The sequence below is a fragment of the Melospiza melodia genome, chromosome 1, assembly GCF_035770615.1.
Source record: "Melospiza melodia melodia isolate bMelMel2 chromosome 1, bMelMel2.pri, whole genome shotgun sequence".
Taxonomy (NCBI): domain Eukaryota; kingdom Metazoa; phylum Chordata; class Aves; order Passeriformes; family Passerellidae; genus Melospiza; species Melospiza melodia.
In genome coordinates, this window is record NC_086194.1 from 81382621 (window position 1) to 81670978 (window position 288358).

Below are 288358 nucleotides of genomic sequence, written 5' to 3' on the forward strand. Positions count from 1 at the left end.
ATGGAGTCAGATCCTCGTCTCTTCCCTCATCCTCGGACCTCTGTGAACACCGTCACAAGTGTGCCTCGGTAGAGGCCTGATGTGCACAGGAAACACGGCCAGGAGCCTCCCTTACAGAGCAGCTCTGGAGATCCTTTGGTGTATCTTCTGCACTTTGAGTTTCTTCTACACCTGCCCCAGTTCCTTTGGGGGGATCCCCCTAAGCCCTATGCTCCCTGGTAGCAGCAGGCAGGCAAGGAGACTCCACACAGCTTCTGAGGGTGCTGATTAGATGAGGGTTTATTGGGATCCCACCCCCAGGAGCAGCATGGTTCCTGAGGGAGAAGGGGGGAAGGGGAAGGGAGGGGGACAGAGGGAGAGCTTAGGGAGAGAAGGGAGCAAGAGAAAAGCTTCTGTTTTCCGTTCTCCCTTGCACAGTTTATCAGGGAGATTCAAAGTGGGCGCGGAATAAGACTTGGGCCAAGGGGATTACAGATCCATGATACTGCAGGGGAGGATCACAGGCTTGGAATAAACTGTACATTTTCGAGGGGTGAGACAGAGCATACCATTTAACTAAAATGTAACACAACATACACCAACATCTGTGTGATCCACAGCTGAGTGTTTTAAAGATGAGGACTCAATGGGCTGGTCTGCGCTACTCCTGGAGAGAGGTTTGGGACCTGCCCTGTGTATGCCTGATTGCTGGCTTGCTTGCACATAGCCTGTGTGAGGAAACTTGGCAACACACCAGACAACTAAAGACCACAGCTTTCTCTACACGGATGCCATGAATGCATCTGCAGAGACAAAACAATCTGGCTGTCAGGTCTGCAGTTGCTTTTGAGCTGGGGCCTTCAAGGTTTATGCCAGTGGTTCAGGCAGGTGAACTTCTGTGTGAGCTGGAGAATGTTTTCCCACCATACTTTTGGATAAACATATATGGTGCCTGTAGAGCAGGGAGTTTAGCTCCAGGAGCCGCGCTGAGGCACTCCTCAGAGGGCAGCCACTGCTGCTGGAGGGCCAGAGGAAGGGCAGAGGACTCAGACAACGCTCCATGTCAGGGCAAAGATCTGTCTACATCTCATATAAGTCCTACGGTCAAATACAAGACACATTTAAACAAACAAACTCAATTTATCACTTTCCAGTTACATTATCACCTGGAGGTCAGAGCAAACTCTTTGCCATCCATTCTGTTGTGATTTTAAGCTAAAGACAGGCTGGCTGCATGTGCTGCAATCATTTCTCTTTAACTGGTGTTCACTGCAAGGGACCAAGCTGTTACTGCTCCTCCCCTGGCATAAGATAGTGATGTCTCCTGTGGAATCCTCTGACTCCTCCCCCTCAGGGAAATCCCCAGGGCCCTGCCGTGGAGGACTATGGTAGCGTTTTCCCCACCTAAGCCGGCAGAGAGGACTTAACCCAATATGCTCTGCAGCACTACTGCCAATCTACATTAGATTGCCTCCCCCACTGGCCAGCTGACATTGCTGTGAGAAACAGCTACTCACTTTGAAAATTTGAAAGGTTTAGTAAACCTTGACAAAAGTACAACAAAAGGACTGCATAAGGAAAAATTTGCAGCACTAGGAACTGCCCTCCTGGATACCACCTCACCAGTTCCTCTTCAAGATGGATTTTCAGTCTTTTATACCCTTGGGGGTTGCCTCAGCCAGCCCTGGCCCCTCCCAAATTCTGTCAGTCAGTTCTTCTGTGCCATTTATCGGTGGAGACTGCTTTCTTGTAACTTGATTGGAGATCAGGTATTGCCATGCCAGACCACTAAGCACCAAGCTTTTCCATTCCCAACTGCCCCACGTAAGGGACGCGTGTGCAGCCTTCTCTCTACCTGTCCTAGACAACCCAGGCTGTCTGATGGCAGTGATACAGAGTGGAGGGAAAAGGGAACCATGGGGAGAACAGAGGAATCTAAACTACAATAGCATAACTATACATCATTAAAGTTTTTCTTAACATTCACACAATAGTCTTCTCTTAATTGTGAGAGGAAATCATCTCATTGTCTACCTGTAACACTTCCCACCTGAATTGTTCATCCGTCATTCCCCCTAGAGGTTGCTGCCCACCCCTGTGCCCCCAGGTCATTGCTCACTGACCCCACACTTAGGTCGTGCAGAGCACATGGTCTGGTCTTTTGTCTCTGGTCCCTTGGGTGTGGTGGATGCAGTAAAACCCTCGCTGGAATATATCATGCAAAGCCCCTTCCTGCCTTTCCTCTGCTGAGCTATTTGTGGCGTGTGCATGGGCTGGAAATGGCTGTTCCTGTGGCCTTTCTCTGAGCAGCTTCTGGAGGAGATGCCTCAAAGAAGGTTGCAGCATTTCTACCACCCTGCCAAGCTGCACGAGTCTCCCTCTGGTGAAATCTTAGACCTTGGCTCTCAGGGCACAAGGGAGTTCACATGGCTGCTATGGTGATTTATGGAAGGGTCCTGGAGCTGCCTCTGCCCTAAAAGCTCAGCTACAGGTCAGAGCTAAAAGCTGTCACTGCCTTCTGTGGCTGTCCTGGGTCTCAGTGAATGCTTCTGCTCTGATTTGCACTGATGTGTGCCTTGCTCAGGGCTTTCTCAGTCACCTCTGATATGCAAGGGGAAGTTTAGATGAACCCACTAAGTTGTGACCTTAAAAAGCAGGGAGCCAGAAACCCAGTCAGCCTGTACATGAGGGATACTGGGGCACCCTCCAATTTGTGCTTCCTGGCGATAGTGGCTCTCTTCAGCAGGCTTTGAAGTGAGGATTTTTGGCTAGGCACAAACTTGCTCCAATTTCAGAAGCGCCTTTGCAAGGGGTCATTCAAGAGCTGAACCCATTCTGAGCAAAAGCAACCTGAAGAAATTTTTCTTATCATAGTATCCTAAAGGGAAAAATGTGTCCTCGCGTTATAGATAATGCACTTGTCCAAAAATAAAGTCCTCAGGCTTGTCCTGCACTCAGGGCCCTCATGCTTTTCTGGCCCTGGGGGACAGAATATTGCCGTCAAAAGTTGACTTTTTTAAAAAAATGTCTACTTCCATGAAGATTTTAGCCATTGTACCTATGTTTTTCTGGTCAAAGGTTTTAGACCTGCAGCAAGTTTTTCTCTGCTTTCAATATTTACTGTCTCTTCTGATATTCATTGACAGATGACTACAACAACACCAACACCAACACATCCTTTCAGCCTCAGGCTGAAGGATGCCCTTAGCTAGGAAATGGCCTGAAGTGATAAGTGCCATAAGTTTTTTGAAATCGCTGGAGCAGCATAACATGCATTGTTAAATTGACTGGCTTATTAGCATTGTTTAAAACTGATGTCTCACCTATATTTGCAGAAGTCCACGAATGGAAAATTACGAGGAAAAATGAGTGCCTTCAAAAATCAGCTGTAAATAATTAGGAAAAAACAATAAAAGAGGTCATTTGGTGCTGGCTCTTTTCTCTGAAGGGCTGTTAGAGGTACTTGCTTCACCTACTGTCAATATGCAGAGATTATTTTCATCCTAATACCTCTGTAAATTATCTGACAGCAAAACTGAGCTTTGGCCTGCTTAATGTGCATCAAGTGAACTGATGCAGGAAATGCACACTGTGTGGTCTGCCACACATCCAGATAAGAACTGAAGAAAAATGAGGGGGTGGATGGATTGCTTGCCCAGAGACCAGAAGGCTCCAGAAGAATGACATATCATCTCTCAGTATTGGAAATAGGAGAAAACTTGGCGGGTCTTCCCATTTACAATTATTTTCCTCTGGGACAAACTGTCCCATGGGGATGAACTGGCAAAACACAGGCATTGTTCCTCTAAGAGGTGCATGGCATTAACCCCAGATAACTGGTGCAGTGTAATGCTCTGTGGAGATGTTTCTTCCGTCAGCTGTGTGAGGGGTAGGACATGGAAAGGGTGAGACTGTGCCTCTACAGCCTGCTCATGCAGCTTGTATTTTATTGTCTCTCTACCCCTGACATGCACTGAGCTGAGAGGACAGCCTGCTGTGTAATGGCAGGATGACCAGTCACTGCTGAATAATCCCAACTGCTAATTCCTTTCTTTTACCAAAATTGTTCCATTCTTAGCCCTTTTAGAAAGCTGCTGGGAAAGTGCATCCAGCTAAGGTACTTGCAGTCTTTTGCTGTCTCCTTTGCATTTCATGTCCTCAAGGGCTGAGTGGCCTCCCTGGTGTGCAGGTTGTGCTGCTCCACCCCTGCCAAACCTCTCTCCCTGCAGCCTCCCCATTCTGCTGCTTCTGCTTTCATGAAGAGCTGTTTGCTTGTACTTGTGCATGATTAAAAGTCTCATACTTGGAAATGGCAGGCTGAGGCTGTACCTGAAACTGGGAATTAAATCTGCTTACAGGCAGCTCAAGAGGAGGAATGTTTCCATCTCTGCCTTTTGCCTGTGATTCACCATACACTAGGAAAAAATGGAAAATAAAGGGGTCAAGACAGCCGGGAGAGTGGAGGACAGAACAGATGCTAACAGAAGCCTTTTCTGCACAGTGTGCTGGAGAAGCAGAGCTAACCTTCAGAACATCTATTATCCAAAATGAAGCCAGTAATTGCCACTCAGATGAAAATTGTAATTTCTTTCACTACAATTGCAGAGAAAATGGTGTTGGGCTGGGAGGGATTGTACTGCTATTTCAAGCCAAATGTGGCTAGAGGAGGGGCAAGAAATAAGGTGAGCATGAAGAAACTGAAAGCAGCCTCTGGAGCAGGGAAGTCAAAGGGCTGAAGAAAGAAGAACTTGGCTGCTTAAGCCATTTCCTTTGCACTGGGATCTCCATTAATGTGTCCTTTGGAAAGCTGACGGCAGTCAGTGCTTGGAGGGGAAGTCCCAGGCAGTCCCATAGGCGAGTGTGTGCTGCAATTTAATGGGGATGGGAAAAGTGAAAAAGTTTCTCTATATGGTAGGGAAATTGATATGTGCAGGGACAGATTGCCCTCAACCTGACTAGAAATTTCCCAGGGAGCCTGACTGCCTCTTGCTGGTCCCCATCTGGAGGCCATGTCACAGGCATTTTCCATAAGAACAGCACACACTGCCTTTTCCCAATGCTTCCGTTCCTCCACCAAAGAGCGAAGGTTACAAGAAAATGGATCTTAAAAATGTTCCTGAGGTGTCCTAATTTTTCCAGTATGTGGTTTCTTAATAGTAACAGAGCAATTTTCTGCTCAATATTTCTACAAAAGCTGTGTGTGGCACTGATTCTCTGCTGTGAAGGATTGCAGCCTCTGGAGGTCTCAGTTCCAGAAAAGCTCCAAGCAACCGAAACAAGGGTTTAATGAGATGAAACGTGTGTGGCAACGTTAGCCATGACAGCATTATCAGCTTTGCTGCTGCTGCTAAATCCCAAGTGCATTTCCTATCCCAGCAAGCTTCAGTAAAATCCTCAAGGGCATTTCTTTTCTCCTAGCACCTGGGTAATGCCATGCCATGACTCATCTGCTTTTGTACTCTCAAAGCATGTTCAGTTCTCTGCAATGTGACTGAGCACCTGATGTTTGGATCTGCTCTATCAATTGCCTGTTGGGTCATTTGTCCTCTGGATGAAAATTTTGTGACACTTGCACGTGTGGTGGAGTGTGTTTTAAAGAGAACTGTGCACCCATATAGCTAGTTTGGGTGAACTACCCCAACCTCTGCTTTGTTTTCCAGCTGGATTTTCAGTCAAACTTCCAGTACACTGTTAACAAAATGCAAGTGAAGAGAAGGGACTCGGCTACAGGAGCCCTCACGCTCATCTCCTTCTGTGAACTTCACTGTAAAACTTAAAATGTCACATTTCCTCCATGCACAATTAAAGAGTCTCAGTTGAAAAGGCCAGAACAGCTTGACTCTGCTGCCCACACACTGATAGCCTGACAGCAGAGAAAGCCAATGGCAGTAAACAACAGTCCTTGCAACTTGGACAGGAAATGCTGGGGACCCTCTCTACCTGGAATAACATACAAACAGCAGCAGTGACAGCCTCTCCATGTGCCTTGTGAGTAATCAGTACCCCTCACCCCTGTGCTTGATGGCTTTCTTTATAAATATGCAGCTCACCTTGCCAGCCTTATATTGTTTTCCTCTTTAACACTGCTTCATCTACTTCTCCCCTGAGATTACAGTCTTATTTTGAAGTACTGGGTGCAACGTGCCTTTGCATTTCTAATATATGGGTGCCAGTGAATTGCCAGATGCCTTTACACCTTCTTTCTTCCATCCTCTGTGACCATGTGTGCATGTGAAGAGCTCTCAACTGTCCATCTTTTCAGTGCTAATGCTTGCACTCTGCAATTGTGTTGCCAAGACAGGAACTTTCTTTGCAGAAGGAGATTTTACTTCCCATGGTGCTGTCAGCCATAATTACTGCGGATTCAGACGAAATTTCCAAACCCATATGATCTGGCTTATTGATGTTGTAAGCCTGAACTGAGTGTCACAGACCACAAAATGTTTTATGAGCAAGGGAAAGAGCACAGCTCTTATCACATACCTGCCATTATTGAGGCAGAATCTATTTGATTCAGCACCAGAGTGGCTTCCTTGCTGCTGTAGACTGCATTAAGGGACCAGTGAGTTTCAACTGCTGATTTCTCCTCTAAGCAGTGCTCCTTAATTTTTCTTACTAGAAAGAAGCTTTTCACAAAATCCATGGGTGGCTCACGCCTAGAATTTTATTCAATCCATTCAAAAAATAGACAGAACTATAAGGTGGCACATATTGTCAGAGAGTACAAATGTCACATCTTTCTTTATACACCTTAATTTAAATCCATAGATTAAGACAGTAAAATAATTGCCCTGGGTGAGAAAATAATTAGGGGTCTTCCATGAAAGGACAAGTCTTTAGGTAAGCATTTACACAGATGCATCTGGTTAAGCATAACTTTTTCTATTCTCTATAAAAATATAAATAGCATTTCAAAATGTCTTTAGATATGTATGTTGAGATCATCTAACATGGCATTGATGTACTGACAGAATACAGGGCCTGGGCATGTCAAACCACATTTATTCACTCTCACCCAGACAAAACAAAAACATTCTGTATTAGCCTCAACATAATAATCTAATGAAAGAAACAATATCAAAGCGAAGACACACAAGTATGATGTTCCTTCTCCCACAGGAATTCCTTAACTTTATTTTGTTTGTAGTTTTTGCTAGCACAGCAATGACTAAGACAGAAGTGGCACTTTAGCACAGGTTAGTTGTAACTCAGGATCAAGTATAACTTGCGTTTCCCAGGACGTTACATTGCTGGGAAGTGCCAGGATCAAATTAAGGGCTCTCCCTGACACATATGTTTTACCTGTGCAGTATTACTTTGATACAGACCGTAGCATATGACAGGATGACAAGTGCAAATTACAAGGGCAGAATCTTGGCTTCCCAGACAGCAGAACCACGTGGAAAATGTAAGACTGAACAGTATTTTAAAGGCAAAAACCCATAAAAATTAAACAAATTAATGAAATTGAAAAAATAGCAAATTGATCTAAACTTTAAATAGTGGGATGTAGAGTGCTCCTGGTACAGCTTTAATAAGTGCACCTTAGGTTTCCCAGGGATGCAATCTGATAAGCTAAACACCTAATAATTGTTGCAAGAACTTACTGTACCCACACAGATTAAAAGGTTCAAATGTACTGAATATATTAGTCACAGGTCTAATCAAATAATTTCCTTTTTCCCAATCCTAAATTTTTACCAGAGCAGCTCCCCCATTAGCTGCATGTTTATATAGCAGAGCACTCCATGTTTTACTTGACTAGCACAGATGCCAACAAGGGCTGATATTTTCCACTTAAAGTGATCTACAAGAGAAACAAAACCCAAGGGAAGGGTCAGGTTTCAGATGAAGGCTGGACATTTTGAACTCTGGACAAAGTGACAGGTATCTTTGATTCTCCTGGTGCTGGCGCTTTTGTGACTGGGTTTGCATGGGCTTTTATATCAGCTATTCTCTCTTTAAATCTTTGCTGGAGGTACTTCTCTTCTTTGGAGTAGCTTTTAGCGAAAGCAGACATGAGCAGGCACGCTGCCACAGTGGATCCTCCAACACAGAACAAGATTGCTCCTGCCAGCTTGCATATATCGAGGGACCCATTGAACTGAACAGCACGGGCATCCACAACAACAAAATCATCCTTCCCAAGCGCTTCTATTTTCGGTGGCACAAGAAAACCCACTACAAGAACAGCTACACCTATCAGCATAAAAGCCGTCCCAGAGATGAGTCCGACCTGGAAAACAAATAAAGAAACAAACAAAACCCCAATTAATTTCCAGATTTTCCATTTCCCTTTCCAGTTTTCAGTTGGGAAGTGCTCCTAGGAGGCATTTATCTTTCACTGTGTCTTGCAGATACAGTTCTCTCTCTTAGAAGAAAGTGGGCATTTTTCTTTTAGGATCTATGAGGCCCAAGTAGAATATATGGAAAAATGTTCTTTTTACAACTCATATTTATATAATTGAGAACTGACATTTCTGGAAACAATGGAATATGCATTACTATCTTTAAACAGCATTTCATGTTGAAAGGCCCCATCAGAGAGAGGATCAGAGTTCAACCCCAGTGCTGTGTAACTGATTATTTCTTTAGCTTTAGCTGGTGGTTAGCACCAACTGCTGGCAATCTGTCATATCCACCACTTGCTTTTACTTAATGTCATTCCTTTGCAGGGATTAGAAGGAAGTTGCTACTGCCATATGAGCAGATCACAGTGTTTATAGCACATTTCAAGTGTAAGTACAAAATTTGGTTCACCCAGAATGTTCCTGGGGTAGGGATCATTGCGGGGTAGGGACTGCATGGCCTCACAGGCCCCACCCAACCTCTGCTCTTCTCCAGTTCTCTCAAATTCCCTGATCTTAATGGAGATCTTTTGGTTTTCTTGATCCCTACATCACACTCTGCTCTTAACCTACCAGTCCCATTCCCAACTATCTGGAAGGACTTCTATAGGTACAAAGCAGAGGTAAACTACACTTTAAAGATGTACATGGGTTTCCCAGACAAGACTTTGGTGTTTCAGTGACACTGGCACAGAGAAACTACATGATCCAAGGACCCCAGGGAGCTGACATATTTGGTAAGAATGTTCTGCTTTCAGACATAGTTATTTGGCCACCTCAGGCAAAACTGAGCAACAAAAAAGGCCATTCTGGATGAATATTTAGTACGAGTAATTACACAGGCAAAGTCTTGACATGGGAATGTCTCTCTCCAGGAAAAAGCAACACGCAGTACCTTCCAGAATACAGAGCTCCACCTGCTCGGCGATCTCTGGATCTGAAAATCATCCTCATACTCCCAAATTGAAGCTGTGCAGTCCTCATAGAACTGGTGCAGGTAGGACCGAACTCCGTAGCGTTGGTACCCTCCCTCGGTGCTGCCCTGCGCCTGCCTGGAGCCGCAGATGTCAGCATAGGAGCTCATCCTTCCTACCTGCAACGAGAGGTTCCACGCAAAGCAGATCATTATCGGTGTAGTGGGAAGACCAATGATCGCTGCAAACTCTCCAGATGTGATGGAAAAAAAAAACCAGCCCAGGAGAGAGAGAGCTTTCCTTCATTTTTTTTCCCCAACCGAGAAATGAGCCGGGCACAGCTGCATGCAGTGACTCAGCCTGACCGAACCCAGGGAACTCAGTGACTCGGCACAGCACAGCCCAGAGGTGCTGCAGGGAACACTCACTCCCGTACACAGGGTGCTCGCGCCCCATCTTTCACACTAATGTGCTACTGTGTTCCCATGGAGACTGAAAAAAGCAGGATGTGCCAGGTAACACAATGCAGCATCCCTCAAGGGCTCATGTTGCCTCTCCAGAGGCTGTCTCTGTCAGTCTCTAGAGTTTGCCACCCTATGAACTTTCCAAACTGCTGCATAAGAGAGGCTTGTTTAAAAACATTTTAAAATGTTTTTTTCTGAGCTTTTGAAGTGCAGGACTAAGCATTGATACACCATTCACAGCCATGGGAAACAGAGGCAAAGTAAGTCCTAGATAGATTCAAAGAGTATATTAATTGTATTTAAATAGGAATAATTAAAAAAAAAGTAAAAATGGAATGCCTTAAAAGCATCAATCTGCTCACTGAGACCAAAATGGAAATACTAAGCTTACAGCCAAGTGCTTCTCTCTTGAAGAAGTCAATGCCCAAGCTCCTGCTGACTTCAATAAAATCAGAGATTTGCCTGCTATGAAAACTATCAACAAAGTTTCCTACTCTTTCTATTTCATGTAAGTTCTCCTAACACACAAAATCCATATTTAACTATGCAAGTCCAAGGCCTGAACTTGCTTGTGCGAGCGTAGTGCTACTGAATTCACTGAAATAATACTAGCCCCTAAAAATAACTTGAGCAATAGCTCAATGTCACTTAGGCTCATTGGCTTCTCTTTAAAGAAGTTCAAAAAGCCTTAACCCAAAGGGAACTGTTAATCAGCACTTGTACCTGAAAGTCATGGCTCAATTTATATCAGCTTCAAGCAGTATGTCAGATTTCTGCAGCAATTTCACTTAGAGGGAGGGAGGGAGGTTGGATGTGCTCATGGCAGCTGGGACCACCCAGTTTTGCAGCCCTACAGACCTTTGCCTTTGGGAATGGGTGATCCTGCTAAGGATGAAATACCTGAGAATGCAAACATTCAAATTAAGGGGAATCCAGCAAATATTGATGGGTATATAGCAACAGTCTGACTGAATCTTTTGGCTGGCTCTACTAGAAATCAGTGCTGGCATAAACACTGAACTTCCAGCCTCTGGGAATCTGTTTGTGTTCTTGGCTCAGGAATAGAGGGGGATTTGCTTTTTCTTCTTTACAGGAACCATTATCTTTGGGTTTTATTTATTTTGTGTATCTAATATGCATTTAGTTTGGCATTTCATGACCTCAACATCTTAGAGCTGCAAATATCTCTCACACAACCCAGCGATGAGGTTTCAAGGCTCTCACAGAAGCCATGACCCAGTGGAGGAGGCAGCCCTGGGACACCTGCCAAGGGCCAGAGGGAACACTGCTGGTGACAGAGCTCTGCAGAGCAACAGGGGCAGCACCAAGCACACCTACTGTCAGGAGCCCCTCTCCTAAACTAACCACCTCTGTACTCCCTGCAAGTTTTAGGAAATTAAAGAAGTGCTCTCCAAGTCTGTGGATGGGCTTGCTCTCTGCTGATAGTACAGCACCAGTGTCCATCAGAGTGTGCTCAAGGTGCTGGCCTTCCAAGGAATGGTGGAAAAACAGGCATGGTGGAGAGAGACCTTGAGACAGCAGGAAACTACAGGGCAGCACCAGCTGCTCACCAGGTGAACTGGGAGAGCCTGGCCCTGGGGCCATCCTGTGTCCTGTTGTACACAGCTAACACTGATGTTTCAAACTACAGTCAATATAATGGAAGACGTTTGGTCATGGTTTAAGCCCCCACTTCCTCATATCCACCCTCTACCCTTCCACCATGGTAGAATAGCAAAGCTTGTAGGCTGAGATAAGAACAGTTTAATGATTGAAACAAACTAAATATATAAATTAATATAACATGTATATAAATAAAATATTATACTATTAATAATGAATTTTAAAAAAAGAGACATAAAACCCAAGTAAAAGAAGTGATGCACAATACAGTTGCTCACCATCTCAACCAATGCCAAACCTTGTCCCCAAACTGCCATCATCCCCTTCCTGGTAACTCCCACAGTTTCTCTACTGGGCATGATGGTCTATGGTGTGGAATACCCCTTTGGCTAGCTCACATCAGCTGTCCTGGCTGTTCTTCCTCCCACCTTTTTGTGCAGCTCCTCACTGGCAGAGCATGAGACACTGAGAATGTCCTTCATTTAGGGCAAGCATGAAGCAACAACCAAAACATCAGCGTGTTATCAGCACTGTTCTCATACTGAATCCCAAACACTGCACTGTAATGGCTACTGAGAAAAAAGAGAACTCTATCCCAGTCGAAACCAGGCCACAACAAACCAACCAGTTTGTTGTGCTTTTTTATCATGCTATGAAGTTTTGAACATTATCATTTTCTGAGGTACAAAAAAAATTACAAAATTGTGATATGTATAAGTATATAATCTGGACTATTGTGGGGAAAAGCTGCAAGTTATTTTACTTTTGGAGACTCTTTTTGTTTCCCTCAGGAAAACTGTTTACTCCCTACCCAAAGAAAGGGAACAAGAAGTCCTCTTTACTCACTCCCACCATTTCTTCAACAGCTGGCTGCCATGTTTAACAGCACAAGCACTGAGAAGTTCTCATAAAACCAGAGTTCTGCCCACCTCATAAACATACCTCAAGGGGAAAGGAGAGGAGGAAAAAATTGTGCAGTTGACCACAGTTGCGCCAGCTCTCTCATCCAGGGTCACACAGCCTATACCTAAATGTTAGGAACACTTTAAATCCAACCCACTCAACCCATCTTTTGGTCAAGCAAAGATTCCATCTCACACATCAGAAACAGAATGAATAAGTCAACTAAAGTTCTGCAGAAACTCATTCTCTTGGGTCCTTACTTAGATCTTTATTCTCACATCAACCCTACCTTCTTAATGAATTATGCTTAACTTCTGGCTAACTTAAATCATCAAGGTAAGCAAATTTAGCTCCATGTAATGAGCAGAATGGTAGGTATTTTCCCCAGGTGTAAGTGCCTCCATAAGGTCAACTCAGGCAAGAACCAGAATTAACACGACTGGATAATGTGGCCTGTAAAACTTGCTTGTATTACTCCAGCTGCCACCAGCAGCATTCAGAAAGGAGGTGAAGCACTTTGCTGTGTCTGAACCAGCAACTTTAGTTATTGTGATAAATTTAAGAGAACTGAATGTGACATGACAGAGACCTGTATAAATATGATCTTGCATTCATTGCACTGTCTATAGGTTTAGTCAAGGGAGAAAAAGGAGGATGCAGTTTTTCTAACAGCTTGATGAAGAACTGCCTGTAAGGACCACACAGCTCACATGACACCTAGATTCTTTTTCTTTAGCAATGTAAAAGGCTAATAGGTGGTTATGGTCAGGCATATGAGCAAAATTATAAATAAGAGCTGGGAGATGAAACAGAAAACAAAAGAATGATCTTATGCTTGAAAGAGTTGTGATACCATCAAGTAGTATGACCTTTTAAAATGGAAGGGAAAAAAAAAAAGAAAAAGGACTGTAGGAATCATTAATTCTTTTCAAGCACTGCATAATTTTAATTCTACTGAGCATTTTCTTCATGGTCAGACTCTTTCACTTATAAATAATCTATCTTTTGAAAAATATCTTGCCCCTTAAGAGAGAAGGCAGCTCCCCAGCCCTTTATGAATCTGGGCTAAGATGGTCTCTTTTCTCAGCTGCAATGTAGATGTGATGTTCTTGCTACCTACAGATAGGGCACAGGAACTGAACAGTCAGAGAGAAAACAGTTCTCCATAAGTGTGAAGGAAACGTGTGTCACAGCACCAATTTACATTGGATGAATAAATACTGCAGTAGCTATCATCTCTTGAGTGCTGATGTGTATTTGCATGTCTTGCCTTCAGGGCTGAGAAACTAAACACTGAAATGTTGAGAAACTTTTGCTAAAAAAGAGAGGTGCTGTTACGCAAATCTGAGTTATCCACAGTCTGAAAACATACATCCAGGCTGAAAGAAGCAGCTTAATCATCAAGTTTTTCAGTGCCTAAACCCAAGGTGCTCAGGAAAATGTGGGATGTAGGATCACAGCTTCAGAGAACACCACTGCGTAGTAGCAATCCATCCCCTAGCAACTTTTGTTTCCATGGCAAAAGCTGTCCTGTTTACTTTGAGCTTTACTATCCTCTGCTGATCTGGGGAGATGTGATTGGATTGGTGAACAGACATATTGAAACATGAGCAAGCTCCACGAAAAAATACCCCCAAAATTTTCCAAATACTTTGCTTTATTGTACCAGGGTCGAACACGTTAAAAAAAATTTAAAACGTAAGGAATTGTCATTTAAGAAGCAGCACAAACGGAAATGTAGATGTGTCATTGCTCAGTGACACCACACTGCCACCGAATGATGATGGTTGGCACAGGTGAAGTCGCCCTCTCCATTCTCCAGATTTACACACTTTGACCCTTCTGTTTGAAGAGCCGTGTTTCCAGTCCTTACCTACAGAGAGCGTTCCTTGTCAAGGGGGAACACGGGCATGTACAGCCTGCCTTTGACAGTCTCCGGGCTGTCCTTTCTGATCCTCCCGAGCTCCGGCGCCTCCCGGGCCATGCCCGTCCCTGGCTCGGGGCCGCGGCGCTGCCAGGGGCACCTGAGCCGCTTCCCTGGGGACAGCTGGCATGCCCAGCAGCCTCGGGCGGCGCGTTCTGCTCCCCGGCCCTGCACGGCGGGTGCGAGCAGCATCTTCTCCCGTGTTCCGGGGGGGCGGCCCCGTCCGCTCGGCCGCCGCCAGGGGCTGGAGCGGGATGCTCTCCATCTCCCGTTTCCCGGCCGGAGCGGGATGCTCTCTCTTCCATCTCCCGTTTCCCGGCCGGAGCGGGATGCTCTCTCTCCACCTCCCGTTTCCCGGCCGGAGCGGGATGCTCTCCATCTCCCGTTTCCCGGCCGCAGCGGGATGCTCTCTCTCCATCTCCCGTTTCCCGGCCGAGCGGAAGAACTCCGCAGCGCCCGGACGCGGACGAGATCTCGGCACCCGCGACCCTCCCGGCCCGGCGGTGCTCCGGTGGCAGCGGAAATCCCGGTCCGGCCAAGCCCTCCCCGACCCCGGCACCAGCCGCGTTCCCCCGAGCCGGGAGGCGAAGCCCGGGACGGCCAGTGCCTTCCGCGGGACGCTCCGCGCCGTCCCCCCCGCCGGCGGCCACGGACGCCCCCGCCGAAGTGTCGAGCCCAAGTTTCCCGAGGGGCCGGAGCGGCGGCCCCGCGGTTACCTGTCCCTCCCGGCGCTGCCCTCGGCCGGCGAGCCCCCGCGCTGGCGGCGCTAGCTGCGGCTGTCCCGGCCCGGCCCCATCTCCGCTCTGCGCCACGCCGGCCCCAGACACCACGTATTATGTACGGCCCGGAGCGCCGCTCGCTCGCTCGCTCCCGCGCCGTGCCTGCGCACTGAGCCGCCGCCGCCGCCGGGCGCGGAGCGGCGCCGGGCCAGGCTCGCCAGGCCGCCCCCGCCTCGCCACGCCGCCCCCGCACAAGGGCGGCCGCCCGCCCGCGGGGAGCCGGAGCTGCCCAGCTGCCGGCCCTGCCCAGCTGCCGGCCCTGCCCGGCTCCCGGCGCTCGGGGTCCCGCCGGGCAGGCCCGCGGGTGCACGCCAAGGTCACGGCGGTGCCTCCGTGGGTGTCGGCGCTGAGGCCTCTGGTCGCGCCCCCCACACCTCCTGGCCCTTGCAGTCCGCACGGCAAAGCCGGTGCTGTGCTGGCTGTCCGGCCGAGTGGATAGACGTGGCAGAAAGTGTCCTGCCAAGGACAAGGCGCTGAGATCTGGGGGTTGGGGTCTTGGAATCTCTGCTGGTCAGAGTAACTTTGAGATGCATTAGAAAGTCTCTTTCCCCAGCTCAGTAGTTGAAGAAGGAGTCAGAACTCTTCTATTCTTGTTTTCAAGGTTGTTCATTGTTTCTTATCTATAAAATTCTTTTTCTGACTCACTGAGGTTTGTCTGGCAGGTTGGGTTGGGGCTCACTGCCCATCTCAGGGGTGGTCTTATCTTTTTGTACTAAAAGCTACATGTACACTATTTACAATAACTTCCTAATACCTATCACTTTTGTTAGACAGTGAATTTCTACTTTAAACCAATCTAAAAATGCTAATATCACCCAGAATATGGAGGCTAGGAAGAAGATGGAAAAAGGACAAGGCGTGCCCAAATGCTTCCATCTTGGGACTTCGAGCCCCCATTCTAAAAACTTCAAAAATCTATTTTTCACCCCATGACAAACTAACTATTATTCTACTTAAACTTTCTTGACTTGTAATTCTTCATACAAGGTTGATAATTGTTTTTTCCAAGGGCTAAATCAAAGGCACAGGCGTCTTGGGCTTTGTGTCAAGGTCTCTAAGCCCCCCAGGCAGGGGCTCGAGCCCTCCAAGGCAGCCAGAGGAATTTCCTGGGTTCTGACATTGGGGAATGAATTGCTCAGCGTGAGACCCTGGGGGACTCCTCAGGGAGACGCAGTGAGGCTGAGGGCCAAGCGTTGGTGTCTGCCCTGATAGCAACAGGTTGGTTGTTCAGTGGGAAAAGATTGCAAGAAAGCAAGTTTGGGGGCTAAGGAAGCTACTGAGGAAAGAGCATGACAAGACATCAAGAGCTGGAGATGCTAAAGTGAATCCAACAAAAGTGCAGTATGTAATTTCTCTGAAAAAATAATGAGAGTGCAAAGGTCAAGAGTTCTAAACACTCATATCCGTATGGTGCACTAAAATGTGCACAGAAATAGAGTGTTGTTGCATGCAGAAGAGGCGCATTAAAGCAACATGGGGTAGTATTAGCCAAAAGAAAAACAAGATATTTCCAAGGTGCCTTAATCACTATAGTATATAAAGAAGAAAGTGAGAGTAATGGTTTCATTAATAGCCCTCTTTGGAAGCTTCTTTGGAAAAAGCCCTGCATTTCATGACGACAGTGAGTTTGGGTAGTTGCAAACTAGGAATCATAAAAATAGCTGTTAAAAAGAGAGCAAATAAGGGGTTAGATCTGGAGGAAGAAATGTTGGTTTCAGCGCATTTCATCTTGTCCTTCCAAAACTGTTACGCCTCTCTTGTTTCAGGCGATGAGTAATGCAGAAGTGTTCCCCTGACCTAGCAGAACTACTTCACAGCAGTGTGCTGTTCAGTGAGTATAATAAGCATACCCCAGCCCACAGCAGCTAGCACGTAATAAACTGACAACTATTTGTGAAAAAGAACAGGAAGATACAGTGAGGTGATAAATGAGAAGCCAGATGGGTTATCAGTCTTAAAAGAGATTCTGTGATTAATTTTCCTGTTAAACTAACACCAGATTTACATGTAGTATCGCAGTTACAACTGAATGGTGCTTTATCTCAGATCAGGAAGATGTCTTCTGTAGAAAAAGCAATTAATCTACATGATGAGTCCTCCCTCTGTTTACAAAGCTTCTTTTGCTTACTTACCTATTAACAAAAGCAACAAATAAAAAGAACATTAAATACCTGTGTTGGCCCAGTTTTAACACAGAAGTTACATGCTCAGCTAACCAAGATAAATTAATGTTTTGGCAATGATAATGTTTGGTAATTTTGATCTGTGAACTCCAAATTCGTAACCCTAAAGGGGTTACCAAGGGATCAGCATTGGTGGTATCATAGGTTGATTTTAGTGCACTTTTAGCACATTAGGAAAACTTTAAACTCAGCCTGAAATCAGACGTGTTCTTGAAGTGCAGCTGAGCTTGGTTATGAGAAACACGGAACAGAAGGGTGTAAATGCCCTGTTTAGCCTTGAAATAGGTAACATCAATGCAAAGATGTTTTAAAATAGCAGAACCTGTAGGTCATGGTGGGATTCAGGGTTTGAGGTGCTGGTATATGAAGGAATATCCAAATGTAGGTCTTTCCTCAGTTACCAGCTTTCAAAAAACTTAGACTATGTTTATCCTGAGGGCTTCAGCTGGTAGGGGCATGGAGAGGAAGTGCAATATTCTACCTCAAGCTGTATATATGGTTTATTTCCCCCTGTGGAAAGGAAACCCAAGTCTAGTGCTTTTTTTATCTTCCGTCTGCTGTTCTAAAGGTTTATAATGGACAGTAGTGAGCATGCCAAGGAAAAAAATCCTGTCAAGAACTTCTGTAGGTGGTGATGTTGGTTGCTATAGAGTTTATAGGCTTCTCTTTTACTGAGAGTTGAAGTGATTTTATCAGCTGGTTTGATGCTCACGGTTTAGGTAGCTTCTGAGAGCCTGTGCTGAATTGGAGAAATTACAGCTCCTGTAAAATACATTTCTCCTGTAGCAAAATGCAGCAATTGGTATGAGACTCAAGTTCACTGAATTGCAGATGTCTGTTCCTATTTGCTTAATGGTGATGGCAAGATTCCAGAGGCTGTTCTTCTGCTTCGTGTGTTGTGGCCTGAATAGTTCTGCTGTAATGACATTATTGACACAGTTGCCTGTCCTTACTTTCCTAATGACTGGCTCACCTTCATCTGGAGAGCAAGGCCCATAAAGCTTCCACTTCTGGAAAACCTGCAGTTGAAACAGATCCACAAAGAGCAGGACTAATGTCTAATAGCTGCCTGCCCTTCTTCTGGCTTGGAGTCTCCTCTAGGAGCTGTCCTGCCATTAAGGGGGTGATCTTGAGAGGCCAGAAATACTGGGGAGGAATGGGGCAAAAAGGTGAGTTCAAGTCTGTAGTGCTGTTCTAGAGCAGGGAGGATGTATTATAAAGAGTATTTTATTTTTCAAAGCTTGTGATGCAGAGCATGGTTTATGAATCAAAGAGGTGGCTTTTTCAGACTCCAGACATGCTGCCAGCTGCTGCATTCCTGTTTTACATGAGGTGGTTTGCTATTGTCCAGAAATCAGTACCTGGCTACTTGTTTGTCAGACAATCCTTTCTCAGTGCTTTGTTCAAAGTGTTCTAGCTAGCAAAAATGATTAATGTCTTAATTTGTCACATTCTGCCATCACCATCTTTGGATATAGATTTGTTCTTGGCCCCTGAGCCAGAAATACAGAAGATGCTTTCTTGACAATCAAAAGCATAAATCTAGGTGTCTTTTTTTTTTTTTTTTTTTTTTTTTCTATCTTACACTGAAAATATATGGGCTGGGAATTGTTTGTTCTCTTTTTCATTCCTGTTGGCGTTGGTGAATTTTAATATCATAATCCCCAGAAATATTTAGGAGCTTTGTAATCCAAAATGCACATACACAAATGATAGAAGATGTGACAAGGACATCACATGAGTCAGTGCACATTTGCCTGTGAAGGGATGCTGAGAGAAGACGAATAGGCAGTAGGAATTAGAAGTATTTCAGTGACCCATCTTCACTCAGAGTCTGCTTCCATTTATCATGTTTGTGTTTCCAGTGTTCAGTAAGAAACTTTCATGCTCTTAGGCCTAGATTTTCCAAATAAGCTTTGCAATTGCAGTGTCTCAACATGGTTTCGAGGCAAAAAAGGCCTTAATTTTGACCCAAATGAAACAGCAAAATATCAAACCCACCATTTTCTGAAAGTGTCAAGTGTTGGACAGCAAATCTGTGCAGCAGAGAGGATTTTCTTTGCAGCAGCTGCTACTACTACCACTAGAAAGCCGTGTTGTTTTAAGATGCACCTCTTATGAAGATCAGTGCCTGGGAGCTTGCGTTAATTTTTCAAATTTGGTTTCTTAAGGGAAGAGGAATTCAAAGTCGTGGGCAGGGGAGGGGAAACTGCTCAGTCATTTTATGAAATTCAGTTTCTTCCTGAGGGGGTGTGGTGTAACGTTCAAGTGCAGAGCACGCCTGCCAAGGGAAGACTTTGCAGAGTGCTCTGCTCCCAGTGGCACAGCCAGCCAGGGGCTGAGCTTCTCATCAGGTTGAGCTGTGGCTGCTGCCTGTGTGGGTTACTGTGTTTGAATGGGTTAGGACACATCAGATGATTTTCTCTCTCTTCTGTATTCCTGTGGACCTGTGAGGAAAAATGTTTGAACCAAAAAGTCTTTTGGTAACTCTCACCTGCCTGTGCATTCTGCTCCCAGAGGTGAGGTTGCTGAAGTTGCTTCATATGCATCAAGTTCTTCTGTGTTTTGGTGCCCACATGGAAATGGGAGAAACTGAAAACTTGACCTCTGCTGTGAATGCTGAGAGTCATGAGGATGACATTAAAAACTGCTCTCAAAGTGCCCTGGAGTCTTAATATTTTATCTGTCTGATTTCTGTTCCAGAAGCCATTATATTTTTTCCTATCATCTTTTAATAAACTGGTTGGCTTTTAAAAAGGAGCCATTGAAGTTTATAATGCAACTACTCTGGGATTGGTCTGTTTTGCACCATTATGTGTAATACAAGTCTTAATAACAGGGCAGAATGAAGATAGCACACAAATACTGTGTAATCAACATCAACACCGTTTTAAAAGACATATTTTGATTGTAAGAGCAAAGATGAGAAGGACAGCACTGAGCTGGTGCTGTTGCCCATGTACACTGGCAGTGTCTGAGAGTGGCTGCTGTCAGGCAGGAACCACGTTGTCTGGAGGATGCTGTGAAGACCTCTGTGCAAAGGCATCTTCTGGTTCAAGGAGTTCTTTGTTTTTGTTCACTGAAACAGTGCAGCCACAGTGTTTTTGTAATGTAATTAGCCATTATACCAAGCATCAATTGCCAGGCTGTCACTGTCTCTTAGTCCGTATCTCTTCTTCAGAAAACGCTGCTAGATTTAAGCAATAAAAGTCTCTCCAAACAATTACTTCCCAGAGAGCAGTGAGAAGGATAAGTGCCATCTCAGCTTTTGCAACCAACCATGTATTTATGGAGGGGAGCATACACTGATTGTTCCTATGATTTATAGATGTTATGAGAAAATAAGCATCTCAGATCTATCCAAGGTGTTTGAATAGAGACACAAGGAAAATGTTGTCTTCTTTGTAGCCAGTCCAACAGAAATTTTATTCCACCTTCAATCCCAATGCACTTTTCGAGGGCATGGGATTGGTGGGGTTGCCTGCAGGTACCATCAAGAGACCATTCAAGAGAACACTATTATTTCTGAACTAAAAACCAGCCAAAGTTCTGTGGTGACACTGTCCACCTTAACTCACTGATGATGTTCAAAAGCAAACAGACAACAGTCATAGGCAGACAAGTTCCACTCTCATGCACACCTAAGAATGAGAAGTGTAATCTCTTTGATGTATAAGCCAGCAAGGTTCCAGTGTCAATATCGTGCTTTTGACATCATCCTCAGACTTCTGTGTGGGACAATGTTTTTATTGCTGCATTTGTGAACGTGTACCAAGGACAGATTGGTGGATGCAAATCTTCTTCTTGTGCCTACAGAGTTTTAAAACCCTTTTGATTTCTATGACCATGTTTCACTGTGAGAGTGGTGCTCTGCAGCTGGTAGAGGTAATTCAGCAGAGCTCATTTTCTGTCCAGGATCTTTGACCTCATAACAGTTGTGTGCAGACTTCATGAGGAAATAGCATACAACACCTAACAAAATATGTTTCACTGTTTCTTCTTCTGTTTGCTTGCTTGATGTTAGATGATACTAGGTTCTCTGAAGAATGAATTTTTAACTGGGAATTAAGCCACTTTTTCATTCTATTCCCTTTTTTAATAGCTCAGGACATCTGATCGTTCTGGGTGTTTGGTGCTGAAAATATGGAAGATTAAGGGACAAATCTTCAAAACTGCACTGGGATCTAGTTATTCAGGCAGTAGTATCTCATTTAAAAGAACTAAGCCCTTTTAAATCAATGAGATGTAGTTATCTAAATAATATATTTGAATGCCTTTTATTTAATCCGAGGAAATGAATGTGGTTTTTATTGGGTTTGTTTGTTTGTTTGGGGTATTGTTTGTTTATTTTTGTTAGTTTTTTTTTACCAATCCATACTTTAAAGTGAATTATCCCCCGTGATTTTTTTACTTGATGGTAAGATGATCATGGTGTAACTGACATGGTTTGGTGGGTACTGACAAAGGCTGGAAGTTTCACTGGCTCACCAACTATGCCTTCTTATTAGGGGTTTTGAGTGCATTTTGTATGCTCTGCAGCTAGAAGTGGAAAAATTAGGATCTTCCATTCAAGATCAATATACCCAGCATACAAAGAAAGTTCTCTAATTCTTTTTGCCTTGGTTATTTATTTCAAGGCTGAAAGATACCATTATACTGGGCTAATCAGCATCTCTCATACCAAGGGCAATAATTCTGGTCTCCAACTCAGGAATTATTTTTACCTATTCTATAAATGAGTATGTAATTTTATTTTGGCAGATTGTAAATTTACTGAAAAAAAATGTTTCAGGAAGATTGGAGAAAGAAAATGTGTTTTTGCTTGGGTCAGTGGAGAAAGGAAAACATGGAAGGAGAGTAGAAAGATTTTGAAAAAAGCATTTTGTTAAAGCACTTTTCAAAATCAAATATTTCAAATAAAAATTGAAATATCTAAGTATTTCTAGTTTGAACCTTAATCCTTTGATTCTTCCATTAAAAAGAGTTTGGTTTGGTTTTGTTTAATAAATGGACCAAGACAGAGAGAGAAAAGATAGTACAAAGAAATTTATTAGTCTCAAATGAAACAAAACATCTAATTTTGTTTCAGTCCAAAATAAATGTTTGTGTTTTGTAATGGAACCCAAACCCCCTTTTTTCTCCAGCTATAGTGGGGTTAATGACTTTCCTGGTTACTCATTCCAGTGATTAAATGGTTTTGCTGTTGTTAGGGTGTATCTTGATCATAACCTGTTTAATTACATTGAATAGACTATGGTGTTTATAGGGGAGAATTTCAGCTGATTTATAGCATTTTCATTGCTGTAATCAACACTTTGGCTGTTGTAGTAGAGGCAATTTCTGGTAGTTAATAACTGTAATTTTAGAGAAAATTATGTATTGTGATAAAGGTGCTCAAAATTAATGCAGTGCTAATGCAGGCTAGAAATGAGGAACATGGTTCTAACTGTAACTAATTGTTTTAGCAATTTGCCTAGGAGTTTGCTAGATTCTTCGCTGTCCAATTTCATAAGATTGGCAGTCTTTTTGGAAGGTGCCTGAGTCCACAAGAAATAACAGGCTTCATTCAGAAGCTGTCTGAAATGGTATTATTATTGTATTTTCTGAATCATGCAATAGACAAGAAGACACTTTTATGCTTTTAAGTGTTATCTTAAGAGACAGTAACAACTCTTATTACCTCTTGGGCAACAGTATAGTTCCATTGGAGTCAATGGCAAAGTTCCCCACAACGTCAGTAGAGTTCACATTTCACCACTGACTCAACCTAAAGTGCTTCCTTAGCTTAGGTGGCTGTGTGGAATGAAACCTTTCTTTCAACCTTAATTGTGTAGGTGAGGATGATAAAAGTGTTTTGCCAAGAAATTGGACTTCCTTCCTGAGTGTTGTAGTAATGGCATCTAAATGCAATTGCAGTTCAGTTATGAGGAAGAATAGCATTGCAGCACTCCTCAGTCGCAGACTCCTTCAAGTCTAAGGCCAGGGACACTTTCAAATGCCTCCAGTACCTGTTGTACTGAGGGAGCTTACTGTAATGCATTTAGAATTGCACAGAGATTAAGTGAAGTGAGGAGGCATTCCAGACTTCCCTTGGCAGAGATGTTAGATAGTTTCTTCAGACCCTTCCCTTAACCACAGCAGGGTTTTGGTGGTTGGGGAGGTATTTTTGATTCATTTTTGGGGTTTTGTTGTTTTTTTTTGTTCACTTGTTTGTTTAAATAATCTTAGGCTATAATAAAGTAGCATTTCAAAATAAGACTAGTTTGTTTCTTCATAAATCAGAAAAGAGGAATTGTCTCAACAGAAAACCCAATTAAAACATACTACTACCATGGCTCATGAATGCACCATGAATACTCTTGTGCCCTTTGACTTCTAGTTAGTAGGTATTTAATCTATTACCCTCTTTAAACCCAGCTTCAGGGGTGCTCCATAAGGATGATTGCTCACATGTGTTGTGTGGCCTATAAAGGGAAGAGAAACTCAACTTCTTTTTTGTCTAAGTCAAAGGGAGGGCTGTAGATTGCAGACTAGTGAGTGTGAGATTGTTGGTAGCAGCTCGTTCTTTTCTTTGTTGTGTATTAACTTCTCAAGCCTTGGCTTAAATTGCATGTTGCCAAACAAAAGTAAAGTTACTTACAAGAGCAACCTTAGTCCCTGAGGATGCTGGAAGGAAGGAAGCTCATCTGCTGGTTGTGTTAGTTGGCTATAAAGTACTGCTGCACCCTGTTTGTTCACTTGACAATGGTCCCCCCTCAAGAGAATTTTATTTCATTGTAAGTTGACCATTATGTTCATATGCTCAACTCCAAAAAAAAGAAAAAAATTCTCAAAAATGCCAGAGGAGAGAACAGGACCTTGCCAGCATCTTTAATGTTTACTGCTGCCTCCATCTGCTGCTGCTATCATTTCCTCTCTTGAGATCCTGTTTGTTTTGACTCTTATTCCCCTTGTATGTTAATTATATTCATGCTGTGCTCTTATTGATGAGGAAAAATTGATATATGAAGGTCAGCAAAGAACTTGCTCTTTTTTACTTGTATCTGCTTTAGTAAGCGGGGGCATTTTTCTGTTATAATTTTTGCATGTTTCTCTGTGATCCTGACCTTGGTAACTATGAGGTAAATTAGGAAACACCTTTATGAGTTCCATTAATGCTAAGCCAAGTTGGAGTTTGCTATCAGTTTTTGTTTAATTGGACCAGATATTTGTATACTTCTGGTGTCCTCTGTCCCCAGAACATGTTACCTCTTAGATTGTATATGCTTACTTAACAAGCCTTAAAGGTGTTTTGAAAGAGATACTGGGTGCTGTGCTCTGAAGCGGTGTGGGGCAAAAAGAATCTGAGGTGCTTGACATTGATGCCTGACTGTTTTGGCTGCTTTGTTTACTAGAGGCACATCTTTGAGGAAAGGGGTTCTCATACCACTGTTCTTGCATCTGAGAACTGTGGAATTAACTGAGGGAATTAATGTACTTCTCAAGAAGGAAGATTTTTTCCTAACTATGTGTTCATACATCAGAGTAGATATTTCATTCACTAAATAGCCATAGGTAGGGTACTCACTGACTTGGGATTACAAATTGGGAAAAGATGCAGCTATGAGATCTTATTTTTTAACATTTTGGGTACCTTAGCACATGTCCTTCAAAAATACATTCCATCCTTTTGTAGTAAAATCATTTGGCATACAAATATACTCAGCATCTGGTACATTTTGAGTGAGATGGAGCTGGAAATTAATAGAGACAGTGATAGAAACAGGACTAAGTGGTTGGATACCCATGGATTTGGAGACCTGAACTGATCTACCCTTTGTTAAAGTACCTGATTGCATACTGTACTGATTTATCATTACATGTTAGTAATTGTACAGCTTTATAGAAATGTATGTATGTTATTCTGCAGATATGAGAAACAATGTCCAAAGCTGAAGTTTTAAAATGTTTTGAAATCCATGGAAATAACTCAAGATTTTTATATTCTCAGTCCAGGCAGTGACTGAATGTCGTGGGTTGACAGCCTTTATCCCAGTATCGTGTGTTGTGTCTGGCAGCTGTGCCTTTTCTCTCTTCCCCCCCCCCGGCCGTCTTGCTGCGGCGGGGCGGGGAAGAGAGGGGGGGAGTGTTTGACCAGGCCTTTTGGGCTTTTGGCTTTTTGCTGCTTGGCTTGGCTAGCCGCTTTGCTTGCTTGCTTTCTGCTTTTTGCGCTGTTTTTTTCTTTTCTTTTGTTCCCTCTTTCTTACCCTCCCCTGAAGATACTGGACCAGCTCCGGACCTGACCTGAGACGTCCAGGACACCTGGAGCTTGCGAGAGAAGCTCAGCGCCCTCACCACACAGTGTGTTTCTTTCCTTTTCTTGTGTTGGGGAGTGTTCTTTTGTTACTTGTAAATAAATAGGTTTTGTTTTCCACTTTGCTCCTCCGAGAAATTCCTTCCCGAACCCGGTGTTGGGGGAGGGGTGGTTGGAGGTTTGTTTTGTTTGGGGGGCTCCCTTTTGGAGATTTCCCCTAATTTGTCCTAAACCAGGACACTGAAGGAGTGAAAAATGGCTGGTAGGTTTATCAAGGTCATCTGAGGTGACAGATATTATAAGTGGCATGATTTATGTTCAGCGTTACGCAGGCTTAATCAATTCTGTTCCTAAGAAATGATTCTAGTCTGCTTAACACTGAATGTTTATGGTCAGTTTTGGTAATCCAAACTTCCATTCAAACCTATTGCTGCATTCTAGTGAGACACAGCAGTCTTCAAAGTATTTGGAATGTACTTGTTTCACTTCTATGTTCAAAAACAGTTCTGCAAGACACGTTTCAGGGTCTGATGATCACATTTTTATATTCATAACAGCATTCCTTTTCCTGGGTTTGTAGACGCCTTGCAAAAAAGGAAACTGCCTACATTCTGTAACTCATTACACAAAAATTGCTCTCAAATGTTAGTGAAGGTATTTTCAGCTTGGTGCTTTTAAGGAGAAGTGTGTAAGGATACCCAGCAAGTTAAGCATACAATGATGTCCTAATACTAGAATCTTTGTAGCTAACTCTTAAAAACATTTTTTTTTCATGTCTGTTTTACCAGGGAGGAGTCCAGAAGTACTCACTTGTATCACATGCCTCTTTTGAGTAAATTGATGGGTATGCTTGAAGTTAGTAGAACTGTGATGAATCTCATCTTCTGGGACTTGTCGTAAAGCCAGAAATTCTCTGAAATTTGAATTGCATAGCAATACCCTTCATCTTGCAGAGAGGCTTATGATTCAAGGTGATTGGACTTTGAGTATTGCTTTGGAAAAACATGGGCAGCCAGGGATTGTCTTGGACTACTATGTGATTGTTACATCTCACAGAACTAAAATACAGCCAAAAGTTGTAAAAGACCTGTGGTTAAACAAAATTTTCAGAACATGACGTCGATGTTGAGTGGTGTGTGTAGCATTAAGTATCCTGTTTGGAATGCCTACCCAGGAAGCCTTTGCTAGGGAAAGCTTGAAATGATTGAGAGAATATGCTTTTAGTAAGAGACTTCCCTAAAAATGGGTAGAGTGTGACAATACAGACAGCTACCTGTTTGGTCACTTTGTTCTTGTTCCAGCTGTACCCCAAGCAGTCTTAACCACATCAGAAAGTTTGTGGAAGTCATCTCATCTCATACCAAACAAAATACTGCTTCCCTCGCTATTGGAACACTCTAGGGACCTCATAAGGAAGGGCTGGGGATGGGCAGTGCTGTTTGACTGATGTGGCTCATCATAAGCAATGTCATCTCTGTGAAGGAAGAAGCCTTGATCAGATTTTCTTCTTGCTGTGTCCTCTGGTGCAAGGCACTGTATTTGGGAATTGCCTTTCCTATCTGCTGACTCATCCATGTCAAAAATAAAAGGACGTTAGGCTTTTATTAGACCAAAGAGACCATTATAATTTTTATAGAACTTGTCATCTCTTAGTAACAGAAGCAATTGTCTCTGCAGTTCCTAGCGGTTCTGTAAGGTAGTATAATGTCCCTTCCAACCCTGTTCATTCACAGGTGCATGTTTATCAGTAAATAAAATGGTCCAGGTCCTTCACTGTGTGGTCTTGAGGGCAACTTGGCCTGGCCTTTGTCTATAGGGCCACATGCATGTCTATCCCCATTTTCCCCCACTATTCATGCTGCATGTGAGAAGCATGGCTGTGTCCTTATATTTTCTGGGTGATTCAAAATGTGGTCAGTGTGAAAAGCAGTGTCATGAGAAGGTGTTCATATCCTTGCTGGATCACTGTTATAGAACTAGCTGTGGGGAGATGGCAATGAAGTTCCAGGTTCATGATCCAGAGCCCTTTGTTCAGTGACATCCCCCTTCTGCTGTTTTCCATATTCACATCCACATCTTCTGTCTGAATCAGAAGGAACTTGATTTTCTCTGAGCCCTGAGCCTAGAGGAACTTATCCACCAGCTGTAGCTGGAGAAGATAGCCCTTGTGGTCAGAGTGTATTGGAAGGAGTCTTGAAGGGCTCCAACACTGTTTTGTTTGATGAAATGTTGGCCAAATGAAGCAGGAGGATGGTTTGTCTCTTTGCATATTTTATTTCTTTACCAGTTAAACAGAGGGGGTGACCTTTGCCTCCTTAAGATGCTTGCAAATGAATTGTGGTCTTACTTAATAGACCTGAACACAACTTACTATGTTATGTACTCCTCAATTTTCTCACTTTTTAGAAACCCACACTTTTGAATTTTCTTCTGTCTCTTGTGCTTGTTAAATTCATTGCTAATTGAGAAATAAATTGCCTAATTACACCAAGATTCTGCCTGAGTCCTGAAAGTATTGAAGTTGTAAATTATCTGGTCCAGGCCACTGTGAAGTTATAATTGCATTTTAAGACCTCAGTAGTTTACCACAGAGATGTCTTTTGTTAGGCATTAACACCTTCCTCAGGTGGTGAGGTCACAACAGGGCATTTCTCATTGCTTTCCTCTGTCTTTGCTGGCTGCTCTTAGATTCTGTGCACTTGATTTTTCATATGGGCTAATGCATGTACAGACATACCCATTTACTAATCTTAAATAATATGCAAGAAATGTAGTTTTCTTTTGAGAATACCTATACTGGGTTATGTCAACTTTTTTCTCTCCTAGATGTGAGAGAAGACTATATAAGAAGAACATTCACCCTGTGGCTTGGTGCCCATCTTATGTTTTGTGTTGTTCAGTCGTGACTACAGATCTCACCTGGACTAATGTGGAAGTTCCCATTTTCAATGGTTCAGGAGATATGTGGGAAAATCTGGGAGCTAAGTATTGTGGTGTTTGTACATCAGGAAGAGTGTGTAGCCATTGATCACTTAGGACCTCGTTTCCAAGACATGAAGCTGATGCCAGTCAGCCTTGATAAGAACATGGTGGCTTGTCAAAAACTGGGAAACTGAGATGGATAACCAGGGTTGTGTCTGGCTTGAGTGCACTTGTATGACTGCAGTCACACCTTGGGATTGTAATGGAGCATCTACCATTGAATAACTCTGTTATAAGCAGTGTTTTTTCAAGTATGGCTGCTTTTCAAAAGGCCAAATCAAGTTCCTTCAAACTCAAATATTTTCATATTTGAGTGGGAAAAGAGTGAGTCAAAGCAAGTCTTGTACCATTAGCAGCTACCTCATAAAGATTATAAGAGGATGGGTGTCATCTCAGAGAACAGGCAAAGCATGTGTTTGAGGCCTGATTTTTAAACAGTTGAATAAAACTGAAGAGAAAATGAAAATAGAGGACCTGGAAAAGAGCTAGCACAGACAAAGCCATAACTAATTCATATGATGCTCTTTCACTGAGAAGATGCCATTCCAAAGCATCTGCACAGTACAGTTATGTACAAGATAATATTCCTCTTGGCAATATTGGGGCACTGCTGAATTCTTATGATTATCCTGGAAATATCCAGAGTGAGTGTGCTGGAAATTCAGAAGTAGTAAAACTAAAGCTTAAATATGTCCTTCAAGGGAAGTGTGGAGGAATTGTTCTCTGTTTAAAGCAGTGACTGAAGTTGGGACATAAGATTTCAAGATTGTTACAGAAATGGAGAAAATCAGCTGCCTGCTAAGACTGCAGAGAACAGGACATAACTGCAGAGCAAGAGTTTGTCTTGAGTAATAGGGACTATTTTTTTACCTGAATTCAGCTATACAGTTAAATATAGTTGTTCTTAAAATTATTATTCCAAAGAAAATCTTTACATAGACCCCCTTTGTCAGGTTTTATTCTATAATTAGTCCTGTCCTACATTTATTTTTCATGACTAACTCACACAGGAGCTATTGGGAGGAAGGCATGCTTGAAAATCCCCTGAATTACATGCTGAGCTGCTGATCTGTGAAAGCTCATACATGATAATGGGATTTAAATGCTTAAGATACCCCTGAGAAATCTGAGTATGAGGCCTTCTAAGGTTTTAGAACAATTACTGAAGAGCCCTGAATTTGAGCATAAATTGCTCCTTTGTTTTCTGAAAATGGAATTCATAAAATACTGAATATCTCAACAGGGTATTCTAGCCCCTTGAGATCCACCTCTGTCTCCTGAGACACTGTCCTTCCTGAGGCACAGGTGCCCAAATGTCTCATTCGAGGTTCTTAGTCCCATGTGCTAGAATAAATTGATGTATGTACTATGAAAAGTACAAAATTTAAGATTTGTTGATTGTTTTACCTCATGGGTGCCTTCTGAAAATATTTTCTTATTCCTTCTCACAGCAGATTTTAGCAGAACAGTCAAGGACTCTCCAGTTCCTGCTCAGACTGGACTAGTTTTGAAAATACTGGTTTGCCATAAGATTATTATCCTGTTCTTTTGGTTAGTCAGCTTTTAGAAATGTGTCCTGCAGTAGAAATTTTTTCTGCTCATAGCAAAGATTTTCTTGAGTTGATATTCAAGCATGTTAGTATTTACAGCTTGTGGCTTTTCTTTATTCTCATTATTCTCAATAAAGGTTATTAGGAACAACATTATTCTCAATAAAGGTTATTAGGAACATCACCAATGCCCTTTTAATACCACAGACCTACTGCATTTCAGTACTTGCATACAACTTGCTCAGCCCTTCCATGTAAAGCTTCCCAACCCTCCCAGCTGCTCTGCATCAGAAGATTAATTATTTCCACCACAGAGTGAATGGCTTTGTGATACAGGAATGAGACCTACAAATCTGTAGGCTTTTGATTTTGAGCTCAGAAACCTGTAGTGTAAGAAATTAAGTTGCACACAGCTTTACTGTGCTGGTTTTAGGGCTCACTGCACCTGGAGAAGGATGGATGTTGCTCTACCAGCACTCCATGACCCCTTGCACACTGAGCCCCTGTGGAACAGGGAGTTGTACTTCTCTCTGTTCCTTTTCTGTAAGACACTTGAAACAATGTAAGTGGAATATGGAAACAGGCCTTGAACAAATCCGTTGACAGAAGGCTATATTGATATGAAGGTATCAGTGGTAGCAGTCCCTCAGAAGGCATTCTTCCTTTCCGGCTTTTTGTGCTTCAAGTAACTGGCTTCCCCCTTCTCAGGTGATAGAAGAAAAAGGTGAATTTTAGTGACTGCGAGTAGCTACAGATCTGTGGCCTTTTGAAAACTTAAGCACTGGAATCTGGCAGTGCCTGACCTTGATCACTGTGAAGAGAATTTTGAGACGAGTTTTAAAAGTGAAAGGAGAATGCAGTTTTCCTCAGCAAAGGAAATGTAAGGCTTTTGTGGGCATTCAGGTGTTTACAGCTAGGATGCCTTTGGGATAAAAGATGCCAAAAATGGTGTGATGGATGTTGCAGTGAAGGTAGCCACAGCTTAGTCTTGAACTGCTTAAGGCTGGGTTTAAGATTTCTCATATAGCAATACTCTCTGTAGCATAAACCATGCTGTCTCCATCCCAGTAGTTTGCAGCACACCTCAAGTGCACGGTAAGGAGTGTGCACATCCTCCATCAAAGTCATCTGGCTGGTAGCCTCTATGTTCTTGGTGATTAATCAGTCTTGTGTGCAACGGAGCCAGCCTCAATCCCTGACACTTTCTATTGAAGAGGCTTTTAATGGAAAAGGTGTTAACAGGAAAGGGCAGAAACAGGAAAGGTGTTTACTTGCAATTTTGTGTTTTGAAAGTCAAAGGGACACATGCTTCTGCTGTATTCACAGGAAAAACAATTTAGAAAGTAACCAAAATCAATTATCCACATGATAGCTGTTCCTTAAGTTCAAGGTTAAGTGGACCACTTCCTAGATGTAAAAACAAATGCATGCAGCCTAACCCTGATGAAAGGGGTAGGTTGCAGGACTGCACAGTATATCAAGAACTTGTAATTGACTTGGTTTACATAAAATAACACTTAAAATCCAAGTCCAGATGGTTAAAAGTGCTACTGAGTTTGTGTTTGCTTTTATATAGATATACACATGATATATAAATATATATAAATGATTTTAGGAGTTATACTGAATTCCCAACTGCTTTTGAGAAAGAATACCCAGGAGCAATTTTTTTTAAGTACTGCATCTTATTCCAAGGATGTTGGTTTTATAGAAACCAGTGCCACTTCTATATTTTTTAAGATATTTAATTCACTAGGATAATTTTCATTTTCATTGCTAGCTTTGAAAAATACAATCATAAGGCCTTCTCTTTCAAGCCCAGTAGTGAAACTCTGTTGCCCTTTAATTGCTGCTTTCTCTTCTTGGAACTTGTAGAGTATAAAATTAATTTTTGTCGTGATATTCTGGTTCTGTTACATAGTGAAAATCTCTCTCATCTGACTGCTAGGCTTTATTCTGTAAAATCATAAGAGGCTAGATTCTTGGAAAAGCATGAAATTGATATTTAATTATATCTTTTAAATTGTACTTGGATATTACCCCCCCCCCCCACTCCAAAACTGCTAAAGAGATTTCATATTCTTAGAGTCTTTATGCACTTCAAGGAAAATGCTGCAGTAACATTAAGCTGTGTAAAAAGGTTTAGCTTCATTACCTAGACAGTAATTAGGGAAGTTCTAGTTACTACTTTTTTGCAGCTCCCTTGACACTACAGATTCTACAACTGTTTATAAGATGGTGGTGCCCATCTCACTGAGCATTTGGAGGAAACCAGTGTGGTTTATGTGAAGCTTGTAAGTTGAGGCAGTGGTGTGGTTAGGACTCCTGTGCTCTGCTTGCTTTCCTCTCACAGCTGTAGCAGCAGTGAATGAAATAGAAGTTATATTTAGTTCTCCTTGGTGAGTCAGAGGCTGTTAAGAATGGCTTGAAGGAAAATAGCTGAGAATATTGAATTGCTGACCAAGCACAAACTGGTTATAGTCCTGTGACTTTACAGTGCTATAAAGAATGACTGACTGTCACAGGACTGACAATACAAGTGAAACTGCTGCTCTGCTACTGAAGCCCTCTCTATCATTTCACTTTCAGGATAAACTCTGTATATTGACTTGGAAGAGAGCACACCGCCTTTCTGTGATGCTGTGTTGGAGCTTTTTACATCCTAGTCAGAAGTTATATGTCCTGGAAAACATGCAATAAGATAGTCAGTTTTTCTTTTTTGAAGTGTGACTAGATACTGTGGATTGGATAAATGCCAGCACCTCACATTTTGTGATGGAAAATTGCCTAATTTCCACTGAGCAATGACTTGATGCTTCTCACAAGGAGGGGCTGACGGGGAATGTGAAACTCAAGGGGAGCCTTTTCTGTAGTGACCATGAGATAATGGAGTTTGAGATCCTTAGGGCAGCAAAGAGGGCACATAGCAAGCTCACTATGCTGGAATTCAGGAGAGGAGACTGGCCTCCTGAGGGATCTGTTTGGTGGAGTACCATGGGATAAAGCCCTGGAGGGAAGAGAGGACCAAGAGGACCACTTTGGATGCTTTTACATCTCCCAACAGGTGAAGGATCAGGCCTCAAGGAGTGAGGTCTCAGCCCAGGATACTTTGTCTTTTGGCAATCCTCCAGGTACAGCAAACCTGAGGGTTTGCTGGCTCTGAGAAGTGTCCTATTCAGAGGAGGTTGCTGGATGCAGCCCACTGCAGTCCAGGAGAGCTCAAAGGGAAATGTTGGACTACTGTTTATAGGGTCACAAGAGAGTGGGCTTTGATCATGTAAATGTCTCATCCTGGCCACAGTTTGGGTGAGCACTTTGAAGGTATGAGAACAGGAACATTATGCCATTCAGACAAGAGGAGTATTTTCTGAGGCTGGTCATAGGAAAACAGCAGCTTGTTCTGGGAGCAGACAGTGTTTCTATAAGCTTGGAAAGAGCTGAGTCTGGGTGCTGTTTCCAAGGCCAAGGCCTAACAAGCATTTGTCAGATCACACTACAGCCTGGAGAGGAGCAAGGGGGAGTGTACCAGTGCAGTTGGTGACAGCCAACATGGTTTCACTAAGGACAAGTTATGACTGACAAGTTTGGTGGCCTTCATTGATGAGGTGACAGCATTAGTGTATAATGTAAGAAAAACTGACATCAGCTACCTGGGCTTGTACCAAGCATTTGACACTGAACCTCATGTCATTGTCTGCAAACTGGAGGAGCATGGATTTGATGGTGTCATAGTTTGACGCTGGCCAAATGTCAGGCATCCACGACAGCCACTCACCTTCCCCTGCTGCAGCTGGGCAGAGGAGAGGAAACAAAAAATTAATGAAGGGTTCATGAGTTGAAATACGGGCTGGGAGAAAACACTCCAAGGGGAAAACAGATTCAACTTAGAGGTACAAAGTGAGTTTATTACTAAGAAAATCAGAGGAGGATAATGAGAAGTAAAATAAGCCCTTATAAAACACCTTTTTTTCCCCCCAGCCTCTCTCTCTTTCCCACCAACAGCTCAGGGAGACAGGGCATGGGGGTTTTGGTCTGTTTGTTATCTGAGGTTTTCTTCCACTGCTCAGGGAGAGGAATCCTTCTCCTGTGAGACTGTGGGGTCCCTCCCATGGGACACAGCTCTCTGTGTATGCTCCAGTGCAGAAACGAAGGGAGACGACCCATCCTCTGATCAGCATCGAACTCCGTGCACATCCACCATGCAATCCGTGCAATCCACCATGCACATTTTATAACAGTGTTAATTAACTTCATACATATTGCAAAACCCGAGCTCATCATTGGTCACAGATCAAACATCAACCCCTCCTTTTGTTTTCAATACCTGTGGTTTGTTATTGAGACCAAGACTTGTTTTTTCCCATCTTGTTATGAACGGTTCTCAAGGCCTCCATGTTTGTCACTTTTGCTTTCCCATAACTTATCCAAGGACAAGATATTTACTTGTTATTAAAAAACAACCTGAGAACTTCTGCTGTTTACATAAGCGTGCCTGAGAATTTTGTTGTTTACAGGAACAGGCTTTGAGAATGGCTCTATAAGCCATTTCTGAGCAAAATTCTCCAACACTCCAGCATGTTTGCACTCTCAGAAGCAGAGCCCTGCCCAAAATGCTGTGGAGTGGATCACTCTTCCAGAGGTGTAGTCCTCCAAGGACAGGCTGCTCCAGCCTGGAAGCAGGAGCCCCCTCTCTTTCCATTGGGTCTCCCACTGGATCACAGCCTCTTCCAGGAATCCACCTGCTCCAGCATGAGCACCTCTCCCATGGGCTGCAGGTGAATCTCTGCATCCCCTGTGGATCCCCATGGGCTGCAGGGGCACAGCTGCTTCGCCATGGCCATCAGTCACCACGGCCTGCAGAGCAATCTCAGCTCTGGTGCCTGGAGCACCTCCTGCCCTCGTTTTTCACTCACCTTGGTGTCTCCATGTTGTTTCCCTCACATGTTCTCACCTTCTCCTCTTCTCTAGTTGGAATTAAAACTGCACTCCCTTTGTTTTGATTTTCTCCTTGATTATCACAGAGGTGTTTACCATCACCTCCAATTAGCTAAGGCTTGCCAGAGGTATGTCCATCTTCAGAGCCATGGGAATTGGCTCTGCCGGACGTGGTGGAAGCTTCTAGCAGCTTCTCACAGAAGCCACGTTCGTGGCCCCCCACCACCAAAAACCAGGCTGTGCAAAAGCTACACAGATAGATGCACCACGCAATGTATAAGGAATTGGCTGGGTGGCTGTGCTCAAATGGTTGTGGTAAATGGCTCCAGGCTGGTGCCAAGTGGCATTCCTTAGGGGTTTGTGTGGTGACCAATGCTGTGTAACATCTTTGTTGGCAGTATGGACAGTAGGAATGAATTCACTTGGCAGCAAGTTTGTTGATGACATGCTGGAGGGAAGGGATACCATCCAGAGGGATCTTGACAGGCCTGAAAGGTGGGCCCATGCAAACCTCATGAAGTTCCAACAAGATCAAGTGCAAGGTCTTCCACTTGTGTTGGGGCAATCTCATGCACAAATAGAGGTTGGGCAAAGAATGGATTGAGAGCAGCCCTGAGGAACAGGACTTGGGCATGTTGGGAGATACAAAGCTCAACATGAGACAGCAATGTGCACTCACAGCCCAGAAAACTAGCTGGGACCCCCAAAACTCCCCTTTTATGGATTCTACCTGGAGTGCTGCATTCAGCTTTCAGTTTCCTAACATAAGCATGTGGTCCTGTGGAGGGCCATGTAAATGATCAGAGGGCTGAAGCATCTTTCCTATGAAGACCCTGGTATATGGGGTTACTCAGCTAGGTTACTCAGAGGAGACTTTATTGCAGCCTTCCAGTACCTAAGAGTGACCTACAAGAGAGCTGGAGAGGAACTTTTTACAAGGATGTGAAGTGATAGGATATGGAAGGGAGAAATGGCTTCAAACTGAAAGAGGATGCATTTAGATTAGATTTTGGGAGGAAATCTTTTGCTGTGGACCAGATTCCCCTTAGAAGTTATGGGTGCCCCATCCCTAGAATTGCTCAAAGCCAGGCTGGATGGGGCATTGAGCAACCTGATCTAGTGAAAGGTATCGCTGCCTATGGCAGGGAGGTTGGAACTAGGTGAACGTTAAGGTCCTTTGGTCCTTTCCAACCAAAACCATTCTACTATATGAGTAAATGAGTAATTACATAGATGTAGATAGATTAGATAGCTCCACCCAACCCTATGTGAAAGATTATTAGGAAAATGTTGTTTCAGGTATGTGTGCAAGTTTTACACTGCTGTGATATACCAGTTTAAATTCATACCTTGGATTATACAAACCATGTTTATCTTGCACGTTTTGGGCAGCTGAAAATAAAGCCTCCTAATTATCAGTGATACTGTCAGCTATGGTAATCATCTTGTTCTGGTGAGCAGTCTTGAATGCAGTAGTGTTAAAACACAGCCATTAGCAAGTCTCTGTGATAAAAGCTTTTGTACAAAGCTTGATGCATCCACAGGCTAATAACCTATAAATTGGTAGGGATTTAGAAAGGAGAAGTATTTTTACAGGTGACCAAGCATTCCAGGTAATAGTAGAAAGCATTCAGATGAAAATAAATAACATGAAGGCAAAGGCTTTTCAATGGCAGCAGAGGTTAAGTTAGGGATGTGAATGTCTGTGTTTTGGGGAAAAGCTATCTTAAACTAATTGAAGGAGAGGAGAAACTGTGTAGTTGAGCATCCTGTAGCAGCCAGGCATGGACTTCATTGAGCATTTCTCTAAAGTGCATGTAGATCTGGACTTGATTCCCATGCACATCAAGGCAGGCTATTTCTCTGCTGCATGCCAAATGTTTCTCTGTTCCTGTGTGGAACCTCCTAACAGCATGCATATCTGTGTTTTATTGCATTCAATGTTTTCTAGTCCAATTATAGTTTCATTGCTTCCCAAATAAGTCTGGCTCTGCTACTCATTCTGATTCACCACTGTAAACTTAATTATTTGATGTTCTCAGTAAACAGACACTCTGGGAGACAATTGGTGATTGTTTCAAAAGAAATCACTGCAGGATTTCAAGCTATCAGCATTATTTCTATGGAATATGATTGTGTCATCCTTCATCCCAATTTCATACCTGAAGTTACTTAAAAAATTACAAGTAATCCCCCTACACCCATAATTCATATTTGTAACTGCTGCAAGTTTGAAATTTCCAGCATGCATCTTCAAAATTTTCTAGTGTGAAACAGTTTGTGTGTATTCTTCATCACGAGGCAGACTGTTTGTTGTACATATTTATCACAGTAGCATCTTTGACAGCAATGTGACTCACGTGTTATTTGATGGCTACAAAACAGGTAACTATTGTGTCTAATTTATAGTCTTAGAATCTTTGAGCATGCCATTAAAGGCCATTCATATGCTTATAAATATAAAAAGGCAAGACAGGCAGTTTGCCATGTTTACAAATTGCTCTGGCTACCACAACGTGCCAAGGATCTGCAAAAGAGTTAAAGAAGCGCTGTTGTGCTTTTTACTGCTGTGGAACATCTTATGTTTGTGATAAATGTTGGCAGGTTTCCATGGTTAGGGAGCTGTTCACGGCCACTGTCTAGCCCGGAGCTAATTCTATGGATGTTTCCATGGGCACTGATGGAAGAAAATTCATATTGAATGAAAGAGAATCATGGAAAAAAGGCAGGAGGCAGAAAAGGAGTGACAGTTATAATTGTGTTAGAGGTCAGGAAGGTCTTGTAACTGTGCAAGAGCTGTGAAACTGTGTTGGCATCATATAGTACAGAAATATTCAATGTATGTATGCTGTGGCTATGTAATGTATCAGGAAATTATGCTTCCAGCCCAAGAGCAAGACTATGGCTGTTGTCCTAATCACCTAGGAGCTGTGACTCTTAAGGTCACAGTGCTAGAATTAAAAAAAAACAACCCTTTTGTTCTTTGTAGACAGTGCAGAGTGAGTGTGTGTCCCTGATTCTCTCCTTTAGGAATATGCTGCCCATAGCCCATATAGATTATCACATTTAAGCAAGGCACGGAGCATGTTATCTTGGAAGCATTGCAACACCCAGGCAGCTTCATTGATGTGAGCAGCTGTCTTGGCTGAGATATGGACAGCACATTTCTAAATAAGAAAGATTAAATAAGAAAGAATAAATAAGATTTAAAAAACCCCAAAACCACTCTCTCCCCCTGCAGCCCTCCCCACCCCCCCAAACCAAACCAACCCAACAAGACTCAACACCACACACACACACACACACACATATCCATATTCTTGCACATTCCTTTGATCCTAATGCTGCTGTGTGTTTTTCATTTCCCAATATAATTTAAATCACAGAGTTCTCCCAGTATTTGGGGTACAAGGCATCGGATCCTTATGGCATTGGACCTTGGCAATTCCCTTGGGCACCAGAGATTCTCTTGGGATTGAGTGTTATTGAGAGGATTAAAGCCACTGAATAGGGTTTCTGATGTGCTCTTTTTCAAGGGAAAAATTCACATCAGCAAGTTTTAGTTCCAAACTGTCTCTTTCATAGCCAGCATCTCTTGTGCCTTCAGCTTTTCCAGTGCTCTCTTCCTTGTTTCCTGACTCAAAATCAGTTTGCAGTTTTTTGAGGTGTCAGGTATGAGAGCTACTTTTAATTCTTCCTTCTTGAGCACCTGAGTTGAGTTGCTGTGAAGAACATGAGATATCCAATGAAGAATGCTGGAAGCACCTGCCAGCATGGGTGATGTACGTGAGGAAAAGCTGGGATGAGATCCAGACACTGTATGTTGGGAAGAGTTTGAAAATTATATTCTGTGGGGGAGAAGTGGCAGATGGCCGTCCTTCACCCTCATGCATTTTCACTCTTCAACCACCTTCCTTTTGTTCACAATGAAGAAACCTGAGTGGTGTCCTGACTCCTGTTTTCCTTCTGAACACCTTATAAACCCCATTGTGTGAACCAAGTGGGCCTTGTTTGTTGGGAGTTTTGGGCACTTGACTCTGTCTCCTGCCTTTTCACCTGTGGTGGCTGACCTACTGCCAAAGGCCTGATGAAAGACTTAGCAGGGGGGAATTAATTAAATTATTTGTAATGCTCTGAAAAGTAACGTCGAGGGACTAAAAGTTGAAGTTTTCCAATATCTTTCTGCATATGCCAAAATTATTTCCTCAGCTTTTCAATGCATCTTCCCTACAAGAGGAATCGTGTCTGCTTTAATAAATATTGCTTTAATTTGAAAGTTTAAGGTTTTAATATGAAATCACAACAACTTTTTGCACCCTTCAGTGTAGCATCTTTTTGTTTATTTCTTTTTTGTCTTGATAAGAAGTATTTTTGACATGCTGCCCATCTTATTGAAGTTTCCAGTAGTAGGAGCGAGTCAGTATGGATAAGTGCAATGTTTTCCTGATGAAATCAAGTCATGGCTTTTTCTCTAATTTATGTTGAGAAAAAGAAAGGGGAGAAAAGATTGTTCTTCTAGTTGTAAACTTTATTGTGGCATCTTAATGGGCCAAAGGAAATCAAAATAACATTTGTGTTTACTTTTCTTGTCTGAGTTTTCTCAAGAAATAAAATGATTTAAAACTCTTCTGTTCAACAAGTATCATTCTGTCTGCACATTGGGACAATGAATGCATTTTCTGCTACATTTGAGTCTAAGGGAAACTGGGGAAAGTGAATAATTTTGCCTTGAGAGGTGTGAAGTGCCACTGTAGCAAGTGTCAGAGCTGTAAAATGGGGTAGTTATTCTCAAGGTTGTTTTCAGGAGAACTACAGACTTCTCATGTTAAGTGTTTTTCTTTGGTTTGTTGATTTTACTTCACTTCATCTTTCTTTATTACCTCTTGTTTTTCCTGTCTTATATGCTCATTGTCCCCTGTATAAAACTGAGTTTTGAGATCAAACTGCCGTTCTCAAGTCACAAAAGTATGTGGAAGGAGAAAAGAGCCCAGATGTGTGTCTGAGTGCATGTGCAAGAAGTGAGAAAGTGACATTCTTACAATTTCTTTTCAGACCAAGACACTTGTATCTGCAGACCAGTAAGAGCTGGGGCACAAAATATTTCCCTCTACGTTGGAAAACCAGTCAATGAAGTCCAGTGCTCTGTGTAGGCAAATGCACCAGTTACTGGATGATCTGTGATGTGGGGAGCAATTCCAACCTCTTGGGCCCTAGGCCATGGAACATTGGGAACCCTCTGGGAAGTTTCTGTTCTGCCCCATCACTTTTAGCATTTCACCCCACATTAAGGTTGGAGATTAGTCCTGGCAATTTGCAATTTACAGTGGGAAGAAATAACTGCAAACATGTAATATGCTCCAAATTTTATATGTTTTCAAAAGACGTAGGCCGCTGGGGTGGGGGCCGCTCTATCCTTGTTCCAGCTCCCACAAAGGAACACCCCCTCCGCTCAGGTGAGGCTCTGCAGCTCACAATGGATGGAAGAATTTGCTAGGAAGACTTTGGGGTGGGAAAAGTTTTGTTAAAAGCAAAATGCTTCATATTCAACTTATAGAAACTTCTTTGAGTAAGTAATAAAGGCCTCTGACAACCCGGAAACAGAAGAACCTTCTTAAAGGATATGTTTTTAAGCTAACTTATCTGCCAATTGGCTTGACCATTGAGGAGGAACTACCATGCCCCTGGTGTCCCTTTCCCCTTAGGCAGGTCAGTACCATTTCCTCAATGTGTTGTGGCTACTTCCTCGTCAGGGGGGAAATAATGGGATCCTGTGTTGGAGCCTGGATGTTGGGCAATGTCCTACAAAGCAACTGTCCTGAGACTGTAATGACTTCCTAATTCATAGTTTCCATATTCAGGCAAGATTCATGATTTACCTATTCACGATTTCCCTGTGGTAAAAACTGCACTCCCAAAACTTCACACAGACCATGGTTGCTTTGGTTTTTCCCCCCCTCATTTATTCACTTATTTAAGTGGGGCTTAAACTTTAACAAGACTTTGGACTCACTGACCCAAACCAGTTTCCAGACCTTTGTTGCTAGAAATGTCAAATCTCTCGTTTTTCTTGATTTGTTGTGTGCTGAAATATGAGTTAATATTTCCATTGTTTTTGACTGATAAAATAAGTCTTGGAATTGCAATCATGGTAGGGATTAACTAGATACCTTTTTTCTAAATTATTATTTTTTCTATTTGGATTTGTAAGGGCCATAATTGTTTTAATGAGTCATTCATGTGGTCTGCCTCTGGGTCTGAGATTTCATTGTGTTCAACATCAGAGGGAATGGTAACTACAAAAGATGCTGTATGTGCCTCTGGAAGAGGTGCTAAACACTTGGAAAATGTGTAGAGATGTTCTCTTAGTATTGGAAATACAAGTAAATATGTTTTCTTTTTTTTTCCCCTTGATTCTAAGAGTAGAGCCATATGTTATCCATTTTCTGCCTCCTACAAATTAATTAGAGCATGACTGTTTCCTGACTAATGGGGCAAACACTCTCATTTAGGTTGTTATGTGGAAAGGTTTTTGTCACTGTACAGATTTTTACATGGCAGCAATAGCATAGAAGGAGCTGCATTAAGATCAGCAAGTAACACACAGTGCTAAACAGACCTAATTGAGCATTAGAAATTTTGTAAACACAAACTCATTTACCTGGTGGTGCATTTCTGTTGTTACTGGAATGTGGTGTTGGGGTTTGGGTTTTGGTTTTTTTTTTTTTTTTGCTTATTTTGTTGCTGGTTTATTTTGTTTGTTTGTTTTGAATGAGGAATCTTCATATATTTGTCTTTTTTACTTTCTGTCCAGGATCTACTAAATATAGATTGCTCTGAGGGGCAGCCCTTATATACAGGCCATCTTAAAACTTGTGGATTCAGAATGCAGGTTAAAAGGACTGCAGAATATTCCTTTCCTTTACTACCTGCCTTTTTATGATGTCCCAAGCTTCTTGGGAAGGGAGGCTTTTGTCTTACTTTCATAAATGGAGATCAGCTGCAGTGGCCCTGGAGCTGGCAGTACAGGGATGTTCTCAATTGTGGTGGACTAATATTGTTTGGTTTGCAAAGGCCACACTGCAGAAACTGCTTCATACTACCCTTATGGAAGGTAGATGTACACATGGTACATTTTCAGAGGACATGTGATGTATTTGTTGGTTTTTTTTTCTTTTTTTCCACAACACTTCCCAGTAGTTCGGCCTGGGACAATAGCTTTGGGAAAATGACTTTGTTTTCCTTTTACAGTATCATTTTTTTTTTAAATGTCTCTGTGAAATATTTTGTTTGTGCTTTTATGGTTGTATCTGTGGGACAGTGCGCTGTTGCTCTCTGTGTTGTGAGCCAGCCTAGGTGCTAACAGCTTCTAATTCCAAAGCACACTATCCCCTGGAAATGGCCTCAAGTGGTACCGCATCGTACACCTCTGAATTATGGCAGGTCCAAGAGAGTTGGTTAATACTTGAGCATCATTTCCTCCAAGGTCAAGACTGCTTGATTCCTTACTCATAGGCATGCACAAATGGGGTAGAAGACCAGTGTGGCTTGGTAACGAGATCATGACAAAGGAAGTTTACAAAATGTGGAAAAAGAGGCAAACCACTTAGGAGAAATACAGGGATGTTGTCAAGGTGTGCAGGGATGTGACAAGGGCAACAAGAGGAGCTCCCTTAAGTACATTCGTAGCAAAATGAAGAGTAAAATGAGAACCTCCTGCTGAATGAGGTGAGTGTCCTGGCAACACAGGAGATTGGGAAGACAGAGTTACTGAATGCCTTCTTTGTTTCAATCTTTTCTGCTGAGGCTGGCCCTTGTGAATCCCAGACCCTGGAGGGAAGGGAGAAAGTCTGGAGTAAGGAAGACCTTCCCTTGTTTGAGGAGAATCAGGTTAGAGGTCATTTAGGCTGACCTGACAACCACGAATCTATGGGCCCAAATGGGACGCACCCACAAATCCACAGGCCCCAAAGGGATACACCCATGAGTGCTGAGCAGATGTTACTGCTAAACCATTCTTTATCATCTTTGAAAGGTCATGGAGAACTGAAGAGGTATCTGAAGACTGGAGAAAAGCCAGTGTCACTCCAGTCTTCAAAAGCAAGAGGAGGACTCAGGAAACTACAGGTCAGTCAGCCTCACCTTCATCATGGTCAGGAAAGGTGATGGAGCAACTAATTATGGATGTCATCTCTAGGCATGTAGAGGAAAAGATTATCAAGGTCAGTCAGCATGGATTCACCAGGAAAAGTCATGCTTGATTTCTCTAAAAGCCTTCTAGGATGAAATGACTGGCTGGGTAGATGGGGAAGAGCAGTGCGTGTTGTCTACTCTGACGCCACCAAGGCTTTCCACACTGTCTCCTGTAACATCCTCATAGGTAAGCTCAGGAAGTGTGGGGTGGGTTAGTGGACAGTGAGGTGGAGTGAGAACTGGCTGAATGGCAGAGCTCAGAGCGTTGTGAGCAGAGGATGTAAAAGTGGGAGTAGTGTCTGACACACCAGAATGCTGCGCTCTCATTCAGTGGGACCTGGACAGGCTGGAGAGTTGGTGAAGAGAAACCAAATGAAGTTCAACAAAGGCAAGTGCAGGGTCCTGCATCTGAGGGAGGAACAACCCCAGATGCCATGACAGGCTGGGGACTGACCTGCTGGAAAACAGCTCTGTGGAGACAGACCTGGGGGTCTCAGTGAACAACAAGCTGTCCATGAGCCAGCAGTGCCCTGGTGGCCAAGAGGTCCAATGGGATCCTGGGGCACATTAGGAAGAGCATTGCCAGCAGGATGAGGGAGGTGATCCTGACCCTCTATCTAGCTCTAGAGAGGGCACATCTGAGTTCTGTGTCCAGTTCTGGGCTTCCCAGTTCAGGGAAGAGAAGAAACTACAAAAGCAGGTCCAGCAAAGGGCTGTAAAGATGGATGGGGGACTGGAGCATCTCTCTTATGAGGAGAAGCTGAAGGAACCGGGCCAGTTTGTCTGGAGAAGAGATGACCAAAAGTGTGGTATTCGCATATTCTTTGAACAGAGAGAGACACAGACTTTCCCCAGCATTTTCCTGGGGAAAGTCTGTGAAAAAGCTCAGACAAAGAAGAAAAACAATTCTTATCTTCACTTGCTGCATCTGTTTGGCACATGTGGAATGTGTTATGGAGATTGATTACCAAAATGGATTTCTTAACTGGACACTGGTGATGGTGTTTTGGACTGATTGACCAATTAGATCAAAGCTGTGTCGTGACTGTCTGTAAGGGTCATGGGTTTTTCTTTAGTATAGAAGAAAATACATATACATACTAGTATTAGTGTAGCATGTAGTATGATATAGTATAGATTATTAAAGCATTTGTTCAGCCTTCTGCAGTCATGGAGTCAAGACTCTTTATTCTCAGATTGGGGGCGCCCTGCCACAATACAAAAGGGGATCTTATCAGTGCTTATAAATATCCTAAGGGTGGGTTCCAAGAAGAGGGATCAGGTTCTTTTCAGTGATGCCCAGTGTCAGGGCAAGGGGCATAAAATGAAACCCACTTTCCTGTGAGAGTGACAGAATCTGGAACAGGCTGCCCTGAGAGGTGGTAGTCTCCTTTGGAGATACTAAAACTCACCTGGATGTGAAACTGCCTTAGCAGGGGGATTGGACTAGATGCTCTCCAGAGGTCCCTTCCAACCTCAACCATTCTGTGTTTCCATGATTGCACTTGGTTAGCCAACATGGTCTTTCAGCAGGCTCTGTTTTTACAGTGTGTCTGGCAATGCCCCAGCTTGCCTCATCAAATTTAGGATGATAGCTTTTGACATTTGTCTTTCAAAAACACAGTGATCTCTTCAGCTGCTGTTCTTTTTTTCCCCATGTGCTTGGCTTATGTTTCTCCCTGTTTGTGACTTTTACAGATGTCTCTTTTATATCTCCTATTTAGCAGTTTTCCCAGCTACCCTCTTAACATATTAAAAGGGAATAAAGCCATCTATATAACAGAGAGGAAAGTTACACTTAATGCCCCCGACAGGTGTACTTGCTTTTTCCTCCCCCCTACCTCACCTGGCACCCTCAGTCACCACTGTGTGACCCTGCTTCCTAGGACAAACCCTGGCTGTGTTCCCTGACAGCTTTGATTAGTTAAAGAATAATCCGTGGAGAAGTGTGCAAAGTGCTCCTGTGAGAGAATCCTTTGGTGCTGTGTTTCTAGTGGTGCTGCCACAGAGCTTTCTTGTGGAGAGGAAAATGCGTCACAGAGGCTTTTGGCAGACTGGTAACCTTTTCACCTGATGGCAGTGAAGAGTACTGGGCTTTGATGTGCCATTTGACTCAGATCTGTCAAATAAAAGTGCAGTCAGAGAGAGTTTCTGTATCCCCTTCCAGTACATCTAGTGGAAAGCAGCTACCACAGAGGTCTCATCCTTTTCTGCACTCTCTGGGAGATTAGGATTGTCAAATTGAACAGAAGAATCATAAAATAGTAGAGAATACAGTTAATTGGGAAGATTTATAGGCTTGTTAGCTGGAATGTTTCTTAATTTAAAATGTCATGTATTCCCTGAAGGGAGACATTACTTCTAGTTGAAGCCTTAATTGGAATGGGCTAATTTTCAGTGCTGGGACTACTACTACTACTGAAAAACCCTTTAATCTTGAACAGAGAGAGAGCTATTTAAATTTCACAAGCTGTAAAAGTGTCAGGAACACCAGTTTTAGCTTTCTCTCCTGAGGCCACAGAGGAGACTAAAAGGTGAACAGCAGCACTGGGCAGTTGTGAGAAGATGTTTTCTTCAAATGGTTTTGCCTAGAGCTGACTTGGAAATGTCACAACTTTTTTCCCCCCTTTCACTTACACAGTGATGCTCATGGTCTCATACTGGAATTGCTTCAAATAAGTATGTCTTGGTAGGTTGCAGTTCTAATGCTTACAGGCTGGGCAAAACTGAGATATCTTTCTGAAAATTGAATTGTCTACTTGCATGAAGAATAATCAGTAGTATTATTTTTTAAAAATGTTTTCAGATATCACGTAGGGTCAATGTCAATGCAACCAGGTCATGCCAAGGGAAGTACTCTATATGACTTTAATGCCCTGCATTTGTTGTGATGGTATAATGTACTTTTGTCTCGTACTGCTTCCAATAAATTTTCAGATTCTTATGTTATCTAACTTATTTTAGGCACTTGTTCCTATCTGCTCTACTAGAAAAGAGCAATATTTTTCATGTGTAAATAAATGTATGATCCTGAAGTGGAGAGTCTAAAGTGGAAGCATAGGTGCCACAGAGGAAAAAAAGAGGAATAATTGTCGCCCATTATGCAGAGATTTTCAGCTGCAGAGATTTTGCAAAAAGCATCTAAAGTGTCATGGTTTAGTTTTAGGTAGTCCTGCAAAGATCAGGGAGTTTGACTCTGATCTCTATGGGTCCCTTCAAACTCAAGAGATTCTGTGATTGTGAGCTCAGGTGGAGTGTATGCTTCCCTATGCCTCTCAACATTTTGGTGGGGTTGGTGTTTTTGGAGGAGTCTTTTGGAGATTTTATATTGCTTAGTTCTGGATGCACCTTATGAGCTGTCACTGAATTGTCTCAGTGATTTGCTCTCCCATGAGAATGAGTTGTCATGGGATATTATTTCTCTTTCCTTTTGCCAGGAATAAATTATTGTTACTTGGTTAATTAATGTTAATTCTTACTCTCTCACTAGCATGGGAGGACACTAGTTTCTCTGTTTACTTCTTTGTTATTAAGCAATGAAACACAACTTTGGAGGTCTGAGTGCATGAGAATGTAAAGTGGCTGAAGATGTTCAGTCAAGTAACATAATCTTAAAAAATAATTTTCTTGACTTTCCTATGGCTTGGAAGTGCCAGACAGAGTTAAATGTGCTCCAGTCCTGCTAGCAGCTGCTGCCTGCCCAAAATGAGGGGCCCAGGGAAGCTGTGACAAGCAGGGATCACTGGGGATGCAAAGGAGGATCTGGGATGGGAGCAAGGCAGAAAATGATGTTGTGAGATTTCCATGGCAACAAGGTGTCTGACAATGGGTCATCTGAGACTCCAGTGCAGAAATAACTCCTCGAGCCTTCTGTAAATAAATAAGTGCCTGGAGCTTGATCCTTCACTGGTATAAGTTCAGACTTGTGTGGTTGCTTTTGATAGATGACTCATGCTGTGAACATATAGCTTGTGGAAAGAGAAAAAATAACTTGCAGTTCCCTGGTGCTTTTTTAATGCTTTTAGAAAGTCTGTCTCTTTTTAATGGAGATTATTTTTTAAAAATATAAACATAGGTTCCTGAAAATATGATAATTTTTATAATAACAGTTTGGTTTATGAGGTCTGCTAAGTCTGCTATGAAAATCTTCCATAACTTACATAAGTTTGCATACCTTTATGCAAATCTTCCATAACTTACATAACTTACATACCTTTGCTCATAAGAGCAAAGGTAGAAGCTTATAAAATCCAATGGTTTTGATTCAAACATTCTGTCCTCCGGAGAGCATTCCCAAAGTCAAATTCTATTTTGCATCATGTGTGATGCTTTAAAAAAATCCTGGACTCAGCTGCTTAGAATTAGAATGTATGTGTTTGAGCTAACTCCTGTGTTTTGAAATAAAGCTAGAAAAATGACTATGAAGTGGTGCTGACAGCCAAACCAAGCATAAAGCTATAAGTATCTGATAAAAAATAAAATGTCAGAGGTAAGACAAAAAGGAAAAAATTCTATCTAGTTCTCTTTTCTGTGCTAAGACTCAATGTAGATTTTAACTAACTTGTGACACCATCTTTTCATGGCAAATGTTTCTGAAGGTTCCCAGTGTCATAAATAGTATCCATTAGCATCATCCCTTTGGTTTCCTTAGCAACTGAGACAATCAATTCGATGATAGTTTTATCTGCACAGAAAAGCACCAGCTACCAGAGTTATGGACAGAAGTACAAAAAGCAGGTAGGCTGGAATCTATTTGTCTACAGACAAGCTTTATTTCTTTCTCTGCTTCTTTCTGTTTTATGTATTGCAAGTCTTTAATCACAAATTAAGCACAAATCTCTTCAAACTGTGCTGTGCTTGTGCGTCAGTGATGGTTGATGCTGACTCTAAGGGATTCTCAAATCCATTCAGCTCAGCTGCAAGAGGCTTGATATTTTACCTTCACAGCCTGAAAACCTTCTTCATTTTCATATTATGGATTGGGTGTGAATATATCACTTTTTTTTTCAAGTATTAATTAGAAAATTGCAACATTAAGGCCATGCTGGGACTTGTTTCAGTGGGTAGAGGAAAGGGGCCTGGTTGCTGCTGTTGTTCTCTTCATTCCTTTCCAGTACAAAAGGGGTCACATGCAGTTTGTGTTTTCTGTCATTCAGATCCACTCTGAAAAAGAAATTCAGATAGTAAAAGACATAAATTGTTCTGCAGACTCCACTTGTAAAGGATGATATGGCTGGGAGAGGTATTCCTTTAAAAATATATATTATAAATATTTTTATTTTCTGGAGTAGCTTCTTTAATGTCCTGCTGAAGCTTCAGTCCAACTCTGTATGATTCTGTCTGCAAAAAGGGTTTCTTCTGTTAATTTGCACTGCATTGTCAGTACCAAATATCAGTAGGGAGGCAAATAGTGCTATGATTGTGAGTTATTGGAAAAACTCTATACTATTTAAAGACAAGGTAACTTTTTTTCTCCTTCTTTGATTTTTCTTCATTTCTTCAGAGTCTGACAGCTGGATGTATTCTGAAGAAATACAGCACCTTAGATGAAAACATTACTGTGTCAACTGCTGCTCCTGAAACACAGACAAAAGTGCTGTCTTGTTACTTTTGTTCATTTAGATACTTAATTATTAAAAATGAAGTTAATATCATGCCTCTTGAAGTAGGTGCAGAAGGTCCCTTTGGTTCCTGTGGGGACTTCCCAAGCTAACCATGGAACATAAAAATTTATTAAACAATAAATTCACTGCATGCCTACTTAGTTCTGATGACTGCTGCTCCTAAACTCCAACAGTTTCTGTATCAGTTCTACCAATGCCTAAGCCCACTGTCATGAGTAAGGTTCCATGCAGGTTTCTGAGTTTAGTGTTGGAAAAAATCAGGTGGACGAGTCAGGCTTGCTCACTGTCATGAGTACTGGGAATAGTGCTCACCCCCTGAAGTAATGGGACACAGTAGGATGACTCACTGGCTTTTTTGGGATTCTGCTTCCCCCCAGACACTTTGTGATTCAGTTCCTATAGTTGCCATGAAAGAGCTGTGACAAGTTCAGACTGATGGCCACAGAGAACTGTATTCCAACTTAACTGAGGCCATGAACTTTTCTAGAATGTAAGAATATCTTCATAGTTTCACTAATGTAGGGCTTGGAAGCTGCTCAGCAGTCTTCCAGCACCATTCCCTTTGTTCCAGTGGAACTTCAGTGTGGCACTTGCCTGTTAGGATTCCAGTGAGGATGTAAGCTCATTTGATCTGAGGTGGAGGATGAAAAAGTCATGGCCTCCTGGGCATTTTGGAGTTGTTGCTCAATATCTCATGTGAGTGCTGACATTTGTCATCAGTTTTGGTTTGGCCATGGTGCGTAAGGTAGAAGTATTCAGTGTGCATGAAGATTTTTCTTTTCCCTCCCTGCGTGTAACAGACGAATTTGCATCTAGCTGTCATGACCACGTGTCCCTTTTGGGACTGTATAAGCATTTTTCCCACACACACCTTCTTTCTTTCTTCCTCTCCCACTTTTTTTTTTAAATCACCTTGATATTGTTGTCAGAACTCAGCACGACAGATCTGAGTTCACTCCTTCCTACTGGTCAGCACTGGGATGAGCAGCAGTTGCTCAGGGAATTGCATGTTATGGATTTGATGTTTGTATGTTCAATGAACATGTTAAGGGCAATTGCAAGCAGGTTAATAGTGTGGATTCTTGGCTGACAAATACAGGTATCCCCCTACTAATTACCATTCCCAGAATTAGATTTTTGGCTTTTGCAAAATCCCAGGATGCATTTGCAGATCTGATACTTAAAACTGTTATTCTTCACTCGATTCACAGTGTTTGGTGGGGGGTGTGGAGAGAATGCAATTTCAACAGTAAACTAAGTGGGGTATGAACACAGATATATAGGAACATTTGAAAATTTGTTCATGGACAAACTGCCAGGAACTTGAAAGACCCCAAATAATATTTGGCTGAGCCACTTTGTGAGCAGTCTCTCAAAATTCAGGGAAACTGCCAAAACCTAATAATTATTTTGAAATGAGATGTCTTTATCTCCATGAGCTTTAATGAAAGCATGGTAGCCACCACTGACACTTTGGGTTTCTGCACTGTCCCTCTTCCATGGTGACAGGGAAGTGCGGTTTATAAACAGTTGATGGAACAAGGTAATATTGATGAAAGCAGTCAAAATCTGTTTTCACTGGACATACAGATACCATAATGATGGTACTGTTCAATGGTTGGCCTAAAAAATTGTTAGGTATGACTTAAAACAGGTCTTGACCTTGAGTGCAATCCATATGCTCAGTTAATACTTTTTAATTGCTAATGCAAGTAGAGGGTGAAAGTGTGAGCAGTGTACCAGTAAGCAAGTCATTCTCTATTGACCAAGTGACATGGGAATGTGTGTGTATATCTTTGTGAAAATAAAGGCTACAGAAAGAACTTACAACCAAATCAATTGAACTAATTTTTTTTTCTTCATTCTTTTCAAGAAGTGGTTCATGAATCAACTATTGCAATACTCAGGACTTCTGATAATTAGGACAACCACATAACATGGGAGTTCTGCTGTGTTTAGATAGCTACTGACCTGGAAAAGAATTCAAAGGATCCAAGCAGAAATGAAGTTTAAAGGACCCTCAGGGCAGGAGAAAGAGGAGATTTTCCAGAAATGCTTGTGAAAACAGCCAGGACAATTTCAAATGTGATGGTCCCAAGTCAAAAGCACTTTTGGAAAACAGGAGGAAAAATTTCTGCTGGAGAATTGTTTGAACCCTGTCTTTCATAATTAATGCTTGAAAATATCTTCTCTGTAGAAGCTTTGTACAATATTTTATTGCCCTACATTATAAATATTTATTATATAAGCAACTACATACCACATAAAATCGGGACATATGCAATAAACCATTTTTCCAGTGGTTTTCCCTCCAGGAAATAAAATGAAATAATATTACAACACATAAATATTACTAAGGATATGTTAGGCGTGCAAGGGCTTCAAGAATTGAAAGTATACTTTCAAAGTGAAATCTTTACCTAGCAAATTAATCTGCAAGCACAGTTACATTTGCTGTAACTAAAATGCTGTGTGAAAGCATCCTATTTAGAAATACTGCATCAAGAGATTTCATTGGCATTTCAGAAACAAGAGGAATGTTGTTATTAGGTTTCATGTCTTGTTCCACTCCACCGGCCTTTGTAAGCTACTTTGTATGGCACTACTTGTGTCAAACACCTCAATATAGATTTGGTATTAAGGCAACATCAGCCTAAGTGCTTTCAGCAGTCATCCTTATCATGAGAGGATCTGTTAACTATCCCGTGAAATGGGCTTGTTGGAAGCCAACAGCCTGGAATAGGGAATGAATTACTTGCCTGCCATCAGCCCTCCTTTGACAGTGAACTCAGATTGAGTTCTAGTCTGGCAAAATGTGATAGAAATATACAGCTTGCTCATGTAAAAGTGTTCACAGCCACTCTTCTATGCAAACAGCTCTGGTGGGGAACAGCAGAGCAATGATCCTGCAAACAGCTCTTTTCTTGTAAGGCATCTCCCATGTTCATCTAGAAAACACTTTTACTAAAACAAGTTTAAAAAGTGCAGTGCATTTAAAAATAACAAGAAACAACCCCCCTTTTTTTTCCCTACGAGGAAGCCATTACCTGGCAAAAATGGGAGTCATTGCATTCCTGCTGTTAAGAGCCTGAAACATATTCTGCTGCCAGGTGAATGAGCTGTGCCCAGGTATCAGCAGACATATCTTCTTGTTCCTGTGCTCTCCAGGGGTGGCTGTCTTGCAGTAAGACAGTAATTTGCTGGGATGTGTCTGCTTATAGCTTTCATGGCTTCCATTCTATTCATCCTGAGTCTGAGTAAAGGTTTCCATACACCACCCTGATGTGCTTGGGGACGGACCAACTTTTCTTCTCCGCTGTCTCCCTCCTCCCTGTGGAACATAGTATCTGACACTTTTACAAGCACAGAGAAAACAGAGCCAGGACAGTCCCTTGTTTCAACTTGTCTTGCGGTCAAAATGGGTTTTAAAATACCCTGACAATTGATCTCACTGAAATGGCTAGTGAAGGTTCTGCTAACTCTATCCTTGCATCTCTGTGGTTAATTCATTTCTGATTTGGAGATAGGTTAGTAGAAGTGGCAGTGGCGGATTGCCCTCCTATCACTGCAACAGAAAGTTAAAATTGGATGATGCCCCATATACTGCAAGGTAGGTAGCCTTCTGCTAAAGAGAAAACAGGATACTTTAAATTAGTGTTTTGTCCCTTGAAATCTGCATGCCATATTAACAGGGTGATTTCATTGCCATCTATACACCACCAGCCTGGTCTGGAGTTGATTACTCATTTGAATGGCTATTTGACTGGCAGGAACTGAGCAGGGAGACTTTCCTTATATAATATTGGAAAAAAAGATGAAATTGGTGAAGCATTCAGGCTGCTAATCCAATACTTAGTCATTGCAAGAATCATCTGTTTTGGTTCCAGAGACCCTGGTTTCCTATGATACTGCTGAATTTAGCATTCAGCTTAATTCCATTTTCATTCACCTTCAGCCCCCAGTGAAATATCATTGCCCACCTACAGGTTAATTTGACAGCATGAAACAGCAAAATGATCCCTTTTCAGAGTAAGTATTTTAATTTTAGATTGCTAATAACCATAGCACAGTCATGATGTGGTGTTGTGGAAGTGCCTGTGGTCTCAGCAAGACACAGAAGCCATCAGTGTTTTATGAGTTTATCAGAGTGCTAACCTTTCCATAGGAATTTCCTGCTCCCTTCTTAGAATGGGATTTCAAAGAAGACAGGTACTAATATTCTACTAATATTCAGAAACAGCCTGAGAATGAAATGTTCTTTCTTGGGCCGTACCAGGGTTCATTCATGCTTGTGAACATCAGGGGCTTGGTTTGCAGACTAACTTGAATGAAATGAGGCTTTTCCCAACAGAGGTTCCTAACAGTCCTTTCTGAAATAAATGGAGTGGCTGATGGCTCTCACAGCTGCAGATGGTGAGATACAGTGTGTTTTAGCTAATGCAGTGATGGGGTTTGCCTTTTTTTTCTACCACAGATTATCATCACACTGAAGTATTTTGTCAAGAAATACTTAACAAGTTTCACAAACACTGTTAAATCTCCCCACCTTTCTGAAGAAGCTTGTATTTGTTGTGGCTGTAGAGAGTGGCAGTTGAACTGGCTGATGTGCATGGATGTTTTTGGCTAACAGAAGAAACTTTTTTTTATTGACCATTCTTCTTTAGCTTTCTCCACCACAGAACCTAAGATGTGTCTACATGGAAACTTTCTCTTGAAGGCAATATATACTTTTAGAAAAAAAACCTGGTAGCTACCTCTCAGCAATTGCCTTTTTTAGTGTTGAATTAATTATCTAACCTCAAGTCAATATCAGAGTATTTTTCAAGAGTATTAAACCTTGCGTTGCAAGCAGTTGCATAAGTGCACCCTTGGAAAAACAACATCTGTTGCCCTTTGTTTTGTTGCCTGTACATCTGTAGCACCCAAGAGGCAAAGGTGTCTCCCGAGGGCCATCTGACAATGCACTGTCACGGGCATGCACAAACATGACACCCTCGCTGTGCATTTCCTCGTGGCATTAGACACAACACTAGAGCCTGAAGAATGAAGACACCTCTGATAAAATAAAGTCTCTTTTTTTTTGGTCAGAGATGTGGGAGATGATGTGTACACTTCTGTTAACTTTTATTCTTGATACAGAGCTTTATATTATTTATGTAAAACCTAGAAAACTCAGTTCCTAAAGGCTCTGATTCCACTGCACCACAAATTTGAGTTATAGTTGGCTTCCATATAGTTCCTGCATGTATTACCTCTGATTGTTCATTTGACATCAGGTTTGTAGCCAGGAAATCAAAACAAGATAAAATACAACCTGGTAGGTCATATAGGAAGTGCCTCAGTGTATGGGAGGGCCAAACCATATCCTGTTGGACAATACTGTATTTCATTGTGAATCTCTTTCCCCACCTCGAATTTGAGGTTAAGAGGACTGGTCTCTTTTGTGAAGTACTAATTAATATCTTCTAATGAAAGAAATAGGATAACACATAGGCTGCTATAAACTTAGGAGTGAAATTGTGCCCCACATTAGAAGTGTTTCTGTTGCCTTACTTGCCTAAGTATATCAGTTGGTTCTGCTGAGGCATAAGCATCTTTCAAGGAATAGATATGATAGATCATTAATTGCAAAATTGAATGTCACTGTTCCAAACTTTTTTTCCATTAGCCAAGCACCTAGTAAACAACCAAAATGTGTTCTTGAACAAATGAGTTCTTGGAAATTTTCATGTTGCAGTCAATGGATTTGTACTTTATTTCAGAAAGGAACAGCAAATTGCATCTCCTGAGGCTGGAAAAAAAAAAAAAAAAAGGCAGAAAAAACCCTCTTTAAATGTTTGTTTGGGGTTGGGCTTCAGTCTTTTTTCATGGTGTAAAAAATGCCCCTAAATATTCTTTAGGAAAATTTTTACTTTGTGTCAGAATAAACAGAATCTTGATCTCCTATATATTTGTGGTGGTTTTATATTTATTTATTTGTGGGTTTCCTGTCTGTACTTGGAGGCTTTTTGTTTTGTTTGTTTTATTTTTTAAAGCATACAAGAATTGGAGTAAATGATATTTCAATGCACAGAAATCAGAATTTTAAGTACTGGGTTGTCATAAACAAATAATATGGAAGAGGAGTCCTCATGTTTCCATCAGAAATCTTGACTGACCTAAGCCCTTATTTCTTTAGAGATGTTGGAAATAAAGTTATAATTAAGCACTCATAATGTTATGCCTGTGAATTGTATCTGATGAAATCATTTACAGGTGAACAGTCTTTTAGTAAAAATAGCTACAGAGAATTGTAATTAGAGTAGCTGAGAGGTAAGAGTTTTTTTCTACTAGAGCTGTTAGGGACAAAAAGAAATCAGATTAAACATACTTATAATAAGACTTTCATCAGTGCTTTTATAGAGCTACAGCAAGCAATGCAAGCGTGACACAAAATCACAGCCATTTCAGGTTGCTTATGCAGGAGCTCTGAGCAAATGCAAACCTGGAATGCCCATGGATGTTTAAGAAACCAACACAAATGGACCTGAAAGTGTTGCTTCTATAACATTTAAATACATTAGACTTAAATTAATTGTCTTGCAAATGAAAACATTCAAGTATGTTTTGTAATTGCTCAGATAGGGCCTGGGGTATGGAGACCCTATTCAAAAGAGTATTATTCAAAGGAAGACCAGAACCCGGGAGAAGAGGGTGACCCTGCTTATGGGAAGGGAGGCAAAGTGGAAATCTACCATGGATATGTATCAGGGCTTATTAGAGGTTAATTCATGTTAAAGTAGGTAGACGGCTTGTTTTTCTTTTGTAGGTTAAAGAAGAACAAATACTGACTTAGGTCTTATTGCAATGTTAGGGGTTTGGGTAGCATTGCTGATCTGTTTTTGTGTATCAAGTATTATTGTCTTCACCAATTTCCAAGGAAAGATTTGATCTACAAGTGATGTTTGGAGGGTATGTAAATTCTGATGTCCTTAATGACACTTGTTTAGCTCTGTTCAGTCTCTGCATTCCACCAGCCTCTGTTTCAATGTAGTATTTTAATATATAGTGGGTAACCCCCCTACCTCTGCCTCATCTAACCACAGTCTGAACTGAACTTTAATCACTCAATGCCTGATAAAACTTGACAGTATGTTGGAAAGTTTTTCTTTCAGTTTTCATGTTATTGCTTAGTAAAGTGTTCAATTCTCTTTGCTGATAAGCAATGGTAATAGTAGAAGACTTAAAGTTAAGAAACTACTCCAATTATTTTTGGAGCATTCTGGGTCTATTATATATAGAGGATATAAGATTGTTAGATTCATTATAGCATAATATCTTTTCCCATCAGAAGCTCTGGAAAATAGGATAGCTCTGGCAGCGCACATCTTGCACTGAGAAACTGTGAGGATATAGAAAAGAATTGTTCAGAAAATGGTACCTAATTTTAAAAAATGTAATATTTTTCCCCTAGGCACTTGTAATGGTATCTCCAGGAACCAGATTTTTTTCCTTAACCATTTTATTTCCCTGTTCTTTCTCTACTTTGATGTTTTTTGCGAGTGTTGTTTTAGACAAAGTTCTCAGTCATAAACAAGTCACTTTTTTAATGTAGTTTTGCTATTTAGGTTTCCAAAAGTGATTCATTTTTTGTCAAGACTACAAGTATTCTCCCCATCTCAGAGGGCTTGCATGCTAGATGTTTCACTTTGTGGGGTTTGTGGGGTTTTTTTTGGTGGTTTTTTTTTTTTTTTTTTTTTTTTGGTTTTTTTTGGTTTTTTTTTTTTTTTGTTATTTTTTTGTTTCCTTTTTTTGATTTTTGTTTTTTTGTGGTTTTGGTTTTGGTTTTGGTCTTTTGCTTGGTTTTTAGTGTTTTTTTGGAGTTTTTTGAGAGGCTGGAGAAGGGGGAGGAATTTCATTAAGCTCTCTCATATAAATCAGGGAAAGAGAGACAATCTTGTAATGTTGCCCAATAAAATGGGATCGGGATGTTCTAACTCATTTTGGACCATTTATTAGCAGTAATTTGATGAGGATTAGTTGCCATAAACAGACTTTAGGATTTTCTTATTTATCTTTTCTTTGGGTGGTATCTTTTCAAATATTATAGCCAGAACTGACTTCTATTAAATGTACCCAGTTGTCCCAAACATTTGGCCCCATCCTAATCTATGACCAACATTACACTAACAAAAGCATAATTAATTTTGGTTTCTATCTCTTTGGGATAAGGGATAAAATATTCTCATGGCCATTTAGCAAATGGCAGCACAAAGATAATAACATAAATGTAGTAGCAGCAGCATAAATATAGTGATAAGTGTGGTGTGTGGGAGACCTTGAATGGGTAGAGGATACCACTGAAGAGGTATATCTTGGCTTATATCACATGTCTACATGTTTAGTTCACAATGACCAGACTCTTGGTTTACTTTCTGGGTTTTGGATGTCTTATTAGATAGCATTCATTAATCCTTTCTATTCAGGTGTGAAATGTTTGTGGTTTTCTTTTTTGGTGTGTATTGTTTCTGGGGTTTTTTTTGTTGTTGTTTTTGGTTTGGTTTGTTGTTGGTCTTTTTTTCTTTTTGGTGTGTGGTTGTTTTGCCTTTTTTTTTTTTCCTTAGGAGAATTTTTTCCTTGGCACCTAATTCTTCAAAGATTCTGCCTATTCCAGCTAAGAGGGTAAAAATGTTATGGGCTGGGGTGCTACTCTTAAAAAGCATTTTTAGGCTTCTGGCATGGAAACAGTTAATTATTCAAAACCAGAATTTCACTGATGAAATTCAGATAGAATATTTTATTTACTAGCCCAGATTTCCAGAGCTCTAACTTTTTGGAGTTAAAGTAAGAAACTGGGGAATAATGAGATGCCAGGGTTTGAGATCATTGCGAAGCAATGACAGTGCAAGATCATCCTTGGTACCTTATTTTTATTGTGCTGGGAACAATCTGTTCAGTTATCAGCATCAGGGTGGCTGTGATCTGTCATAAAATTGGTACTGCTGATAGGGCACCTCTGTGCTTCAGAGTTAGAGACATGCACAGCTTAGTGCTGAGCATCCACTGGTCTGCTTTTGTGAGCTAAGCTGGAAATTCTGCGCCTTGCTCTTCTGCGTCCTATAGAAAAACTTGCTCCCAGAGTACCCCCAAAGACAGGGCTTTGTGGTGCAGCAAAATTAATCCAGCATCTAAATGCAATTTAAAAAAAAAAAAAAAACCAAAAAAAAAACAAAAACCCAAAACATGGTTTCTTGTGTTTTTTTTTTTTTTTTGTTTTTTTAATACCAAACAGGCTGCAGTAAGCCTGCTAAACCAGAGAAAACTTAGATTTGTATGCATGAGCAGTATCTGCCATTTAGCTTCCAGCCTGTAGAAAGGAGATAATGAGAATCTGTGGCCAAGGGGGAGGATGAGAGAGCAAGGCCCCTTTTCATGGCTTAATGCTACTAGACTGTCAGGTAAAAAAAAAAATTGCAGCTTATCTTCTTATCTTGGTACTTTCTCCATCCTCTGTCTCTTAGCAGCTCTGACACATCGTGCTCCGAGAAGGTCACAAACTGAGGAGCTGGCCTTGGAGCAGGGCTTTGTTTTTGGGGGTTTTTTATTATTATTTTTATTATTTTGACAATGCCAATTTTATCCTCATACAATTCTTGCATGATTTAGGGGTGTGTGTGTATCAGAACAGTATGATAAAGTACAGGCCGTGGGACTACATGATAGTTGTCTTCCTGGTAGCAAACTTTGTCAGGGAGAGTTCCAATACACATGTGGATATGTTGTGATTTAGGAATGATATTGCCTAATTTAGTATTCCCACTGAAACCATTCCAAATTACACACCAGCTGCTCATGCCCCACTTCCTTTCCCTCCTCTCTCTGGCACAAAAGATAAAAATCACGAGTTGCTGTAAGAACAATTTACTGGAAGCAGCAATGAGATAAAAAACCAAACAGGAACAGCGACAATATTAGTGACCAAAGTGTACAAAATGCAAATGCTCACCACAATGCCACGCAGAGCCTGACAATTCCTGATTCTTTCCATGTACCCTCACCTGTGTTCCCAGAAAATTATGTGAGATGGTGTTGATAACCACTGGTTCTTACCACCCTCCTGGCTACTGCAAAAACTAATTGTCCTGGCTGGAACCAGGACAGGATATTATTTTTCTGCAAATAGGTACATAACCTTCCTGATCTACTAGGTTGTCTGAAATTGCCATATCTAGTGTCACCAGGGTTACACTAGCAAAGGTTGGCTGGCAGACTTCTGTTTCCAGAATCACAGAATATTCTGAGTTGGAAGGGACCCGTAAGGATCACCAACTCCAATTCTTACATGAATGCCCCATATGGAGGTCAAATCTGTGATCCTGGTGTTATTAGCACTATGCTCTGACCAGCTGAGCTGATCTCAGGGTCAGCTTTCTCCTTTCCAGCCCAAACCATTATGTGATTCTATCATTCTGTAACACAACTTGGAGTCAGAAAAATCTGGGCTTCTCTTTGCTCTTAACAAGAGCCTTAATGTCTTAAAAATAATCTGATTTCCACTGTTCCCTGGTGGTGATAGCTTAGAAAGCTTTCTCAGAAACGCTCTGTAGTGGGGTTGCTGAGCAGCGATTCCCACAGCTCAGCAATGACCACCCCCTCACTTTAGGGAGATGGAAAAACTGGCTTAGTTTCTCTTATGGTTCAACCAGTAAAAACCTCCTGGTGTGTGCAGTATGGGGGTAAAGTCCCCCCAAGAAATGTGAATACAGAGCTATGGAACTTATGCTCAGAGTCAGGGGAGGGAACTCTGTTTGCTACAATGCCAAGATCTGTAAGTGTTCTGTATCCCTGAGAGTATCCCAGGAACAATGCTATTGACTTTATGGTCCTGATCTGGGAGCTGGCCTTTCTTTTTGGAACAACTGTTTGTTTCCCTCACCTTCATGAGAGCTATAGGTGTGCAGAGAAAGTTACACTAGAACTATGCAAACCAGAGAAAGAAAAGGGGCAGATTTCTAAAGAGGGGGGGTAAAAAGCTCAACCCCCCCTTGCCAACTTCTCCTCAGATTTTCCTTAAATTGTTTGTTTTTCTGATTGTGTTCAGTCAGAATGGAAAAAAGGCTCCAGCTGCAGGAAGAACTGGGGATTTCTAGGCATTTTATACCAGCTGAGCTCATGATGCTGTTTTAATAGCCTGTTGGAGATGACTCAGCCAGCTCAGACTGTGTAAAATCATCAATTATTTATTTCTAATTTTCGTGCATTGCTGGTCTGTGGAGATCATTAATGTCTGGATAAAAAATTACTGGAGAGAAGTGGTGCCTTGCTCTCTTGCAACATCACTAAAATTTTCAAGTAAAGGCTGTAAACAAGGATGCTCCTCTAGAGCAATTGCAATCTGAGCATTTAAGGGACTATTCCTAATTTAGTATTCTGTGTTCTTTCTCCCTGCTTACTTAGCCAAAGAGCAGAGCTTGCTGTCGCAGTTGAAAAGACCTAAATTCATCCACACGTAAATTTTTGTGCTGCGTATTACGGTGGCTTGGTTTCCTTAATAATTCTTCCCTGCTGCTGCACAAAATCATGTTACTCAGCTATGACTCACTGAGTAGCTGTTCACGTGTCATTCTGCTATTAGAACTTAATTGGGATAAAATGGGGCATTCTCTCCTCTATCCTCTGGTCCAGGCACTGTTGTGATTTGCAGTTTTTAAGAGATGATTTTTTTTTCCTATTTTGGTAGAGATTTTGCAGTTGCAGCTGTGATGTGTTTGTTTAGGGGTTTGTAAAAGTGTTACCCTTTTATTTAGCTAACTGATGCAGTTGCAGAAGTCAGTACTGTGTTTTCTGGGTGCAGTGAGTCCTTCTACAGCACCCCCAAAAGCCACAATGTAGGTGTTAGTAGCTGCAGAGTTGTCTTTCGCTGAGAAAATTCATTGAAGCCTAGATGCTCTAAAATGAAATCCATATAAGCAGGAAGTATATGTAACACCTGTCCTTGTGTTCTTATCTGCAGCTCTTTTTTTTTTGTGCACTTTGCTTTTAACAGAGCATCTCATGTGTAAATGCAGGTAGAATTTTGATTTTACTTTAATTAAATGGGAAGCAATCTACTTAGTGATACCCAGTCTGTGCCAGATCTTGGCATTACAGCTAGGTCTTCAGAAACATCATCTGCAGTCCTTTACAGAACTGTTTTATCATTAGTTCTTGCACTCCTACCAAAGATTTTAGTTTGTCTATAACATTCCTATTGTAGTAGGCAAAAATGCAACAGTACCCAAAAATTATGCTCATGGTTTCAGGATGGTACAGAATCTAAAGCTATGCTTCAGTAATATCACCATGTGGAACAAAAGGAAAATTAAAAATTAATTTAAAAAATCCTAAATTGGAGATCTGGCTTGGTTTTGACTATATTCAAGATGAGTAGTAGATAACTCAGCCATCAGGATGTATTTTATTAATTTGGACACTGAATTCAGGGCCAAATTCAGTTCCCATTATGTAGCATTAAAATGATACTTTGCACATGCTGCTTGTGGATGTTTGTAAAAAAGAAACTGTCTAGAGGATTTTTTAGTACCCTGAGACTGAGAGATGTCTAAATAGGGGTATGTGACTGATGGATTTGAAATATGAAGGTATCTGAGCTGTAAACTGGTAATGCTGATGCCTGGAGTGATTTCTCATGTACTCTTAGTGTGCTCCTAAAAGGAGTAGGCTCTGTGTTCTCCAGCAACTTTATGACTTCAGTCAGGCTTTGCCAGGATGCATCTTGGTATTGTCCAGGGTTGGTGAATGTTATAAGGGATTTCAACCTTACCTTTGAATTTTGACATTGGGAGTTTGTCTCTCAAAACTTTCTCTTGGATAAACTGTGAGGCTTTTTCACAGAGAATAAATCTCACTGTTCACCTTCCCCTTTTCCCTCCCTCCTTAATTTGCACTACTGAACCTAAAAGCAATTCATATATGGCAGAAGCTGAAATACAGTAATAAAAACCTGATTATCCTAAAATGAATGGAGGGACTTGTGAAGGTGAGAATAACAATGTCAGAGAGGAGGTATTTACTTTCTGTGTATCTGCTTTTTTCCCAAGCCTCCACAGTGAAAAAAGCTCATCAAAATGTGCATAATCAAGTGCTTCCAATGAATCATCAAATGCCATGAAACGTAATAGTAAAAAATTATTCTTGGGCCACTTTCTGAAAGTGCTATGCCTATTGATTTCCATGGGTAGGCATGAGGCAGGACAGAAACATGATGTAGAACTGCAGAAAATGGAATCCCACCTTGTGTGACTTCTGCTTCCCCTCACTTACATCTTTCAAGGCATTACTGTCTAACAGGAAGAAGGTGGTGTTGTCATAACTCGTTCTTTCACTCTGCATCACTGACCCTCCAGGAAGGTAGAGAAAGATCCCAGGACTGGGATCCTCTTAAACTGATTTGTAGGGAGAAGTTGAGTATTAATACTTTTACACTGATGCAAGATTGATGATGCTTTATGCCATGGCCCAGATGCATGGGTTGTTGCTAATAATTCACAAAAGGTTCACTTATTAGCAGAGCAAAATATTTCTTCAGTGACTTACAGAAAGCTCCATGTCATTGCTTGCCATAATGCTCCCACTGTCATATTTAAAATCAAAGTAATTTCAGCAGAATGTACCATGTATGTGATTTCAAGGTCTCTCCATTTAGGTTGCATTTTGCTTGATTATAAATAAGACTTGCCATATTACACAATTCATTATTTGCTTTTCTCTTATTAGAAAAACAAAACCTCAACCCTAAATGTAACCTAGCCAGAAGGTCAAGGATTAGGAACATCAAGGAAGAATATAGACGGGACAAACTATGAAGATGGTTTGTTAGTCCAGCATGTGCAAAATTGATTTTCCTGTGGCTTTGCTGCTGGAATTCCTTATCTTGTTCTCTTTGTCCTTTTGTGCTTAAACTGGTCCTCAGAGACCTGTGTACTTGTACAGTGAGTGGCACACGTGCCATGATCTCCAATGTTGTCAAGCTTTTTGCAGTGCTGTGTGTTTAAAGAATAGAGTTTTCCATAAGTGCTGCAGTGTGGCAAAGAAACAGGGCTGTGAAGGGAGAGTGGAAACCATGAGAATGGAAAGCAGCAGAGTGACATTTTTCATTTTCATCATCTTTGACAGCTGCTTCATAGTGAGAGCAAATAGGAGTACCAATGGCAGTATTGTTAGCTAATCCAAGTGTGGCAGCTACTCTGGGGGAAATTCTGGATCACAGTTGCTCTTCTGCGAGTTTTCGCCCCTCAGACAATCAATAAACAAGTGATACAGAGGGAGGTACCTCATACCTCTCTAAATCTGACACCCTTACAAATGTAAAGCAACACCTGTGTGTTCAAAGAAACCATACACATCCTCCAAATCTTTGTGAAATCCAGGCTGTGTATATAAATGCCCAAGTAAAATGGCTTTGCTTGCAGTGTCCAAACCTCCCTGTAGCTGTGCTCTCTCTGATCACCAGTGCCTGACCCTGCTGCCCGAGGCAGATGCTGGCAGATGCCTGCTGGAGAGCAGCTGCATTCTATCTTCTCTGTGTTGCCTCTTGCTTCAGCTGCTGCAGCATTTCAAAAGGCCAGGCTTAATGAGCTGTAAGAGGGGGTGGATATTCAGACAAATCTTGGTAATATGCTTTGATTAATTCAAGAGCTGAAGGTAGCTGAAAAACCTTTTTTTTTTTTTTTTTTTTTTTTTTTTTAAAATCCAGGGTATTACTTAATTGCCTTACATAGCCTTTAATAGCACAGTGTATGTAAACACCTCTCAATAGTGCACAAAGAAAAAATTATTAACAAGAATTATGTCTTTTCACTTGAAATGTGTATTAGGCTTTCATGTAAAATCTGGCTGTTCTTCCCTCAGAGTGGATATAAAAACAAACAAGCAAAATACCCAGCATAAACCAGTTGATTTTCCATTATAATCAGTTTGGGAATTGGGTGCTTTCCTGAGGTTTATAAGCTCAAAGGGAATTCAATTGTGTCAAGTATTTTTTTCCATGTAATGTTAAAAAGTACGTTAACCACCCTCACCAGTTCCAGTAGGAAATTAACTGTTACCTTTCATTTTTTCTTTCCTGTTCCATTCTCCATTATAATTTCTTGCTTATTTTTTTGAAGTGGTGAGGTACATTTTCCCTTCTCTCAGTAGGCCAAATGCAGAGAGAAATGGGAAAAAATGAGCCCAAATTTCTCTGTGACATTATACTCTTTTATTTTTCTCTGGGATGACTTCTTTTCAAACTTGGTCAGACACAAAAGTGCTCTTACTCCTCTTGTACTCTGTGAATGGACTCAAGTATTTCTGGATCTATGTGTCCAAGTGTTGTTTGTGGGACCAATGTTTTTAGTGATTTTTTTATTTAGGGATGGCTGGGTGTCTGTTTGTTTCTCTTGGGTGGTGGGCAGTACCCTTCTATTTCCAGTAGTAATAGCAAAGCAGAAGATGCCTCCTGCAATCTGAATGTCACCAGAGTGGCTTTAATTTTTTTTTGTCTTGCTCAGTCTTTCCCCCTTCATTTCTGTTGGGTTTTTCGGCTTAACCTATTTGTCTTTTTGGTGTTGCTTCAGTCAGTAGCTTTGTATAATCTGAGTGAGGGTTCAATTTTTGTTCTTTAAAATACTTAATATTATGTAGACAAAAAAAAAAGAAAAAAGCTGCAATGAACTATTTTAAGGTACTTATAAGCTGTGGAGCCATGTGATCTCAGCTTGCCCATGCTGGCCAATTGACAAGCTGCTGATTTTTGTCTCTGAGCAGTCATTGCCTTCCAAGCAATTATTGCCAATATAAATGCTGACCCTTGCTGCTCTCATTCTGCATGGCCATGTACAATTCCTCCTTTGCTTTGAGAGCTCTGCTAGAGAGAGGCAGGGATATGTGACCATAGAAATTGTGTTAAAACTCAGATTATGTTATTTTTGAAAAAGCTTGATGCTTTAGTGGAATTAAATGTAGCCAATTATGAGACAGAGTGATCTGAATATTTTTTGGATTTTTTTCAGAGGTTAACTCATGCCATGAATAATATGAACATTTCTGCACTTTCCCCCTGCTACTGAATGCAGTTTTACGTATTCTTATTAGGATTAAATAGTTATATAACTTAACTGAAATCTTCTAATTCTTGACTTCATTGATATATTTTGATTTATCACCATTTTTATAGATAAATTGCACAACTTTCCACCTTGAAAAAGTCAGTGATACATGATTGTTATATTTCAGCAAGCTTATTCTTCATGCTTGCTTGAATCCTGTAATGCCATTTTTTGGAACTGTATCATGTCTGTTTTCTATCAACATTTAGAAAGCCATCATTTTTCTCCTTTATGTGTTTGTGGAACATGTGGGTTTTTTTGTGTTGAACTCTAAACTCTGAAGAGAATTTGTGTAGAAAATGTGTTTCTAGCCAATTGCAAGGCTAGGCACGAGATGTTGCATTCACCTTTAGTCAGTAGCTTAATGTGTGTCCTGGCAATGTCTCAATCTGTCTATACCCAAATAACACAAAAATCTTTAATGTGTATTTATATTCAGTCCTGTGGGAGGAGAGCTTTAAAGCAGGTATTTTGGTTAATGAAAAATTCTGTGTTATCTGGGTTCTGTGGAAGGATGATTTGACTTTTAAACTTGAAGGAAAAATTAGTACACCAGAAAAAGTGGGTCCAAAATCTACTCCTCTGGGACTGAATCCCAGCAAATAATGCTGAATTAATGTATTTGAGTCTGCAAACTGACTCAAGCAGTCCACTCTCCAGCTGGTGGCAATACTATATGGAAAAATGTAAGCCTACCTTCAAACTGCTGTAAAAACCTGAAGGTACCATGGGAGTTTAGTTGAGCTACATTGGCTGTTTTCAGATCTCATAATATCTCAAGGGTAGAATTATTGAATAGAATATCCATCACTGAGACTGTGTCAACATGCAGCTACAACAACAGGAGGTGGTGAGAGGGAGGGATGCATCCCTCAGTTCTGATGTTCTCCTTGGATTTGCAGTTACCTTTACTATAGGGATGCCCTTAACTTCATAATAAAGTAGCACGCCAGAATTAAAAGCAATGTAGATTTTTTTTTTTTTTTTTTGACTGTAACAGTCCAAAGCTACTGTCTTTGGATGGATGGAATGTTTTCAGGTACAGTGAGAGACTGTATACTCTGGTTTGCATAGTTAAAAGAAAACAGCAAATTTCACGGTGGGTGCCTGTCAAGTTTCTCATCCATATTTATTTAAATATCAGAAATTAAAACTTCCTCTAACAAGTATTTCAGAGCATTAATTAACTCAGGTCGTGGTTTTCAAGTAAATATTTACAGATAAATCATGGTTTGGTTTTATGTTATGCCGCTGAAGGGTAACGTGGCTATCTGGATTCTGTACTAGTGCCATCTGGTGACTAAAATTTACCATGGAGTCTTCCCTCCTGCAGCTGGAGGGGTACAGGATGGGTTTGGCCAAGGATTCAATCTGATAATCAGGAAAAACTTCTCAAGAATGTGCCTTGGATCTTTGCATGAGGTTTATTGTCCACTTCTGGTAAAAGCAGTGCTGAGAGACTTAGAGAGACTGTGACTTAATTTTAATGCTTGAATGATTATCTGAACTACTGAACTACTGCAGCTCATGATTTGTCAGAACTGAATAAGCTGGCTTCAAGGTAATTTGGGCTGAGGCAGCAATACAGTTTTAGGATCAGTGGTCATCACCTTGAATTTCAGCCTTTTGCTGTCAGGCACAAGGTTTAAAGAATGGATTCCTTGCTACACATTTGCAGTATGTTTTTGCCATAGGAGACAACTCTCCAAGCCCTTTCAGACTCTTTCCTTCACTCATCAGTTATTAATGTACTGTCCTTTTAGTCAATAGCACATAGATATGTTTTTCTGACTAGCTCTTTGCTAAAATCATTTTAGGGTTTCGAAGAAAAAATAGATTTTGAAGAAGAGTTCTTTCCAGAACATGGTCCAGGAATGGTTTGAAATACTTTTAAAAAGGAGGCAAACAAAATCTCCAGTTTCCCATCCTCTATACTAAAATGTTGTCTTATATATTTTTCCCCCTTAAGTACTTGTTGTAGAAAATAGTGTTCTGTCCTCACGTTGCAGTGATTGCTTGGCTCATGGCACTTCAGCATGCCCAGTAATTGAACCTGTGATTCCTTAGTGTTGTTCTTCCTGTCTTTTCCTGCATTTTCCTGCATAAAGGCCAGGGGAGAAGAGAAAAAGGAACCTGGTGAAGTAACAGTCTAGCAGGAAATGAAGAACATTATACAGTGAGAGGGAAAACAGTAACTTCTTCCTTCGTTTCGGGAGATGGAGTTTCATGCCACACCCTTTGTCACAATGCTCAACAAACAGCTCTGGTGGTCAGTTCTCGCACTCTTGAAACCAGAATTGCCCCTTCAAAGGTGCTAAGAGAAGTAATCTTAGGGCTAATTTTACCTGGTTTGGGTCTGAAGTTGAAACTGGGTGCAAAAACCCAAACCAGCTTGTCCTCACAGGACAACTGAAACCCTGCAGGCTTTGCTGGACAAATAAGAGACTGGGGTTTATCCCAACTGCTTTGTTAATACTCTCTTATTGTCTTCAAGGAAAATAACTGATTTTGACAGCTCCAGGAAAATAAAATATATATGTGGAAGATATATACATATATATATATATACACACAGATATGAGTGTATGTGATAAAATGCTGATGAGAAGTATCTGCTCTATTACTGTGAAACTTAACAATATATAGCAAGAAGTGACATCTCTCACCATTAAAATTTTGAGAATAGCAATTTCTTCCTGAAAAAGTACTAGTGACTTTATAGGTGTGTGTTGTGCAAGTCCATGCATGACTATGTGTGTGTATGGACACAGACAAACTCCTAGAGAAGGTGTAGAGTTTCTCAGAAGAAATCCTGGCCGCAGTTGTCAAGTGTGGATGCTCAGTGCTTTTTGTAAACTGCTTCTTCAAGTCACTCAAGCTGAAGAGTCTTGGTCTGCAAGCACTCACAATCCCTGTGCATCTGTGGAAATTCATGGCCACGTATCCGTAGGGTCTGTACCAGAAGAGAAATTTTGAAAACCATACATAGAATGGTTTGAGTATGAGTAGTTATGTGTTTCTTCAGCAATATAGAACCAAAATGGAGCCTGGAAAAGGTGTTGACTGAAGAGAATTCTCCCTTGTGTGCTCAGTTCAAAATTAGAAATATTCATTTCCAAATCTAGGTTGACTGTAGCCTGGGATAATGCTATGACTGCATTAGGTTTCCTGACTTTTGAAATCATTTTATGCTAAAATTCAAAAGAGGTTTCTATTAGTTTTGTATAGTGTTTTTTAAAAATTTTAACAAATGAGTGAGAATGCCACTTATCCAAGAGTAACAGACAGTTTCTTAGTTACAAAAGTTCTCTTCAGAAGTATGTCATCTTCCATAAACAGGGCTTACTGGATTTAATCAAAAAACATGACTTAAAAAATGTATTCAAGTGGACTGGTTAAGGCATCACAGTAGAACTTTCTATTGCACACTCTGTATCTCAGCTTTGTCTGATCTTAATTTGTCTGTCCTTCTGGCTTTTTTGGATTGAAGAGAGATAGAGTGATCAGGGGTTGAATTTTGGGAGTTATTAACTCTTGTGTTAGCCATACCCAGCATTTGTTTTTCAAATGTACCTCAGTTCATCTTCACAGAGGCAAAGAAGATGTAAAAGTGGGAGAAAGGCTGTTGTTCCTACAGAGGCAGCCACCCCTGAAGCACCAATAATCATACCCACTATCTCCCAGTGGTGGCAAAAGCCACCAGAGCCAGCAAAAGCTGACTCCAGCTCTCCATGCCAGTCTTGATGGGCAAAACCAGTTCCAGGGCTTGTTCTTCAGACAATGGCCCAGGGAGAAGAGTAAGCTGCTTCCAGGGTAGAGGAATTATTGTGGAGGCAAGCCTGTGCAGATGCACAGTCCTTAAGATAAAGTCAGCTACAGCTAAATAAGGTTAACAAAGGGAAGAAAAATACATGTATAGCCTTACTGGTATGCCTGAGACCTCCCTCATACTCCCACACCCTCAGCATTTAAACCACGGAGACTCCAAATTCACAAGATTATTTAAATGCAAGTCATTAGGCAGAGGCTGGGCTGTCTGAGTTTGGGCTTTTGTGCAAATGCATCTGTTCCCTTCAAAAAATATAGGAATTTCTTGGCTGGTGGCCAGAGTTGAAGGCAAAGGATAGCACCAAGTACCTGTGACATTTTGGATTCAGCTGTGAGATTCACCTGCCAGCCTTTGGGCAGGGATCAGTGGAAATGCTACTGAAGTCCAGAGCTGCTCCCTTTCTTAGCCTGTGCACCTGGACTATGGTGCTCTTGAGGGTAAGTTTATACCTGTTTATACAAATAACAAATCTCCAAGATGGTGTGTGAAAATGGTCATGAGCCATTCCTCGTGTCTTTTGAAGAGGAGTGGGCAAAATCTTCAACTTGCTTTTATCCAGTGGAGAACCCTACTAGTGGAGAACAAACAAGCAAACAATTTTTTTAAAAGGCAGCCTCCTCAGCACGGTTAACTTATTTTAAAATGTCTTTGTCAGGCTGACAAATACTTGTGACTACCATAAGTATGAGTGCAAAGGAGTGACTCATTAGACCCCAACATCTTGTGGGTCAGACTAGATGAGTTGTATTTTCAAAGCATTTTCTTAGAGCTGCCTTTTTTTTTATACAGGCCTAAGACTTGAAAACTCAGACATTGAATCAGATGATAGTTTGGGTTGGAAGGGACCTTAAAGATCATCTAGAAAGTTTTATGTATTTGTTTATTTCTAGTTTAGTGCTTGATGACATCTTCATTCAGACAGGCTTGAACTTTACTTGGGTGTTGTATGTGTGAATGGAGCTGCTGAAAATGACAGTCAGGAGCAAGAGAGCGCGCTGCAACTATGAACTTTTCTTAGCTAGCACATCTAACAAGGGGGAAATTCTTTACTCAGAGTTTGCCCAGCAGTTTGTAAGTTATTTTCCATGGCCATTTTATGAAATAGGGACTTAAGAGGTTGATAGCCTTGTGTGAATATTTCACTTGAATGGGCTATATACCTCATGCTTCCAAAGGTTCTTTGGGAGGAGAGGAAGGTGCTTGGCTATGCAATCATACAGTTGTAGACTCAAGATCCATATTTTAACCCAGCAAACTGGGAGGTAGGATGTAATTTCAAACCATATATGGATAGGATGCTGCCTACTGGAATAACCATTCTCTGACACTCATCTTACATATAAAAACCAATTTTCCTCTTGCACAAATGAAGACCGTGCCTTTTACACAGAGCTTCCTTTTGCTGTGGACCAGCTATTGGATCAAGATGACCCCCGTGGCACGGAGAAATGATGAGGAGGACTCCATCTTATCAGAAGGTTAATGAATTACTTTATTATAGTATATTATTCTATACTATATTACACTACATCTAAACGGAATCTGCCAAGCACTCAACTGCACTCCCCTGCACAGAATCTCGTGATTGTCTGCTGACAGTCCTAACACACACACATGGATTCAATTGGTCAGTGAATCAAAACACTCACACCTGTCACCAGAATCCAATTACCAATTCTCTTCGGGTAAACAATCTTCCACAATGCATTCCACTTGTGAACAAACACAGATGCAGCAAATGAGATAAGAATTGTTTTTCCTTTCCCTGTAGTTCAGAAAATATGAATCCCAGAAATTTCTTGGGAAGTTGTGTCTTGCTTTTCTCTGTGAAGAGAAATGTGACGACAATTACCTTGTTCCCATCTGCAACTGCCTAAAAATAAATAAAGTGCAGAACTCTTTACATCAAAAATAAGTTGCTTGTGAAAGGAAATGGACTGAGGATATACAGAAAGCTGTACTTGATTACTGGTAAAGGCTAATTATGTATAAGGTACTTTCTTTTATTTTTTCCTTTCCCCCCTCCAACCCCTTCCCACTGCAGGATTTACAGTCGTTCTAATATTATGTGTCTTCTTACTGACCATGTGTGGGATCTCAGCGCCTCAGGACTGAGGTGCAGAGAGGCCGAGACCACCCTTGGGGGGCTCGGGAGTCCTGGAATGTTGCCAGAAGTGTCTGGTGGCTGGACTTTGATCCTACACAGGAGACGACACCTGTATGAGGATGGGAGGATTTCACTGGGTGAATGGTGAAGGGATAAGTTAATTAGAGTGTAAGACACAGGGTTTAGGATTTCTGTACAGGGGGGTCTAAAGAAGTAAGATGGAGGAATTGGGGCGTGTCCTGTTCTTCTTCTTCTTCTTCTTCTTCTTCTTGGCCTCCATCTTCTGTGGTGATGTTGGCACTTTGGGATTGGTTATTACTAAAAGTGCACTGGTTAATAAGGGTAAAAGGTATTGGGGAAAAATAATAAATATTGTATACGTAACTTCGAGTATAAAGATAGGTGACCGCCCCAGGGGCTTGCAGTGTGCTCATGGCTGACATGCTGGGCAGACCTCTGTCGGGCCAAGAGAAAATCTTTTAGATAAACAATTAATAAACACTGAGACCAAGAAAAGATCAGAAGTCTCTTCTCGTCCTTTGAAGCGCGGGCTGTCCAAGGCCACCTAAACAGCCGAGAAATAGACAACCATGGATGAATGCAGAGGATGCCCTTTCCCTTGTGCATCTCTCAGTCACTACATTCTGCTTTTAATAGGCTGTGTTTGCTGTGGCAACATGGGATGCAGCCTGTGTCTGTCAGATGAATTTCCTTCACGGTTCCCTGAGGAGCCATCAGGTCAGAGTGAGCATCTGTAACGCTGCCATCCCTGCCGCGCTGACTCACCCCCACTGCTTGTCAATGGAGAGCTTCAACGACAGTCAAAGGGGCATGGGGAGCTCTTGCTATTTTTAAATATTTGCAGTATAAGTGAAATGTAGGAATAAATCAATATTTATACAAAGAAAGAATGAGAGCAAGAGTTTCAACCCCCCCAGTATTGTATGTATGACCCATCCTGGATTTATTCTTCCTTTTATCTGTGCATAGCCAAATAACAACAAGGGGAGAAGCTCTAATAGACAAGAATGAAAGACACTTTCTGCCTGACTCTGGGCAGATGTAGAGAAAAGTTTTCTGTGGTTGAAATACTGAAGTTTAATCCTGTTGTCTTTATCTTGAGGGCCAAGGGGTTTGAATTTCCCAATGCTTCTTGGTGATTCTCCTCTGTGTTACTAGGTGTAGGGCTGCCTCTCATACATGATATATGATATTTTGACCCAAAACTCCTTTAAATCCAGAACACAGGAGACTTTTGTTTTTGGCTGAAGCCTTCAGTGGGTTTCAGCAAAATGTGTAGCTGGATAGAATCCTCCAGCCTTTCTGAATGGATAACTAGATCTGTAAGTCTATAGACAAATTCTGCCTTCTCATAAAAGAACAAGTTTCAGCTTAAATTCAGAAATATGTTGTTTGAAAGGGCTTGTTTTTAATCTGTTAAAAAAGTATAGTTTTATGATGATTAACTCAGATCTACTTCAGAGCAATTTCAAAAGAGGCAGAGTGTGGGCAGGTACCAATTACCTGTCACAATTAGTGTGCATCTTATTGTACATATTTAAGAAATTAATGACAGTAGGTGGTTAGAGCTGTCTCATTGCTACTAATTAATATGATTAATCTTCAGTAGGCCATTGGCAAAACAAGATTACCAATTAAATGTGATGTCAATAATTATTAATTATAGGAGAACAGATATACTTCAAGTCCAGTAACAATAGTGGGAAGCTATGCTTTCTTTCAGAGACATTTCAGTGCATCTACTACTTGAAATGCAGTGTATACTTTATCTTAAATATTTATTTAATGGAAATCATGCCTAAGAAGTGCATTCAGTTGTCCTTGAATACTAGAAATTGAAATTTTGTGTCTGCTCAATAACTTTCTCATCACACTTCTTGTATTTGCATCCGATTAATGTTGTTACCAATAGGATAGAATAGCTCATATGGAGAGTTTGTGTGCCTAAGTGTGTAGTTGATATACACTAAAGATAATGTTTCTCAGTGTATCTTCAGTAATGATCTCATCTTCTTAGTACTTATCTCCTTTTTCCCTAGAGTAACAGCTATTCAGGGTGGAAGGAACAGACAGTTCTTCATGTGGACTTCTGGAAAAGTATTGTCGCAATATGACATGAAATGAACGATATTCACATGCTGAGATGTTCAAGGCAAAAAAGAGTGTGTGTATTTTTTGACTTTGATATTTATAGAATTCCAAAGGTGACCATGGATTGGAGGATGAAATTGCTACCTCTCCAACCACACTGGTCAAACTAACAGTCTATCAATTTTCTTCCAGAGAGGAATGCAAAACAATTATTATTTAAGTGAAAAGTGCATTAGAAACTTCATTACAAAAATGTAAACATCAGAAGGCTTAGAAGAACTTCAGAAGAATAGGGCAACAGAGTATACCTACAGATTGTATAAATTGACCATATATGATGAAATTACTACAGAAATATTTAAAAAAAAGAGTAAGAACAAGGATGCTAGAAAAAAAAAATCTGCCTGATCTGCCTGATGTTTACTGTTGGTTCCAGTTTGCACTTGCTTAACCAAACCTGGTGGTTTGAGTCTGCTTGACACGGTGGGACTCAGCATGGTGTCAGGCACTCCTACAGAGGAGGTGTCACAGGGTAAAGTCTCCAGTGTTTGTTGGAGCACTGCCCTGCAGCTGCAGCATGAAGCCCAAAGGAGCTCCAAAGGAAGGACACAGCCATACAGGGTTTGGGACAGAGAGCTGCCCAGGGCCTCCTGCTGAAGCCAGGGCAGAGGGATGCTGTCCCTGCCTGCACAAGGTGTGCACTGATAGAGGACCTGTGTCACCACTCTGAGGTCAGTCTGGAGGAGGTCAGCCAATGTGCACCATCAGGGAAGAAGTAAAAAGCAAATGAGGGGATCTTCAGAGACCCTGCAGAGAGGAGAGCCTGAACTCCCAACTGCACAGAGGAGAGGCAGCCAGAAACCACTTGATTTGATGGAGGAGATGGGAAGCTAAATCCTTTTTTTTGCAGCAGGAGAGTGGCTGGTTCTCCAGCTACAGGTCTGCAAGTAGTAGACACTGCAGGGTAGTTCCCATGTCCTGCTGGCTAATGGGAGGTAGAAAGTCACATCTCAGTAAGTACTGAAGTCACCTGAGACTGAGCCAGGCAGAGAGGCAAGCACTGCCAGTAGATTGAGGGAAGTGGTTACCCCTCTCTATCAGCATTTGTTAGGCAAAACCTGGAGTCCTATATTCCTGCTGCACCTCAGATATAAGGAAGATACTGAGGAACTGGAGCAAGTTTAGCAGGTGGTCCTCAAGGTGCTGGAGCACTTGTCGTGTGTGGCCTGATAAAGAGAGGACTTCACGAGGACTCATAGCAGCCTGTCAGTACATCTGAAGAGCTTTTCAAGAGGATGGACACAGGATCTTCTGTAGTGAGTCACAGAAGGACAATAAAGAAGGATGTAAACTGACTGGAGACCTCCTGATGTCTCTTCTGATCTTAATTTCCACAATTCATTTTCTATCATCATAATGAACTTCCCCTCACTGCAATGACCCATCCTTGATGTAGTGTGAGTTTTTAACTGAGCCTTGTGCTGATGTACAGTGAACAGTGGTGGCTTTGACAGTGTAAAGGTAACTGCTGGTTTAGGACAAAGGAGGAGGAATGTTAAGGCAGGAACAGAAGGGTGAAATATGATTTTGTAGGGAAAGAACTTTCAAAGTGTTCAGGATTCTGGAGTCAGGAGTGGAGTAGTTGAAAGCCATCCAACAAGGGAAGTGTTCACAGAATTCTCTGGGTTGGAAGGGGTTCACAAGGATCATCAAATACGACTCTGAAGTGAATGGCCTGTAGAGGGACTGAGCCCACAAGCTTGGCTTTGTTAGCACTATGCTTTAACCAACAAAGCTAATCCAAATGTTTCCTTTTGAGGAGTAAATACTGCCAAGAAATCCTTTGGTCAATGTGAGGGTCGTAATAATGTCAGTTTTAATATGTGAGACTGCATTATTAGTATTCTGCTGGATGCAAGTGATTAAACATGAGAGAAATAGCTCCAAATAATATTTCCTGATGGAGGAGGAGAAGCTGCCCGTAGAGCTGTATTCTGGATGGCCTTCCAGATTTTATAGGGGTGTTGTTTCACATAATGGGGAGATTTTGGGATTTTGTCAAGTTACTTTGTAATTTTTTTTTCATGCAAGAACCTTCCATTTAGCTTGGTAGCAGACTAACCACCTTTCCACTTGGGTTTCTTGCTGCATGTGGTCTTGAATGCTGCTGCTCAAATGCTGCTGCCTCTTGTGTAGAAGAGATTTCTGCTATGAGGGCAGACAAGGGGCTTTTTAGCATTTTATTAATTTTCAATCAGGGCAAAAGCTGGACTTTTCCCAAGGGGGTCAATGTATCATTCCTTTTCTGTTTTAAATTAAGCAAATTGTTATTGAAAGAGGATCAGCATCTCAAAAAATTTTCTTCATTGCTCTGACCTCAACTACCACCTTCCATTTGACAGATTTTAAATGATCAAGTGTTGCACCACTTTGACTTCTGCTGTGTTGTCTTCAATCTCATGGCTGCAAACATTCCCAAACCCTTGTAACACAGCCGATGCAAGTGGTTTCAAGAGAGAGAAGCAATGAAAACAAGACATGATTAATTTAGGGTACAAATTAGAGAAAAAGACAGATTATCTCTTCTTCCTGTGGCTGCCCTTGTCTGTCTGAGCTTTTGAATGTAGTTCAAATAAAGGTATCAAAGGTGGAAAAGTATAGCATAGCAACTGTAGCTTTTGGGATCACTGTGGAACTTCTTTCGTAATGCACGTAGTGGGGTAGTATCAGGAAGCAAGGCTGGATGCACAGAAATTCAAGCAGAAAGTCAAACTCAGCTGAAATTATATCTTAGTGAAGACAGAAGCCAGTGGACAGCAGGAGATGAACAGACTGAGACTGTCCCAAAATATTGTGCTGTTGCTGCTCTCTGGATCAGCTAGAAACCAAGCAATGTTTGCTGAAGTCTTTTGGCTTTTTTCCTTATTTCCTCTCTTCTGTTCCACATGCCTTCCTCCTCCTTTAACTAATCTGGTATTTTGAATTTCATATCCAAACAACACTTGGGTATGATTTTGAATGATTTAAGACATCGCTTTTGGGGTGATTAACAAATGTTCTTTTTTCATTAGAACTTTATTTTCTTGTCAGCTCAACCTCAAATACTTAGACTGAGCTTTAGACTGGCACTGAACTAGAAAGATGATAGCAAAAAAAATTTGGGTAAGGCCTTGGGCATGGTGAGTTGTTTTTTCTTTTGGGCTTCTTTGTTTTGGTGGTTTTCTTTGGCTGGTTTGGTTTAGGTTAGTTGTTCTTCTTATTTTTTTTTTTAACCCTCAGACTAGAGATTTATGCTTGGAAATTTGATTTTGTCTTTAAATTATATATATGAAATTTTCTTTTTGTTTAAATAGTCTCAAATAGTTTCTTCAGAGGTTATATATCTCTGAACAATACTATCACATAGTAGGTTCAGAGATTATATATCTCTGAACATACTATCACCTAGATTAATAGGATTAATCTATTCTATATAATTCTAGTGTACATTTTTCTGCAACTCTTGTCTTATGAGTCTGCAGTGATAACTCTTCATGGTGTTCTTCAATTCACCCTTCCTCCACTTTGTCCTTACAGCTCAATGCATTTTCCAATCATACTTCATAGTCACTTGGGTAGACAACAATGTATTTGGGAAAGGGCATTTTTGTGTCAAGACTGTCAAATGCGTTATGAGATGTGCAGTAACTGGGATGGGCAGCATAACTATTTCAATTTTTAACACAGTCTAATAATAGAAAATACCCAGGAGTATAAAGTCAGGGACAGTGGTACCAGTGAAATGCATAAGAGGTCTTGGTTCTCTCTTGGAATTTTTTCCAACTTTCTGGACAATAGTGTTTGGAATTTATGGCCCTTTTAAAAAAACTTTCATTAGGGAATTTAGCTCCAAATGCAGTTACACAGACCCAGCAATTATCTGGGCTTACATTAATTCACTACCAGTGAGAGAAGAGGAGTTGGTAGCTTCCAGAATCTTTAAATATCAGACCTACTCAAGAAAGTGGAATTGTGACTGTGGCAACTGAGTCAGAAGAGGAACAGCTCCCCTGGGTTTGAAGGGAGCCAAAGCCTACAGATGTTACCAGTCAACGTGTATTAAGCACACCTGCAAGAGTGGCAATCGGGTTTTACTGTCCCTTTCCCTGGCCAGGGAAAGATGAGAAAAGCTTGTACTGAAGCCAAAGGAGAGGGAGGCCTGGCTAGTGACATGGGAACTTGTATTACTACAGATATGGAGACACCACTGTGTTATCACTCTGTAGAGCTGGCTGAAACAAACAGGATTTCTCTTCTGGGGAGGGGGATGATTTCAGGAAATGATTTCTAGTCTGGGAAGGTGAATGTGTGATAAGCATGTCTAGCTAAGTTCAAGGCCATACCTGGAGAAGTGAGAGAGATGCTTAGTGATGGGACAGGCTAGGGGAGCATCTTCATTTCTGCTTGAGGAGAAAGAATGAGATCAGCTTCTCCTAGCAGCTGGCAAGCTTGAGATATTGAAAAATGATGGGAAGTCTGGTATAGACACAGGTGCTCCTGAAAAATGATAAAACTGTTTGCATATTGATGCCACTCACAACTCAATCCCAATTCACTGCAGATGGTTCTGATTTGAAACTTGTTTTTATACTTTCCCTCTTCTCTGTAGTTTAACAGATACTCAGGATGAACTTGTAGGATAGTTACTTTAAGAAGAACTGTTCCTTCTCTGTTTCCAGCTCAGAGTAGGAGGTCTGCCAGTCTGTTGTGCAATTACAGCTTCTAAAAGAGTTTATCATGTTGTAGGAAAACTGTACCAGAACAACCTGGGCACCACCAACCTTGGTACAACCTTGGAACAACCTTGGTACCACCAGGCTTAGCTTCTCTGGTCAGCTCTGCTCTGTGCTGCGTTTGGCACTCTGCTCCATTTGGCACTCTGCTCCACAGTCACACCTTGGCTTTGTCTCCCTGCATCTTTCCTGCCTTTTGATCTTCACTGTATCTGCTTGAGCTACAAAGACTGTAGGCACAGCAGTGCTAAAGGCTACTTAGTCCTTCTTGTTGCCTGGAGCACCAGAATTTTCCCTCACAGTTTTAAAAAATCATATGTGTGTGTGTACAACCCACACATGTAATGTCTGGCGCTGGCAGGACCTTGACCTCCTGTCAGGACGTGTGCACACACAATCTCTGGGTCAATTGTGAGCCTCTCCTAGAGAGATCCTTCTAAGAGGACTTAATCATATTTAATTAAACTTTTTCTAGCACTAAACAGTATTTTCCCTTATTCATTAATTAAATACTTGCTGCCATGTACCTTTCATCACCAGGTTTCTTAATTTCCTAGTATTTGCTCATATAAGTCAGTTTGTGCTCTGTTCTGTTGTGTGAATTATCTTCAAATTATTGTAAAGCCTTTCCTGTGTCTGCATTTTTTCTGCTTTCTCAGAAGGTTATTCTGTTTATAGGCTGAGTTCTTAGAAGTTGCCAATGCTCAGTCTGACTTGAGATTTCAGTATTTTGATTCTTAATAAAGTTAAGCCAACGCTACATGTCTAGCTAACTTGTCCAGTGATGCATTATGGTTTCCATTCTATAATGTAGTCCAGAAGCCTTTAATCTATTTAGCTATTTATACTGATAGCCAGTAAAAGATATCCCTGGTTTGCCTTTTTCTCAATCTTTGCCTCCCAACACAGTCTCGTTACTCTCACTGAATTGCAGTGCTGAGACTCTGAATGCTTTTGATCCTTGCATCCTATTATTTTGTGCTTGGGTGAATCTATTTCTGTGTAATATAGAAGTATCTATTATGTAGAAGTGGAAAAACAAATCTCGGACATCTCGTAAACCACACGTTTGTTATATAAATGAAGTGATTTAGAGGTCGTCTCCCAGGTCATCTAGGGAAGGTTCTTTTCTCTAGGTTTGTACCACATCTATCCAAGTCATGCCTGATGCTTCTGCCCATGTAGGGTGGGGGAGCCTCACTGGCACAGAGTGACACAAGCCTTTGGCAGGTGGGTCTCACAAGGTTTCTTGGCTTGCTTGGTGTTTGCTGCCCTGTCCAAATTAGGATGGTGGTAAGGTAGCCCAGCTCAGGGTGAGCTATCTGAGACTGTAACAACCTCTTTGCAGGGAGACCATGAGAATTTTTTCTTCTTGCCATGCACTCCTGACCCTTTCAGTATCACAGTGTTTCCTACTCTAAAATGAAAGACTCTTTTCTGGATGATTAAGATAAAATATTAGGCTGGCATAAAATTGGGATCATTATGTTAACACTAGCAGTAAAAAAATCAGTTTTTAAACAGCTTTAGAGTACCTAGTGAGTTTGATTGCAGGGAAGTTGGTGATGTTATTGGCTAAAACTTGGAAACTTCAAGTGCCTTACCTTTGGCCTACACATCTAGTGCTTGCCTGAAATTCCTGAGTACCTGATAGGACATAAGAAACCGAATGCACTACAGTCTCTTTTCAACAGCACTGTACTCCAAGTGTTGGAATAAATTTGAAGATTAATCTAAAAAGCATTAGTATTTTGCATGATATCAGCTAGTTAGTGTTGTTGTCAAATCCTTCTGTATCTTTTGGTTGTTCTTTTGGCATTGCATTCTGTTCAGAAGCTCTTTTAACTTCTCCCAACTCAAAATGTTCTGTGAAGGGCAAAACCTCTCATATCCTGGGCTCAACACTCCCCTCAGCAATTATTCACTGAGTAACTCTTGCAGTGGGGCTGGGGTTAAAAAAGCACTTAAACATTATTCATTTTCTTGACTGCTTTCCAAAACAAAAGCGCTCATCATGAGCATCTGAGCTGAGAAGATAATCTTTGGTTTGCTGTCAGCTGTCAGCGCGCCATCAGCGCCCCGGCTGTGAGGGGTGTAGCTGGATGCACGGGTATGTGCTGCTGGCTGGGGAAGGTGCAGCCTGGCAGCTGCCTCCTTTCACTCCCCAAGCTCACAAATATTCACTGGTGCTAACTTGAATGATGGCAGACATGGCAGACGTGGCAGAGAGCTTGGCCTCCTGCTTGCTGCTGGGAATTCATCAAGGCAAATCTGAGCTCAGTGGTGACTGATTTGCCCAAGTGATCCTGCTGAGTTGGAGGGGAGAGGCAGGGGTGTTATCTCCATGCTGACAACACTGAAGCGAGGACCAAGTGTGTATAACTGGTTATTGGATTCATATGGGTGCTGAACACAATGCTTGACAAGATTAAAGTGCTCTGTTCCTGGAAGGCTGCTGCTCTCAGTGCAGATGTCAGAATCAGCCAATTTAACCTTTTCTTAGGGAGTAAGACCTGCAAATGTGGACAAGTCAACTAGGAATGCACTTCACAGGTGATTCCATATTTGTCGTTGTGAATCATTGGTATTTGTGGCTTCCTAAAATGATAGAAGACTGCTGGAGTCACTGTATCATTGCCAGCCATTTTTAAGAATTATACTGTAGACATACATATATTAAAATTCAATGTCCGTATTATCTTCATCTGGTGCGGTTACTTTCCCCCCTCCTCTTTCCTTTAATTTTGTTCCCTAGGAAGAAGTATGAAGTTCCCAGAAAAGTAGAATGAGATCAGGGATAGGGCAAATCAAACTCACTCTTTTAATCAGGAGATGTCAGTCGCTTCTGTATAATGTCCTCTCTTTTTAAAGCTAAGATTATTAAGTGCTAAAGTTTTCCAGACTCTTCTAACTTGGTGCATACTCTTTCTAGACTGAAAATAAATAACAGACAAAGAACACAGTCTTCATGCACATGATTGACCTCTATTTGGTGTTAATTAAAACTGGTGACTGAGCTATTGAAATACTATAGCTTATAGAATTCACAATAATCTGTTTACACTAATAACTTTGACTTCTATACTCACAAGAGGGCAGAAACAATTAAACCTCTGCATAAATAGTAACAATTTCTATGTGAGCACGTATACAAATTGTATAATAGAAGTTGTGTTAATTCTGTGTGCTTTAAAAAATCTTAACCTTAGAAACTTTGTACAGTAGAATGGATGAGTTGTGACTGAATGCCTTTCTACCTTTATTGTGGCATCCACAGATACCTATTCCTCATATTAATAGCATTTCTTGCACAATATTCCTGATATATATTCAAAAGTACTAGAGGAAAAATGACTGTTAACCATGCCAACATTAAGTCATTACTAAAACAAAACAAAACAAAACAAAACAAAAAAAAAAAAAACAAAAACAAAAAAAAAAAAAAAGAAATGGGAGGGAGGGAGAAAATCATCCCAAATGTCTGGTTAAAGGTAGATGGAAACATTATCTGCTTTCAGAATAGAAATTAGAGAGCCAATAACCTTTCCAAATGAAATTATGTTCCTTGTTCTGGTATATTGCACCCAACTTGACTCACAAAGGAATTTGAAAACAATCTTCTGCCTGGCAAGCATTGGCAAGATGGCTGGGGAGGCATGACAGAAAATGGTGGCTGCTGTTGCTATTTTGAAAGGAGGAGCTTAGTATTAACCAAAATCCATGGCAGCTCTGGGCCAGGAATGGCTTAGTGGCAGTACATAGTTTGCTGAAGGTCTCTTTGTTCCTGACAGGTACTGCACATGCTGAAAAAATAGTCAGAATTCAATTTCAAGGGAGCCTTTAGCTCTGACTTCTCAGTTCTTTTATTTGTCTTTTTCCCTGCTAAAAGCACAGAGAAGGAGAGGTGGCAAGAAGCCTGCAGGCATTCAGGGAGAAGCTCCTTTGGCTCACCTTCCTGCAGAGGACATTGTGTTTAGAAGTATTGCAGTCTGTGACTTTCATTGAGGGCTTTGTCCTTGAGCAATCCAAATGCAGCTTTCTGTTGTTTGAAGTAGTACAGAAAACTGTTCAAAGTACACTTTTTTACCCAAAAAATGTTTTTCTACCAGGGCATATAGCCTTTTATTAGTGTCTGTTTGTAAGTGACATAAGGCATTTGTTTTTACTGGAGGCATCCAGAACATGATTTTTTTTAAAGCATCTACTCCTGTAACAGTAATTCCCCTGTGTGCTTTATAACTCTTGTTTAGGAGATGGAAAGAATGTAAAGTTACCATGGCAGAGAAACCCAGCCTTTCCTTTGTTCATAAAGAATGTGCTTGTTCTTCAGGTATTGCTGCTTGGGATGGATCTGCATGTTTGTGGCTGCCTACCCCATCTTTGTCCCAAAAAGTTGCTTCCCTTGGGTAGTGAGGGTGGAGCTAAAGTTTAATCACTTTTGTTTCTCAGATTTTGAAAACTATGTGTTATTGCTCTGGGGACTGAGCTTCTCCAGAGACCAAGCCTGAAAAAAACCAGCAACTTGAATTGCTGCATAAATCAGAGAGAACTAGCTTTGTTCTCATGCCTCAGTGTACTTCTTGATGACCTGTTTTTTTTTTTTTTTTTTTTAATTTCACTTTTTCTCATATTTCTTCTATTCTGCAATTCTCTGTTATGTTCTTTTTTGTGGCCTCATGCCTTTCTTACTCAGACCATTTATCTTACCCTTCAATATTAGAAAGAGGCTGCATATTGTTTGGATATATTTAAGCATATATGAAATGACAGATGTCAGCAGAGACAGACTCTGTCATATGGGAGGACTTAGCAGAGCATCACACTTGCCCCCCAACTTTTATTCCTTTCCCTTACCTTCCCTTTCAGTGTCACTGCTACTGCTGGTGGTACTTGTCCACACATTTGGGATTAACTAAAACCTTTCATTTTACTTTAAGGCTTTGCCACAAGCCACTTCCATTATAGCAGTGTTAAATTTCTTTAATCTGGCATATTCTTTAAGCACACCATGTGTGCTGATGGAGCTAGGGAATAACTCAGGCTTCATTCTTTCTCTTTATTGTACCAGATATGACATGCTTGTTTGACTTGCCTTGCCATGCTCAGGTCTAATTGGATGCCATTTTAGAGTCCTCCTCCAGCTTCAGTACAGGCTCTGTGGCTTCTGTTACTAAAATTCCAGTTGTGTGGTCATGTGTTAAAGTTGGAGTTTCAGAGTGATCCATCTGCCAGGTCTGCCATGATGGGAGCTTCTCCTGAGCCTGCTCATCCCTTTTCCTCACTGCCTTTTGCATTTGTGAGATAGGCTTCTAAGCTCTATAACATTTTGTGTCTGTTTTGCTCTTATCTGCTTTGTGTCTCCTCCAAAATGATTCGTTTTCTCATAATGTGCAGTACTCCTCAAATTCCTGTAATTCTGCTGCATAGTTTTTTACCTCTTGCCTGGCTTGAAAAGCTATTAAGATAAACAAGACAAGGCAGGCTTTATGCACCAACTACTATCAGAAATTAATTTATCTTGTTTTGTTTTTCTTCCTGCTTAAGGACACAGCACTGCTCTCAATCTGTTTCTGTTGTCCTGCATGCTTTCAGAGACCTTCGACTCTCATGAAGCCTTTTACTGCTCAATTACTCTAATCAAGCTGTTTCCCTGGCTATGCCTAGACTCTGCAGCAGGAATATGCCTCAGAGTCTGCCTCTCAAAGGGAGCCTGGTGACATGGCATGCTTGGCCTGGAACAGGAGCTTTTCCCAGCTTTGAAAATAAGGGAGTGGAGGGAGGAAGATATCACCCACTCCTAAAGGTGAGGGTAGCTGAGGTTGTTGTTAGTAGATCCCTTGAGGGGCAGATTAGAATGAAATAACACTGAATTACCAGTGTTTGTGTGTGTGTGTATATATATATACAAGAAAGAAAGAGAAAGGAAGGAAAAGAGTAGCTAGCAGAGAGGAAAGACACCACCACCTCCTGTTGGACTGAGTGATGAGCCAATGGTTGTCATTTTGAAGTCTGTTGGTCGAACCAATGGTTGCAGTCTTGCTCTGTCTCGGGTGAGGGAGGCCCATGAAACACAGAAATCTACAGGTTAATATAGGTTCACATTCAGGTGGGAATGCCCAGGTGCCTCCCCTGGGAGGGGTGTGTGTGTTTAACACTCTTGCAGCACTGTTGTTCATGCACAGTCCTCTGGCAGAAGGCCCCAGCAATAAGTCTGGGTGCACTTTGGAGCTTTTTGATGGTTTAGGACATCATCAGTTGTCTATCTACGTCTAGGATGTGCAATTTACCCTCATCCTTCCTGCAGCAGCCCTTGTGCTCCCTGGATCCTTTGCTGACCTATTTTGACTCCCTGAAAGGGCAGGAAAAATGCCTCTTTTTCCTCTCCCTCACAGCTCAGTTGTAATTAAACCAGCTGCTCGGTGGAAAGAGAGGGGATGATGAGTAATGCCCTGTCACCATATCTTGCATCCTCTGCAGAGAGTTTCATTTCCAAAGTGCAGAACAGTGAGAAAGCATATGCACATAATGGCATAAATTCTTTTTTTTAGGTTATGAGACCAGTTTTCCAGGAGTTATGGTATTTAAAGTAGTTCAGCCTAAATTTCGAAATTTTTCTCACTTGTGTGTTCGCAGTGATAAAATTGTGTGGTCATGTACCTTGTATTCTGAAGCCTGCTGTCTCCTTCAGTGCAAAGAACAGGCTGGGTGAAAGAGAACCATGGTCTGCTGAACTACTTTTCCTACTGTAGCAGCTGTATCCTGACAGGAAAGCTGCCACTTAAAACACACCCTGTCCCTCCCAAATCTGAGTTTGTTTGTACCTGAGTTTGCTGGAAAATTGGGCTAACCTTTTTCACATTGTTTACCAACTAGAATGGCTAAAGGCCTGTTTATGCTGGCTGCTCATTGTGTAATTTTATATCTTTCATGGAAAAAAGAGAGCTGCTGCTTAAAGGTAACAATTAATTTTCTTCCAATGAATCACAAACAGCTCTTTTGGGGAAATCTCAACTCTAAGCCAACAAGAAATTCTGGGTATGTTTTTGCAGACTAAAGGTAGATTCAGTGCAGTGTGTGAACAGAAAATATTACCAATTCTCCTTACTTGCTTATAATTTGTTAGTGTATAATTGTCTTAATAAATAATAATGTGTTAGAAATGATCAAAAGCAAACTTGACATTTGAATGATAAAGGCCTTTTACAGATATTTTGCATTTCCTATTTTTCATAAGATCATTTTTATATGAAAGTGATATGTGTAAGTATTTCAAAATTCTTGAATAAGGTCCATTCAATATCTCTGCTGTTTTTTGTTCTTAGGCAGTTTTCCAAAAGCAATGAACACATTTGGTGTTGTGTATTCAGGCTTGATCCCTCTGCTATTCTCTTCTTATTTTCATGGTTTGCCTTTTAGGTGTCTGCCTTCAGGAATCATGGCCCAATGCCAAATGTCTGTTTTGGTTCCTTCCCCACTGCTCTTGTGACCCTTTTGCTGGCAGTGACAGAATCAGCCACAGAGATTACTTCACATCTGCCCTGGAGGCCTGGTCATTTCCATTTTCTGTGAATGCTTCCTGCATGGGAGCTGCTCCAAGCCATGTGTTACATTGATGCTCAGAGTGACTCTACCAGAGCACACCTTTGAAATTTAGGTATAAAAGTTACCTGAATCTAGAAGACAGGTAAGAGACAAGTTCTCTGTCTCTCTTCCTAACTCTGACTTGCTGCTGTTATTCTTCACTCTCCACCAGACAAATTCTGGCCCTGTTCCTCCTATATCCAAAGCAACAGGAGGAGGAACAGGTCAGGCCTTCATCTCCCATGATCACTTCTTTGCTTTTCTGTCCCCAGCCTCCCAGCAAAGTGCTGTTGCTGTGCCTGGACCAGCAGCAATGCCACAATCTGATGTTTTAGTTGAGTCAGGGATGCTGTGTAGAAGATTGTCTGTGGCTGCTTCCAAACCATGGGGGACCACTGGGAGTTTATTACTTCCTTTTGCTAAGCAGAAGTTCCTGGTGCCAGAGACTCCATCGTTTCCTCACTGGCCTCCTGCAATGCATCCATGGATCTTGCATACTGCTACTGGAATTGGGCAGCAGGTGCTGAATTAAAGGATTCATCTGCCAAGAAGAAAAAAAATGAAAAAATGTTAGTTTTTTTTTTTTTTTTTCCCCCTATTCCTTTGTGTTTGGTGAGGAGAGAAGATGCAGCAGGTGCTAAAACCACAACTGCTGCCTTGGGGGCTCTCGTCCTGCTTCTGTTCCTGCCTCTCTGCTCTCACCTTGTTCCTGCTGCTTGTACAGCAGGGCCTTGTGCTTTGCTAGGAAACAGTCTAACACATATTTGGGGGTGGAGAGCTGACAGTATTTTGGAGCTGACTAAAAGGCGAGAAGGGTGGTAGCCTTCCCTTGTTTCTGTTCTTTTTTGGGTTTTTTTTGGGTTATTTTGTATTTCTTTTCCCCCATATGTTTCCTCTTTTTGCTTTTATTTTCACCAGACTGTCTCACACTGTCCTTAGCCAAATTCATGTTCTCTTAAGATTTATTCATCCAGACATAGTAATGCAACTGAGAAAGGATTCTTTATAATATATTCTGCTTTCTCTCTGAATTAATATCCAAATGCTAATATCAATGCTGATGTTAGATTAAAAAATTAAATTTTCTGTTTTTCACTTCCTCTTCAATGCATGCTTCTGCCAATGTTCCCCAATATTCCAAATGCTGTTTCTCTTTTCCTTTTTCCTCTCTGATTAAGCTAATGGTTAAATTTCTGAATTCCTTCCTATCCAAGCATCTCCACTCAGTAAGAAGATTGTCCAATTATTTTGGCTGGTGATAGTTATAATTATATTCTGTGGTCACAAGCAAGTGTAATTAGGTTTCTAGTTTCATGGTATAAGTTCATCACCACAGCCATGAGGGAAGACTTCCTAGGTGTAGGATGCTAAGAAATTGATTAGAGTACTATTTTATTAAACATTTAAATGTGACACATCCTGTCCTGTTGTTATAGCTGTGCACACATTTATGTTACATTGTCAGATGCTATAAAATTTGTGGTGGCATAGTCTCCAGCACCATTTTGGAACCCTTTTATTGCTACCAATCATTTTGGAATGAGATTTTAGGCTTTGCATTAATTGATGTCTTTCTAACATCATCTTTCACAGGAATTTATCTCTGATTAGTAGCCCATAGAGAAGAAACAAAGTATATGTGTGGGTCTGGAGCAGAAAGATGGAAAATGACAGGAACTTACATATCCGTTGTACTGTACAAGCACAACTTTTCCCTTGTGCAAAGACAGTCTGGACTTGACACAGCACTGTAGGCCTCAAAAATATAATGTGGAATTAAATCAAACCTTCAAATAATTCAGTAGTTCTAGGATTGTTCTAGATTTGCACATCAAAAATCCCAGTGATAATCACATGAAGGATTCAGCTTTTCGTGTCTAAGGACAGCACTCAAAAGCAGTTGGTCGAGTTCTTTTTAAAATTAAAATTAAAATGTAATAGCTTTGTAAGAACACGATTTTTTTTAAACTGTCTTTGTTCTAAGCATACCATTGCACAACACAGCCTTTGATTTTCTTCCACTAATTTGAGACTACAATATCCTTTGAAAAATCAGGAGAACTTTCTAGTCTTCATCCAATGAAAAGACAGAGGAAATATTTCTGAGCCCTCCAGCTTACATGCAAAGCAGTCTGAAAAGGGGTAATATATACAAAATATTTCATTTATTTTAGATTTGTTCTTGTTTTAGTGATGGAAGTTTATAGATTTAGCAAAGTGCAAAATTAGCCCTGAGAAAAATAAGACCTCTGTTTCTCTGGTGGGATGAAATTTCATGCTTTTTTTGGCATTGGTTTTACCAAGGTAATAGTTCTCAGTGTAGCTGTGTGATGGTAAAATGAGGAACATAAAGTCCTGCTTCCAGATCTGCTCCGGGCTGGTGAGTCTGGGGATTTCCTCCTGTTGCAGTGATATTGTTTCTTATCTATTCCTGGTATAATTCTTCAGAGCTTTAGCGTGCCAGTGGTAGTGAAATTAATGGCTAATGACAAATTGTATGCATGAAGGATTTGTAAAGCCCTAGAGCATGATTAGACAGATTGTTAATTTTAAGAATACAAAGTGATCTCTTGATATAAACCTACCTTCCACTGAGAGGATCAGTGAAAGTAAAGTACCTTTTGGCTTAATTGTAACCAGTTATACCCAGAGGAAATTAAAAAAGAAAAAAAAAAAAAGTAAAAAGAAAAGTCATTATGAGAGTCCCTGTGGATCTGTGCCTGAGTGCTGGGGTCTGCTTCAGCATTGCTCTGTGCTTTCTGAACATCATAGTTGCCAAGGTGTGGGGAAAACTCCTTTCCCTTGCTCCAAGCTACCTTGATCAGCTTTGCTTTAGTGGATTGCAGGGAGCAAGTGACCTGTGCATGAAGGTAGGTTATGTGGTTAGCAAGGATTCAGGGAAGGAGGTGCTTAGTTTGGCTTAGCAGGTCTGCTCTTCAGCCGTGTGCACTCTTCAGCCACGTGCACATTTCCCTTTATCCACTTATCTAGTTGTCCTGGTTTAGGGCAAATTTGGGAGAAAACCTGCAAAGGGGGCCCCTCCAGAAAGCAAACCCACATGCCCTCTCTCCTCAATGAGTTCGAGAAGGATTCCTCAGAGACAAGTGGAACAACCCTGTTTATTTAACAGGCACAGCCCCCCCCAGCACACAAAAGGAGCAATACCAGATGACACCACATTTTCACTGCTCTGAAAAAGATGACAAATTCAGAAAGTCTCTCTTGGGGGTGGTTGCTGTGTTATCAGTCCCTCTGGTGCTGGGGTAGCTGCTGCAGAGTCAAAGTGCTAACTCTCGGTGTTCCCAGGTCCCAGTCTGGAGCAGGTTCAAGTGGTTCCAAAAAAGGGAAAGGAGAAACAGTCCAGGGAAAATTTGGACAGCTTAGATAAACTAACATGCAGGAGCAAAAGCAAGAGCAAAGCAGGAGCAAAGCAGAAGCAAGAGCAAAGCAAAAAGAAAAACCGCACTGTGTACTGCCTCATCTCTGTGTCCCACCAACCGTGGGGGAGCAGGATGATAACAAAACCAAAAACAAAACAAAAGCAAAACTTTCACTCTTCAGAGCCAGTCCTGAAGACACAGAACATAATATCCAGCATAAACGGAACACACAAATGGGGATACAAGCATCATAATGTCACTCCAGGACCCTAGTGGATAAAGGGAAATGTTGATTCCCAACTTCCCTCCTGATGCTTGCAATTGTGCAAGTTCCGTGGTGCTGCTGGTGGCTGGAGATCTGTTCCCGGGGGCACTGGATGTGGGAAGGTCACCTTGAGGGAACTCCTCCCGTGTGCAGGGAGGGAACAGAGCAAAACCGAGTTATAAGCAGCCACAAAGAAATCACTTCATCAGAAAAGGACATTTTGATTCAAGAGTTTTCAATGGTCTGCCATTGAAAAACCTTCCAATAGTACTGAGCTCATCCACACGTGCTGAGGATGACTTTTATCCTCAAGGGTCAGAAGTTTTCATAAAACCTAAAAAGTACCTGGGCCATATCAGTCCAAGGAATAGGAATCTATGACAAGTTCTCAGAAAAAATGTCTTTTGTTGTAGCCTTAATATTTTTAAACAGTTTCTAGGAAGATTTTTTCATTTTAGATTTTTGTTGAGAGTGGAAAGAGAAAGGTCTTTTAGGCTATTCATCTGCAGACCTGTGACTAGGAGATATCAAAAAAAGCTGATTTATTCAAACATGGTGGTGATGTGGGATGAATAAACAAAAGAATCATACAACTGCAGGAAGACACATTTGGTTTTGTGGTAAATATTCAGTATTTTCTCCTGATTAAATATGTTATTCCTCCTGATGTAATTTTATGTAAAAACAATAAGCTGGAGTTAGCCCCATGTTAAATAAACTAAACTACAGAGTCAAAGAGAAACAAATCAAATATAAAAGATATAAAATTACTTTAGCCACCTCTCAGTAAACTTATCATCAAAGAATAAAACTCCTTAAGAAGTCACTTTTGATTGATTAAGACACTTGTAATTTCATGAGCTACTGTAACAAAATTTAAGAGCACAATAGATTGTAAGGAACAGATTGTTGTTCAGTTTGTTGGCAGTTCTGAAAAAGAGAAAAAACATTCCAGAAATGAATATTTCAAGTGCATTGCAATTTGTTTCAGGTCCATCACCACTTCTTTTGATCTGACATTAATTTTTTGATTCTGATTTTTCTTTTGAGTACTTCTAAAAACAAAAAATGAGGTGCCTGATGTGAAGAACTTTATTTTTTTGACTGCTTTTCTTTTTTTATATGGATGATTGAACAGAATACTTGAACTGTTTACTTTTGTCTATTCAAGTGTATAAATGTATTCTCTGTTCATTTGCTTCTGTGCAGGAAAAAGGTGAAGTCCAAGTGAATGCGATATAGTGGTGCTTCATAGCAAGTGTTCATGGAGGATTTATTTATTCTGTGATGGCTGTATAAAAAAAAAAGACAACAAACAAGAAAAAAAGTATTCTTAGGGTTTTTTTTGACCTGTATGAGGGCTGTTAAACAATGTCATGTGAGGATATATTGAAAGGATCAAAGTAAGAAAGATAGAAAAAGATGACTGCTGAAAGAACTCAAGGGTTTTAACAATGCCAGAGGGAAATCCTCTCATTAGGACAGTGGTTGTCATGGTCATATTTTCTGAAAAATCTCTTTGCCCAGGATTTTTCTCCTGGGAAGCTGAGAAGCCTCAGAGAAAAAGGAAAACAATATTATCTCATGTGCTTCTCCTGTGTTTTGCTGCTTTGGAATGTGTTTGGAGATTGTTTATCCAACAGGTAGTTGTTTCATTGGTTTCATGTGAATTGTTTTGACTTAATGGCCAATCACAGTCAAGCTGTGTCAGGACTCTGGAAGGAATCACAAGTTTTCATCATTATCTTTCTAGCCTTCTGTAAGTATCCTTTCTGTATTCTTTAGTATAGTTTAGTATGGTATTCTTTAATATAATATAGTATCATAAAACAATAAATTAGCCTTCTAAGAACGTGGAGTCAGTTTCCTTCATTCCTTCCTTCATCTGGGAAGCCCGCAAATACAAGACAGTGGTCACTAGTGTTAGGTTTGCAAGTCAGTGTTTGGCAGCCAGGGAATTTGGGGTTTGCTCCTGAAATAATTTGAGACAGCAGCCTTTTACCAGTAAATGGGATTACAACAGTCATATTTGTGTATATGTAACAATTCAGCTTATTTATACTGCTTTGGTTTTAGTTCTGCTTAAAAAAACCTTGAACAAACCATTAATTTTCTTGGCTTACACCCCCTTTACTTATGGATGCTTACGGTCTGTGGTATTTTCTGAGACCTCAGACAAAGGAAGGAAAGAATGAATCTGACTCCATGTTCTTAGAAGGCTAATTTATTATTTTATGATCTATATTATATTAAAGAATACTATAATAAACTATACTAAAGAATACAGAATGGATACAGACAAAAGGCTAAAAGATACTACTGAAAAATTTGTCACTCTCCTGAGAGTCTGACACAGCTTGGCCATAATTGGCCATTAAGTAAAAACAATTCACACGAAACCAATCAAACCATCACCTGTTAGTAAACAGTGTCCAAACCACATTCCAAAGCAGCAAAACAAAGGAAAAGCAAATCAGATAATTATTGTTTTCATTTTTCTCTGAGGCTTCTCAGCTTCCCAGGAGAAAGCCCTGGGCAAAGAGATTTTTCAGAAAATATGACAGTGACAGATGTCCCGATTCTCAGCTAGACTGCCCAGGTTGATCGTTCCTGAGCTGTGAGTGCCATGGATGTACCTGTAGCAAATGTACTTCAGAGCTAGAAGGGGGTGCAAAATAAAGTCAGTAACATTCACTGAAGTATCCATAATCTATTGGAAAAATATTTTCTGTAGTTTGTAAGACAGAAAATGCATTCCTGCATGGGTTGTGAGAAGGACATGTTGATAACTTCTTTGTGTGATTTGCCTGTTTTGCTCATGCCTGTAGCACTTGTGTCTTATTAAGCCATGGTGAGTCGTCCTGTTCCACATGGCCATTAATTACATCTTCAGAGTGCTGTGCTCTGTTACAAGAGCCATGTTAAATATGAACAGCTGTATGACTCCTTCACAGAGCCTACCTTAGAAGCAAAAATAGTCAGGTTAGCATAAGTTATGTAAAAAGAAAAAAAAATATATATGGAATATAGTGGAAACTTTGGTAAGTCTAAGTGGTCTTAATTTCACTTGACATATCCATTTGGATAAAATGAAATCTCAGCTGTAGCTTTGACTCTATCTCTTCACATCGCTCTGGAAGACAGAGGAGGAGAAGAAAGTAATCTCCCAAAATGTCTGCTCAATAAAGAAAAGGAGGAGGAATTGGTGGATTTGTAATTGTCCTATCCCTAAAGGGTGCTCATATTGCACAAGTAAGCCTGCATGTGCACATTTATACATATTCACACACAGTCACACTTGGCATATATATATATAAATGTACTTCAATTTATTCCATTAAAAAATAAACCATTTTTACAACATAATTTCAAACAGGTGAATTATACTTCACTGTGTTCAGAATGTCAAGTAGAAAATCATGGAAGTCTGCTGATATGTCAATGTTACCAGTAGTACATAATTTCTCCAAGGGCTTTGTGATTTCAGATGCTGGCATTGGGAAGAGGGGGATCTTTCACTGGGATTCTAGGGACAATCTTGTGCAACACTTTTAGAAAAGGAGGAAAAAAAGGATCATCCCACTGTGTTTCCTGCACTATCCTTTATTTAAAGGTACCTGCAGATAGTTAATCATTTGTATCTATTGTTTTAAAACAATATGTAATAAATGTACTGAAAGCTGTTTTTTCTTAACTATATTCTGTGACATTTAATTTAGAAAAAAATTCAGTATAATTATTACAGATGTTTAAAGTATATCCCTTGCAAAATTGAGAACAGATACAAGAAAATGAAGTTAAGTGCTGCTATTGCATTTTCCATTTGGTTGAAACTTAGCTGTGTGCATTACTCCCATGGGAGCACAGTAAATGGAGTGGAATTTTCATTTCATTTGTTATGAAAGACAATCAGTTCCTCAGATACTTCTCAGTCTACAATGTCTTTTGTTTTACCAGTTGGAGCTACTTCATTTCTAGAAACAGTGTATTGCTTTTGTACTGTGCAATGCAAAAATCATACTTGAGGTCAAACACACCACTGCTGAAATGATGTTTCTCTTAAAATCCATTGTAGTAATGAATCCTCTTTCTCCCACAGGGTTTTAAACAAAAGCTTTAAAACAATTGTGCCCTGAAAGTTGAGGATTTCCCTACCTGGCTTTTGCCATGACAGCCTCAATTCCAAAGACAACTCTGTATTAGCAGGATGAGCATTTGTCCTTTTTTGTCAGGTTTTAACTTCAAATTGTGAAGTTAAATAAGAATGTTGTTGCATTGGGAAGAAATGCTGGCAGTTCCAGAATTTATTACCTTAGTTCCTCTAAGTGGTACATAGCCTCTATAAAATGAATTCACACTCCAGCTACCTTTGTGTGCTCTAATAGCTCAGATGAAGAGGCATTGTATGGATGCTGTACCATTGCAGGAACAAAGCACTTTCCAGAGACAATATTATTCTGTACTAATGGAAAAGTTCTCAAAATTCAATGGGAAACCCTTCTGAAAGGTTATTTTGTAACCACTCTTTTGACTGAGCAGAGGATTTTATCTCTTCCATGGAAGGGCTCCAAAGACTTTTTTAAAAGGAATGAATTCTGCGTAAAATTCTTAACCCTTGGTTAATGCTTTTATCCCAGTGGAACTTCATTGTCTTCAGTGGAGTTATTTGTATTTATGTTGTGATAGGGATAACACCCTCAGAAACCTTTCATTTCTGTGCAAGGTGATTAGTTATTTACCTCTTTGTAAAACCTGCAGGGCTTTTCCCTAAGGTGTGGAGAAAAGGAGAAGGAGAGGGCATTAGTAGCTCTCTCTCACACTTGCACTATTAAGATATGATGCTCTCAAGAATATAAAAGAAACATGTTCTGCATGTCTTCTCTGCCTCAGAAAAGAATAACTTCCTCTGCCTGGCTGACTGTGACCTGCCTGGGTCAACAATAGCAAGAAAGGACTGATGGGTCTGGATAGACAGACAGACAGACTGCCATGATGGCATTTTAACTGCCTTGAAATATAGACATTTTATTTCGATTTTGTGTAGAGACTGTCTGGATGCAAAATGAAAATAATTTGGCTGATACCTCTTTGGTGTTCTGGCATGTCAGTGGTGTTAGTTTTTAATGGGAGAAAGAGATAGATTGTGATCACAGGAAATGGGTGCAGCCTGATAGAGTCCCTCACTGTCCATCTGACAGACAGTGCAAGAGAGCTTGCTGCCTTGCAATGTGCTTTTTTGGCTCAGGTTTGTTTCTGATCAGTCACTGACCTCTCCCATCATTTTCCTAGTGAAGAGTAATTTAACAAGCTGAAATCAGTGGGAGCAAAAGGAGGAAATGGGCTGGAAAGCAACTCAGTGGCTCCTGGGTAGGACTCCTGAATTTGCAAACTGTGATTTTAAAGCAACTCTCCCTTTCTCAATTTGCTCTGTTTCCTATGCCTTAACTTCACTGAAGGCACCACAAGCTGGGCAAAGTAACAAATCTTACAGCATGGAGTGCTGTGATTCTGGGTTGTGATAAAGAGAAGGTGATGATGATGTGCACTACCTTAGTATCCTGGAAGCTTCCTGCTGTCTCCTTTTCCCTCCAGCTCTCCCGCTATTCCCTCATATGAGAAAGGATCCTTCATGGGCACTTCTCTGTGCTCTGCTGACCATCAGTAGCTAAGGTGAGCTGTGGGGATGGGGGAGGGAAAGGGATGAGCTTAAAGGGACATCTGTTCTGGGACAGTTGCATCCAAAAGTGAAGAAGATAAAGGGAGGACAAATGGCACAACTGTTGTGTCTTGGGTGTGGCAGTTATTGTTGAGGATTCAAAATATGCTTCCATGAATTAACATGCTTCTCACTGGAAAACAGCACTCGTGATGGAGGCAACTGAGTAGGGAAACATCATCACTTATTATGGATGCCTTGGGCAAGATGCCCTTTAAAGAGGGACTTCTGAGGCCTGAACCCAGGCTCCTGTTACTGTAAACATCTTCCAGTGCTTTACTACAAGGACTAATGATAACTTGAGGCAAATAAAAATCTTTGTGAAATAATTTAAAAATGTTTTGTTCTAATGTGGGAGCTGAGGAAAAAACTAGGAAAAATAGTAAGGTGTTAAGAAACTGTGGCGTCATAGGAAAGATAAAGAGAATGGGGTTTGTTACTTAATAGCTCCCTAGCTATTTCTAGCCATTTATATAGCTTATATAACAAGATGCAATACTCAGTCTTTCTTACTGCTTATGAGAGGGAGAAATTAACCTGTATTTATACAGTGGAAACTAATAAGTTTCCATTTAGTTCTGATAGCGGGAAAGAAAACTTTCTACCTGCTAACCTGATGAAACAGTTGGGCTACATGGGGAGTGTTTGGTGAATATCCAAAAAAATTAAGGATCAGGTCAGACAAATATTTTCTGTGTGCTGGATGCTCCCTCAGAGCAGGTGGGGGCTTGGGTCATGCTTGAAAGCTTTTCCATTTCACTGAGTGTTTCTTTGCTATCTTCTTTGCTAGCTTGAAGTGGTTAAATTATACTCACTTGACAGCTGTGGCTTTTACCTTCCATAACAATTTGGCTGAAGGCAGAAAGAGCTGTGTAGAAAGTCTTATAGACAAGACACATGAAATGAATTCAAACCACAAAATCTGAATAATCAAGCAGAGTCTTAAGATCAGACTTCTCCATCTGAACTGTTGTTTTGTTTGGGATACACTTCTGCCAGATAAAACATAATTAGTGACATTTTCCTCACAAAGTTAAGTAAAAAAACAGGGTCTGTGTAACATTTTTTTTCCCTTTCCAACAAAATTTAGATTAAATTTGGATTAGTCTCAGTTTCTAGTCTTTCTCTGTATCCAGCTAATTGGGCTATCTGACTTGTTTGCCAGATGGTGAAAAAGAGGCAGATTGTGGGCTTAAACTCATCCATTAAAAAAAAAAAAAAAAAAAAAGAAAAGAAAAGAAAAGAAAAGAAAACAAACAAACAAACAAACAAAAAACCGTAGAAAGAGAAAGGACATTATCTGGTCTCTCAAGAATACAAAATAATATTAAAAAAAGCCACTTACCTATTAGTTTTGAAAGGTGAGCGCCTCACACCTTCCTGGCAGATAAAGTTTGATAATGAGTTGTATCTAAGGTGCCTTTGGCAAGGCTGCCTTGGCAAGATTATTCCCAGGTATCAGATGGTCTGCACACTCAGTATTGTGCAGATCCCTGGGGAATGAAATAGGACACCTGGGAGTGCTGTCAGTGTGTGGCACTGTGTGTGCCCATGGTGGCAGAAGAAGGGGTGGGAGAGGGGTTACAGGCAGGAATGGGGTAAAAAAGGACATAATGATAATTCTGTGCAGAGGCTTCAGGTAACTCAGTGCAGTTTGAATAAAAACTGAAGGAGGAAAATTGCCAGTTCTCTGGAAGCAAAACAACGTTTTGAAGAGGCTGATGGGATGTAGTCTGACATGAGTAAATTGCAAGCTGAGATAAATATGCCTGGAACGATCAAAAAGAGTGCTGTACATCATGCACAAGGTATGATTAGTCATCCATTACAATTCATGACAGTCCTGCTGGTGTAAGTACTGCAACTGCAAGAAGGGCATGCTGCTTTTGCAGTCAGTCTTGTTATGGGGAGCAAAATATAAGTGAACGCTTAGTTAGTAATTTTAGCCTCTGTCTATGTTAAAAAATACAAGGATTTCCTACAGTGTTGGCAAAAAGGCAATACTTACTCAGGAAAACACAAGTGCCTTTTGTTCACAATGTTGAAAACAGCAAGAGAACATAGTTCATACCTTGATTCAAAATGCCTGTGCCCTGACAGGGCCAGATTAAACAGATGAATTTTTAGAGCAGCACATAAAGCTTGTACTGTTTACATAAAATATGACAATTTATTATAGAGAGCATCATTCAGGCATAAGTATCTGGAAAATTATTTGGATTAAAGTGATGACTTCCACAGCTTTGTAATCAAAAGCAAATGGACTCACAAAAACAAACTGCAGAAAAGTCTTTTACTGTTTCATTATATGCCCAAAAGATCACGGCCCACTCTTCACCACAGTGTGGGTTATGGTGGAAGGAGAATCTTGGGGATTGTTGCTGCAAAAGTGAGTGCTGGAAAGAAATTAATGGAGTAGGAAAAACAACAACTGTCATCTTAAGGGAAGCTGAGCCATTTTCAGCCTGAAATACATTACTGCCCAGACATGATACCAACTAGACTGAGTGAATTGTGGCCAATTGTACTGTTTTAAATGATCAGTCCCTCAGATTCATTTCAGTACAAAAAGATCCAAATCCTACAGCACAGCATAGGTGGGAGCAGGTCTTGTTGCAAGCCTCTGGCAGGGGAGCCAGAAGGTAATTTAATTTCATTGCTCTGTAAAAGTGTCTCTGGTTTACTCCCTCTTTAAATACCCAAATCTGTGCTTTGAACAGGAACTTCAGTTGCTGTATACAGTAAGATTAAATAATGTTTTTTGCTGTGAATACCAGCAGCTCTTCCAATGGCCAGCAGGACAAATCCAAGGTGAGGATAAAAGATGGCAGACTAGGAATCATGAGACTTCACGAAAATTGAGCCAGATTGATGGTGGGCTGCAGATTGCTGAGTTGTTACTGAAAGTTGTTAAAAAAGTTCAAGTCTTTGGCAAATAAATCACTGTCTGGAAAATCCTCTTCTTGTGTATTGCTGCTTGTAGAGAAGGAAAGGAATCTGAAATAATCTAGATCCAGTGCCTGACACAGGTTGTAAATCTGTTCCTGCCAGATGAAGGAAAAGTTTTTCAGGTTCCCTCTGGTACAGTAACCAGATGCTTTGGTCTCTAGACAGAACAACTCAATTTTTGTGCTAACAGCTTGGGGACGTTTATTTTTCTATTTCATGCAGTAGTTAGATCAGAAGAAAAATGAAGATTATGATTTGTGTGTGAAGAATATTGTAAATAATTTTTCTCTTAATTTATGGAAAAGCAGATTATCTTAATTTTTTTCCAATGTGATGCATACAAATCTCAGGCTATATATTGCTTTTGGTGCAGTCTCTTATCTTTTGCTTGACCCTTTGTGTTTGGAAAGCATTGCCTGGAACAAACATTAAGAATTTAAGCTTCTTTTGTACTAGAAGAGTAATATCTTGGCAGCAGTGGTTAAAAAAAACACCATATTTCCAAAGGCTTTAGGGATTCTCAGGGTTTTGGGATCACTCCGGTGTGTGTACAGTTAACCATCAGTGAAGCAGCAATCACTTCATTTTATGCAGGTGCAGGTGAGATGCATGTCCTTGCCTCTCAGGAGCTGATACAGGGAGCTATTGACTCTGGCAGAGCTACTTTTACATTATCTAAGTGGCTGAGTGCCTTACCATGTTTATCCCATGCTTTAAATGTCTAATGTTTCACAAGTTTCCTTCAGTCTGGTTCATGGACCTGAAAGTGGAATAGCAGGGTAAGTGAGATCCAAATATAGTCTCTTTTTGACCTTTCCAGTACATTTATATGAAGCACTGGAAAAAGCAATGAGGACTGACACAGTTCTCGTGCTTTGTCATATGGCTGTCCTTAGTCATGTTAGCAGTCAGCCACTGTAGGTGCTACTGTAGCCTGTCTTAACACTCTAATCCTGAAATAAGATTTGCCATATGTTGCCTTTCCTTTAAATAGCAATCATTCATAAATGTAAGGCATATTTTTCTCAGTTCACACAATCCAGTGCTGGCTGAGATGATATTCATATCTATGGCCCTTCTGAGAAATGTTGTCTTTATTTTAAGCAAAATTTTGCAACGTGAACACATTGCCATTCACTTCCTAAGGCAGGATGCTGACTTCTTTCTTCAGAGCCCTGCGCTCTATTTATTGCAACTTTATGTTTAGGAGAGTTGAGCTCTGAGGAATCTCATGTGGCAAATCTGTGAGAACAAATTTTCTACTTTGCAAGGGTCCTGCTTCCTCCTCTGTAAAATGGTGTTGCAAATGAGACGCTGACTTTGTGGTCAAGCCCTGTGGTGGTCTCTAGTGGAAGGGATGAATTCTCTGGTAAGCATGGATTTCTCAGGGCATCCATGCAATGGTTTTAACTGTAGCTTTCTGGTGGTGTTGGTGGTTGTTTTGTTACGAGGGCTACGGGATTCAGGTTATAAATAAAAAAAAGTCAAGTTTGCTCTGTTATAGTTGTAGCCAGGTAGCAGGGTTTCAACCAAAGTGCATGCCTGCACTTCACTCTTTCAACAGCCTGGGGAGTCCTGGATCTCCTTGGTTAGTCACTTGTGCAGAGGAGGTAATGCATGGGTCTGGGATACTAAAATGATTTGAAACTTACTCATTGACTCAACTATGAGATGTCTTCACAGCTAAGTATTTGACTTTACTTGGAGTACTATTTGACCAAATATTTGGGGCTTTCCAAGTGGACATTTCAGACTTTCCCAAAGATTTTCCCTAGGTAGCTTTTCCTGCGTTTTGACCAGTTTCTTTGCTTAAATACAATTATTAACATGCTGAGTGAAGAATCTGGGTGTCCCAGTGACACCCAGGTGGTTCCTGCTTCAAGACAGACCAAGGTAAGATGCATTTGTAAGATGCTTGTGAATCAGTAGAAGCTGTTCCTACAGATGCAGAAATGGCCATGAAGTGCAGTATTCTTCAGGTAGGTGAGATGGGTAGGGGATGTTTTCTATGAAATTTGAGACAATAGCAAGGGATCATTCCTGTACTGAAGGGGCTGTCTAGGCCATGGAGCAGCTGGATAGAAGGAGTCTGCAGAGCCACAGTCTGGAGAGTCTCACCTGACCCAGGTGGAGATGTCACTTGCAACAGACTCCAATCACTGGAACTCCCATTGTTGTCCAAAGCAACTGACCAGCACCTTTGACAAATTCAAATCCCCAGGTGTGGGGTATCCTATACCAGTAGTAAACTGTTTTTCCCCCTAATGAAACAGTCTATGGGAATATGAGTAACAGTTTATTTTTTTTTTTAGTGTCCTTAAATTTCTTAAATTTGCATCAGATTCACAGTTGACAAATTTGGGGTTATTTTTTCATCCTCTGTTCTTCAAGAGAATTTTCACCTGTTTTTCATCAGCTTCAAAGTAGCACTGAATTGTTTAAAGCTTCAGGTAGTGAGTAATTTAAAGAGCAACATTGTAGAAATATCTCAGAGAAGAGAGAAGAGAAGATATAAAAAGAAGATAGTCTCTGATTGTTTATAGAAGTGCTTGTTTAAGTATTCAGATATACAGGTGGCTTCATAAAAAGCATGAAGAATATGAATCCACTTCATAAGCATGATTATTGTGCTCACTGTTGCAGAGATAAACATGAGTGCCTAGAGATAGAAGCGGATTTCTCATATCTACAATGAATTTTGTATCTAGACTTTAAGGTATGTGTTTCATGGTTTTTGTGAATTTTGGTCCTTATTTAATTTATTGCAATATTAGTTTTTAAACTTTCTAAATACATCTCTGTCCACTTTTAAGATCTTCTATATCTTCCTTATATTCTCAGGGTTTAGCAAACTCTGCATCATTTTAACTAAAGCCCTACCATTCAAGCCAATTTAGGGTATATTCTTATTTTTGTTAAAACATCATTTCCATTTGTCCCATTGTAAAATTATAGATCCTGAACATTAATTATTTATAATGACTCCAAACATGACAGAATTAGTCATTACAATGGTGAATGGCAAAGTTTTTGGAGCAGCAACGTGTAAAATTAGTCACCTGGATTTTAGATGGAGAAACCCTGGAGAATGTACAAACCCATGTTGCTACTCTTCCCCTGGGATTTGCTGTTCTTGCAGCAAAAAAGGGGACCTTTATGTTTTTGGCTTTTGCTAACCTTGGATGAATTCACAAGGACAGGAGGAGAGATTCAGAAAAGGTTTAGGTTTTGCTTTAATTTTCAAAGCTATAAGCTGTGAAAATGGGGTACAGCTCAAATGGGGTGCAGCGTCTTTGGCTAGAGTAGTCAAGGACTTTGTGTAGGGGTAGGAGGTAAGGGCAGGACTGGGCTGGTAACTGTAAATCTTGTTTCTGTGTCTTTTCTTACTGTTCTTATAGTCACTTGTTGAGACACTTTCAGTAATGTTCTGATAATAACACTTGCCTCCAAATTGTACACTTATCCTATTCTGTTTACCAAAGTCCTTCTAACAAAAGCATTTGAAATAAATTGCAAAGAGATTAAGGTATTTTTAGAATGTTTTTCTATGTGAATTGTTTGTAGACAGGCTCCCAGCATTCCTGCACAGCAATCATCAAGAAAATGTGCACTAGAATTTTTTCATCTTTTTTAGCATTTTTAACCATATCAAATCTCTGCTATGATTTAAAACTAACCACTACTTGCATAATTCTATAAGGTAGGTTTTGCTCCATAATGGGAATATCTAACTTTTGAAAGAGTACAAATTGCTAATCTAAACCAAGACATCTCCACAGTGGTGTAAATGTAAGAAATAGACATGTTTCATTCCTGAATTTATTGGTAGGCATGTTGTTATAAAAAGCCCATGCAGTTTTCAACCAAATCAATTTTTTAAATAGTAAAGTATTCATATTAATAAAATATTTTTATAAGTGCTACGGCTGATTCAGTGTTGATAACTACCTGAGACAAGAAGTCTTTTCTCATCAGGTAAAGATGGTATCTTACCAAAGGAAGCAGAAACATATCAACATCTTTTCTTGGAATTCTTTCATCATGAGGCTGGATCATCAAAAACCTACTGCAAGTGCTACCTTTGGAAAGGGATTCCTTCCTTTCAGCCAGTCCTGCTGAACAATTTACTGGTAGTGTAAGCTGCATCATTTAATGCTCACACTAGTCAGGCATTGACTCAGGGTGAGCCAAAATGATCAAATCTATGGGTCTGATGTCTCACATGGGATGTATTAGTTACAACTTTTCAAATATAGGAATTTTTATTAAGTACTATCTCTTTTTAGTAATTCCTTAGAGATTCTTATTCTATAGTATAACCTTATCAACACACAGTGAAATTGTCTAACTCTGTATAAAACGCAAGGACAAAGAAAAAGAAATATCATAGTTCCTACATGTAGTTTTGCCTCTTCTAAAATATTTTTGTTCCTGTAGTGGAATCTCAAATCTCTCCTTTTTTTAGTTATCTGAAAAGAGCTTATAAATATGAGGGAAAAGGATTTCAGAATAGGAAAGCAATAGTATTGCTCAGACCAAATGATCTCCTTTAGATAGAAGTTAATGCTGGATGCTTTGGAAAGAGTTTCTAAACTGGACCAGTATATGATAACAATTCATTGGTATATTCTACCAGTCTCACTTTAGTTCCAGATCCAGATTTATTTCTATTTGTTACATGCTCTGATATCTCTGCTTTGACAAGTGGTGTCTGATATCTTGATAAGGAATGCATCCCCAACCCAATAATACTGTTTGGAATAGTCCATTAGGACTTCAGGTTTTTAAATACTTTTCTTTCAGTTGAAGTGGATTATTTTTTGGGTTGGTTATTAACGAGTATTTTGAATTAAGGATCTAAGATATAAGCATTCTTAAATATAAGGGTGTCTGTTGGTGGATTCACTGCTTACTCTGTGGTACTGTCATGCATTTAAGGTATTTTTTGAGCCTTCAGTTTGACTATATGATTATCTTGCAGTGCATTGATTTATTGCTTGCAGCCCTGGGCAAACCATTCCCCCAGACTTGGTCTTCATTCTACTATGCCAGTTCTATTTACTTATTCATTTTAAAATCATTAGTGTTTGCAAAATGCTTGGAAGGATGGAGTGCTCTGAGCTGACAGTGAGAGGCAAGCAAGGGCTCTGTTGGTGGTGTGCAAATGCTCTGCTACACGTGACAGGAGTGCCTAGGTGTGTGGTATAACTTAGTGTGTGGTATAACTTGGTGTGTGGTATAACTTGGTGGTGCCAGAATTGCCCTGAGTCTCATGCTGATTTGCCTTTGCATGTTTCAGCACAGCTCAGCCAAAGCATCCTGGGAAGGGAGGAGTCCCCACCTTTCTTACTCCCTCAGTCAGAAAGACTGAAAAATGCTGCTTCTACTGGATGTATCTGTGTCCAAAATGTGAGATTTCCACTGCTGGCAGTGCAATTCCCACAGAAAGGCTATCCTGTGGGAGTTTCTTTTTCTAGTTCCTTGATGTGACAGTTACATTTACTTCATTACTTTTTATAAAGGATTTTGGTAAATAACAATTATAAACTCATTAGTCTCATTATTCTAAATGGAGCAGATAAGTGCATTTTCCTTCTGACAAGGATGCATGTAGTAAATGACTGATAAATGGAGTTTAGGAAAGGTTTTGGTTGAGATATTTCATAGTAATTAGTCTACTCAAGAAAATAATTCACTCGGTCATATTGATGGGAAATTGGAACCTTCCATTCTATTAATCTATTATGTAATACACTTAGGCATGCTGATTGTGATATTTTGCTTTGAGTGTTTTCTCTAAGCATCTATGATTAAATTGTGCAGTAATGGGCTTAATGACAGCCATTGAAAGAGATGACCTTTTGCAGGCCAGTAAACAGAATGTTTTAACAATCTGAGTCTCTCGGCTCTTGCAAAATTAGCAGAAACTAGCTCATGCAACCTACATGAGTAAAGGGATGTGTAAAAAATAGGGGGCATAAAGTCTCTTGTGAAATATGAATCTCTCTTTTCTTGAACTGTGCTGGATTTTAATGGCTTTGGATAGGCCCAAAGGACAATCTTCTCATATTTAGATAATTCTTCATCCTTTTAAAACATACCACAGCATCACGTCTGGGAAGTGTAAAGTCATGTCTAATCAAAGAATAGACACACAGTAAACAGGAGTGATAAAGAATTTTGCAAAATATCCAGCCAGTGGGGAGCCAACTGTTGACAAGGATGGAAAATATTTTTGAGGGGAAAGTAGTAGAGAGACAATTTGAACAAACAGGCATAGGGAGTGGTCGGCAGTAGATTTAACCTCATTTCCTTCCATTTTCTGTTGTGTATGGAATACACATTCCTTTACCACATACTGTGAGCATGTCCCTGTAGGTCCAGTATGTAGATATATTGACCTTGCTTTTAAGGCTGATGATTTGGTTGATTTAAAATGGAAGTATTTATATAGGCTTTGCATGAATGGAAAATTTAGGCTTCAGTAATAAAAAATTTCTTGATTTTACATGCAGGCTTTCCATTTATTTTAATGGGATTACTGAAAATGGTTTATATGGGAATGAAGTCCATGAAGCAGAAAACAAGATGCATATTTACACTGAGGCAAGAAGTTTTCTATCTTAGCTTTCTTTCATGAGTACCTGTGGAGGTAAAAGTCTTTTCCATGGTTCGGTGGAGCATTTGGGCTTCAGTATGGTATGAAAGGTGGAATCTGGAAGTGGCCTGGAAATCTAGACTTGGTGCTTTACTGACAGTCTAACAGAAAGCCAGCCAGTCTGACTCCATCCCCTCACACTGGAGAATGGTGTGGATGATCCAGTCAGCCTCTTGCTTCCTTGGGTGGGGCTGTTCATTAGTGTAGGACAGGGGCTGCAGTGGGCAGCTGGGAGCTCAGACTGTAGAGAGACTGAACAGTTAAACATGTGAGAAGACTTTGAAAGTGGGGAAAATGAATATAAATAATTGATTGTAACCAAAATAAAACCCTCCTGGTTTTATTCCTAATAGATTGTCTCAGGATCTCTAGCTGGTCAGAGTGACCCCAAGATGCATTAGAAAGTCTCTTTTCCCAGCCCAGTGCTTGAAGAAGGAGTCAGAGCTCTTCATTTCTCAGTCTCAAGGTTGTTTATTGTATCTTATCTATAAAATTCTTTCTCCTGACCTGCTGAGGTCCGCTCAGCAAGACAGTCAGAGGCACTCTGCCCGTCCCTGGGGTGGTGTTACGTCTTTATGTCACTAAAAACTACGTGTACAATATTTACAATTACTTTCCAATACCTATCAGCTATGTTAGACCGTGAGCTTCTACTCTAAACCAATCTAAAAGTGCCAACATCAAAGCAGAAGATGGAGACCAAGAAGAAGAAGGAGAAAGACTGGACACGCCCAAATTCCTCCATCTTGGTCCCTGCACCTTCATTCTAAAAACCCCAAAAAATCTATTTTTCACCCCATGATAAATTCATTATCATTCTACTTAAACTTTCGTGGCTTGTAATTCTTCATATAAGGTTGGTAATTGTTTTTTCCAAGGGCTAAATCAAACGCACAGGAGTCTTGGACTCTGTGCCAAGGTCTCTGAGCCCCCTGGGCAGGGCTCGAGCCATCCAGGGCAGTCAGAGGAATTTCCTGGGTTCCCACAAGATTGCTGTGTCCCAAAGAAGGGGGAAAAGGGAGGCTCACCTGTTCCATGGGAGACAACCCAGAGCAGGATGTTGGGTGCTGGACACTGGGGAGTGCTGACCTCTGAGAGTGCCATGGAAAGTGTTCCAAATTCACTCCTTGGGGACAGAGAGCAGGGAGAGAGAGCTGCGCCTATCTCTGGCAGCAGATGTTTAAGTGTAAAACCTTATCTTGAATGACAGAGTGAAGTTCATGCCAAGCTTGGAATTTCTGGAGCAAGAAGGCAGCAAAAACTCAAGCTGCAGACACAACCTGGACCTGATTTATGAGCACGTACTACTAAAGGCACAGCCAGAACAAAGGCTCACAAACGTGCTAAATTTTCCTAAACAGCTCAGTGCATTCATCTTGCATGTATGTGTTTTGAGTGGCAGTGTTATGTGAAATCACTTTATCCTAAGATAAATAAACACCTTTTCCCCTAAAATTTGAATATTGCTGACCTTTACTGCAAGTGCATGTGCTTGTTTAAAAGGATTGGTTTTGCTCTTCCCATTCCAGAGACAGCAACAGTGGCTATGTAACTACATGTTTGTACATAGTTTCTTGACATGGAACAGATATTTTTGAGCTTTTAACGAAGTGATGGAAAGGTCTCCAAAGCCTTAATGGATTGTGAAAACCTATATAACTCTAACTATAACTCATAGACTGTGGACTTTGTCCTCGAGTAAGTTATTGAATAATATTAAATATTCCTAGGGGAAAAAAAAAATCAGTCTTCTATAACATGTGAGCAGACTGTATGTCTTTCAGTGTGAGAAACTTGTAATTTTTGGGTGCTGGAAAAATAATTCTAAATGACAAAAAAGGAAGTATTTTTCATTAAAAATTGGAGATTTTTTTTCCTTTCTAATTACATTAATAAAATTAGATATTTGAATTTTTAGTAAATTTTTTGTACAGTTCTGTTTGTACAGATCTACAGATCATTCTAGGGAAATAAAATCTGGGTTTTTCAAATGCATCAGCTGGAGAAAATGTTTGCCTGTAAGTGAGCTGAATTCAGTAATGAATAATCAATGTGCTTGGCAGGATCCTTAGAATCATCGTATCTTTGATTTGAGATAATTATGTCTGGCAGTGAAATTCAGAGTTCCAGCAAGTCTTAAAATTGCATCTCCCGCACCCCCGTTGTTGCTCCTCTGCTCTGGGAAGATAAACTGGGGAGGCGGGTCTTGCTCTCCAGACCCTCAAAGCCCTCAGTCTCCGGAATTTTTTCTGGGAATGCCGCTGGATGGCAGCCTTTTTCCGTGCAACTCTGCAGAGAGGCAGGCGGGGAAAGGATCATTAAAAGGAAAGAAACGATGAAAGGAAAAAAAAAATAAAGTGAGCTGGAAGGAAGACGAAGCAAAGTTGAAGGTTGCTACTTTGAAGACCAGCATGTATCTCTGCTTCAGTGTAACTTATGCAAATCTGCAGTATTTGCCTCTCTTCTTTTAATTCCCTGGCAGATAGGATACATAAATTGAAATGAGGAATTCAAAGGAAGGATCTGACTTTTTTTTTCTTTTTCCTCTTTTGGTACTTTTCTGCTTACAGGAATCTATTCTAAAATGGGAAGGTGGCTCCTGTTTCTGAGAAGATGAGCAGTATTTGTGAGTTTTCTCCATTCTCTTTCTTTACTCTTAGAGCCAATACCTTTTTTGACTATTTAGGCTTGTGCTTCAGAAAGCAAGTGGACTTGGTTGTGTTGTGGTTTGCTCAGGCACCTCTATGCACGACCTCCAAACAAGCAACTGAGTTAATTTCCATCAGAGCTTGGGCTTACCTTGTGGATGATGTGATACCTTCTCTCCCACTCTTGGCACATATGGAGGGCATGATGGTCCTCTCCCTTCTTTCTCTGTGCTTTGGGAACAAATATTTTCACTATGTCCTGCTTCCAGCATCCCCTTGGATATTTCACAAGCTGTTACCAAAGATGACCCAAACTCCTGACTTTGGGTCCACGGCAGCAGTTCCTTTGTGGCTGATTCCTGGTTTGCCTTCCAGAGCTGACCCAGCTTCTGCCCAGCTGTGTTTAGCTTTTCTGTAAGCTCCCCATCAGGTTACGAGTTGGAAGGCAGCATACAAACTAGGACAGAGCTCAAGCTAGTAAGCTTAACAACGGATCAGGAAAATAGCTTGTCATAAACTCTGTGGTATTATATTCCACTGAAGATTTATGCAGAGAGATATATGTAACCTACTGTCGTGTCTGTTTTATATATATATATATATATATATATATATATATATATATATGTATGTATGTATGTATAAATACACACATCTATCTATCTATCTATCTATCTATCTATCTATCTATCTATCTATCTATCTATCTATCTATCTATCTATCTATCCATCCATCCATCCATCCATCCATCCATCCATCTGCCTGTATGTCTGTATAACTTAAAAACAATGGATCACATATCCATTGCCAACTAGGCAATGGGAAAATAAGTAGCCTCATGAGGAGTTAGCAAAGTTTCATGCTTTAGAGGTTATATATATATACATATATATATACGTATATTTTTTTTTCTCTATCTTCTTGTAGTTAAGAAGATGGCATTTGTACTAGACCAGAGGGGAAAAAAGGCAGCAGTCAGATCAGTTCTGCTGGCCATGACACGAAGTGGAAGTGGGTGTCCCTAATTATGGGTAAGTATTTCAGTATATATGATCTTTTCTAGCTTAAGCCCAAGCTAACTTGCTCACAGATGCTTGGAGCAGAATTCACTTGCTTCTCTTTCAAGAGCAAGAGCTCATGGTCAGTATTACAGAAAGGGCTCTTACACTGTTTCAAGGTTTGTTGTTTTGCTTTTGCTGTAGCTCCTCCCATCCCTCACCATGGCCTATGCTTAGAAAAAAATTGATGCTAGATAATGTGGTTTCATTTGGGAAAGGTTAGTGGTTTAGAGGAATGCCACTGTTTACTTCTTCAAGGAGTATTAAAAGGTCAGAGAGGGGAAATAAATTGTCCTTCCATACAAAAATTTTAATTTGATTTTGTCAATTTTACTGTGTTCCTTTAAGTGAGCTTTGCATAGCCAGTCTCTGGTACTGGAAGTGTACACTACTGACTGGGGTCTGCCAAGTGCTCACCCCTTCACCATCTCAGAAAGGCTCTGTTTCTTCATCATGGATACCTACCCTGATTTTAAACAAAGCTCTGCACATATTACTGGTTTCCAGTTTATGCTACTTTGTCTCTTGTGGGGCTACCACTGTTAGCATTACTGCTGAGCATTTAAGACTGTCAGCTTAGATTCTTGAGCGCCTTTTGTTTTCTCCTCATCCTCTAGCAAGTATTTGGTCTCATTTATTTTCTGCTCTCCCTGACCTTCCCTCCATAGATATTCACATTGAGCTGGCCACATGTTATTCTGCTCTGACCTTATCTGGGCAGCTCTAGAATCACAAATAGCAGAGAGAGATCATGCTGCAAATGCCCTTGACAGAGTGTCTCTTGATCCTTAGCATGAAAAGAAAAATGGGTAACAGAAGAATATGGGTACCAGCTCTAAAAGGAAGAGCACTGCAATGCATTTCAGGTCTTTTAAATGTAAAGAACAGCCTGGGCATTTTAAAAATGTTTATTTTTATTTTTTAATTTTTAATAGAAATATCCCATGAGAATAGGGAAGCCTTTGAATGACGTATCTGCTGTGCTGCCCAACAACAATACTGAGAGCTGGATGACACTATTGGTGACCTTCAGCTCCTAAAGCATTGCTGGCCAAACAAATACTGCTTACAAGGCTGTTCCTGTGCCACAATATGCCCTGACTATTTCATGGCTTGACTTGCTTTCTGAAACACCAACCAGCTGATTTCTGAGGGAAGCAATGAGAAGCTGTCAAGTCTGGGGCTTTAAGACAGATTAATGGGTCCTTGGCTCTTATACCCTTAGAGCAGGGTGGGCTGCTGGAGGAAAAATTAATGGTGTTTTGGCTGGGCCATTTATAGAAGGGTGGTTTGTGGTGAGAATAAAGTAACAAATTAGTAAGAAAAGTAAAGCTGTAGAGTTAAAAATCTCTGTTTGTCGGTATAGTGCAAACCTGGTCTGTGAGGTGAAAATAAAAAGTACTGATACATACATGTGTTAAAGGTGGTGGTTGATGTTTAGGGATCAAAATTATAAACCAGTATACTGGACATTTCAAGAGAAAAATAAATTATGCTCTGTAGAGTAATAGAACATTATTTCTATCCTCCATGATGCCTTATAAAACAGGTAAATTTGCTCTCAGTTGTTTAAAGATGGCTCCCCCCTCCTCATCTCCCATCTGTTATGTTAGGGAAGTGCATGTTGCTGCCTTGCTTGCAAGGCTGCTCAGGAAAACTCTGAGTGTAAAAGCAAGTGACTTCAAAAGACTGTAGGCTTTAATTATAGCAGCACAGCTTCAGGTCTCAGAGAGCTGTCCCTGGGAGGATGCATGCAGTCAATACTGTCTAGACACTGTACACTAAGTACAAGTGTGATATGGTTAATATTTCTGAAGCAGACTCCTCTGCTGTTGGTGATCTGCTTTCCATACCATGGTTAAGCCAGAGTTAGTGGCATGTACTGAGTGTTCCCTGCTGGACGGGATTATAGTTGTCCAGTTTGGTGTCATATTCATAGCCTGATGATGCACAACATCAGGTTTGGAGCAGGGCAAAACCCTGTCTGTGCCCCCTGCGCGCAGGAGACTCTGAGCAGTGTAGTGTCTTGCAAGTTTAGGTTTATGGCACTGGATATTGTATCATTTGCACCCTGGTTTATCAGCCAGGAAATCATGCATGGGATAGTGTCTCCTGTTATGAGGCAGTGTGGGGTAGTTCCCTTGTTTTTTCCAGATTGGCTATCAGTCAAGGTGTGTGTGTGTGTGCTGGTTTTTAGGCAGAACCTTGTAAAGCACTTGTATTTGCTTTATTTTTGTTTTCTATGTGTTTTGTTTTTCTCAGTTGTGTTCAAGATAGAAGCAGAAGAGACAAGTATTCTTAAATGGTAGAAAAATGTAAACAGGAAAGAAATCCATATGTTTAAAAAAATCCAATACAACCATAATTTTACTTCCTATTTGTCTTTCTTGTTTTTATGTATAAGTATTTAATTATCTGCATCTAAGCATATCCACCTTCTAAAGGTTTTCTGGAGTTGAAATCCTATTTACTGATCTTTAACATCTCTTCACTCCTGTTTTAATAGACAGGTATGCTAGCAAACATCCTAACATGCAAACCTTGCAACTAGGATTTACAAAGTCATTAGCAGAATAGAGATGAGAAATATAAAGTCTGAGCAGGGAAGGCAGTGTTACAGAATTTACAACTTGCTTCCCCTCATACTCGCTGCTATATTTTAAATTACAAACAAAACAAAACAAAACAAAAGCAAAACAAAATTAAAAAACCCCAAACCAAAAGTCCTGATGATTCTGATGAGGCCTGACTCATGACTTTGACTAAGCAAAGTAAACTACACTGGAGCAAGGAGGAGGGTTTCTCATTGCATCCCTGTTCCTGGGGCCCAGGTATCCTTGTCTGCCAAGGACACTGCTCTCCCCTTGCTGCCACCCTGGGCCAAATTGCAGAGCCTGGCAGCTCCCAGAACCCTTCACAGTGTGCAGCACAAGTGATGTTACAAAAACAATGCCTTGTGTTCCTGCTCTTCGTGCTAGATGATGCTCTTTGCACCAAACACATTTTTCTTCATTTCACAACCTTTGGAAGCATAAACTCAGTCAAAAAAGTACTGAAGTGACAGCTGACCTCTGTGGTTTTATGCAAAGGCAGAGGTGTCTTGTGTGGCCCCTTTACAGTCCAGCTGCAGTCTGTGCCAGAGAGTAAATCAATAAAGGCACAGATGTAGTAGAAGAGCAGGCACAAATTCTGTCACTCATTTTCAATTTCTGTTTGCAGAAAATTCCTGTAATAGTCAATTTTCCCAACCCCATTGGCCTCCCTCCTTCACTCCCATTCTGAAAAACTGAAGAGAGGGGTTTGGAGCTTGCTGAGAAAAATTTGTTAGAGGGGAAAATGTCTGTGGCCAGAGTCTGGGAAGCAAGCACAAGTGGGGGCTTGCTGCTCTCTGTGCAGAGGTGCAGCCACTGTGCAGCTCTTCAGAAGCTGTCCTGGAGGTAGCACTACAAGATGAAATATCTGTCAGCCTCACTTGGGCTCCTAAGCCTGCAATAGCTGTCGGCGACTAGTGAGAGACAAATTACATGTTTTTCCAGTGCTGTCCTTTGTAACAATTATGCCTTAACAGTGGGAGGAAAGGGGATAGTTGGAAGTAGGTTTAATCCCAAAGGGATGGTTCATTTCCTCTAACTACCACACTCACCAGTAGCTCTGTTCTCCTTCCCTCAGCCTCCCTCCCTCCTCCTTTTTCCTTCCCCTCTCCCCATTTCCTTGGCAAAGTTACCTTTGCAGTCATGGCCTGCTCATGGCAAGGATTAATGGTTTATTGGAATTTGCAAGCCTTACAGTAGTGGGGCACATATTCCTATGAATTTTATTGCAATGCACCACAGTATATAATTTCATTAAGCTGCACATGTCGTGGTTATTTGCCATTATTCCCAAGCCCTTTATGTGCAGTTTTATCAGTCTCAAATGGCAACGAAATAAAAAATGAAATAAAATAGAATAATGCCTAAATACATGCAGAGAGGTCAAGGGACCCTATATGCTGACTACAACAACAAATTTATCATCTCATTTATGGGTGGGCAGGGGAAGGGAGCAATTTCTTCACTGTATTTTAATTAACTGTGTTTCACTGCACGGTAGTAAAGATAATAACCATAACATTAGTGCAACTACTACACTATCACATGCTTGTCACAGCCTAATATTCTCCAACAATATAGCTTCACAGTGGAAACATGCACAACAAAAGAGCAGCTTGTTTTGTTAATTTACTGGGGCGCTGTGTTTTTGGAAGGCCTGTATATATCTCTGCAAGCCTGATTAAAATAGAAAGAAGTGTACATAGTGGAGAATAATATTTTTACTGGTGTGGGATTCATTTAACAAAAGTGTTCCTTCAGGAAAACAGAACCAAGATGCTAATGTTATTGCCAGCATATTCAGTGACATTTCATAATGTACATCTGTCAGCCAGAGATATAAATGAATGAGGTGAACCATGCAATTTACCCTCAGGAAGTTCCATTAGAGCCCCCAAAGTATAATATTTATGAGGTCAGAATCAATTAATCAGATAGCTGTATTTGCTTTTCAGCTCAGCATGCTCTTCTGCACCAAGCTGTTGCATTGAGAAAGTCTTTCCTATTTGATAAGAGGAGTCAGTTTGTATGTGCTGCGTGTAGTCTGTTCTGTAAATCAATTGCTTTCCTCACACAGCTTATACTCTTTACAAATACAAACTGTAAATTAAGAGACTGAAAAATAAGTCTCTCTCAAAATACACACCAGAACAGAAGAGTTGTGTTTCCTGCTCCTTCCTTGCTGTAGCCTCTTGCAAATCTGTTGAAAATGAGGAAAAAGACCGGAAGTAAATGGTGTACTTAGCCAAACATGCTTCCAGTAAGCAGAGTGTCTTGTGGGGAATGCAAACAATAGTTAATTTTTAAAACCCTAAAACTGCTGTTTTGATCTAAGGAACTCACTCAACTTTATGAAGAAAGTTGAGTGAGTTCCATCTCAGTACATTTTGAGATGTGTTACCAAAATGGTTTTGCTTTGCAACCATTGCATTCTTAGTTAGATTGACCATTGGTTTGTCCCTGTGAAAATGTGTGTCCTATCATTTTCGTTATAAATTGCAATCATGCCCTGGGGTACTTTCAGGTGTGTTGGGAACTTTTCCTGGCACTCTGACACCAGTGGAAGAGCAGGCTCATGGCTGCCAGAGCTCCTGAGAGGTGCAGGGGCAGCCTGGTCACCACTCCAGGTGCGAACTCCTGATTCCTAAATGGACCCTTTCTTGTAAAGAGATTTTTAAAAACTTAACTGTAATTTTGATCTTATTGTGACTTTCTTTTGCCTTCTTTTCTCCTCTCTTTTTTTTTTTTTGTAGGCAACAGATGCCAAATATAAATTTTGATAGCAAAATCTGTGTCAATATGTTTGCACTGTCATAAATGATGCCAAGATATGATCCAGCATTTCTTTGTTTCCTTGAAAATAAGTTTATTTAAGATGGTTCAAAAATTGCCTGTTATCTAATAAAACTACTTTTCTCTGAACATTCCCCAATGTTCACTTTCACTTTCAAGGATGAAAGTGAAAGCAGGAAGGGCGCATCTGAAATCACTTGTAGAATTATTACAAGCAAAGAATTAACTGGGAATAAGTCCTAGAACAATGCTTTGCCTTCACAGTTTATGATTCATATCCATAACAACTAACATTTTGTACTTAAAGCTTCCCATTTTGTGGGGGGTTGAATAGCTCATACTTCAGATTTGGCCTTTTGCTCTTGAAGAATATGGATGGTAAGACAAAAGGGGGTGTTTTTTGACCAAAACTACTGCCAGAAAGTGCTGATACGTCCCAAAACCAATACCTCCCAGACTGGGTGATCTGAGCAACAGAGGAAGGAGGGATGAGGTCCCTGTGTATCACACAACCCTGTGTATGTACTCACTTCAGAAATAAGGAACAATACCCAACACCCATCAGAAAGCCAGGAGACTGGCTTGGAAGAGGAGCTGATCCTAAACACCGTGAGTAAGTGCACTCAATTCACCTCTGGCCAAAGAGGGAGAGTGGGAGGGAAGAAGTTGAACAGTTTCAGTAGCTGAGTGTGACAGAGAGCTATCAGCCACAGAAGAGATCAGTGAGCTGATTTATCAGGAGCATATAAAAATGAGTTTGAATACCTGTTTTATTGACATTGATACCAGTGACTTTAATGCTACTGCTTCCATTCCCAAGTGAGCATCCCAACCATCACTTAGGGAGTTTCCCATTTCTTTCTGGGCTCTTGAGCATCAGAATGAAAAAATGAGAAAACTCTGAAGCCCAAATCTGCCTGCCTGTGTGTCAGCAGAGAGCAGAGCTAGCTGTTGAGGCATTCTCCACTGTGATAGATGTGACTCTGTCTTTATGAAGCAGCCAGCTTATCAGAAAATGCAGTATTTTTAAAAGCGTGGTGTATGCAGAGTCTGATTTGTGTATATTTATTCTCACTACCTAGTTGTATCAAGGCACTGTGAACATCATTGTGTTTTTGTTTGCTTGTTTTTATTGTCTCTGGGCTAGTGAGCATTATTGGTGGGATATCACTGACCAGCTGGAATTCATGATATTTTTCTGCTGTGTGATTTTGCTACTGAAGCCTTGTAAACAGAGGGCAAACACTTCCGGAATGAGAGTGAATACCCTTGTTTGCATATGAATGAGTATTTGTATGGACCCTTATTCTCAGCATTTATGCAAATGCAAACTCATACATGTGAAGGGGTGTGGAAAAGGGAACAAAAACCAGAATCAAAATGAGAGGCTGGATTCATGGAAATGTTTGTTTTCCATTATTTGTCCTGTTCCCTTCATCTTTTCTATTGCACAGGGTTTCAAAATGGCCCACATCATGTGCAAGTGTGTTTTTGGTATAAGGCTTTCTGATTTAACCAGATAGCAGAAGGAAAGAATAGCTCATCTGAATGGAGGAAATGTCAGGCAATTGTTTCGAGTCAATACTCATAGTTTTCCTAATCTCCTACCATTGCAGGGAAACTAGGGGGACCAAAATCAGTGACGACTTCAGAAAAAAGATGAGGAGGTAATAGCCTCTTTGTCATGGCAGGCTATTGCATATTCTCTATGTTAATGGATAAGGTAGTTTAGATTTTGCCCTCTTTTCCTGGAAGTGCATAGTAAATAATTTTTTATCTGTGCAGGGGAGCTCTTCTGCAACCAACCAGGTCATCTTGCTGTCCATTCATACAGCCCCTGTCATACACTATCCTGCTGAGAACTGCCTGGGACACTGCAGGCTGGCTAAGGTTCAGACTGCAGGTAGTGTCAAGGGGAAATGTGCTTGATAAACTGTTTTTACTGGTAACTGTTCTCCCAAAGTAGAGCAAGAGCAACAGAATTATCAATTAGCAAAGGAATGAGAGAAGCTACAACTGACTGTGTCTGGTGTTTACACAGTGCTTTGTGGCAAGACCTGAAGTGAGCAAGGTAAGGTTCTGCCTCTTAACTTAGTAGAGTTTCTTCATCTCCCACAGGACCCCCTCTAGGAAGCCCCTTTTAGGCTAGTTTATATGTGCCTCCCTTGGGTTTTGCACATTTATTATGGAAGCATTTAGCTTTTCTTATCCAGGCCTTCCTTTCAGGGTTCTGCTTTTAAAATTTTATCTGGTTTAAATTTTCATGTTAACATGGGCTGTCATTATTTACTGAGATTTTGTGGGATTCCATCCAGTAAATGAATATATGCTTCCTCTGTTTAGATTTATTCCCCTTTACCATGTCAGAATCCCCTGTTTACACTTGGTATGTCCTGTGACTGGAGATCAGATGTCCATTACTCATGTGTGCCATAACCCCTTTTAACACTTAGAATTGCTGGTTAGCTGCCTGTGTTAAAGCAAAAGCGAGGATGCAGTCACCTTCCCAAATGTCCTCCAGAATCCCTCCTGCATACTGTGAGCGGCTCCTCATGGTTCCTGCACGCCCTCTCAAGCTGTATCTTACACTAATATTTGACTTGCGAATGACAAAGAGGAGAGGCAGAAATGAAACCTCTGTAGAGGGGGAGGAAGAAGGGAAAATCTGATCATGGCACACTCTTTAAACAAGACCCCAGAAAAGTTAAATGACTGTGTTTTGGTTGGCTAAAAAGATTTATGATCTTTTTGTGAAGGGAAATCTAGAGAAGACCTTGGAAGTTAGGTTAGAATAGTATTGCTGGTGCTATTTCACTCTGAATAAAGATGATGGTGCTAGAAAGTTTGTGAAGATAAGAAAAAGAAAAATAAAGCAACAAAGTTATTGCAAATGAACTTTTTTTTGGCCATCTGGGATGGGGAATGGTATCACAGAAAAGGAGTATCTGAAGATTAAAATTCAAATAGTGTATGACAGCCAGCTGAAAAGAGGAGTCAGGGAATTGTAAAGAACAATGAAGCAAAACAAGGAAATTTAGTTACTGCATGCAGAGAAGTAGACTGAACAAAGAAAAAAGATACTACTCAAAGGTTCTTTTAAACGAGGGTAACAAAAACCTCCTTTCTACATCTAAGGCAGTGTACAGTGAGCACAAGAGAGATGAACAGGGAAAATACTTCAATGAATAAGTAAAGAAAGATAAACTCTATTAACAAAAAGGTCTACCAATACCATTGTGGAGAAGATAATTCTTCTGCTCAAAAATCAAGCATAATTATAGTTTGAGGGAGTATGCCACCTCTTGATGTTACTGAGGATGGTTTGGGGGTTCTAAAAAACAAAACAAAATAAAAACATGGGAAAGAATACATGGTCTGTATAAATTGATGAACATGAGGGATACTGTATTCATATTTCTAGAGTCCCATACCTTCTCTCAGTGATATTTCTTGGAGGCAGTTCTTCACAGCAAAGACTTCAACTTCTGCTTGCTACTACTTCTTAATAAGGACTCCTTCCAGACTCTCCCTGACCCACCAGCCCACCCCCTTTTATCCCAGTTATCTTCATTAGCCACAGCTGCCACCCAATTAAGGACATCACAGCTGCAGCCCATCAAGAACAACTGGGACCTACCAGGGCAAGGCCTATATACAGATATTCAAGTACTATATTTCCCCTTTTCCTTTTACTTACAGATATTCAAGTACTATACAGATATTCAAGTACTATAGAGGGAAAGCCCATAGGTTTATTCTTCTCTATGTGGTTTGGTGGAGAAATCAAAAGGCAGGAGAATGCCTTTCCATTTCAGTGACCCTGGTAAAGACACATGAAGCTGCAGAGAGAGGAAATGAAAGAATTAATCAAAGAAAACTAACCTAAACGTTATTAACACTGTGCTAAGAACTAGAGGGACATAGTTGGAGAATAGTGCTGCACTGACATAGCTCTAAGACCAGGGCTTCTGTAGTGCAGGCAATATGGACCTGGCACAGAGTACACTTTCTCTGCATGTACAATCTACAAAAGACTGTATGGATAAATGTACCTGTATTTATCTAAGATAATGCTGAGAGGAAATTACAAGAGAAGCTCTATGGAAGTTGTGCAGGAAGTTTGTGTCTATTTTAAGCTTTACAAAACTTATGGAAATCGGTCAAAAATCTAGTGTAAAGAGATTAGCTTATTATATCATAAAACTGAAGTAAATTTCTTCCTTATATTGATTTATTTGAATTGGGATGTAGATAGAGCAAGGTGTATTCTATACAGAGAGGTGAGTTGATTCGCCTGTAGTTTGAATTTATTTCATGCTTTTTACTAATTTGCTAAAAAAATTGCCTTATTCCAAACCATCTTAATTCTCTGAGGTTCTTCCACAGCTGAAAAAGCTTGTATTTGATTCAGTACTTACTTTTTTTAAAATTAAATATTTATGAGAATTTCAGTTGTGAGGGATCAGAGCAAGATCCTGAACAATGAGCTGATTTATTGCGGCTCTTCCAGTTGAAGATAATGTGAAAGGATCTTAGTAGCCTAATGAAGTTTTTTATAAAGACACAGCTTAAAGCCCATAAAAAAGTGCCATTATGTGATAGCTGGTTGAATGCATTTATTGTCCTGTAAATTTAATTGTTTGTTAAGCAATCAGCTGGGTTTTCTGAGTGCTATCACCAACCACTTTTCCTAAAAATCATGTTGGATTTAATATATATTTCAGGACTATCTCTCTTCTAGGTGTTTTTTTTTTGTTTTCTTTTTTTTTTTTTTTTTGTTTTTTTTTTTTTTTTAATGTTTACAGCAGCAGAAACTCCACTGAAATCTAACAAGTCTCTGTATTAATCTGATGCAACTAGCAGAATAGCACTGGGCTTGACATTGTGATGTGTACATCATCCAAGCCCTATACTACAACTCACACCATTGTGTAATACATCAAAATTCATCAGAATGTTGGTACTCCTCCTCTCTCTCACAGTATTTTAATAGAGAGGTTGATATCTGAGCAATGATGTCTTAATTAAAAGGACAATTAATTATTTGTGATGAAGACAGGGGAATGGGGAAGCTTCACTGCAAATGATTTTTTGCATGTTTGGTTTCTGCTGAAATCATGATCTCTCTCTCTGTTTGTATAATGCTCCTGTGTGAATAATGCAGTTAGTATCAACTCTTATTGGCCACTGAAATTTCTTAAAAAATGTAAACTGCTTAGAAAAGTTTTCAGAATAAAGGTTTTCTGAGAGTTATTGTGTACTATTAATTAACTGGTTTGGTTTTAATTTCTGGTTTCTTTACTTCTTATCATATTTTAAACTATTTTTAAAATAAAACTATCATGTCCTGTACCAGAAGCTTCTCCTTTAACTTGACTTGTAACATATATTTTTATATGCTACTATATGTATCTATTTCTTTCACAAACAGAAACAATTCCCTTGGCTTTCTAATACAAGTGGAGATCTGAAGTAGATGTAGCTTAGATACTTGAAATCACTGGGACTCGAGGTGTGGATTTTGCCAAGCTGAATCTTCAAGTGTCGATTTAAACTCTTTACACATTGCGGCTTCACCTTAAAGCTGAGGTGTAGTTTGTAGTCCTTGTCTCCAGTTCATGAATGGAGCCTGGTTCTTGTTCTCTCTCCATTTACCTATATTGAGGTGTGTGCAACACCTCCCTGATTTCAAAAGTGTCTGCATGCAGAACAAAGCAGATTATTCTTTCTGCAGTCCAGTGGGATGAGAGTGTTGGTGATTTGTGATTTGCTTTTTGTGCAGCCTCCAAGAGCATCACCTGCCTGCCTCAGGCTCTGGAGCCTGGGATGCCACAGCTGGACACAGTTAAACTGAAATGGGACAGGCAGTTCTGGGTGTGCTGCAGTGATACCAACAACAGTGGGTCGTTCTGTGGTCTCTGTACCTTGAGAGAAAGCAACACGTTGCCCTCTTTGTGTTGAGGAGGAGAGTAAGACAGAAGCTGAGAGGTAGTGGGTGTAGGAAGGATTTCCTGCAAGCTTTTCAATCTGGGCTGTGTGCTGAAGCCTGGGAAGAAAAGTAAATTGCCAGATGGCACACTTGTCACCATCTTGTCCTGCTTACCGTCTGACAGGAAGCCTTTGCAGCTCCTTGCTTCCTTGATGACAGGCTCCTTTGATTTGATCCAACCTGTTTTAAGGGAGTAGGATATCTGGGAGGTGGGTGTGCATGCCTGTGAGCTGAATTTTAGAGAACCCTACAGAGCATTTTGGGAGGATGTGTGTGCAGTGCCTTTGCACCTTGAACAGCAGCCTGCACAGAGGTTTGGTGATGCATTGGTTTTGTCATCTAGATAGGATCACTTGCAAATATCAATGTTGCAGTATTTATTCAGTGTAGTTTCTAAAGCTTGCTTTGTGGAAGTATCCTTTTACCCTCTTTAGCTCTCTGTGATTTTAAGAGAAATATTATCCCAAATGGCTCCCTGTCTAAGGGAATTGTGTGGTCTGCTTTGGAGAGGCAAGGGCATAAATTAAAACTTCATTCTTTCTGTTGCTATGAAGCAGAATAGAGCTTAATGAAGTTTGAGGCATGAGACTTGATTCAGAGGAATGTATAGCACATAGGTGAATCTGTTGTTCAGGGACTAGCTCTGCTGAGGCATGCTGTGTGGGGATGTGCTGTTGCTGTAAAACAGCTCTTGAATTCATGGTCAGGAGGTGGTAGCACCTTACAGAAGCTTGCTAGGCTTTAGGTGAGGCTGAGGGGCTGTTGTCTTCACACCCCTTGGCAGCTGGGAATCACTGATCCTCCTGTGAACATCTCGGGCTGGCTACATCTCAGTGCCCCATCTCCTGCCTGCTGCCCTCCACTTTCATGGCATTTAGGCTAAGATGGGTAGGTCCTGCTTAATCAGACATGGAGAAGGAAAGACCTAGAAGCAGGCTGAACTTGTTGATCAAGCCTTACTGCAGAGATTCATGGAACCTTGGCACTTATAATAAATTCTATGAACCCTGTGAGTAGTCTCTAGCCTTTCTAAAGTTACTGGAATAAAGGTTTGTGTGTGCAGTGGCTAGGGGAGGGGGTCCTCATTCCTGGCTTAGTCTGCTGTAATGCAAACAAGAGATATTAATCACAGACCAGCCAGGCTGGATGTGTTTCAGACACACATCTAGCCCATCCCTCACTAACCAGTTCATAAAGCTCCCTGGTGATGGGGATTCCACATGTCAGACAGGAGTCTATAGTCAGGCCCTGGATCATCTGCCCTCCTTGCTACTTTAGCTTCCCATCTTTTGGCATACCTGTTAATTTTTGCTTGTTAGTATTTTTTGCAAATATTGTTGATTTTTCTCATTCACTTGCAGGGCTATTTGATCTGTGTCTGACTTAGAAGTAGACCCAGTGTACATGTTTTATACAGTGTGAACAGCTCAGTGCACTTCAGTGCTCAAGATCATAGAGCTCTTTTGTAAAAAGAGAGAAAAAAAGAACCTCACAACTCTTTTTTATTTCCTTGAAATGTGCCCTTAAAAGCATAATAATGCTCTCAACGCTCATACAGATACCTCAAAAAAAGTAAAAAAGAAAACACATTCTTCCTAATCCCTACTACATCCTTGGAGTTGGATGATGAGTATTTCAAAGTGTGTTCTGCCAAAGCTTTTCTGACAAGCAGTGATATTTGCTGTGAATCTTAAACTTCAAAAGATAGGAGTATTTAGTAAATGAATTAATTTCAAAGGATTAGACTTTCACTGCAGATGTTTTTGTCTGCCTTATTTCCCTTGAATTTTATAATTGCATCTCTCCTGTACCTGCAACAGATTAATAATCTTCCTTTGCTTTCATCACACTCCAGTGGCTTTGGTTTGTTTTTATCAGCTGCTTCTAATAGTTTTGATTTTCTTTACTTAAATCTGAAATGGAAGCATCAGTGGCAAGGTAATATGGTAAGTGATAATAATATGCAATGATGCCTTCAATCTCCTTTTTTCTCACCTCCCCGACCTCACTCTAATGACATTCACATGATGGCAAAAGTAAACAAAGAGCACATGCATACAAAAAGGGAGAAAGTTCTTTACTTTGCTGAAATAGAAAGTTCTATATTTTGCTGAGCTTTTATATTGCTGAAATGCTAAACTGATGCTGGTCTCTGTGTACGGGCCCATGGCATGAGGTGGAAAATCTATGGACCAAGGGCTGCAGTACAATGCTTGCAGTCTGTGGTCTGACTGACCATATAGCTGAGGTTAAATTGGCATTTCTGCACCAATCTGGAGAAGGTGGGAACTGGGAGCATGTGTCACATATTTCAGAGCTTTCTTTTCTGGGTTCTCCTTCTGGAGAGGCCAGATGCAGTCAGCACCAGGCCACTTGCAGTGCCCCTGCTGAGAAAACGTGCTGCAGCAGGAGAGGGAACCCCAGTGAAGGTGGGCTGTGTTTTGTGCCAGAGGAACTGGCAAAGCCATGCCACAGAAAGAGCAGCAGCTCCCTTTACCAAAGAGCACCTCAGAGGGTCTGCAGGGACTCTGGGCCGCTCCTGGGACCTGGATCAGTCCTTGATTTCTCCTTTGGTTTTGCTGCCATTGCCTTCAGTTTGGCTTCTCCTTTCTGTTTGTCTTTTGTGAATTCTCTGACGGTTTCAGTGAGTGGGTTTCTTGCCCTTGAGAAAAGGGAAGGTACCTCCCATTTTCCAGCCACCAGGAGATATGGGTCATTTGATAGGAAAACAATAAAGCCAACTATCACAACAGCCTGGTGTGGGGGTCCCAGTTGTTGGTTTCTCTGGGTCTGGATTGAAGGCACTTGAGATGGTAGTTTATGTTCGGACTCAGGTGTTTATTACTTCCTATCAGTAAAACAGTCTCACAACTGTGAGTTTGGCTTTTCATTAGAAGGCACAAATGGCTAACAGTCTCTTATTACAAGTTCTTTTAAGACTAAACTATCCAATTAAGAACTGACACCTAGATTATTTTCCTTTTTAATCCAATAACTGATCCCAATAACTGATCCCAAAGACCCCCAATGCAGACTTTTCTGCTCAATTACAAAATATCACCCAAACCCACAGAGAGGAAGGAAGAAGAAGCATGAAGAAGAAACTCAGGACGACACCCTGTGCTCTCCATCCTGCTTCTATCCACAACATACTAAAAATCCCAAAACCTAAATTTCTCACCAAGTGATACACCTACACTACTCTCTATAATCTATTTCACACTTTAGTGCATTCTAGTCTATCTTGAAGTCTAGGAAACTTTCTCCATGGGTCAGGACACCCCAGAGCAGACAAAGAAATATTTCTGGTGCCCTGGGTTTCCACAACCTGTGCTAGTTATAGGGAAGGATGTTACAGCCCTTCATCTTATTAGAGTGTGTGTGTAAGGGTTTAGGAATGGTGCTTCAAGATTTAGTGTTATCACAAAAAAACCCCCCTGCCTCTCTGCTACAGGATTTTCTTTGAAGCTTTGCTTTGGCAAGTGCTATTACCTGTCCCAGGAAAGAAGGAATAAAGGCAGACTTCTTTCCACTGGCAATTCCAACACTCTTATTTATAAATGATCCCATTATTTATTCCTGCTGTTTTTATTGCTGCAGTTCCTAGAAGCTTGTGTCATTCAAAATAAATTTAAATTTAAAGAGAAGTGTTTTAACATCTAGTTCCAAACCCACTGAAATCAGTGTAAAAACTGTTTGTGATTTGGATGGGACTTTTGTATCTTAAATCCACACCAAGCTGACATGATGGACATGATTTATGTACCCAGGCTGTGCCTTTATCAACTATCTAAAGTTATGGAGAGGTGGAACATTTTCAGTTTGGGGGCTTGAAGAGAGAATAGAGTTATATTGTAAATAGCAGGATATTATTACTGACTCAACAATGCTCTGACAATGTTTCATAAAAAGTTTTCATGGCCACCATAAAATTTGATTTTTCCTCCTGCTTTGTGGTGGTGCAATATTCTGTCTCTGAATGCTTTGTGCTCTTTTGTTTGGCTGGGTACTTGTGTTTAAACCAATACCCAGGCTCAGTCTATTTTACATGGGCAATGTCTTGAGCAGTTAAAGTCAGCATTAGGATAAACTATTTACAATACATCTGCATGGATTTTTACATTATTTAATTAGGGGAGAGGTTTTTTTTTATCTAAGATACAGGGTGTGCGTTGCTCCTATTGCATTGTTAAGGAGTGAATTGAAAGTTTTTCTGTGATCTCTCAGATAATATTATTGGCTTTCTCTGGAAAGTGGCCTTTCCTCCACAGAGAGCATAATGACAAAAATATATCCCTTAAGATTTAACCTGAGGAGAGAGAAAGAGAAACAAAGGTCATTGGTCTTTGAAGACAGGTAGAACATAAAAGACATGTCTCCTGTGCTGCTGTACAGACAATTTAATCATGTGGATTTTTCAGTGTTAAATAATGGATACTATAATCTGTCATGTGGCAGTTTTTTAAGGTTTGTGTGTTACACAGTGGATTGACTTACACAATTTTTTAGATAATAAGTGGACATGAACTACAGAGAGGACTCATGGGAATATCAGTTTTCCTCTTTTTAGTACGCTGCAGGAGGTCTGAAGCTGAGCATGCAGTGGAATGTTATTTTTATTATGATGCTGTCCTCTCAAATATGTCACAACAACAACCACAAAATTAAGAAAACACATTGTGGACTTTGCTTTTTCTCTGTGTTCCCTCTGACTAGGCTTGAAGACTTCGGCTTTCAAGGCCATGAAGAGGAATGTTACAGAAACACACGACTAATTTAAAATTCAAAGATGTTTCAAAAGATGAATAAACACATTTGATCAGATCATCCTGTGCTCCTGAAGGTTCTCTTTTCCTCCTTCAGAACTCTGTAGTGATCCAGTAAGAGGTACAGCCTGCACACACGATCTGAGTGCCCACAGTAGATGCAGGGAGCTGGGCTGGCTCTGGGGTGTTTATCAGTCTTGCCCAAGCCTCAGTGTGATGGATCTCTTGGGGCACTGACTGCAGGCAGTGGTCTGCAATGCTCCATCACTCCAGGGCTTTGAGAGTCTGCTGCTGTATTGTGTGCAAATGAAGCCTTTTGTTCGATGAGATTGACAGACATGTTTGGGCAAATAAAACATCTAATTTGAGTGATCTAATTGCTGACTCTAAAATGCTGTTTGCACATTACACTGTTTAATTACTTCAGTCTAGTAGTTGTCTAGCAGTGTCTCAATCTGTTCTATCTGCCAGAATTAAAGTGGGGGAAAGGAATTTATTTGGGTGCCATTCACTGTGCAACAATTGTACAAAACCTTAAATGGAGAAGCAATGTTTGTCCATTTTAATACTTTTTGTTACAGTGCCACAATAGCATAAAATAAGAAAAAAAAATATCTGTGTGGCTTCTCTCCAAGGTTTTGTGGTTCTTGACAGCAGTAAAATGTAGTCTGAGAATACAGTTCATAAAATAAATGCCAACAAAATACAAACTAGCATAGTCTTTACATTTTTCCAACACAGCTCTTAAGATGAAATGAAATTATATGTGAGTATAATGGGAAGAATAAATGCAATTAGCCACATTGTGCACTCCACTCTACTTAATTCAAATTGTGAGAGCACAACTTGTATTAGCTTTATATATAGCTCCATTTAACTCACAGCTCTCAGCAATCTTACCACAGTTATGTACATTCTTTACAAGGGATGAAAAAGTAACAAAGCTGGCTATCTTTTCAGGACATCACATTTCCTACTAAACATGTGCTTGCATATTTGTAATCTGTTGTCCTCTTGGTAAAGCTTGTCTAAGAAAAGTGCTGGAGTGGGAATGGAGTCTCTATATGCAGCTGCACATCACAGTAGTTTTAAATCAAAGACTACCCCACCTTGTGGAGAAAATACAGATCATTGCTGCAGTATTTGCCCTTGTCTATCCTCTTGGTTATGAGTATTGCATTTATTACTTTGATCATTTATATTGGTTCATATTTGTGGGAGCCTGTGTCTTCTGCAAAGGCTGCATGAGGCATTGTACGGTGCCTCAAAGTTTACTGGGTTTGGTTATGAGAGGGAGCACTGATTCCCTAAAGAATGCTTTCTTGGGGAGCAATATCTCCCTCAGGCCAAGAAGCTTTGAAACAGGATTTGCCTGGAGTGCCCTTTTGCTGTTTTCTGCCATTTAATGTGATCATCATCCAGATAAGCACAAAGAGAGCCAAAAAGAAGTAGTTCTTTTTCTAACACTGAGTTGGGCCTTGGTGTCACACCCTTCTCTGCACATCTGACTTCTGTAACTCCTTGGGAACTTTGGATATGAGACTATAAATGCAGAGGGAAAGCTGTTATTTATATATTTAAGAGTGCCATGTGGCACTGGTTTGTTTTGAAAGAACTGCATGTGTAAGGCCAGCATCTGACTGACCTTTCTGTAATTTCTCAAACCTTGACTTTCTTCCCCTCCTTCCCAAACCTCAACTGTTCACAGCTGCAATCCTACTCTTTGCTACAAGTCAAAAATCTGTGTTTGTTTCTGAGGGACCTTTCCTGTGTTGCAAGATGGGAACCAGCAGAGATGTAAGCACTGTAGTATATTCCCTGAAGCTTCTCTAAAATGTTTATGCCAGTGGCAAAGATCCTGTTTGACATTTCAGCACAATAGGGTTGAACGCAAGAGCTTCAGGCGACTGCTGTGCACTCTGCTGACATTCACTTGCCTGCAGTGGTTGGAGGAAAAGTCCCATTGCACTTTGTTTCTGCTCCAAACTTATCAGTCTCTTGTCTTTGTTAGGCTCTGCTCTTAAATTGAAACTGCTTCTTCAGATCACTTAGGCTGCACCTCGTGTAGTAGACCTGTAGGCACGTCTGGTTCAATTACTTGACTGCTGCTGGCCCTTCCTGCATATATCTAAATCCCTTCTAACTCTTCCCTGGATGAAACATCTCTTAACCTGTGCTTGAGAGGTATTTTCAGTTTGAGTTGGCTGCTCAGCCCATGGGAACAAACTGATGTTTGAGTTGGCGCTGTTAGCAGCTACTGGTGTGACCACTCCATTCCATATATTATCCATGTTCCTTCCTTCGAAGATGTTTTTGAAAACTGTGGATGGCCTTAGAGCTAAAAGTAAAATATGTGCTGGTCATATTGCCTCTTCATCTCACCTCTAAATAATTTTTGAAAGCTCTAGAAGTTTTTAATTGGCTGTGAAGCTGAAGAAATTAAAATCCCAAATCAGACCATGACTTTTCAGACATGGAAATACCGATGTCTTGGTTCTTATTCTATTAAAGACTTGGAGTCTTTTTGCAATAGTAATTCTGATAAGGATGTAAATTCCAGTATTGATTTTGGACTTTACTATTTTTTGCGTACTTACATATTACTAGGAATCTGTTTTAAAATCACACTCATAGACTCTTGGTGTTGCAGGGAATTGTGGTCAACTGTATTTATTTTTATTGCAGTATTAGGGCTATTCTGATTGGCTAAACATACTACAAAAAAAAATACAGGATTGTCCTTGAAATGAAAATAAGTTTTAAAGTTTCCTGTTGTTTGTGATATACTTTTGCTTTTCTACTGAGCATAATTTTAGTAAATCTCTCTGTCACTAAAGATTTTAATAATGAACTAAGATATTTTCCAGTCTAACTAGGTTAATTTTGAGGTCTCATTCATTATCAGCAGTTCTCCTATATTTCTGGTGGTGTACAAAGAAAGCAGATATCAGAAACTCTTTATTTAAGTGTTTTTAAGGGGGTACCAGTAATGATGAGTAGAACGGTCTGGACAAACTATAAACTGCTTTGTCTTTAGGTCTTACTGCCTTTTACCTTCTACCCAGCCATTTTAGAAACTTTAACATTTGTTAGTCTTTTGCTTTTATTTTATTCTGTGCTCCTTCTGTTCTTTTAGGATTCAGAGAATCCAAGTTCTCCACAGCAGCTGCTTTCACAAACTCAAGATTTGGAGATTTAAGGTAGGTTCTGAAATTGATTTGATATTCAGTCACATCCATCAAGACAATGAAAGTAACACTAGTAGTGGTGATATTATTAATGATTTGCCATTCCATGTCTTAGATGAATCAAATGTGAGAAAATGTTTACAACAGATTTATGAAAAAGAAATGTTGAGAAAAAGAACACATTTCATTGCAAATGTTGCAGAAAATTTCCAAAAAATGGAGTGTTTAATTTTATTTAATTAGACACTGTGGAAACACATATCTCTTCCATTTCCTATAAATAGATTGCTGTCTTCCTGATTAAATTATTAGTATTGAGCAAACAGAGGAGAGAAATGGGAACAAGCAGTGACTGATAAAGACAATTCACAGATGTTCATTTATCTAATTCATGAAGCAGTTTTAATCTGCTGATAGATTCTTTGAAAGTTTCGATCAGTTTAGTGGGATTATGTGATAAAACAGACAAAATTCAATAAGCACATTAAAAATAGAGAAGATTAGATTGGATTTCATTATTAGCTGTTTTGGTTGGTTGTGGGGTTTTTTTGTCTGTTTTTTTTTTGGTTTGTTTGTTTGTTTGGTTGGGTTTTTTTTGTTAGGAAAAGTAAGGTTTGTGACATATGGAAAGATGGTGGCTTAGGAATGTTAGATCATAAATTTTTCAGTTGGATAGACTTGATAGAATTTTCTATTAATTGAATTTAACTACCATTACCTGCTCCTAAGTCTTCCTTTTAGCTGATAAATTAAAAATACATCAATTTAAAATGTTTTATTTTTGTGCTTATTTTAGAGATCTATCTAAAGGAAAACCCCATACTTTGGCCTTTCCTGTACAGCATTGCAATTTCTTTCATATTTCTCTGAGTTAAAAACAACCCAAGATGAACATTTTAAACTTACCTACAGCGTACACTGCATGCTAAAGAAGCTGTGTGCTTATTTTTTATTTCATGGGCTCATTTTATTAAATTTCCATTAAATACCTGCTTTTTATAAACATTTTCCTCTGTTTTGAGAGGGAAAAACTTAAAATAAATTAATTTTTATTACTTCTGTCACTTGGAGTGTTTCTTCCTTAAGAGCATAAGGCAATAATTTTTGAGATTGAAGAAGTTTCAAGAAGTTTTGAGAAAATTTTGCCAAGTAGAGTCTGATATCTTGCAACATGACCTAGTTCTAATTACTTTCCTGCATTTGTGACACATCCTTGGAGGGTGGAGTTGAATCCTGCTGCCATGGGTGGGAGGCATCCATCATCCCTGCAGCACACAGGTGCAGGGGAGAGGAGTGTTTGCCATGCAGGTTGCTCTGGTGGTGGCGTGCTGGCCATTCAGCTTCCAAAGGTCCTGCTGTCCCCAGGCTGTCTGGGTACTCCCTCTTGGAGCTGCTCATGTTTTGGCTGCTGTGCTCCTGCTCCTGCCAGGTACTGATGCTCCTTTAATTGTCCTTCTTTCTTTCACTTAGTAAAGTGGGCGAGCAAAATGGGTCTGGCTGTGAAAGCCGAGGTCTCACAAATTTCCTGGAGAGCAGCACTGGTTTTTACACAGCTGCTTTGTATCCCTGGCTGTTCTAAGCCACAGAGTTGAGGGTTCAGCTTTGCTATCTTTAGCCATTCACAAGTTTGCTGAGCCAGGTTCTTCTATATTAAGCCTGGAGAGAGACAGGCTCTTCTAGTGCCATGCTAAGAGAAATGAGTCACCTTTTAACATGCCAGCCTGGTGCCTGATGCACAATCAGCACTGATGTTTAGCTGCTGAATGAAAGAAGTTTTGTAGGAGGACTCTTGTAAAGAAGGCTGTGCCTGCAGAAGTGCACAGCAAATTCACTGTACAAGTGAGCTCTGGTTTTCTTTTATTCTCCGTGTAACTGTTTTTGTTCAAGTGGGATGACAGCAACATCAAGAAGTGCAAGTAAATCTTGGCATATGTTTGCCATCAGGTGACTAAAATGTGCCCCCCTCATCTTTCATACTTTGGCACATAAACAGAGTAATAGGTCAGAAAGTTAACTATTAGCCAAGTTTCAGATCCTGCTGATGAGTGATGGTTGCTGTTTCACTGGCCTGGCAGCTCTCTTGTAATGCTGGTGAGGCAGGTGTTTTAAGCCCGTCATCAGTATCAGATACAACTTTTAAATAAACTCATCTATCACAAGTATTCACGTTTGGGCAGCAGTTGCCCAGCTGTGCTTAGACTGTGGCACTGAGCATGTCAAGTGTCACCTTGCACAGACAAGGTCAGGAAAAGAGTTTCCCCAGGGCTGTTGATATCCTTGTCAATGCAAGCCAACAGACATCTTCTGACAAAGTGTGGGCAGAGAGTGGGGGGAGGAAATGCACTGTGTGAACTAATATAAATTCAGGCTGTGCGAAATCCCTATGGGTTCCAAGGCAGAACCAGTGATTGAGGAGGATTGCAGGCAGTCCTGTGGTGATGGAGGATGAGAAGGATTCATATCTGACCAGGTATAAAGGGTGTAGCAGATCAAATGCTTTGCTTCTGTCAAACAAAAACAAAACAAAAAGGGCTTTGAATTAAGAAAATACTTAATGAAGAAGCAAAGAGAACAGAAACATTAGCATTGAACCTCTGCCCCCTTACGAGGGGTTTGGAGCCTGTCTGTGTTCTTGCTTTATCTCTTCAGAGCAGACACAGGTTTTTTTTTAATAGAAAAACTCTGTAGATGAGCACTGACTGCATTAAAATGTCATCTCACAAAGCAGGGGCTTTAAAACAGGATTTTAACAGAGTATTGCCTAAGTAGGCCATGAATAGTAAGCAGAGATATAATGCAAAAGGCAACCATCTTACTTAAATGGGTTTTATTAGCCAACCTCTAAACACACTAGATATGGGTAGACTGAAGTTACATGTGGTATTCACAAGCTTGGTTCTCCTAGTATGTAATTTTGAGTTTTCTGCAACAGATTCACACTTAATATGAAGTTTTCAGAATCACTGTAGCCTTAGAAGATTAAATATTCTTGAGGGGGAAATAGATAGTATTTGATTTAAAGGGAAGTATGTCTTATTGCTGTTAAAATATAGAAATCAAATTACTGTGGAGGAGATGAAGGTGGATCAAGGGAAATAAATGTGGATCTTCAGTCAAACTTTCATTTAAACCACCTATATCTCGATAAATTTCATGCATAGTATTTCAGATAAGTTTTTGTGAGGTTTTTTTGGGGTTTTTTTTGCACAAAACCAGAAGTCTCTGCAGTAGCTGCAAAAGCAGATTTCATCTGTACTGCACTGGTTTCCAAACTGTTGCCTGTGGAGGGACTTGTTTCACTCTGTGCTCCTCCACAGACCCTATGCCCTGGCTTTATTTGAAGCTTTTGTGCTATAACATTCATATTGCTAAGGATGTGGAAAATGTGAGGTTCAGAGGAAGGAAGAGAAGCATTACACTGCTTCACCAAGTGTGCCGTGCTGTACAGAGGTAAATGTGCTTAGCTATCATCAGAGATTCCTTGTGTAAAATTTTTCAAATGAAAATCTGAAACTGCACTTTGAACTTGTCTGTCAGTAGCCCTCTTCTATAGCAATTTGTCTGCTTTTCCTCTAGGTGAGTTTTTCTTTACGATTTGTTTTCTTTTTTTTTTTTTTTTTTAATGCTGGAACATTTGATCTATTATCTCCTTTTCACATAAGTATTTGCATGGAATATATAGTCCTGTATCTCTTAAACACACCCAATCTGGGACCATCTAGGTCAGAGTATGAGCAGTAAAGTTGTCCCCAGAATTTAAATCCAAATTTGGCATCAGATTGCAACACATTCCCAGAATAACGTTCCCTAGACTTTAAAAAAAAGCATGCTAACACATTCATATTATTTTGAATGGCAAGCCCTGTTTCTGTCCTTGGGCTGAGCCTTAAACCAATAGTGTGGCTAGGGGATTATTGTTAGTTGAAGAAAAAGTATTAGCTCCAGTTACACAGAAGACTGAGAACTGTGAAATCTGGAGGAAAAACTCAGCACAAGTACCATTTTGGAACAAAAGGGGAACAGGAAGAAAAAAAAGCCATCAGCAATAGTCATGTGTTCAGTGCATTATGCCACATATTCTGTTGGCTTCCAAAGGTTTTCTCATATTCCTGCTGTTCCATGTCTTTCTCTTGCCCATATGTGCGAGATCCTCTGACGTTTCTAACTTCAGTGATCAGTTTTGATTTCACCAGATGTCAGACAGCTGAGAAGCTGGCTCACATTACCTGTCTGAAGGTCTCTGTGGGTGACTGACTTCTATGGACTTTAGAGAAGATGAGACCCGTCTGCACCTGCTGGAGAGGGTGGAAAACAGAAGTCCTAGTTCTTCTTTTCTCTTGGTGCAAGCAAGACCTAGCTCCATTGAATTAGATGAATTAGCTGTTCTCTGGAGCTGCAGATGAAATGAGACTCAAAAGCAGCTATTTAGTAACAACATAGATAATGGCTAATTCAAAGTATGACAGAGGTCAATAAAGGGTGAAGTCTAATTGCACAGTCCCATGGAAATAATAACCTTTTGTGATAAATGCTCAAAGAAAGCACAGGGAGAGAAGTTGCTTGCATGTCTGCTTAGATATTAAGATCTTTTATTGAAAGTGTAAAGACTGTAGATACAGTGCAGTTTGCATAATTGAAACAGCAGAGAGGACAAATTTTGTTTTAAGGAATTGGCAGTGATGCAAATTGTTCAACCCTCAATGTTTAGAAGATCCTGAAACAGGCTTAGAAATGAGACTCAACGAATTATCACTGTTTTCTTACATTTACTTTCTGAGCCATTAGATGTGGGTCACATTTTGTTTTCCCAGTTATATAATCCCTGGACTCTAGTCTTTGCAGCTTGAAAAATACCTGTTATTGTCTGCCTGGCAATGAAACTCTGAGAGCTAACAATAGCCTAAAAGTGACACTGAGTCTTTAAAAGATCAAACCAAGTTTTGTAGTTTGTCAAACAAAACTGTTGCTCAAGTCAATGGGTCTGCAACAGAGCTGATGGTTAAAAAGGGGGAAAATTGTTGGATGGATGGAGACTGAATCTGATGCTTAGAAGCAGAGGTATAAGGAGAAATTTCAGTCAGCTTTCAGCTGCAGCCTGCTTGCAGCCCATCTAATCCAGTAGCTGCCAATTCATTAGGATAGCCTCTGACTCTGAGGATTAGTCTGTGTGAGGCTGTACAATGGCCAGGAGGGGCACTTGGTGCCTGCCAATGAAGGCAGAGTGGCTGCAGCTGGGGGGGTTTCCAGGGCACCCCGAGTGCGGGGCTGCTGCCCTGGCACCGAGCAGATCAGCCTTCCCTTTGTCTCCACAAGGACTGCAGGCTGCCAGCATCACTCCAGGATGAAAAGCCTGGTACTGGGCCCTCCACAGAACGTGGTAGCAGAGTAAATGCTTGGGAGGCACCTGCTCACTCCTTCTGCATCCTGGTTTCACCGAGGATGGGTATCTCTGTTGCCACATTTCTCTTCACAGGGAAAAGAAAGGCACAATTCTTCCCAAAGATTTCTGAGATTCACATTCTCTGAACCTCAGAGAAAAGGAAAACACAATTCTAATCTCGCTTGCTGTGCCTGTGTTGTGCTAAAGTAGAATGCAATATGCAGACTGTTTGTCCAAAGTGAGGATGTTTTGTTCCCTTGGCCTGTTAGGGCCAAGAAGTGTGTGTGTGTGTGTGTGTGTGTGTGTGTGTGTGTGTGTCGGACTGTCACGGGACAGTCACAAAAGAATGAGAGATGAGTGCAGTGTGAGCAGTTGTGAGCAAGAGTGAGTGCATGGCAGATTCAGTTTAGATGAAATGTACACAGTATAGTATAATAAAGTAATTAATTAGCCTTCTGATATCAATGGAGTCAGATGCATCATTCTCTCACCAACCCAGAGTCACCTTTGACTTAAAATATATCTCTTCTCATCCCTCCCTCCATCCCTCAACCCTAACCCTCCCACATCTGCCCCCCTCCCCATTTTATTTTTTCCTTTATTAAATTTGATTTAGTCCTTCCAAAATTTGTCCCAGCTTTTGGGGACTTGTGATAGATGGGAATGAAAAGACAGCCTTCCAATTGCAGCTAGCCCAGGTGGAGAGCAGGAAATGGGTAATTAATTAACTGGGAGCCACTGCATGAGTGCTGGGCAGGCAGCTGCAAAGCCTCTGTGCATGCACTGACCAAATCCTGCCTGAACTGTGTGGAAAAGGCAAGGATGTGCATTTGCAATGACAATCTCTTTGCAAGTCCTGGGCTAGATATTTTGCTCTCTGGGCATGTAGGTGGATTTCTCCTGACATGATTAAAATTTGATCCAACATCCTCAAGCCTAATCCCTTTAACTGTTTGAAGCCACTGCATCTTGTTCTCCCTGAGTCTATTCCACACTCTTTTGGGTAGATGCAAACTTGCTGCATTTCTGAAACATATTTCTGCTGCTTCGATGTGTCAGAAAGCAGCTGTTAAAGTTGATGAAGTGAGTGACCCAAAGTCACAGGGAGCCAGTTTTTCCCTGGCTGTATTGCCCTTCTCCTGTTCCCCTTGTACAGGATAGCAGAGGGCCCCGCAGACAAAAGGCTCCCTGTGTAGCTCCTATACCAGCAGCACTGCATCCTTCTCTTCAGTCCAGCCAAGTCACTGAGCCACCATTGCTCCATCTCCTCCAGGCTTTTGTTGGCTGTTTAGTGCCTCACCAAGGGTACAGAGACAGCAGCTAGCTACTGATGTAGGTGGGAGTAAATTATCAAAACAGAGATGGAGGGAGATAAAAGACATAGTGGTGTTTCTTTGTCTGTGGTGGCTGACAAACTGTGAGGAGAAATGAGGTTTTGAAGAGCACTCAAATAATTGTATTGAGGTTTTTCTTTGGGACATGGTGATAAAATGGGGAGCAAGTGAACTCTGATTTAATGGCTTGCATGGGCGTCACGGCAGGTCAGCTGTGGGGACTAGAGAAGCAAATATGTGCTGAGGGGGAAAAATGGGCAAGGAGACACTCATGAAATGTGAGAACAAAGTGAGAAAGGCAGGCTTTGAAGAACAAATATACTGATGGTTTAAATCTGTCCAAGCTGAGCGGTAAAGCCCTTTCACAGACGTTAACAGCTTTTCCAAAATTCAGTCTACTAGGTGTGGTGGTTTGACCAGGAAGAAGTGGTAATTCTGGGATGCTATGGTCAAACCAATGGGTGCTTGGATTTTGATATTGGCACCTGGTGTGGCCAGTGGGGTTTGGACACACCTCTGAGAACACACAGGGGTTAAAAACCAGAGCTTCGGCCCTGGGAGGCTTTCTTGGGACTTTGGTGGGAAAGAGTTCGGCTCTCCCTTCCCTCATCCAGCTGCTGCTGCTGGGCGGGGGAGGCGCAGCCATGTGGTAGGCCCGGGGCTGGACAGAGATGGGGGTGAGGAGGCCCTTGAGGATGGAAGGGTGGAGGAGCCCCAGGAGGCATCGGGCAGCCACCACCCCCCGCCAGCCCTTCCAGGAGAGAGAGAGGGAGAGCCGGCGATGATGGAATGTGATAGTAGCCGGCCCAGGAGGAGAAGGGGGGAGTGAGGCGAGAAGGTGCCAGCCGGAACAGCAGCGGGTGTGGGAGTGCCGGAGCTCTGGGACAGGCAGAGACTGAAATTTTTAACCCCTTTCTTTCATGATTGGGACCTCTCAAAAATGCTGATCCTCCTCAGAGCTGAATAAGAAGAGAGATTAGAGATGAGATAACAAGGACCTGGCCCGAGGGAAGTGGAGAAGACTGGCTGAGTGGGGGGAGAGATGACGGAGTGGCCTTTTGGCTGGACTTTTCTTGTTGGCCATAGACTGAACCAGTTTTATTCCTGTGACACAGAGACTGCACTTAGGGGAGGCAGTACCGAGTTGTGGGTACCCCTCGGCCCCAGGGGCTGGGAAAAAGTGGGGGGGACAGATGTCCCAAAGCAGAGACTGTGCCTTTTTTGGAGTGAGACAAGGCATCCTTAAAAGACAACCCTAAAAGCAGCTCTGGTCCATGCACAGTGGTGAGAGCACTGGGCATGGAAGGAAGATGTCACGATGGCAAAAGGACTTTCCGGGCGGTGCTGAGTGACATGGAAGCACACGAGGTTTCAACGTGTTTCCAGGGGAAGCCTATGGGGCAAGAAGGACTCCTCTCCTCTTCATGAACTGAAGATTGAGTATTCTAAAGGGTGGTGCCAGACTGGGCAGTTGGTGATTTGGGGGAATGTATCAGATTGGGAAATTTTGGTGGTGGGGAGGAGGAAAGTGCTTTAGTAAGGTTTTCAGTTTTTTCCCTTATAGTTTTTTTCTTCTTTTCTTGTAGTTTAGGTAATAAAGTTTTCTTTATTTCTAAGCTGGAGCCTGCTTTGCTTATTCCTGGTCACATCTCACAGCAGACACCAGGGAGAGGGTAGTCTCATGGGGGCACTGGCTCTGTGCCAGGCCCAAACCATGACACTAGGACAGAAGGGACTTTCATTTTCGTGTGAAATCATTAACTAGCTGAGTAATCCTCTGATTTCTCTATTTTAAGGCTAACAGGGGTAAAGCTCAAGAGGGAAAGTTTTCAATCAAGTAATTGTTCTGTTAATTGCAACGCACATTTAAGTGCCAGGGGCTCATGATGACTGCATCAAGTTGCAAAAATTCAGAGGCTGAGAGGAACTGTACAGTGAGAGGTAGATGCCTGATGGAAATGTAACTTTTTGTATATTCTGCAGCACTGCGTAAATTAGGTATAGCAGAACAACATAATTTCTCAGGAAATATTCCTGTCAAGATATTTCTCCTTGTAAATCATCAGACAAGGTGACAAACAGATACTTGTGTTGCTAAGACAGGCTGCACAGGTCCTGCTTAAGGAAAGATTACTCTGAACCATCTTGACATGTTGGGGATTTCAGGTTTTTGCATCTTCTGCAGTAAAGGCATAGAGTTTTGGGTGTGGTGCACTCTTGTACAAAATCATCGTCCTTCTCTCCCTGGTGGGAATCTGGTGTCAGCATCTGTATGCTACAGCTGTACCCTTACCATGGCTCTGGCAGGAGTCTCTGGCTCTGCTCAGATTCTTTCCATTCACTGATGTCCTTTTCCTGCTCTGGAAGAGGAAATGTTTCCAGAAACAAGCTCTCTTTCCTCCAGTCCAGCCTTTCCTTAGTTGTCAGCCCTGTGCAATCCATAAACAAAACACAGCCTGCTGATTTCAGACCTGCTTTGTGCAGCACAGCAGCAGACACCCTTGGTGCAAGATGTTTTAGCTCCAGCTGATAATTCTGCTTCGTTGAATTTTACATTTGATTTGGGGAGAAGCACCGGCTGCACTACATGTGTTGTCTAGTTCCCATCAGGAGCAGTGAGAACGCTGGTGCACAGCAGTGGTGGTTGTTGTGCCTTGTGCTTTTATACCTTTCTTTAATAATAAATTCATATTCAGTAAAGAAAATAAATCTGTTAGGGCCCTGTTAATGGGTTTCCAATGGCCTTATAAAGCAGGGCACGTGTTTCTTGAATTCTTTTCACTCCAGTCCTCTCCAGCTCTTTCCCTAAGCTGTGGTAGTAATTATCTGTTTGGGGTGCCTGTGATATCCATAGCATGAATGAATATTCTTTCAACACAGGAGTGCTCCCTCCCCTCTTGGCAGGATAAACCCTGGACTGAAGTGCCTTGACCACTGTCACAAGGTTGAACATCCAAGAACAATCGATTTCTAAATGTGCTTGAACCTTGGGTGACCTGAATTATAGCAGCAAGTACTACAAGCTGGGACATCTGGTGGACAATAAATTTTTTTTTATTTGTTTTTACATGAAGCAGCTGTACTTGAGCAGATGACCAGGGGCTGTGCAATCAAAGTGTGAATAGCTGAATTAGCAAATTATATTGGGCTTCTTAAGCACTTATTTGAATGCTGCATGCTCTTTTTTTAATTTTGCTTTATTAACATCTACCAAAAACGCAGCAGTGTTGGCATTATTGTTATTAGTGACTTATTTGCTTCATTAAAATTTACAGCACGTTTTACATTCACCATCTGGGACAGCTTCTCCCATGTTTATGGTTAAAATGCAACTTAAACCCAGGCCTAATAGTCTAAAATAAAAGATTTTATAGATAAAACTCTTTATTTGGATGCCAATGTTACCTCGTTTTGCTAGTGTGCAAACAGAATTCTATTTTGCTCAGTTACTGTGGTACAACTTAGTGCTAGGACACAGAAAAATATTTCTGCTTTCATTAAAAGATGTTGTTGTACCTAAGGCAAAGGTCAATCCTGCTATTACTTGGAAGGCTGCAGCTTTTGGGATATGGCTGGGGTGGGAATTAGACTACTGAGAGAGACTTCAGACTAAAGGACCTTCTGGGTCACTGAGTTTAAACCCCTGCAATTGCAAGTAACTACCTTGGATAATCCCTTTCCAAATAACTGGAGCAAGGATAAGCAGTGCAAGAGAAACATCAGTGTGGTGAGAGGCAGCACACAGGACCACACCTCTGAACCTGAGCTAGTGTTTCTGGGTTTGTGCTGCCTTGCTCCTAATCATTTAAAAGTATTGCCAGATAATGTTTTCACTCAAATGCATATGCATAGCTGTTAATTCTTCCTCCCTCTTCCTGTATGGCTTTACTGTTCAGCAGTGAGGATGGGATACCCTTTTTCTTGTTTGTTCAACCTGGGAATGTGGGAAGGATGTGTGTTCTGAAGGCAAAATGGAGGGAGATGGAAAGGAGAATTTGAAATACTAGTACTAAGAACTAGTACTAAGAGTGTCTTCCCCACTTCTGAGTCTGAAAAATCCTCAAATTTGAAATTAAAATGAGTATTATTTTTTTTATTGCTCCTTGGAACTCCAAACATTGAAATATGTATTCACTCTCTTTTCCCTTCCCATCCCTCATATTTTTTATTCTGCAAAGACATCTCTTCTCCACAAAACAAAAATTTAAAGTAAGCAAAAATTAGTAAAAACTGTAGTCCTTAGCAGCTTTGTGAGCACACAGCCCCCTCATTGGGTCACAATGAGGGAACTACAGATGCATTTGGGTGTCTCGGGTTCCTATGGGTTTACATGTGCTCTTGTGACTTTTCCCGTATTTCACCTAGTATTTAGATGTGTAGCTCAGGTGCTGGAAGAATGACAATAACCTGGACATTATGGGCAGTCCATACCCTTGTTTTTTGTGATTTCCTGGATTTACTGGAGCCTCATCATGAGAAATATTTGCAGACCCTTTAGATTTCAGCATTGTCTGAGAAATGCAGTTAAGTGAATAGCCTTTTCTGCCTCTTCTGCTGTGACTCTCTCTAGGCTTCAGTGCAAATTCCATGCTGTTTCTTTTTGGTTTTAAAGCTGTTGTATCTAATAGATGTGGTTTTTTTTTCATTTTTCTGTTTTGCCTTGCATATCTTAAATTAATTGTTTGCAATTGGAGCTGCCTGGAAATACCTTAAAAAGGAGAAAATGATGAATACAATTGATTACTAATAATCTGATCAACAATCCTGAAGATTTTCTCTTTGAAGTGATTTCCTGTCTTACTGCCCTTGAAAATTCTCTTTCCAGTATACAATGAATAAAGAAGGATGAAGTGTAGAAAATACATATAACATTGATTGTGGTGTATAAATTTAAAGGGAGAACAGGTTTCAAATGTAACTTTCACTTTTCTACCTGTCTTATAGATTGAAATCAGTTGGAAAATGGATGCTGAGAGTTTTTGGGAGTTTTTTTCACCTGTAAATGTATTTTTGTATATTTAATTCTCCAGTTATAATACTTGGTTACTCCCACTACCTACAGACATGTCAGAGCTATTGATGTTTCTTTATTTCTCTGTCATTTTTATTGACTCTAAATTATTATACATTCAATATTCTGCTTTAAAAACTTTTATTTGGATGAAATAAATGTCAACACCTTCAGCTTCTTGGTAGATGTGTTTTGTCTCTGCTTTTCTTCTCTTTAGATTGCTAAAAGTGATTCTAGAAATCCCAAGACAAGCGCAAAGCGCTACTAGTTTGGGGGCTCTTTTTGGCCATTCTTGTAGTCTATTTCTTGCCTTTTTCTTGGAGATTTCTTAGTTTCCCTCACCTATGAGTTTCTAGTTGTCCTGTTTGGTGCTCGGTTTTGGAATTCTTTTGTTTTACTCCTTCCTTTCTCTTTTTACCTCTACCTACCCACAGTCTTTTCCTTCTCAGTGATTGGAATTGCAGCATGCAAAAGCCACCACTCTTGTTTTCCTATTTGTGTTTTTTTACAGATATTTTAATGCAATAGACTTAGCAAACAAGAACTGCCTGTTTGTGTGCTGAGTTTGTTTGTGGGTGAGGTTGTTTTCTCTCTCTCTCTCATGCTGTGTTAGTCTCTGTGTTAACAGTTTATGGTTGAGCTGTTCAGGAGGTCTAAACCCTCTCATGAATAGAAAACCAAGATGAAAATGACTTGTTACTACAAAATCATCTTTAAAAACATGATGAACTTTTGATTTTTGGGCATGCTGGTTCTGAATAATGGACGACAGGTGTGTGAAGATAAATGAAATTTTGTTTGCGTGCGATGTTGACTACTGCAGATTGATAGATGATGCATTGTGGAAATGCAGTTCTAATATATTGACCTACCTTCTGTACTCTTGAAAGCAATTTTGTTAAGCATATCTGTTTTAAATATCTGTGTTTCCCAGGCCTGGGCAACTCTCCTATATCAATCTCATGCCTCATAATTTGAGCCTCTGCCTTCAGTCATCTATAACTTAAATTTCGTCAGACTGCAGTTGAGTTATACAATGTCCTATTGCACAAGGAGATGGACAGTTCCCATGTAACATCTGTTTCAAAACAGTTATTAGAAGACTGGAAGCTATGAAGAAAAGGGGAAGAACACCTGAAAAAGGGAAGCACATAGAAAGTCACTCACTATCTTTAGTAAAACTTTTGCAAGTATTCTTTCTAAAAGTGAAATAGTTCCATGTGCCTGGTTCATACCTAGGACAAAAATTAAAGGCATTTCCTATCTATATGATTTTAAATGCGGGTTTAAAAAATCCCTCCAAAAAAGAAAAAAAAAGACAAAAAACCCAACCACAATAGATATGAAGACTGAAGCTCTCAGTTAGCATAAACTGTTGTTCTGTCACTGGGATTTGGCAAATTAGACATTTGATGGAAGGAATGTAGGCTGGAGTGCAGTAAACTGTCATGCAAACGCTATGCTGGCAGGGTCTCATCTTGATTTCTGTTCCTATAATTCTTATAATAGAGATCAGCATCAATATACAGTGGTCTTTTTTATTCATATAAAATTTACAAACTTAAAACAATCAGGATGAGAGACTACATTAAATATGAATTTACAGTTTCATATATAAATAATCACATCTCTTTTTATTGTGCCTTTAAGCAAATGTTTAAATTTCACTGTGTGATACCATTGATCTCCCATAGCAAAATTATGTATATGTTAAATATTAATTGAATAATTGATATTGTTTGAGAAGCAATTATTTTTATCTTTCTCTTTTAGTATTTATAATGCTATGAACTTTTTCACTGTTTGCAAATTCTGACTTTGTAAATAACTGGATATGGCAGAAATCTCAAATACAGGCTTTACATCAGAATACATAGTGTTCACAAGCTCTAACATCCATCCATCTTTCCTCATGTGTGACTGTTTTCTTTGTCAAGTCCATCTCCCTTCTCTCTGAAGTGATATGTATTTTTTCCACTCAAAACTCACTTTTCAGTGAAAACTTCCAATTTTTTTAGGAAATAAAGCATTAATTGTGTTTGGACATACATAAGCATAAAATTGAGGGGGGATAAGCATTTTATAATCCTTTAATCCCACTTTAGAATTACAGAAAGCACTGACTGATATATGTTACTTTTCTTCAAACAGTGTATTGTCTACCTGTTGTGTCCCCAAACCCTTAAATTCCATGTTCACCTAAAGACTAATTTTTGGGGTAGGGTAGAAGCAGGAAGGAATGGCCATATGGAAAAATATCCTGACCCCTTCTCCTCTAGGTTTGGTGTACAATAGAAGCCAGAAGATTTCACATTGATGTTGGACAAATAATTTTCTTACTTAGTGCTTCTCTTGTCTTCCACTCTTTTGTGCTTCCTTTATTTGGACTGTGATTTCTTTGGTGAAGAGACATTGTGTATTTATTTCAGAATGACATACACACCGAGACAAAGTTTGTCCTCTCTCACAGGGGACTGCTGAGTGTGCTGTTCTCCTTCCTCTACATGAAAGGTAAATGCATCTTATTCCTGTCACAACCTTTTGGCACATTCCTTCAGCTGTGATTGTCTTATTACCTTTAAAAGGTCCAATGAGATTCTTTTTAAGCCACATTTTAAGAAGTCTCTTCAGCCGATACATGAGTTTATAGTTATCATTAGTTTAAATAAATTTATTATTAGTTTATTTTCTTTTCTGGATGTTCCAGAGCTGTTCTGACACTGAACAGGTTAAGATAGAAGTTATGAGCATCTACTAAATCCTAATACTGAGGAATTGTAAGCAATATATTTTACAAAAGAAAAACACCCAATCCCCAGTGCCTTGGAAATATTATTCTTTTAGAAAGCATCAATAATTTTTAGTGCTATTCAGAACTAAAATAAGAAACCACCAAGACACAGAGGCTCTTGTGACTGTATCTAAGAAGACTTCAAGAGAAAGGCTGTTCACCTTTCAGAAGTTCAAAGGACTCTAGAAGACAGCAGCCTGCAGGGTATGAGGTGGAATTCCAGCCAATTCCTACATTCCTTCTCTCAAGAGTCTATTCAAGCCAAGCCAATGAGAATTTGCAACAAAGAGGCAATTAAAAATCACTGTCATCCTTATCCAGGTTTTTTCTTAATGAGTTTTTTTTGTTGTTGTTGTACTTACCAACAGACTATATAGTCTAGCACATAGGGAAAACATATTTGCCTATTAGATAACCACATTTTTCCTTGCCTTCTTCTCACCGCACCACAGATGACTATTTTCCCATTATGTTTTTTTTTCACCTTTCTTTCCCCCACTTCTGTGTTGCTGTAGGGTCTTTAAAATTGGATGGGGGAAAAATAAATGGCGAGGTTCTTTGCCATTATTGTAAAATCAAATCTTGGAGAGCTTTAAGGGGGCTGCCCATAAAGGAGTAGTCCATAAAGGAGCTGTTAATGAGACTTTATTAACCTCAGACTATATAGCATGAAATATTATGTTATAAATAAATGTAGTGCCAGGGCCAAGCTGCCTAATAAATGGCATGATAGAGGGGATCATGTGCCTAGGGAATTATGACATAGAGCATTTACCCTCCAAGTCACTATTTTAAATTCACCATGGGCTGGCAGTGACTGAAGGCCATTATTACCCAGTGATTCTTAAACAGGCTATGTGAAATAAATTGGAGGTCTTGGTTCATTTCCTTAGGGAAAGAGGTCTGTGCTCCAGGTTACAGTAATTGTCATCTCAGTTCAAGGCTCAGCACAGGAACTGCACTTGGAAAGGCTGTGGCCAAGGAGTCACTCTTGTGCCTTGTGCCCTGCCTCAGCTCTCTACAGCATTGCCATGCTGTGGAGAGAGCTTTGGTGTGAGAGTTAATATCGAGGGCTCCTGCAGAGGCTCATTCTTTGGGTAAGCAGAAAGCTTTGTTTCAGACCATTACCAACAATATCCTCCAAGGGCTTCTTCCTGTACCCCGCTCTGATAAATTAATTCTATATTTGATAGTACTCTTGGTACAAATAAATGAGATAACTTATGGAAATACATATAGCTGTGGTGAAGATAATGAAGAATGAAGTCCTTTGTAATTACTAAATTCATTTAAAAGGAATAATGATTTATTATAAAGTCTTGCTTGGCAGTAAGGAAGAAGATAGGCAGTTTGTAGGTCTATTTCTAACTTATAAGTGGATTCTCATCATCTAGTCTAATTAAATGGCACGCTATTAGTTTTTAATAACCTGGGAAAATGGAATTACAGTTGTATAAACCATTGACTAATGATTTCTTCAGCAACCCCAAGAGAATTAAATGTAAAAACCTGTATGAAAACTAGTTTAAATTTAAAGGAAGCAAACAGCAAAGTAAACTCATGAATGGACTCTATTCAAGAAACTAGAAGTAAAATGGGAATATTAGCAAAAAAAAAGAGTGTTTTCTCTCAAAAGTTTGTGATTTCTTTCTTTTCACTTGCGCTCACCTTTCTAATTTTGTTTCTTTTCTTTTTATTTCCAATTAGTCTATTGGCAAGGGGAAGAATAAGGAAAATTGGATTTGTAACATTGTGCTTGTGAACAGAAGCAGGTTTAAAGCTAATATGTCATTGAGTATGTAGATTTAAAAAAATAATTCACAAATTTGGCATTGGAGCTTATTTTTTTCTTTTTTTTTTTTTTTGTTTTTAACAGACAATTACCTTACATTGAAAGTATCAAGAAGCAGGAATATGTAGATCAATTTCACTATTAAAAAAGAAAAAAGAAAGAAGGAAAGGGAAACAGCACAAGATGTGCAGAATTAGTCACCAAATTTACATATACCACTCTGGGGACTGGAAGCAAAATAGTCACACAAGGTGCCTTGATGCTTAGTTCTGTGTTGCTATAGTCCTGTGTTGAATATTAGATATCCTTAGTACATGGAGATGTAGAGCAAGGTAATGGTGGAATTTTTCCTATGCTCTCACTTTTTGGCAGATCTTGAGCTATAATATAAAAAGGAAGCCTAACATCTATCAAGTCCTGGTGGACTTCAAGGTGAGTTAGGTTCTATGGAGTGAATGCAGTCACTAAATTTCAAAACAGTAGAGCAGACAATTACAAGGTAAAAACAACCCACCAGCCTCTTCAAATAAAAATACCCATAAATACCTCCAAATATCTGGCAGTCCTTACTTGGAAAGAAACGAAACTGTTCTTATTTATTTATTTATTTATTTGCCTCTGTCCCTTTGAAATCAAGACCATAGACCTGAACAGGAGACCTCAGCTGGGACTTAATTAGAGGAGTTTGGACTGGGAAATGACAGTCTCAATACTATTACACCGCCATGCCACAGCCTTACTTCTGTTTCTCCTGTGAATATAATTAATGCCCTGCACCTCTTCTTAATAGCGGCAGTAACTGTAGCGCAGAGACTTTATTGCTCCACAGCCCAAGGAGAATGCTCCTGCCTTTCTGGGCTCAGTGTCATCTGTCAGACAGATTGGCCCTGTCTCAGGGAAGGGCCATTAAACACTCAGTTTAGGCATTGTTCCCACGTCTTGTGGGAAAGCAATCATTTATCAGACACGTATCAGATGCATGGACTCTTTTTTGTTGCTGTTTTTCAGTGCTCTGTTGCTCTTTCTCTCTCCCCATGTATTAACTGGTGTACCATTATAGCGTTCCTAGTTTCCTCAGTGGTCATGCAGAATCTCCTATTGTGTCTCATAGGCTACATTTTCTTCATCTGGAGCACAGAAGGGAGGATATTTGCTTCCTGATGTCAAGCAACAGCACCTGCCGAGCACCTGCCCAGACACAGTAAATGGCAATATGGCAAGGAATGGGATACCTCTAAAAGAGCAGTGTGTCTCTGTAAGACACTTTGGCACTGGTAAAATAGCCATGAGGCTCTGAGCCTCATTTTCTGATTTGTCACTCACAAGAGGAACAAGAGAGGATGTATCTGTTACCGTCCTCCATTTCCCCTGATACAGCAGCAGTAATTGACTTTCAACAAGGAGGGACTGGTCACCAGGATGGCGTGGTTGTTTGCGTGTGTCTGCTTGGTTGGTTGGGTTTTTGTCACTTCCAAAAGATGTCTCAAGCTTTGGAAAGCTTTATAATGACAAGTAAGATCAGATGCCACAACTGCAGGTGTGAGGAGGTCTGGCAGAAGAGTGGAAGCTTTCATTAGTAGTATGTGTGTTTTTTGAGACAACTGAAGTCAGTTCCTACTACAGATGGGTGAATTGTTGTGGCCTGAGGGAGAGCAGGAGTATGTTCAGCTTTTAAGTCTATGGTTGGTGTAGCAAGAGCTAGGCTCAGAGAAGTAATGGGTGGCTGCTTGGGCAACATGTATCTACCAACAGTGAAGCAATGTATAAAAATGGATAAGGAACTGAAGAAATTCTTTTTGTTTAGCTTAATTGTTATCTGTACCCCTTCTCTACCTCAATGACTGTCCAGATTCTCACTGGAAGAGCAGGATCAATCATAAAGTCATAGAATAATCAAGGGTGGAAAAGACATCTAAGATCATTGATTCCAGCCCTTTTACCCAGCACTGCCTCTTTACTACTTAATCAGATCCCTAAGTGCTACATCCCCATACCTTTTGAGCACTTCCAGGGATGGTAACTCTGTAACTTCTCAGAGACCCCATTCCAGTGCCTGACTACCCTTTTAGTGGATATTTTTTTTTCCTAACAGTTAATCTACACCTCCCCTGGCACAACTTAAGTACATTTCTCCTTGTCCTGACATTGCTTGCCTGGGAGAAGAGACCAACCCCCTCGTGGTTCTTTGCTCCTTTCAGGCAGTTGTAGAGAGTGATAAAGTCTCCCTTGAGCCTCCTTTTCTCCAGGCTAAACACCCCCAGCTCCCTCATACAATTTGTGCCCAGACCCTTCTTCATCTTTGTTGACTCTGACTGGGCAAATTTGTTCTCCTTGGCTGGCTACCTCAATGTGTAATCAACAAGTAAACAGGGGTCATCCTGCCCAAAGAACCCTGGTGAGAAGCATGTGTGGGTGTAGACAGGAGACATTTGAAGATGATAGGGAAACTTGTACATTGCTTCTCTCTGAACTTTGAATAGGACAACCTTAAGATACTTTCCCATGTATTTCTTCTCGACTGTTGCACCAAAAACTTGTCCTGAAAATATTTAGGATTCTTGGTAGAAATTCATGCTGTACTTGTACCAAAAAAAAAAGTGTCAACACTTAGGCTAACTAAAACCTTTTTCTTCTCTTACAGATCTATTTTTCTGTGCCTCTTGAAATACCTGGGAAGTAGGAACAAAGTAGGAATTAGTCTTATATGATAAGCCAATACTTTCTTGTTCTGCTGATTTTCCAGGCAGTTTCTGGTGGAGTCATGTAAGGATATGACCCTTTGCTGCTCATCAGAGCAGCATTGATCTGTTCTTACTGCATATATGCTACACATGCTACTTTAATGGTCCATTGCTGCAACCTATTGGAAATCTTATTCAAAAGAATTATCTTTCTCCCAAAGAAACAGCATATAGCACAAACTTGTGTTCTTGTTGCTCTCATTTAGTAACAACATGCAAAATCTGAATTTTGCTTTTGGGCTGTGGTGTATATTCTTGTTCCCCAAACCCCAGGCATGATAAAGATGGTGTTTCAAAGCTAATAGTTAAGAAACCAAAGTAGTTTCTCCATCAGTCTTTGAAGTAGAAGCAAGCTTTGGTTTTTGCAGGTCCATACCACAAGGACTGATGTGCCCAAATGCATACAAGCCAAGGAGGTAACACTTTCACAAAGCAACCAAATTTGAGACTGAGAGGCCCTCAGAGATTTTTAATCATTAGATCTAGAAGGTACTGTTTGATGGATGTGAGGGAATATTTTTATTTCTTTGTCCGTGTACATTCCCTTTACCACACACATGTAAAGCATATTAAGAAGTTGCCTCCATGTTCTCATTTAAATGTGAATGTCATATGTTTGCATTGCTAATTCCTTCTTAAAGCTGCTTGATCTGCTCATGTTGATTTATATATATATGTTTAATAAATAGTTTCTTTACATGTTGCCCATTGTTGATTCTCTGAATGAATGATTTTAACAGTACTGGGACTAAACTAATACGGAAAATTGCTTTTGAGGAAAAAAGGAGGAAAAATGGTCAGTAAATAAGTCTTCTGTGATCCCTGGTCAAAACAGAGTTTTTCCAAGTGACATTAAAAAACAACTGGGCAAGACAGAAGCCTTGACAAATAAGCTTTCAAAGACTGTCCAGCTGTAATGCCTCTTCTACTCCATTAATAATGTTTCTAGAGTATTTACTAATGTGTTTTTCCTGGTATAATCACAAGATTCCTTTCAGCTTTCTATTAGGCCTGACTCAAAGCAGATTGTCACAAAATGCCTAAATTATTAGCTTTCTTGTCTAGCAAAATTTGGCTGAAAATATGTGGTCAAACTCCTGGTTTTATTCTTTAGCACAGCCCAGAAAAGAGCAAGATTTTTTTTCTCTGCTGAAGCAGGGGATTTCAGAGGTCTTGTCAAGACTCCTCATTCTGATGGATGTTGCTGCAGCAGGTTTTTATATTAGTTTTCATCAGTGCCATATCCAAGCATTTTTGTGTTAAGTTTTTGTCTGTAGAACTGATCACTTGAAGTACCCTCCACTGTTAACAACTCAGTCTTTTCTTTAGGTGATTATATATCCAAGTCATAAATCACTGTGAGCTTAGATGCAATGACCATAACAATTGTTTCCACCTCCTGTTCATTCCTATTTCTCCTATAGCTTAGGTTCTACCTTGCATTCCTTGCATACTGCAGGAAAAGTATATCTGTATCAGAATGTACTGAATCAAATACATCCAGTGTGCATAGTAATCTATTAAATGGAATACACACTGAATTTTTAAAGTTGGCTTCTCTGCTCCTTTTCTTTGCTTAAATGGAACATAAATTTATATTGATAAACCTAGCAGACACACTGCATGTTCTACAGTCTCATAGGTCACTGTAAAACTTTTTCAGCTTCCAAATAGAAGTATTATTGGTGCATTCCTGTTGTAATATTATTTACCAGTTTTATATTGGCCATATGAATACTATACATTTAAATTTCCTTTGATGTGACTGACCATAAAACATTTTTTAGACATTTTGTTTCCATGATAGTAAATTAAACTCATTTGGGCATTCTTTGTGCTGGTAGAGGCCTTTTGTTGCAATTTGGAAGAAAGTGTAGTCATCAATTAATGAGTTTTTTAAACCATGTGTGTTTTTTCAGTGCTTGGCTCTTCACCTTGGAAGCAAGATAGGTTTTCTGTGCTAAATGAGAATGGAAGTACTGCATCAGTTCAAATTTAACACAATGTGCAGATGAGACAAAACTGTAATATCTGGGAGTGCACTTTCAATGTAGCACTCAGGGAGCTGCTGGAAAACCAACAGAATAAATGCAGCCAGAAATGTAACCAACAATGTGGTTCCACTGAGCCCTGTGGTGCCTGTGCATTGCTGCTGCTAGAGGAGCACTCCTCTGAGATGTCACTGTCGTTTGGAGGAGCATATTACCTTCACCAGCTGCTGCACAGAAATGATGGGTGTACAGCTCCCCCTGCAGCACCTTCCCTCCAAAAAACACAGGGATCACAAGAATGGAACACAGAATGCTTCTGGCTTTTCATGACTTTGTCACTGGAAAAGATGTTTCGTACCTGAGTCCTTTTCACCAGTGGGGACTTGTTTTTGTCTGTAATAAATTTCCAGGTTGACATTGTTGCCCTCAAGTGCATTAGGATTCTGGTCTCAGCTGAGATCTTTGTTTTCCTGGCTTTTCATTTTTATTTTTTTTTTTCATTTTGGTAAGAATGTCTCAAGACTGGCTCCCTGCCTGCTGTTTCTGGAGCTCTCCTCCACAGGCCACCTCATGTTTTCCATAGATGAGTACATTTGTTAAAAGTAAAGTATGAAGATAACTACCCTTTCTCCTTTATTCTCTCTCTTCCTTCACCACACTGTTCCCTCTGGTTCGTTCAGTCTAAGTGAAATAACACAGGGAGGATCCTCCTGGTTTTGCTTCCCACTGAAGTGACAGTGTACTTCTTTTACCTGTGTTTGCTCTCTGGCTACATTCCACTCCTTCAGTTTATGTAATTTTCTGAAGATTTTTTTTTATATGCATCTTTTTCCATGAGAAGAGTGTCTTAAAAAGTGGAGGTCAGAGACAGGCACGAAGAATTTGGGAATTCAGTCCCCACACAGTGATATGACCCTCCCCATACTGAGGGTCCAGGAAAGCCATATTTGAATGGAAAATTGAAAGCAGTACTTTGTGTGCTTTGATTTCTTTCATCAACTAAACTGCCCTGATCCTGAACTTGCATGTATAGAAAAATTGTCTTGGATATTAATCCCTGGATCATAAGGGTTTGCCTGTGCAGACTAACAAAGATGTAAACTGAAGGTATCTTAGTAAACCATACTACAGCCCTGTGAAACCACGTATTTAAAAAAAACCCAACAAAAACATGGCCTAATTTAATTTTGCTTAATTTGTTTCTGCAAAATATTAAACTAAAACAAATTTAGGTTGCATTTATGCTGGGCTTTTAATGTGCTTCAACTAATCCACTTGAAAGGATAATTCAGATGAATTTTCCTGAGTGGTGCCATGTGGATGAGACATGGCACACAGCACCATGCTGTCCAGATATATTCTCTCAGGAGATCAAAACATATAGTTATAGCAATGAGCAACAAGTGACTACATTCAGATAAAAGATCAAAAGCAGTAAGAGCATTGGGAAGAAGTCAGAATCAGGAGAGGCAGAGGAACTGTTGTGGTGGGGGAATCACTCACATAATGGCCTTTCTTGCAGCTTTCAAGCTCACCAGAGGGACTGATAAGTGACCAGCATATAAAGCTGCTTGCTGGAAGGTGTCTCACCTGAGAGGAAGAGCCAAGAAAGTAAGGTTTTGGGAACAGATTCTGGAATCTTCATTTTGATCAAGGGAAATCACTTTGCACAGGAGAAGTAAAATTTGAAGGTTGATCCTGAATTTGCATATTATGTTGTCACTTCCAGGAGGAAGAAAGCAGTTTGACATCTCCACTTCCCATTTATCCTGCCAAGCTTAGGAGCCATGTTTTAGTAACAAAGTTCTTGTACTTTCGTTCTTGTACTTTCAGCTAAAGGTACTAAATGTAAACATCCCATTTGCGTATTGTGTGCAAAGCATTTTGACAGCATGGTTTTACTGCTTGTTTCATATTTATAGATGGTTAACTCTGCTATGGAAAGGGAGCCATTTAAGCAAAGGTAAGTTACTCCTAAAAGAGGCAGCTACCACTTTGTGAGGACCTACCAGTGTGGCCTATCAGAGAATTATGAGAGTCACCCTGTTTACTTTTTGTTATATTTCTGATAAGTCTTCATCTCATCTGCCAAGTGGGATACACTAAGAGGAAAAGAGGAAGGATTTCTGTCAGAGAAGCAGCTGGACATGTACTTGCAGTTAATCTCAGGGGGGTGAATGATTGGGATATCTTGCCTTGTACACCTTTTTAATTCCCAGTGAACCTCAGCACAGCAATCTCTATGACAGATGAAAGACCAGATTTTTTCCCCCTCTCTGTGTAAACTGTATAAATTTTGTGCTTCTTTTAGAGCTTTTGCTTTTCCAACAAAGGAAAAACAACAAAGGGCCAGAAGGTTTGCCAAACCTGTTGTGACAGCATCCAGGAAGCTCCCTGCTGGGGAGAGATGGGGGCAAGGATGACCTGTCTGACTGTGGGATCTGAAGGTCAGCTGAAAGCCATTGCTTGCCCACTTGCCTATCATGTGTGCTGGATTGAAATGGCTTTTAATTTGCACAGTGTCTTGGTTTGCTAAGACAGGTGTCTGGTAAGGAAGGCAGGAGCCTCCTCTGAAATGGAGAATGTAAACCCTCCCCACCCCTCCGAATTGCTATAAATTTTAAATTAAGGGGCTCTCAGGCAAAAATATAGGAGCGAGAAATAACAGTTCTTCAATAGGGAAAAGGAAAAAAAAAGGATAAAATAAACAATGCAGTACACTAGAACAACACTGACAGAGTCAGAACCCAACCTGACACCCCGTGGGGTGTTGGTAGCAGTGCAATTGGAAATGTGGCTGCAGTACTCCTGAAGTGTCAGGTGTGGTTCTGTTGGAGCAAGGGGGTCCTGCAGAGAAGGATGTATTCTTCCTCTGAAGATCCAGTGGAATAAGAGGCAGCTGCTGTTCCTCTGGGGAATCCAGAGGAGAAAGCCGTGCTGGTATCTCAAAAACCTCTGGATTATATCTGGGTAGCAATGTTTGGCTCCTCCCTCTGGGCAGAGCATCCACAATGGGATGTTATAGTTCTTATCAGCCATGCAGTGACATTCAATAGTCTGTTATCAGCAATGTCCCCTCCCTAGAGAGGTGTGAATGTGGTCACTCAAAGAGAGAGATAAAGCAAACTGCCCACTTGACACAGGTAATCTGCCATACAGATTATAATGGAAAACATCTTGCCTGGCAATCTGGAACACACAGGTGTGCTGAGTGGGAGCAAAAGTCTGCTTTCCCATAACTCTTGGTAATGAATAAAATAGAAAAGCAGGAGTTAGCCTTGCTTGCAAATAATGTGTAGCCGCAGATAGATCTTAGGAGGTGGATAAAGAATTCTCAGAGTATGTTTTCCCTTCAGCCTTAAGTGTAACAATGTAAGAAGACAAGACAAAGCTACACACATGTACAATGCTAAAAATATCAAGTAAGAGTCCTCAGGCTTTAGGTCAGCTGTTCAATAGCAGCTGAAAGGAAATCCCCTCTAACACCCTACCCCATATTCTGTACCAATCACTTATACACATATACACAATGCGATGCCATGCCTTTTAGTTAGAGGGTATAAATCAAAGTCAATTGCCTTTCTCCAACCTGGCAAATTATTTTCAGTGAAGAATCTATTCAAAGAGGAAGTCATACAGTCCACCCTACACAATTAAGCAGATAAAAGTATAAAAATTAAAAAAATTATATATGAAAGAAATAGAACCTCCCCCTCTTTAAATCAAATACATTTTTGGTTTTTTTTCATAACGCTAGAAATAAACTTGAAGGTAGGAAGGGCCTCAAGGACTAGGCTAACTGTATTAACCCCTCCAGCTTTTTACATTTTTCCATAAAACAAAAATCCCTTTTTTTAATCTCTTCATTGGAATAAATAGCTGCATTTCTTTTCTCTACAGGCTGGAGATGGTGAATTTAAACAGCCATAATAAGAGTGGCAGCTAAAAACAAGGGCATTTACAAAGGATAATTATTGCTTAGATTATGAATATCGAATTTCTATTGACATGAAAAAATTACATCTTACAGACATATTATAAGCATTGTCATTCACAATGAAGCATGACAGAAAAGATTTTTCTCTCAGCTGCCGGTAGAATTAAGTCACATGAGCCATTCTTTCTTCGGAGAAATGTGAAGCCGAAACTTAGAAGGATGCATAGTTCTATGTAAAAATAGCATCATTCCTCTTCCTTGAATTTGGTTCAACACTAGCATGGAGAATTGCTACATAGGAAAGACAGGTGGGGAATGTAAAGTTCTCTGGGGGTGGAAAGAGTTTCCAGTTCCCCACCCACTTGTTATCCTCAGCCCCATTCGATTAAGAGTGTCCCTGCCAGGGAAGTGGGTTGGAAACTTCCAAAACCCTTGCTCCAATGAGTGACTGAGATCCTAAATCTCTGATAGCATTTCAAGTGACAGCAGCAGGAGCAACCTCGAAGTCTTAAGGACTAAGGAGGCAGAAGATGAACATGCATGGCTTTACAGTTCTATTGAAAATAATGACAGGATAATAGATAAGTAATATACTACATCTTATAGATACGGTGTATTGACTCTCCTTGTTTTTATGAAAATGAAAATAATGCATTTCCTCTCTCTGAGGTGTGCTTTAGTCCTGCTGTCACTGATTACATAAATCCAAACTTGTTCCAACCATACAGATGTTTTTAAAAGCCATTAGTAAGAAAAAAATCTGAGTGTTTCCATCCTTAGAAATCACATATAAATTTTGTCAGAAACTTTACAGCCCCTCTTTGTTTAAAACAACATTTTTTTGTGTGCTGTGGTCCATAAGGCATTATATAACTTGATTATCATGTCAACAAAAAATCTTCCAGGAAATGTATAAGCTCAAGTTAAGCTCAAGCTCAACTATTTCAAGTTAAAAATAGAAACAGTAATCATTGAATATTCAAAACAGGGTCTAATTTTGCTTAAAGAATCAGAAGCAACTTTACTGCTTAAGGTGGGATGTGGTCCTTCAAATAAAAATTGAAAAAATAATTTGTATTTTCTGCTTCTGGTGTAGCATATTTTAGTATTTCCTGTTCTCCAGGAAATTTAATGACATGGTAATTTTGAAGGCATATTCATTACTGGCAATTTGAAGCCCTCCAGAAATGGAGGTACAGAAGTTTCTTTCCAGTTTGTTCTGTTCCACAGGTTCTGAACTTCTTGTCCACTACTCAGAAGCCTTTGGGATACTTGGATGCCCAGGGCACAGAAACAACCAATAATATATTTGATGTCTGTGTTTGGTGTGGTCCTGTTATTTAGGTTTCTTATATTTATCTTAACTAAATAGGAAATGCTTTTTGCCACCTCTAAACTATTTCAGCTCAGCTGCTATCTATAAAATTCACCTTAGTCCTTCTGGGGATTCCATGTGTGTCCAGCAGTAAGCAGGAATATTCTCACACACATAAAGTGGGAGGCTGTGTCCTGGTGGAGGATAGTAGGATCCCCAGCATGTGTTTCTTTTCTGGCATAATGATTAAAAGTGCTGAAGACTGGCTTGGGAGAATTCGGGAGTGCAACTATAATTTTCCTCCTGAAGGCTGTTTGTTGCAACTCTGTTTCATAGATTAAGTTTCCTTTTAATATGTATATGTGATCATTCTGTGATTTGAATTTCTGTAAAGGTCAGCAAATGCTTTTTCCATCCTATACATGGAACTAATTTCTAGAATTTCTAGAATTCATGGCTATTAGCTGAAATTTCTCAGGATGTGATGCTTTAAATGTGGGACAAAGAGGATCTGCTTCTTTTGCCATATAATTTATTTCTCTTTCCCTCTTCATCATATGTATCCTTCTTTAAATGTGTTTAAACATTCTACCTTTGTGTTCTACCTGTTTAAAGTCTTTAGGGAGCAACCACTGTTTATTTGTGAATTTCTTTCAATGAAGATGTCTCTTCCAGTTTAGATTTTCATCGTAATTTTTTAACCAACATATGTTAGGCCTGTGTCAACTTTACATTTTACATTCTTTAGGATGTTCACTTTTCTTTGTTTTCTCTTGATTATTTTGTAAGGAAAAAATGAAGCAATTTCTTTCTGATGGAACATCACTGTATTGGGAATTGGTTTTGATGTTACTGTGCTTTTTTACTTAGCACAATTTATCACTGAAGAAATGGATGCTTTCTGAGTTGCTGGAAGTTTTAAGCATGTGAATAATAGCATAAATTACCTGCCTGAGAAACATCAGTGAGAATGGATGATTAGAGGGAGTGAAAATGTCTGTTTTGATAAATTAAAGTTGAACAACCTCAGAAAAAAAAATTCTGTCTATTTGTATTTTGGGCTGCATGCATAAATCTAGATGTATTAGTACTGTCAGTGGCATTTATCCACATTTCTGATGCATACCAAGGACACCATTGATCTCTGCATAATTAAGTACAGCAGAACTGAGCCTATGGAAGATGACCTGTCTACTATTCTGAAACTTTGGTATTTGCCTGGATAATATTAGAAATACTTAAGCTCTGAAAAGAGATTTTTCCTGCTATGAGGGATATTTTTGATCATAGAAAACTGAAGTCAGGTTAAAGAAAATAATTTAATGCTGGACATAGTACAAGCCAATTGCCATAGGATCTCCCACATTACTCTTTAATTATAGATTGACAGATTTTTCTGGTAGAAAACTGATACACTAGAGTTCTTGAAGGTATTTAAAATGTTCAAAGCATTGAAAGTAGAAGCAGTAGTTTTTATACATAAAGTTTTAACTTTAGGTGCTTAGGCTCTTGTATGGTTCTAAGAACAGTTGCACAAAGAAATTAAATAAATGAAATTGAAATGAAAATTCAAGGCTATCATTATAGGCAAATCAAATATTTTCGCACTTATGTGCAACACTGTGTCTTTTTCTTCTCTTTCCACTGATGGTGTTCCCTGCTGTCTCCCCACATATTTTCCTGAGATTATCTGGTACAAAAAATATCTCATACACTTTGTGACAAGAGCCTCCCATATAAAGTTCCTTAGTGCACATATTGTCACCACTGTGTGTGCACGCTCCAGCCTCTTTGCTCCTCCCTGAGTGAAACTGTAGATTTAAACAGATGGGGACAATTGTGCTGTGTTATAGCAGTTAGGCTCAAAAAATCTCCCTGCTTTCAACTACATCAGTCTCACTGGAAATGCATTTGAGCTGAGCTATATCTCCAGCAAATTATGAAAATGCTGAAATGTTGGAACATATACAAACTTCTCCACACAAGTCTCCCATTCAGTAAACCAAGTACATAAATACATACCTTAAGGAGGGGGGATAGCTGTAGTGGAAAGACTTCTTAAAAGTCACTGAAATATATAAAAATGTTCAACACTGAAAATGTTGCCATGAAGGGCTCTAATACTTCACAATGAGAATTAATAGGTAAATTAATAATTTTATATTACCTAAAACTTAGCACAAACTCCTTCCAGGCTTATTTGTGGATTGATGGAAGCCTTATATTCTTCATAATCCATGTTAATTTATAAAGCAAAAAAGGCTTCAATGCTTTTGGTGGCCTGTGGCTGAAGTTCTTGGTTGCTCTTTTCATATGTGTTACTTCTGCCAAAAATTGATTTGTCTGGTTCAGTCTGCTGTTTGCCCTTAAGACTGTTCTGCAGAGCCTTGCATGGAGCTTCTCTGCCTGCAGTGTGTGCAACCAGTCATGCCTGGTTCAAAAGTAACAAAGATTATTTATTTATTTATTTAACATTTATTTTAACTTTAAGAATCATGGCTATAAGGCATACTAGGCACTTCAATCTGGAGTCAGAAGTGCAAGCAGCAACAAGCAATATATATAAATCAGAATCCTCATTTTGCTGTACCATCTTGCAGATTTTGTTAGATCCAATCTTTGACTCATGTTTGAGTAATCACTCCAAAACACAACTTTCCAGTAATAAAAAATGACTTTAGGGTCAAAGTCAGCTTCTGTTTCTTTCATGTGAATTTGAAATACCCTCATTGCATTGTGCCTGGCATTACATAATACACCAGTGAATAATACAACATACAACAGATTCTTGAAACAAAGAACATCCCAAACTGAGATGGGAGCTTTCAGATCTGCATCAAATGCTTCCAAGAGGATAAAATCAGGCGCTGAGGAGCTACCTGTTCTTTGTTCTTGCTATGGAGAGATGTGCTATTTGTAATAGCTCATTTGTGGTGTCTGGAGAGACATAAAAATTGGGTTTTAAAATAGCTGGTGAGCTTTTTCTCTCTTTGGGATCAATGATTAGCACTCTGGGACTTCAGCCAGTCACTTGTTTAACAGACCATTTGTAGCTTCCTGAAAAAAGAAATCAGAACTGGTTTCTCTTGTTCCATGCCTTTTTTCCTGCCATTACAGAAACTACTGTCACTGTTTCTTTCAAACTCCCTTCTGAAATACATAAGTGAACCTCAGAAATTTTGTGTTTAGAGAGGTGGATAGGTGGGATCGGCATGGTGTGTCTCCTACTGATGTTGCATGAAACAGGAAAAAGCCAACTGCAGGAGAAAGGTGATGGAGGATAAGGTTATTCACCAAATGGGTTTCAAAGTTAATTGCCTCAAGCAAGTCCTCTGAAAATAAACTGAGTAAAAAATAATGAGTTTTCATGACTAAGGAAGACAAAAAGGTATTGACCTCCTCCTGTGTATTCCAAGTACCTATGAATCAAGGCTTTTCTAGGAATGGAGAGGAGGGTTATTTTAGTTGGATGTTTTGTATCCGGAAGATTTGTATCTAGGCCTCTAGCTACTGTAAAGCAGTAAAGTCCTGTTGGAGTGTTTTCAGGAAAGTTACGCTGATTTAGAGGAGCTGGGTACCTGACATGATGTAGTCTTTCAGTGTAGCAGTGGCCTAGGCAAGTGTTAAACTTTCCATTACTGAACGTCCACATTAAAGAATTATTTAACTCTACCAGAAAAATCACATCCTCAGAAAAAAATTTATCAGGGGAAATCTCTCTGTGAGCAATTGTATTCTGCCTTTTGGGACATACTTTGTTGCATGTATTCTTAAGCTCTTCCAAAAAAAACCCAAAACCTTCACAACTCCATTATTTAACCACATAATAAAAGTACTTCAGTCTTTCTTTGTCCCCTTTCTGAGAAAATAAACCCACATTGAACTGCACAGGTTGAGCCTCATTAAAAAAAGAAAATAAAAATACCATGGAGGTTAGAATGGGTTAAGATAATTAAGAAAACAGTTTTCTTTTCACTGGCATAATTTTCCAGACAACAGACTGATTAATGTAGAACCTAGATATAAAGGTCTTCTGTCAGAATTTGAAATGTTGCTTTCTGCAAAGCTGACATAAATAAAACCCTGCTTTGCAATCAAGTTTTCTGGACTAGATCCCAACCCTCCTGAATGGGTTTGGGGTATGGGGGGTTTTGTTTGTTTGTTTGTTTGTTTTTAAATTATTTTTTTTTTAGTACTGTGGAATGTCTTAAATTTGTGATTACAATTTTCTCAAGCAAAAGGAACTTCAGTCTTGCTAAAGAAATGGAATGGAAATACCAGGCAAATAAAAAGTCAAATCCTCCTGACGGAAAATCTATTAGAGGTGGACAGAACCTGAGGAGCTTTGGGAAATTTAACTTTCCATTTTTTCTGATTCTTTTTCTCTTCCCTGGAATGGATTTTGGATTGATACAGTCTTCAAATGAGAACTTAAACAAATTTAAGATTGAACATAGGATTTCGGGTGTCTGAAAAGCATATTCCCTAAGTCCTACTCAATTGCCTCTGCAGCCAAGGAAGCAAATGTTTTATGTTAGCTATTTTATTTGTATTAAGGGAAGCCTTGGCCAACTTAAAATTTGGTTTCCTGTTGTGTCCAGAAACACCTTGATTAAATGCTTCTATTTAGTGGGAAGGAGAGATGTTCCCTCCCACAGCCTGTCCTCCACACATGTGGTACAGTCCCTCATTTTGGGAGCTATACATCAGTTCCCTGGGATAGAGAGGAAGCCCTGTGCCCTGGGTGCACCGGCTAGAGTGCATTCTGTAAAATAAAATTTATCCTTTTAGGGAAGAAAGGATGTGTGTGAGCATTTAGTTTGGTAACTTGTTTATGGACTTATTCTTTTTTGTGATGATGTGCTTTGGTGGTTTAGAGCAGTCTGCTTCCTTCACCTGGACTGCTGCAGAAGTGTGCAAAAAATACACCACAGACCAGGACCTGACACAGGACCGTCAATGAATATACAACTCTACTCTATATACACCAATATATAGGTAAATCAAATCCCTTAGCAACACCAAAGGAGAGTGTGGCCTATGGTGACATTCTTGCTGTTAGTGCTCATCTCTCCTTGGAACAGCATCTCCCAAAATGTTCTGTGCCTAGATCTGAGTGCTGTCTTTCATTTGATCTTGCTCTCCTTTGTCAGGAAGGAGCTTTTAGCCTCCTGCTGAGTAAATGCTGTGGGTCTGATGTAATTCAGGAAGTTCTCTGTCTGATGTGTGTTGGATAAACACTGCTGCTGAGCACAGCAGTCAATTTGGGACTATTTGATTTTGCATCTGTGCTTTGAGTTTTCCCTCAAGAAGAGAACACTGCAATCCATGCCCTGGAAGCAGAGTATAGATTGGAAAGCAACTCAAATGGTTGTCTTCTGTTCCTAGTTGTTCATCACCTTGTTTTAGAGCTGTGGGCAGTGATGAAAGTAGTGCATGAACGAAATAATTTCCCCAGAACTATAATGAGGAGAAAACCTCCTTAAGCCAAGAATCCTTACTATCTTCCTTTTTCTTACTTTTTGTTGTTTAATTTGGCAGCATCTGCTTTAAAGTTTGTCAGACCAGCTGTTGGCAAGTGAGATTTTTCTGAAATTTTGAAATTACACTTGCAATATTGCAGTGTAAATGCATTGTAAGGATGAATATTGAATTAATTGAAAAATCAGTTTCTGAATGTTAAGGTCTCCTAGTCTCAAGAGCTCTCAGCCTTGCTTTTCAGATCTGAGTGGTGTTTGTTAACAATGAGAAGCGAGACACCAGCTTATATACAAATTCCCTTTCTTCTTCCCTTTCCATTGTACTGGATAAAGCTCTCTAAGCATAAACAAACACTGATACATTATATCCAGAAACTGCTATGATATCCATTTTGATAGGATACTTGTCAAAATTATATTGTGAATCTTACTTTTGAATGACTTTGTGTGACACACTTGAAGGTCAGATATAAAATACAAGTGTAAAGTCAAAATAATTTACAGTTACCCTAGCTGTAGGACTTAATGCTAATTTAAAAAGGGGGTAGTTTTTTTCAGTTTTACATACATAAAATATTACCTTAAGGGTTGAAGAAACATTTGAAGGCATTTAATGTAGAAATTTTTTAACTGATTGTTGTGTATCTCTACTGACTGGTTTTTAGCAAAGCAGACATTGGATCTAGTGTTTAACCAACTGCTGCTCTAAGGGAGTATATAAACCTGGCAACTGGCATGATGACCTCTTTAAGTTCTCTAACAGGAACGAATTCAGTAGCATTAGAAAGGTAATTTTGGCAACAATCCTGTGATTTAGAAACAGTACTCAATTCTTTGCTAGACTTATTCCATGCTATGATATAACTTTGTAACTATTTGGAATATTTATCTTAAATTCTTTCATGAAAGTGGCCCATAAATTGTACTTATATAATTTCCATTGGAGTCCTTTGGGGTAGCTATTTCTTATTCCCATTTTATAGAAAGCAGCCATGAAGCATTAACAGAAGAAAAAAGAAATCCTACTAGGTTTTGTGTCTCCTTTTTTCACCAAAATGAGAGTGGAGTGGAATCTCTGAGAGGCAAAACCTCTGTTTCAGGTCCAGAACGGAAATGTTCAAGATATTTTTAGATGGAAAAATATTTTCTCCCCCCATCTCCCATTAGCACCATTTCCCCCTTGCCTTCCCTGATTGAAACAATTCCAGAAAAAAAAAAGAAAAGGTCTAAAAGCCATAGAAAACAAACCATTGTTAAGACTTCTGATTATTTTTTGTAAAGATTTTTGTCTGCGTCTCATAAAGGATGATACTGTGCATTCCCAGTGATGAACTGTTCATTTCTTTCTGAGAAAAGCTAGAACACTTTTAGGTCACGCTTGTGCTGCCTTACACGCAGTGGCGATGACGATGGCTGTGGTACTCATTGTTCCCTCTGCTATGCACCACCACATCTAATACTCAGAAATTATGTGGGCCCTGATTTATAACTGCTCTCAATTGTTATTAGTCCCAGTTGCTTCACAGTGACTCTTCAGTGTGTAAAAATAAACACTTGGATTTCTGCAGAATGAGGGTCTTAATATGTGGCTGCACAGGACTGAGTTTGGCCCTGACCTCATGAAGGAAAATAAACCATATGCAAGCATGGAGCTCGTTAATATTTTCTGGAGTCCCTTCACCCGGCTTCAGTCACTGTCACTAATTTGCTTTGCTTACTGTAAAATTTCAAGTGTTTGCATACTTTTATTTTGTCTGAATGACTCCGTGGGGTCTTGGTTATTTTATATTACCTTGACTGTCACAAGCAAAATCAGACGCTGATAAAATTATGTAAATGTAAATGTCAATAAAATAAATGGTTCTATTTTTGCAGATGTTCTTCATCTGGATTGAATTTGATTGTAGATGCTTTTCTTCATGCATAATAATCCAAAGCTAAAGGATGAAAGTGTTCTTGAAGCAAAGAAAACACATTCTGAATCTTTACTGTAAATTATACACTATACAAAATCAGTCCAAATTGTTCAAACCCTTGGACAATTACAATGTTATTCTACTCACCATGCTGAGTACTGTGTAATTATCATGGTTAGCAGCAGTTTGCTTGCTCTTAGTCCTGAAGGGAGATGCAAGCTTTACTGAACAAGAAATAAAAGCAGATGTTAAACCTTATTTTGTTTTCTGACTCAGCAACTGAAAATACCCGCAAAATATGAAGGATTTTTTCCCCACTTATTTATTTCATGTAGCATTAACAAAACCAGCGCTATTGATGAAATATGCACTGTGCTGTACATAATGGATAGTATGGTTAGTTGCATGATTAAAGAATTTGCGAAGTTGCAGCCCCCAGCTTCATTTGTAAAAGGGAATAAAAAAAATCAGAGATATTGTTCCCAGAGAAGGAAGATCCAATTAACAAGAAACATTTAATTGGTTTTCTAGTTTACAGGCTCGCCTATCTCCTATTAAGTCAATGATAGATTTGTTTGTATAGTTATTCATGAAGGAAACATACTTCACATTAAATCCATTTGTTTCGTAGGGTTAGTTTACCCATCCTCTTCAAAAAGATGACCAATCTCCCATTCTTCCTTACTAAAAGCTTTCCAGTAGAATTAAATTCCAAGAACTTGCTTGGCTTACGGGCCAGGATTTTGAACCTCAACAACTTTTGTGTAAATGTTGTAAGCCTGTAATCTAAATGCAAATTTTGGTGCACCTACTGTCCACTTATCATCAAAACTTGGAGCAAATGGGTCAGGAAACCAGTGGCTTGACCAGTTAGAGGAGGATGTGGGATTCCTGTTGCCATCAGGCTATTTGGTTTAGAAGATCATAATTAATATTTTTATGCCTCTATGTAATTTCTGCTTAATAAAATTTAAGAAGAATTTCTAATCTACCCACAAATACGCTATAAGGAACAGTCTGAAAAATAGCAACTGCTCTTGTGCTTGGATGTCCTGTTAGATATCATAAAATCTTTCTTTCCCTGGAGAGTTAATCCCTGAATTAGAAGTACCCAAATGGGAAGTGTTAGCTAAATTTAGTCTCAGCTAAGTTATTAAAGTCTACCTGGGTCTTCTGGAATGTGTTACTGGGCAGAGAATGCTGCCATAGCTAGACACCTGGAAGACTAGAGCACAAGTCAATGTGCATATGCCCTTGTCTGAAGGTGGCAGCTGAACAAGGCAGAAAATAGGATTAGTTGCAGTCTTTCCTTTCCTTTGCATGGTACAACACGTCTTGAAGGAACTTGCAGAATCTTAATGTGTGGCCTGGAACTCCTTCTTGCTATAGACTCACCCTCAAAGGTATGTGAGGTTTGTAGTAGAACTTGTATTTCTCAGTATTTAGATGGCTGTGATTCCTCTTTAAAGTGTTTTCTTCTGGTTAAAGGAGTTGCAGCTTTGACTCTGTATTGGCACAGATGTGCTCACCTTTCTCATCTTGTTTTTGTATTTAAACTGTTCAGTATCTCTTGGTGCTGACTGCAAGTCCCACAATCAAAAGATCTTTTTTCTGTATGGAATCCTTATTATTATAGGCATTTGACTGCTTTTCCATATCTGTCTTCCTAACTTCTAAGCTTGTGCAATAGTAGAGGTCTTTCTGTTCATGGATATTGTGTGTTCCCAACACCAATTGTTTTGGTGGGTATTTCACCTTCTTATCTAGGATGGGAATAAAAAGGAGAGCTTTCCATTAATTTCCATTAACTTGGGCCAGCTTTTTGGTTCCTTATCCTTTTAATGTTTTCTGTAAATGTGATTAGGCCATTCAATTGTTTTGGTTCACTTGAGGTCTCTGTGGGATTAATTTGAGCAAATCTTCTGTATGCCTATGTAAGCAAGAGGCAATTTAGGCTTTGTGGGTCACATTTTTATCTAGGTGTGTTTAAAAGGAGGAGGAGCACTCTTAAAAAAGGTTTTTTATTAGCAAGCTTTGTGCATTTTTAAACTATTGAATAATACTTATATGCATATACCATGAGCAGTCTTGACACCTAAAGACAAAAAAACACTGTATAAGAGTGTAGCATTACTATTGTAATAACTTTTTCTGTGAAGCCAAATATTATTTTGGTTTATGATACTTAATTTTAGTTCACAAAAAATGGAGTTTTCTTACCCTTAATACATTCTTTTGCCAAGACAGTGAATAGGGGTGACAAACTCCATAACCTCTGTTGTTCTTTTCCTTTAATTTTTTCCTGCTTTTTGACTGAGGTTATAATTGTCTTCAGCTCAAAATCCTTAATTCTTTTTTTTTAATCTATAATATTCTGTAAGTGCCAGAAGAACCACATTGCAAAGCTGTTTTCTTACTTATGTATTTTGTTTCAGTGAAAATTCAGTCTGCAAGAGAACAAATATGCTTCCTGGAAAAATCAGTATCTTTGTGATATACTCACTGTATTCTCTTTTGAGCTTTGTCTTGCTTGGAATGGAACACTCCAATTTCTTAAATGGATTTGATTTTTTAACCAAAAAAAAACCCCAAAACCAAAAAATAGCTAACATGACTGTGCTTATGTATGTTTTAGAAGAAATGGACTGAACACACACTGCCACACACACTGAGTTGCTATTGTGTAGGATGTTTCCTTTAGAGTGCTGCAATTAATCCTGCTGAACTGAAAAATTAACTCACCAAGTGCATGCTAATAATGAACAGAAAAAAAATAGCTTGATTGCTAGGCTTTACTGGTGCAGTGAACAAAATCAGCTACAACTGCTGCGGTTTAATTCTTATTTAAAGTAAGTATGCACGAACCTCTTAGAGTCTTTTTTTTCATGCAAAGGTCTTGAGTCATAACCTGAAAACTAGTCACTAGTCATGGGCTGTCTGTAGGAGAAGCCGGCCCCAAAAAATACACATAAGAAGATCAGGTGGGAGTCCTTGCTTCTGTGAGGAATAACCCTGGAGTCGAAGACTGCTAGGGAAGAAAAACAGCTCCTGTTAGCCACCTGAGTGTATTTTGTGTTTGAGAGTGGAGAATGTCCTGGACTCACAGCCTCTTTTGTGTTCAGCACTCATCTGGCCAATGCCATCACTCACTATGAGCAGCTCTTCTCCCTCACTTTTGGCAAAAGTTGCTCAATTAAGTCAAAAAGAAAAGTGCAGAGAGCCTCACACACACAGGGAAGATTTCCGCCTAGGGTCTTAGCTCCTGCACAGCACAACTGCCCAGGGCATCCTGTACTTCAGGAAAAATACACAATATCTTGGCTACTGCTGGGCTTGGTGCTCATCTCCACCTTTTCTTAGCATAATGTTGCTGAGGAGTTCACAGTACATCAGAGTGTTCTGAAATGTAAGATGGAAAATTGCACTTCTTGTTGTATATTTTGGTGTTCTCTGGATGTGTGACCAGCTGGTTGCTTTTGATATGGATTTAGAGGAGTCCTGTTGCAAGGTTTAGCTGAGTCTAAGCATTCACAGCTATGTAATCATGGAGGTGGCTGAGGAATCAAGCTCCGCAGGTACAGAGTTCTTTATTTTTTCTGGTTTTGTAGCTTTTCTCCATCTTCAAAATCAGAAATCTGTAAATGTAGCAACCATCACAAGTTTCTGGTTTACTGCCAGAAAACCTCTTGGTGTCAAGTGGACCTCAGCTGACTGAGCTGTGGTGAAGTCTGATACTGGTTTGCCATGCCAAAATCTCAGTTTTAGTTCTACTCACTTTCAGCCAGCTTTAATAAATTTGCCCAAACTCTGCCTTCTGAGAATTGCCTATGTTACTGTACTGCAACCCTGTGCTGCCCAACAAACACATTTCCTAAGCCTTCTTAGGGCATTTGGGACTGGAAATTTCAAACAGAACAAACTGCTTATTCTTGAGCAACAAAGCTTAAATTCAAACCACTTTTGAAGTCCTTTCTCCAATGCCTAGTGCCTTCTCAAGTTGTCCACGTGGAGTAAAGTTGGTTCCTGCAGAGGTACGGTTCTAAACCCAGAGATCTATTCTACAGCCATACTGAGGGCTTGCTGTAGTGACATTAAAGTAGATTCTGTATTAAACCAACTAAAAGCTGACATTTGAACATCTGCTATTGCTAAGTAAATATTATTAATGAATAAGTAGTTCCTCAAAGACTTGTCAGTGCTTATTCTTTGTACTTTTATCGAACTTCTGTATATTTTTTTTCCGTTCTTTCCTCCTATGAGAGGAAAATGTCTACCTTTCCCAGAACTGTGGGTAAGAGAAAAGCTCTGAGGAATCACATTAATAACCTTGCTCCCTGCATTGAATGGACAAGAACTTCTCTGTGGTCACAGTTTTCCCAAGATAATTTTCTGTTTTCCATAGTACTATCTGGTGAATAAACATGGCTGTTCCCCACTTCCCATCTCTCATAGCTCGCTGTAGGTGACTAGTCAGCCAGTTGGTGCCAGATTAATGACAGAAAACAGATTTTATTGTCCAAGTCATCTGTGAATGATGGGACTCTCTGTTAATTCCCATGAAAGCTAACTAATCTTCCAATTGAAATACTGCTTTTACAATCCAGGCTGTCATGGGGAGCAGATTTTCTTTTTTTTAAGGAGCAAATTAAACCACACACAGAATCCTTTTATTGATGGGGAGAAGGAGGGAGAAGGGGAGCTTCACCTCTTTTCTAGAATTCTATTCCACTGAGGCCACTTATATTCCATTGGAAATGTAAAAGCCCAAGGTCAGCCTTTCTTTGCATGGTCATGTGGAAGTCTCTGCTTTCTCCTTGTCATCTTCAGCAACAGCAAATTTAAAACTTAGAGGTGGTATGTTTTTTTAGTGAGAGACTGTGCAAAACTTACCCAAATGTTGGACTCAAAGTTGGAATTGTTATATCCTTGGCAAAAAGTATTACAAAATAATCTGTAAAAATTTCTAAAAAATCATCAACCTGTCAATCCAGTGACCTGCTACTATTTATCTTCATATCATGTATTAATTTTGTGGGATGAAATTATAGATAACTATGTATAAAAAAATATACCTTTTGGAATATTACCCTGTTTCAAGAGTGAATGTTTGAAAGAAAGAAAACGCTGGTGCACTATTAATGCAACTCAGACTTATGGGAAACACTATTTGTTTATATCCCTTTTTTTTCTATATTGTCATATTTGGGCATTTTCTTTTAATTTAAGGCAAATAAAAAATCATAGTTTCCAACAGGTGTGGGAGGAAAACTGGTGGAATTGTTAGCCTTTTTTTTTTAGCATTTTTTTGAGAAGCAAAAACCTTTTAGCAGTGACAGTGGAGTTTATTTGTCTTCCATGAGAACGGTTCTAGCCACAAGGCTATAATGGAGTCCAGCTGTTTTCTCTGAATCCATCCATCAGCAGCACAAGAAGGTGAAGAAGGCAAATGGTGACTGCCTGAGAGGAGAAAGAGGGCAGCAGGGTGAGGGATGACTGCTTGCCATGGAGGAGCAGGAGCAGGAGCAGCAGCAGGAGCAGGAGCAGCAGCAGGAGCAGGAGCAGGGAAATACGGCTCCCAGAGATGAGCAAGGTCAAGCTCGGCTGAAGGCTCAGGTGCTACAAAAGATATCAGCAGAATACAAAGGGTTCTTCTAACAAGCAAAATCAGTTCATCAGATTAATATGTGAGATAAGTTCACTTTCTATATAATAACCTCAAAGCACATTATTGATAAATTTTTAATTAATCTATCATTAATGACTGAAGAGTTTGTAGAACACTTACATATTTAACAAGTTACAGATAATTAGCTCATAGAGATATACATATATAGATAATTAGATAGTAATAACTTAAATATAACTATAATTTAGGAAGACTGCTTATTGTCATATAACTTTTTAAGTCATTATTTTAACTATCAATGTAATTAATTTATATTTCTCAACACTTCACTGTATATTTTTATTAAAATAACTATAGGGGAAATTAATCTATAAACAAATGCAATACAATTATCCTTTTATCTTTAGGTTACAACTTGCTGATCCAAACCCAACTCAGTTGTGGCTACAATTTGTTGCTGCAAGACAATACTGGCAGAAGAACAAATGGATCCATGAATAAATTCAGGCTGATAATTAGAAAACAGTTTTTAGCCATCTGGAAAAGAAGGCAGACTGCAGAAGGTTGTGGAACAGCCTTCAGAAGAATATTGGAATGGAATGGTTGAATTTTTTTGAAGATGAATCTTGACAATCTTCTGCATTAAATTGTTCAGGAGAATCATCTGCAATGATGGGGGTGGGGGCAGAAAAACAAAAGTTTGTGCTGTGCTGTTCATCCCTTTGTGCAACAGGAAGGAATGAGATGCTGTTCTATAAGGATGAACATCTGTGTTATGGAGTGCAGATGACGAATGTGGAGGTCAGGAGCAGGATGGACATGGATCACTTCCCCCCACTAAGCAGAGGTGAGCAGCTGCCCATCCCAGGCCTGCTTTGCTGCAGTTGCAAGGAATTTCCACTGACATCAGTGACACAAGAGCACATAAGCAAGAAGTGGCTTCTAAGAGTGCCTAAATTTAAAGCCATATTTGAGAACCCTTTCTAATGTTTATACTGGAACTGCTAGATGAAAATGGAAATTGGATTAACATTAACAGAGTTAACAGGAGTCTCTTTAGTCTCTCCTTCCACGGAGGAAGGCTATATTTCCCAAAATGAGGTCTGGTAGACTGAGGGGCTGTATTCAGTTGAGGGAAGTTGCAATGGTTGGCATTTGCTATTCTGCCTCAAAATGTACTCATTGCTTATTGGTTTTACTGCACGATTCCTCCCTCAAAATGGATTTCAAAAGAGGGCAGGCAAGTTCATGGCAACTCAGTCCACTGACGGCTGCTGTTCATTGCCCTGAATACAACTTTTGGCTCAGGAACACTTAAGCTGCTGATTAGGAAATGTTAGAGGACAGGCAAGGCATGAGTATGCTCACTAGCCATGTACTGTAATGTCTCTAAAGATTCACTACTGCCACTTAGCAGAACTGGGGCTCTGAAATTGGTAGTCTACAAGTCCCACTCACTATGAAGCCCCTATGTTCGCTCCCGCTCCTCAAACAGATTTTTCCCTCTGAGATTTTTGTTCCAAAAGAAATAGATTTGAAAAGTCAGTGTATCAATTTACGTTTTCAAAACCATAGTTTGTATTAACAAGAGCCATAAAGGAATATTCATCTTCCTCAGGAGCTTTTGCAGGAAACTTCCCAAGAAAAGAAATCCAATGGAAAAATCTATTAATATTTTTTTTTTGTTTATACAATTCATTTGTTCCATGGAATATACTGAGTTACTAAGAGTTTATGATGTGAACTTTTCTTGTAATTTTGCCATATAAAATGGAGCAGTCCACCATAATCTTAGTTATGCTACTTCAACTAGGTAATAAACTCTCACTGATTTTAGCAACATCAGCATATTGTAAATCTGAATCCTTTATTTACCTAACAATCTTGATTGTTGACTGTCATTAGATCACTAAGTATACTTAAAATATTGTGGTTAGTACCATTTCTATGATATTTTTAATAATAGTGAAATGCTACTGAATCAACTACTCTCTTGAACTCGTGCACACCACAGACTGTTACTTTTAACTAGAACTTCAAAAAGCTTGTTGTAGTTCAGAATGTTTTTGTTCCTTCTCCTCTTCCTGACTGCTTGAAGCTCCTTAGGTGATAGAAAACAGTGTAATATTTGTTCACACCCTTAAACCATTATTTGCTTCTGCTTTCAGCTACTTTCTAGAACTATTTCCTAAATATATATTGCCTTTCCAAGCAAAGAAAGATATTTAAATGATTTGCTCATTTGAAGGGGATGCTTTTTTTGTAAAGAAAGCTCTTTATGTGGAGAACTGCAATGCAGGACTAAATGTTATTCTTTACAGCAGCATAAACTTGGAGGGGCAAATCCTGAGAGCAGTCATTTGTTTTCTCTGGGTTAATGGCTTTCAGCTGGATGTCTGTCTGCTGAATAATGACTGTACTTCTACATCAACCAGCCTCTTCCACTACAAAACATGTGTTCGGTTAATGGCATTGACATATTGGAGGCTGGAATAAGCCTCCCCACTTGAGATGTTCAAACATGATACATCCTAGTAGAATGAAATTAGATAAGGAGATGTGACAAAAGAGGAGGATTCAAGGAAGATGATATTGTGTTCTAAAAGTGCAGCATCAAAGACACTTTGGTTTTTGACATCACTTGTGCTGCTCGTTATTTAATCATTCCCATCCTGAGTATTTATTTTCTAAAGGGAAAAATTGTTTTTCAGATTTCAAGTCCTATGTTTTTGATCTTTAGTATATGCTTGTACTACTGAGTGATGTGGAAAAATAATAAACAGTAGAAAGCTTGAAGCACTCTCTAGAAATGTTGAGAGCAAAATTTGAAAAGTGCTCAAGCAGCACATAAAATGTCACGTCCCTTTCCCATTTTGTCATAGGATTAAGTTATCCAAGTCACAGAGACAATTATAGAGAATTTCCTGGGTTTTCTATAATGAGGATCACACATGGGTGTAAAATAAGCAACCTGGCTGCACCATAAAGTGCATGGGTTTGTGAAATCACTTTGATTTTTTTGTGATTACAGGTGGGAAAATGCATTGTCAGCAACTAAAAAGGAATCAAATTGCCTATAACAATTAAAGGATTGATTTGAAATAGTTATTGATTTGATATTGCCTTTCACCTGCATGAGAGAAGCTGATTTTTCTTTGAAGACTGAAACTGGTTTGTTTTGATGCGGTAGATTTCCATTTAGCCAGGCTGGCTTTTCTAGGTCCCTTTTGTTTCACCCCCATCTGGCAGCCTCCTAGGAGGGCAGAGGTGCTCCAGGTAACTGAGCAGGGGCAGTAAGCATGCAAAAAGTGGAAGCGGGAATTGGTGAGGTCCCATGTGAAAGTTCCTTGGCCTCCCAGAACTGTGTTCCAGGAATGACAAAAGCCATCCATCTTGTGGGTGCAGACCCTTTGGATTTGCTGACAGTAATAATTCCACCCCTAACTCTCCAGTAACACATTAGCATTAACAGTAATTTTTGCCTCTAGACAGGCTCTGCATTGCAGCATGATGGTTCCTACCCTGTAATTGTAGGATCCTCATTAATCAGAAAGAATATTATGACATTGTGAGCTCACAAGAAAGACAATTCATGACTGACATAATAAAGGCCTAAATTATGCTGCTTTGATGATTGGAGGTGCAAATTTTTTTTCTCTTGTGAAAATAGGATTTAGCAGCTGTATGAAAAAAATCTGTATAATGAAAGTAGGGAGCATTGAGAGGCAAGCAACACCAGCTTTATCTAGATGAGACCTTTATTTCAAAAGGAAATTAAAATTTCAAAGCTGGTAGTATTTTTTTTTAATTGATAAACCAGGATTTAAATCAGGATCTTGAGGAAGAACTGTGTGAGAAGCTTATTGCTGTGGCACTGTATTTAGTATTTTGCTGCTGTTACCCTTTAAACTTACAGAAATTTATATATTGTTTTGGCCAGCTTCCAAAATGTGTTTTGACATACATGAAATGATTAATACTGAAAGACATCGCATAAATTTAATGCAATTATATATAGACCTATATTAATTAGGAGCCAAAGACGGTAAATTATAAATGAAGAACAGCAAAAAAAGAAAAACTGTTAAATCCCAGTTTTTTCTTCCACTGAAGGTATGTGGACAAATTCATTCAGTTCCTAGAGCCAACCTGAAGTCTCTTTGAAATAGCACTGCTTTCTGTGAAAGCAATCCAGTGGGAGCCCAGAATCCCTTAAGCACAGAGAATGGAGACTGAAGGGATGCTGAGGAGGTGGGCCTTGCCTTGTGTGGCTGTTTGTGATGGGCTCAGTGTGCTCTGAGGTGCTGCGATTAACAGGGAAATTCATCAAAACTGGGGTTTTTCTTCAGGGATTCCTTCCTCCAGAACAGGCTGACTGCAATACTCATGATCCAAGTAAACAATAACTTAAGCATTTAAGATTCTGGGAGAGCCCCCAAAATCCCTCCTGAGCCGAGCTCCTCTCATGCACTGGGGTTAAATTCTATCCATAGGTATTTACATATGTTTTTAAGTATAGCCTGACTGCTCAGACAGATTTCTTCTGAGTGCCTTAAAAATTGCTCCCTCTTTTCTGGAAAAAATGATGGTTGAGGAGAAACAAGGGGGGAAAAGTTCTTTTTGAGTATTACACCATCTTTTCCCCAAATGAAATATTCTGCATGCTGCCCCCTTGACCATTGTTTTTGTTTGCTTGAGATTGTGACAGGTAGAACAGTCAAAACTAGCCATTGAGCATAACTGATGGGGAAAACAGCAATTTTAGTTTAAAAATATTTCCTGAGATATTTTTGGTGGTGGTGATACATAAATGATTTAAAACAAGTGTGTGTACAGTTTCTTTCAGGAATGATTCCAGGATAGTTCATGAAATTCTTGTTTTCTTCATGGCTCATCCCATGACTTAATGATCCTGTGCACACTCTGGCACTGCCTAGGATGCAATAAGAGGGGATAACTAAAATTTCAATTTTCTTTAAATTTAAGACTAGACTGGAATGCAGGGATGAATTCACAATGCCATTTTGTCTTGCTATGGCCACAGAGGAGTGAGTAAGTAGCAGCAGCTTAGCAGTGCCAGAGCAAATTAGATGTGTCTACTTTAGGAGCTGCTGGCTTTGCCCTGACTCTGCTTTTGAAGTCAATCTCCCAGCTGCCCACCTTGCTGTGCCGGGTTTGCTCTGGGGAGCAGCCCCAGAGACTGAACCTTCCCACAAGCTTCACCCAGAAGTTGAGCTTCCTATACTCAGGGGCCAGGAGGGTATTAAATAGACATAAACTTTCCCTAAAATTCATGCAATGGGTGTGTCAGGTTTTCAGCATCAGAGATTTTGGACTGTAAATCGGTTCCTGTGGGGATGTGCAGCTTGTATCAAAGATACAAGATGCTATCTACAAAAACACTGCCTTGGATTTTGCTTTCCACTGAAATCCAGTGGCATGTAGCAGTACGTCAAATCCTGCTGGGTGTCTTTGTAAATACCATTAAGAAAATGTACTCAATATCTGATTATTTTTAATAAACAACTGTCATTTATTTATATCTCAAATTTTTGCAGTTGTATTTTTCTGCCTTCAGGACTGTAGCATCTGGAGTGATCTTCAGTCTCAGCCGTTTCTTTAGCTCAAACTCTTTAGTTCGTTCTTGGGGAAGTGCTCCAGAAGTGCAGAACACTTGGACTGTGGGACTTCTGTGCCTGTGTCAATGATCACATACAGATGGTATGAAAACACAGAGATCCAGCTGGTTCCCATGGCATTGAGACAAAATTACGTGGAGTGGAGAATTCCTTCTGAAAGACTAAAAAACATGAAGAAGTTATGGACAAACAAGGCCAGACTTCCTTCAGAGAAAAAGGCTCTTGTTCATTTAAAAAGAGCTTCAGGAGATGGAAGGCCTGAGATAGGCTCAGACCCCCATGCAACAAATTAAAAAAAACAAAGAACAGTGTGTCTAGCCCCCATACGCACTGAACTCTCCAGGAAGCAAGTTCCTCAACAGAACCCCGAATGCAACTGAACTCTCGTTTTTATAACCCCCCTTTGGGTCCAGGATTGATGGGTTTTGGATCCACACGGTGATTGGCATGTTTCTGGTGTTCCTATTGGTCTCTATTGTCGTTATTCCTGACCAATCATTTCCTTGGGGCATCAAATGATTGGTTAGGCCTTTCCTCCAAACTCCTTCCGTGGCACTGGTTTCATTGCGCTGACTCTGTTCCTGGATGTTATTCTGCCCCTTTGGACCATCCCCCCGCTACATCCCGGACCCTTTAGAACTTGCAAAGAACATTGACTAACCCCCTTAAAACAATAACTCTCCTTCCCAAGGTTACAATAATCAACTCAACCTTAACTCGATACAAACCCAATCTCACTTATAACAACTATGCTTCTATTAAAATATCAGACACTGATTTTTTTGTTACATTGGGCCTATCCTGGAAATTCATGAATCAGACTCTTGTGAGAGGCAGGCACTGTTGATTTTTCCAGTTCTTCTTGAAGGGAACTGCCATGCTTCATCACACTGACCCGGGGTCAAAGAAAAATAGGACAAAAAAATGTTCATATTCAGCTTCACCTTGGAGAGTCTCATGGCAAAGGCCTCATATTCAAAACTTTATCTAGAAAGGTGGATTTAATGAAGTACCACAGAAACAGTGAAATCTATTTTGAAGTTATCTTTAAAATGTCATGACATATTTTTATTAGTTTGAAAGATACTTAAAATGAAGCATGCATATTTATTTAAAATATTTAAATCTCCAAAATGAAAAATTGTTTCTGTCATTGAAAATGACGAATTTTTCCTGTTGCCCAACTGTGCAGACTTGCATAGTGCCATTAAAATAGCCCAAATGAAAACTTAAAATGATGTAGCTGTGTTGGTTTGGTTTTTTCTCTGTTAGTGGAAATTGGTCTTCTCTGATCTCTTCACATATATACTGAAGTTCAAGCTATATTGATAAAACGTGGATTTTAATGATAATTTTGTTTTTAGGGATTGCACTTGTATGTGATCATGCTTTAGTAATAAGATTATTTCATTTTATTCATGTATTGTGATGCATAATATTAATTAATTAAATTATATTGTATACTAATAAACATGTTAGCAATAATCATATGCTTAAAATAGTAGCTGCTACAACAAAAAAGAGAAATAAAAGTAACAATAAAAAAAAAACACCAGAAAGACTGCTCAAGAGTTTTTTTCAGCAGCTGGACAAGTTCTTCTCTTCTAGGTCTTATCAGAAGTAAAGAGAAGTTAATGAAAACTTTTGCAGACTTACTGGTTGCAGGGAAGAAATTACTTCTATTATACGCTGAAGGATTAAATCCATTAAATCTCTTTTAACTCCTGACTGCTCAGCAGCTTGGATGGGTTGAAGATTTCAATCTGCATGCACAGTACAGGTACTGTTCTTGGTTTCATTAAATGTTTCTTCTTCTCAATAGACTCTGTCTACCTTGCCCAAAATTTAAAATTGGCTTTATGAAAACCACTGTCCTGATAGATATGCATCTGACAGGAAAGGGCATCATTTAACAATAATTTCCAATGATGTAAGTCTAGAAATACTAATGGAGGTAATTACGTGCCAATAGCCCTTATTAAAGCTTTAGTATATCAGTCTCCATAATTAGCCTCTCTGTATGAGGACAGCATCTGGCTCTTCAAATCTCTTTCCAAGAAAGGCACTGAGGTAGACGTCCAGGTTTCTACAGACTGTTTTTTATGCTGTGCATACACTTTTTTGAAATCATAGTAGGGCAAGTTTTTCCCTTGTTGTTTTTTAGAGTTTTTTTGGTTTGTATGGATCTCCTGATAATTTAGCTATGATATATTAGATACCCTAGCCTATTCTTACTTTTGTTTTTCTGTCCCAGTTCTCCCTTTTCCCCTGTCACAGTAGGCTTTGTGACACAGATCCCAATTACAGCTAATCCTATTAGAAGCTCCAGTTATTTGAAAACATGTTCATTGGCGAAGACTTAAAAATATAGAGAGTCCTATCAGAACTCTGTGAAGTCCTTGCAGAGATTTTTTCTCATTGGTCTATCATTAAAAAAGATATCTAATAGAAGAGCTTTTTGGATATTTCAGCCAAAAGAGTGATAAATTTTTGGAAATAATTTTTTTTGAGCTCTATGAGGGCCAATATCTGGCAACAGCAACTGGACAGATGGGTCAAGCTTGACTGGCCTGTTCATCACACTAAAGCAATACAGAAATAGTCAAACCATTCTCCTTTCAGCACAAGAATGGGTTCCTATATTTTCACAACTCAGCAGATTTGTGAAGTTTCTTTGCAAATCCAGACTCCTCCATGGTGTATTTTTTCTTTACACAGGATTGCTAAGTACAAGAAAATTATCAATTTTCTTGTCCTTGGCAGTGGCAGAACTGGCAGTGAATTTAGCACAAAACATTGCAATACAGATCTCACTTGCAGAAACCTGCCTTAGAAGCACTGTGGGACAATCACTGCCTTTTAGCCACATAATTACTGCTCCAGAAGCTTCATCATCTTGTTAAAAATTTCTATTGTCCTTCTATTGCAAATATATATTTTTTGACCTGAGAAATGTATTTTATGAAATTTAATAATGGAGATGGCACTTCATCATGCAATAAAAGGTTTGGTAATATCAGGTCTTGCTGAAATAGCTAATTGTGTTGCATTATCATATTACATTAACAGCACTTGGGAATTTAAATAAAGAACTCTTGTCCGTACAGCAGTGGCTGTTATTCAGAATTAGTGTGGTGTCAGCTGGAATGCCTATTTAAATGGTTGAGCATAAATAATTATATCATCTTTTCTTTGTTTCTCTCCCCCTTCTCAGATGTGACCTGGGTAGTGCCATGAAAAAATGGATTTGAGATCTGTCCTCCTGCTGCAGTTTGGAAAAGGAGTAAGAGGGAAATGTTTTTTTCCATATTTTCAGTTTAAGTTTTCCTTCCAGACTGTCAATCTGAAAGCACATCACATTTACTGATGTAGTCTTATTTAAAAGGTAAAATTAAAATCAAACTGCTCCCAAATTGTGTATCTTTCTTTCATTCCATATTCAAAGTGTAAAGTGTTGTAAATTAGAAATGTTTTGCATAAACCACCCCTTCCCTCCACTTTCCTCATCAAGTTTTTTAAAATTTAAATCCATTTTGGGACAATGATATATAGAAAAAAAGTCTTAGATAATGACATCCAAGCTCAGTGATAGGGATAAAAATATAGTAATTTTGAAGTTCTGAAACTCAAAAAATTGCCACATCTAGTTTATTCTGCATTCCCCAGAGCATTAAGCAGTTTAGCACAAATCTAATTTCCCACCAAACAGCTCAAGGCAGTTAGTGCTCAGTTTGGTTCCAAAGAATTAAACACACTGTTATAAATCGTGATAGTCTGTGTAACTCTGTAGATAAACCCATTTTCCAATATAAGTGTATCAAGCATGAAAAAATAAGAGGCTGCTCTTGTATGAGGGGTGATTACAATGAAAATAAAGGTGAAATTAAAGGAAAATTTGCTTCAAGGCGAATTAATGTCAACTAGTAGGAAAGGAAGAACTTGCAATGCTCAGTGAGTAAAGGTTAAATCAAAAGAATTCACGGGTAAAGGATATTCAATGTACTAACCATTGTGAGGTGTAAATCTTACCACAGAGTGCAGCAGACTATCCCTATGAGTCTAAAATTTTCATGTCACAGTGATGTGGAGTGAAGTGGATTTTCTGGGCCCCCTAATCTGCCACTATGTAAAGTCAGGAAAGGGGCTGTGGTAGTTGTGACTTTACTGTATTAGTCTGGACAAAAGAAGATATATGAGCAGAGAAACTCAGTTCTGCAGTTCTGCTACATATACAGCATAAAAAAGTATCAGGGAGTCTGGAATCTGACTCAAATCGTACAGGATGTATGGCCAGAGAGATAAGAATTTCAATTTTCTAAATTCAAAGATAAAATGAGCCTGGGAGACCCGTGTGGCAATAACATGAAAATTGAAATGGAAGTTTTGGCTCCAAACTGCATCCCCTGTACCCTTTAGGAGAGGGAAAAATTGTGAGAATAACACACTAGTATATGATAAGAAGCTAGTGTATGTATTATATAGGTCACAGGTAATTGTAGTCAGCTTCACAGATACTTCCAAACCTACATTTCAGAAGGAAAAGTTAAAACAAATAATCAGAAACTTGAAAACTAAAATCAACACTGCAACTTAGAAATGCCTTGGAGAAATGGAGGAGAGTTTCATCACTGACTTATTAAAACCAGGCTTTTACCCTTACTGTTTATAATTAAAGCACTCTTTCACATTTCTGAGCTCTGTCTGAGAAGAATAAGCAGAGGGATTTTGGCTGTGGGACCCAGGGACCTCCAAAAGTCAAATGCCTGCTGACTGCCAGGATGCCCTTTTAAAAGGTTACCTGTGGGAGAGCTTTCTTCCCCTTGTCCCTCTCTTAGGGACGCCTCTGGTAAGCTCTGCTGGAGAAAGCTGTTTCATGACATTCTGCAACACACCTGTTTCCTCCCAAAGACAGCCTGATATTTCTAGATTTGCTGAAGGTGTATCTTGTTTTTCCTAAAGGAAATGCGTGCTTCACAGCAGTAGGATACAGATTAAGAGTATCCTGCCTGTTTGAGGGAGGAGAAGCCATCCTAATCTCAAAAGATTTGGAGATGGCCTTAAAGAGTGATGGTAAATATCTCCATTTTTTATTTGTATTACACCAATCCCTTGATACCAGAGCTGTACTGTGCTAGCCATGGGAGGAGATAATCTTTCTCTGGAGCTCCTAACTCAGGACGGATGGTTGAAAAGAGAGAGTGTCCCTGGGGTGGCCTTACATGCCAGTGATGGAGCTGACAACTGAACCTTGTTCTGCAAAGTTCCAGGTTTAGTTCCTGACTTCACTGCTGTGCCTGCAGTGAAATTCTCCATGCTGCTTTTAGCCCTTGCAGGTTTAAGCTAGTTTTCAGCAGGTCCTGTGTTTTTTGGTACATGGGTAAAATTCCCTGCAGTGCTGAAAGGCATCTTGGGACAGAGAGACCATCAAAATCCCAGTGTTTGAATGTAAAAGTAGGTCAAATGTACATTGGATGCTTTGCAAAAGGGGGAGTTTTGCAAATCCTGTGGGTCATGCTGTGTTCTTTGGATGCGTTCTTGTTCTCGAATTGTTTTTTCCCCTCGGTTGTTTCCTTTTCTGTGCTGTTCTTCCTTAGTTAACCTGAGGTGTCTAATGAAACTTCATGGCATTTATTAATCTGACAGGCAGGGAATGCAGTGTTTGGATTTTTACTATACATTTCATGTTTCTAATGAATACAATACTTTTCAGCTTAATGGAGCTGAATTACTAATATTAACCACAGTAAGCAGCACTGCTAGCACCTTTCATTGCTGCTGCTGCTCCAGTGTCAAACTCCCTTCCAGGCCAGATGGCAATGGTGCATTGACTTCTACACCATAGAGAGCAGCCAGATAGATAGCTCTTTTTGGGGTAGGTAAAATGGGAGAATGCTGAAATTAGGCCTTTAAACTGTATTTCAATTCGTTCAGGAGTTTTCAATGGCAGTGTTCTAGATTTTGCATCAGAAGTGGGCCATCACAGAGAAGAGTGTAAGAAAAAGTCAAGATTTTGATGGACACAGATGGAACCAAGCTAAGAATTAGTTTCCTGTTCCTTAATGTTTGTTTTTTTTCCATTCACTTTCTTCTAGAAGATTTTCTCATAAACTGATACTTCCTAGAAGGGAACCTCCATGTTGTATTGGGATATATGCTGTCAAATGCCAAAGAAAATACATATAAATCCCATTTTAAAGCTATCCCAGGATGTCATCTAAACTATTCACTGTATGGATTGCCATTGCTGGTGTCTTTGCATTTTTTCTCAGTCTTGCCCTTTGGTAGGAACAAAAGAGCTAGTCAAAGGCTGAGTTCTGCTCTTTGCTGGTGTATTGTTCATAAAGCCAGAGAAGTAGTGAATCTTTCACTAAAAATAAACTTTTATTTTCTTAGTGATGCATTTTCTAAGTTATTTTTGACAACTATTATGTTGAAATGTCAATGTCTACTCCATTTTTCTCCTATGCAGGCAGAATAAAAAAAAATAGTGTCAGACTGTCTGATCACCAAATATTCTGCTTATAGTCAGAACTGAACAGCCCAATTTCCCCTGAATCCTTGCACTTCTGGGCTTTTACCAGCCAAGTACCTCTGGCATCTTGAAACAGCAATGAAATCCAGGTGGTACTTAGGGAATCTTATCATTACCCCAGTTAGATTCTGATGAATGTAAGGTTTTCTGAATGCTGCCAAGGAGGAACCATGCTGGGGTGGGGATAGGCGTGCTTGGGCTGGAAGGGTGCTGAACAGCCAGCTCCAGCCAGGCACGGTCACCAGGAAATATTTGAGCTTGAAGGGAACGTGTCTGCTTCCAGCATGTTAGAGTACTGAATTAAGAAAACCAGGCACTTGGGAAGTATGGCTTTGAAGTGCTCAGAACCCTTATTGCCAATGTGTATTGTGGCTCATTTTTCTTTAAACTAGGCTTCCTGCTAGTAGTATTACATACTTGAGGGTAAGCCATTGTTGCATTTTGCTGCCTGTAGCCTAGATGGAAAATATTGTCTTTTAGATGCCTGGTTACCTGGCTGAAGGTAGCCTTGTGTCTGTAAAGAGCTATGAGTACAAAGAAGCAACGGAGGACATTTATTTTAAATGCATTATTGTGAATGGAACAAGGTAAAGAAATATGAAAAGAGACTCTGCTAAAACCTGGAGTCTATTGTTTTATAGTGTTATAATTAGAATAGAAATTTTGTCTCTTTCTTTCTGGAATGAGGAGGGCTTCTCAAAAGTAATTGTACAGGGTGGAAAGTGAGACAAGGGAAGAGGGGGTCTTTTGGGGTACTAATGTTCTCTTCATATATAGAGTACTCTTGGAAAATAAATCTGTCAGCTTAGCACACGATAGGCTCTTTGACCTTTGCATTCAAAAGACCAGGCGTGACACAACAATAATAAAGCCTTTTGGAAACTCTCTTGAATTGCTAACTTTTATTAGCTATACTTAGATCTAAGTAGTTTAAGTCTCCCTCAGGGATCACTGCTTTATTCCACTTGGTCAACCATGCTTTGTGCTTTTCTCCAAAGCATTCTTTTTTTAAAGAAGATATTACACAGTTCTGCTCAATAATATACTCCATGTGTTTTTACAGTAGATAGTGTTAACTGGCCACAGTGTCAGCAACGTTTCTTAACAGCCCCTCTCCTGTGTTGGCTCTCTTTCCCTAGCAGGTAAATTTATCATTTCTACCACTCTGACATTTCCAGCTCTGCTTCCCAGGACCAGCTTCTTTCTCTCAGTACATTAGTTTGCATTCTTCAGGATTAAAAAGGTTTAGAAAGCAACAGGGAGTTGGCAGGAAGAGGATAAGTTTTTAGAAATGTCAAAAAGTGTCAAACTGGCAGCCATGTGGGGGACAGAAGCACTTTTCAATCAGTCTGTGCCAGAAATAGCATCACTAAGAAAGGACCAGGGGGCACCACAGAGATGGTAATAAAACTTTCTTCTGTTCTAAGCTGGGAAGGGAGAGAGATTTTCTCGCTCCTTGAGGCAACCAAGGCCCAATAAATCAAGCAGCAGGGCTTGCAATATAATAAATAGCCAAACTTACTAAAATAGCTCCATAGGGGTGTCTAGAGAGAAGGACAGATATAGCAGGAGAAGATGGCTCTTTGCTGCATGTTTGGTTCATTGCATTTCTTTTTACTGTCCTACCTTTCTATTTTCCTCTGATTTTATTTTTTTTTTTTTTTTTTTGATCTCCTCCTTTTAGAAAGCATGTGAGGATTGCTCATAATGTTATAAAATATAATACATGCCTCCTGTGGCAAAGATTAACAACAGAGCTGTTGCTTGGTGTGGGGCAACAAACAGCAGCATATCTTGACAGGCCTCAGAGTTAATCTCTTTGCACTTAGGCTTTAAGTATAAATTATTCCTAGTGGTGAGTTACATCCCCTGCCTCTGCTGTGTGATGTGTGTGCTGGTTGTGGCTCTTCTGTAGGTGCTAAACTGTGCACAGAATAGCTCATGGTACAGTGTGAGTGTGGCTTGGTGGGATAGAGAGAGAAGGGAAGAAAATCAATGAAGGGGCTGTGAAGGTCTCTAGAAAGTCAAATGGAAATCTAGGTTTTGCACTGAGGTGTAAAACCTAGATTTCCATTTGACTTTCTAGAGAATGCTTGCTTTTCTGGACCCTATTCCTTGCTTTTCTGGACCTGATTTCTCACAGCTCAGATGGCAAAAGGCCATTTCTGTCAGACAGTCAAATTACTCTACCAATAATTTTTCTTCTTCACTCCCTTTCACTCACTCCAGCTCTCAATGAGTTCATCCTCTGCCTGGTCTAGACAATAAGTCCCATATACAGAGAGTGATGCAACCATCATATGCACTTTGAGGGCAAAGACTTGTTTATATTTAATCTCTAATTTGGAGTCACCTACTCCAGGTGTCTGGCAGAAGACCTGCTTTAAAATTTTTGCTCTGAAAGCAGTCCTCATTTTTTGTTTTTTAAAAACATTACTGCTCTGTCCAGGTTTTAGAATGGTTTTATTCTGGGTGAGTGCCATCTGTTTTCAGCATGTTGTTTCAGTCTGATAATGGTTTGGAAATAGTTTGCTTCAAATGTTATCATCTATAGTGTCTTATTCAGACAGGAATGTGATTTCTCACTCATGTTGGATAGAATAGAAACTATTGCTTGACTGGTTGATTTAGGGGACGCTTCAATATTAGACTGTGGATTTTTATTAAATCTTTCCAAGGGAAAAATCTGATAGCTGTCAGTGAAAAATGTCATGATTTTTCGACATTTTCTTTGGCCAGAAGGTAGTTGGTACTCACAGATATTTTTCTACAATATCATAGCAACACTGCCTTAGCTGCTTTACTGAACAAAATGCAGTGACACGTCCTGCAAAGATCTATATAACTGCATAATCTTGTCATAAAGTTAATAGGTGCTAGGCTAAAGGCATGAGGCTAAATCTTCATAAGCTCTTCCAGGATCAGAGCACAAGATTGATTCCACATATATATATATATATATATATATATAAAAGTAAATTCTTGGGCAGTATAAGAGCACTCTTATCCCCAGCATCTTAATGAGCTTGAGAAAAGAGGAATGAAACAGAAAAGAATATTTTCTTAGAAGACCCATTTTCCAAGTGCAAACCAAAAGATACACCTCTCTAAAACATCAGTCTCTGCACGGTTCAGACCTGTGAGTGATCAAGTCACTCAGTGGGGAGTCCATAATGCAAGAGCAGAAGGCTGATGAATGGCTTCACTTTGATCCAGGTTACAGAAAGTTTTGGAAGACTGGAAGTACTCCTGGAAGACTTTAAGTCTCAAAGTTGGTGAGTGTTGTGGTTTAACCACAGCCAGCAACTAGAATCACTCAGCTGCTCACTCACTCACATCATGGTGGGAGGGAGGAGAGAAATGGAAGAGTAAAAGTGAGGAAACTCCTGGGTTGAGATAAAGACACTTTAATAGGTAAAGCAAAAGCCATGAACAAGCTAAACAAGATATAATTCACTGCTTCTCATGGACGGGCAGATGTTCAGCCAACCCCAGGGAAGCAGGGCTCCATCCTGTGGGACTGTGGCTTGGGAATACAAACACCATCCCTCTGAACATCCTCACTTCCTCCTTCTTCTCTCAGCCTTATATACTGGAATGATGCCATATGGTATGGAATATCCCTCTGGCCAGTTGGGCTCAGCTGTCCTGCTTGTGTCCCTTCCCAGCTCCTTGCACATCCCTGGCCCCCTGGAGGAGCAGTAGGAGAAGCTGGAAAAGTGTTGATGCTGTGTAAGTGCTGCTCAGCAACAACGAAAGCTTCTCTGTGTTATCAACACTGTTTCCAATGCAGATCCAAAACCCAGCCCCATACAAGCTGCTATGGAGAAAATTGTCATTCTCACAGTCAAAACCAACACAATGAGCCATGGATAGTAATTAAGAAACCACTATAAGTTCTTTCTTTTTTCATCAGTTCTCAGACAATTTAGAAAGATACATTTTACAGTATCATCTTTAGGTCTTTCAGCATATTTAGGAAAATATGCCAAATGTTTGCATCATAAGATAACCATGTGTCTAGGGCTCCCTGTGGAGGAACAGATTTGAAGTGCCATGGGTTCAAGCAGAGCTCTCAAACAAGCACTTCAAATGCTCAGACCTGTTACTTTCCTCGGTAGCTTTAATTCAATAGCTTCAAACATAACCTCCTTCCTGACTTCACACATTGAGATGCCATCCGTTCATTCCCGTTCCCACACAGGTGTATTTGGACTTCTTTCTGGACTTTCCCCTCAACCTCTGTAGTGAGCCAATGAGTCCAGGAGAGAGGCCACAAGGAGGTGGTGTGAATGGGATGGCTTTGCACGATTACAGTGTCCTCGTGTGATATGACAAGGAGCTCACCAAGACTGGTGCCTCTCTCCTGGGATATTCTGGTCCTCCAGTGCTGGGATAAGACATACAAATCACAAAGCTTTTGGCAAGTGGAGCTGGTAGCTAGTGCACTTTGCGTTTTGTTGGCTCTTGGTCTGCTTTTTATTCCTGATTGTTGCAGAGTGATGTAAAACTGTAGGAACTTGCTGTAGGTCAGAAAAGAGCTGCTTTGTGTGTGGAAAGAGTCCTTTGCTCCCTGTGGAAGTGGTCTGTGAAAGGAAGCTGCGTTTCAGTGCTACCTTTGTCAGGCAGCAGACTGTGTTCACAAGAGTTGGGGTCCTGTGACGATTCATACACAAGGCTCCAATCACTGTCATGTTCATAATTTGCTCCTGAGTAAAATCTGGACTGATGGCTCCACATATTTGCTCTGAAGTGATAATGTTCAGGCATTAGCAGAATCTGATACAGCCTCACTGAACCATCCTAACAAACGGCTTCCACACAGGCTGTAACCTGGCTCCCCTATGGGAAACAAGCACTTTTGCTGTATGCCATGTTATCCTAGGGCTCAGCTTCCGGACTGCCCCTTGAATTCCAGAGTGGCATGATGCTGCCGGCGTTACCTGGAAAACGCCGACAGTAAGGTGCGCCCACACATTGCTTGCCGTGTGTGTTTGTATGTGTGTATGTGTCCCTGGGCAGACGCACTTCACTAGATGGCAGCAGCACCCCAGCTTTAGGAAGTAGCCTCTGGGCATCCTTCCCCTCCCCCAAAACACTGCTGACTACAGCAGCAAGGTAACGCACACACACCAAAAAAAAAAAAAAAAAAAAAAAAAAAAGAAAAAAAAAAAAAAAAAAGAATAATCCAATAAAATCCTTCTACTGTTCACGGCTCAAATGGAAAAGCTGTGATATGCTGAATTCTGTGCAGCTTCATCACATCTCTCTGTCATGCTTATATATATACACACATATATGTAGGTATCTGTGTGTGAATGTAAATATATATATGTGTGTGTGTGTGTGCATGTGTGTATGTTTATATCTAGGCTTTTCTTATAATAAGGAACCTTATAGCCAGGAGTGGCTTCCCTAGAGTCACAGGAGAGGGGAGTCAGAGCTGTGATGGGCCACCCTGCAGGGGCTGTCTCCCCAGTGGTGTCCCCCAGTGTCCTTTGTCACACACTACTGCACTGCAGAGCAGCAGGCACGGCTGACTCTCCTCCCCCACAAATCTGAAGGAAGCAGTCAGCCGGGAATGGGGCTCACTGCCTGCTCTGCTGATGACACCATGAGATAGCAACACCTGGTAAAGGAAAACAACTTACTTGGAAGATGCTGAAATTTGGCAGTGATTTCCTTCCTCAGGAACCCCCAGCCAGTTTCCTGGACCGGTTCACAGGCGGTCACAGCTGCAGCCAACTTCTGCTGTTGTTGGGTGGCTCAGCTAGTTAATAAACATCGTGCCATACATTTAATTGAGCCCAGGATTAAACGTCACATCAGTGTAAGAGAATGTCATTTTTCCTGCCAGCTGCTGGCCATGTCCTCATCTCTCTGTGGGCACTTGCATATGGTGAGTGTGATGCCCTGACCCTCCTGCAGCACACAAGCACAGGAGTGGAAGTGTCAGGGCAGACACAGAGGCTTGAAAGAAAAATGTTCTTGTGTGTGTGCTTTGCAGGGGCAGTGCAAGGGCTGGAGGTTAAGCTTGGCAGGAAGGAAGGACAGCAAAATAATTCCTCTAAACCAGTTTATTGGCATCTCTAGTTGAATATAGATGAAAATTGTAACTTTGGACAGCTTCAGCTCTTGAAGTTGCATGTAGCCCTCTACTCATGTATGCCTCTAAGTCTAATAGGTTTGAGTGAGAGCTATCATGTTCTGGAAAAATCTACACTTGAAATTAGAAAACGGAGACTTTTGGTGACCCCAGTAGTTACCTATGTGCTGCAAAGGCTATTTGAAGCTAAGGAGGTGTAGTGCTGGGCCAGTGAATCAGTGTTTTTTCCTATCTTTTACTTAGCACTAAGCCATCCAAGACCTGCCAATCCTGCTTGTGTGAAGCCTGAAAGAAACAAGAAAAGGGCAATAGTCTGGAGAGTACCACCACAGAAATGAAGAAATTGTGGAGGTTTGTAGTGCAGCTGGCCTCTTTTAGAATAAAGATCCACCAGAACACTCGGACGCGGAGGGATCCCTGGTCTGGGTGAAGCTGAGGATGCTGTGCTGAGGGGCCAGGCTCCCTCCCTGCCTTCAGTGCCACTGCCCACACTGACTGGGCACTTGGCAGCAGCACCCAGCAGCTGCAACAGGGAATTGTGTTTCCCCAGTACTCCTCAGGGCTCAAATCCACTGGTTTTATGTTTGGCTGGGACTAATTAATTTAATTTGGTAGCTGCAGTAGTGACAGTGCACTTTTATTTGGCTGGGTACTGGCATAGAGAAGCATAAAGCCCTTTTTCACAGTGTAAAGGTATTGTGTATTGTAATTTCATAATGTAAAGGTATTGTCTGGCACACACCACTCATCTCCAAGGCCTCTGTTACACTGTTCAGCTGAACATAACTTCTGTCCTCAGAAGACAAGGTGCATGACACTCACTGGTGTTTAAACTGGCTTATTTAAAGGTCAAGACTAAAGAACTGCATTCATGCTTGCTCACCATGTGTTAGGAAATTAAATATACTTTATATACATACACTGTCCATGGGCTCTGTGTCTACTGGAAGCATAATCAGCAGAGAAAGAGCTGTGGTATTATAGCTAAAACTGTGCTTGCATTTGTATGGCATGACATTCCAGCTGAGGTGAGGAAGGTAAAGTTGCTGGAAACATTGATTATAATTTTTTAAGATCAATTCCAAATTAGCATGGTTTGTAAGTTTTTTTTCAATATCAAGTGTTAACTTATGGTTTAAAAGTAGTGTACTATTGGTTATGACTTCAAATTTATCTTTGACTAAAATGTCTATAATATCTGAGATATTTTCAGCTTCTCTGACAATCAGATCGATTTTATGTGATTCTATGGTTATGCAAGCATTTGTTTCGATAATTGTATGTAGCATACCTTAAATATTCTTTCTGATTCTAGTTTGGGAAAAATTCCTGTTTCTTATAGGGTGTCCCAACAGCAGGTTGGGATTGCTGTTTATGATGCAAGGTAGAATGTCCCTATCCTAGATAGCAATTAGCTTAAGAACTGTGCTGAGAACTGTGTCACATTTTATCATCACTTCATGATTCAATGTCTACCTGAAGTCTACCTGTTGCTACCAACAGATGCACTTGTACCATACAATGAAGACCTTTGTTCTCTTACAGGAAGCAGAGCCTAGAAAAGTGAATTAATATATTTGCATCCTGTTTATAGAGGATGGTTAAACACTTGCTAAAATGTGCACAAATCTGAAAAAAAATACAGATTACTTAATCTTGGGGCCATCAACTTCCCTATGTAGAATTAGCTCTTGGTAATCCAGCATGGTTCTAAACTTATAGAAGTTTAAGGGTTATTTACTGCCCCTTAATTAATCCAAATGGCATTTTGGTAGCTGAGACAGTGTTTCTTCTCATGCCCACACAAAGCTCTCTATCATGTATAAGACTGTGTGGTTTCTCTCACGATTTCGCTTTGAATTTCCCAGTGAAGAAGCTGGGACACATGCTGTGTGTTGATAGGCACTGGAAAAAGCAGAGAAGTCTCTCCTGGCAACTTGTGCTGCTGATATGAAAATGGCAAGGAATCCTGGAAACTTTCCCAAAACTTCTTGTTTATAGATTATGACAACGTGGGGATTCCTACAGTCCTGGGCTGTGTCTCTGTCACTTGTCCTGTGCCAGAAGGCCCTGGTTAGTGTCTCACTGGAATGACTCTTTCCATGTCTTGGCCCTTGATGATTTTGTGCTTCAAAAAACTCTAGCAGGTTGGTGGGAAACACATCCCAGCTGCTAAGACACTCCAAATTTGTCTTGGTTTCTAGGCACCAAAAGGATTCTTCTGTAACTGTGCATTATATCAAGACTTTTTCTTTGGCACTTCTGGGAAATAAAGGTGCCTTGTACTCATAGCATTGCTTGAAATCTTGCTCAAAACCAGAAGCAGTTTTTGGTGGGTTGTTGGTTTTTTCTGGTTGGGATTCTTTTTTAAACAAAAAAAAAAATGTTCAGCAAGGGCATCAAAGAACTCAGCAATGAATAAACACTCTTCATAGCAGGAAGATGAAGATTCAGCAAGTATCTTGGGAATCTCCTGCTCTTGCTGACTCCAAGCACTGCTTCAGGACCCCTCTCAGCTGTGGGAGTTGAAGAGACATCAACTGCACTGCTGGTCTCCAGGGATGTCTCTTCTTGGGGACACCTGTGCTTCAAATGTGCTTTCTCAAATATGACACAAATTTCAAAGCTAAAAGCCAAATTTGCCTAGAATCATGTTGCTCAGTTTTGAGAGCTTTCTGGAGATGCAGAAAGCATCTCTGCATCCCTCAGCCCCATGGAGAATGTTGTCTGAGACCTAATCTCAGGAGGAGAAGGGCATGGAAGTGGGGCTGAGGTGAAGGTGGCATCACAGGCTCACTGGAAGCCATAGGCAATTTGAGGAAAATCAGGGCCTCAAAGTTCCAATACCCAATCCCAGTTATGTAAAGACAAACAAAATCAAGCATTAAAATAGAAAGCCAGAGTTTGTTTAGCAAAGACAGAATGGCAGTAAAGAGGGAAATGGGATGTGACTGAAAGGTTACCTATGGCAAAACAGTCTAAGATGTGAGGAAAAATATTCCTCTTGATAGCCTCAAGGTTATAAAGAAAAAAAAAAGAGAAAAGGGAGGTTTTACTGAGTAGTTGTCTATCATAAATCTATATTAAAACAAGGGAATTTCTACTACATCAGAAGGACCAGATGGATGCAGAATCTAGAAAAGTTATTCAATATCTCACTTTCCAGAGGACTCTTCACCTGTCAGGGATTGACTGTAGCTGAACAATAGGGACTGCTGAAAATTTTGTCAAACTGTGTTGGGATACACTATTTTTTTATGGACAGAGAACAAAGAAATTTATGGGCAACTCTACCAAATTTGATTTTGACTAGGAAGTCTTGCAGACAAGGTGAAGGGGAAAAGCAGCCACCAGGAAAGAAAATGTTAAAGAAAATCAGTTTCAAATAAGAAGACTTCAGTAAGTTGAGGGGTTTGATTTCTATTAGTTTTTGGGAAAACCCTCTAACAGTGAGTTAGAGGTAGAGTGTCAAGGGGGAGTGTGGAGTGTCCATTGCTGGGAGGTTTGAATGAATGAGAAAGCTGGGATAAGGGGCTGGTAATACTGTACTGGAGCAGGTTGTCTGCTTGTGGTACTCTCTGTGCCTCTTCTTGATGATCTGATGATAAAGAGATCAGATAAAGAAGTTACTGAGTGTATAAAGGAAGTCATATTCCTGCTTATGCCTAATTGCCTATAATGATATTCTGTATTCCCATGAATGCAACTATCTGCTTTCTAAAACAGTTGGAATCATCAAATTACATGAAAAACACCATTAGCATGCAAGTTGCTCTTTCACAATAAACACCATTTAAAAAAGTAGTAAAGATGCCAACATTTTATGTGATATCCCTAAACTGTTTTTTCTTCCCCCACTGTACTCACCGACTGTTGTTTTTTCAGGCCACATTTGATGAAGAGACAAGTCTATATTAATATATTTGTATTTAAGGAAGGGATAAATCCATGTTAAAGCAGCTGAAGAAAAATGCACAGCATGCTAAGAGAACACCATAAAAGGTGGCCCGGAATAGTATGGAAATGCCTGACAAATGTGAGCCTGCTAACATGGAAGGACACTTTTAATGCATTATTTATAGCTATTGCTTTACCACCACAAGCCATTGAGATCAAGGTCACCCAGTGGACTTCTGGGCAATGGGTCAAGACTTGAGAAGCAATATTGATAACAGCAGCTGTCAGTTTCTTAGATACAGCTGGTATTTTTCTAAGCAGCAGAGTTTTCTAACTTCTAATGAACAATGGAAATCTGTTTGCTGAGAAACTGCTCATGTCGCTCTTGGTCACAACTCATTAACTGTGGTCACTCCCAGGCTTGGTGTAACTGCTCTCCCTCCTCCCTGCATCTTCCTCTAAATCAGCTAAGTGAATGCAGCTAATATCAAAATTCTAGGTGAGGCTGTATTTTTTTGTTTTGTTTTATGTTTCTCAGACCCTGTTTTTACTCTGTGCCTGTTCTCTGCCAGGCATTTGCATTTTCTAATATATTGAACTCCCAAAGCTGAACGCTTTCACTGTGCTGGGAACAACAATAATAAAATGCATGCTGTGACTGAGGAAAACATATGCAGAGAGTCTTTGTGACTCTCTGCATAAGATTTCTCTGTCTCTTTTAAAGGTTTCTAGTTGCTTTATAATCTGTTCTTTATGATTTTCATGAATTGTGAAGTTTTGTTTTGGTTTAATGGAATTTTTTTGGGGGCTTTTAGTTTTTTAGTTCTATATGCAGTTTGATTTTTCCTTAGTTCTATTAAACATAATTCCTTCTAAGGGGAAGCTGGAAGGAAAAGCAATTTTATACTCTTTAGTCAAATCACATTCTCATTTAGCAATCTAAGTCAAATCTCAAGGTGAGCTGTGAGATTTTCTCCAAAAATGCTCTTGCCTGACAAGTACTCCTGAACTCCTGTAAAAGTTTTCCTCAGTCTTCTTGCCTGGAGACTCTTAATTTTCCCCTGGCCTTCTCCTATTCCATCAAGTATTATTTCCTATTGGTTTTCTGCTTCATTGGTTTACAGTTTAAACCACTTAGCCAGCTGTTGATGGAAGGCTTGATAAGCATTTTAATAAATTCCTTTTTTTGTTCTTTTTTTCTCTGTGTTTTTATCTTACAGCTATGTTTTCAGTGGTATTAAACTAACCATATTTATATGTTCATCTCATATTGGATAATACACCTTCCATTCCAGAACAATCCATCAGCTTTTATTAACATATATAATGACCTTCATTGAAAAAATGAGCAGCAGGTGACCTTTTTTCAAGAGTGACTTGTGTATATAGATAGTATTAACTTTTTTTCTGAGTGACCAGACTGCAAACTAGCTCTCAACATCTAATTGAAGAAAGAAAAAAAATCTTGAAAATAAATTACCTCTTATAATCCCCATATTTCTTCAGGAGACTTTGGAAGGACTTCATTCAAAGTAAGAAATAATCCCTAAGAGCAACCAGAGTGAGGTGAAAATTGATGGATTCCCTCTGTACTTGCTTTAATCACTTGGAAAAAAACTACAAGATTATAGAGAGAAAGCTGAAAACTGGGCACTGCATCTGCCAGAATTACTGAGTTTCCATTAACTGCCAGCCATTGTGGCATATTTTTCTCCTAGAGATGGTGGTGTAAATTATTCTTATTGAAATGAAGGAGTTGCACTGAAATTAATCTGGCATAATCCAGTGCAGACTTCCTCTCCTTCCTTTTCCAAAGCAATTTGGTTCACATTATGTATGTACAATAATTAATTTATACTAAGATGAAATAGGCCATTTATCCTTGAAAGGAATTGGGATTTGAAGACTTCTAGTCCAATTTTCAGGAAGATTTCTGTTTATATGGAAAAACCATTTGCAAAAATAAGCTAGGGCAGCAGAAAAAAAGAAAGAAAAAAGCAGAAAGAAAACTCCACCAACCAAACTTTGAATACTTGTTTGTAAAAGCTTGAGACAGAACCATTAAAAAAATATATTGAATAATTTCCTTTTATTAGTTAAAAAACAAAACAAAACAAAACAAAAACTGGTACTCTATGATGAAGGATATGAAGGATGTGGCTCTAACTGCCAAAAATTACATGTCTATATAGTCTGCAGGCACTGATGTGTGCTGTGTTACTCATTAATCAGTGGCTTTTCATTGCTGCAAATCAGATCAATATTTGTCACTGGTAAAATGTGGCTTTTGATCCAATATTTCCATCAATTCAATGGCTAGTGGCCACATGTGTGTCTATTGCTTTAGTGGGGCAGTGGGGATCTGAGAGGGGAAGCACTGAGCATTTTGCTGCCACTGGGATTCCTTGAGGATTTAGTGCAGGGCCCCTTCAGTGTCTCTGTGATGAGACAGGCTGGGTGCAGTCAAGGATTTTGGTTCTGGGCTGCAGGAACGGGGCTGGCTCCCCCAGAGCTCCTCCGGTGTGTCTGTGAGGATCCAGCTGCTGGTGAGCAGGGCTTAATTACAGGTCCTCATGTGCTAATGTGTAAATGTCCAAGCCAGTGGTCACAAAATGTTTTTTAGAGTGGCAGGTGAGAGGTAATGATGAGTAACAGCTGCATCACACCAAAAAGGGCTCTACATGTGGCCTTGGAGGAAAACCTTCGCTTTCCTCACACACCTGTGCCAGGAGACTCCATCATCTGACATCAAGGGTTGTTCCTGTGATGTTTCTTTCTTGTATTACATGGAAATCAAGTGTCTGCAAAACTGATGGAACCTACCCATGGAAATATTTCTCCTTCTGTTGCTTTCACAAGTGATTTCCATCCTAAAATTATGACACTTGAAAAGTTATTGGCAGAGAAAGGTGAACCTTTTCAGCTCCTTATTTACATCACCAAAGAGGAACATATTCTTTCACAAGTGTTTAAAAGAACCTTGTTTAGTTTAATACTTACTTTTGATTTTGCTTTGACATTTGTATGAATTTTCAATTTAATTTGGAAAACCTAGTCATCAGTCAGGATCCTATAGTGAATTTAGTGACTTTTTATGAGAAGTATTGAAGTCTCTTCACTGTTTGCAAGGCCATGCTCTCTTCCTTCTTTACCTGCCCACCACAAGCTTGCCAAGTATCTCTGCTAAGCACTATGAGAAAAACATACAGATTAATTTTCACTTTGCTTTGCTTTAATTGATTTTGTACAGTTTACTGGGTATAATTACTTTTTCATAACCAAGTATTTCTTACACAATAATTACGTATTAAATAAATAAAAAATATGAAATAAATCCAAATTGTTGACTAAATTGTCTATAAAACCTGAAATTTGAATTAACATATCAAAGCTGGAAGCATAAGGCTTACTTTCCAGACCCTTTGGAGCTATGTTCAGCTTCATATTGCTGTGGGGAAGAAAAGGCAGCTTTAAAATTATTTTATGCCTTTCTAATCCCAGGACCAACTGGGAATCTCCTTGGTCCCTGGCTACTTTGCAGTAATCTCTGGACTCTCATTTACGTTGTTATTTATTTATACTGTTACTTATGATTCCCAGGAGGTTGATGTCTTGGAGAGGGATGTGGTATAACCAAGGTGTGAACTCTGGCTACTCTTTTTCCATTTGGTGATGTCTCTTGCAGTAAGAGCTAAAAGAAAAATTTTGTGCTGCTGGAAATCACTCATGTGCAAGGTAAGGTGTTCTCCAGTGGAGCTGGCTGCTTTAAACTCCTGGTAAAGCACAGAGCACCTGGGACAGGGGGATGAGATTAACCCTCTGTGGCACTGCTGGGTGTATTAACTGAACATGAAACACATTGCTGGACCCATGTGTTCCATGGGAGAACTCAGCCAGAATTCCTGTTAGGGCACATTGTCATTTGAACCTGAATCGTTCTTCTGTTTCCCTTCTTTTAGATCCATCTTCCATCATCTTTGTTTCACTGTGTTTCAAATACTCTTGCTACACCCACAAATTAAAAAGAGGTGAAAATCATAGAAAGACCTTTTAGGTCTAAACTAAGCCTAGAAAATGGAGCTAGGTTTTTTACTCCCAGTTTTAATGTTGCATCACTTGTCAGCCTGTAATAAGAACATTTGATTTATTCCTATGTCAAGGCAGATTTACACTTGCTATACTATATGTATGTTCTGTGTGCTTTGTCCTGTCTGTGTGCAAATACCTTGAGTGATGACATTTCTACCTATACCCTCTAGAGACTATTTTGCAGGCTGATACACCGTATTGTTAATGCATCTTTTTTTCCTAACTAATTCTGCCTGAGTTTTACTTTCTTTCTTTAATTTTTTGCTGTTGTTTTACCAATCTTGAAATCTTTTCCTCTCTTTGTGATTATTCTTGGAGATTTTATCATGCATATATGCTATAGCAGGAAAGAGATCACTTTGAGAGTGGAATTCCTATACTACCACAGAGGACATATATTTCTTATGCTTGTGGTGGGGCAGCTAATCACCATGCACCTGATCAACTGTGTTCTATTCACTACTCATATCTCTTATATTTAGTTTTGAAACAGTTGATGTCTTTCCCACCCACCCTGCTTGCTCTTGAAATTCTTATAACTCTCAGGGATGCTGAAAATTAAGATCTTGTCCATTCCATTTTTCAAGGCAAGTGACCTCTAGTGTGACTGGCAATGGGAATGCAAGGAAAACTAGCTATGGCTTTCACTGAGTCTGAGCTCTGATGCTTAGCACCAAAAGTGTGGGTCCAAAACCTTTACCTAAGTGCTCATTAAAGGTGTCACAGCTGGTGGAACTATTGCTAACCATGAGATGCTTCTCTCAGCTGTAAGCTGCTGACAGGTCTGGGTGGTGTGCCTCTACACGCTGAAAAGACTGGCTGTAGATAAATACACACAGAGAACTTCAAAACACCAAAATTCTAGAAAAGTCTGCACCTCCCTAAGGAAAAGTTTAACTTCGAATGGGAATGAGTGGCACAGTTTTGCCTACAGTTTATGTGTGTGTGTGTTGGCCTTGGGTGGATAGGAGAGGAATGTGTGCGAGAAGATGGACTCCTTGCAATGGAAAAGGGCTGAGGCTGCAATAATTTTATCTGCTGAAGCTTCAGAGGAACAAAATAGGGAGCAGAAGGCACTCTTGGGTACATTTTCCATCAATGCTTTCAGGTGAAGAATAATGGGATAATTCAGAGAACAGTGACTAAACTCCAGTTAAAAGCAGCTGGAGCACCTATTTTGATTATTATGCTAATAGTTAAGTTTAAGCCAGCCAAAGAGTAGATGTTTGAGCAGGGACTGATATGATTGGCAGGACAGTTGGGAAGTTAGGACCACCTGACATTGGAAATAAGCAATCCGTGCTTGTGGATTGGGTATGACAGAGGAAGGAAGCTCATTAAGTAAAGGATGGACTGAAGGGACCAAAGCAGGTTCAAGGTACAGTGTTTCCAGCAGCATTCTGGAGAGAGCTCAGTTGTGCCTGTGTTCAAGGTCCCATTTCTCAAGGAGGGTGCAGGGGCAGGATGTGGTGTGAGAGGAGCTTCACTTCTGCAGCTACATGTGGGAAAAAAATGCAGATGTTAGCACTAGGATTCAGATTACATTAATCACTGTGAGGCAGAGTAGGCTGTTTTCAAAAGGGGCACTATACTGCTTGTTTCTCCCAGTTTCATTAGTTCCTATGAAGCCATGCTGGCAGCAGGATTAGGGGGCTGATCCAGCTCAAACTTCACCCAGAAAAATTGAGTTATGTTTTTTGTGGCCGCTCATGCTTAGGCTGGCTTGAAATGATGGAAGCTGCCAGCTCAGACTGCTCTCCAAAGATGATGTCCATGCTGTGAGCCTGAGTGACAGGCAGAATAATGGCATTGTCTACACAGATTGAGAAACCAAGCTGGGGAGGGGGAATCACAATTCTGTTTTAACCACCCTGAACTTCAGCTGACAGCTAAACACCCGTGAGGAGATGTCAGAGAGACAGACACAGATTTTATCCTGTAAAGAAGGAGACAAGTCTGGAGCAGAGAGATGTCTACAGGTCATCAGGCTAGAGAGAGCAGATGAGTTTGGATTGGTGGATAAAATTACTTGCATATTTTTCTTGCCTTTATCAGAATTCTTTCCAATATGTCTGTTGATACATTTCTGTTAGAGAATGGCTTCACACTCAGCATATTGCAGCAGATTGATCTTCATCAAGATCGTGATGTGATGTCCTGTATCTGGAGATCTAAATCATGCTGCCCCCTCCTCTGAGTTTGGGCTATTGTAAATTCATGCTCTTTTCCACACTTCTGCTCTGTGATTTTATATTTTGGATTGTTTCTCTTCTATAAAACTGACTGATCATTTTCCAGGGTATGTTTTTTAATTTCTCCACAAGCTCTGAATTATTTCTTGTTATCCTTGAGGAGATGCATGCACAGCTCCTCATTGTGTGAGTGAAAGGAGGTTTGTAGAACCTCATGGTGTGTACACCTTGCAGCATCACCCTTGTGAGACTTATAACCTGAATAAACATGGAAGATAAAATGTTATTTTTCAGCAATCATGATCATCTGAGTAGTTTGGATTATTTAATTTGTTGTTTAGCCTGCCTGCTTTTCCTAGTCTTTGTTTCCTTCCCATATCTAGCTTGAGACATTGTGTTTAGTTCCTATTTCCTTGGTGGTAACAAATCTCATAGACTTTTGTATAAAAGTTTTGGGAAGTCAATGACATGTTTAAAACCATGCTGCCAGTATTGCACAGTGACTTAAATGTCTTACTATGCATTTACAACACATTTAGGGGGCATGACAATTAGATTATCAAGCACCACAGATTACTGCAAAGATAGAGAGTATAATACTTTATAAAAATTGTCCTTTTCTATAAATGGCTCAGACATGCTCTGAAAAACATATTTAATGAGTAGCCTTTATCATTGAATAAAAGTAATTTTGCTGATGACTGATGAGTTATAAGTATTTAAAAAGACATTCAAAATAAATTAATCAATTTGTGAATAAACAAAGAACAACATAGAATGTTTGTAAAATGCTGTGCATTTGAGAGGGTATTTTTCTAATCAAATTAAAAATTGAGACCTATTGTGGAAGTTTCATCATTGTCTAAAATGTATTTTGAAAAGAATTACCTTGACATTTGTATATTCCTTTGATCATACTTGAATATGTTACAAACAAATAGAACCACTTGAAAATTATCAATGTGTTTGCAAACACTTCAGTAAAATATGAACATTTAAAAAGTATATGATATGCTAAGGGACTAATATTTAATAAAATATCTCCAACCTTCCCATAAAGTTTTCAGTAGTGAAAACTACTGTATTTTACTCCACTGGCATAAGATATTTTATGAAATTAACTGAAATTTTATAGAATAAATTACTCTCAGAAATAAAATATTGAAGTAGGAGAGTAATTTTTCTAATACACTGGAAGAAGGGTAAAAAGTCAATAAATTGAAGTTCTCCTCAGACAAACTGAGGAGTGAGAAACACCAGGGGAGAGAAGAGGAAAAGAGAGAGAGAGAGAACTTTTAAATCTTAATTACAAAAGGTTTCCATTTTGATTGAACCCATTTTGCAGTCCAGACTCTTTTACTAGGAAAAATTTTAAGAGATGCTGCAAATAATGGATAGCCATCTTTCCTGAATATTAGGTTAACTATCTGCTATTTATTAATAAATGGAATTGAAAAATGATAAGTAATTTGCCTTTCTTGATTTAATTGTATTTATTAAAGGTATTTATTAGCTTTTCCAGAAAGAAATCAGAGGTGGATTTAGTTCCCAGTAATTGTTTTGTGCAGACTGATGAGAAAGGATGTTTCAGTTGGAGAGGGAGTTTGTGAGCACAGACACACAAGGGCAGGCAGGGAAATCTGTCCCAGCTGCTGCTAGAGCTGTCCTCAGGGAGCCTTCAGCCCCATGGCAAAGATGAGTATGTGGACAAGACTCACAGGAACGCAGGGAAGAGCCCTTTGGGATTACATGAAATTGATTATGGGATTTTTAGGGGAGTCACCAAAGGTGGGGAAAGGAAGGGACTGACAAGGAGGGATATGGGAATAGCCTGGTTGTCTGGAGGGGAGCAGGGAAGGGGCTGTGTGTGTTTGTGTGAGTTTTGAGCATGTCTGTGATGGTTTAGTGTGGCAGCAGCTCTTTGGCCACAGAGAGCAAGGCACAACTTTCTGAGGCATTGTCCTGGGGAAGGCTGAAAAGATCAGAGAAAATAATGACAAACAATTCTTATCTTCACTTGCTGCTCCTCTTGTTGTGCAATATGTTATGGAGATTTGTTTACCAAAGGGTGGATTCTTGGTTGGCCAATGGTGATGGCATTTAGATTAAAGGACTAATTGGACCCATCTGTATTGTGGCTGTCTGTAAAAGCAATAAGTTTGTTAATAAGTACAGTATAATAAAGTAATTGATCAGCCTTCTAAGAGTCATAGAATCAATGCTAATTATTACCCAACTAGAGGCCTGTGGTGACAGTTTGTCTGGCTGGCTCTGTGTCTCTGCATCATACACAGGTATTTGCCTGGGCACCTGTGGGGAAGAGATGCTCAGCCTGGCTCCTGGGTTGACCTGGGGTCATGTAGCTGTGGCAGCCTGCCCTTAATTGGTCTCCTGGGCTTGGTATTCCCTGTACACTGAGTACCCTAAAGGAGTCCCTAAATACATATCATACAATGCTCTATGTCAAACGTGCAAGTTTCACTTACTATAGCTCTTTCTGTGTAGGTGTTCACTGACAATGTAATGTCCTAGTGTGTTAACTTAGCTGAAGAAGCTCATAATCAAACTAGTATTGCTCAACATATGTATATATAGTATACATATGTTGTATATGGTGTATATGAATATTTTGTTTGAATATTGTACTGTCATTCTTTCCATGTTTCTAAATTGTGACAAAGTTAATATCCCATTACCCAGCAATACATTTAGACTCTTCCGCATTCCTTTTTGTGTGGTCAGGAATTACAGCACAGCAATGGTAGCTGGCTGAGAACTCCACTGTTTTAGAAATCTGATTGTGGGGGCTTCCTCTGTAGAAGGAATGTTGCTCTTTTGCCCTCCTGACACACGAATGAGGTGCAAGTTTGCCAGCAGACCACAGCGGGACAAAATCCCCTCCATTAAATCAATTTATGCTGTTCCACAGGTGCACACCTTTGCAGAGAACGGGGGAAGACTGAGCAACCTCCATACCCTGAGAACATTCAGACATTCCCAGTGAAAACTGTGGTAGGATTGTGTATGTCCAGTGGAATCAAGTTTTGGCAGTTGATTCCTCTTATTTTTGGGCCAGACACTGCTAAAGTGCCCCAGGAACACTCAGAAACAAGATCTCTGGATATGACATTTTTTGCCAGTGTAGACAAACCTTAGGAGAAAAGCAAGATGAGCAGGAGGCTGAAGCATAATAGTTTCCCTATTTTTAGTTTAGTTTCCCTATTTTTATTTTCCCACCTCTAACCATGCCTACTAGGAGCTTGACTAATCTGACCCTGCCTGTATGTTACAATCCAAATTATATAGACTAAGTCCTCCTATTTTTGGTAGGACCCTCACCTCCCGTAGTGAATATCATCAGGAGCTGCTAAGAAGTGACTTTGTGTGCCCTATGTATGTAAAGGTAAATTTCATATGCAGAAAAGGATGATAATACCTTAGAATTGACCTTGGGAATTGCTTTTTTTGTTTTGTTTTGCTCTGCTTGCTTTTTATTCTGCGCAGGTTCTGGGAGACAAAGGCAGCTCTCTGTTTTTAATTACTGTAAGTAGCTTGTAAGTAGCTGGAACAGCTTTTTATGCAACCTGATTTGAATATATTCCAGGCTGAAGATAGACACCTATTTTAAAGGCACAGCATGCTCATCGTGGCTCTCTGCCAATCAAGCAGTTGTCACTTGCTAGACAGTCCTAAACAACTTCTGCTCCTTCCTCAATTCGCTGTCTGTGTGACTGATGGAAGCGGCAGGGCTTCTCCCCTTCCCCCTCCCCTTCTCTCTTCCCCTGCACCACTGTCACCACATGGCAGCAGAATTCAGCCACTGCTGCTTAGAACAAGGCAATGCTTGTGCTGCTGGCCCCAGGGGCTTGGAGAAGGACCCCTGAAAAAGAGCAGGGCAGATTATCAGTGTAATTCCCCAAGAACCCTCTGCTTTCCACAGCTCATTGGGGTGGATATGGAGGTGAAAAGGGCTTAGTTGGCTTTATTTTGCTTTTCAAATTTCTCAAGCTCTCTCAAGACCGAAAGAAATGAAATCCAGATCTGTTTTTTTTTCTGAACCCTACGCAGCCAGATTATGTATAGATTGTGTGAGTATTGTGGTCTGGCCCTGTAACAATAACACTCAAAGACTTAATCTGAAGCAAACCTACACATGATATGTGCATGGAAATATTTATTCTTCTGTTTTATGTCCACAACACAGTTAAGGGGAAGCTTTGCTGCCATGTCAGATCAGCAGCAATGCACCCAATGTACCTCAGCAACTGAGCAGAGGAATCAACTGAACCTCAGTATCTTTTGCTCTGTCTCCTCCCTTACCTGTTGTTGAACTCCTTGCTTGCTTACTGGGGTATAGGGTCCAAACACTTCAAAGAAAGTCCTAGAAAAGTTCTCTCTGGACTACTGAAAATATTCTAACTTTTTGCTCCTGATTTGGAGGGCTTGATTCTTTGAGATACTTTATGGTTTAATGTACATTTTAAAGGCTTTTCTTTACCCAGTGATTTTAATTCCATCGAAATTTGGCTGATGGCCATCTGGGGCAAAAGTGCATACTGGTGTAAGTCCTGCAGTTTATGGCTCATTATTATTTGTGATTTCTAGAATTTCTTCATATAAGCTTTGCATAGCCAGCTTTGTTAAACTTTTAACACTGTGATGAATAAAAAAACCCCTTAATCCTGATGGTTGTGATTCTTAGTTGTATTCTTAATATTGTTAAATATACGATTAGTTTTTCCCTTAGAAATAGGAATGTTATATATCTGGTCATCATTTCAGAGACTTTGAGTGCAAGGTACTGTTTCTAATCTCTTCATTGGTCCTTTGCTTGGTTTAGGTCATATCACTGCTACTAACTGATGAGGAGAAAGAAAAAAGAGAAGGAAAGGTTTCCCTTAATGTCTCCTTTCAACTAACTTACTGTATATTTTGTTCCTGAGTGAGCGCTTTGGCAGAGCTCAAACTGCTGAAGGAGACTGTTCATGGTTTCTCCCACATCCCTTTACTCACTTACTGCTGCTGGTTTTAGCTGCCTTTTCCCAGAACTTTATAGTTTTTAATTAAATAATTGTCACAGTAATGACAGCCTGTCAACAATGTCTCCTCTGTGTCTATGGTGTCGCATGCATGGTATTCAGGTTCTTTATATTCTGGTCTCTGGATGGATAAATAAAAATCAGAAAATTCTCTGTTAGGCTGTTCACATTTCCTTACCAATATTGATATAGGATATTCTATACCTTTCCTTTATTTCCTATCAACTATATTCTTTACTATTTCTATTTGTTTAATTTGTTTTCTGCTTACCTTTCTAGGTACCAAACATTAATGCAGTGTAGTTTAAACCATTCCAATTTCTCTACTCCTTTTCATGAAATTGATATCACCCATAAAAACATACTCTGTGTCTCGACTTCCTGCTGCCCTGCGACTGCAAGTCTCCTTAATCTGTTCTATGAGAGCATGTGTCTAGCTACAGAAATTCTCTCTGTGCTTGATGTTTATGCAGTTCAAATATGTTTAAACATCTATTTGTCTTTCCATCTTTGTCAAATGTTTGCCCTCAGCTTTTTCATTTTTTTTCCTTGCAAGGCAAGTTTTCCAGGCTCTATGACTTTGTGTTTGTTTTTGGCTTTTTCTCAGAAGTCACAATCTGTCAATGTTAGAGTTAGTTGGGAATTTTCCAATGAAAAGGTTCTTTGTTTTGCTTTTTATTGAAAATGATTTTTTGTCTAAAACAAGAGACAATTCTCCTGCAGAAGGTATTTGCTTCTCCTCCCCTTACACATGTTTTAGGTTGGTATGATCTGAATAGATACATTTAGTTTTCTGAAACCAAATGGCTGCATCTTGCTTCTGGTTAACCGGCCAAAATATCTAAACTACTCTTAAATATGTTTTCTGTGGAAGATTCAGGCACGTAATCACACAACAGCTCCACATCTGGCTGAACCACTATATTGAAAATCCCATCACTGGAAAGCAATAGCAGATCATGGGAGATATAAATTGACCAAGGCCAGGAAGGAAGAAAGGGATAATTACCAAACTAAGATGAATATCACTGATATTGCCTGCCTTTCCCAATCACAGCCTTACAGAGTAGGCAGATTTGGGTGACACTGAGTTTCAAACTCTGAAATGTTCTGAAGGAGTTCTGGTTGCTGCAGGTCAGCAGCAGGTTCATTCATTACAGTTATTACGATTTCCCAGAAAGATGTGCTTAATTAAGCTGGCTGCTACCATCACATGAATTTTAAGGCACACTGCTAATGTGAGCTATTTATTCCATGCACAATTGAACACACTGCCAGTACTGCCTATAATAATATAAAAATGTTGTTATGATTACTAAGAGTGTGTGCTAAAAGGCTGAAGACATTTTGTCACTTGGCATCCATGTTGGCCAGGGTTTAGCATAAAAAAAAAAAAAAAGCCTAAAAAAAGAATAATTGTAACTAAAATATCTTGCCACTCTTGAAAAATGGTATTGTATGAGAGCAACTGGGTAATTGTTCTAGTAGACTCTACCACCTCTTTCCAGGCACTGTGTTTTCTGTATGTCCCTCTTTTGCTCACACTTGGCTCATGTACATGTATTTACTGCAACACAGGGTATTCTGAGACAAATCAAAGGAAAAGAAAAGGGGGGGATGTAAATTCAAAGCCTTAGGATTAGCAATAACAAATTCTCAATTATATTGTGATGTGTTTCTTCTGAAATCTCCTTTCATACACAAGGCTCCTTGAGTGAGCTCATTATCTCCTGATATGTAGAAATGAATTTTGCCATTGCTCAGCCAACACTAAGGTATTTATTATTCATCTGATACTAGAGCAGGCTTTAAGCTGTGTAATGCTTTCTTTACCATTTCTTTGTTTATTTGTTTAAATAAATACCCATGAGCCAGATTCTGAATATAGACCTGTTGTTTTACTCATGCTTGTCAGGAAAGACTTCAAAGGAAATGTCTTTCATTTTTTTTCTGAGGTGCTAAACTCATAACTGGAAGTTATTTAAATGACAATATTATTTTTTCTCCTTTTCCAGATATTCACGTGAAAATACACTGTAGCACTTAGCACTTTGCAAAATGGACCCTTTTTAACATCATTTTTTCACAAGATGGTAAGACATAACCATTCACCATGACAATCTTGATCACCATGATGGCTGCTTCAGTTCACTCCAGAAAATAAATACCTCTGTTCATTGCTAGTGTTTTTTAAATTACCAAATTTTAAATAAGTTGTTATCTCCAAAAACAATGCCTCTGAGAATGGTCAGAAAAAGACCCAATTGAACAGCACACATCCATATGTGATGTTGGAGCTACAAAAGTCAATTCAATCCTTAGAAACCAATGTACCGAATACCAAGAAATGAAAAGAACAAAAAGAAAGTAATTTTTCCTCTAACTCACTCTAGTGAGACCTAAGTTGGGGAGTTTTATATACTGTTCCATAGTCATCCAGTGGAAAAAAAAGGGGGCAGGAAAATAGGCAACCTGTTTCCCCATGGTATACCTAAGTAAATGTATTCTGTTAACTTTTCACAAGAAAATAAGAAGAAGCTACAGCAATTTATTTTATCATACTCCAATATGCCAAAAGGGGAAGAAGATTCTGGAAAAATAGAGGCCTAGTAGATTACAGTATAGGATGATATAAAAAAAGTGAAGGTGTGACACCATTAAAAAAACCCAAAACCACAGGACTGTGCCATTTGCAGAAGTGACTTAGTGACACTGACTAATTCAGGCTTTCACCCAATCTGCCAAAGGCCATCCACATGGCCTTGAATCTGCCTTTTGGTGTTGACTGGTCCAGGCACCATATCCTGGTAAGGCTGTAGCTCTCTTCATGAGATCAACCAGAACCAAGCAGGCTCCCTCCCTGAAGAATATACTGTGTCCCCTGGGCAGAAGCATGCCCCTGGAAAATTTGGCTCCTTTGAACCTGAAGGTATTACTGAAAAAATATACAACCAATTTCTCTTTCCATTTCTTGCGCAATCTGACTGACTTGGGCTCACAGTTGGAATCTAGTGGATTGTTTCTGTGTGAGCAGACGAAGTATCCCAAGTTTGGCCTATATTCAGCTACAAAAAGCTTAAAATAAAATATTGAGAGAAATCAGCAGGAGAATGGAAAAAATCATGTTGTATAAGTCAGAACATATTCACTCTCTGCAAAGTTAAGGCTAATGATAATAGGCTTGCACAAGGGTAAGAAACAATGGGGTTTATTTACAGTGTGTTAAGTTTCTGTTATTGTAAGACTGAAACGTATACAAGCGTGTAAGTGTGGTAAAGTGACACAAGCCAGGCCAAACCTTGATAGACATGTGAATTCTGCCAAAATGCTTCAGGATGACAACTGGAAAATGTAGAGGATGAGATTGGACTGAGGGAGGAATAAACAGTGGAGAAAGTACTGGAGCTGCACTGTGCTCTGTAAAAAAAAAATAAATAAAGCAGCTTGTGCAGGATTTCCCACATTAATGTTCCTGTTGGGTCAAATTCCACTTTGTTTTTATAAAAGATCCTGTCAAGGACAGTCTTCTATTAAGACAAGAGATTCAAGAAATAATAATAATTTAGAAAGTATGCTGATGCTTACTAGATATTCTTAGGATAATGATCTCCCTGCCTACATTTTTACTAATAAATAAAAAAAATTAGGAATTGTTCCCCAGCCTTCAGGCTGGAGAATGAGTATGACTTGTGTCCAGAGAACTGGAAGTTTGTTCAAAATATGTTGGATGGATCCAGGCTGCTCGTTGGCAATGGTCTTGGACTTGGGCCAACCTATGAGCCATCAGCAAGCACAGCTCTTTTACAGGATTTCAGTCTTATCTTCTGGTTCACTTGGGCTTTTTGAGGAGCAGCAGAACAAAAGACCTGCTGTCCTTGGAGGGCTTAAAGTGAAAAGTAAAGCAGCTATGTGTATTTTTCCAAAAGGTCCACAGGATCTTTAAAAATCCTATTTTCTTGACAAGAAAAAAGGAAAGTCTGCAATATCAGATACATGGAAAACTACGCAAGTATTTCTCCAGGAACACAAGGGAAATGAAGAGACCTGAACATGGCATCTGGGAGATGCTACCAAGGCTCATCATGGCAAAGAGCAGAGCAGCAGACTGTCACACTTGTTGTCACCATTCTGTGCTAGGCGACAGACAGAAGGTCTCCCCAGGCAGTTGTTTGGCCCAGGGGACAGAGCGCAGTGGAGGCTGTAAATGTCTGCTGTGCCCTGACACTCAGCACCTGCAAACATGAGATGGCTCTACTATGCAGGTCTCACCCCACTCCTGCCTGGCTCCCCATCCTGCTTGCACCACAGGAGGGGAAGACAGTCTTGGACACAGACTTTGAGTGCTACCTTGTATGTGGTCAGCAAACTTTGACAAATAGTCTTCCTTAAAGAGAATGTATTTAAAAGGATCCTGCAATTTTTCTAAAGAGGCAAGTAATTTTGTGTGAAATGAGGATGGATCATTTAACGTAGATTTTTATCCACAGCTAAAATGGAGGTTTCAGAAAAATGAAACAGACACCTTTAAATGAGTGCTAGTCATTTCCTACTGACCTCTGGATATTTCAGTCTTGCTTTGTAAAAATAAAAATTATTTTTTATGATTTTTTTTTCTCAAGTATCTTTTTAGTTAAACAGGTGCTTTTATTTGTAAGATGAAAAGCTTTTTATTTTATTTTATTTTCAATAAAGTGCCAAGCTCTAGCAAAGAGAGAATGAAAAACTAAAATAAGTCATCCCCTTTTTCTTGCAAACACAAAAACATTTTGTTCTTAAACAGAAATTAAATGGGGGAGAAAAGAAATCCCAACCCCAGCACTTGAAAGAAAATGTAGCAATACTTATCAAGCTCTCCATCTCTTTCCTTAGTCTTTAGAAGGCTCAATTCTATTTTCTTTTTTGGCATTAAGGTTGATAATTTTGCAGTTGTCTGTTTATTTTAAATAACTGGAAGACTGTGCCAGAGAAAGCAGCCGAGAGGGAAAGAGAGAGGGGGAGAAGGAAAAGATAGGAACTCATTACCTCTTGAAAACTGCTAATCATTGTAAATTGCCACAGAGGCCAGAGATGACTGCAGAAAATTACTATCAAGCGTGAAGGAATAAAAATACCCTAGACTATTTTACTGAAAAGAAAAAAAAAAGGAAAAAAGTAAAGAAATCTTGATACTAAAGCAACTAAACTGGAAAGAGTAATGTAAATGAAGCACAGTGAGGGGTTCTGGCAAGTCCTGTAAGCAAAAAAATAAATAGGGAGGTAGGAAGTGGGGAAAGAAATAGACTTTATCATTATGTGCAGAACATATTGGCAGAACCCATCACTATATCAGAGAGTGCTCTTTGTCTTTTATTACCAGGGCTCCACAAAGCCTTGTTGGTTTTGGGTTTTTCATGTTATCTCCTTGTCTGTTCCCTCTCTCCTTCCTTCCCTGGCAGTGGGGACAGCATGCCTGCAGGAGCAGGAGCCTGAACCAAGGCAAATGGGCAGAGAGCACCTTCCTTGAAGGGAATGGCAGGTTCTTTAGGGGGTGGACGGCAGGGTCTTTAGGGAAGGAATGGCAGGTTCTTTAGGGAAGGAATGGCAGGGTCTTTAGGGAGGGAATAGCAGGTTCTTTAGGGAGGGAATGGCAGGTTTAGGGAGGGAATGGCAGGTTTAGGGAGGGAATGGCGCATTTAGGGAGGGAATGGGAGGTTCTTTAGGGAAGGAAAGGCAGGTTCTTTAGGATCTGGTGCTGACCTCCAGCTCCTTGCCCACGGCGGTGCTCTTGAGGATTGATCAATATCAAGGATTACAAAAGGGGCTCGGCTGGATGCATACAGGAAGCTCCAGGCGTGGAAAGCAATATCCAAGTAGCAGCCTTTGCAGGCCTGGCTTCATGAATTGTGCACAGCACTGGCCCCAGAGGTCCCTGAGCCATTTAAAGGGTTTATTGCTTGCTCGGCAGCCCAGGCTAAAGCCGTGTTGCTACCAAGTGAATTCTGTGCTAAATATTAGCACTGGAGCTAAGAAAGCTTTCCCTCTCTGGTCCTACCTCTATCAAAATAAAAGAAGGTAAAAATAAGTCACGGAGGGGGAATGTTTCTCTTAGAATACAACAAAGAGGCCTGATGAATCAGAAAAACATAATTTAAGAACTTATATTAAAAAAAAAAAAAGAAAAAAGACGTATCAGTAGAAACAAAAGAACAGTTTAGAAAAAGAGGCTGAGACTGCAGAAAAATTCTGTCCTTTAGCCTGGGCTTTTTTCCTCAGTATTGTTTATATCTTTTTATATTTAGAGTGAAGTTACTTTCTGAGCTTGATTTTGACTGGATTTTCTTTCAGAAAACACTTAACTGATATAATATCACACAAATGATACTCACTGTCCTCACAAAGACAAGAGAAACAATTCCATTATCTAAAACCCCCTAAAAATCTACATTAATTTTTATGTTAGCAATCATCTAAATTTCCAAATTGAGTACCTACATTTCTATATTCAAACACTTTCATGTACAGATGTGGTTTATGTGTACAAAAAATTAGAAATATCCAGTTTTCTGGGCACAGTGGAAAGATATATTGGTGTTTTGTTTTCATGAAAATTCATTTGAAGAAAGAATCTTTTTATTTACAAAGAGAGTCACATGTTTTCATGCAAGGTTTCAGCCCAGCTAGTGTCTGAATTTTAACTCAGTTTAAGGCAGCAATGGGTTACTCGAGACTCTGAGCTCAGCATCTGTTTGGGGTCTTTGTTACCCTCCTGATGGTGCCAAATCATGTGGATTCTGGTTAATTCTCTATCTGAAATTCTGGATGAGAAAAGCAGAGCTGTGGCCAAAGTGAAAGTCTCTGTAATTCCTTCCTGCTGCCATCCTGGAAGCAGCCTGACTGCTGTTCTCCTCGTGGTTGCTGTGGCTGGCACTCAGAGCCTGAGGTGGATGGGTCTCTTGAGGGGGAGGATGTCATTAATTCTCCAGGTGTTATTTTGAATGCTTGTTAGGGGCATGGGTCCAACATGGGACTAACTTTTTTGAAAAAGTATTTTGAGGAATTTTTGATTCAATAGCAGATAGAGGTATGTCTTTCCAATTTAGTACTGAAAGCCAGGATTTCTAAGCTACATCTTAGCAGAAGAGTTTTCTCCTGAAGTTTTTTCCCTCTTCCCTGTGTTCTGTGTAGGGGTGGGCATGATCCACCCCTCATATCACACTGGGCTCTAACCATGTTCAGGGGCTCCTCATGGTGAAGTTTCTTCTGAAAGAACATGGAAAATGGATGACAGTTGTGAGGATCTTGCTTTCTGTACACATGGCAAGCTAAAGTTAGGTGAGCACATCTTATGCATAAGTTTATGTTACTGTTTCATAAAATAAAAGTCTCCTAGCTGCTGGTATCACCTATGTGTTGCTGGATACAGGATCATGTCCAGCACCAGGATTTTGCCTAATTGTTTTGTGAAATGTGGATGAAAAATACATTGTGTGAACACTTCATTCTGTATTATCTGGTTTGGCATAATGCTAGTTATAATTGTGAAATCTCTTGGGAAACGGGTAGCAAAAATTAAATGGAGGCATTATTAGTACAGAATAATGGGAGAGCATTATTTGGATTTCCACTAATTCTTTATCTTTTGCCTATGGGAAAAGCACATATATCTTAGAAAATTGTGCATGTGTGTGATTTGGTGTCACTTTTTATACCAGAGGCCAGTTGTTCATTATTCTTTTTAAGAGACAGTTTATATATTTTTATAAGAAGAAGAAGTTGAAAATAAGACAGCAGGCGAAGCACTGGGTCTCCCTCTGGGGACTGTTGGATCTGCATTACCATTCCAGGACTTGGGTAAGTGATTCCTTATCAACACATATATATGTTAATCTAATGAAAACCATAAGAGCTTGATTCATCAACTGATGCTCAGTTTTATGCCAAGTTTATCAAATGTTGGACCTGACACTCTCCTTTGTCTGATTTTGCTTTTCGTTAAAACAAACCTACAAGGTGTTCTGCTTATCAGAGCAACAGCACATCAGAAATCTCCCTGGACCTGTAGATACCCAGGTCAGGAACACTGACAGCATGCTTACCTGATCCTGCAGTGCATTTGCTAGCCCACATTTCTTTCATCTCCCTTCCTTTTTACTTCTAATTTCTCACCCTATTGCCCCTATTATGTTTCTGGTTCCCTTCAGAAATGTGTCTGAATTGGAGCACTTTTTGCCAGTCCAAAAAGACAATAAGGAAACAGAAGAAGTACAACTCCATTGTAATTTTCTGGTTGTTAGTTCATTGTGACTCTATGGCTTGACATTTTCTTTCCTGAGAAAACATGAAAAAAAAAAATAATCAGAACACGAGTATTTGCCATCAAGCCACTGTAAATGTACAATCTACTGCTTCATTCTGTCTCTTCAATATCTTTTTTTTTTCTTTTTTTTCTTCTTTTTTTTTTTTTAATCTGGCTGAGCTCACCTGGCTATTTTTTTGTTTATTGCTGGTACAGATTTTCATTTACATCTTGCTATCTCTCCAGCTTCTGCTTCCACGTGCCCTGTGCACTGGTTATTATGTGCTCAGCACAGAATCCCAACCAAAGGAAAAAAACAATGCTCCATGGCAGCAGTGAGCAAGCAAATAGCTCTTGGCAAAATCCCCTGCCCTCCCTAGCAGGGAAAGGTCGGATAACTGCAGTCCCAGTGGCAGTGATGAATGGGCTGTTTTCCAGTGTGCTGGAAATGAAGTGCCATGGCTTTCTTTTTGGAGAGCCGAGACACAGGACCTATGCAGCTGATCATCTCAGAGTCACCAAGCATATTTAACTGCTGATATATTAAGATGTAGATGATAAAATATGCATTGAGTAGTTCAGTTTTATTTTAATCAGTACAGAGCTCATTACAGATCATTGCAGATACAACTGATGTTTTCCATGAGCCTATTATTTGACAGTAATCTTTCTTTATTTTACATTTCTCAAGTTTCAAGACATTTTTTAAACTCTGTTTCCCAAGAGAAGTCATGCTGAAGAGATGTGCCGCCTTGCCAGAGATCTGCGTTATGTAAATCTTAAACTGACATTTCAGCCTCAACATTTCAGATCTGATATCGAATTTCCAAAAAAAAAAAAAACAAAAAAAGAAAGGAAAGGGAAATAGAAAAGGTAAAGGTATAGGTGGCCTTCCACTATTCCACTATGGTATGGAGGATTCCACTCTGGTATGGTGCAGAGAACAACAAAGAAGCAGTGTGGCCTTCTTTTAATCCTTCAAGAAAGTCAGTGTTTTCTTCCCATATTGTAAGCTTTCCACAAGTAGTAGTAACCTGGGGTGAGTATGTTTGCTTTAGAACCTGTGGGAGTCAAACACAATCATTATGAGAGCAGAAGTGCTGTGGTGTGTCCCTTGGCACAGACACCCAGACATTTATCTGAAGATCCTGAGGTAGTGTCAGATGCCTTGCGTGTATTCCAGGAGTGGGTGCCCACCTGGTGAAGGTGACACGAGTCACAGCACTGTGGCTTGTTCATGGTGGAGCCCCAAGGCCCTGTGTGACACCCGGTGAGGGTGACACGAGTCACAGAACTGTGGCTTGCTCACGGTGGTGCCCCAAGGCCCCGTGTGGCACCTGGTGAGGGTGACACGAGTCACAGAACTGTGGCTTGCTCACGGTGGTGCCCCAAGGCCCCGTGTGGCACCTGGTGAGGGTGACACGAGTCACAGCACTGTGGGTTGCTCATGGTGGTGGCCCGAGGCCCTGTGTGACACCCGGTGAGGGTGACACGAGTCACAGAACTGTGGGTTGCTCATGGTGGAGCCCCAAGGCCCCGTGTGACACCTGGTGAGGGTGACACGAGTCACAGCACTGTGGCTTGCTCATGGTGGTGGCCCGAGGCCCCGCGTGACAGCGACGGTGGAGCCCGTGGAGCGCAGTGCTCAGAGCGCAGCAGAGTCCTCTGTGCCAACTTCTGTGCAGGATCCTGGGACTGAGCTTGTATCACCAGCTGGAAAACCATGTCTTTTCCTTTCTTCTTCTCTCCAGAGTGTCCTCTGCATGGTCAGACCATTATTGCCCCTTCACTACATCTCCCTTTAATTTCATGCCCCTGCACACAGTGCTTTTTTCAGCCAGACAGATTTAACTTGGCTCTCTGCACTGTGAAACCCAGTGCTTTTTGGTGATCTGGAGAAACAGAAGAATGTCTAAGCTCTCCAACTCTCTCTGGTGTGTAGAGAAAGGGAAATTGTAGTCAGCTATCAAACTCCTTTGTGTCAAGCAGCGGTTTAGTGCAGCACCATGAGTTTGCCAGACAACTCACACATGCCTTGGTGGGAAGGAAAAAGGCAAATATGAACTTGTTCAATTTCCAAGACTCTTTGGGAGCCAATTGAGTGAGTTGTAAGAGCTCCAGTAAATCTGAATTATTTTTTCATCAAATTATTCTAATAAACAATAAAGGATGCAAGGTCCAATAGCAACAAAAGAATGGATCAGTGCCAAAAAGATGAAGCAAAACATGGAAAAAATAATGTAGTCATAAAGTACATAATATTACCCTCCTATACATAGAATTTTCTTAAGACCTAGCCAAAGGAAAAATGTGTTCTGGATAGACTGAATCCACATTTTAAAAATTAAGAGTGATTTTGCAGAAAGGATTTTGTTCTGCAGAGAATTGAAAGATTAGGGTTTTTTACCTAATGGTACTCTAGGTAATTGGCATTATGATTGCTCATCACAAAACAGCTGACGAAAATACCTGAACCAGAAATTAAAGAGTTCAAATACTTCAGTCAATGTCCACCAAGTGTTCATCCTGACTGCTTCACTAGATGCTCCAACTGAATAGCTCTGACTTCTACAGGCTCTGTTGATAATATTTGTTGTCACCCTCCTCCATTTAGAAAGAAATATGTATTAGGCCTCTTTCAGAAAACACCTTCCTCTTTCATCCAGTTTTCAAACATTGGCTTCAAGTCAGCCTAGAGATTTTGTTGTGTGTCTGGTTGATTTTTAAGAGAAGATATTTGTTTGCAGGGGACAAGCACAGTGGAGTTATCCCACAAGTTTATAACACGTCTCATATGATGGCACAGTGTAACCCCAGCCATGATGTGCTCTGCTGCACTGTGATGTGTCTGAGAAGGGTGAAGCATTACAGACTCCATGTTCTTTCCTTTTCCTTTATCCTCTTTTACACTATTGGACTCTTTATGCCTGCTCCATTTCACCCCCTTTCACTATCCTAGCATGGAGTAGGAGAGGGTCAGAGCCAATATGGTTCAAAGACAGATTGTACCTAAGGAGAAAACAGTGTGGGACGGAAAAGGAGGGAAGAGAGCAAAGGAAAACTAGCTCCTCTTGCTGAAAAGCAAATATTGGTATTTTCTGATTTTCTGCACTTTGAAATTCTCGGACAGATCTTTCCACGGGAAATGAAATTAGGATTTCCGATTTGTTGTCATAAAATTTTGATATATATCTGGCAAGGCAGATAGTTTCCTGCACTCTTAGGAAATTCAGACCTGCCATACAAGGCATGGTTATGACCCAAATGAAACCAATTGGTATGTTATACCATTTTATCCTATAAGAATATGAGGATATGGTACAAGGCACTGATATTATCTCCATCAGCATAGTAAAGTGTCAGTGGGCTCAGATTTTCTGAAACAAGGAGATCTCAAAGTGAGTATTATTCTTTGAAAACAGTGAAGCAGCACGGAAGGAAAGTGCACCATGCTTCTGTGAAGGAAAGCGCACCATGCTTCAAAGACATGGATCAAAGTATTTGTTCACAATAAAAAGAATGCTTGTGTAGCTCTGTGGGAGAGGAGTGACTGAAACCCGTAGGATTCTCATTTTTATTTTACATTTTTGTTTTGCTTTTGCCCTCCAGAAACCCCAGCAATTTTCAGAAATGCAGGACTCCACAATACACTATTGAAACATAGCATGTGGATTACTCGACTGTGATATCTGCATATAATATGTTGTGATTGAAAGAAATCATAATTTGTGCATGACAAACATTTCTTGATCTATATTTGCCACACAATCTCATGAAGAGCACCAGAATTTGTACAAAATGCTCACCAGCGTGCCCAAAGGATTAGACTGAGAACGTAAAGACAGTCTTTGGTATTCCTTTTAGGAAGATGTCACCTTAACTACCATTTCATGGTTCACAATGGTTAAACTGACCTTCTGTCCAGTGAGACTCATCTTTTAGTTCCATCCCATTTAGAGATTCAGACGTTTTGAACTAGTGATGAGTTGAGTATGTGCTTGCCATGTCCCTCTTCTAAGAACACATTGGGCACTTAGGTAATCACACAACTTACATTACTACAGATTTTCTCATGTTTTTCCTTAGGACTGAGCCACAGTGATAAACATTTTACCATAGATAGTTAGATATATTGCTCTATGTAGGAATAATTATGAAATGGAGCTGGAGGTAGTAAACAAGTATGTGGCAAGCAGATGATGCCTCATGTTCACTGCCAAATTAGCAAAGCAAAATTAGACTTTATTTTAAATTATTTTGAACAACAAAAACCAGGTGTTCAGATAGTACTCATGAAAAATTAAGTCAGATAGGGTACATCTTAACCACAACTGTAATAGAGATAGTCTGGAGACAAATACACAATTTTCAGCCCCTATAAAATGATTATCATCAGCAAAATTAGACAAACAATGGCAATACAAGCCATTTCTTTTCCCTCCATTTGCTAAGAAACAGCCAGGACTTAGGAAGATAACCTCAGTCTAATAGCTACCACTAAACTAGGTTTTTATTAAATGTTCTTCTGTCTGATTTATTTCTGGTTATTTAATCATTTAAACTAGATAAAGCTGGTAACAAAGTTTAGCCAGTACCTGCAAAGCCAGTCTGATAAACCACATCTTAACTTGTCAATTTTGCCCAGACCTGTGTCCATCTCACTTGATGGGGACATTCCACATTCTTTTCTACCCAGACATAATTTAGAACCAGAGTGGTGTCATAGTCTCATCTCTGAACATAATCTGATTTCTCTGATCCTACTTGACAACCTACAGACATAATCAATACGTCTTACATATTGGTGATAACTCATTAGAAAGGGTCAATCTGCATTGAGATTTGAACAACTTATAATTTCATCTTCATGCATGCCAAGAGAAATACATCTATCTTTCTGAAGCATCATTTTCATGGACTAGGTTAATACTAATTTAATTTACTTTAACAGTAATCTAAATTAAATGTCTTCAAGAAAATGAAGAATCAGAGAGACTTGTGGTGAAATCCAGTCAGATTTCTGTTGTTTTAATACGGCTGTCTCAAATGGTGGGTGGTGAGCAATATTGCTTCCTTCTGTCTATACTGGTAGCTCGGGGAGAACATTACTTTCCTGAGCTGGGCTGAAGTTAATGGCACAAACAGCAAGTATTTGAATTATATGTCTTGGTCCAGCAGCTGGGATCTACACTCATCTGGTTGGGAACAGATAGACTCATACAAATGTAGACACAGATCTATACAGGTAGACATATTTATCTGTCTGGATCTATCTGTCTTGACGTCTGTCTAGGCAGATATTTGAGATCTAGATAGGCAAATGTATAGATCTAGAGATAGATAGATAGATAGATAGATAGATAGATAGATAGATAGATAGATAGATAGATAGATAGATAGATAGATAGATAATTGAATCAGTATACTCCTTTGGGTGCTCTGATGAGCATTTTGTACAAATTCTGGTGCTCTTTAGATGAGATTGTGTGGCAAATATAGATCAAGAAGTGTTTGTCATGCACATACCCGAGTGAGTATCTGACCAAGGTATTGGTTTTGCACAGCTTTTTTTTGGGAGCAGGGTGGGCTGTAGAGAGGGCTTTTGTGAGAAGCAGCTGGAAGTTTCCACCATGCCAAGCAGAGTCAATTCCTGATGGCTCTGAAGGTGGACATGTTGCTGACAAAGCCTGGGCCAATTAGAGAGGTTGATAACATCTCTGGAATGACATATTTAAGAAGAAAATCAAAACAAAGGGCACACAATTTTTCTTCTTGTCAGAGAAGAGAAGGAGGAGAGAACGTGTGAGACACCAAGGTCAGTGGAGAAGGCAGGGAGGAGGTGCTCCAGGCGCCAGAGCTGAGATTGCTCTGCGGGCCGTGGTGACTGATGGCCATGGTGAAGCAGCTGTGCCCCTGCAGCCCATGGGGATCCACAGGGGATGCAGAGATTCACCTGCAGCCCATGGTGGAGGTGCCCAAGCCAAAACAGGTGGATTCCTGGAAGAGGCTGTGATCCAATGGGAGACCCAATGGAGAGAGGAGGCCCTGCTTCCAGGCTGGAGCAGCCTGTCCTTGGAGGACTGCACCTCTGGAAGAGTGATCCACTCCAAAGCAGTTTTGGAGGACTTTTTGCCCACGGGGGGAGTTTACATTGCAGCAGGTGCAGTAGGGTTGCTGCTCATGAGATTGCAACCATTCCAGTTGAAGTTCACGGAGAGCCATCTCCCGCGGGAGGAACCCCACAAGGTTCCTCCTGTCTCCTGCGGGAGGAACCCCACAAGAGGAATCCACCCTCACAGGGCAAGGATTCCTCTCTCCTGGAGTAGTGGTGAGCATCACCCCCAAAAAGCTGGGGTGACAAACTGACCAAAACCCCCATTCCCTGTTTCCTTGTGCTATTGGTGGGAAAAAGGGAGGGGCTGAGGAGAAAAAGGTGTTTTAAGAACTTATTTTACTTCTCATATTTTCCTCTTATTTTGTTAGTAATAAAGTTACTTTGCAACTTAAGTTGAGCCTGTTTTGCCCTCGAAGAGTGTTCTCTCGTTCGTTATCTCAACTCATGAACCCTTTGTTAATTGTTTTTTCCCTCCTTTGCCCAGCTGTGGCAGGAGAGCGTGAGCAAGCGACCCTTGTGGGTGCCTGGTGTTGGGCCAGTGTTGAACCATGACAGATAGAGAGATAGATAGTTTATATCCTGATGACTTTATCTATATTGATACACAGATATAAATATCTGGATAGAGCCAGCTAGTTAGGTACCTGTGTATCTATCTACTAGGAGGAGAGGATCCCTATCTTCACCAGTATCTATCTACACCTAGACACAATAGGTGGTTAGGTAGCTGTACATCCACATTGCATGCACATAACATCATCATCAACGCCAACTGGAGGTGTGCATGCAGGTGTGACTGCAGGAGTAACAGCTTGCTGTAAGTGCTGGAAAATGGAATTCCTTGCAACATTCTCTGGCAGAATGCTTCATTCGCCTTAAACAAAAAACATCAAAACAGTGGATTATTTATTTAATATGGTTAGTTCAAAAGGATGGTGACTTTCAGTACACTGAAGGGACAGGCTTCCAGTGTAAAAACAGAATATTCTTTAAAGCGTTATTAGTGCAAAACAACCCTAAAGCATATCTAAAATATTATACACAGCTGGCTTAGCAAATGTGCACACAGATACAATTCATAATGAATTCTGTGGTTTACTGCACATGTTCTAGGCATGCACTGTCTCCACCCTCTGCTAATTTGCTTGATTGTCCTCTTCTTTTTTCTGTGTAGAAAAACCATCTGATCAACATAATCTTAACATTGGCTTTGTAGCTGAAACCCTCAGGCTTAGAAAGCAATTTCCCTGTTTAGCCTGAATACACTTTTATCTTTTCACTATCATGCTATCATGCTGCAGTGCTCATTTCTTACTGCTCTTGTTCTTCAGTGTTGTGAAGAATAATGGTATACACATTGGATGTTTGTGATGGCACTGCAAATAGCCCTCTTAACCTCTTTTCTTCCAAATCTGAATGGCCTAGGTCCCCAAAGAGTGTATGTAAAATAAATACTATTTTTCTTCAGCATATCTCTGCTTTAAGATTCACCTGTGTCTTAGGGTAACTATATGATGCTTGTATCCCCAGTTGTCTATTCTGCTTATGCTGGATATTAAGTTCTGCACCTTTAAGACTGGTTCTGAGAACAAAGGGAGGGAGAAGAAACTTAGTTTGTTATCAGAAACTGCTCTTCCTCCCCTTTATCCTTCTCACAGACTGTGTTGTCTGCAACAGAGACAGCAGGACAGAGCTCTCCTTTGCTTTTAGTTAGTTTTTACCTGGCTGAGGCAAAGAAGTTCCCTGGACTGTGCTTTTCTCTTTTTTTGGAACTGTCCAAACCTGCTCTGGACTGAAAACCCAGAAAAACACCAGGAGCTCACACCTGTGGCCCACCAGGACCTGGCACTGGAAGAACTGATAAGAGAGTGAGCAAGCTGAGCTCCCCCCCAGGACAAGGACTTTTTGAACTTGCCATCTCTTCAGAACAGCAAGAGGTTTTATTGTTTGATTTTTTTTTAATCTTGTGAATACTTTGCTTGTTAAATAAACAGCTTTTTCCACTTTTCTCCAAGGAAATATTTTCCTGGACCAGTTTGGGGAGGGGCTGCTTGAATTTGCTTTCTAGAGGGACCCCATTAGGAGGTTTCCTCCCAAACTTGCCCTAAACCAGGACAACCTGTCAGGCAGTGGCAGGGAGGAGCAGTAGGAGCAGAGCAGAGGGTGAGCCAGGCTGGCAGGACTCAGCCCTGCCATACCTGAGCAAGGTGACCACAGGGCAGCTGCCCTCCAGCCAGCCCCTGGGAGGCTGGGCAATGTCCCTGCCTTGCAGGCTGGCCACTGAGAACCACATGTATTGTGCACTCAGAAAGCCCATAGGGAGTACCACACAATCCCTTAGTGACAGATAACAATCCTACAATGGCACAGCCTCCAAGAAAAATCCCTTTACAATCAAATCTTGTGCTGTGTACTGCGGTTGCAGTATTTTAAAATCCTCTGCCTGATGCCTTCTCTTGGAAAGTAAAGTCATTCAACAGAACTGAAATAAGGATAAATAAACACTTTTATTACATTTTTATAATCCATCCTTCTTTTTTAGTTTTTATGACACTGGGCAGCTGAAGCAGGTTTGCTCCATGGCCCAGCTGGCTGCACTGTGTTCACCTTCCTTCCCCACAATGGGGTGACTTGGCTTTTCTTCTCAGTCTTTACCTCTCAAATTTATTAGGTCTCCTTTCTTTGAAATTTGCAGTGGTTTGGCCTTGCTTAGCTACCAAAAATAGCAGTGCCTGACTGGGTGACCTTGAGAGGAGCTGGCTGGCTTCTTACCAATATAGAGTCTATTATCTTCCTTGCTTGGACAGTGTGGAAAGTCAGAGGCACTTTTAATTTTGAACTAGTCAACATGATGAGTCAGTTATTGCTTCTTGTAATAAAGCTGGTTTTGCAAGGTCATTCTAAAGGAGGAAGATAAAATTGTTTATGTCATAACTGCATTTGCACATATCCCATATTGAACTCAACTAAACATTTATTTTCATAGGTATAATATTGAACAACTGTTTTATTTTCAGCTCCCCTTTTGTACTGAAATGTTGCTTCTGGAAAGAAATTGAAGAATAAACATTCTGTGATACACTGGATATTTTAAAGTGAAAATTAACAAAAACCTTGGTAATTGTTTGCAAGAAACACTGTGTATGTGGGAAATGTATATCAAAAATCCTTATAGCATTAGATAACATTTAACATATCAAGTAACTAAGTGTGATTCATGCAGTGTAATTTATAAAAAGCATATCTCTTTGCTAATCTATTTTATTGACTGGACAAAAATGTTTTTAAACAAACTAAATTTAAAAAAAAATTGCTGATGAATTTCTCTAGTTCTCCATAGATATGCTGCATGATAATTGTTAGGGAGAGAGGTTCCAGGACAAAGGCTGGACAGTCTGAAATACAGGAGTAGTACAAAAGCATCCATCGCTACCTCAGTAAGAAAGGCTGTACACTCATCCTCTAAGGCTGGCTGGAAATTAGTTCCATCCATTTGCTTAATGAAGCATCAAGAACAAAGATATTTTAATTTAATTTAACTAATTAAAACCCTCAACAATAAAAAGTATAACAATTATCTAATTTGGAGGGCAGTGATCAATATGTAAGGAGATCAGCTAGAGTGTAGCCAAAGATACCATCAAAACCTACTGAAGAGATGAAAACCCCAGGGAATATTTCCAACAGAGTTTGGATAATGCCTTGTGGTATTTGCCTGTAACTTAGGAAAGATTAGTGTGCAATTATCAACAAATAAGTCTTTTATTAATAAGTTATGCTTTGGAATGATAAATTCTGTGCTTGACCACTGTGTTCTTTCCCTGGCACAGAGGAAGAAGGAAGGAAAAACTATCGTTTAACAGGCATGGGTCATTGATAAGTCACCCTGTAAGCTGTACTTCTCCCCTAAAATTTCCATAGTTAAAGCTGAATATGTATGATGGATTGAGGTTAAGTGAATGTGGTATAAATATTTATACTACACATTCATATTATACATTTTTCATATAGTACATGGGCAAAATGTCCCAATAAAGAACATTTTGCTATAAGGTGCCATAAAAGACTGAGTGTAACTGTTTTTCAAGTTTAAATGTTGCTGTATCTCAGTCAGATGTAAACAATGCATGATGTAATTTTTGGGGGTTGTGTACAGAACTTGTGTGAGGATTGTTAAAACTGATCAGGCAAAGGTAGAAAAACACTTAACTCTGCACTGAGTCTTCTATCGAGTAATGATTGACCTATGGTCACTCTAAGCAGAGCTTTGTTTTTAATGTGTGGCTTCTACATCTATGTAATATCCCTAGGTTATCTTAACTATCCCATTAAATTCATCAGTGTTGATGACCATGAATTTGGACTTGAAAATAAGGTGGAGAAACTTTGGCAAAGACTGAAGCAGATTGCCTGTGAATGGAGAAATTCATCATAATGTCACTGAATACCTGGGGAGTGGAGTTCAAGCTGATTTATTACAACATTATTTTTCATTTTTACTGGACACTGATAAGGCCTAGGCCCAAGCAATCTCATTGTGATGTCCATTCAGGCAGCGAGAGTGACAATGTTACTTCATAAGCACATTTTTTATAGGTTTTGTGCTGCTGCCTGGTAGCATGCATCTTTTTGAGGGTGTCAGCTCTGCTGGTACATATTGCACAGCATCCAGAGCTGTGAGACTGCAGCTGAAGCCACAGCAGAGAGATGTCTTGGGAATTCTAGCATGTGTCTGCTTACAGGATGATGTAGGCTGCATCATGAGGAGACACTGCTATGCATTCAGAGGTACTGGGGCAGATCCTCTCTACTGATGAGCCATGTTTAGAAATGTGAGATTTTCAACAACAATAAGTTTCCCAGCTTCAAAATACCAAAATGTCACCCAAGTGGAAAAAATGCAATAGAGTAGCAAAGCTGCAGAACTCGTTCTTTCCAGAAAGCTATGCGGGGAAATTCCATGGCAGATGTCAAATATGGGGGGGAAAAGCCCATCCTTCAGGCTTTTTGTCTCACCCCAGCCACCACTTTGAGTGGGTGTCTGAAGGCTGGGCAGCAGGGACAAGGGACAGGCAGCCAGAGAGAGTTGCTAGGCAGGGATGCCACTAAAGGAGTCAGGAATGACTGGGATGTGGCTCCAGCTCAGCCATAGCAGCTGAGCATGGTGGGAGTCAGCAGAAGTGGGTGGTCATGTACTGTTTGCTTTTTCTTGGGAGCAATAAAGCAGTATGGAAACATGCTGACTCTTACAAAATAAATTAGAAGGAAATGTTAAATGTACGCCAAAGCAGGAACAGGAATGGAAGGTACCTTCCCAGTAGTGTTTGCAAAAAAATTTAGGGAATAAGACTCTAGTTGTACCATAGATTTTTCTTCCTCATAGCCAAAAAGAAAAAAAAACCTTTTTGTTTGAGCTTTTTTTTTAAACCTTGGGAAAGACAGGTGATGGGAGCTAAGCAAGAATGGGATGTGTCTCCTCCACACCTCCACGCATGACTCCAGAGAGCAGCTCCAGCTGGAACTGGTGGCAGGTAGTGGTCCATTCCCTTTTGCACCACAGGATGTGCCTGGCCATAGGCAGGAGCAAAACTCTTCCATGTAATTTCTGATATTTCCCTCACACAGAGCCCCTTTCTTATCAGAGTCTGCAGTTACTGTTTTTCTTTCTGATTAAAATATGCTCTTGGGAATACAGGCTATTTGTGCTGTGCTCTTAGTAACCTTTCTACTGCATGGCGGGGGTGAAATGTCAAGACTGATAAATACCATGAAGTGAAGTGAACCCCTGAAAGACAGGCTTGGATACTGCATCATTATTTTTGCCAGCCAGAGTAGTTTGGCAAACCCTCAGAGAATCGATTCCTACAAATTCACTGCAACTTATGTAAGTATGTGTGTGCGCATGCTTGTCCAATGTTAGATATATTTCTTTTAAAAAATCAGAACATCACACGTTCCTTACCTTAAATTAGGTGCATTTGTAAGGACTTCAAATGATAAGAATTTTTTTCTGTATTACTTAGATATTTTTTCTTCCTGGCATTGAAAGGGTAATATTTTCTCAATAATTTGACTAGTTTTTCTCAGCACTTTAATTTCCAAATGAATGTGGAGGATAGATTTATACTAGTAACAAAAACAAATATTTTATTGCATGCTAAAATTTAGCAATTTTTCTGCTTTTTAGTGGGAAAATCTGAGATGCTAAGAGATTTGGAAGACAGGAAAAAACTGATGGGTGAAGGAAAAACAACGGAGTGGGAATGAAAAACAAAGATAACTTAATTAGGACTAATAAAAAGGCTACATCTTATTGAAATTCAGAGGGCTGTATATACAAGCTGAGAAACCTGGCTGAAATGATGAATTCATATCATGCTACTAATTGCATTATAACTGTAAGGCTGTAACAAACCTGGGGTGTATTTTGGTTTTGTTTTCTTTGCTTAGCAATGAAATTAAGTGGGTGTGATCACTTGTTCGACCTGCCTTCCCCTTTGTCTGTCTTATGAAAATTATAAAAATAATTTTCATCAAGAGACACAGCTTTGGGAAACTTGCATCATTTAGCCATCTCCAGGATATGACTGAAACACTGAAAACAAGTTTTATGGAGATTAGGTGCCATTGTTTAATGCAACAGTCTGGTTGGAAAGTCTTTGGATATAACTACAGGCTGTTAAGTCAGTTCAGATCTTACAGTCCATAAAATATTAGTAAAAGCATTAAGAACATGGTCTTTTAGAAAAGATGCATTTCAAAGGGAAATCCTGTCTCAGTAGCAGGATCAAGTTCTTGGAGTCAGTGAGCACACAGATAAAGGATTTCCCTGGGGACATAACAAGGAGTTTCCAAAAGTCCCTAAGGTTCATAACCAGAAGTTATTTTGGGGGCTTTTGGAGCAAAAGATCATTTATTGGCTGAAACCTGGTAAAAGGACAGAAAATAGATGACTTTCCTTCATGGATAAACCAGTAGTTTTTTCCCTCAGAACTGGTGCTAAACCCAGTTTTACTCAAGACCTTCATCAGTGCTGTGGTGGTGGGAGTTCACTGTGCAATCTCCAATGCTGCAGCTGGCACTCAGTTCTCTCAGGCAGCCACGTGCCATCCCAATGGCAAGGAACTTCACAAGGACCTCAGAAAACTAACTGTTGGGGCAAAAGGGGGGCAAAGAAGAACTGATCCAAATAAATATGACCAAACACATCTGGAAATAAAATCATCTAGATGGGTCTACTGCATGGGGTTAAACAGAGAGATGGCAGTGACTGCCCAGGAAAGAGTTTTCAGTTGCTGCTGAAGTCATCAGCTCAGCATACAGCAGTGGCCAAAAAAAGGCTGGGCGTTGTCATGAGGAAGGAAGGAGGGAATTATATAAAAGATGGTCTCACATCTTGATGCGGTGTGTACCTCTGATCTCCACAACTCAGGAAGGATATTGTGCAGCTGGTGTGGAGGATGACAACAAAATGTTTGAGGATTTGCAGAAGCTACTTTACCACCACACAGTAATAAGTTTGGGACTGTCCAGTTTGAACAGACAGCTGGGTTAGGGGAGATAAGATCAAGGTTTATGAAATCCTATGACAGTCAGCAGATAAGTCAGATGCAAAACTTCTCTCTGCCTCACTCTGCAATGACTGGACTTGAGACCATTTGAAGCTGATAGAAGATTGGTTTTAAACAGGTGAAAGGGTGCCTTCACAGAGAGCATCATGAGCTTTCACAGCCTTTAGCCATTTGAACCAGTGGATTAGGTTTGGAAAAGAATTAGAGAAATTAATGGACAGAAGATTTGCTGTAAGACTAGAGTGAAGTAGAGATGAATATATCCTGGAACGCCTTTAGAAGCCTCTTTCTGGATGCTTAGGGAGTATGAGAAGAACAGACCACAAAATGTGGCCAAGCTCACACACTTTTCCCTAAATTGCACTGTCCTTTTGGTGGTGCTTGATATAATTAGCTTTACCCAGCTTGTACTTCTATTTTCTTAGAAATAAAAATTACAACACATAATTGGGATGCAAAGAATTATTCAAGTTGCTCTGCTATTCTTCTGGACTAATGACCCTCTGTTTTAATGGCAGATGAAATTATTGTAGAAAAAATATATGTCAACTTTATAATGCTGTGCATTATCAAGAAACAATACTTCCATGTTCTTTCTATCAACAGAACTCTTCCCAGATGTTTCTGTGAGATTTTACTATCCAAGGCCACATTAAATTTCATTTGGAACATTAGTCCCTTCTGGTTTTGAATGAAGCCCAGAATTAAAACCCAAAGAGATTCAAAGATTGAGCTTTTCCTTCAACCTTGAATTTCAAGGACAAGAGGTATTCAGTTTGAAGGCTATGATTCAGACTAGTTTCCAACAAACTCCTTCCAGTCCTTTTTAAAAGTGAATCACACATATTTTAACACAAAATCCACTCTCATTTGAAACAGCTTTTGCTCATTTATTTTTTCAATTAGAAGAAAGAGCAACAATATGCAAGCAAATGTACTGATTGCATGGCAACCACAACATCAGCTAAGGTTTATTACACTATCCCAGCATTTCATAACAGAGGTTTTCTCTTGCTCCTGTTCCTTCTTGCAGCAAAACTCCTATAGGCATCCACAAGTACAGAACAGAGTCTTGAACTGCTAGTAAAGTTAAGACAATGAGAAAAAAGATGTGAAGAAGGACACCAAGGTGTCTTTAAGAATGTTTATTCAGCAGCTCATGGAGTAGGCTCAAGTACAAAATCAGTACAGAAAAACTGTCATAAGGGATTAAATGTGTCAGAAAAGATGATTTCAAGGAGGGGATGAATTGTGGAGCATCTTGGAAGTTTAATCAAGGGTATAATGGAGAGAAGGAAGACATTGGAAGAATGTGAGAAGAGGTTTGATGCAGTCAAGCCCACAAGGCAAGAGAAGGGACAGCCACTTTTCTAACAAAGACTGCTTTGTTAAGGGCAAGGGAAGGAACAACACTGCAGTATTCAAGATGGGGAATGAGAATTTCTGCTCTGAAGGAAAGGCTTTAAAAGCTTTTAAGCAGAAAATACTAAAATAACTTTTATCAAGACAGAGCCCAGAGCTTCTTCAGCAGGAAGCTTGAATGAGAGATGTCCTGCAGACAGAGGAAGCAACAACAGGCCAATGGTAATGATGGCTTCTTTAGTGGTGAAAGAAGGTGACCTAAGGAGGGCTGGAAGGAGAAATCAGGAGATTTTTGCAGTAATGCTGAACTTGGGCTGATGCAGCACATCCCCAAAGAAGAATTAAGGACACCAACTCAGATGTAGGCTAGCATATTTGAGGTATTTCCTGTTTAAATATGTTTGCTTTTGGCAAACTAAGCTATGTTAACATAATGATGTAGGCAATGTTTTGCACAAGTCCTTAAATTCCCATCTTCCTATCACTCACTTTTAACTCTTAGCTGATGTGCTGTTTACAGCCCCGATTTTCAGGATGTTCTCGAAGCTTCACACCTCAAAGTGTTGGAGATGCTGTTCAGGAAAACAGGTGTTTAATAGTTTCCAGACAATTTTAAAAATACCATGCAGTTCCTTAATGAAGCAAATGTTTAATGTACACAGAAAGTATTGTAAACTGCAACATTAAATTGCGTTTTGAATATCCTCAAGAAATTTTCAACAAAATTTACTGGAACATTTGTTTGTATTCCTTCTGCAGTCCACCCCTCTCTGTTGCTGTTTTACAACCAAACATAAGGTTCTGAGCACTTTTTATTGCATACAAAGGCATCTTCTCATCTTCTTCCCAAGGCAGTTCTTGAAATTTATAGCATAACCACAGTGTGTGTGTGGAAATGTCATCCATGCTTAGAGCCTGAGAAGACTGTCCCTGACACAGCATTTCCTCACTGCTCACTGGCTTTCTGAAGTCTGTCAGGAACTTTCTGGGGTGCCTGACTGTTCTGCCAGAAGTTTTTGTCTAAATTGAAACCAATAAAGTTCTAGGACTTGGCCCTGACAGGAGACATATCTCTTGGTTCTTAATCAGTCAGGCTCAGGGCAGCCCTTAACTTTCACTTTTACAAAGAATTTCTCATTGAACAACTACGGATGACCTGCCAGATGGCTTTCCCACAATGGAAAGTTTTTTAAAGCTTCAGAAACAGTTACCAAACATCTGAGCATATTTAGTAAGTGCCATATTCTATGTCTACACATTTCTGTGTAATCTACCCAAGTTGCTCTATCCCACAGTTTTCAAATATTTGGAGATCAAATTTGATTCCATATAGTGTTCACTGGCTTGTTTCTATTTTCTTGAGACAGAAAGATCAAGTGTGACAGTGCAGGATATGTGACTTCTCCTCCACTTTTTAAAAATTTGGCATGTTCATATTTGCCCTACTCTCTGGCAGGTGCAGGCCTAGGGGCCTTCCACCATCACACAAGTGTTCATAGATCTGAAGTCTCCTTTCAGTGTAAAAAGAATTATTTTCCTTTGCATTTGCAGTGGAATATATTCATCCCTGAGTAAGAAACAAAGTGTTATCTTCCTTTTCTGCAGTTTTTTGTCTCTTGATCCAGGAAAGTGAAACTTGGGCTATCTCAGTGTGTGGAAAAATGGAAAAGATCATGGATTGCATTGCATCCATGATCTTTTGGTACTGAATTTTCTTATTTAAATTAACAAAAAGTCAGAATTAAGATTAAGGGGATTATCCACACATAAAGAGTCTAGAAAAATACATCTAAACTCACTCAATTGTATCATTGTATCAAAACAGATTGTTTTAGTCTTTCCTACAGGTGCAAGGAGAAAGGCATGTATTTGAAAATACAGCTTCTTCCTGAGGAATTACGATAGACCACTGTTGTAATCATTTTGATCATTATGTGCAGACAGCGTGTAAAGAGCAGTCAGGCAAATGGAGGTAGAGTCAGGACTTGGCATAGAATATTTTAAAACAACATAATGATAAAATATGACCAAAGAAGAAAGAGGCTGGTATTCTTCAGGAATGGTATCTCTGATTAGCAGTTTACTATAATTCTGCCTCCGTCAGCCCTTCTCAGTTTTGGGGTCAAAGAAAAACAGACCCTTCATCAGCATGGTTAAGACTTGCAACCTTGAAATGACAGGATAAATCTGTCATTTCTTCTGCCTCTGGGATTCTGCAGCAGGGATGCATGGTGCAAGATGTGTGCTGGAAAGAGGGAGTAGATTGTAGAGGGGACAGTGACATTTTCTCTGCTTCCCGCCTGCCTGTGTTATTTCATTTTTTTTATTTGCTCCCCCAAGTAAGGATCAGCTGGCAGTGAACATTTAGGTAAAGACAAGTGCTGAAGGAGCTCTTGGGTTAAGTTTTGTGTCTACTAACGAAGCTAGCTGTGATGGCTAAGGAAAACTTTGACACTTCTATGAAAGGTTACTAAATTGTTGATTTAGTTCATCTCTTTGCCCTCCATCATTGATGAGTGTTGCTTATCATTCCTTTAGGCCTTTTCATCCTTTCTGACAGAGGTTTGTATTTCATTCATGTAGGGTGACAGTTGTCAGACAACCTAATTCTGCTTATTTAAGAGAATAGAGGGAGAATTTCACACCTTTTTTTATTTTTTCACTCCCTTCTCAAAAAAATTGGTATGAGCTGGAGGATTTATAGGTCTTGGAAAAATGACTGGAGAAGAGTTGTTTGAGGAAATTCTCAGGATCAAGCATTGAAAGATAGAGGCTGTGCAGGACCATAGGCAGGTATTTGGAAAATGTTGGTCAGAATTGCCAGGAAAGAAACTGAGGTACAAATTATGTGGCAATATGATACCAAAGGGCTGTCTGAACCTTTAATGTTGCCACAATCAGAGTTTAAAAAATTTGACTTAAAAAGAGAGGCTAGGGACATTTTTTTCCCCCTTGCTTAATGATGTGTCAAAACTGGAAGCCTAAAAAAGGCTGTGAGCCCAAAAAGTGCTAGAATAGAGCAAACTGAGATTTTGTTGAATGATCTGAGAACTTGGGCATAAGAAGAGGACATTCAGCTGAGAGGATAAACAGCTGTTTATAAGTTAGAAATCAAACTCACCCACACAGCTACCTACCTATTTAATTGGTCAGAGACACCCAGAGATGTCTGGGTTCATTCATATCCCTATTAATTGGGAAGGCCTGTGTGTCTGGCATGCAAACTTACCTTGACTCTCAGGTCCTGTGATTGCCAGTGGGAAAACAACACTTAAAAAAATCCTGGTCTTTTAGGAAAGTAGCCAACACAAGTGACTGTTAGTGTCATTTAAGACAGATTGTCTGAGATGTTTCTCTTTGCCAGGGGCTTGAAGGTGTATTTATCACAGACTGAGAAGAGCTGTGCACACATCCCCATCAGTCAATAGAGTATGTGAGCACCACATGCAACATCTAGAAATTGGAACCAGAAATTTAATCCCAGCTCTGGAAATGTTAAAAAGCTTCTCCCATACCGGTGATTTTTCTGAACCTATTATTCACAGTATAATTTTTCCTGAGACATTTGGCATTTTCATGCTCTGTGCTGATTCTCTTTGGAACTCTGATCATACTTTGTCTCCTTTATGTAACTTCCACATTTTGCATGACAAACTCTCTGACTCCTGCACCATGCAAACCACGTTCTGCACATGCACAAAGCTCATTTGGAAGGAGTTTGGCAGAAATAGACTGGAGGACCTGGGCTAGTAAATGGATGCAAGAGCTCCACAGACCAGAGTGGTGCACAGCCTCGCTTTTCACCATGACCTGCACTGTCCATCCATACTGTGGAACTTACTCTTGGCAAGGGCACGCACACAAAGCCCTGTTCCAAAGTCTTAAAATCAGTGTTAGTAGTGTGTGGACTTCTTCCTGAATCTGCCAGACGTTGCTACTTTAGTTCATAGCAAGGCAGTTTTGCACTTGACAACTACCCCCTTCACTGCATTACTCAGCTTTATTCTTTATTCAGTATGTTAAAAGATGAAACTACACTGGTAACACCCTGGTGCTTTTTGCTTTGGAAGAGGAAGAAATTCAGCCATAAGATGCATCATGCAATCTGGGTGACTGCTCAAAATTAGTTTCATTGGGCTCTAGTAACTATCATCCCATGTGGTTAATGGCAAATTTTGTATAATGAGATTTTAAGAAAGCATATGTTGCTAATTGCTTGTTCTGACCAGGAATGACAGCTTTAGTCAGTTATGCAAGATCCTGAATGATGCCAGGTGGAGCTGTAGTTAGCAGGAAGCATGAACATAACATTGTCTTCACTATAGGCCACTGTATGTACATGTGAGTTGAATTTACAAAATGTGACCAGTTTTTGGTTTCCCAGACTGAAATATCTTTGTCTTCTCTGGGCTCTAAGGAAAGATCTGGCTGCTGGACGGAGAAATCTGTCTGCAGGTGAAGAAAAGTGATGAAGTTGTTTTCCTATGTGGAAAAAATAACATTTTTTTATATTACACTACAATAGCTTGTGGTATTTTGTGTTATTTAGATATACCAGAGAGATCAAAGCATTGCAGTATATTTTATCAACTTGCCTGTATTCTGAATCTATGAAATTGTGTTTTCTCTTGTTCTTATTCAATTTATGATTTATTTTTCTCCTGGTATAAATCAGTTTCTGTTCTATGGATTCATGGCAGGTATTCCATCTTGTTTTTCAATATGCTATGTCTAGAACAAATATCTAGTCAGTCATGGGCATATAAAGTATTAATCATAAGTGTTTGAAGGTATGTTGCTATAGCAATTCCTTTAGTACAAGAAAAAATCAGCATAAAGCAGGACAGGGATATGAGAACAGTAGGAATTACAAAGCTATAACAGCACTATTAACACATTATTGCATTGTAATGATAATATTTTCTAACTATTCCAGTCCCCAGCTGCCTAATTTTTAAGATAGAATTCTCCAGCAGGGATTTCATAAATGACCTGACATGCAAGACACAATATGAAGAAGACATTAAGCAATCTGAAGAAAATATTTTTCAAAAGGGAAAGTGGGTAAACAAGCAAAATATCTTCTGTCCCTGACATACCAGATCCCTTGTCTTCCCTATTCCAGTGTGATCCACCCTGAGGTGCTGAACATGACAGGGCTGAATGGAAGAGATTAGCAAGATCCAGCTTAAAAAGAAATGCCGTGAGTTGAGCATGTAAAGCTGCAGAGCAGGAAAGCTGGGAGACCCAGCACAAGGAGATATGGAAATGTAATTTCATCTTGTATTACAAATCTAACTGGAAAATTTTAAAACCAAAGCAGAAGAGACATTGTCTCTGGGAGGATTAGAATTATCTGGGGGAGAAAGGAGGCAGTAAGTAGTGGTGCAGCTCACGTCTGTAAAAAGAATGCAAGGGTAAATTGAACTGATTGGGAGTATGGACTGAACCACAGCGTGAAAGAGGACTAGTCAGACACAGATACTCTTAGCCTGTATTAAGGCTGCTAATCCTCTGGGTGTATTAGCATCACCTTCCCTGCGGGGGAGGCAGGGTCAGCTTCAAGTAATCCCACTCTTGGTATTTAACTCTTTGAGTCTGATGCTTTCCTAAGGTAGATGTTTGCATTATGCTGCAAAACATGCTGAGTTGCCTAAAGATCTGGCCCTGCTATGCTCTGTGTTTTAAATATTGAATTCTTGAGGTTCAACTATTGTAATATCTCTCTTCCAACACATTCATTAGAGAAAAGAAAACAAGAATCCCACAAACAAACGAACACTGCAGTAGACCTTTGGATTTGTTGCATTGATTTAGTGTCTGAATGAACAAGAAAGAACATTTATATTCGAGTGGATGGGATCAAATAGTAAAGATCAGAGGGAGCTAGCTGTGTATCATCCACATCCTTTCTTTTTAATTAAAGACAAATATAGGCCTTCAAGAAAAAGAAGCAGCAGTTCAAAGAGGTATTAAGTTTAATAGCATGCAACCTTTACAGAGATGGATCATTTTCTAACTGTTTTGTTTTACATTGAAGTGACAGTGAGAAGCAAGACAGGAAAACTGGGAAAATTTAACCTGTCACAAGAAAAAAAAATATATAAAAAGGGAAAAGATTGCTTTTGTTGAACATGCTTTCCAAGGAAGAAAAAATTTTCAAAGCGGGAGGGAAGGAAGCAGATCAATTTAAAAAATAATAGAGTTTAAAGATATTATTTTGTCTCCTTGAGAAATGTGTGAAAAGAAGTTACACAAACTGCTTAATTTAAATTGTGATGGAAAGAACTACATTAGGAAAATGAAAATATCTAGGCATTTGGAAATGAGCAAGTGTGCTTTGCAACTGAACTCTTTTAGTATGCTGCAACTTGCTCCCAGATTTCATTTTCCAGATATTTATGAGCCAAAATTCAAATACCTGAAAAACTCATGAGAGGTATCAACAGCATTTAGTGTTTGTATAGCAGAGTAGGCAGCGCTGCAGAGAAAAACTTTTCAACTCTGTGTAGTGCCAAGCTTGTGGTGAGAAACTGTGATCCCACAAATGCATGGTTTTTCTGTAAGGGAAAATCTCTCAGCATGCAGAAGGTATCATTTACCCCAAAGAGGTCATGTAAGTGCTGAGTAAAATTATTAATAAAGTAGTTGACATTAAGAACTGGAATTTTGCAAGCAGTCCTGGCTGGTGAAATATCTGTGGTCAGGGTCTGTAAAATCCGAGAGGTGAGCATGCACAGCATATATGCATTCATGTAAGAACAATATGGGTGGCTGCATTATGAGTCCCATTATTTCTGTGTGCACATATATTATATATATAAAAAATTGTTGTTAATGTATATAGGAATAGTGACAGCTGTGTGTATAAGAACCACCTATACATTAAACATCATCTGAGATTTTTTAATGATACATTCCTCACTACATTTTTCCAAACTTTGGAAAATATTAGTATTTTCCAAATTTAGAAATAATAGGCCCTTATACTAATCTTGCATAGAAAGCAGAACCTTTACAAGGGGCTATTCCCACCTCTCCCCTAACGTCAGCTCCAAATGCCTTAAGAATACATCTTTTCCATTTTTATTACACAGCTATTTCCATTCATCAGGAAACTGACTTTTATTGATGTCCTGAATGCTCCTTTAAATCAGGCTTCCACTACCGGGTCTAATCTAATACTGTATCATTTTGAAGTAATGCACAGGCACTACCAGAACACATAATGAAAGTGCAAAACACTGAGGAAGGTGTTGAGCCAAAGCCTGCATCTACTGCATGTTGTTGCTCTATTTGGTTTATGTTTTCCAATGAGATACAATGTACTGCGATGGATCAGCTGTCTATTCACATTGCACCTTCAAAGGCTACATCCTGTAGGAAGCCTGAAACTAATTGAGAGAAAAATCTGGTCCCACTGAAATCACGAGGAATTTTGCTGCTGACTTCACTAAAGCCTTATATATTTGTTCAAGGAAGATTGGAGCCCTTTAACCACAATATATCTGTTCTGCCCCTCTGCCACTGCTGTGGGTGACCTCAAGCACTCATCCTCAGTGTCAGACAGTGCAGTTGCTGTTTATTTGCTTCTATTCGTAGCTCAGCTGAGCGTGCTAAGTGAGAGATGCGCCAGCCTGCCTCATTGCAAATGGCCTTTTAATGAACTAGTCAAGGATTTAAATTACCCAAGAACCTGGGAAAAAGCATTTTAAATTTAAGACCCTTTTAGGCAATTAAATCCTGACATGTTGCCATTGAAAACAGGCCAGGGAAAAAGTGATTCCACCTCTTGAGATTCGCCACTTACAGGGAAAATAATGGCATTTCAGGCACCCCAGGTACTGCAGCCTTCAGAGGATGCTCATATGTCGGCTTCATGAATTGATTCTCGCTGTGCAGCATCTCCAGTTGATCCTCCAGGCGTGAGAGTGTTTGGTCACTGCACAAACTGGATTACTCTACATTGGGCCACTGCCATTTCAAAACACGGGGGAGGAGGAGGGGAGAGAGAGAGGAAAATTTCCACAGCTATTTGTTTCACTAGATTAAGCAGTTTTATTTCTGCTTTTGGATGTGTTTATTTGTTTCTTTTAAATGTGTGATGTGATCAGCTTCTATTTGAAAGCAATAAGATTTGAATATCTTAATACTTGAGATATTCCATGTTTGCAAACTAGTAAATAGTCTGCCATTCAGAATTTGTTAAATAGCCTATCAATAATGGACTTCAGAAAAAAAAAAAAATTGCTGGGCTGCAATGCTCCACAGTAATGGAAAATTTCCTTGTCCTGTCCTCTTGCCTCTTGTGTGGGACTGAAAGGCTAAAACATTAAATAACTACATACATCATACAGAAAAACTCCACAGTGAGGCCCTGAAAAACTAATTTTCCAAATAATTCCCTTACTAGTTAAAGAAGTCATAAAGTCAGCCCTCAGCCATAAAACATATCACTCACATTTCAATTCTCAGGTGCCATGCCGGGGTCATGACTGCTGTGTGTGACCCATTCCCACGCAGGCCCAGGGAAGCCACGCTGCCCTTGCCTCCCAGTGCTTACATCTCAGCATCCTTATGTTGGAGAGGGCAATCCAGTGTGGTTTTCTGCTTAGCTCTGTCTGTTACTGGTGGCCTCAGTTTTTATAAGCTTAACCAAGGTATACATTTCTGCTTAGTTCCCTATTTCCGCGTGGGAGAATCAATCCTCCTCTTTCCTGAGCTCCTTTGTGTTATGCATGATCTGGCTGCACAGGTTGGGCTGGCCCTGTCATGAAAGTCTGCAGGCAGCTAAAGAGCAAAGCACTGGAGACGACCACTGGTTCCTGAAGTGCTGGGCCAGAGTAGCTGCAAATGCTGGCACTGGCTACACGAGCGCTGGTGAGGCTGTTTTGTAAAAGCTCACAAAGGCTCAGAAGGGAGACCTGTTCTTCATCAAATCCACTGCTGCTGAGGCAGAGACCTTCTTGCAGTTGCATTTGCCTTATCCCTTCAAACTAACTCCACATGTGTATTTGAGATTAGTTAATGGAAAAATGTGAAGTGCTGTGTTTTAGCTAAAGTTCCCCTTTAGGGAAGTGGAGCAGCTCTGTTTTGGAGGGATCTGGAGGAGAAGCGCCTGGCTGTCCAATGCTGGGAATCTCCTCAACTGCATCTTCCACCACAGCCCTCTAACACTGCAGAGGGAAGCAGGTTTTCTTGCTTTTCTAGTTTTAAAACAGAGTTCATGAGAAAACTTTAATATGTACAGAGAAGAGGACGCCCATGAAAACGGAATTCTTAAATTTATAATTTTTCAGAAACTGGGGTTATTTGTAGCACACCCACAGACAGACAGATGTGAAGTTGGCTTTGTTATGAGGCTAGAGAGCCGGTGGGATTCGAGCACGCATGCTGCTGGTAGCTTGAAGTGACTCACAGAGGCTGTTCAAATGGAGAACTTTTTGCCTCCAGGTGATTAGACAAATACTTGTTTTTAACTGCCTTTACCTCTTATTCTGTGTTTTTCAATGCAAATCTGTAAAATGTGTCTTTTCCACAGCACTCATCTCTTATGCATCATAGTCCTGCTGTGTACTGAATGAACTTTGAGAGCTGGAAAGAGCAGTCCCACATGAAATAATGAAAAGGATTAAAATCATTAGTTGGCTTTATTTATGCTGTCTTGTGTTTTGGCCAAAGAGTTCACTGTTTCTGAAGTATTTCCTACAGAATGCTAGAAAATTACTTTTAAAATAAAGCAATTATTAAAAGCAATTTGCATCTTATCTTGGAGCCTTAAACTTTGAAGAATACCAATATCACAGAATCAAACCAAATTGAGAGATGTGAAGAATAACAATTTCTAAATCACATAATTCTATTTCTTAAATTTTCTGTGTCTAATGAACTTGCTTTTCCTTTTTATAGGAAGATTTATATTTGATATTCCTCCCACAAAGTAAAGCAGCTATAAAGCTTTATTTCACCTTGATAATATGTAACTTTTGCTATGGCTACAGACATGGATGATGAAAATTGTCAAAAGAGCTATCTGTTCCCTTCATATATTTTTACCTAGGTCACAAAAGCAAAACACTGGCCTTCAGTGCCACTTTGACTAGGGGTCCCAATTCCCAAAGGCCATTTCTCCACTTTCCAAACATGGACATATTTTCTGTCCTGAATTCCGGCATGCATAAATATATGAACAATATTTCATCAAGGTTCTGTTTCCATCATTCTGTTCATTAATATCCACTTCCTAAGAAGAGTTTGAAAGCAAAATAATTAAAATAGAGTAATGGATCTGAAACACTGATTGCAGGTTTTTAGCATGATATCAGCAATAAACTGGCTTTTACTGGAAGATTACTCAGAATTTCTGTTGTCATTGCCATTTTCTCTGGCATGTAATGTTTGTAGACAAGTCTCACTTCTCTGAAACCTACTTATTCCAAATAGCAGTGATAAGGTTTTATGAATCTGAAAACAAGTCTGTTTGAACTGAGTTAAATCTGCAGTGGTGCCAGCACTCAGTCTCTTGTCTGTTAGCTCATGGGTAACAATGAACTTATCTTATGTAACTTCAAAATTAAATAATTAAAAACAATCCTTCTCGCTCCCTGTGTGTAGCTCCCCCCCTCCTTTCTTTACGGTTAATAATTATAATAACATACTCAGATGCAGGCAGTGTTATTATCTGATAATGCCTGAAATTTGAAATGGGCCTATTAGCCACCCGAGGCGAAACATAATTGCCCAGTTTCTGTGCACTATCAGATGGCAGATGATCTTGCTGAATGTTATTACTTAAGTATTTCAATTTTTCATATGGTGGAGAAATTAAATTTCAACTGTGTTCCGCAGCAAAACACTCAGCTTTGAAGGGTGTTACTATTTCTGTAAGGTTGTGATGCTGGTACTGTTACCTCTAAAAACTTCAATAAAATTGGTGCTTTGACAGTGCATTGAAGCTGAAGAGCATTGCTGTTGGGAACATTAATGTGTTTTATACTATAGTGAGTATTTGCTCTTCGAAATAGCAGTAATCCTGTTTCAGCTTTCCTAAGTAAGCAAGGCCTGAGCCCATTTCATTGCTGGTAAGTCACATATTTCCTGCTCATGAGCATTTTTCATTGAAATTCCACCTGGGCTGGTGTTCCCAAGTCTGAGCTCTTCACAGTACAAGTTTGAAATATTCAAATTAAATTCCTAGCTGCTTGTTTGTTTGTTTGGTTGGTTGGTTGGTTTAGTTTGTTTTTTTCTGAATGGTTTATTTAGATCTGCTTTATAGCTCTGGGGACCCCAGAAGTAGGAAAGCCAGCCCATAGCTCCTTCAGCTGGGAGGTGCTGAGGGGCTGTGGGCCAGCAAGACTGATGTTGCTAACAAGGCCTGGTGGTGTGACTCAGAATTAAAGGTTACTTACCCCAAAAAAAAGAGGGGCAGCTTGAATAATTTCATGTTACACTGAAACCTTTGGGACTCCCTCCCAGTGGAGCAGGTCTAATAACACTGCCTGGGTAGGACAGACTTTGGGGCTTGACATATCAGCCTCACCTGCAAGAGCAAGAAGAAACTATGCTTTATTAGAATCAGAACGTACTGGTATTTAGCATCTTTGTGCTACTGCCTAAGGCAGGCATGAAACAGTACTTATTCCAACCTGTGGTAAGGATTATGTGTTTTCAAGGAATTTCAGAGAGTTAAGCTCTTCAGAGAGCTGATTTTTTAAGAATTTTCTGGCTTTTGGCTCAGGTTAGAGTCAGTTTGTCTGTATAAAACTTCCGGATGCTGTGATTCCCTCTATGATGTCTTGATTACACAATTCTCACTCGCAGGTAAAGAGGTAAGTTTTGAGTGGGGTCTAGCTTCCTGCAATATTACCTTTGACTTCAGGTCCTCTGCTTTTATTTTCCCTTGAAGGAAAAAAAAAATAAACTTACAACCCACTGAAAAAATCTATTTAAAATTGTTTTTTGTTTGAGAAATTCATATTGTGTTGCTCAATTTTCATATTAACAGCTAACTGAGAAAAATACTTTATCTTTGAATATGAAAATATATAAATTTCTTCCCTTCCCAGATGCTTTTGGAGCATCCTGGCTATTTTTTTTTTTTTTTTAATGACAACAACAATTAGGAAATTGTCATAAGAGGAGGAGTTCAAAAGCAGCATCTAGAGCAACAAAAATGAACTTCAGAGAGGGGAGGACTATCTTCCCACCTGAGCCTTTGACTTACACAGAGCAGCGAGTGAGGAAGCAGCAGAGGGTTATGTCACTGGCCCAGTGTGTTGGGAGGTATTCCTTGTGCTGTTGGATTGTGTGTAAGTCATGCAATAAGACTGTTACCAAAACTCTGTTTTTCCTAGGAATTCCTCAAATAGCATCATTCAGCTACAAGAAAGGAACGTATTTGCTTTCTAATGTGGGGAGAAATGGTGCCACCATATTTCTGCCTCGTGAATCTATTTTCATAAACTCTTTTAAAATATGGAAGACCTACATTTGTAAGGATTGGATTAGGACATAAAGGAGAACAGAACTATATTATACTTTGCTGCTTTTTTAGTGGGTTTGAATTGAAACACCTTTGAATTACTCCAGATAAGATAAATTTTGGACCTGAGCCAAATTTCCACTTTTAGGGAAAATGCAATGTCTCTAGCAGGTCACAAGTACATACAGTCTTTTTGTTTCTTTTTGACCCCTCATTCCATATTTAGGATGTGCTTTAATGGCCTAAGCAGGTAAAGTGCACTCTTTTGTATATACACACATCCTGGACTTTGGAAAATAAGTACAAATAAGTACATCAGTCTCAAATATCTGTAAATGCAAGAATGTCATCCCCAGATACAGGATATGTGGGAGAGAAGGAGCTTTATTTTCCCTTCAGCTCATCAGTATAATGTTGGGAAAAAATATCCAGCTCTGAGGCCCAGATTCTCTTCTCAGACCATCAACAGAGATGTGAAGAACTTAGCTGGAAAACAATTCTTTCCAAAGAAGAGTATAACATGTCTGCTAAATTCATAGCTCCTGCTGGCTTCTTTCCCCTGGATCTTTTTTCTAGTCTATGCAAAATGGACATGACCAGTACTGATGAGCCTTGCTTTGGCTCACCCTCTCTCAAAAGCAGAGCTTTAAAAAGGGAAGAGCACAGCAGCTTTGAAGATCTGAACAGATGAGCAGTCAGTAACTCAAATTCCTTTTTAATATTCATCTCCCAATTGTTTTGGAGAGGTGGTTAGCAAGACTACTTAGAAATTCTGTCTGAATGCTGCATGATCAACTGTGTTTGGCAAAGTTTCTGCTGAGCCTCCCAGAAGTCCTTCACAGCACATCAAGCTCCCAGAGTCGTATAGCTTCCTCTTGGCAAGGGCATTTGATCGTCCACAGTATTCAATCCAAGAACTGGAAAACAATAATATAAACTACAAGCTATGAAGTAAAAAGAAAATAAAAAATAGAAAATAAAAGAAAAATTATACTCATTGTAATTGAGTCAGCTTGTTGAGGGACATAAAAATCTAATCAATTGCTTTTGCATAACAATCAGTTGTCACATTGGGCTCTAATTGAGGAGCCAGATGGAGCCTTGTAGTTGTAGACTGTAGTAGTAGTATTCCTGGGACACACAAAACCACATGAGGCAATGAACATTAGGTTCATCTTTCTATTAATGTGTAAGGAGAGCTCTGCTTTACAGACAGAACCAGATTTCCCAAACCAAACATATTCCACTCAATGCGCTTCTCTCCCATATATGGCAGACAGAAACCTTTTTTTAAATGGATCACTGCTGGGCTTATAGGTATTGCTGAATATACTCTGAAGCTGGGGCTTGTGTGGCTTTCAAATGCCCAAATGACATGGAGTATCTACAGGAACTTCATCTCCTTTCTAACATTTTTGTATATGCTCCATATGCATGGCACATTTAAAAGGACACTGACGAGACGTTTTTCATAAACATTCTGTGCCTTAGTGTTTATAAAAGCTTCTTGGGAAAACTGAAGCTGAAATCCATTTCTTGAGTGAATTGTTTTTCTCATCCATCTGGATACTTTGATTTACTTGGCTGTGAGCTTTCTGGTAGCAGCAGAAGCAAGTAGTAATAAGGAACTGAGAATATTTAACTATTTATCCCTAAAATTAACCAAAAATAGGCAAGTCCCATTTTGAGTCCGCAAATCTTGGCAGCATTCTGTCAAATAAAGTATTGAATCAAATATAGTCAAGAAATAAAAATGACCAAAGAAAGGTTTTTGCCTAACTATAACCTGTGTTTCTGTCTTTGTCTTGTTCCCTAAGATCTTCTTTGTCCAATAAACTTCATTGACTTTGGGAAGGGCTCTACAATACCACACTAATGTCTCGATTTTTTTAAATGTATCTACTTGATGATAAGTGGCCAAGTAGGGAAAAATATTGACTCAGAGATCTGGGAAAAACATTGAATTTGCCAATTTTCTTCCTAGCTTCCAATACTGACTAAAGTTAAAATAATTCCTCTAGGATTTAGTGACCCTTCTTCAATGGAGGAGAGCTGCTAAGGGCAGCTGCCACTGCAAGAATTTAGCAGGATGCTGGCTGGGACGTGGTGCCTGGTGGTGACTTTGCAGACACTGTGTGCATTACACACACACCACGAGCAGCCACCCTTGTGCTGAGGCTTTAGCTGGCTTGCCACATCAACCTCTGATGGGCAGATACCAGTCCCTGATTCTTTTTTGTTGATTTATTTGACCACAATTAAGATCTATGACCTTCATTGTGAAACCTTTTATTTTTTTGCAGTCTCCCTCTCAAACAGTCTTCAGACGGCATTTCTTTCTGCTTTTTCTCTTACTTTCACAGTTCTCTCTAATTTCCTCTCCTTCTGTCTTCTAATCTGACTCCTAATTTCATGGTTGTGCAGACTACTTATGAACAGCTGCCATATTCTTTCTCCTTCCCTTTCTACCCTTTCTTGTAGCTGAAAATTTCAGCTAAAGATAGGTAGAATATGCTCTGCGGAGTTCACAACAATTCTTAAGGAGCAGTACACAGGTTGCTTTCACTGCTGTAAAACATTGTTTGTTTGACAACAACCCACAAAAGCAAAGTTCTTCTAAAGATTCATGTCTCACCAGAAGCCACCTTAATTTTAATTCCTAGGAATGTCTCTATGTTACCTTTCACTGTAATTTGCTGAAAAATGAGTAATTTAAATTTTTTTCTATTTTATATAACTATTTATATACATATATATACATGATATATCTATATATTACTGAATTGTAGTATCTTATGGATTACCATTTTGTAGTCATTCTAATGTAATACTACATTAAAACAATGCATTGATAACAGAAAGCAATACTTAGCACATTTTCAATTAATAGCCTGTCTGAAAATGGATCTTTGTCAAAGAGATGAAACCTTATTATTATCTAGTCATTTCTTAATGATTGAACCAAAATGAATGAGTCAGTGTTCCTTTGTTCCTCAGAGAAATAATGAAAAAAAGAAGTTCCTTCCTCAGATTTCAGCCGAGGACTTCAAAACTTCCACACACCTGCAAGCAAGATGCCTCCTTTTCAGGATCTCATTCCTCATATGCATTTCTGAAATATCTGAAACTACACTGAATAAGCATATTTAATCACAGGTACCAGAAACGCAACAATTTGGTTTTATGTCTTGGCCAATGATTTGCAAATGTGAGATGCCACAGTTTGGCTAAAGTACACACAGAGATTACGAGAGAAAATATTCTCTCTTTTGAGAGAGAACTGCTTAATTATTCCATTAATATTAAAATGTGCACAAAAATTTACTTTCTTATTCTGAGCTGGGACAGCCCTTCAAACTAACAGTGCTGGTCCATTGCTATTATGCTGTCATGTAAAAAAAAAAGAAAAAGAAAAAAAGGGTTCCTTCCATTCTAACAACTTCTTGGCTTTTTACATTATAATTATAGATTGATTATGGCTTTTAATCTCACTTTTTAATGTGATTTTCATTGTTAAGGATGATAGGTCCAAGGGGATTTTCAGATACGAGATGACTCCTTTGGGAGTGATATGTATGAGAACTGCTGGATGCTGCAGATGAGCTTGACACATCTGGGATGCAATGTGTGTGGGTTTGATGGGATGTGCCTTTAGTGGCTCCAGCCACCACCCAGGGATAGTGTGAGCTCAGAGTCTGCTCAGTGCTCTTGACGCTACCCTGGCTGGGTGTTTCTGTTTGGCCTCCTTGGGCAGGCGTACCACTGAAAGATCATTGTGAAGAAAATTCCAAAGTGACATTTTCCTCCTAAAAATCAGTCAGCACTTTACTGTCTGTGTATGAGGACACACATCCAGGAACCGCTGCTCTGTTCCTGTCTGAGAGAGATGATTCTATTTTGCCTGTCTTGTTCATCCTAGGCATATCAGGGTGACATTTTAGATTACATGTAACAATCTAGTGCTGAGAATGTAGTTATTTTTAAAGGGAAGCCTATGTGAGACAACCAACCTTACCATGGCTGGCTGGAGGGGTATCTGTAATTACACACAGTCTGTGAAGTGTCTGATGTCCACATCTAGGTTCATGGGACTGTTCCCCCTTTGTCATAACTATACAAGCTTTTTGCAAGAAAAGTGGTAATTGAATCCTAACATTCTTTCTGGTGTAGTTGGATTTGCCAGGATTATGTGTCTGTCCCACGCTCCCACATGGGCTCTGAACTCACAGCATCAGCCCTGGAGAATCTCAGGATTCCTTAACTGCCTACTCTGATGAGATCTCAAACCTAAGGTGTAGGCTTATGGTTCATAGGACTTGTTCTGGTATATTGAAAAAAGTTTTTTTCAGGTGTTCCAATGCAGATTTTTGTCTATGGGGTTTGGAATCACTTAAAATCCTCGATTTATATGTATTTGTTTATTACATTGGTAAAAAAATCATTCAAAATGCCTTGTTTTTTGGATGCTGCCTTGGCATACAGTACATTATAAGAATAAAGTTTGTTAATATGGCCCAGGCTCTAGACCTCATCATCAGCCTGATCAGGCTGTCTGATCCTTGCAACAAATTCTAAGAGTCTCAGCTCACCAAGCTTGGGATTGGCAGCTGGAGATAACCCATAGAAAAACACTGGTGAAGAAGGTTTCTCAGGCAATAATGACAGATGCATTCATAGGAATATCTTGAGCTATCTGGAGTCAGAAATTTTCTACTGACATGATTTTTTTCCCAGGAAAACACACAATTTTGTAAAAAAAAAATAATTCTCATGGCAAATTTTTTGTTTGTAGTTTCTCATTTCCTGGATGACAGCCACAGAGAACAGAAATGGAATTCCGTCTTTGAGCTAAGGAAGCAAGCTGTGTGTGTGGACACCCAGCTGTTGACCTGCATCTGTCACATTTCATACACTTTGATAGTCAGTAGTGGAAGTGACAAATCTGAAACATCAAAATAATATACATGCCCAAATTGCAATGCAGACTCCTTGCCAGATGTCTGATAAAAATCTTCCCAATTCATTTGGTCCAATGCTTTAAGCATGTAACAAATTAAGTGAAACTTCAGTCTTTTGTCAGTGAAGACCACAAACTGCATCTCACCACTACCAGAAAATGGAAATTGTATGTGCCTGTGTGTGGTCTATCCCTTTTTCATCAATTTCCTCTCTATGGACCTGCTTTTTCTGATTAGGTTTTCATTACAAACCAACTGCAAAACACCAATTTTAATAAAAGGAAACCTTGTGTGTGGTATTGGTAGTTTTACTACTTGAGAAATATTAACTTGTGAGCATGGATTTGCCTGAACTTCAGTTCCTGGACATTTTCTAGAAACCTGTTTTATTGACAAAAACCTACCATATTGACATTTTTATGTCTGCTGTTCTCTTTGTCAATGCCTTTTTAGAGTCCTTATGTGCTGCCTACTCCTCAGTCTTGGCCTTAGGATCCAGATTTATTTCATGATCAAAAATATGTCTTAAAAAAGATGCCCTTAGGTAGATCAGAAACCTTACATCACTTTTATTGTAATATCATCCTGAAATTACTTTTTCCCTAGTGTAACTTTCCCAGAAATTATTTTTACCTAAATGATCTAAATTGCAACAAATACAGATGTCTGTCAGGCAAAATAAAAAGTAATAGTTATCAGTTAGTTTGTATTTCTAGAATAATGCTAATATAAAATTAATGTAGTGCAACACATACACACACAAGAAGCAGTAAAAAAAAAACAACATTGAATTAGGGATTCAGATTGTGCTTCCAATTACGTTGTTGTACACCCAGAGCAGTTCCACAGATTGCTGCATTATTACTTTTGATTTATTCCACTATAATTAAGAAAAACTTATGTCATCAACTCCAATGGAAGACACTGTCAGAAAATTTAAACTAGAGAATTTACTTTGAGACAGTTTCTGACTAATGAATTGCAATATAATTCAGTATCAAAAGAAGCAATGATTTAATATTAGTACCCTTTTATTGTTTTACCTAACTTTGTATTCCAGGTATGCATCCCAATTAGGAAAAAAAACCCAAAACAAAGTACTAAGACTCAAGAAAAAGAATTTTTAATTTTTTTTTTTACATTATAAGTAATATTTGTCTGCCAAACATTAAGAATTACATTTGTGTAACAATCCAGGCCTCTAGCAGAACAGACTCAAAGCAGAAAGAATATATATTATGACCTCCTAAATTTTTCAGAGTCCAAAATAATCTCATTCTGCTCCATTTTTCTTATCCTGTTACTTTTCATTTGTTCTGTGAGTTATGACTCCTTATACCTGCTCAGATCATCACTTTATTTGCTGTATATAGCAAGTTGCATTTATCCATCCCCGTTTCTGATAACAATTGATTTTTGCATGGATCCTAACTATCCTAACAATCTTCCAGGATTACAGCAAATCTGTCAAACTCATAAAAACAGATGTCCTTTTGCCATTAATTCTTTATCACTTGAGTCAGTTAAACCAGATTTTGAACTATGTCAAACACATGTGTACACTTGCTAAAGAATTACTAAAAACTCTGTCCTGACAGAGGTTACTTTAGATGGCAGTATAAGCATGACTTGGCATGAGATTTTTTTGGTAGTCCCAGAACCTATACTGTCTACACCTCAGTTTTAGAAACCAAATTAAATACTGCAGGCCTCTTAATCAAGCACCATGCATTCTGCTACAAAATCTAGTCATAAACTAGACAGAAAAGACCATAATTCTGTATTCAAGTTGGATTTTTTTTTAGAGAAGAGGGGATAAATGTCAAATTCACAGAGAGAGACAGCTATTTCACTGCAGAAATAATTAGATGGACCTTTCTTGACTCCTCAGCTATAGAATAAAATATTTTGAGGTAATAGTGCCCTTTGTGCTGTTTTTAAGAGTCCGTGACTGATGCTTCCTCTTGCAAAGGCACACTTCCCTCTGTGATTAAATATTTACCACAGTGAAAGAGCAGCAGAAGGACTAAGTGCCTCCAACTCACTATTGCAGAGGTCCATAAGGGAGTACAGTACCTATATAAATATTTTAAAAGATCAGGTCAGAGCAGTGTCCATATCAGGCCATCTCCCTGTAGATCAGGGTGTGCTGTTTGTTGGTAGGCTGATGGATGTTTGCTTACCAACAACAAACTAAGCCTCCACTTTACTTGCTGTGCCTTTGCTATAGATCTCTTGTTAAATTATCACATTAATCATGCATATGAAGAGCTCTGCTTTGCGTGATGATTAGGAAGGGAGAAAAACATAATTAAAAGTGCTACAATTGGTTTTGTTTGTCCTGGGTGTTATTATTGTTTCCAGAGTTCACCCACAGGAAGAAAATTCACGTTTAATTCTTTGAACCAAGAGGTCTCAGAACTTATGAGAATCTTAGCCACACAGGAGCCATCTGTCTCTTCTTTCCTTGAAAAAACAAAATGCAGGGCATCTTGCCCCAGGTCTGCTATCAAGAGCATTTGGAGGGAGTGGAAGGGAGTCAATAATGCTCTCCCAGGCTGGCTGCTGATCCAGGGTGTAAGCTCATGCTCCAAGAGAAAGGTTATCCAGTCCTTGGCTTATATCTTGTGGAAATGGATATTCATTGAGAGGGTTTTTCAGCTCAGGGATGCTCAGGGTTTTTTTCACCTTTCTATGGAGAACAACTCTAATTTGGGGTCCTTTTAAAGTCTGTGGTTGTGGCATTAATCTCATCTGCCAGTATTCTCAGAAGAGTCCCCTACAGAAGTTGGGGCTTGCAGACTTCTGTCTGCAATTCTCATCCTTCTTACCTACATCTTGTTTGTGGTAGGAGAATGAGCTGGGAGGGAAAAAAAGAAAAGAAGAAAAAAGATGAAACCTGAAGAAGTGACTCTGTTGCAACAGATTTGGGGAATAAGAATAATAATTTGTTTTATACTGAAATGTGGTGATATAAACAAATACAGTTCTGGATGTGACGAGGAAACTAATTGATCAACAGTTTACCAAATATATGTCTGAAAATATAGTATAAAACAAGCATTTTTTATGCAGCCCTATGAGATTTGACAACACATATTCATAAGGTGTTATAAAATCTTGCAGCAGTTAAGGGTATGTGAATGAAACAGATTCATTGCTACTAAGGCCAGGGCAAGGACAGGGGAAATTTTCGGACAAGGGATTTCTATTGCTAGGTGTAAATACGTTTCCTTTCACAACTCTGTTTTCAGTTTCTCCATCCTAATCGCACAGGCATGAGTTTAACTCAGACTCTGTGCACAGGATCTCCTCAGGCAGACTTGTGTTTGGGGTGCCTCAGAACACATTTGAAGCAGCCCAGGTTCCCCTCAGCCATGAGTGGCCTGAATACACTGCTCTTCCAACCCCAAATGGACATTCTGTGATGTTGTGAGCCACCATGGCATTCTCATTTTCTGGAAAAATCCCTTTGCCCAGGATTTTTCTCCTGGGAAGCTGTGAAGCCTCAGAGAAACTGGAAAACAATTCTTATCTCATTTGCTTCTCCTGTGTTTTGCTCCTTTGGAATGTGTTTGGAGAATGTTTACCAACAGATGGTTGTTTCATTGGTTGCTGCTGTGGATTATTTTCACTCTTTGGCCAATCAGGGTCAAGCTGTGTTGAGACTCTGGAGAGAGTCTCGATTATTTCTTTCGTTATTATCTTTTTAGCCTTCTGTAAGTATCCTCTCTGTATTCTTTAGTATAGTTTTAGTATAGTATTTTTTAGTATAATATAGTATCCTAAAATAATAAATTAGCCTTCTGAGAACATGGAGTCAGATTCATCGTTCCTTCCTTCGTCTGGCAAGGAAGGAATAGGCCCAAATACAATAGGCCACCCTTCTTCCCAGGCAGGAGCAGAATCCAGGAGGAATGGAGCAGTGTCCTGGTTTAGGGGGATATAATAAGCATTGTAAAATCACCCCAGGACAACCAGCAAGGCTTTGTTAGCCATCAGCTGTGCTAATGGCCAGCCCTAGGAAGCAGCGGGGATTCACTGAGATCCTGTGTGTGTAGAGAGGAGAGGCAACTGCTGTGGGCTTCTGGGAGTCCTTCCCTGTCAGGGTACAAAGGGATGCTTATGCTCACATGGCCTTTCCATATGAACCTGCCTTGCAGGCAGGTGTTGGAAGATGTTCCACGCAGTTAATTACTTCTGGTGGATAGCAGGTCCTTTGCTTCAGCAGTTTCTCTTGCAGGAGTACAGTAGGTTGTCTTTTTTTGTTGTTTGTTTTTAGGCTAAATAAAGAGAAATTTATGAAAGTTTAACAAAAAGTTTGTTTGATAAAAAGACATTACAAATGATTAGTAAAGAGAGGCCTAATCAAGGGTGGCACTGCCTGAAGCAGGAAGGAAGTAACCCAGTTCTGGAGGCTTTGGGCAACATCTTTAGTAAACTGCTCTCCTTGGAGCTGAGGAATTGTGCTCCTCTCCCTCCTCTGCTTGAATGACTGCCAGGGACCCAGCAGTGCAGCTATGGTTGGCAGAGCAACACCCACTACTTTTTAGAAAACATGAAGCAGGGCAGGCAAGAAGTGGAGGGCTTTTCTTTTTGCCCAAATAAAACACAAGGTGGGCTGTAAACAGTGAAGGGTAGCACTGCATCTCCATGTGCAGCCTTGGCCATGTGCAGCCTTGGCCTCTGTTCTGCTCAGGCCCTCTGCAGACCATACCCAGTAGATGTTGAAAAGGCTAACAGCTCCCACCTCTGTTATGTGGAATTGATGAGATTTGTTTCTTTATTTTTAGGATGGAAAACCACCTCAGTTGTGGCAGAAGACTGTGCAACTCCAACCTGGAAAACAGGTTGCAACAACGTGCATGGTTGGTAAATAAACTTCTTTTTCATACTTAACAGATGTACCCCTTGCCTCAAGGTTCAGATGCACATGTTTTAGTCAACACACACCAACCAAGATACACCCTCTTCATGGCAAATGCATTCAAAGATGGACCACTTCTGAATCATATTAAAGAAGATGGGACAAGAATTAGGTTGTTATTTCTTTGGATGTGTAGAGACACATTTAAAATTGTGCTTATCTTATAATTGTTGTATTTGTTTTCAGTAGATCTGACAGAGAGGGACATACATGAAAACACATTTCAGACAGCATCTTGTTTTAAAAAATGTAATGGCTACATGAAACACCTTAGCAGATTCATTTCTGGTGAAATAAATAATTATCAGCACACATCAAACAGGTCATCAAGCCACCTCCGACTGTCTTGGCCAAGAAAAATGAAAGCTTTCCTTCTCATTATGATCACAATAATGTCAGAATAATAATTTTTTCTACACAGCAAGCACACAGCACTATTGGAATCCTACTTCTCAACATGTTGGTTATCTCAAAGGAATCATAATTTACCATTTCAACTCCATCAAATGTCCAGGACAGCATATAGCTACTTTTTGAATGTGTTCATTTTCATTTAAAACTGTTTTGACTTCAGCAGTACCCAGAGATCTTACACAGGGCTGGATGATAAACATACTCCAAGATGTGGCCAAGAGCCAAGGAACAGTTGTTTCAATGCTTCATGCTCCTGCTCGTTGACAGGGTCTTTAATAAAGCTGTGTCTCTCTGGATGGACCACAGTCTTGTAAATTAAAAAGCTCATGGTAGGGCAATTAACCAGGTTGAGAAACCCCGAGGGGACCTGAAAGATTTTTTTTCATTTTCTGGTCTTTTTTTCCCCATTTGGTTGAAAGGAAAATATTCTGTAAAATATTCCTGTATTAAATAAAAAGGATTAAAATTCCCCATCCCTCCTCTCTTTTTTTTTTCTTCATAGACATAATGTTAATGAGAATTTTTCCAAATAGGGCCACTTGTGTTAAAAAAGGTCCAAAGTCAATGTACCCTATTTTCAACCATAATTACTCCTATCCATAGCATGTGCCACCAATATATTTTTCAAATAAAAATCAGAAAGGAGATGGAGCTGCAAAACAACGAGTGTTTTCCTTTAAAAATTCAGAAGAATGAGCATAACAATAGACCATAAGAAAGGGAGTGCCCACAGTTTTCATTCTTATGCGTTTACAGAGAAGAATAAAAGGAAATGCTTGCACTTGCTGAAGAAACTTAGAGGATGCAGAAGCTTAATCCTGCAGAAAATTGAATGCATTGCCAGAAATACAGAGAATTCCCTTAGATTTTACCTACATCTTTCATCTGGAGTTGTCAAAGCACTTCTTAAGGCTCTAAGAACCGCTTTCATGCTGACATCTGGGACAATTACTCCTTAAACTTACCTTCTAGAAATATTTTGGCACAAAGCATCACAGAAGTTAGGTCTTATAAGACTGGAGGTAGTCTTGTTCTTTTAATTAGAGGAATGGTAATATTCCACATAAAAAAAACCAATTGTCTGAAGAGTAAAACTGTATATGACCAAAAGTACTCACAAATTTAGGATGAATTCAGAAAATTCTCTTTGCACAAAGCTTTAATGATGATACACAGGGGACAACATAGCTGAGGAAACAGGTGCAGAAAATAATGATTATTCCATTCAAAAGCTTGAAAATGTGGAACAAGTTCAGACAATGAAAATCTACTTCCTAGCAGAAAGGGGGGCACAGAAATGGTCCCATGACTCAAGTAAAGCTAAAGGCAAAGCAGAGGCCTGAGGGCACATTTAACACCTCTAACTTCAAACCTAAGTGCCTAATGCTGCCAGCTAAAGAGCAGGTATATATTCCATGGTATGAAATGCTGTGAGATGTGCAAGGTGCTTAACCTGCTTTTCTGATTAATGAGAAGACTTTAAGAACCATTCACATGTTTTAACTCAAGGGGACATATAACGGTATGGCTGTCTGGTTTAATTGCAGCGCAACATGTGATTGGGTAAAAGAAATTATGCATGTAAAATAAAGATATAATATGCCTTGAATTTGATTATTATCTGTCCAGGTTACAAATGGGTTTCAAAATAACCACAGATCATGTCATTCCTAAGAGGAATTTGGAGAAACATGGGGACTGTGCTATGGAAGCTCAGTTGAAGCAGAGTTCCCCTTCAAACAAGATTAAGGATTACTTCTGAATTTTTGACTGGTAAACATACATGTATTTCAACTGGATATTTTTTCACATGTATCATAGATTCTTAGACTGACAGGTTGAGAGGAGGCACTCAGAGCTTTCAGTCCTGGCTTACAGCCAAGACTAAGAACAAGTGTCAGTACTTTTACTAAGAACAAGTGTCAGTACTTTTACTGTCAGTACTTTTATCATACTGGGTATGATAAAAGCATGGAAAGTTGTACTGGATTTAGAATGTGTTTGAAGGATGACAATGAGAGATTATGAAAATTATTGTGAAAAGAAAACAATGATGTTGCATATAATTTCATACTTTAGTATTCAGAATGTTTATTAGGTGTGCTTTCAGTGTTTGTGGGACCATTCCTGACAGGCAGAAGAGCAGATACCTCCATTGTGGCTTGAAGAGAAGCAGTTCACTGGCTGCAGAAGAGTTTGGGATGATTGAACCTTCTGGAATTACACCAGCCTGACTGAGAGAAGAACGAGGAAAGTGAAATGACTATGGGAGGACAGGATTATATATCATCTTGTATATAATTATGCAGGATGATCCAAGGAGGTACTACATATATTACTTCTTTACTACTAGAAATCTTTCCTATTTTTTATAATGGGAAACTTTCATAACTTTCCTTGCAGTTTCTTCAGAAACAGTGGAGTTTTCACTTCAGTGCGTTATTTTTTAAAAAATTAGTATTTTACATAGATTACAGCAATAAACTATAACTAAATATCAACATTTTTTAAATGAACACAAGGCTTCGGGCCTTGGTGTACCTGCAGAGGAATATATCAGGACTTTTTCACCTCCTTCTGGGATGGAGTTCTGGGCTAAATAATATACCTCCAGCACCCAAAATGAGAACCCTTGCTAACACTGACAGTGGCTGCTGAAGATACCTGAGCAAACACAGGTATCCTGAGCATGCTTTACACAGAGCTTGTGCAGTACAGATGTGGAGTGACCACCAACCTGGCACAGAAGTTAAAGAACAAGAGCACAGAAAAAAGAACAAGAGAACTTCCCTTAAATTTACAAATGTCAGTGGTAGCTCAGGAGCACAAGGGACAATGGGAACAATCTGAAATAAGAGAGGCTCAGACTCCCCATGGGGGTAGCCAAGCAGGATCACAGAGATATTGTGCAGTCTTAGAGCAGAGTGTAGGGCTGGGTGTCCTCCTTCCAACTGATTTATCCTGTGATAATACACATGGATGGCACATGTTCATAGATGTTGCTAAAAAACCTAACAATAGCATCAACACCAACCTAAAACAAATGAAATAAAATTCAAACAAAATCCAACCAAAAAACCCCAAAAGCATAAAAAGGCTTTTATTTAATACAGCAGTCCTCTCTTGCTAACTAGAAAGATGGTGGTGTGGAAGGCACAGACAAAAATTTGTACAACAGCTGTTATATATGATATATGAAGGATAACCAAAGGAGGTTAAATTGCTCTCTCAGCAAGAGGATCAGTGAAAACAGAAGGGATTTGAATGAAAAACAGGCTCAGAACTTGCATTGATTAGAACTTCACAAGTTTAGTCAGAATGAACTAATGTTAAAAAGTCACCTTGGTCAAGTGAAATGATTAAGTGGAAACATTTTTAAAGCTAGCAAAATACTTCCTAAAAGAATATGACAGTCTGACAGAAAATAGGCATCTGGTAGCAGACTGAAGTGAGAGCAGCTACACAGAAGAAAGAAAAGAAATGGAATATTTTAATTTGGTTTCAGTACAAGAGATCAATCACACGGTTTGAGTTGATCTTGAAGCAATTTGTTCTACAATTGTATTAGAAAAGGTGCTTAAGCACCCTCTAATTTGAGTCTTGCTGTCCTTACAACAACACTAGAACTTAAGCTAAGTTTTTTAAAACTCTTTGTGAATTGTAGTATTTTATTGCTTTATATAACAGACACAGTATTCATAAAGTGGAAATTTTCCCTAAATGATTCAGAAAATGATAGAGGAAGTTTGCTCACTTGATTGAACTCAAGGGGCACCTTTTAAGTCAGTTGGGCACAGAGAATCCTCACACCTGTTGTGAGGATAGGATCCCATCCACCAAGGAGTGTGTGGACCTGGCAATGTAGGCTATGATTTGCAGAGTTCTGCAGCACTGCTGGGGAAAATGGATGTGCTGAACATACCTTCATCCCTCCCAAAACTTCCCGTGCTGTTAAGTGAAATGAGAGAAGTTTGCAAATGACAAAATATTTTGACTCTCTTGGCAATGTCAAATTTCATTTTGACATATCCGAGGCATTTCTATGAAACTGAACCCTTCCATGAATAATTTGAAAGCATGGATTTTTCATTTTAATTCTGGATGCAAACAAACACTGAAATATTTGAATTATCCATGTGGTGGAAACTGATTTTGGCCAACACTGTTCTGTAATCAGTTTAGGCGCTGAATGGATTTTAACAATTCACAAACTTCCTGTGATATGCCAAATATTTTTTTCTTTTGTACTTCTACCTTGAGCATGGTGAAATAATTAATTTCTTCAATCCTCACCTGCAATGGCCCTGTGTAACATTGACACCTTTAGCTTTGTTTCCCTTGCATAAACATATTTGATTTTGCTTTTTAGGAGCTGTGAAGCACAGTTGTTAATAAAGTGTAGCTTTTAGACCTCAGATTGGGATTTATGTAACATTAAGAGTAAAGTTTGCATATAGTCTGCTTTATCTGCTGCTAAGACGAGTGCTTTTAGATACTTATTCAGAACACATTATGAAATTAATCCACTCTTCACTTTTCTTGGTTTCAACCCCTTTCCTAGAGTGATTTCTTCCTTTGATGTCAGACCAGACCTTCTTTGGGGGCAAGGAAGGAATCATGGATGAAATGATCACGTTTAATGAGAATTTTCCTGCCTATTAAACTTTTCTCTCTTAATTATCAGCATTAAAATCTCAGGCAGTACACATGCTGAAATGTTTCCTGGGTTGTCAGGAATATATATCCTTAGAAACATGGCCAGCAGTTTCTATAATCTTAGCTGGGCACGAGGCCAGTGTGTGACCAGGCTAAGTTCCCTTAACATTAATAACAGCATACAGACACGGTCATTCTTGGAAGTTCACATCAAGCTTAAAAATCATCTGTTACATGTGAGTTTGTATACAGCATCAATGTACTCTGAAAATTGAAGCTGAGGATCTTGCTGTGAATAATGACAAGCCTAAACATGATCAATAGCTGTGTTCCAAGAAGCCTCTGCACAGCTGGTGGCAAAATAGGCACGTTTAATTTCCTCACATAGCTGTTTAATTTCAAAATATGTTGTGTCTACATACACAGATCAGATTTTGAATTTGGTGCTGCATGCAGCAATTACAGCTGATCTTCAGAGTGGAATCTCAGAAAAAGAATAGGGAATAGGGATAGTATTCAAAAATTTACCTATTCCATCTCCTTTGTCTCCTGCTGTGGTAGAATTTAGATTGCTTGGCATCTTCCAACAGATGTCATAAAGGAAACATTGGCTATTTGGCCCAGATCTTCTACAGCACAGCAAAGGTCAGCAGAACATTAATACCTATTTTCAATAGGCTGCTCTGGATCTTGCTTCTGTTGGTGAATAGCAGAAGCATTTGTTTAAAACTCATCTGACACTGTGTAAGTATAAAAGTACAACATCAGAATGAGAGCCAGGGGAAACCATTGACAAACATTTCTTTCTTTACAGAATGGTTTCTCACATTTTCAACCTGTTCTCAAAATGTAAATGTAAACGTTAACAGAAAAAATGACCTGAGCAAGAGATTGGATGTAGGTCCTGACAGAAAAACACAAAAAATCTTGTGGATCTTTTTAAAGAAATGTGAAAAAATGAAACCATCTCTTCTCTTTATGCAGAACAGCACTATTATGAGCTATGGTTGCATTGATGAGACTGTGTTCAAAGTAGTGGCTTAGAACACAGAGGAATGTGCTGGTTTTTGTTTGTTTTTCTTTGCTTAATGTTAGCTGCTAATGGAAGGACTCCCAAAGACGAGTGATAAGTTGACCAAAGGCAGGCTCATTCACAAAGATCAATGGTCCAGCAGCCCTCATCTATTATCTTGGACACGTGTGCATGGTAATCGATGGTCATCCATCTCTTTCCTGGAGGTCGATTAAACTTTTAAATTTTGTATGCTTGGTACCTTGGTGGAGAGCTTTTGATAATACCTGCACAAGCTTTTCCTTTTCCGTTTCTATTAAAAAAAACCAAAAGTACTAAATTATTTAAACTATATAGGATATGGTTGCTCAAAATCTAAGGAGAATAACTGTTTGAGGTGTGAAGTCAGCTCATGGCCATTTCTTCTTCATGTTTTAGGCCACACAGTTTTAAGAGCTTTTACTCATAATGATTTTTAAATTAGAGAAATAGCTAAGTTTTAGAACTGAGTTTATTGTTTATGAAGCAGAGTAAATTAATCTTGCAATATGGCATAAAAGATAGTGCTGTCAGATGAGATTGGTGCAGTCTTGAACTTGCAACAAGATTGATGTCTTACCAGGGAAGAAACTTAATCTACAATGGGTCTGAAATAGGAGAGAGAACCCTGTTAAATGTTTGTACCTCTGAACATTTAACTTGGCAATAGAAATTACCATTCTTGTGGTAATGCAAGATGTCGGTCTTGATCAGATGAACATAATCAAATATCCTTCAAGACAGACCTTCAGCTGGATGGAATAAGTAGTCACCTGACAGTTTATAGAATATCTTGACAAGAGAGGAACAAGAGTTGTCCTTGGGATATTCCCCAATGTGCAAAATACTCAGAGAAAGGCAGTATCTTGCTGAAAACACAACCTATGCAGCCTTAATTGAAAGACTTCTCAGCTGGAACAAAAGTAGAAAATACCTAGCTAAATTATCATCTTGCATAAAGCAAACGATTACTCCTACTTTTATCTATTTGTTTTTTCTTGAAAAAGAATTGCATCAAGAGCTTTATTATCAGCAGGAATTCTAAAATTAGGTAAAAATTAACCTTCATTAACATTAGTCTCATTTTTATTATTTTCTCTTTGATATACATTGCTCTGTTCTAACGCATCAGATTTTTGTAAGAACCTGTCCATATTTTTGTTTTCCTAAGTGTTTAATGCAGAATGAAGATGGATGAAACAAGATATCTTAGGCTGACAAGAAAAAAAAATTAAATCATAATTTACTGAGTGGTTTACATATGTCTATTCTTACAGTAATATATTATTACATTACTTTATATACATTTTTATTTTTAAAAAGTTAAGTTGTTCAAGAGAAAAATTAAGAAAATTGATCCAAGGTTGTCCATATTTGTCTGAATTCTGTTACAATAAAATTATGCAGCAAACTGGAAGCAAAAAATATTAATGTTGAAATTATGTGAACTGATATCTCCTGAAGAAGCTTTTTTTATTCAGACAACTTCTTGCTCCTGAAGAAGAAAACACTGGACCTTCCCTCTAGGTATATTGCTGTTTTCTTTAGTGCCTAACCTCAGATGTGTCCCTGAGTGATTAGTATGATTGCAAAATGTACACAGCAGGCTGATGCTATTCATCCAAAAATTTTTTATCCCTTTCTGAACTAAACTACTCACATAACTGAGGAGTAAGCTAATGCATAACTAAAACAAAACAAAACAAAAAAATCCAACAAAAAATCCCTAACAACAACAACAACCACAAAAAAAAAAAAAAAAACACAAAAAAAACCCAACAAAAAAAAACCCCAAAAAAACCAACAAAAACCCCCCACAAAACACAGACACAAAAATAAGTCTTGTATCTTGGTTAGTATCTCACAAGAAGACTGGCAAAACAAAGAACCCAAATGTTTCAGGTCTTGGTTCTGTTCCATAATAATTTTCACAGAAGACAAGTGTCAGTATGCAACTGCCATTCAAGATAAGTGGAGTCTGCATTTCATTTTGACTCTGAGGTGTCGATGTGCTGATTAGTTTTCTGATACAGCTTGGTTGTCAACATTTAAAACATTTCTTGGAAGAAGAAAAATAATTTTGAACAGAAGGCATTCTGTTATACCTATATTTATACATATTTCCCTGCACCCTCAAAACCTAGTTCTAAAGCGGTATTGGAAGAGCTGTCACCATCAGCTTGGAAACTGGTCCATTGACAGCATGTATCAATCAGTCGTCTCTCACAAGTATATAGGATCTTTTTTGCTTTGTTTCTTTTCTTATTTTTTAAACATGTTTGAATATCTTAATACTTCCCTGAAAAAAAACCAAAAAACCAACAGACTAAATTCAGCATGGACATTTTGGGGGGTAGCATCTCTCATTAAACAGAATAACTGTTTTTTTCTTTAATTGCAACTGATTTAGGTTATAAATTTGTAATCAGTGTGCTTGCAGGAGCTGGAGAAGTTCTGTGCTCCACACACTGCTTCAGTTTCATGGGAAAAATCATTGATGGTTAACCTCCTTAGCTGGAACCTACTTGTCAAGGCACTTTTACTATCTTCTTTTTTGCCACAGGATAGAAGAATACCTTCTTTCCTGAACAGATGGTAGCTTTAACATGCTCTTGGGAGAGGTGTAGCTGTGAATCCCTTCAGGCTGAGGAATACAGTTAAAGTGGCTCTTCTGCATTTTTGGAAGGTGATTTATTTATGTAAAAGGGTGAGGCCATGTCCTACAGTAACTCTGCTCTCCAAGGGAAGGAAAAGGCAAGTTGTTCATTTTTTCCTGGGAAGGAAGGCTTTGCAGAGAGCAGGGCTTCTTTAGTTTGCACTGCATGGGGCAGGGGCACCTGGCAAAGCACGGTGCTTCACACATGTGCCTGCCCACAGCGGTCCTGCTGCATGGGACACCCACCTCTGGGATGCCCAGGGGAGATCCCCAAGTACTTGCCACAGCAATACAATTCCTCTTCCAGAACTTCAACTCCTCCAGCTCATTATTTCAGTGCTCATCGTTGCAGACTAAGGCCACTTTTGGAACTGGGCTATATTTAATAAATACGTGTGGATACAAGGCCTGTATCTCAGCCCGGGACCAGCAAATACTGGTTATAATTTTTTTGCTTCTGGATAAGAAAAATTAAGATATCTCCCTGTGTTAGAAGGACATCCAGAAAGATATGTAAAGAAAGATATGTAAAGATAACACATTTTTGCTAAAATATCCAAACTTTTAGCAGCAGAAATAGTACTGACTTGGAAGTGGCATAAGGCCTATCATGAGTGAAGGTTCATGTTCTGTGTATTTTCCAGGGATATCATTAACATATGTTATGTCTGATTTTATTATTTTTTGTTGTTATAAGTAGCACTCACAATGTCTTCCAAAAAGAGGATTAAAGAAAATATATATTTTTGTCCTTTCTAATTTGAAAATTGTCTCTTGGCAGTGCTTTGTGCATGGTCAGATTTTGTTTTCACTACAAAGTCAGTTTCTTGATCTATCCATTTATGTACTGGTCTTTCAAAAGGCAACACATGAGGATTTTAAAATGTGATTGTAAACCCAGAGAAATTGTCAAGGGGACTGAGCAATAGGTAAAACTTCCAAACTAATTTTAATTCTCTGGTTTAGATCAGACTCTTTTTCAACTTCATCTATGGGCAGATCCTTGCCTCACCATCTTAATTTCCTATACAGACCCTTTCAAAGATGATTGTACCTGTGCATGAATATTTATATGACTTCAACAACACACTTTCTCAAGCCATGGGACCCAATTTACTTCCAGAGCAGACAGCTTCTCTCCCTGCCAGGTGATTCTGGTGGCTTTTTCTGGCAATGTCCCTCAGATAAGGTGAACTGTGAAAGTGTCAGTGAAATTAGGCAATTTCCTTGTGCTCCAGGGTACAGATGTCCTCTTTCTAGGATGTGTTTTCAGGGAAGTGTTTAAGGCCCACATGGATTCAACCAACTGTGCTACTCTTTGGGATGACAGGTTGCACACTGAAATGGAGTCACAATTGGAAATCACTTGAGGTCCTGTGCCAGAGGGTTAAATTCCTTCTCTGCAGGTTAGGAGCTCTGTTAGATGAGGTGTTCCACTCAAAATCAGGAATCCCAAACCATTGTGCCATAAGGTCCTTGTAATGAAGGTCCTTGTAATGAAATGATAACGCAGCCCTGAACAAGGGTCTTTCAGTTGCTCTCACTGAGGTGACAAGGAGGAATTATCCTAGAGGAGTGCAAGGGAAGGAGCTAGATCTTTCTGAGTGGAAAACAAGATGCACTTGTCCTGCTCAAGGATTCCAGGAGATGGAGAAGTTCATTGCCCTACTCTCTTTACCCCCTCCTCCCCATTTCTGGGAAGGACAACATCCTTCAGACCCCCAGTGTGCCATGCAGCAGACGAGCATTAGCAGACAGCAAGCCTCCCCCACCTCCAAAGTGGACAGCCCCCTTGGATACAGTGCTCCTTTAAGAGTTTCACTAAATCTGCACGTGAGCTCAATCTGCCCATGGAAGAATTTCCATTTGTGCAGATGGTATCATTTGGCAGATCACTGTGATGTTGGCAGCATCACAGGGGTCATATTCGTGCACAGATGGACTTTTCTTCATCTGTTTCTTTATTGTAATAGACCCAAATAGGTTTTCCCACAATAGTACATATGCGCAGTACAACTCTCCTTGTTCCCTGTCAGACAACTTATTTAGTGAGAGCACACAAAAATTTCTCTCTCTTTCTCTTTGTTCATGCATCAAGTCCTCTTTGTTTTGGGGATGCAGGGTGAGGATGGACTTAGGAGAGCTATTAGGTATCTCTGCATTCCTGAGATTTAAAATCTAATGGCATCACCCAGATGATATTCAGAGCACTGCTGTGAGTTTAGGGTGTACTCATGCATAGATTTCTTTGAGTGGTAAATATTTTTTGCATAATGCATGTATTTGCCAGAGCTCTCTCATAAAGCAAGAGCCCTTAGAGCTGATATGTGAATGGACAATTGGAGAGATTGAAGAGGCTGGGGAATTGATAATTCAAACCTGGAGATTTTGAATCCAGAGCAATGATTTGACTCTAGCAGTAATAAACAAAAGCTGTTACCATTTGACAGCTGTTTAGAAAATTATGTTAAATGAACTCATTTTTTGATGGTGAAGCTTTTCTTTTTGAGGCATTTATTGACACACTTGCAATCTCAGTAAGGCAGCAATGAACTGACAGTACAGTTTTCAGGAGCTGCCCTGCCAGTAGTGGTTTGTGCACAAAAGGACATTTTGGAAAATTTGCACTGCTTGTATTTAACTTACACACTCATGTTCTTTGTTAATGGAAAACTTTATTCCTGTATGACTTATGGTTAATTAATGATGAACCTGTCATCTTGTGATGAAGCTTAAGATATTTTCAGTCTACCTGTTGATAGCAACTTTGGCTTTTCCCTCTCTCTTGCTAGTCTAATCAATTTAGTTTTAAACTTCTTAGATATCACATGCAGTGCAAGTATTTTGGTGTGGGCACTGTTTGCTGTATACAGCCATGAGAGAAGTTTTCACTGTGTCTAAATGAGATCAAATTAGCGAGGAAGCTTGGACAGTGAACTTTATATACCTAGACTCCTAAACACAGTACCTCACTAAGGTCATTTTTATGAATGTTAGACAACATATAGGATACCCTTTTTCTGAAAAGTACTTTTTGAAAGAAAACTAGCTGCTTGTAATGGAAACATTATTGAAAAGGCAATCCCTTCTACAACTGCTTCAAAATGAAAAATACTTCTGCTTATTTACTGATTATTTTCAACCTTTTGACAGCCTAGTGAAAAAAGGCAGGAACTGGGTACCAGATGAAGCATTTTGAATCAAATTAGGAAAAATGTGTGAGTGAAATTCCAGTAACAACACTTAAATAACTTCTTGGCTATAATGGGGAATGGGAAGAATAAAATTATGGACTGCAGCTAAATACAGGTTACTTGGGTAATATATAATAACTCAAAACTAAAAAAAAAACCCCAAACTTCAATTTTATACCCATCTGGTAAGTCTTCATAATCAGTCCCTAATTATCTACTTGTTAATGCATTTCTGGTTACTCTGACACCTTAGAAATTTTTCTATGGATAGATTTCTTGCCCAAGGCTATGGAAAATTATACATGCTGCTATACATACTTGCATACAGCTGGTTTCTGCTTTGGGGTCATTTTCTTTTTCTATCACAGTTACTGAACTGCACAAATAGCTGCACTGAATTTTACTTTTTCAGTATTATTCTGGAGCTTGAAAAGCAGTTTAGGCCAGAATGTTCCTAGCAGAATTGCAGCTTTAGGAAGCAAAACAAACAAACAAAATGGATGCACAGTAATGTAGTTCTGTAGCATGTTATCATAAGATAACATATGGAAGAAGAGGTACAGATCAAAAGTTAAAATGCTTGTGGTGCTGGAGGTTTTGGCTTGTTTTGAGAGCATTTAGCGTTTTCTTCTTGAACAAGGGACAATCTTTCCTCTGGATTTTGAAAGGTATACAACATGGTGTTTCTCTTGCTGGAAGGTTTTCCCTCTCCTTAGATCTATCTGATGCAATGAGGCAGGAATTTCAGTCATCACATTGCTGACTGCTTTCCCCAAATTAACATCTGAACTTCTTTTCCAGAGTGTAAGGAGTTATGAGTAGCTTGTGATGCCACATAGGTGAGGACTTTCACAAAGACACTTGTTACCACCTGTAGTGGTACAGTTCCAAGTCTGTTGTACTCATATTGTTGTTATCATATTCTAGAGTCCCATACCTTCTCACTGGCTTTCTCACAGCAGCTCTTCACAGCAATGTTACTCCTGCTTCTTCATCAGGGCTCCTCCAAGGCTCTCCCTGACTGGCCAGCCCACCCCCTTTTATCCCAGTTATCTTCATTAGCCACAGCTGCCACCCAATGAAGGACATCACAGCTACAGTCCATTTAGAACAACTAGGACTGGGGCAAGGCCACTTATACAATACATAGATTTTACTAGGACTCCTACTATACAAGTAAACCAGAGAACTGACATGAAGGCCTCTTACAGACTTCCCATTTAATGAATATATTTGCAGGAGACAGATTCTAGAGAAGATTTTATTTTCTTCTTTTATTCCCCAAATACTGAAATAACAGTAGTAGACATTAATAACTGTAAATCCTAAAACCCAAAGAACACTACAATGTGTGAAGTGTAGTGGCATGGTAAAATATTTTTCTGCCCACCAGAAGAGGTGGTTGAGAAGAACTTAAGATCTGGGCATCCTTTTCTCTGAAGACAAGTTGCAGCCATGCTGAAAATGAACTGTACAATAAGTAAGAACAACCACAGGCTAATGATATTCTTAGCACAAGAATTAAGATGATCATCAAGGGACAGTTTGTAGGTCTGGCTTTATAAAGCCCAATCTCCAAAACACACCTGGCAACTAAGCATCACAAGGCTGCTTCCTCAGTCCCCTGTATATACTGCAGTAAACAAATCTGGCAATTGAATATTGAACTGACCCTCTTTGGTCAGCTGGGGTCAGCTGTCCTGGCTGTGTCCTCTCCAAATTTCTTGTGCACTCCCTGCCTACTCACTGGCGGGGCAGTGTGAGAAGCAGAAAAGGTCTTGTGAGACCACTGCACAAAACCAAGTTTACCACTGGAATAAGGCCCATGGAGCAGTGTCACAGCCAGTCTCTGACTGAGCAATTAATTGAGTTATAAATAAGAAACCCAGCTTGGTTCTGTAGACCAGCCCCTGGGTTAGCACACAGGAACCTCAACCAATCACATTCCATCCTAAGCTGCAGACATCTCACTGGTCAGAGAAATGGGACGTGTTAAGAGTAGACCAATGAGCATTTTAAACTGGGATGTTTCAAACTCCTTATGTAAGGCTGGGTTCAAAGAATAAAGCTCTCTGTTGCCGCATGGACTTTGGGTGTGTGTCCTCTCTTTTTCTGACCCACTTCTCCAGGTTACAGAGCAGCTGATGGTACCTGGTAGTTGGTCAAAGCATGTCTGGTCTGCATGACCTGATCAGGATTTGTAATTGGTGTGTGCCATGTGATGATGGGAAGGGCTGGAGCTAAAGACCTTGACTGCCAGGCTAGAGATGGAGCACTCATGATACAGAGAGCACCTGGATAGCACATGGAAGTTTTAGGGCATATGCAAGTCCACTCTTGGAAATCATTGCTGGTGAGGACGTTTCTATGGTCCCTGTTGAGCTGAGCAAAACCCTGCTGCAGCATGAAAATGTGACCACTGAGATTTGTCAGCAGCAGTAGTTGTGTAGCTCCTTCACCATCTCACTCTCCCCACAAAATGATAAAGGGACTTTGTGTAACCTGAGAGCAGCATTGCTTGTGGGCATTCACAATATGTGTTCATAAGAACCAGACACTCCTCTTATCTCCAAAAAGTGCATATATTGCCTGTATTGTCAGTGTTGCACCAGGCGGGGGATGGATGGACTCTGAAAGGCAGTGGAAGAGAAACCTCCAGCTTTACAGTGGCAGTAGGAGATAGGAAAGCCAGTCTGAACACACAAAAAAAGCACTTTTTGATTGCTACAGTCTTTGTGAAAACGAAGATAATCATGTGCTTAAATTTTGCCAATATGAGTTACTTTGTGAAAGGCTCCAAAATGGAATACAGGCCTGAATACAAACTGGCTTTATACACAGTAAGGTAGAGCCAAGTCAAAGTAAATGAGAAGTGATCCTGTGGATTTTACACTATAAAGGTCTGACACTTTCTGATAGACCCCTAAGACAAGGATTTTAGTCAGCTATGGATATTTATGTTTTAGAGAGGGGGGAGAGAAGGGAAAAAAATGGAGGATAAATGTAAGTAGCATTATAATGGTGAGATTTGTCAGAATTTCCATTATCAGAGTCTGTTTACAAGTTGTAAATATTCCCTCTGGGCTAAGACTTAAAATTCAAGGTCACACACAGGAAATTATATTTATCTTTACTAAATTAAAACATTGGTTCAGCAGCTTTAAAAAAAACTGTTTCTCAAGAAAATCCTCCAAAGTGCAAGAAATTCAGACACTTCTGACTTTTTTTTTTTGTCAATCTACATTTTATTTCTGCCTGATAAACATGGCATATGCTGGATATGGCTTGACATGTTACTCTGACATTAGTAGTAGAGATATATTGAAAAGTAATGTATTGAAAGTCTTTCACCTATGAATGCACATTTTCTTGATGACATTTTCTGTTATTTTTCTTGTCAAGCTCCATAATGTTCAGTGCTCCTTCTTTATATTTATAAGAGGATTTTGTTACAAATAAATCTTACCACTATTCAAATAAAGTAATTATTTGGTTCATATTACTGTTGCCTTTCCTACAGAATAATAAATATATCTTTAAAATTCTCTATTTTTCAAGGTAGTGTAGAATTTAAAATGCACTTAAGGATTCCTCATTTGTGTGCAAATAGTTAGGATGAAAAGAATGTGAGTATATGCAAAATGGTATGCAATTTTCAATCACATATATATATATTTTTAGTATAAATATCTTCCAATATTTTTGACTTCTGATAGCATGCTCCAATTATTTTTGTGATTTAGAATATAATTTCTGACTTAGATTAGCAAGGAATGGAGAATCTTAGAGTGTCCGGTACTTTTTCCCCTCTAATTCCTAGTTGAGCATGAAATAATTCATCTGTATGGGGCCAGTCAAATTGTCTGTGAATAATTTTCTGTTAAATAGAATTCTGGCAAAGAGTTCTTCATTTCCCAGAGTATTTTAACTGGTGTTTACTGGAACTGATTGAATACTGTCCATTTACTATATTGACACATTTTGATGCTGTGACTGAATGCATTATTCAATTAATCATCTCTGTAAGATTAGACCAGGAAGAGTTTTTGCTCTGAGTAATAGACCTGATGTGAATTCAGTTATGTAGGAGCTGTATGTAGTTTGATAAACCCTTTTCTTTGACTTCTTTTTTTCAATTAATAAAAAATAAGTTATTCAAAACAGATTGTTTGATTTGTGATTTTAGTCCCCTTACACTGTGCATTTAAGAAAAATATCCTCTTTTCTTATAAATCTCTAAACACTTGTTCTGCGTAAATACTAGAGATTTCTTCTTTGAAATGGGGGGCAGAGAAATCAGTGCCTGACTAAGTTCTTCCTCTTTATTGGAAATATTCCCTGATAGAAGGAGATAAATTAGGCCATGAATCAGAGGACCATCAGGATCTCGGACACAGCTTAGCACGCTGGCAATTAAGGATGATGCAATGAAATAACTTTAGAAGGCAAAGACCAGGCTTAAGGCTGGAGGCTGTGATGAGATCTTCACTTTAAATGGGTGTAACAAGTACGTGTGGTCTAAATGCTATGTCACCCAAGTCTGCTTGTGGGCTGGGACATTTTAACAAAAAACCTGCAAACAAACAAAAAACAAAACAAAACAAAAAAAAAAAAAAAAAAAAAAAAAAAAAAACCAACCAAACCCCCCCCCAAAAAAAAAAAAACCCAAAAAAAGAAAAAAAAAAAAAAACCCAAAAAAACCCAAAAAAACCAAAAAACCAAAAAACAAAGAACAAAAAACCAAACCCAAAACCTAAAAATACAAAACCAAAAAAAACCCCAGAAAGTAAGGGGGAATTTGAAGAATCTGGGAAACATTTAATAATGTTTTATGTGGTGATGATTCTGCTCTCCATCTTTAATGTGAAATTGAAGGAAGTTGCTAAAGGACATGCTAAAATTAGATGTCACATAGCCAAGTACTGGATTTGAATGAGGCCCTTCAACTCCTGAAGGCAGTTCAGAGGTGCCACCTTCCCACTGGTTCAGTGATAACCATTCCCTTCAAGATCTCTCTAGGCCATGGAACTTTGGTGTCTCCTACTTTGGTGTCCTAGCAGTTGGCTGATTTTTGTCAAGATATTATTCCCTCAGCTCTAGGTGTAGATGAAAAATATTAAAATGCCCCTAAAGTTTCAAGTGTTGTAGTTTAAACAGTATACTTTTTTTGGCTATAAATGATTTTAATTTAGTACCTGTTTGCTTTTCCTCATAGATGCTGACCTATCTGAGTTATCATTAAAGCCTCATCCGGCTTTCATACAGCTTACACAACAATGTCTTGTTTAAAATAAACTCAAATTTCAGTTGCAAACCATGCAGTATTTTTATATATTCATATATTTTCCAGGAAGTGGAGAGGACAGGCCAGGTACAGTCATGCAATTTATAAGCCTTAGTTGTGACGTTGTTTTTGTGTTTATGTTATAATAGATACTGAGTAGGAAAGGGTCTTTTAAAGACAGTTTTGTTCCCTCAGGTTAAGATTCTACTCTGAAGTACTATTCAGAGAAGACTATTTCTCTGTAGTGCTTGCCTACAGAGGCTACCCAGTTAACACTGGCATGAAGGTAGATCCTTGTGTTTAGGAGAAACTCTCCTCCCTCTGAGAGGGCTGCAAGAATCCACCATAGTGCAAAGGCAAGTGCCCAGCACAGAGCAGTGGGCACTGGTCTTAGTGCAAACTAAGCTGAAATTTCTTAAATATGAAAGCCATGGTTCAGAGGGGGCAACTATTCTAATATTACAAGAATTTTTAATGGGAAGACAAGGAAAAGTTCATATGCCTTCTTTTTCTTTAGAACAGAATTGTTCTAGAGAATTCACCTTGAAATTTATGCTATGAGTGCTGTTAGCCTGCAATACATACTTCAAAAGAAAGTACTATGGAGAAGTGAAGATATATGCAAATGTGTTATTAAAGAGTAGAGAAAAATTGTTTCAGAATTACATGATGAAAACAGTGTGATGGAACAAAGGTCAGCCTAAGTTACATCAGACCTTCAGGTCTTGTTTCAATTCAAAATCAATTTCAAACAAAACCAAATGAAATCATGCTGAGAGAAAGGCCACAGTAATATTTCAACACCCCACTGTACTGAAACACCATAAAGTATTATCTGATCTTCCATATCACAGAAAATATTCAGTTAGTCTGTTTGGGTATTTTAGTACTATTCAATATTTAAAATTGGTGGACTATAATAAGGAAAATCAGCCCCTTTTAATTAAAAATTGTTAATGCTATTTCAACATATCATGTTTTCAAGACAGTTCTTTGCAAAAGTAATTAAAATCTCCAGGCTTCTTTTAGTGTACCATGGATTTAAGTGGGCTTTTTTTCATTCCCCTTCCTTCCTTCTTAAAAGTGAAAGAATTCTCTTGGTTTTTTCTCTCCTTTTTCTGTAACACACCCATCTTTGGCTGTTTGTGTGGATGCCATACAAAGACCTCTCAATATAGACCTACAGGGTAAGTAAATGCAATGGCTTCTTCAGTAACAAACTTCTGAAAGGATAGTAGGGGAATTCAAGGTGAAATGAAATACTACAGAAAAAATCCACTTCAAAGCTCCCATTGAATTCCTCTAAGGCCAAGATTTCATAGCTCTGCCAGGTTATGTCCTTGGCCTGATCAATGCTGAAATGAAGCTTAGTTTGCAAAGCTCTTTTACTGTTCAAATGAACTCTGGAACTTTCGATATATGTAATAAGAAATGAAACACTGAGTAAAATAAAGTTCATGAAAAAACCCCACCAAATTATGGAATTTTTTCCAGCAGCCAAAACTGCATTGTGTGTGGGCTTTTAAAAAATTATTATACACACAGAGGCAAATTGGCCCAGGGAATATATGACAAACCTGCTAATGATGAATATTGTAGGCCAGGCTCAAATTCTGCTGTAGGTTAACAATTGTTGTACCCAATGACTGGCATGGTGATTCTTCTGTGCAGAAGGCAGCAGTTTTTGGCCAAGTATTATTAGGTAATGCCAAAGCAAAGCAAAACCAGTGTGGCTGCAGGAGCCCACCTAGGCCACCTGGTCCTAGTGGTTTTATTGGAATAGTCTCACTCACATCTTCCTGGGAAAGAGAAGGCCAGTGTGGGTCAGAGAAGCATTTCTCTTCCTTCCAGCACCTTAATTAAGGAGTCATTCACTTCCACAGATCATTCTCAGATAAACAGGTTGTCTTCAGTAATTCATAAAACAATGTTTCTGGGAGAAACAGAAACTCTATTTCAAAGACAATAACAGATCTTTCCATCCGGCAGACAGATATCAGTTATTCTGATATCTGTCGAGGTTCTATAGATACAGTAATACAGGGGACTCAGCCTCTACATGATTATAAGTGTGGTAGGAGAAACTGTCGAAGGACAATCAGTTAGATCAAGCAAACTTGAGGAAAGAAATTTTATAAGTAGTAAAACCTGGAAAGATTTGAGCTAGTCTTTTGCTTTCCTGCTTCCCCCTTGTTATTAATAAACCCACACCTTAGAAGAGAGAGTTTAGGCTTTGCTACAACAAGAACTATGTTTCTGAGCAGTCCAGTGAGGACACTTGTTTATGACCTTAAAAGCAGCTTTGGGGGATGAATCACCAGTTAGTCAGCTTATGTACACAGTTACAGTTCCAGAAAGTTGAGGAGCAGTAATTGCAGTTGAGAACATGGACCACTGACTTATGAAGGGTTTTACATGGAAAAAGTAGGTAATCAATGAATGAAAAAACAGTAATATAGAATAAATAAATGTTTAAAAAAAGTAAAAAAAACCTCCTGGAATAAATATAGCAAACAGAAGTAATTTTGTGCTTCTATAATGGGATTCTCTGCCATTGTCTTTTTTTCCCCTCATAAGCTTTTTCCAGATAGGTTTGTTACATTTGTATGCCTCATTTGGCTCACAGACATCTGAACTCTAGGCCCTCCCTTGCTGTACTGACACTGACTGTGAGACTCTGGGACAGCAAACACACAAGCCTGGCAGAAAACGTGCTGGTGTGTGGAGTTGTGTATGTGGTTCTGGGAGTACCAGGTGAGGAAAGTTCAACTCTTCCCAGCTGAGCCAAATTAAGAGGGCAGGGCAGCATATGAAAGCATTGATGGAAGAGGAAGCTGGAGAACCTGCTGGGAAGGCTGAGGGAATGACAGAGGTGTTTTGCCTCCTGGCTGAGGCTGGAGAAAGGAACTGAGCGATTTACCAGCTGACTTCTTTGAACAGGGAGGGGAATTTGGATAAAGTACCAGAAGCTGAAGCCAGAGAGATAAAAGTCTGTCTTAACTCCTCAACTCTCTAAATGAGGTCTAGTGAGCCAAGGACAAGTGGAAATGCAAGCAAAGCTGATGTTTAGGTGTGGGTGTGGACTGTGCTGAGAGAATATGGAGCTGTTGGTGGAAAGTGCTTTTGCTCCGGGGTCTGCATGACTGTGTGGTCATGGTGCCCTAGGCCAGAGTCCTGGATCTGGGAGGGTGATGGGGATGCTGAGCTCTTGAGCTGGGTCCAGCTTGCTTTCTATGAGGGCATGTATAAAAGGTGTATTTTGTAGCTTTTCCTGAGAAAAGTATTTATTATGTAGTTGAATGTTGTGACTGGGTGGTCCTTTCCAGTTCTCTTACCCATTTGGGATTCTGAAGGGTTATACATGTGTTTCATTTATATATATATATAGCATATACACACACACATATGTGTGCTGTGATACTGAGGAAAGAAAATAAATTCTCAGTGGGGTGTTAACAGATATGAGACATCTCAGAGAGGATAGGTAGATCTGCAAATGACACTTAGCCAGCTCACAGGAAAGCTAATAGTTTTGGGGAAAACTTGAGGAAACTAAGACTGGGCAGTTTCAGAAAACTGAACCAACTTAATTATGAAGTTTTTCTTGTGGTTTCATCAGTCAATGAAGCATATTCTCCCAGGAAAGATCCAGGTTTGCTATGTTCTCAATTACCTCATTATTAATCCTTACCTGATAGCCATCTTCTGCTTGGCTACGCACCAGTCCAGAGCAAAATTGAGTCCCTGCCCCAAAAGAATTAAAACCAACAATTAATATGTTTACTTCTGCATGTCCCTCTGTTAAATGTGAAGAAATGAGTGCATGCAGCACCTTAGGCAGCTGCTGGAAGCCTGCCAAAGCCTTTTTTGTAAGTTTTACAGTGAAATAGGAATCTATATAGGTCTTGAAAGCATAAATGTTAGCTGTTCCCCCACCCTCAACTATTAAAAATATTTAAAACAGTGTTCTAGCACAAGAACTATAAGAAACAAATATAGGCAAAAGACCACTAGCATGTCCTGCTTATCTTAAAGAAGATACACTTTTCAGTAGACACTTTATCTTGCTAGTGTTATCCTAATGGTCTCTGCCTGTTGTTGTTTGTATTTATTCCAATGCATGCCTCTAGGTAATGCCAGCAGCACTCTGCATGTGGGGAATATATGTTTGGAGAATCAGCCTGATATCAGCAGGAGAAAGACTCCTTTGCAGGGAAATGAGGAAGGTGAAAGATCAAATTTTACATCAGATTTTATAATGTATTTTAAAACCGTGCCTAAGGAAATAATGTTTGTTGAAGTCTATGATGACTTTTCTTTTGCAGTAGAGGTGAGATGGTTGAAGGAGAGACCCCCTTCTGCCCTTAGCAGAAGTTTCCAAAGGGTACTTGAGACTCTTCTCTGGCAGAGGGGAAGAATGATGAACATTTGAATTTGATATTGACCTGACCAAAGCTACAGGAACTAGAAGGGAGGTAGGTCCAGTCCTTTGAGCACAGATTTTGGCCCTCACCCCTGCTGTGAGTGTAAGGCATGAAGAAGAGTCAGGTCATCAGCTGACTGTGGGCAGAGAATGTTAGCAAGGTCTTCACTCAGTAGCTAATTATGTGGGATTGCAACCCCCATGGCATAACAGAGTGTTACAAAGAGTCTCTGGATCTCTCCTGTCCTCGTTCTGCTTTGTTGTGTGTACTGCATCAGCGCTTGAGTGTTAGTGGGTAGCATTGCTGAGAGCTGTAGTGGTGTTTGAGCGAACAGCTTGAAAGGTGAGAGCCTGAAGGTTTTCTTGCTTGTTTTCCTATGGTCTGACATCTCCTTGGGCTGATGTCTCCCAACACTGCAAGCCTGAATCACCTCATATTTCTGAAGCATTTTTCCTCACCTTCCTTGGAGTACCTTCTTGCTGTGGTTTTGTCCTCGCTGCGTGATTTGGAAATGCTTGATTTAATAGAAGTCACACAGCACAAATAAATAACACACATGAAAGTATGTGTGTTACTGTGCATCAAGATATTTAATGTTCTTCAGTCTGCTGCTGAGAGGCAAGCCAGTCAGAATATATCAAAACCAAACAGAGCAATGGCAAGATTAAACAGTAGTGGATTTGCACATGTGATAACCTGCTACACTGAGTTTAATCCATGTGTAATTGGGAAAAGATAAGGCTGGAATTGGATGACTGCACAGGATCTGCCTCAGATGGAAGAGGGAGGGGGGGCAGGAAGGCACTGCAGCCTCTGGTTTGTCATGCAGATGCTAGAATAAGGGATGGGTTTATGCTGTTTAATTGTGAAGGACATCAGAAAGGTAGTATGATGTTGATGAGCTACAAGTACAGTAAAGGGCTTGGCTATTGGACTACTTCAAGTATAAACAGGTTGTTTTCCTCCCTGGGCTATGGGAGGGACAGTTCTAACTGGGCTTAGTGTCAAGAAATGTTGCTGATTGTTTTTCGATGGACTTTATTTGTCCAGTCTGAATTTAATACAGTAAAGTCAAACAGCAAGAATAAAATAGCTGCTACTCCATTGTTCTGCCTTTTCCCCATTATCTCTGTTTTTCAATTTAGAAAGGAAAGACTTGTGAACAATCCAAACTCCTCCTTTCTCACTTCAAAAATCAGAGTACCTTAGCCAGTCTGTGTCTGTGTGGGCTTTTGCTCTGTTCCCTGATAACTGTTTCCAAATGAATGTAATGTTTGCCTCCCTTTCAGCTTCCTTCGCAAACCTGTTGGTATTGGTATAACTTTTCATGTGCTTTGAAATACATGAAGAGATGCATATACAACGTTGACAATATTTTTTTTCATTCAATGGGATGCATTTTTTATGTAGTTCCTCCTTCCTTGTTCCTCCATAGCCCTAAGTGTCTGATACCTTTTCTGTCTTTCTGCTTTCTCTTCTGTGATTTCCTACACAGTTACCACGAGCCCGCAGCAGCTCAAGAGAGGCATAAAATGCATGCATAGCCAATCTTTTCCACTTATACTTGATAGACCCTGTAGGCTTGTGAGGCTGTTCTTACACAGCAATGGAAAGATTCAATGGATCCTTTAATATGTTTAGCTGAAATCTAGCTAAACAGCCCATCCTAATTTTCATTCATTACAGAAGCTAGAGGATCAAAGAACCAACATTTATCATACAGTACTTTGTTTTCCTCAGTTGTTGTTTCTTTTGATTCAATTAGTATGGCCCACTTTTTGTGAGCTTCAGATTTTGCTGTGATCTAACATGTGACTCTGCAGTTTGGACACTTGTTCCAACTTTGTTAGCAGAAACAAAGGAAAACAGCAAAAGTGCAGTAATTCATTAATTGGTAAATCTGGAGTCATACTTGCTTTCCATCTCCTGGACATAGCAGGTATGCCTGGACTGGCACAGGGGAATCTGCTGTTGCCTTGGTCTACTGAAGAAGCAGAGGATTTTCTGAGTAGTTTGATTATATGTGTGCTTTTCTATGTCTTTTTTTTTGTTTTGTTTTGTTTTCCCTCTGGAGAATAATTTCTAGCTTGAGCTGTCTGAATCCCAAAATGGTGTTTCTAACAGGCCCTACTCAGCTACTGCTCTCTTGTGTAGGTACTGTTGATTAATTCATTTTGATTACAGAGGCATGCCTGAAGCATGGAGCTGTGCCTCTCTGAATGCAATGGATAACCTCGGTCCAGACCAGGACTAAGCGATTCAGTGTCAACATGATATTTTCTGAAAAATCCTCTTTGCCCAGGATTTTCTCCTGGGAGCCTGAGAAGCCCCAGAGAGGAATGAAAACGATAATTATCTGTTTGCTGCTCCTGTGTTTGCTGCTTTGGAATGTGACTTGGACATTGTTTACCAACAGGTGAATGTTTGATTGGTTCCATGTGTGTGACAGCGTTCACAGGGGTTCTTGGATGAGAGAAGAGGATCTGACTCTGTGTTTCAGAAGGCTTGATTTATTATTTTATGATAAATATTACATTAAAACTATACTAAAAGAATAGAAGAAAAGATTTCATCAGCAGGCTAGCTAAGCTAAGAATAGAATAGCAAAGAATGATAACAAAGGTTTGTAGCTTGGGCTCTGTGTCTGAGCCAGCTGACTGTGATTGGCCATTAATTCCAAACATCCACATGAGACCAATCACAGATCCTGTTGCCTTCCACAGCAGCAGATAATCAGTGTTTACATTTTGTTCCTCAGGCTTCTCAGCTTCTCAGGAGGAAAAAATCCTAAGGAAAGGATTTTTTATAAAAGTTGTCTGCGACACATGTGAATTGTTTTTTCTTAATGGCCAATCACAGCCAGTGGTGTCGGATTGTCTGAGTCAGTCATGGGTTTTTATTATTCATTTTTGTTAAGCTTTCTGATGTATCCTTTTTCTTTCTTTAGTATAGTTTTAGCATAGCATTCTTTTAATATAATATCATATCATAAAATAATAAATTAGCCTTCTGAGAACATGGAGTCAAATTCTCATCTCTCACCTTGTCCTGGGGACCCTCACAAACACCACAGTTCGGTATCCTCACAGTCAGACTCACTAAGGGTGAGAAGGCAAAGCGATTTCTCTGCTTTTGTCATCTTGGATGCGTTTGTCAATCAAGTAGGTCTTCTCCAAGGTTGCCCAACATGCCAAGAGAGAACCAAGTGGCTTGGAAATGTACTTGGGACCACCACTTCCTCTCAAATTGTAGTTTCTAGTGGTGCAGCTTCAGGCCCTTGTTCATTTCTGTAGTGGCAAAGCTGAAGGGAAAGTTTCAGGATAGTGAGTGTGGATCTCTTGGCTGACCCTCAGTTTGGACAGCTGGGTTGCAAGGACCATACAAAAAGTTTGAAGTTTCAAAATTTTTTGCCTGAAAATATAGAGTAAGGTTTTTAAAAGGTACTCTCTTCTCTTATGGTCTGTGTTTTTGCTGAAGGTTTGATTATGAGAATTTTTCAATCATTTTGCAAATGGGTCATGCTTAGTAACAATTACAATAAAATGTAATCCAAAGCCCCTGGATATGGCAGTTTATGCCTCTTGCTTTATTATTTTTATTATTTCACAGTCATATAATTTGTGCATTTTAATTTGAGTGATGATGTCTACATGCCTTTGCCACAGGATTCAAATGAGAAGCTTAATAAATGAATATGGGATTTACATGACTAAATTTGTTTCTTACCTCAGAGCTGCAGGCTACTCCCTTCCCCCTCTTCCTCCTACCCATTTAGTCTGAGTTTCTTCCTCATTTATGTGTTTTTAGTGCATGCAACTCTTATTGAGTGTCATGCTACAGCATGATGGTGATTTGGCTGCTGGTAATTATGTGGGTATTGTGGGTGAACAGGATAGCAAGGTAACTAAAAATTAAAAGGATAGTTTTGAGCAAAGAACCATTTAGAAGAAAGTGATTGTAAATTCACCATCCCTGAGGCTTGGGGAGAAACAAAACAAAGTCAGCATTTCATCTGAAGCTGTGTCTCTAGCACTTGTGCTGGGAAGTACATAGTGTAGCCTAATCATTTCTTGTTTCTGTCTCTACCAGGATTGGTGAAGGGCAATGTGAGGTTGGTCCCAAGGCTCCTTTGACTGGTGCTGTGACCATGAGATCTACTCAGGCAGTATGGGTCATTACTCAGTATTAAATTCTATGTTCATATTTCTGCTCTAGACACTACTACTCAATCAATAGTGTTTGTTGAATGGTGAATACAGTAACAGTGTAATAGAGAGGGCTGGTTCAAGTCAGAGAAAATAATTTTGAAAGCTGATTTTGGTTTATAGTGGATTTTTTTCACTCTAATATACCTGTTCTGGTTTAATTCTTACCATTTTATAAGACCACACAACACTAGCCCTGAAGTAGCTATTTTGTATTTGGCTATATATCAATATCACTACTTTAACTGTGTAAGCAGCTGTTATTTTCTGACAGAACACTCTGCTTGACCAGTGCAACTTGGGAAAGGTGGGTTACCAGATCAGATAGACTGATGGACTCATACAGCTTAGCAGTTCCTATTTAATTACTTGGGCTTGTTTTTCTAGGTTTGTGGTGTTTTTTCCCCTTTCACTTCAATTACAATACTGTAAACGGCACTTAGGTGTTCCTGATTACATTGGTTTGGCTTGGCCTGGTTTTTGGTAGCAGGGAGGCCACAAAAATTGCTCCTGTGAGAAGCTGCTGGAAGCTTCCCACCATGTCCAGCAGAGTCAATTCCCGATGGCTCTCAAGATGGGCAGGCTGCTGGCCGAAACAGGGCTACTGATAAAGGCTGGTAATTCCTCTGTGATAACATATTTAAGAAGAAAATAAAAATCAAGTCATGGGCTTTGCTTATAGTCAGAGAAGAGGAGGAGGTGAGAACATGTGAGACACCAAGGTCAGTGGAGAAGGAGGGCAGGAGGTGCTCTAGGTGCTGGAGCTGAGGTTCCTCTGCAGGCTGTGGTGAGACCATGGTGAAGCAGCTGTGCCCCTGCAGCCCATGGGGATCCAAAGGGGATGTGGAGATCCACCCACAGCCCCTGGGAGAGGTGCCCATGCCAGAGATGTGGATGTATGGAAGGGGCTGTGATCCAGTGGGAGACCCAATGGAGAGAGGAGCAGCCTGTCCTTGGAGGACTGCATCCCATGGAAAGAAAGACCCATGTCACAGCTGTTTTGGGAGGGCTGTCTGCCTGTGGGGGGAGTTCACGTTGCAGCAGGTATGGTTGGGCTGCTGCTCGTGAGAGTGGACCCATGCTAGGGAATTCACTGAAGAAGTTCTCTTCAGGGAAGAGAGCTATCTCCTGTGTGAGGGACCCCACAGTCTCACAGGGGAAGGACTCCTCTTCTGGGGTAGTGGAAGAAAACCTCAGTGATGAACTGACCAAAATCCCCATGCCCTGTCTCCCTGCACTGTCAGTGGGAAGAAGGGAGGGCCTGGGGGGAAACAGTGTTTTACAGGCTTATTTTAACTCTCATTATCCTCCTCTGATCCTGTTAGTAATAAACTCACTTTGCATCTAAAGTTGAGCTGGTTTTGCCCTTGAAATATTTCTCCTGGTCCTCATCTCACTCATGAAGCCTTCATTAACTTTTTTACCCTTTTCCCTTCTTTGCCCAGCTGTGGCAGGGGAGTGGTGAGCGAGCAACTCTCATGGGTGCCTGGTTTTGGTCAAACCACAACACTGATCAAGATTTCCTCACCTTTCAGTGTAACTTGGTAATTCTAAGGAGCAGGTTGTCTCCATTGTTTTAAAGCTTTCCCTGTTTCTTGAGTAAGAGAGTCCCTGTGTTTGCATTCAGCAGTGAAGAAGCTGACAAGTTCTGGGTCTAAAGCTTGAGCTCCTCACCAGTTGCTTTGTGGAACTGTCTTAAAAATGGGATTCATGGGGAAAAAATGAGTGTGACTACAAGCAATAACATATAGTGATTATTAATTTACACTTTTAAAAAATATTTCACTGTACTTCAGTATCTTTTGCCAGATGGAATGAATGCATAGGCAGAGATGTGCAGAGCTCAGCTGAGGGCTTAGGAATGGCTGAGACTTTATTGCCAAAGAAAGGCTAGGTGAAAGGTGTTTAATTTGTGGTCTGTATAATTAATGTTTGCTGAGATGAGCTGTTTGAGTTTTTCTTTGGAGAAAAAAAAAGTATATATTAGCACCTAAGGAGCATTAGAAAACCTAATAAACTATTTCAAGAGCACAAGGACCATTGGTGTTCACCTGCATCTTTAAAACCTTCAGTGAGATGAATCAATTTCTTCCTTCCTAAAAACAATTTCAGAAAAGAAGACGTAGTTCTCTACACTGAATGAGGGATATGAAGCTTGTCTCTGTGTGTGGTGGGTATGTATATATGCCTGTTGTCCCCCCAACCCTGTCATTTTCAGGGGTTGTTTTGTAGTCTAAAGCAGAAAATATAATAGCTACATTATCAACACTTTTAAGACACTGAAGCTAACAATATATTGTAGTAAAAAGACACTGCAAGTTTTCAGCTCCTTGCTGTTGGGCATATAGTTTTCACTGGTTTCAACAGCAAAACTTCTGCCAACTGAATTGTGGGTGGAAGGTACAAAATTTGTGTTGGCAAAAAAGGATATTAATTTATTATTTACTGCTCATATGGATATGGTTTATAAGTTTTTCTGCGAGGTAGTGCACAATACACTTATTTTTCTGAGTGATACTTTACATTCCTTATAAATAAAGGGTTTTTTAAATGTTTGTCACTATGATTTGGAATTACCATGTATCAGCAGTTATTGTGGATGATTAAAATTGTTGAGGAAAAACCTCCTTAGCATATTTCAGACTTCATGTATGCACTGATCTCTAAGACAGTGAGATGTGTAGTGCATTTTAATCATATTTCAGTGCCTTTGTATCATGCAAAACTATTTCTGTTGAAGTCTGAAATGAGTCTGGCATGACCCAGAGTCACTATGATAATATATTCTTGATATCTTTTACATGCTGATAACAGTTCAGCTGTACCAAAGCATTTTGTCAAGTTGTGTTCATTTTCTATAGCTGTTAGTATATTTGGCAATGAGAATTCAAATTGTTACTCTTAAATTAGTGTTGAATTTGGGTGCTCAACTCTAAATTGAGCAATTTCGCCAACTGTTGCAGGATGCTGTAGCAAACCTTTGAGTTAAACTGTGTTCCTGAGTGTTGCAATTTAATAAGAGGCATGCTGTAGCTACTTGTCTTCATCCTCGGAAAAGATAGGAATATGTTAAGTTGATATTGCTGTTACTTTAAAAGTTGAAATAGAGACAGGGAAGCCTAGAAGGACTGGTTTGTCCCCTGCTTCCTTCCCCTTGTCTGTTGAGTCAAATCCTTACCAAAATTTTTCCTTGTCTCTTTTAGCATAATTTAACACAAATTCTATTTTTCTGGGTGTATTCATAATTTAAAGACAAATGCAAACCAGCAGTTCTCTGACAGGGAGACGTTCCTCTGACTCTACATTAAACAAATTCCAGCGGTCCCACTAAATTCTTTCACAAAAATAAACCATTTTGTGGATTATTTTAGTGTGGGTTGATGGTTTGAAAGGGAGTGGTGTTTGGTTAAAGAGCTGATTGCTGGATAAGCTCTTGTAGGAGCCTTTATTTGTTTTTGACTTCTCAGTCTTGGTTCTCTAAGATGATGCATTTGTGCTCCAGAATCTGCTTTTCTACTTGTTTCAAGATGCTGGTCAAGAGATGAGATCTCCACAAAAGAGGAGGGTGAGAGATTCAATTTTCTTCTGTTTCGTCTTCACATGGACAAAACCCATGTTTTTTTCATTTGCAGAGCCTTACAGTACCAATTGCAGGATAGCTATGATGTGTACTTGTTTAATACAGCAATCTTGGTTTAAATTTCTGTTTCATTAAATGTTGTTTGTAAGCCACTGTTGTAGTTATAATTAGTATGAAACATGTAGGAATTGCATACACAACAACCTGTGGCAATCTTTGTCCAGGGTTCTGCTGGATACTTGCTGGTTCTATTGCTTCACTGAAACTGTTTGCTACAACAGCTTTTTTCATTCAGACCAAACGATAGGCACAGACCTTGCAGCTTCACAATCAGCAGGCAAAGAGAAGGGCAGTACTTGAAAATCTGACTGTGTGTAACACAGGAATGGCCTAGTTAGGCTGCAGGCTTTTTCTTGAGTATCTGAATAGGTGAATGAACAATTTCTTTATGTATGTAGGAGGAGGGAAGAGTAGTAGAAATGTGGATATGTGTTGGAGTCCCTGCAGATATCCAAGGTCTGCATGGCACTGAATTACATTGCAGCAGTTGATCAGTTTGGATCTTTGCAAATAGTAACTCCTGCAGGCAGGTGGAAATGTAGGTAAGGGTCTGCTGAATACTGCTTCTGTTCAGTATCCTTGCTAATTTCAGCACTTCTGCTTCCCACTCCAAACTGCAATGTAGGCATACTCAAAATAATATGTAGGCATACTCAGAGAGAAAATGCAGCTAGGAAACCAAGCCCAGGAATAAAACATTCTTGCATTTTTAAGAAAATCCTACAGCAAGATTCTGAGTAGGACAGTGTTTGAAAAGATGCTTGGAAGCAGAAGGAAAGGGACTGTTTCCTGCTGTCTGCCTTCCTGCTGTGCATGCATTATGTTAATAGATGAGTTTGGAGGAACTGGTTAGACCCTTGATTTTTCCTTCTTGTAAGAGCAGCCCCCAGAATCCTGCAACATGCTGAGGGCAGGAGAGCAAGAGCAATCTGCTTCATTCCCCAAATATGTTCTGGCACAGACATTTTGGTCAATGTTGCTGACTTTGTGATACCCATGATATAGGAGTTCCCGTGACAAACACATTCATATCTAACCCTGAACAGCAGGGTTAATCCCAATCCTTCAGGGTTAATTAAGAGGTAATTGCATGGGCCTCAATGAATCCCTGTTTAACTCAGTTGCATGTGATGGAAGGGCACTAGAGATTAATTTGGCATACTGCCTGATCAAATTCATTAATTTCATTAAATGTGAAAAAATATTTCAAGTGTGAGGTGACAGCTGTGACTCTTCTGCCTTATGACAAGATCTAGCAGCACTGGGCAAGACCTTGAATATTTGTCATAAGGCTATGGATATCAGTATGTTTGACTGAGTTAGGGAACTGCTGTCTCTTCCTCTCAGTTGCTACAGAAAATCTTTAAGATACTGCAACACGCAGCAGTAAGGAAGTGGTCCAATGGAGGAGTACTGACTTCCTGAATCTTTAATGATTTTGGTGGGAAGGACAAATGCTTGCTCCCTCTGAATCAGGCCCATGATGGTTTACATGAGAGTGAGCATTCACAGGCAATATGTTACACAACATACCCTGCTTAGTCTTAATTAAGGTTATAACTGAGAGGATGCAGAAATCTTTTGTCATTACTCTGCAGATTACTGAAACATTAGCTAATGAGATTTGACTCTAACATCTGCTGTAATAGTAAATTTAGAGCCAGATGAAAAATTCTTATACCTTTAATGGCTTAGTATTGGAAGTATGTCTGAAACAGCCCAATGTCAGTCTCTATAGATGGTACTTCTGAATATTGAGTAAATACCTGTCTGAGTGGGACAGGAGGGCTCAGATAGGAGGTAGGTTACTAGATTTTCACTGCTTGCTTTGATTGCTTTTGCCCCTACAACCCCTGACATTGCCCAACACCTGCACATGCCACAAAATACTTTGGTTTTGCTGACTTTCTCAGTTAGGTTTCCCCCAAACCAAAAAACCTGGGTGCACTCTAGCTACAGTGTGTACTCAGTATGAAAGCTGACTCAACTTCTGCTGCAGTACACTGTACCAGGCAGCTCTCAAGTGATGCTGCTGCAATTTATCACCATAAACTGTTTCATATTGGAACAAACAATACTCATGAGGCAATCTGGATTCAAATTAATTCAAAAGCGCCATAGCTGAAAAGTGAGCAGTCTCTTTGTGTTGTTTCTTTTAACAAGATTTTATGATATGACTAGACTACAAATAGCTCTATTCATGATAAACTGGCAACTTTGCAAATTGTATATGCTAAAAGCTATTTGTTGTACAAGCTGTTCTGGAAAAAACTCTGAAATGAAATCTTCTCTGCCAGGGGCATGTGAGGCATCAATTGTGTGGGTCCTGCCATGGATGTCCCATTTCAGGTATCCCATGGTTATGGGGGCAGGGGTGAGAAAAGACCACCTCATCCAAAAACCTAACTTCTTATAGTTAATCAGTCCAGGGTGTTAGAGAAAAGGACAGGTCCAGCTGGAGCCAGTTTTCCAGCCAGGTGAGGAAACAGGTGAGGGCAAAGGAAAACACAGAGGTGGCAGAATTGCTTTTGGTCTTAAACATTTGCATTTGATTCTCTGGAGCTCCTGCTGTATTCTTTCCCTTTGAAGGTGCAGCAATATCATCTTCCTCCAAAATACCCTAGAAACATCTGCACTTTAATGTCCTTTAAGACTGCTGCTATTATCTTTCAGAGATGTGCTGTATTTTCAGCATGATCCCAGGACATAGTCGTGGAGGGACTTAGCTTAAGGAGAAATGAACAACTGGAAGAGACCTAGTATGTTTTTGTACCTCAATCAGTGTAATTTATGGTATGGTATGGAACAAGGTATGGTGTTCATTGTCCCTGTAGACATTACTACCGCAAATTACACCTGTGTTTGAAGACCTATATTTCTTGAATGTTTGTGTAGTCGACTCAAATAGCAAATGACACATCCTACCATGCAAAGAAATGCTTTTGCCACCAGAAAGGGAGCATAAATTACCCTTAAAGGATAACTCCTATGAGATATATAAAGATGCTGGCTGTGACCTTCCAATAAAGCTTTAGTAGTAGCTATGGGAGTATCTCAGAGACAAGGAGAAGAATTATAGTTATGTTTTAATGCACTTATCAAATAATTCCAATTCCTAACTCCAAGTAAAATTATGTTTCTTGGAAAGTGAGCACTATTTGCTCTGGGTCTTTCTTTTCAAATTATTTTCAGTTTCATAATAATAATTATAAGTACATTGGAGATTAAAAGCTATCTGCAGAGCAATCAGAAGCTCTTGAGGAGAACTTGGATCTGAATGTAAAGTCATTTATAAGTTCAAATTTCTATTTCACATATGAGATGCACCTAGAAAATAATAGTACATGTGAAGGTGCAGCATAAGATGTGAAAACAGCTGGATGGAGGGAAGGACTTAGGCATCTGAAGTTGAAACCCCAAAATTTTCTCAGCTGCCATTTAACTCTACAATACCCTAGATCAAGAGGAAGATTGTGTCAACAGAGATTTGAGATACCTTGCATTCTGTTTCTGAGTAACCACAGAAGTTGCCTGCTTTTGGTAGGCATAAATATAATTCAGCATTAAGCACTGCAGGAATCCACAAAATGGGCTGTTCTGTGACACCAGATCAGTATAATGAATGTTTTCTGGATGCTTCCACTGTAGTGAGCTCTCAGTCAGAGTCTTGGCATCTGTCATTTTCAAACCCTCATGTAGAGGAGCTGGTATTGCTGCCTTCTCTGACTGTCTGAAAAAAGTATTTAGAGCACATGTCCAGAACATGGGAACTGGGGATTTGGCACTTGTGCAGCAGGAGGTCAAATCTGTATATCTTGTAATAAATGGCCTAATTATTTGGATAAAAAGGTCAGTGAAATAGAGAGTCTCTCAATTCCTGCTGTTATGTGCTTCTAAGTGTGAAAGATTTGAGCAGCCTGAGGTCCTTGTCCTGAGGCTTAATTAGCTCTTTCATTCAAGGACAGATTCCTGTAAGGAAAACAGTCCCTGACAGAGGAATGGAAGTGCAGCCATGTGCCTCCTGGTACAGTGGTTGTGGTGGCTTGGGGCTGTTTCTCTCCCGACCAGCAAGCCTCGAGGTGCTCTGTGCAATGGGGGCATAGGCAGCAGCACACTTGCCAGCAGTGGGACAGCTAATTGCTTTCCCTCCAAGGAATGGAAATGCAGCCTGGGTTTGCTGTGTCCCATATCTGTGTTATCTAGCACTAAGCTGCTGGATAAAATATTAGAAAACTGAAAAACAACCTTGTTCCAACTCAGTTTTCTTTTAAGGTGCCCTCTGTCTAAGAGAGTACAGCTCAGGCTATGATACCTAAGCATTGCTTCTTGAAGATTATCTGTTCAGCTTTCAAAGGCTGACTGCAGTCCCAGATGAAAAGCTGGGGGAAGGATGAAGTCCTCCTCAAGCACTGAGCAGGTGCTGGGAAGAGTAGGTATAGAGTAAATTTTATGCTAGACTTTCACAAATAATGTTATTTGGTAAAGGCAAAGGAGTGGGTACTTCTCCTTCCTCTTCTCTTCTGGCCTTTAAGTCAGAAGGGTCTCACAAATGGGAGGTGCAGGGGATGTTTGGGGCACAAATGTCAGGGTGAGGAAAGGCAAAGGCATAGCAAGAGCTTACAGCACGAGTTGGGTGGCTCATGGAAACTGAGGCAGACACCAAGTGTCCTGAGCAGTACCTTTTTGGTCTGTGGTGCAGGCAGGTCTGGGGCTGCAGATGTAGAAATGTCAGTGGAATAGAAGAACACAGGTGCTACTCAGAAACTTTCTTTTTTCAGGTTGCAGAATGGTTAGATGCACTTGGAAATCTCACTCTAAATTTGGGCTTACAGTATGGACTGCAAGAACAACAAAAATGGTATTCATTAAAGACTGAAACAACTTAGCTGGAATCTAATTCAGTCCCTCAACTTGGTTTACCAATATATTCTGTGCATTTCATCTGTATGTAGTATGATTGTAATTATGATATCTTTGTTAGCCTAACTCCCCAGAACAAAAAATGCTTAGCCATTAGCTGGCTATCTTCCTGATTTTTAAAGCCAAATGTCTAATTAGAGCACTTCTGTTTCTTACATTTATTTTCAGTTCTAGAGAGTGAAAGACAAGAAATCTCAACACAGCTGTGGCTCTTTTATAAACTTCAGCTTATTAGAGCTTCTGGGTCAAATTCTCTGGTGGTGCAACTCCACAGACTTACTCTCTGCTGGTGTAACTTCAGATATAAATATAATTCTCTGTACATCTGTCCATATGTGTGTTCCTATGTATATACCAAACCCATAGCTGATATAAATCACTGTAGCTCTTTTGGCTTCTGTGAAACTGTAGTGATTTCTTACCAGCTGGGTATCCGGTCCACAGCATCTGGTTTTCCTTTTCCCTCCCTTAATAGCACTGATGAATCAGAATTCCTAAAGGAGGATAATACGAAACATAATTAGACAGGATATGTTCAAGAAGAAAATTTAATTTGAAGAGGTTTGCACAGAATTTTTATTGGCCTCAGGTGGAATGCTGGGACTTTATCTTAATGAATCCTTTCTACAGATCCATTTCAGAAACTGCATTAAGTGATGGAGTGTGCTTTAATGGTGCATTGCACATATGTTTATTCAGTTGGATTTAAAAGTTCTTCTGTAAATTAGGTTAATTATTCTGGGCTGTAAAAAAAGGTGTAATAACATAACCTGGAATTTTAAATTATTTACACATAGAGAAGTTTATTTAAACTTTGGCACCTACATACATTTTAGAAAGTCCTGTTAGACTAAAATATGAGACTGAGGATTGGAGCTTTCCTCAGAATTGACTTGATGGTTAAAAAATCAACTTTTTTTTTTTCCATGTTAGTGTGTTCATCAATGTCTCGCAATTCAAATATTTTATTATTGTGTAGTATTTTTACTTTTAAAACCATATCTAGCTGCTGTCTTTTTATTGTGATTGTGTAAGTACCATATCTTTTGAGATTATTTAGCTAAATCCTGTAAGATTTTGTTCAAGATACTGGGTGAAGTATTTACTTTTCCTTATTCCATTTAGTATCTTCAGAAGAGCTTGCTAATTTTTATTATTAATAGCAACAGGCATTATCTAGTTATCATTTACCATTATATAATTTTATTCAAATTCAGATGCTCTGTTTGGGGCACTTGTATCAGAAACAGTGTATCAATTAAAGGGAAAAAAACACCACTTTTTTTTGTTGATTTTTTTTTTTTTTCCTGCAATGAAGATATGTGGGGGCTGTCTTTGAGGCCAACACTAAGGGGGGGAAAGGCAAATAAAGGGCAAATTACTTCTGAGCTCAAAGAAGGGGGAGAAGAATTAGTGGAGCTGCTAGGTCTGTTTCTCTTCTTCTATAATTGTATTCAAAATGATGGAACTTTAACAAAGAAGTATTGGAGCTGTTGTACAAAAGCAAGCTACAAGCTCCCTTTGTCCTGGCACTGCAAAATGAGATTTACAAGGTGATAAAGTCACATGGAAATGGAATGTCTTCCATGTCCCTGGTATTTTTTCACTGACTAATTACTGCTAACATAGGGGTCACTATTTTTTTTTGTAGTTTCTCTGTTAACACTTCTTAAATGAAATTGCAAATCTGTGTTGTCTTCTCTATGTGCATAGGACATCCCATCTAGCTGGTGATTGAGTTCTCGATGAATCTAATATTGCAGTGAAAAATTACTTTGCAGCCGTTATGTATTCAGAACATGCCATCAGATAGCCAAATACAACTACTCAAAATATGTGATGAAACTTGTGGAACACTGCAGGAAAACATAGTAGTAACCCATACTGCTCCATGTAGATTTATGGATTGTTTAAAAAAAATGAAAATAATAATGAAGTATTCTTTATTTTAGAAATAAATTTTTAATAGGCCTTCCAAGGAAGGCACAGGACAGGATTTGAAGTGCCAGCAGATGATTGCTGCTTCCTCAGTGTCAGGTGTACAAAAAACTTCTCCTGAGTTCCTGGCATGGGAGTAAATCACTGGTTTGCAACAAGTTTTACAACACTTTGGAGCACCTTTGTCTAGAGTTTGAATGATGAATGAGTGCACCACATACTCTGACACCATGTGGTCTCTTTAATTTAATGAACAATTGTCTTTCTAGATTGGGTACAACCCCAGTGCAATCTGATCACAGTGGTGAGAGAGGTTCTGCGCTTGTACAGACAGATCTAATGCTGTTACACAGCAAAAATAAACAGTTCACCCAGCAGATGTTGATTCATGTTGCAAGCCTGTTCCTTAATTTACATACAGGTGTAAATCTAATCTCTATCTCCTTTTCCAAATATTTTGCACCTCTGTGACCTTGGAAACATTCACATTTTAAAACAGAAATGGGCCTGAGCACCTGCTGTTTGGAAAGAAGTCTTAATTGTAGTGGGAAGAGGAGAAAGAACATCATGTCCAAAAGCAGTGATGAGATCCTCCTCACACAGCCTTCTCCCATCACTGTGAGCACCTCTTTAAGAGTATGTGTCTGGCTTCACTGAGTAAGAGTCACTGCTAGACTGAATATCCTACCTTTCTGCTGCTTTTAGTATCCTTCAGGGTGAGAGTAAAGGGAATTTGCTACCATAAAATCAAGACAAAAGCTCGGATGTGTGCTGTGTCAATAAGCAAGTCCATATTCTTGCAATTAGATCACATCTTTTATAAAGGCAATGAAGATACTGGCCCAAACCCAAGCTTCAGAAAGTCCCTAGTATTTCAGAAAACATAATTTTCTCGAACCTGAAGCTGGAAAGTAATAAAATGTAGACAGGAATCTGACTTCTTGCTAGAATGAGAAACTCCTACTTTTATTTTCTTCTGTCCTGTTAGAATAGCAAATGCCACAATTGTTATGGTGTTCAGTGCTTTGGAAAACAGGGCTGAAAATTCTGGGCTGAAACTCCAGGGACAGTGCTGTGGATATTTGGAGCCTTGGACTGCAGGCATGTAACAGGAGCTCAAGTGACTGTACCTTGAGTGAGGTTGTGGCTTCTGGAGCAACCAATTAAAGAACTGGTCTCTTCCATGTGATTATAAGGGAGATGGGGCCTTGTGAGCATCTTCTGCCCCCCAAACTGAGTAGTGTACATCTTCCTCTGGCTTTCCTTTCTCCTGCTTTCTGTACGAAATTGGAAGTTTATTGTTAATAGCTGTTCCTTTTCTTTTTTTCCAACCACAATCAAAATAATCTGACATTTTCATGGGGAAGGAGCTCTGTCATAAAGGGTGCAGCATCTCCAGCAGCAGAATTACATGCTAAGCTGAGGAATCCTGTCAGTCCTTAAGGGTGATTGATCCAACATTACAGGACTTAAACCATTTTTAGGAAATCACTTTAAATCAAAAGTCATGGAGTAAAATACACTCTGTTGGTGCTGCAGATTCTGCCTATACAACGCCAGACTTTCTTGGTTTGAGGAATTCCTGTGTGCAAGGGGATTGTGACCAGAAATGTTAGAAATATAAAAAAGGCAGAATTTTATGGAAAGTAGAGGTGTTTGCAAAGTGTTCCTCAATGGGGCAGAATTCTACCTCAAAAATGTTCTCCTCTGTGCATTGTAAGTAGAGAGTTAAATTTGATTAACAGCATTCTTGCCACCTGAGGAGCAAGACTTGCATTTAGGAGGTATGTGCAAACACTGCAGAGTCTACCAAGCAGCACTAAAGTAGGACTAGTGTAGATTTTATCCTTGTGGCAGGACTAACGTGATTTTGGCTTACTGTAGTTGTCATGAGTGTTTGAGATGCTTTATTTATATTTCCTTTTGAATTCTTTTTTGTTGACAAAGCATAAAAAGGTTTCAATATGTGTTTCCATTTAGTAGCCTGGACTACTCAAAACCTTGACTTTCATGCCTCTTAGGAGAGGCTGCTCTGGTTAGCTTATTAAAACAAAAATTGCTTAACAAAGCATATACTAATGTTATTTGTTGCAATTGAGTCCTGAAATAGCATTCTAAATGATACACAAGTCTATCTATTGGGACAGTTAGGGGTTTTTTCTTGTATTGGAAGAACAGGTCAGCTCCTAATGCTCTTATTTATTTGTAGCCATCAGTGTGACTGCATTCATGGAACACCCCCCCCTACACACACACATTTCTGAGTATATACTGTAAGTTCAGTTTTATAGCAAGTAACCTTTCAGTTTGAGCTGTAAGAGCCATCAAACCCCAAACAGAAAGATAAGATATTAGTTTAGATGAAATTTTCCCTAGAAAATGACTGTCTATAATTGAAAATTCCATCATAACCTCCTGGGGTTTATTGTAATTTTTATCTGGAAAGCTCTGGATTTTTTTCTGCTTGGTAAAAATCAGTTGCTCCACTAGAATCCTGTTTTTAGTTTTGAATTTTTCACAGGGAAAGCCTCATGTGCGAAGGTGACTAGTTACATTTCACTAGTGTATTTGATTTTGATTATAAATTGACACAGAAAATGCATACTTTATGATCAAGCTGCAGGAGGGAGATATTTTCTTCTACTCAGATCACTCCCAAAGACTAGCCAGTCTCTCTAATGATGCAATCTATGCTCAAAAAATAGAGGAAAAGACAGACTACTTTCCTAAGAATAGTTACTCCAAAACTATCTGCTGCAAAAGCAAACCAATGGAGTTGCAATGACTATTTAGAAATGTTGTTTAGCTTAGAATCAAGCTAAAAACATGAAGGAAACGCCCACACCAGGAAATTGATGAGCTTAATTAGATTGTGAATTTGCATGCAGTTTAAGGACGGGTTGGGCTAGTTGTTCTCCCTTTTGTGTGCCCTTTTGCAGAGGGTAATTGGAAGGGGGCAATTGAGTTATTTCATTATTTCATTTATCTTCCCAGAATCTGAGTCTGCTGCTACAGGCTGTCAGCTACCAGCAAACAAGCACTTCATTTAAAATACTGTTGAAAAGTTGGGTTCAGTCCTGTTGCATCTGGTATGCAGATGGGATGCTACTTTTTTGTTCAAATAAACAGAAGAAGCAATTAAGCCCCTTTTGGAGTAAGATATCTGAAACAATAGGAGGCACCATCTGAAACACAAGCTCAATCAGATACTGAGCCATGTGGACAGCAGAGTTTTATAAAATGTTGAATGCAAGCATAGATTGGATAAGTGGGGTTTGGGCCTTTTTTTTCTTTTCCCTTGTTTTTGGAGTTATCTGGGTAGGAACAAATACGGCCAGGACAAGGGATGGCAGCAAAAGAAGAGAGAGAAAAATGTCTTGAAGTTCCCAGTTCATTATTCAGTTTCCTGTACTTCTCTGAAACACCGAAGACATGACAGCGGGCTTTGCCTTCCTCCCTGGCAGTGCTGTGTAGGACCCCAAGGCCCCACAGCCTGTCACTGCTGCAGAACAATTGCAGATGATTCCCTCTGCCTATGAAAAACCAGCTGACGCACAAAGATTTCTGATTTCTCTCTTCTGATTGCAAGCTCCCCATTGACTCAGCCACACAGAAGAATGTTTGCATCTCTAAGTGTTTTTACTAAGAGTGATTACTCTTCTTTTTACACTTGCAATTAGTTTCAAAGCAAAAGCAATCCTATACCTTTTTTTTCCCTGTTTTTTTTCTTTGTGACTGTTACTGACTGGTTTTGGCAGCAACAAAAGTGTGGTCTTTTTCGTCCCAGTAGAAGAGACAGCTAATGCATAAGAATATATGTACAGCACAGAAATAGATACAAAATACTCTTAAGAAAAAAAAAAAAAAAGGTCTTAAATGATACATTTGATGTCCTCAGGAATGCAATATTGGCATGTGAAGTGGCAAACATATGTACTCACAGTTTTGGAATTTGATGTATCTTGTTTTAAAATAACATTTTGCATGTGTCCCATTAATTTACATCTCAGTTACACAGATAAATTAGTCTTCATCTTGCCTTTTCTTTTTTAAAGAGTGTGTGCTATTTAACATGACAGCATAATTTCTCATGTGAAATGTGGAAAATTTTTCACCAACGGCTCTACCTGCCTCTCTTGGAAGAGCTGGTTATGAACAAAGATATGACCAGAAGGAGGAATAGCAGCAAGAGAAGATAGAGAAAAAAGCCCAGAAGTTCCCAGTTTGCCACACAGTGTCCTCTACTACTGCTCCATTTAATGGAAAACAAGAAGTTTTCCTGGATGAGTCATTACCATTCATCCTCCAAACTCTAAGCTCATGTCAATGGCAGCAAACAATTGACCACTGCTTTTAAGGTCATGCAGAGGCAAAGAGTTGACCTTGAAATAAAATTGTTTTGCTATTGCTAACATTATGACTTTCTTTTTTCAATTAAAAATACCCAAAAATATCCTTTCCGAAGGGAAATAGAACAAAGAATTGTAATATTTTTTTGTAAAATGTATCAAAGTGTTTGACATCGACAACTGATATGAACAAAGGAAGTAAATGTAGGTGGTAGAAACTATTTACCTAATTCAGCTTCAGCCTGCAAATAGTTTTTGTAGTCCTGCAATTGTGTTGAAAAAGCAGAAAAATAAGAAAATACCTGAAGCAAAGGGGTCCATTATATAGTAAAATCCCTGTTACTAAATCAGATTACATATGTGGTGGGAAAAATAGGTGACCTTTCTGGTCAAGCTGCTGCCCGAAACATGGTCTGAGAAAAATCCTGGGTGTATGTCAGCTTCTCCCTCGATCTGATAATAAGATGTGCTATGTCTCTTCTTAAAAACTTTGTCATGTACAATATAGTACACAGTTAAAATATATAAATCAAAATCTTTACATACGAAACTTGGTAAATAATAGAGAAAAAAGTTCAAGAAAATATTTGGGATAAGTTCAGAAAAAAAACCCCAAGAATTTTTTGAGAGTTTTGAGTAAAATGAAAATAAAAGTTTTCAATAAGTAAAATTCAACCTGAATTAAAACAAAATTGTTTTCTTCCAGTTTTTGTTAACCTTTTGCTTTATTTATACAGGTCCTGGTAAAATGAGTTACTCTTTTAAATTTAAAAATCAAGGCTTTTGCAAACAAGTCACAGACATTTTACTTTAAATGTCAAAGAGAAATGCTTCAGCTCCCTTTGTGGATATTAACATTAGAATCATTGGTAGGAAACATACTCCAAACCTGGTACATTTGCAAGTAAGATTTGCCTTCTCCATAGCAAAGTTGATGTTCAACTCCCCACCCCTCAAAACCTGTTGTGTTAGAGTTCAAACTGTGTAGGACTCCAGACTGTTAAATTATGCCTAAAATTCAGTGTTTCTGACATGCCTTTGGATTTTCATCTGTGTATATCATGACTTTGCTCTGTAGTCTTGTTTATATGTTGGTGCATTTACTTCTGCTTTTGTTAATCTTGTGATACACTATTGAGATCTGACTTTTGCAAGCTCTGATGATAATCCCTGTAGGGGCAATATTTATCCTTAAAAACATTAATGAAGCCTGTGTTTTATTCTCATCTTAAAATCTTGATGGTACAGGTTTCAGAATGAAGGGAGCAAAAAGACAAATGGACTCAGCTGGAGCAATGTTTAGGCTGAAAACAGATGTTCTGCAATCTTGTTCAGAATCAATTCCATTGATAAATATTCTACTGCAAAAATGAAGAGAGAGATAAAGGCAGAAGGAACCTTGAACTTCTTTAGTCCATCGAGCTGTTGTTTATCTGGTTGTTTTATTAAAGCATTCCATGTTTTATTAAAACATTCCATGTTTTTAATGCACATCACATCAGGTTCGTATAGCAAGTACTCCTGTGCTTACCTCACCTCTTGTGGTAGGTTTCCTGGGGCCAGCCAAATGTAATATGCTTCCAGATGACTCCTGCTCATCTAGCAGCAAGTCTGTTTGTCTTAAATACTATTGAAACTCAGAGCAGAGCAAACTGAAGCATAAGAGTCAAGTATGAACTTGGTTTACTGTACTTTTCATGAAACCTGTACAGCAGCAACTACTGAATTTCAAAATGGATACACATCAGCTAAGCCTAAGGCCATGAAGACTGATGTCATCCCTCCACCCTGATCCCAAGCCCTGACATGTGCTTCTTTCCAGGCTGTTTTGAGGTAAGTCATCTCCCAGGCAACCTGCTTCCACCATCTCTCTGTTGCTCTCTTCTTTTCCCTTAATATATAACATTGC

At 39.9% G+C, this 288358-nt stretch overlaps 1 protein-coding gene and 1 long non-coding RNA gene across 7 annotated transcripts; one reads left to right on the forward strand and one right to left on the reverse strand.

Moving 5' to 3' along the window:
• Window positions 1-6617: 6617 nt before the first annotated feature.
• NRSN1 (neurensin 1) lies at window positions 6618-15003 on the reverse strand. 2 transcript variants are annotated; one of them, XM_063159713.1, is made up of 3 exons: window positions 14872-15003; window positions 9223-9420; window positions 6618-8215 (listed from the first exon to the last, which is right to left on the reverse strand). In XM_063159713.1, the coding sequence occupies exons 2-3, from the start codon at window positions 9409-9411 to the stop codon at window positions 7817-7819; spliced, it is 588 nt and encodes a 195-aa protein (XP_063015783.1). In that variant the 5' UTR covers window positions 9412-9420; window positions 14872-15003; the 3' UTR covers window positions 6618-7816. The 2 variants fall into 2 exon arrangements, with proteins under 2 accessions (XP_063015783.1, XP_063015791.1); XM_063159721.1 differs by lacking the exon at window positions 14872-15003 and adding an exon at window positions 12271-12567.
• Window positions 15004-47733: 32730 nt separating this feature from the next.
• LOC134420044 (uncharacterized) lies at window positions 47734-174300 on the forward strand. 5 transcript variants are annotated; one of them, XR_010028227.1, is made up of 7 exons: window positions 47734-47804; window positions 106758-106813; window positions 107764-107867; window positions 127170-127233; window positions 141376-141457; window positions 144641-144803; window positions 146171-146932. It is a non-coding gene; the product is annotated as an uncharacterized LOC134420044 (long non-coding RNA). The 5 variants fall into 5 exon arrangements; XR_010028229.1 differs by adding an exon at window positions 85055-85322 and having other exon boundaries at window positions 47745-47804; window positions 144641-146932; XR_010028226.1 differs by lacking the exons at window positions 141376-141457; window positions 144641-144803; window positions 146171-146932 and adding exons at window positions 166943-167382; window positions 172094-174300.
• Window positions 174301-288358: the final 114058 nt, after the last annotated feature.

Coding starts and splice junctions, on each gene's coding strand:
- NRSN1 (XM_063159713.1), bottom strand. CDS start 9,411: ATGAGCTCCTATGCTGACATCTGCGGCTCCAGGCAGGCGCAGGGCAGC. Junction 8,216..9,222: donor GGAGCTCTGTATTCTGGAAG/GTACTGCGTGTT, acceptor TTTGTTTTCCAG/GTCGGACTCATCTCTGGGAC.